Here is a 214586-nt window from a genome sequence, read left to right on the forward strand (position 1 = left end):
AGTGCAGAAGCAATCTCCTTCTGGCTGTTTTGTTAAGGGAGTTAGTGATGTAGCTCGGGCTCCCCAGCCCATGTAGGGCTTTGTTTACAAGGAGGAGGGGCTTAATATCAATTATATATGTAACAGGAAGGTACAAAATGTACTTAAAGTAAAAGTATTTGTTCTGCTGTAAAATGTCTTCTATGATTGATCTTTTCTAATAATGTCAAATGTTGCTCTAACACTGATGCATCAGTGTTAGGGTGCTTTCACACCTGCCCTGTTTGGTTTGGTTCAATCGAACTCAAGTTCATTTGCCCCCTCAGTGCAGTTCCTTTAGGCAGGTGTGAACACACCAAAACAACCAGACCAAGACCTTCTTGAAGAGGTGGTCTCGGTCCAGTTGCAAACGATGGTGCGGTTGGTTTGTGGTGAGAACATGTTGCGACCTGGATCTGAACCAACTGCAGTCACATGACACATTGTTTGGATTAAACATGAGCATGTTACAGTCCTGGAGGATTATTAATGTGCACCTCCTCCTGTACTGCCTTAATATGCACATTCAGCACATCCAATGCATCAAAACATTGTTTTCTAGTTGGAGCCGCACCTCGTTTTCAAACTGTATGGTTTGACTAAAATGAACAATGACAGCAATATAGTCCACGATGAGCAGCGCTAAAATCAACCTGTGTAGTTGTCCCTCCATTGTGACATTACAAAGTGTCACATTTATCTTGCAAGTGTACTCTTCTTCAACATTTGCTTTACTTCCTGGATTTTTCCTGCATGGAAATTCTGACCAATCAAGAGCAGCTTTCTCACACAAGGCATTTGATCTGATCCACTTGTAAATGCTGTCGTGAGAACATGAACCAACTCTAGGCAATTATACAACTTAGTGACAAAATTAGTCCCTGATTCAGACCAAAGGAGACGACTCTAGGTCTAAAAGCACCTTTGAAACAGCATTGTGGCTGCTCCGGGTGGAGCTAGTTTCAACGATTTATATACAGTAAACCAGTTTGGCCCAGTGGTTCTCAAACTCAGGGTCAAGCCCTCCAAAGGATCACTGGATAAATGTGAGGGGTGATGATTAATTAGTACTTCCAGTATTTTGCAGGCTTTTTTTGTATTGCTGTGGCACAAAATGCCTGATTTCTAAAAAACTGTGATGCATTTTTTCTGCAATGAAATTATGGAGGCATGTGAAAATAGCAAAAAATAGTTGTGATCCTGTCTGAGATTCAGAGCTTATCATTATGAGCATTCAGTGTCCATCCATCCATTTTCATCCGCTTATCCAGGCCAAATTACAGGGGCAGCAGGCATAACAAAAGCGAAGGAGCAGCGGCTCTACTCCGAGCTCCCTCTGGATGTCCAAGCTCCTCACCCTATCTCTAAGGCTGAGCCCAGCCACCCCACGGAGGAAACTCATTTCAGCCGCTTGTATCTGCGATCTCATTCTTTCGGTCACTACCCAGAGCACATGACCATAGGTGAGGGTTGGGATGTAGATGGACTTGTTCAGCTCCTTCTTCGCTATGATGGTCTGGTGCAGCACCTGCGCTACTGTTAATGCTGCACCAAATAGCTGATCCGTCTCACATTCCATTTTACACTCATCTGTGAACAAGACTCTGAGATACTCCTTTGCTTGAAACAGTGGCTCTCCCCCCAACCCAGAGGGAGGATCCACCATTTTCCAGCAGAGAACCATGGCCTCAGATTTGCAGGTGCTGACTCTCATCCCAACCCTTTCACACTCGGCTGCAAACTGCCCCCGTGGATGCTGGAGGTCACGGTGTGATGAAGCCAACAGAACCACATCATCTGCAAAGAGCAAAGACACAATTCTGAAGTCCCCATATAGCACTTGTGCACTCAAAATATTAAGTGTTTTTGAGACACACTTTAACTGTTTTTTGTGCCTTAGAAATACACGTTAACCACAGCATTGTTAAAAACTACAGAAATGAAAAGTTTCAACATGTTTCAACAACCACATGAGAAGTTCAGAGGGGAATTTTTTCTTTGGTGAAACTGCTAAAAGCTCGTATTCTCACATCTGACAGTGAGCCCAGACTACACTTTACTGTTCTGTTAAGCCAAAAAGGTTTGGGAGCCACTGGCTTTATTTTTTAACAATATTTTTGTATTTTCACAACGTTAAAATTACTTCACTTAAGTGCAGCACTTCAGTAAATGTACTTAGTCACCCTTCATCACTCAAGTGTTTTGTTTCTGGGGAAATGAAACAGTCCTGGTAGAAACTGAAGCAGTCAGCTCATTTCTTGTGTGCTCTGCTGTTGGTGTTATTCTTCATTTGACCACCAGGTGGTGCAAAACTCAGGTGTTTTGATCAGATGTTTATTTCATCAAATGTTTGATCATCAGTTCTGTTTTTCTACTTTTTAATACTTGAATTAAGTTTTCCTTTTTATACTTAGATACTTTTATTGAAGCAACATTTCCAATGCAGGACAACCACTTAATCAGAATCAGAATCGGTTTTATTGCCAAGTAGGTTTTCACATACAAGGAATTTGGCTTGGTGTATTGGTGCATAACAAAGAATATAAAATATATATAAAGCAGAGTACTTTTACTACAGCTGTTCTCATACAATGTTTTCCTTTCCAATACTGATTCAATACCTGCACTTGTGTATCAGCGGATACCAAGAATCGATTAGATAGTCTACCATTACATTAAAAATAGAATAAAAGCTGTAAACTACAGCTCATCTGAGCTCCTTTGCTTTGGTGAACTTGTTGTGCTCTTTTGCCTGATACGTCTTCAAATGCTTTATAATGTGTTCGCACCAGGAGCAAATAAAACAATTTGCGTGAGTGAATCACACGTGAAGTCAATGTAAAGACACGATTTGGCACGAATTCCCACTGGGCAATGCAAATTAAGCAGCGCAAATGAAGTGAGTAGTATGATTTCACATCATATGCTTAGTCCTGCGAGTTGGAAAAATCTAAATTTCAGCAACTGATTCACACCGCGATAGCCAATCAGCATTAAAGGGATAGTGCACTCAAAAATGAAAATTCAGCCATTATCTACTCACCCATATGCCGACGGAAGCCCTGGTGAAGTTTTAGAGTCCTCATATTCCTTGCGGAGATCGGCGGGGGGAGCGGCTAGCACACCTAATGGCAGACGGCGCCCCAGACTAACGTCCAAGAACGAAAATTGAATCCACAAAGTATCTCCATACTGCTCATCCATAGTGATCCAAGTGTGCTGCAGCCCCAACATAAAAAGTTGTTTTGAAAAACATTATATTAACTCTGTTTTTAGCCTCACTGTAGCCTGTAGCTCTGACTGCTTCTCTGTGCTCCGCGCTCACGTGCGCGCGCCTGCGCGAGACCAGCGAAAGCGTGAGTTTTGCTCACCCGTGTTTCCATCACGTGACACGTGCACTGCAGGGAGAGACAACGTAACCACAGTAGCTAAAAGATAATTTGCGCTACGGTCTTTTAGCAAAGGACAGCCCAACATGTCTGAAGACTTTGAAATTGAGGAGGAGCAGCATTTCTTTGTTGAGCCGTATTTCTTTGAGCCCGAATATAAGGACGGAACTCAGGCTACTGGAAGAAGCAGCCGCCGCAGCTCATGCCGCAGAATACCGGAGTCGAGCACTGGAAACCTGGTGGTGTAGTTGTTTCAAGCAATGCCAACGGATGAGGAAAGTCTTTGCTGGTCAGACTGAGAATTGGCGATGCCTGCATTTGAGAATCTGGACATCAGTACTGACGAGACTGCTGCTCTTCAGAGATCACTGATAACCCTGAGCGCGCACACGTGAACGCGGAGCACAGAGAAGCAGTCAGAGCTACAGGCTACAGTGAGGCTAAAAACAGAGTTCATATGACGTTTTTCTAAACAACTTTTTATGTCGGGGCTTCAGGACACTTGGATCACTACGGATGAGCATGTTGGAGATATTTTGTGGTTTCAGTTTTGTGTTCTTGGACATGGAAGTTTATTCATCGATTCAACAATTTCACGTGCATATGACACAAGTCAGCACAAAATATTCCAGCATTCAATCTCACGCAGGTAACACAATGCAAAAATCCACATCGCATTTGGAGTGTTCACAACGGGCACAAATAAAACAATTTGTGCCTGTTGTGAACACTCCAAAGTGAATTACATGTAAAGTCAACGTAAAAGCACCATTAGGTGTGAATTCCTGCTGTCCGGCATGATGGACGCAATGTGAATGACACGAAATATGTGAATTAAGCGCTGTAAATTAAGCCAGTTACACACTTTCACGTCATAAGTTTACAGGGCTGCCCTTGACCAAACTGGGGCCCTAAGCGAAATTTTATTCGGAGGCCCCCATCCCAAATGTATCATAGGTACAAAATGTACAACAACTTGCCATTTAACTTGACAACCTTTACTGGCAATAACAAATGTACTGTAGATACAGTAGTTTGGCTGTATGAGTCAAATAAAATAAAAAATTCAATCTGAAATAAATAAATAAATATTAAATAAAAATAACTTCAAACTGAAATAAATAAATAAACAAATCTGAGTCACAAATAGCCATCAATTACTCATCAAAAGAAAGTAACTTCCACCACCTCAATCCCCCACCCTTGATTAAACACTGAAAATAAAATAAAAGAGGGAGACAGGTTTTTCCTATTTAATCTTATTTTGTTATATTTCTCCCTCTCCCCTCTCTGGAGGTGTCCGATCTCCCTCAACCCTCCGTCTCTCCCACCTTAATTAAACACTGAAAACAGAAATAAAATACAGAGATATTCTTTTCTATTTTCATCTTAGCTATATTTCTCCCTCTTCCCTCTCTGGGAGCCCGCCCACCCTCCCGGCCCCGCACATACTCCTGAGGCTCTTTTGGACGACATGTCGACAACTCTTCACCTGCTGCAGCTCTGCAAGTGCCTGTCAGCGCACCCCTCTGATTGTTCAGATGTGGAGTGCTGTCAATCATTGCAGCGACGCATGGGCGGTCAGGTCTCTTCTCTCCTTCCTCGAGCTGATTCTACGTGCGCCTCATGGTAGCGCATGTGCGTATCCATTGCGCATATGCGCAAATGCGTCCCCTCGCGCAAAATGTGGCCCCCCATGGAAGATGAGGCCCTACGCACAGCGCGTGTTCTGCGTTTAGGGAGGGGCGGCCCTGTAAGTTTATTTGCATGAGTTGAAAAATAATCTAAACTTAAGCAACCAATTCATGCCGCGATAGCCGCGATCCTCCAGGGACCTATGAAGCCGAGGACATACTGGTGAAAGTTTATTGATTGATTCAGCGATTTCTCGTGTAAATAAAGCAAGTCAACACAAAATATTCTAACGTTCAAACTCACGGGAGTAATGTGACATGAAAATCTGCACCACATTTAGTGTGAAAACAACAGATGGCTGGTGTTGAAATTGGTGACATTCGTACCACACCTCGAAACTAAAGCCTTGCATACTCTGCACATTGTGTTTTTACTGGAGGGACTTTTCAGTATAAAACTTTAGACTAGTTACTGGAAATTAAAACAGAAGTTTCCACTGGCCACACAGCGCAACTCACCATGAAGGCTACTGTATAAGAGAGGTGAAGAATTGAGTCCTGGGAAAAGTACCATTTTCACCAGGGAACTACCGTAAAAATTCAATTAATAGCCCGGGCTATTATTTGCTAAGATCACTGAAATCAACAGGCCTATATTTTGGGCAGGCATTTATATGTCATAATGTATAGCCACACCAGGCTAGTAAAAGGGACTAGGCATTTAATTGGGCTTTTAATTGAAGTTTTACAGTACTTTAAAGTTTATTTATAAATTTCATAGTACTGGGTCGGTCCATAGGCTCACATACTCGCTGATAAAGCGATCCAGCAAACAAGGCAATGCGGGAGGAAGACCACCTATATACCCCGCTGGTCTCCAGGATAAACCCACCAACACCCGCCAACAGTCAGAGAAACAATCTTTTATTTCTTATTTCATTGTCGTCTTTATTTCACTCAAATGAAAAACAAAAAGCAGTTAATATAATTTATAACATTTACTAACAATTAGCATCCTCCATTGTCAGGGCCATCACTCACTTTTCACTTTTTGTTGTGTGGTCCATTTGAAGATTTGTAGTTTACAGCAGTTCAGTCACTACCAAAGAAAACTTTATTTCCATTTGCAGTATTATATTTGGCGGGATGGCTCTGTTCTGGGGCCTCTCTGCCTTTCCGCATACCTATGTGGATAGCCTAAGGCGGAGAGAGCACATCTCTCTGCCCTTCTACGCGCCTACATGGAAAGCCTAAGGCAGAGAGAGAAAATATCCCTGTCCTTCCATGCACGTACATGGAAATCCTTAAGGCAGAGAGAGCAAACCTCCTTGTCCTTCCATGCGCGTACATGGAAATCCTACGGCTGAGAGAGCACACCTCTCTGCCCATCCATGACCATACAAGGAAAGCCTACAGCAGGGAGAGCAGCATTAAAGACTAGTCTGAATTAGTGAAACCACACAGGCCCTGATTCTCTCTGCAGATGAATAAATGTGGTCATTTACAGAAATGTTATTAAATTTGGCAAAAAGATTCTCAGGTCAATGAATCAGCACACAAACAAAAGCAGTGGCAGGGCAGCAGAGTTTCAGCAGGCGTTCTTTACACCCAATATCATACAGTACATCACACACTGACAAAATAAATCAATATTTAAAATACATTATTTCTAGTTTTCTGTCGTAACGTGTATTTTACACTCTAACACTGTTTCATTATGGAGGTGAGCAGGCCTGCAAAAATACAGCGAATTCTAAAAACACAGTACAACATTTAAACAGTGTTTTATAAAATAAAAATAACAACTGAATGACCCTTTTGAAGTTAAATTAAGTTAATACTTGACCATGATGAGAATGTGTTCTAGAGTGGTTCTGTGTTTTTTTTTTTTTATCAATGTGTTTCCAGCTGGATTTTAGTCCACAATAAAACACAAATATTAAAAAACAGCATGAAATCAGACTATGTCACGATATTAACAAGTAAAATATTTTAAAAAACATGTTGGATAACAGGTCAAAAACTGGCCCCAAACAGAAACACATCACTGATATACAGAGGTTTATACATGCTGTTATTTTTTCTTTGTGCGGTATCAGACAAACCAGTAACTGTGGTCACTTCAACTGGAAATGGTAACAAGTAGAAATGATGAGAGAGCAGAGAGGGCTTCGATTTGATAAACATAAAAATCTGGTCACACCAAAAAGTGGAAAAGTTTATCTGTGTGGTTGTAACAGGTGACATGGTAACAAGCTGCTTGTTGTGATGTTGTGATTTTTCTGCCAGATTTTGGATATTTGTATATCATAAGTCTTTTTCTGGTTTTAAAAGATGAGTGACAATAAAGCAGAGATACTCAACTTATGGCCCATGGGACAAATCTGGCACCCTACAGGGTGCCGGGTGGCCCCTCAGACTGTGTTCTAATTCACAGGGAAAATAAAGTGATTCACACTTGGAGGTTTTTTTTTTTTTTTTTTACTTTTGATATAGAACCTTTTTCTATTGGTAAACAGTATGATTTTGGGGGGTGGGCGGGGCTTAGCTGGATGCAAAACAATTCTCCATAGACATTAGCTAGCGCTAGCTAACAAGTTCTGTTGTCTTGTTTTAGACAATGGAGGAAGATGATGTGAGTGGTGCATTCAGAAATACTCATTCTGAGTGTGGGAGTGTACTCTGACACAAACTGGACCATTCATAATTCGAGCGCTGTCTGAATGTACCATTGGGTTATCCAGAGCATGGCACTCTCACTCGGAGACAGAGCAGCAGAGCGCTGAGCGGAGTCAATGTGTGATTAAGTTAACCGTTGGTTCATTCATGTAGAAATATAACGCTCCGTTTCTTCCACCAACAGGGCTCTCATTTTAGTTTAGAGCGTCAGACTGAATTTACCAACGCACCATGTCAGGTCACTCACTCTCCGGGACCACCAGTGTTACTTGAATAAGTAAACACTGACGAACAAGACCAGACTGGCCGACCCATACGCTCTCACTCAGTAGATGGATGATGTCACAGGAAGCCAATCTTACAAAGGAGGATGACACTTGTTTGTTTTGCTATGGAAACTTATGTTATCTAACGCGCTAAAAGTTAGCATTCCAGAGAAATCCAATATTCCTCCTAACACCTCCCCAGTTTCTGATGAGGTGGACATGATAACCCTTGATACACATGACGTTATTCTTCCCTAGAACAGGAAAGACTTTTGTTTTGTTCATGTTTACTGATATTTTGGGATTGCCTGGACCATAGGCATAAAATTTCTGAATTTTGAAATGGACGTAGTCCCCCTTTAAGTTATCAAGTAGTGGAATAGAAGTATATAGATGCAAAAAATAGAAATAAAATCTACATGTATCTCAATGTACAGTACTTGAGTAAATGTACTTAGTTACTGTCCACCACTGCAAACAACTAATAAGCGACATTCGTGTCCTTCATTCCCCAGAAGGTCAGCACCATTCAGACAACTTGATTTTGTTAAACAATGCAAATTTGCATGTTAATGTTCACCAAGTTTTATCCACACTAGCAAATCTATCAACAGATCCAATTCCATTGAAATTAACTAATTTCTTTGTCATAAATATTGGCGTGACCGGGCGTTTAAGGGGCACTACAGCTTAGCAACATTCAGGAGGTTAGTAGATGTGGAAAGTTACCATGAAACACACTGGGAAATGAGCTGACTATTCAAGGCAGGAGAACTGTCGCCAGCTGTGAAATGTTGTCCTCCCTCTGTGGACTCCACTACCCAGCAAACACCTGTGGCGTGAGTGGCGGCGGCAGGTTGTCATTGTCCACGTTATTGGCATCAATGGCCGAAATGGTGCGAGACAGAACCTCTAGAGGGTATTTCTCCAGGATGTCATGCACCTCCCTCTGCACGCTCTGGGGCCAGGAGAGGAGGTCGGCCTGCAGGCTCTGAGCAGCCTCCATCAGCGTCTCCTGCCGGCTGCTGAGGCCCGACAGCACCTCCAGGTTGTGATTGAGCTGAGCCAGGACTGGGTTGGTGGCGGCTGGTGCCGGGTCAGCTTGAGACCAGTCGCCCTCTGAGCTGCATCGCGGCGAGGCTTGGCCTGACATGTAGCGCTCGAATTCCTCTGGGGAAAGATTCAGAGACTGAGCATCCAACTTCTCGATAAAAGCCGCTGCGCAGCACTGAAGAAGAAAAACACAGGAGAAACACCAGCGTTAAATGAGGTTACATCAACCTGAGTCCTACAGAGACAGATGGCTTTATGGTGGATGAGACGGTCTCATATCATATCTATCAATCTATCTCAAGATAATGAGTCAGTAAAATTATGCGTTAGTTTCTCAAAATAATGAGAGACCTCAAAAAAATTACTTAGTATCTGAAAATGACTTAGTGAGTAATAAAAGGCCTTAGTTACACAAAATATGACTTAGTGACCAAATATGACTTCATATCTCAAAATTAATGACCTGATATGTCGAAATAAAAAATTACATACTTACACAAAATTATGATTTGGTATCTGAAAATAATGATTTAGTAGGTTGAAATAATGACTTAGTTTTTCATGATAATGACTTGGTTACGCAAAATAATGACTTGGTATGTCAAAATACTGACTTTGTAACTCCAAAAAACAATTTCTTCGCATCTGAAAATAATGACTTAGTGACCAAATAATAACTTTATATCTCAAATTAATGACCTCATATGTCGAAAAAACGTTGTAACAATTAAAGTCACGCAACGAAATAAAATAACTTATTTTTTCAAGAAAGTTTCTCATTACATTGACTTTCAAGGTCTTTTATTCTTAATCACACTGGCAGAAATGGCCTCCCTTAGTGCAGAACCCTCCCACCCCTGAGTAAGCCACAGTTCAATGTGAACGCTGACTAAAGTCGGAGAGGAAGAAAAAAAAAACAAACCAGGTTGGTGAAGTAGTATCCGTCCTCTCCGGTCATCAGCCTGCTGGGGTTACAGAAGCGGGTGATGTACTGGATGTTGGACTGAAGTCGTGGAGGGTTGGCTTTGAGCACGATGTAAATGAGCGCTGGGAGGAAGTCGTCAGCTGAGGCCGGCTCGTTCTTGGTGATCCTGATGGCGCTGAAGATGTGTTTACTGCAGCGAGTGATGCACCCGAGTTTGTCCCGAGGAACCCTCTTCGAGTCCATCTCAATGATATCTGGAAAACACAAAGATACAGACAAGTCAGGGGCTGTGCAAACTAAAATGTCATCAGTCACAAAAAACAAAACTGGAGAAATGGAGAAATGTACGTGAAGCTAAACAAAACATGGTCACACTTTGCTGTGTATTTATATTTATATATATATATATATATATGTACGTATGTATAATACGCGTCGATTAGTAGCTCTAATACATGTCGATATGTAGCTCTAATATGCATCGATACATAGCTACATAATGACACGTATTAGAGCTACATATCGACATGTATTAGAGCTAAGTATCGACACATATTAGAGCTACACATCGACACGCATTAGAGCTACATATCGACACGTATTAGAGCTACACATTGACATGTATTAGCGCTACATATCGACACGTATTAGAGCTACGTATCGACACATATTAGAGCTACATATCGACATGTATTAGAGCTACATATCAACACGTATTAGAGCTATGTATTGACACATATTAGAGCTACATATCTTCACATATTAGAGCTACATATCGACACGTATTAGAGTTACATATCAACACGTATTAGAGCTACATATCAACACGTATTAGAGCTACGTATCGACACATTTTAGAGCTACGTATCGACATGTATTAGAGCTACATATCAACACATATTAGAGCTACATATCGACACGTATTAGAGCTACATATCAACACGTATTAGAGCTACGTATCGACACATATTAGAGCTACATATCGACATGTATTAGAGCTACATATCAACACGTATTAGAGCTAAGTATCGACACATATTAGAGCTACACATCGACACGCATTAGAGCTACATATCGACACGTATTAGAGCTACACATTGACATGTATTAGCGCTACATATCGACACGTATTAGAGCTACGTATCGACACATATTAGAGCTACATATCAACACGTATTAGAGCTATGTATTGACACATATTAGAGCTACATATCTTCACATATTAGAGCTACATATCGACACGTATTAGAGTTACATATCAACACGTATTAGAGCTACATATCAACACGTATTAGAGCTACGTATCGACACATTTTAGAGCTACGTATCGACATGTATTAGAGCTACATATCAACACATATTAGAGCTACATATCGACACGTATTAGAGCTACATATCAACACGTATTAGAGCTACGTATCGACACATATTAGAGCTACATATCGACATGTATTAGAGCTACATATCAACACGTATTAGAGCTACGTATCGACACATATTAGAGCTACGTATCGACACATATTAGAGCTACATATCGACATGTATTAGAGCTACATATCAACACGTATTAGAGCTACGTATCGACACATATTAGAGTTACATATTGACACGTATTAGAGGTACATATCGACATGTATTAGAGCTACGTATCGACACGTTAGAGCTACATATCGATACGTATTAGAGCTACGTATTGACACGTTAGAGCTACATATCGACACATTAGAGCTATGTATCGACACATGTTAGAGCTACGTATCGATACGTATTAGAGCCACTTTACGTCGACAGCCACAGAAAACAAATTTGTGGTTATGTTGCATTAAGTTGAAGGTTACCAACATAAGATTACTATAATGACTAATTACATTACACATGACAAAATTCCATGTTTTTTCCAAAATGTTGAAGGATTTTACTTATTCCATCACGTTTCCAGGCCTGGAAAACAAGATTGTGAAATACCATGAATTTTTCAGGTTTTCCATGATTGTGGAAACCCTGGTTTGAGGATTTAAATCCCCTTTTGCAGGAAAAAATACTGCCAGTGTTTTTTAAATTGTTTTTTAATGTATTAAAAAACAGAGAGAGGGTATTTAGGAAAATGTCAGAAATGCCCTTTCATCTCGTCCGGCTGGATGGACATGTCAGCGTCTATGTTTGACTGATAGCAGCTGGCACAGAGTAGGGAAGTAGAGACTAAATAAATACACTTGTAGCTGACATGTCATGGACAGACATGTTGGTGGTATTAAAGAGTAAGGACCACAGCAGCATACGACCAGACACGACTAACATACAGGTAGGTTTACAGGCTGTTTCAAGTGCTGCAGCTCAGGAGCTGATTGGCTAACTGGCCTGCAAACTGAGGTAAGTGGTGCACTTTTTGTTTGTATGTTTGTTTGTTTGGAGGCTCATTCAGCGAGCTAAGGTGCAGCACAAGATGTGTTCACATTTGTAAGTTTGATAAGGAGAGTTTAGCAGGAAGCTAATGTGGGCCGTTCTTCATGTGAAGCTGCTGTCTGCAGTCTGAAGCAGTTTGATTGGCTGTTCTTCATGTACACAGACTGACACACATACAAATTTAATTTCAGCTGGACCCATTAAATGGCGTCACACTCTCACCTGTTATTGCTTTGACCACGTTCTCAGAGACTTCGGGGATTTCTTCGTCCATAGACACACAGAGCATCTGGATGGTCACCCAGTGTAACGCCCTGCAACACAGACAATCAGCGCAGTGAGCCGAAAGCTTTTTGTTTTTGTGCATATGACGCACATTTGTTACAGTCACGTCCCCCTGGACGACAAACATGTGCAGTCAGCAGCTGCTGCTGTGAGATCAGTTTTCACAGACTGCTGAAGATTAAAGACGAGCACTGTGTGCAGTGACGCTTAGAAAGCCACACTTCCTCTAAAGGACACACGATCGAACCAGCAAACTCGCCTCTGGATTGAATCTGAATGTGTGTGTAATGTAACGTGCCACTTCTAGTAATTACTGCCAATATACACCACTGTTTAAACATCAGGAATCAGCTGTTATGTTGATGTTCTTCTCTTTTAAAAACAGTATAATTCAGACACCAAATATATTTACATCTGAAATAGTTTTGTCCCCAAAAGAAAAAGATTCAAACTTCATTCAGTCGATGTCACTAAGTGTTGCATGACAGGTGAGAATACTGTTGAAACTTGGATTGTCCAGTCCAAAAAAGTCACTAACCCTCGATCATTAATGAATTGTTGGTTCAGAGATGGTCTTCTGCAGCAACCAGTGGTTATTTGACTTCCTGTTGCCTTTCTATCATCTTGAACCAGTCTGGCCATTCTCCTCTGACCTCTGGCATCAACAAGGCATTTTGGCTCTCTGGATATTTTCTCTTTTTGGGACCATCCTCTGTAAACCCTAGAGATGGTGGTGGTGAAAATCCCAGTAAATACTCAGACCAGCCCGTCTGGCACCAACAACAATGCCACGTTCAAAGTCACTTAAATCACCTTTCTTCATCATTCTGATGCTCCGTTTGAACTTCAGCAGGTCGTCTTCACCATGTCTACATGACAATGTTAATAAGGTGCTGACACGTGATTGGCTATTTGCATTAATGAGCAATTAACCAGGAGTAGCTAATAAAGTGGCAGATGAGTGTTTATCAGTGAGAGCATAACAAAGTCTTAAACCTTAAACCTGTGAAAAATGGGAGCAAAAACAAAAGTGTTATGTTTAAATTTGTGCTCACAGTTTGATGCTACACTTCCAGTTTCTTTCACCAGTGATCGCTGACTTCTTCTGTTCTTGTTGCTCAGACAGATCTTTGTCTCTTTCACAGCTTTTTATTCTCCATGTACAAAACACATCTCTCATACAAAATAACATCTGTTGGCAAACAAAGCTTTCTCACCTTAAAGCATCAAAGACCATTTAAACATACAGAGTCATCCTCTCAGGATCCTGACTGCTTTTGTTGCACGAGATTTCAACTTCCGAACAGTAGCGTAGATTCTAATTATTATTATTATTATTATTATGAAAACCTCGCTGCCCACCTTATCCTGTTCTGCGTGGCCAGATCCTTCTTCTCATCATCAGTGGTTTCAGGACAGAACACACTCTTATACAGACGAGTCATGATGTACTTTTCCACTTGGTCCATCACCTGCTCCACAGACTCTGAAGAGCCTGGTGAACACACAGGTATCACACCACATCAGTTTAGAGCTGATGAGCTGCATGTGCTGCCATCTGGTGTTTGCCAGATTAATAGAGAACTTATTATTGGAGACATTTACTGAATGATGCAGGAGAGAAACTTTTCTGAACCAACCTTTAAAGTGACCCATCAACCGGTCGGCTAGGTTCTGGTAGAAATCCTGAACGCACTCCGACAGCTCGTCAGCACTCAGGTCCTGAGCGAACGATAAGTTAGAGGCTCATTAAAAAACACTTGTTAAAGACCATTATTATCATTATTATTATTATCCAATTAGATGTCAAATCAGACCTTCTTGCTCGACATGTTCACAATGAAGGCTCGGCACTGCTTGTGGATCTCCCGGCCGGGCTTCTGGAGGTTTTTCAAGAAGTCCACAAAGTCCTTGGACACCTGGTCTGTATCAAAGCTGGCATGGCGGCTAATGGACGGACTGGGAGTCTTGCCCTCTTGGGTTTCTGATGAAGAAGATCCATATTTAGTGACACATGGCTGCTGTAGTTTCCAGGAAATAGTTCCAGTATGAAACTTGTTTGTGTACAAATGAAATAAACAAGATACAGCATGTTAAACAGTGAGCTTTAGAGGTGCTGGTATTCTTTAACTGGAGGTGAGTTGTTTCCTCCTGCTTTAAGTCTTTATGGCAACTTAAGTTAATCTTTTTCAAGCTCCAGCTCCGTACTTAAAGTTTAATGTCTGATTTTTTCGACTTGAAACTTTTTTTCCCATGTTTTTGTGTTTGAGTGACTAATGGGAACAACAGTTTTTGAAACAGGTCTAGTGCTGAGCAAAAACGCTGCAGGCAGCAGCGTTGAAACAGGCTGCAGTGTAAACACCCGTCAATTTACATACACTGTAAGTGTTTGTTTCTGTCACTGACAGGCTCAGATTGTTATTCTAAGTGTCTGAAAACATTATGGAAATGATCCCTACAGAGATAGAGCTTTGTGTTAAAGGGTAGGATCCTTTTTGTTTAACCAGAAATCACCAAACCCACCAAACTCCATTTAAATAAGCAGCCATTTTATCGTCATAAAACACACTTCAATCAAAGTCGACAGAAACAAAATAAAACTCACAAAAGTCATCTTTGTCCATCTTTCTATTGTTCCAACAATCACCATCTTTGGTTTGATTACAATAAACCCCTAATTCAGCCAGTTAGATGTGAAAACATGCTGTCTCTATATAAGCTAAAATTACTGTTTATTTAAATGGAGTCTGGTGAGTTTGGTGATGACGATTTTCACCCATTCTTGAGAAGTAGGACAAATCATATCCTACCCCTACCCTATGGAAAGGTGTAGGGTATGAATACAAACCCTTATCCCTGAATCAGACTCTTCAGATATCCCAGGCTCGCCTAAACGCAGCACGATGCTGTGGCAACAAACCAATAAGAAACTGTAACAGACTGGTGTAGGTGCTAAGCTGCTCCACATGTCCAACCTTTCTTGGGAGCAGTGCGTGATGAAGGGCTGAAGAACTTCTTAACGGTGGTCACTTTCCGTGTCTTCTCGTTGGTCTTCTTCTCCTCAAACTTGGAGAAGGGTCCCAGGGAGACGTGCCCCGGATGTGGCTGTGGTGCCGTGGGCTGGGGGTGGGACTGTGTCTGTGCTCCATGACTGCTGGCGTATGCCGCCTCCTCCTCCCGCTGCAACCTGGAGACAAGATATGTGACAGAGCGAATATCAGTGGGAGATTAAAGAGGAAAATTCAGCATCACTACATCTTTTCCAAACAATTTCCTGTACTTAAATAAACTGCAGGGACATTTTAGTAATGTTTCACTCCATGAAATGAAGGTGGTGTTGTCGATGCAGCAGACACCAGACGGTCTTACTTTTCTGCCAAGGCCCAGTCGTCCTGGATCTGTTTCTGCCGCACCCGCTGGTACTCCTCCCTCCAGCACTTGGAGCACAGGCCCTGCCAGGCTGCGTTGCCATAGTAACCGCATCCCTTTTTGCACAGCAGGTCCGATTGGTCCACGTGTATCCCCCCCCGCCGCTCCGTCCGCTGACTCATGATGCTGGACAACCTGGAATGGAAAAATTCATCATCTAATTTATGAGTGTGTTTGTATGCGCTGCTGCACTCGTCTCTGCGGAGTGTGTCTTCATATTATTGCACATCATATTACACTGTCTCACACCTCTGAAAGAAAACAACCTTTCCTCATCACATTGATCAGGTGCTCAACACACAAATCAAACTGAATGCTAACACGTCTGCTGGAAATGAAACTTGCAAACATTTTAGTCATAGCAGCTTTATTAGCTGGTGGTTAAAGGGACGCTCCGTAAAGTTTGCAGACTTGCAGGGAACAGCTCCCCTCGGACTTACGGAGCTTTTTGGGAGTTTCAGTTACACTACCTGCTCAGCAGAACAGCAGACAGACACAGTCAGAGACCAGCTGCTGAACATAGAGGAGCATAGACTTCCTGTTCGTTTTAGGATTGATTTTAAGATGTTATTGCTGGTTTTTATGGTTTTAAACGGTCTGACGCCTCCTTATCCAGCAGAACTATTGTACCTTCTCACTCTAGTTACAGCATTGAGGTGTTGCTGGATGTTCCAAGACGTTCCCAGACGTAGACACAAGAACAGCAGCGACAGAGCATTTGCATTGGTGACCCCTTAACTCTGGGACAGCTTACAATACAAGCTAGAATTACTGCCCCATGGTTGTATGCCTCTGCAAGATGAGTTACTCTTTCAGTTCCCATCCATGTCTGTAATAATGATAATAATAATAATAATAATAATTATTATTATTATTATTATTATTATTATCATTGTTGTTTGTATAGCACTTATCTAAACAAGTCTACAAAGTGCTTCACAGAGTGCATTAAAATAAGAACAATAACAATACAATATTTAAAAAAAAATAATGTTAAGAGCTTAAAAAAATAGTGTTAATGTGGAGAAACTTAACAGTCTTGATTTTTAAGTTTTAACCATTGTTTTTTACTTTCTTTTTATCTCTTCTGTTGATTTTTATTCTATTTTATTTATTTATTTATTTAGTTTGAGTTTTAATCATCTTTTTGTTACTTTGTTCTGTTTTGGTTGGTTTGCTTTTTTAATATTTTACTGTTTTGTGTCTGTGTCATTCCGATTTTTCCATGCGAAGCATTTTGGGCTGCATGTGTGTATGAAAGGTGATATATAAATAAAGTTGAGTGTACAGAGGCAAAAATAGAATAAATGGGAATAAATCACATGAGAACTATTGAGGCATTAAAAAGAAAAGCTGTCCTATAAAGATATGGTCTAAACTGGGCAAAAAGAGGGAGGAATGTCAATTTTTCTAAAGCACTGGAGGCAAACAAATTTAAATAGATGCATTTTGTATTTATTTTACCGCAGATTTTTTCAGAAAACATGCCATGTAATAGAATAGTTGATAATGGTGGACTCTGCTAACGTCATGATTATATTTAGGGACTGTTCACAAACATGCCTTCCAAACCCACCCTGCATGTTTTCTTTAAAAATCGCCAAAATGACACCATTTATCACAGCAAGAACTGCAAAAACAGAAATTAGCTTTTGATATTCAAATTTTTTACAGTCCTCGGACACACCATGCGCAATGAATGCTCCCATCAGAAAAAAACACAAAACCTAATCTGAGCTTAAAACAGTGATATTTTATCAAGATGAATTTATTCTACGTCTCAATTAAAATTTGGCACAAGGTAAACCGTTTGCACAAACTGACCTGTATACGCAATAAGAGAGAGAGAGAGAAAAAAAAAGCCTTTTTTCAACTCCAGGATTTTGTCTTTAACTTTTACCTTTTGATTTTCAGACATCAAAGGGTTAGTTTTAAAAATCTGATAACTAATTTATGGTGGAGGGAGGGTCGTCCATTTTCCGCAAGTAATTCAGTGAGGGTCAAAGAAATAGCTTCAGGTAGGGTAAAAACAAACAAACAAAAACAATCCTTAAGTCACACTGCAGCCACTCTCCTTCTCTGATAAGTAAAGAACAGTCCCTTACTCAAGCAAAGAACTAATACCTCTAATATGCACTTGAGCACAGTATGTGAGTAAATGCACATAGTTACATTCCTTCACTGCAAATAATCAAATAACTACATATTAATTACTTAATAATAACAGTAATAAAAGCCAAACAGACGACCTGTGAGCTGTGGTTTTGTCTTTATTGGTGATTTTACTTTAATTATTCGTCCTTCTGTGGCTCAGTTAGCTCAAATGCTGCAGTATTTTCCGCATCGATCACTGAGGAGTCACGTTAGCTATAAAAACAGTTCATATCACGGTGTCACTAATGTTTAATTAAACATGTCAGCTACCTACGGCGCTGCTTTGACACTCACCTGTAATGTTTTCACCGATCAGGAGCAGGAACAGACCTCCTCTTCTGTGGTTAGGAGATGACGAAACCTACAGGGTGAAGACAATGACGTTACCATGACTCTGACGATCACGGGATCTCACCGATATGAGGAACATTTATTCAATTTATCATCTTAAAACGGGAGCAGAGTTTTTGTTTGGATTAAAAAGCTCAAATTTAAGGGATTGTTTTAACTAGAAATGCTTATTCAAGTAATAGATCTAGTTACTTCCGCGTTTGGGACTAATCTTAAAGGATTAGTACATGACGTCACGGGGCTCCGTTCCGTACATGCGCACAAAGAGCGAAACCTATCAGACTTTTGGACATTTCGAGTTCATTAAATCATGGTAGATGATCTGTCATCAAAAGTTTATGAGCTTTATTAGTTATTATTATTATTATCATTATTATTATTATTATTATTATTATTATTATTTTCAATGCACCTTTTTTAAGTCCATTTATTTAACATTTTGAAATTATACAAACTATAAGCATAAGCAATAAAAACAAAAACAAACTCAAGCAACTCAAATAATACCGCCCATGTTTTATTTTATTGTTATTATCTTGTATTGTCATTGGTTATCGTATTCTTTTATTTTTTGTATATTCTAATTGTTTGATTTGATGTGCCTCAGTGCAATCTACACGGCAATTAGTTGCGAGCTTTGCTCATCTGCTTCAGTGATAGTATCTTTATTTTTATTTATTTTTATTTTATTTTATTTGTTTTTCCTGAAACAGCCTAATTTTATTTGTTTAAATCCGGCATTGCATTCAATGCAGGATCAACCATGTCAAGCACTTTGTTACTTCGTTTTGAAAAGCGCTTTATAGATTTTAAGTAAATTATAAGTTTGTTATTATTATTGTTATTATTATTTTCATTATTGATACTATTATGAAAGGGGTAAGAAGAAGTTAAAAACTTTTTCTGGTCCTACCTCCTCTTATTTTTTTCATATTAATCAAAGAAAATAAAAGTTCAATTAGCAGCCACCAGTGTCTGTGATATTTACCATCACCATCTTAAACAAATCAACCCTTTTGGACAGAACAAGAGCAAAACAGAACAGTTGTACCAAAACCATCCACCACTCCACAAACAATAAATAACCAAAGACAAAATCACTGGGAGAACTTCATTTATAAACATCAGCGGTCCAAGAACGGAGCCATGGGGAACACCATAGCAAACCATACAGGGGACATGGCAGATCTAAAGCTGCTAATGGCGACAGTTGTGCTACTATACTCATAATCACTACACTTCTATTGTAATTCTGACTCCACTATATGTACTGAATACCTTCAGTTATTAGTTACTTCACATATATTGATTATTAATGCAAAAAACTACTACATTTTGATGTGTTATTAAATGTTAAGATACCCAGCAGGACTATATAAAGCAGGCTAACTTAAATGAGCTCCGCCAAGTGATAAACACATGAATGCATCAATAATTATAATCCGGTAATAGAACATATATAATTTAAAAACAGGCCATTCTACATTATGAGTTCTTTTATGTACTTACATAAGATCTGGAATGCAGGACTTTTGTTTGTAACTGAATACTTTTACACTGTGGTATCACTTTTATTTAAGATACAGTATGAACACTTCTGCCACCACTGGCAGTGGTAACAAAATCCCCCACAAGCAGCACCTAAAGCTGCAGGAATTAACATCTGTTTATCTTGTAGGAAAACTGAAATTTAAAAACGAGAAGTTGTGGGTATGTGTGACTTTTTCTTACTTCTCAGAGTCTCTCTAGTTACATTCATACATTTTCACAACAGTTACAGTCGGGCTATAGACATCCAGCGTTATTTCTGGACATTATCGAAGATGCTCAGTATGTTTGTTTTTTTTGTTGTTTTTTTTTAAGATATTTTTTGGGGGCATTTTTTGCCTTTAATGGACAGGACAGTTAAGTGTGAAAGGGGGAGAGAGAGAGGGGATGATATGCAGCAAAGGGCCACAGGCTGGACTCGAACCCCAGCCGCTGCAGCAACAGCCTTGTGCATGGGGCGCCTGCTCTACCACTAAGCCACCGACGCCCCGCTCAGTATGTTTTTGACTCTAAGTTGATCTGACGGTCTCAGCACAGTACATCTGTCCCTCACAGTGAGCTGACTGCTATCTTATTGACACTGAGGTTAATGTTCAGTGGTTTTATCTGAAGCTAAATGCCAGTGTGATTACAAAAAGTGCAGTAGTATCAGTTTTAATTATCAGCCACACTGAATCTGAAACAGGAGGTGATTTAAATCTCGGTGTGGCAGTGATATGTATTTTAATCATTTACTTTTTTTTCTAAGCTGAATACTGTCTCACTTCTGACATATTGATTTTTCACTGGACAGTGCTCAGTCACACTTTAAATAAATCCTGCAATTTCAACCTTTGGCAGCAGAGATAGAAACTGACACAAATAGAGTGAGAATGGCAAAACATGTGACAGACAGGCAGTGGTGGAGGAAGTTCTATTTAGAGCAGTGGTTTTCAAACTTTATGTGCTCAATGCACCAAAGAGCAAGCCAAAATCTCAAGGCACACCTGTATTTGTGCACAATAGCTTCTATAACGTGTGTTATCACGTTATCATGTTTTTATTTACTAATATCAAATAACAATTGACAACCAACCATTACTTATGAAATATTTATTAACAAAATGATTCAAAAATGAATTTTAAACTTTTAAAATTATATCAAAGCACCAATAACACATCCATTTAAACAGGAAATAATGTAAGATAATGTAATCTGCCTCACGACGAGAAATAGGTTCCCCATGAAGGTTTTTGAAATTAAGAAGACAATACATGTAACAGGCTGAAGTTGGCCTCCCAGAACATCAACAACCAACACACCCAGGGTACCTTTCACAGTGATAAATGGTGTCATTTTGGCAATCTGTGTTAAAATGAATACAATCATACAACCATTTTAAGGCTGTATGCCTCTCCCCTTAGCCAATATAAAAAAACATAAGTCCCTCCTCAATGCTTAAAAAATTATATAACATGCCTCCCCCTTTTTTCCCCACAAGTACAACATGCTAATGTTATTAGCACAAGTCTATGGCATTTTAGCCTACATTGTATAAATTAGCCTAGCAGCTAGCGATCTTTTCTTCTTCTCATATTAAACCAGGGACAACAGCAACATTTAACAAAGGTAATGGTACATAATTCGGCTCCATTACAACTCACAAGGTTCACTGACAAAACAACTGTCACACCAAACATGTTTTCCAAGCAAATAGAACATGCTAACGTTATTAGCACAAGCCTATGGCAGTTTACATTGTATAAATTAGCCTATCGACAAGTGGAGATTTCCTCTGCTGATATGTAGTTAGTAAAGCTATATCCTCCTGAGACCCAGACTTTTTTTTGTAAGTATTTTTAATTTCTCCTACCTATTTCTGATTAGTAGGACTTGGTAAGAAAAGCCCAGAGTGACACCTTCACAGTGTTTGTTTAGATCAACCAACAGTCTAAATCTCAACATTATTAAAAATAACTCAGAATTATTGAAATTAATAAAAAATGGGAAAGCAGCAAAGACTCACATCATTAAGGCTGGAACCATTGACTGTTTTTGCATGATGATTATCAAAATAGTCTCAGGAGGACTTCACATGTTTTGTGTGCAAAAATCTTCATTTGTAAAGTAACTAAAGTTGCCAAATGGCTGTAGTGAAATAAAAGGTGCAATATTTGCCTTTGAGATGAAATGAAAAAGAAGTAAAAAGTGGCATCAAAAGAAGAAACTCATGTGAAATACAAGTTACTGATAACGTCTGTGTGCCCGGGGCAAACAAACACACAGAGGGTCAGAAACACAGATAACAAGCAGACACTAGTTGGACAGACAGACAGACAGACAGACATACAGCTCCAGCCATGATCCTGATGGGTCGCACTTTGTGTCTTCCGTCTCCAGCCACCGTTCAGGAGTTGTTCTCTGTGGCTCGAGACGCCAGCGTCATCCCTGATATCTCCTTGGATCCCGTCCTCACTACCTTCCTCTCACTGGACTCCTCAGATGCTCTGCAGCATCAGTATGCCTTCTTACAGCGCAGCATGACCGGGGAGCAACAGACTGCGTTCGGCCTCAGCCTGACAGGACAGCTGGGAAACAGCAGCAGGGTCACCTATGGAGGAGTCGGGGTTGTTGCTCTGGCTCTGTCCGTGCTTTTTGACCAGGTTGCCCAACAAGTAGGTTTGTTTTGTCTGTTTGTATGGCATACCGTCATCTGCAGGGTTCGATAAGCTCAGAACATCCTCTGATTTATTGAACAGTCTTGAAAATAATGTTGGATAGAGTGCCATAAAATTTGGTCCAGATGTTCATGTTTCCCACAGCACTGATTCCCAAACTGGGGGTCCCGACCCCCACTAAAGGTTCATAGGGGCTCGTAAGGCCGTCTTGGTTTTAAGGGGTGTAAGAAAACATAGAATATATATTCATTATTATGGACTAAAATTTAGAATTGCAGATTTCCCATTATCCCACCAGATCCGAGCACAAGGATCCACAGAAGGCGACCCATCTGCTCAGAGACCTCCCCAGGCTAAAAGGATTTTTGGGATCAGCAGGTCATCGAGAATTGGCTGGATCATCCACAGCTACCTCCGCCTGATTCCTGGCATCGTCAACAACCAGGAGAAGATGGCCGAGACTACAGAACTCTACGACAACTGGCTGAAGCTCGAGCTAATTGACCATTATGAGAGGATGACCATGAAGAAGAGGATGAGTTCAGTGTCCATGCAGCAGTGGTTGGCAGGAGCTGCGTTTCATCTCCACATGAGATTTCACCAGGTCAGGACACACACACACAGCATAGGTTTCCTCCAGGTGCTTCAGCTTCCTCCCACAGTCCAAAGACATGCAGGTTAACTGGTGACTCTAAATTGTCCATAGATGTGAATGTGAGTGTGAATGGTTGTCTGTCTCTATGTGTCAGCCCTGTGATAGTCTGGTGACCTGTCCAGGGTGAACCCTGCCTTCCCAACAGGATAAGTAGTTATGGAAAATGAATGAATGAATGAATGAATGAATGTATAATTTTTGATTTGGGGCTATTCATTAAACATTCAGGGCTGAAGCCTTGGATGCTCAGGACAAACAACGCCACTGGTTTTCAGTGTGGTTAGTGAAACTGCTGAAAAGTTTGATCGGCTGATCTTAGGGGCTTGGCTGGGCTGTAAGAGGTTAAAGGTTCTTCAACATAATGTGGAGCTGGTGATTTAAAATGTAAAGTGTATTCGAGGGAAACCAGTGCAGTGATGCTAAAATTGGAGTGATATAACAAAACACTCTAGACTTAGTTAACCTGGCTGCTGAGTTCTGTATAAGTTGCATTTGTGCGACTGAGTTTTGCTCTTGTCCCAACAGGTTCGTCTGCACTCTGTGCCCGTAGGATCAGCCGAGTCGCTGCGTCTGTCTTATAAGACAGCGTTAGGTCGTCTGGTTCAAGGCTACACGACTTATCTACACAGAAACATTAAGGAGACTGGAGCTCCAGGACCCCGAAAACCCAGAATCAGGACAGCCAGTGAACCAGCACAAACTGATACATTCAGAAGAACCAACATGACCTGCTCAAGTAATCATAGTTTTAATGACAGTCTGGTTCATATCTCAAAGTTTAATGAGACTACAGCACCCAATTCAACTGCTGAAATCAGCAGAAGTTGTAAAAAAGGCAGATCCCATGAAGACTTTGTACTAAATGTGTCAAACAGAAGCGCTGAGGTCACTGAGGGTGTGGTCAACGGAACAATACTCAACAACACGAGCATCAATGAGGATGTTCAGGGTCTGTTAGTCATCGAGCCATGGAGGAACGTGAGTCACAATGTGCAGCACCACCCCTGTGAGTCTCCGGCCATACAACAAGCTCTGGTGACTCGGATTATTAATGCTCAGGACCTGGAGAGGAACAGAAATTTCTTCCTGTACCCTAAGAAAGTCTTCCACAGCCTGCTCAAGCAGAGGGACGACTTTGAGATAAAGACAAGTTAGACAGAAATAAACAGAGGTGGAATGTAACCAAGAACATCTAAGCAAGTCTACTGTATGTCAGTATAAATTTGAGATACTTGTTGTGTACTAGAGTATTGTCTACACTCACTGGCCACTTTATTAGGTACAGCTGTTCAACAGTTTGTTAACACAAATAGCTAATCAGCTATTTGTGAAAACACATGGCAGCAGCTCAATGTATTTAGTCATGTAGACATGATGAAGACGAGCTGCGGAAGTTCAAACAGATCATCAGAATGATGAAGAAAAGTGTATAACCACTGGTTACAGCCAAGGTCTGCAGAAGACCATCTCTGAACCAACAACTCGTCCAACCTTGAAGCAGATGGGCTACAGCAGCAGAAGACCACACCAGGTGCCACTCCTGTCAGCTAACAACAGGAAACTGATGCTACAATTCACACAGGCTCACCAAAACTGGACAATAGAAAATTGGAAAAACCACATTCAGATGGAAGCATGGATCCATCCTGCCTTGTATCAACGGTTCAGGCTGCTGCTGGTGGTGTAATGGTGTAGGGGAGATTTTCTTAGTACCAACTGAGCATGGTTTAAACACCACAGCCTACCTGAGTATTGCTGCTGACCGTGTCTGTCCCTTTATGACCAGTGTACCCATCTTCTGATGGCTACTTCCAGCAGGATAACGCACCATGTCACAAAGCTCAGATCATCTCAAACTGGTTTCTTGAACATGTCAGTGAGTTCACTGTACTCCAATGGCCTCCACAGTCACCAGATCTCAGTCCAATAGAGCACCTTTGGGATGTGGTGGAACGGGAGATTCTCATCATGGATGTGCAGCCCACAAATCTGCAGCAACTGTGTGATGTCATCATGTCAATATGGACCAAAATCTCTGAGGAATGTTTCCAGCACCTCATTGAATCTATGACACCAAGAATTAAAAAGGGGGTCCAACCGGTAATTGCAAGGTGTACCTAATAAGGTGGCCGGTGAGTGTATACATGCCACTTTCCACTTCTGCCCTATTGCATTTCTATTGTATTTTTTTCTAGTACTTTTGTTTCTTTTCTTTACTGTATTTCTGTAGCCTGGTAAGACACAGAGCAAAACAGAATGTTGAGCTCACATCGTAGGGATGGTCTCTATATTTAATGTACAACCCCAATTCCAAAAAGTTTGGATGCTGTGTAAAACATAAATATAAAATAAAAACGGAAAGCAATGATTTGCAAATCCTTTTTGAAAAATATTCAACTGAATATTGATGAGCCATACAATGAAGCTATGGGAAAGAGCAGTGGAAGCTAGACTAAGAGCAGAAGTGAGCATCTGTGAGCAGCAGTGTGGTTTCATGCCAAGAAAAAGTACTTCAGCTGCAGTATTTGCTTTGAGGATGCTGAAGGAGAAGTACAGAGAAGGTCAGAGGGACCAGCATTGTGCCTGTGTAGGTCTAGGGAAAGCATATGACAGGGTGCCGAGAGAGGAGCTGTGGTATTGTATGAGGACGTCTGGAGTGGCAGAGAAGTATGTTAGAGTGGTGCAGGACATGTATGAGAGCTGTAGGACAGTGGTGAGGTGTGCTGTAGGTGTGACAGAGGAGTTTAAGATGGAAGTGGGACTGCATCGACAGGAGTGATGTGTGATAGAAGAGTACCAGCAGGATTAAAAGGAAAGGTGTACAAGACGGTGATGAGAGCAGCCATGTTGTTTGGTTTAGAGACAGTGGCACTGAGGAAAAGACAGGAGGCAGAGCTGGAGGTAGCAAAGATGAAGATGGTGAGGTTCTCTTTGGGAGTGGCGAGGATGGAGAGGATCAGGACTGAGGACATCAGAGGGACAGGTCATGTTAGATGTTTTGGAGATAAAGTCAGAGGGGCCAGACTGAGATGGTTTGGACATGTTCAGAGGAGGGATAGCGAATATATCGGTAGAAGGATGCTGAGGCTGGAACAGCCAGGCAAGAGGCCTAGAGGAAGACCAAAGAGGAGATCTATGGATGTTGTGAAAGAGGACATGAAGTAAACTGGTGTGAGAGAAGAGGATGCAGAGGATAGGGTTAGATGGAGGCAGATGACTGGCTGTGGCCACCAGAAGAAGGAGATGGTACAACGATAACGATAACTTGAGGTAAGTTGAGTTTAGCTGAAACTAACGTTACACAACAAACTTTGAAACAATAATTCCGCTGTTATCTTAAAAAAAAGGCTTCAACTTTTTTTAAAATATATAACGCTAATAATTTATTACACTCATTTTACTTTCATATACACAGCATGGATCATTGGTGACAGCTATGTCCGGCGTGGTGTCCAGAGAGCTGCAGAGACCTTGGGAAGCACCTCAGCATCCCGGGCGTCCGTGTCTGCTGGTTTGGCTGGAGTGGACTGCAGTGGAGAGGCCTTCTCTCCTTCTTTTCCCACTCCATGCGAGGAAGAGCAGCACCAGATGTCCTCATCGTCCACTGTGGCGGCAGTGTCAAGAAGCTGGTCAGCATGATGAAGGAGGACCTGCACCAGCTTCACCCCCAGCATCCTGGCATTAAGATAATATTTTCTTCACTGGCCCAAAGTTGCAGGTGGGAGGCTGGTGGCAATCCAGCAAAGATTGATAAGGCCAGGAAATGTGTGTTATGACTACATTTGTTCATAGTTTAAATGGTGCCATAATTGAGCACCCTCACATCAGACACATTCATCTCACACCTAGGGGAAATTATATGTTTTTAAGTAAATTAGTTAATTGTCTTAAAGACCACCTCCAAACGCAGTGAACTGCTTACTGTTGGCAGTGTCACTGCTTTTGAATTTGGCCTTTAGGACACATTTTGTTAGGCCTGATCATAGCCCAGGCTGTCATGGCTAATGTTGAGTTTTTGATATTCATCTATAACTTGTTTAAAATTTCAATAAATTCTATTTATATTTGCACTCCTTTTGTCCTTGTTACTGACTGAATGTTGTATTTCACAATCAAATCTGACTGTCAATTGAAAGGACCAACAAATCATATACTACAGACAAAACATTAAGCATTAATGTTTAACATTGTCACTGACAAAAAATTAAGCAGTCCATTTCTGTGTGGGCCTGATTATTTTAACTTTGTACTTGAAGATAACTAAGCATCTTACACCCAGCAGCAGAGCCTGAGAAGATTTTGGAGAGTAACCTTTGTTTGCTGCTCTGTTAGAAGTCTACTTTTAACACAGAAGAATGTGACTGGATAAAAGGGCTCAAAGTGAAAAACAAAGAATTAGCTGGACACAATAGTTTTGAAGCCCCCAAGGAGGTATCACTTGTTTGCTATGTTGCCAACTCTGAGAGGGTCTTCCTCAGGCAAAGGTACTGTGACGTTTTTATAGTGAGGCAAGCAGAAAGATAATCAGCCAATTATGTGTTGCTGGTTTTTTTAGCCTCACTATATAAGTCTCAATACCGAGCAATACCCACAGAACCTTCTCATATGTCACAACGTCACAAATAAATAATACCTCCTACGGGACTTAAAACTATTCAATGTGCAGATATTTCCTTGTTTTTCACAAAAGGAGGAGACTTTCTCCGTGAATTTTCTTCATTTGTCTTAAAGAAATGTCCAAACAAAACCAGCACATAACATCAGCTTTTCATTTTTTTTTTTTTTTTTTACATTCTGCTAAGATAAATGCAAACTTGGGTAAATGTTAAGACATAAATGAAAACATTAAGATGCCATTAATAACTATTATATTTTGTTAAAGGTTTAAATCACCACTATATTTCCAATCATCACAGGAAACTGATGAAAGACAGCTTTCAAGAAATTAGCTTTTACTCTAAAGTAAATTTTGTCTGATCCACTTTATATCACAAAAATTCGAACCATTTCACAAACAGTTTAACAAAATTAAGTCAAAGCTTGCATTCATGAAAACATCCATTTTAAAATGTTACAAAAAGTACACATGAAATAAATGAAAAGATTTATAACAGTAATTATAAAACCTATGGATTAGGACCCAGTGTCATAATTTGCAAAATCTTAATTTCTTGTGAAACAACCTCTTTACTGTGGAGTAAATATCACATTGGCAGCGTTGTAACTTTCCTCAAGTGTCCTACATGAGAGAAAGATAATAGGTTAAAAACACAGGTAGAAAACAATGACTACAGCCTGTCTTGGTTAAAAGCCCACTCACCACCAAAATGATCTTATTGCTGAGTAAGTGGCTGTCATTCATAAAATAGTTTTGTGTTTAAGTTCTGTAGATATTCAACTTTATATTTGAATGTGATTTTAAATTTAACTGTACTATCAAGACAAGTGGAGTATGAATGTACAGTATGCAATTCATCCACATTAAAATAATTGTTGCTATCAAAAGGAAACTGAACTGTTCTCAAAGCTCACTGCCACTGTGGAATCATGCTATGTTCGGCTGTCTCATTATGAGAATATTTTTTCCATTGGTTTTTCACAGACTGTGTGTGGGGAAAAAGGTAGTAGTTCTCACTTTGATAAAGGGTCTTTGCATAAAAGGCACTAAAATGTTAAAGTCGGTAAATACATATCATGTTCCTTGATTAATAAAATCTTCATTTGGCCTTTTGCATCAGGGGAACACTAAACTGCACTGGTGTGTCAGTAATTTCACCTTATCAGGAATAGTACGGAGCAAGCTGTGCCCTAATCGAGTACTTAGTAATGTATGACAATTAGTAATTTATGTAATGCATTTAAATGTATTATGGACAATAATTCATAATTTTAAACTAATAAGTTTCTTGACTCTTTGTGAGGTACTGTATAAAAAAAGGTGTTTTTATCCTGGAGTCAGTGCTGAAGTGATGACTCTCAAAGTGTTCACTGCACAGACAGGAAGTCTTGTTTGGAGTCCAGTTCTGTCTCCTCGTGTTGAGTGTCCACTGGTCCAGTCTGTCTGGGTCACCTAGAGGAAAACTTTACACAGACAAATAGATATTAAAAGTAATATATGTGTTAGCTACCTACTTTACAGACACCTTTGCAGGCAAACAATACAACTTAACTTACTTCAATGTTTAACAGATCATAATCAATTTATTTTAGCAAAACAAAAAGGTGGTGGCCATCACAGTCCTGATATTCTGTTTGTGCATTATCTATTGTTGTTTAAGCACAGGCCTATATCATACACTAGTCTTCTTAATATTTTATATGTGACAGTCAAATGTCACATTAGTTTTTTTTCAATCACGTTACACACCTTATTGTAATTTCACACAGTTCGCCACTTTTTAATTTAAATACACAAGTATAGCCTTAATGTTACGTTAACGTTACACTGCTCATATGACAACGTTAACATTGCTACACGTTAGCTAACTAACGTGGTGGACCTTTATTTTCAAACCTCACACAGCCTCAGCCTTTTGTTCAAAATATTCTCCCCCTAAATGCCTAACGTTAAATCCTAACACTTCTCTGTCAGGCTCTGACTTCAATGCATCCCCGGACTGGCGTCTTGCTCGAAGGCTAAATGTTAGCTGGTTGATTAGCTAGTTAACGAGCTAAGCTTATGTTGTATCGTGTTGTCTGTGGCTCTGTAACTTGATGTGGATGTTGCTGCTGTGATACAGCTTGCATTTGAAAATGAGACCTCCGGTATCAACGTGATTTTACATGTATTAAATAAAGACTTAATAATATAATAATAATAAGCTGACAAGCTAGGTGGTGACCGCAAACACCGATACACGCTGCTGACAAGCTAGATGGTGACCGCTAATTAGTGCTAACATATAAACATAAATAAAATAATACTAGAATTTCAGAATTTCACTTACCGAAAAACCTGGAGCACAGACTTCTTGGACGGTCTGTTGGTATAATTAGTCGAACAGCAAGCCATATTACTCCAATATTTGCCTGAAAAATTATCCGAAAGGCGCAAACACGGCTGAGAGGACAGGTTCAATGCCTTGAACATGGGCACGAATTGGCTGAGATGACGCCGAGCAGACGGCCGAGTCGAGGCTCAGCTCTGCAGCAGAGCCAGCGGCTAGTTAGCATGCTAGTTAGCCACCCGTGATGGTGCCACCTGTCAGTCAAAGTGACCACGCCCTTAACTATGCGCAATTTCAAACCTTAATAACATTTAAACGGAAGAGTTAGAAAAAAATTCACCCCCCTCAGAGTTGTCATGAAAGGGGAACTTAACTATAGAGACCAAAACCATTTTTGTACCAGGCTGTAGACATGCTTATTTCCTCTATAAAGTTGGGCATATTAACATGGGGTCTATGGAATTGACTCACTTCCGGAGCCAGCATCAAGTGGACAGTCAGTGAACTGCAGTTTTGGCACTTCCGCATTGGTCTCACTTGTCTCCCCCGGAGGTTGGGGCTTGATAGACACTGATAAGTGGTATAAGTGGTGAAGGTTTCAGCTCCCATGGGAAATCAGTGCAACATCACCCTCTTGTGGTAGAAAATCCTATCAGTTAGTGTAAATGCAGTAGATCTAATGTCAGCTGTAATTGTTCTTCAGTGGTGGAAGAAATACTCAGATATTTTACTTAATACTCTGTTACAAATAGTGCAGTAAAAACTAGAAAGTAGAAGAAAATGGAAGTTCCTCAAAACTGGATTGAAGTACAGTACGTGAATAAATGTGCATCGGTTCTTTCCACCTGTTATTTGCACATACACTACCAACTGGCATCATATCTCTATCATTTTTCAACTCAAATATATATACGACGATATTACTAAAGCCAATTACAGCATTACGGTGGATGGAATCTCCATTTTTAACAACAACAAAAAAAAAAAATCAACAATACTTTAATCAGATAATCATTTATTCCAAGAACAGTACCACCTGCTATATATAAATGGACAGACCAGACTCTCTTGATGGTGAGACATGGAATACTGTATTTAACCTTTCTTGCAAATATGTGTTCCCCAACAAATTCAATGTTTGAAAATACAAATTTCTCCAAGAATGAACAATATATAATTAATTTGCTCATTGTTTTAGCGAGCTGGATAGCCACAAAAAAGGTTCAGAGACTGAGATCAATGTCAGAAAATGTCAAATTATTCAAAACATCCATGCACAAAAGAAGAGTGCTCAAAGTGCACAAAATAATATTGAAAAGTGATAAAACAGCAGCAAACATTTCGGTCCTTAACTCATCAATGCTGATGCCAATACCAAATGTATTCAAGTTTATTACTGTGGGTCCAATAACTGTCTGACGAGTTATTCTAAGACACTGGAAGACTGTTAACAGAGGCCCCAGAACTGAAAGAATGGGTTAATGCAATGGTGGAAATAGCATCTTACGAATGTTTGTACTGGACTACACTTTCATATTATAAGAAATACATGCCTTGTGTTCTTGTATGCCTGGAAAATAATAATATACTAGTACTACTACAGAGTGGTTTATGTGTCAATAATGGGTGCGTGAAGCCTACCGGAAATCCACCCGCAGAAGAAGAGGAGTTTGAGGGGGGGGGGTTTTTCTGCTGATCGCCACCGCCTCCTTTCGTGTGTGCTGACGACACGAGGAGCTGCGTGAACAGATTTAACTTCCGCACACAAGCATGAACAGGACAGGCATAGCGCAGTGCTGAGCGTCCGGACAACATTTCTCATAAGGTAACGTTACGTGTTATTTAATTAATTACTTCACTGTCAGTATGTGTTTCAAACTGGATAAACTGCACGCGCATCCTGTCTCGAGTCGGGCTTGTTTCCGTCTCGCTCGAACAAAGTGTCGTAGCTTTAGCTGTTGATTAAAAGCTATAAAGTAAAGGGACGTCGGAGAATATGTGTGTAATAATGCTATAAACTAACAACACAACAGTTTGATGTAAAGAGTTCCCAACTTCGTACTGTTAACGAACTACCGCGATGGTTTTAACGATACTACGTAGGTTAGCTCATTGGCTAAAAATGCTAACATGATAATGACCAATAAGAAGCAGCTCTGATAGGTGACATCATTCCAGACAGGTTTTGTTTTGACAAACTATTTAAAATAACAAAGTTTGGCGCCATTTTGTTGACAGACTACGACAAATAATTTAGCCACACCAATTTGTGTTTGCTATTAGGCTGAAAATAAAAAGCTGTAAAGTTTTTTTCACCACATTAATGGTGTAAATAAGTAACATCAAAACGATGACTAAGGTCCAAGTTAGCTGACTCTCCCTCTGTGTCCACTGTCCAGCACATACAGTGTGAGTACTGTTACTGTAAACAAGTCAAACTAGTTGTTTTAAAATGGACCACACCCACAGGCAGTTAGTCATGGTTTTAGAACCTGTGAGGGTAAATACACTGAGCTTATAATAATAATAATTATAACTTTATTTGTTCAGCACTGGTAGAGCTGAAAGCACAAAGTGCTTCCCAAGGTAAAGAAAATACAAAACAAACACAACATTAATAAAACAGGTACATGCATACACCTACATATACAAACACATACCATCATTAGTAGTAGAGTATCAGGGCATCATAAAGAATGTGGTGACAGAGACATGCTTGTTTTTCTTGACAGGCCACTAGGTTTGAATAGTTGTTGTTTTATTGCTGATTTTTGTATATTATGTTGTATGTTGTATTTGTTGCATTTTAGATGTGTTTTGATTGGCTGCTACCTTGGCCACAGGCCTGTACTACGAAGCAAGATTTGAAATTAGCCAGGCAACTTCAGGGTTAACTCTGGGTTTTCAATACTATGAAGCTGGTTCTGTTTTTGCCAGGGGAAATCACTGTTGTAACTGATACTGAACAGCTAACCTGCTCCGGTGAACTTCAGGGTATCAGATCACAGCTTGGCAACACCCTGACCTCTGACCAATCAGATCACTGAAGAAAAAAGTACACATGAATGAAAGTCTGAAGTGACGGGTAAAAAAGAGGAGCCTATATGCTGTTATAGGTCAGTAGAATCATTTAATATTTCCACTCATTTTAAAAGAAAGCTTCTAACAAATGGAGAGATCATTAACAACAGTAAATGCATGATTTTAACACTATTTGACATTATTAAGTTTATTTTAGTTTGCAGTGACTGCTGACAGTGCTGCTACTTTTACACTCTGACAGAGATATTGGATGAAGCGAGATACCCCACTCAGCTCACTTCCTGATTCAGTGACGTCAGGCTCTGATGGTATGTCTAGCTAACCATCACCACTTAGGAGACAGGAAGAGTAACCGTTTTCTTAACATTGGATAAGCCTACGGTGGGGTATCTCGCTTCATCCAATATCTCTGACTCTGATTCATCACTGCAGCTAAAAATAACATGAGACACCTGAGTGATGAGAACTAGGATAAAACAGATAATATTTCATTAGTAAAATAATCCACTCACTGTAAATCAGCTCCCGTTATTATAAATGAACATTTCAGTCAGACGGACCTCATCCATCGTTCACTACCTTTCCACTCTTTACTTCAGCAGCAGGAATAGTCTGGCATCACGTTCAAGTGTTTATGTGACATGTTCAGAGTAGTATTATCATCATCCAACTAAACTGTAAAAAAAAAAAAAACCTCTATATTAATGTCCCATAGGCCCATAGCAATAGCGATAGTGATACGTGCACGTAATTTAAATCTCAGATAACGGTGAAAATTTGGATGGTGTTTTCAGTGTATCCAGATCCGTTTTAAGGTTACACTTTGTCGATTGCATTCCACGCCACTGACATTTTATTGTCTAGTAAACACAACACTGTCGCTACCGTTTCATCACATATGACATGAAGTAGTCTACTTCATTTATGGTTCTGATGATGATGATGATGATGCTAGCAATTAACAACCCCGCCCTTTTTACATGAACGCGCTCGTGGCTGGTTGGGCAAACCCAGAGTTGACTGAACTAGTCGATAACAAGCTTCGTAGTACCAGTTAGCCAGACGGCAATTGTTAGGATTAGTCAAACCAGATAGCAAGAAGATATCCTGGGAAAATTAAACTGGCTTCGTAGTACAGGCTGCTGGTCTCTTGTAAAATAGATTTTCTATGTCAGTGGGACTACCTGGTTAAACATATATATATATATATATATATATATATATATATATATATACACACACACACACACACACACACACACATGTAAGCATGCATACATATATACATTCAATTCAGTTTAATTCAGTAGAACTTTATTTATCCTGAAGGAAATTCTTGTGCCAGATGTTTTGCAGATATCTGATATGCTGATATATTCAGATTACTTTATTAAATACCCGTAGGTAGATTTGTTTTGCAGTTTTTGGAGAGCAGGCATCCAACTGAACTAATTAAATGCAGCTACTCAGGACAGACAGACAGCACTGAAACAACCACAGGAACCCAGAAACCCCATAAAAATAGAAAACCTTAAAAAAACAATACAACCTTAAACAGTAGGTGAAAGTTACAGAAAGTCAGTGAAAAGGGAAGTGCAATAGTCTATATGGCTGGTAATAAAAGTGTGAGTGAGTATTTCAGCATCTTTCTGGGTTAAAGAAGGGGCCTGTTTAGACGGTACGATGTGAGAAGCTCAGTTATATACTCCAGTGCCAGATCATTTAGAGCCTTGTACATGTTTTAAAAGCAGTCCAAATAGTGGCGAAGTACTCAAGTAAAAGTACTAACACCACACTGTAAAAATACTGTTATAAAAATCATCTTCATTCAAAATCTTACTTTAGTAAAACTGTGTAATCGTACTCATAGTAGGGTAAAATGTTCCCTTTCTGTGTTTTGCTCTATATTTTTGGATTAATATTACTGTTGCATTAATGTGTATACAGTAGATGTCAGTCGGCATGTCCCCAGTTTAAGCAGGCTGGAGTCCGCCAGAGGCTAGGCAATATACTGCTGTGAAGGGGTCAGCAACAAAATGTATTTTAGCCACCTGAAAAGAGTCCCGCCTAAAAAGATCTATCAATTTAAGTGTATGCTACACATAGAATATTTTCACAGCTTTACCTTCATGTCAGTAAGAGATTTCCAGCTGGAAAATGAAGCTGTTAAATTGCTCTCTTCAAAGCCAGACTCCATTGAGAAAAACAGGGATTTAACACTGCTGAACACAGGAGCTGCTGGTCTACTGCTGCCTCGAGCAGGTATTTTGTCTATGTTACTGTTTGACTTTGGCATTTAAAGGGATTAGTTTGGATTCACAAAAGTCACACAATAACACAAATTAACTAACTGATCAAAGCAGCAGCAGACCAGCAGCTCCTGTGTTGAGCCAGCTAAAATGACTGTTTTTGTCAATGGAGTCTGGTGGCTTTGACGAGAGCATATATGGGGAACTGAAGCAGTTGGGGGGGGGGGTTCCCTGTCGGAACAAGCTGTCCGATGAAAAGGTAAAGCACCAACAATACTCAAGATGTAGCGTACATTTAGTCTGAAATAGATTTTTTAGGTGGCTGTTTTTTCTTAATGAAAATGCAGAATATCATATGTTGCACTGTGCACCTCCTGAAGCAGTACTGTTAGAGTGTCGCTTCCTGTAATGAAGCCACGCTCTGGAACTTTCCTTCCTCTCTGCCATGACTCCTCCTTTTTGCAAGTTTCTAACAGTGTACAGGCGTGAGTCTGACGCCATTGTTCTGCAATGGGCAACTATCAGGAAAAACATGCCAGCATCAGTCAGACAATTGAGAACCAGTTCGTAATTGGAACTGGCTCTCGTTCACGTCCACGTACCTAGTCAATACTTTTTTTTTTTTTTTTTTAACATGTAGAAAATATCTTGCATGGTTAATGATGGATATCTGAAGGTTGTTTTTTCAAGTTTTCAGGTGATCACTTGTTTTGTTTCCTTTTCAAACAGTATGAAAATCAACTTGCAGACAAGTGAAACCGGCCTGTTGTTGTAATCTGTCACAGTGAACCGTCGTGTCTGCTGTTAATCTTGCATGACATTGCAGTGCTGACTTTCACTGATATTGATATTTATTTGGAACAAGACATGAAAACACAAACAAGCGGACAGATAGAAAGTAATATTTACAAATAATAAAAGCATAATGTAAAAGAAGTTGTGAATGTATAGTTTACATATCTGAAAAGGAGTGGGAGGAAGTATAAACTTACTAAATCCCTCCTTTTCTCTGTAAGTCACAGAGTGACATTAAGTAACATTAATGTGCACCTTAAAGCTGCATTATCACACAACAGTAATGTAACTCTGACAACAAAAACAGATATATTTGCTGAAGTGAAACAAGTTTCAGCAGGTTGATTTTCATACAGTGAAATTAATTCAAATAAGCAACCTGAAACATTGAAATGTAATTCACTGCTGCATGTTGTGCTGACTGGATTTGATGTATTTGTGCAAATCTTCCTACAGCTTTGGAGAAATGTCAGATTCAGAATCTGATTCTGAATATCGTACTGACTGGGAAGACTCCAGAGACAGAATGAGTCTAGTGAGTTATTAATCACAATAAGAGCATTTGGCCAACGTATTGTTTTCTGTATGTCACTGATAAATTGTTTTTCTCCTCAGAAACTTATGTCCACGGACAGACCAGTTGTTGCCCTCCGTCCATCAGGTAAGAGACACTTTAACACACCAATCATATTAATATCCAGCTCTACAAAACTATTATGGTGTTGTTATTTCGTATATATTTACTAGTTTATCGACATACTTAAATTATATGATGCCTTTTACATGAGTATTTAATCAAGTATTTACTGGATAACCAACATTACATCTTTGAGGCAAGAATCTTAATGCTTAAAGGAAAATTTCGGTTTATTTCAACTCGTCTCCTATCGTCCTAAATTTGTTTCAAGTGACTAGTGACATAGAAATAATCGTTAGCATGTTAGCCGTTAGCCTAGATACAGCCGTAGCATCAGACCTGTTAAAACGTAATTGAACGGGCATCCTTTCAAGTGCAAAGTTAGTCCACTAAACAAGCTTTTTCTCCACAAAGACCGCCTCATATCGTTAGGATAAATGTCAGAGAACATATAGAAAACGACATGTAAACGTGTTGTCTTACCTTACCGGTGTGGTGCCATGTTTGTTGGTTACCATTTAGCTAAGGCTGCAGCCGGTCCCATTCCTTGCAACAGGGGTATTCCTCTTCTGTGGGCATTGGGGTACAGCATTCACAGGTAACGTTATGAAATGAAAAAATGATGGGACATGAATATGGAGCATCTATTGCTTGCTGCCTCTTGACATTTGTCCTCTTTTCCCTAAACTAATTTTTTATGCTGCTCCAAGGCAAAATGAATTTTATTTGCTGCATTGTTTTGTTTTTCAGAGGAGGCTTTTGAACGATGGAGCCGTATTCCCGTAGAAACGAGGAGAGATGCTGGACAACGTTTGAAAATTTGTGCCTTCTGGCTCCCTATTCTGCTGCAACGTGAGCCCACCTCTATTGCTCAGTGGGCTGAACAAATAGGTGTAATCGACGCAAAGTAAGTACAATTATGATTGGTATGTGAATATTTTCTTAATCCCCCAATTAATAACACTTTGAACCTTTAATGTTTAGACTGTTAAAGAGTTTGTTACTTTCTTTTAGTGACAGCGATGAACTGACTTTGAAGCACCTGCGAAAGATTGAAACGCTGGAAGCAATCTTCAGAGCCCTGGAGAGAGGAACTGTAAGTCAACTATGGGTGTTTTTTGGACCAAATGCACTTTTACATAGCTCTAAGAACCAACCTTTTTATTGTGTCCGCGCAGCAAGAACTAGGAATGATTGTAGTTCTTAGAACACCGCTTTGAGGGACCTTTTTCGCACCCAGTAGGTACTCTCTCAGCACAGTGACGTAATTGTACAGTGATTGAACCAGATTCAAGTGTATGTTGATTGGTGGAATGCATAAGCCAATGTAGCAAACAAATTCCTCAGTTTTTTTGGATGACTAAGTCGTCTCAGAGGGCTTCTTCCACATGACTTCAGGGTCCAACAATAAAGTTCATCGTCAGGATGGTTATCTGCTTATCAAATTCCATGATTCCGTCGGTGTTTTATCGCATCATGGAAATCATAGAGCCCAACTGTACCAACCGCCAGCTTACTTTCATCACTTAAACATTCCTGTTGATGGTACGAATACAAAGACAAAAAACAAACCTTGAAGGTTTGTTGCTCTTGGAGAGTCCCCCAGAAACACTTTATGTAGTAATCACACTACTCCTTCGACTATGGAACCAGGGGAACTTAAACTGCAAACAAAAAACAATCTTTTGCATAATAAGAAAGATAACATTACAAGGTGACCGCCTGAGTATGCAAGTTATCTGAAAAAAAGAGTAAATTGTGTTTGACAGTCATGCTGTTGTTATTTTTGCCATTTTGTCAACTTTTGCTTTGGATCTAAACTTCTTATTTGTTCTCTGTTTCAGCTGAAAAAGGACCAGTCAAAGCATGTTGTCTGGATAAGCAACATGTTTAACTTGGTAAGTCTGGAAAAAGTGATTGAATACTCTAAAGTTTGCCAACTATTAAAACTAAATGTACTTCAAACAATGGCAGATGCACGGCTGTTTTTTTTTTTTTTTTTTTACCTTTTGGTTAATAGTATAATAGACTTTTTTAATAAGACACAGATGTGCTCTCAGGTTCTGAAATTTAGCACCAGTTGATTTAATGCGTATCAGTATTTGGTTGTACCAACATAATTCAGTGGGTACCCTTGAAAATGCCACGTTCAGTACCTGACCCTAATGATGATACACAAGCTTTATTCCGCAGGTTGAGTCTGCTTTGCCAGAGTCCACTTCGAAATGTTGTTATTTTATCTGTTTTGTAAAATAGGTGGACCCAGTATTGAACCCTGTGGGACACCGTATGAAATGTAGCTGTTGGTTAAACCATCAACAGACGTGTTGAGAACAAACACTAATCCATTATTCAATTTAATTCAAAATCTCTGAGATGAGTCCTGTATTTATGGAGCAGAGGAGTTCATACAGTGCTGTGTTTATTTGAGGCTGCAGTTTGTGCTGCTCTTGTACCTGATACTTTATTTTAAATAAATATATATTTTATGCTCTGAGATACACAGACTTTAAATTTAGGAAAAATTGGGCACTTTTATAAGATTGTTTTATTTTCCACTACTCCCTCATTTGCAAAAATAAACACTTGATTTTTTTCCAATGCAACAAAACTTGAGTGTCAAATTTCATACAGCTCCTCAAATACCTACATGTACAGTCACTGCCTCTGTACTGCTCAGTAGAGATATGGTATAGATAAGGTATTCTATGTGACGACTTCATTTGACTTTGTATCACCAGCGTTCCGCTGAGGTTTTGGAAGATGCGTTGCACTGGTTGGAGCGAACAGGAGAACCTGCGATCCGGCGTCGTATCCTGGATCTTGGCCATGCAAACATCCGCTTCACAGCTTTGCATGTAATCTTTACAGAGTGTAAGATACATTCACACTACAGTTCACACCTCTAAACCATTCAGTGACACACCTTTGTGCTTTCTTTTATAAACTCTCAAATTAAATTCCATATTTTACTGCGCAAAAATGTGCAGTGTTTGATAAGCTGTGCTAACACTGAAGCCTAATGTTGATATAGGAGGAAAATGATTTCTAATCTCTGTTGGTGTTGAAGGTAAATTAATACACATTCCTCCTTTGCTTTCAATCAGTTGCTAAGTTTATTCAGGAAATGGGTACAAACTTGGAGAGGACGATGAAGTCACTAACAGCTCAACCATCTGACTATCAAGTAGAGGTAAGCCAACATGATGTGATATAACTCAATGTTTGCTTTAACAGGCACCTGCAGGTCTTTTCTGTAGCTCGATCTTATTTGTTTTTACGTGTTTGAGTGCACACACTGCTGCAGGGGACGGCAGCCTTTTTGATATAAAGTGCCATTTTTAATTTCTTGTTATCAGTGTGCCATGGCAACGTAACGTCAGTAGAGATGCCTCACTTTTGGACAGATCATCACAGCTTGAATATTTGATTTCATATTATGTTCATCCTAAAATGTTTGTCTTGTACTTGTGTGGGAATTAAAAATTTGTTTGTCTTGTTTTTCGTCCAGAAATGTGAAGAAATGAAGAAGAAAGGAAATGATAACTTCCAGAAAAAACAGTATGAAAAGGCCTTGAAGTTTTATTCAAAAGCTGTAAAATTTTAGTAAGTAAATATTTTAATGTTTTAGAAGTGAATTTTACCCAGACATGGAAGTTTTATTTTTTTTATGTGTTCTATTCGATATTCTACTGTGTACAGTAATGCTCTTAAATATTATGACCCTGTCTTTGTGACACTTAGATATTTCTGTTTATGTGGACACTGTCTTTTTAATTGATACAAGAAGGGGTTGGAAACACCTCTCAATATTATAAACAATTTAAACACAAGTTTCACAAAGACACTATTCAGTGCAGGGTGATTGTAGTAGATTGTATAGGTGTAACTAATAGACTGGAAAATCTGTGTAACTGAAATTAATTTTTTCTCCATCCAGTCCAGACAACCACATCATTTATGGAAACAGAGCTCTCTGTTATATCCGATGTAACAGATATCTGTAAGTACCACTTATTCATTCTGTTTGTGAATATTGTAAGTACCCAGTATCAGTAGAAAAGTTAGTGTCACCTCAAAAGATGCTGTGCTACAAGTCCCACAAAGGAGTGAACTGTGAGCTGTTGCAAGAAATGTGTTTTACTGCTGGTGTTCGTCAAAGTTCGCTCGAGTTAGGAAATGTTTTAACCTAAAGTTGAATTTTTGATTTTTACAGAAAAGCGGTCGGTGATGGAAAACGTGCAACTCTGATTAAACCCCTCTGGGCAAAGGTACTTTATCTCTTTTATGATCCGGTTACAATAATGTAGGAATGATGGCACGCAACAGAGAAAATGATCCGACATTTATCTCACAGACATAAATAAATCACACACAAGACATAACATTTTGTGGGGTTTTTATTGTCTTTGCGGTTTATTGTTTCTTATCTGAACTTGACATGATGGAGTAACTGGACGTGTCTTAGTTCCCCTCTTAGCCCTCTCCATTGTCACGTTCCAGGGAGGAGGCGCTTTCGCCACAAGTCTGGGGTTTAGTTACTCTGTAACTGGCTCTCCTCCTGTAAATGTCAGTACAGATTTGCTGTTTACAATGCAGCATTATCATGGAAACAGTATGTTGTGTCCGTTGACATGTTGATCGTGAGTTTGTTGTCCTTTTGTCCTGAAGGTGTCCAGGGGAAAATCTCTGTTCATACCAAACATGTTCTCTTTTGTCCCTGGACTCCAGCTGTACTGTACATGTCAGTCAAAAAAACAGTTATGAAGTTATTAACATATGTTTTGTTTGCAGGGTCACTACCGCTACTGTGAGGCTCTGTTCTCTCTGGGAGAATACAAAATGGCCATTGAAGCTAACAAGCTAGCCCGGCTACTGTGTAAGGCTGACCCCGAGGGAACAAAAGACCTGGAGCAGCAACACCAGAAATTCATCGCTGAAATGCCGGAACCCAAAGGTATCTTCACTGCACTCATGTCGTGTTCACAACAGCACTGTAATTCACATTTTTGTAGTCCATCTCAAACAGTACAAGTGCCCGGAAATTGAGATTGTTGGGAGATTAAGAAAGTAATTTGTAACTGGTTTGAAAGTTTTGAAGAATATGTCTTTTCCTCATGCATCCAAAACCCAACCCTTCAACACAAGATCCGCAGCCTGTCCCAAAACCGCAAATCCTATAATAACCACGCTCTGTTGAAGTTATTCAGTGAGGCGGCACGTTTTAAGTGATCATTTTGGGAAATTTTATACGTGTGAAACAGAGAGTTAAGGTGCCTTTTTGTAACACACCTGATCGAAGTGGTTTCAAATTCCAGGTGGCACAGAAGACAGAGCCGTCACACAAAGTCAGCAGTCACAGGATTAAAAGTGTTAAAACACTGAATTCAATTATAGTTATTTGTATTCTTTTTCAATATACTTATCATTCAACACACAAAATCCGACCTGCATGTTCTTAATAAGGAAAAAATTAATCAAGGCAAAATGCAAATACCGAACCTGGCGCAGGACAAACTACACTTTATGCTGCGTCTATACTGCGTCTACTTCAAACTGAGGTGAATATCTTCAAAGATCAGATCGTGACGTAATCATTGCTTGTCATGGAAAGAACAACAAGTTAATCTCTAAGCAGGGTGAAGTCATCCTTCATAGTTTGTGCCTTCATAAATGAAACCTGTGTCTATGTGTTTTGCTTTCAGTTGTACATCCTAAGAAGACTCACAGTAAAAGGTCCGTGTGCGCTACTTCATTCACATTGTAGAAGCATGATTTAAAAAAGATGATAGACTTATGTATCATATGTTTTGTTTTTTAGACCGGACAGCATCAACAGAGCACATGCAGCTGTTAATAAGACTGATCCTCCACCACAGAATAAGGTCAGTAACTCTTTGTTTATGGTTCGTTTCCTCAGCAATAATTTAACAGGTGCCAACAATTTTAATCACAAACAATGGCTTTATCTGAAGTCTGATGTATTTCAGTGTTGATAATGAACTTGTGTGTTGACAGGTCTTGGAGGTTAAAGTGGAAAAGCAACCAGGTGAGTTTGTTTAAACACTTACTGACTGACCAGATTTTTTTCCCCCATTGATCAGTCGATTGGTGGGTAAAATTTCAGTCGACCAAGATTTTCATTGGTTGACTACAACCCTACTTTCCACAAGTGTCATATTATATTAATATTTGTTATACAGTTTAAATTGTCGACAACTGAGAAGCTCATTAATGTGTGTCGGCAGCTTGATAGTACTCAACAGAAATGCCAAACTGGTTTCTTGAACATGTCAGTGAGTTCACTGTACTCCAATGGCCTCCACAGTCACCAGATCTCAGTCCAATAGAGCACCTTTGGGATGTGGTGGAACGGGAGATTCTCATCATGGATGTGCAGCCCACAAATCTGCAGCAACTGTGTGATGTCATCATGTCAATATGGACCAAAATCTCTGAGGAATGTTTCCAGCACCTCATTGAATCTATGACACCAAGAATTAAAAAGGGGGTCCAACCGGTAATTGCAAGGTGTACCTAATAAGGTGGCCGGTGAGTGTATACATGCCACTTTCCACTTCTGCCCTATTGCATTTCTATTGTATTTTTTTCTAGTACTTTTGTTTCTTTTCTTTACTGTATTTCTGTAGCCTGGTAAGACACAGAGCAAAACAGAATGTTGAGCTCACATCGTCGGGATGGTCTCTATATTTAATGTACAACCCCAATTCCAAAAAGTTTGGATGCTGTGTAAAACATAAATATAAAATAAAAACGGAAAGCAATGATTTGCAAATCCTTTTTGAAAAATATTCAACTGAATATTGATGAGCCATACAATGAAGCTATGGGAAAGAGCAGTGGAAGCTAGACTAAGAGCAGAAGTGAGCATCTGTGAGCAGCAGTGTGGTTTCATGCCAAGAAAAAGTACTTCAGCTGCAGTATTTGCTTTGAGGATGCTGAAGGAGAAGTACAGAGAAGGTCAGAGGGACCAGCATTGTGCCTGTGTAGGTCTAGGGAAAGCATATGACAGGGTGCCGAGAGAGGAGCTGTGGTATTGTATGAGGACGTCTGGAGTGGCAGAGAAGTATGTTAGAGTGGTGCAGGACATGTATGAGAGCTGTAGGACAGTGGTGAGGTGTGCTGTAGGTGTGACAGAGGAGTTTAAGATGGAAGTGGGACTGCATCGACAGGAGTGATGTGTGATAGAAGAGTACCAGCAGGATTAAAAGGAAAGGTGTACAAGACGGTGATGAGAGCAGCCATGTTGTTTGGTTTAGAGACAGTGGCACTGAGGAAAAGACAGGAGGCAGAGCTGGAGGTAGCAAAGATGAAGATGGTGAGGTTCTCTTTGGGAGTGGCGAGGATGGAGAGGATCAGGACTGAGGACATCAGAGGGACAGGTCATGTTAGATGTTTTGGAGATAAAGTCAGAGGGGCCAGACTGAGATGGTTTGGACATGTTCAGAGGAGGGATAGCGAATATATCGGTAGAAGGATGCTGAGGCTGGAACAGCCAGGCAAGAGGCCTAGAGGAAGACCAAAGAGGAGATCTATGGATGTTGTGAAAGAGGACATGAAGTAAACTGGTGTGAGAGAAGAGGATGCAGAGGATAGGGTTAGATGGAGGCAGATGACTGGCTGTGGCCACCAGAAGAAGGAGATGGTACAACGATAACGATAACTTGAGGTAAGTTGAGTTTAGCTGAAACTAACGTTACACAACAAACTTTGAAACAATAATTCCGCTGTTATCTTAAAAAAAAGGCTTCAACTTTTTTTAAAATATATAACGCTAATAATTTATTACACTCATTTTACTTTCATATACACAGCATGGATCATTGGTGACAGCTATGTCCGGCGTGGTGTCCAGAGAGCTGCAGAGACCTTGGGAAGCACCCTCAGCATCCCGGGCGTCCGTGTCTGCTGGTTTGGCTGGAGTGGACTGCAGTGGAGAGGCCTTCTCTCCTTCTTTTCCCACTCCATGCGAGGAAGAGCAGCACCAGATGTCCTCATCGTCCACTGTGGCGGCAGTGTCAAGAAGCTGGTCAGCATGATGAAGGAGGACCTGCACCAGCTTCACCCCCAGCATCCTGGCATTAAGATAATATTTTCTTCACTGGCCCAAAGTTGCAGGTGGGAGGCTGGTGGCAATCCAGCAAAGATTGATAAGGCCAGGAAATGTGTGTTATGACTACATTTGTTCATAGTTTAAATGGTGCCATAATTGAGCACCCTCACATCAGACACATTCATCTCACACCTAGGGGAAATTATATGTTTTTAAGTAAATTAGTTAATTGTCTTAAAGACCACCTCCAAACGCAGTGAACTGCTTACTGTTGGCAGTGTCACTGCTTTTGAATTTGGCCTTTAGGACACATTTTGTTAGGCCTGATCATAGCCCAGGCTGTCATGGCTAATGTTGAGTTTTTGATATTCATCTATAACTTGTTTAAAATTTCAATAAATTCTATTTATATTTGCACTCCTTTTGTCCTTGTTACTGACTGAATGTTGTATTTCACAATCAAATCTGACTGTCAATTGAAAGGACCAACAAATCATATACTACAGACAAAACATTAAGCATTAATGTTTAACATTGTCACTGACAAAAAATTAAGCAGTCCATTTCTGTGTGGGCCTGATTATTTTAACTTTGTACTTGAAGATAACTAAGCATCTTACACCCAGCAGCAGAGCCTGAGAAGATTTTGGAGAGTAACCTTTGTTTGCTGCTCTGTTAGAAGTCTACTTTTAACACAGAAGAATGTGACTGGATAAAAGGGCTCAAAGTGAAAAACAAAGAATTAGCTGGACACAATAGTTTTGAAGCCCCCAAGGAGGTATCACTTGTTTGCTATGTTGCCAACTCTGAGAGGGTCTTCCTCAGGCAAAGGTACTGTGACGTTTTTATAGTGAGGCAAGCAGAAAGATAATCAGCCAATTATGTGTTGCTGGTTTTTTTTTTAGCCTCACTATATAAGTCTCAATACCGAGCAATACCCACAGAACCTTCTCATATGTCACAACGTCACAAATAAATAATACCTCCTACGGGACTTAAAACTATTCAATGTGCAGATATTTCCTTGTTTTTCACAAAAGGAGGAGACTTTCTCCGTGAATTTTCTTCATTTGTCTTAAAGAAATGTCCAAACAAAACCGGCACATAACATGAGCTTTTCTTTTTTTTTTTTTTTTTTTTACATTCTGCTAAGATAAATGCAAACTTGGGTAAATGTTAAGACATAAATGAAAACATTAAGATGCCATTAATAACTATTATATTTTGTTAAAGGTTTAAATCACCACTATATTTCCAATCATCACAGGAAACTGATGAAAGACAGCTTTCAAGAAATTAGCTTTTACTCTAAAGTAAATTTTGTCTGATCCACTTTATATCACAAAAATTCGAACCATTTCACAAACAGTTTAACAAAATTAAGTCAAAGCTTGCATTCATGAAAACATCCATTTTAAAATGTTACAAAAGTACACATGAAATAAATGAAAAGATTTATAACAGTAATTATAAAACCTATGGATTAGGACCCAGTGTCATAATTTGCAAAATCTTAATTTCTTGTGAAACAACCTCTTTACTGTGGAGTAAATATCACATTGGCCGAAGCGTTGTAACTTTCCTCAAGTGTCCTACATGAGAGAAAGATAATAGGTTAAAAACACAGGTAGAAAACAATGACTACAGCCTGTCTTGGTTAAAAGCCCACTCACCACCAAAATGATCTTATTGCTGAGTAAGTGGCTGTCATTCATAAAATAGTTTTGTGTTTAAGTTCTGTAGATATTCAACTTTATATTTGAATGTGATTTTAAATTTAACTGTACTATCAAGACAAGTGGAGTATGAATGTACAGTATGCAATTCATCCACATTAAAATAATTGTTGCTATCAAAAGGAAACTGAACTGTTCTCAAAGCTCACTGCCACTGTGGAATCATGCTATGTCTGTCTCATTATGAGAATATTTTTCCATTGGTTTTTCACAGACTGTGTGTGGGGAAAAAGGTAGTAGTTCTCACTTTGATAAAGGGTCTTTGCATAAAAGGCACTAAAATGTTAAAGTCGGTAAATACATATCATGTTCCTTGATTAATAAAATCTTCATTTGGCCTTTTGCATCAGGGGAACACTAAACTGCACTGGTGTGTCAGTAATTTCACCTTATCAGGAATAGTACGCAGACAAGCTGTGCCCTAATCGAGTACTTAGTAATGTATGACAATTAGTAATTTATGTAATGCATTTAAATGTATTATGGACAATAATTCATAATTTTAAACTAATAAGTTTCTTGACTCTTTGTGAGGTACTGTATAAAAAAAGGTGTTTTTATCCTGGAGTCAGTGCTGAAGTGATGACTCTCAAAGTGTTCACTGCACAGACGGGAAGTCTTGTTTGGAGTCCAGTTCTGTCTCCTCGTGTTGAGTGTCCACTGGTCCAGTCTGTCTGGGTCACCTAGAGGAAAACTTTACACAGACAAATAGATATTAAAAGTAATATATGTGTTAGCTACCTACTTTACAGACACCTTTGCAGGCAAACAATACAACAACTTACTTCAATGTTTAACAGATCATAATCAATTTATTTTAGCAAAACAAAAGGTGGTGGCCATCACAGTCCTGATATTCTGTCTGTGCATTATCTATTGTTGTTTAAGCACAGGCCTATATCATACACTAGTCTTCTTAATATTTTATATGTGACAGTCAAATGTCACATTAGTTTTTTTTCAATCACGTTACACACCTTATTGTAATTTCACACAGTTCGCCACTTTTTAATTTAAATACACAAGTATAGCCTTAATGTTACGTTAACGTTACACTGCTCATATGACAACGTTAACATTGCAACACGTTAGCCAACTAACGTGGTGGACCTTTATTTTCAAACCTCACACAGCCTCAGCCTTTTGTTCAAAATATTCTCCCCCTAAATGCCTAACGTTAAATCCTAACACTTCTCTGTCAGGCTCTGACTTCGATGCATCCCCGGACTGGCGTCTTGCTCGAAGGCTAAATGTTAGCTGGTTGATTAGCTAGTTAACGAGCTAAGCTTGTGTTGTATCGTGTTGTCTGTGGCTCTGTAACTTGATGTGGATGTTGCTGCTGTGATACAGCTTGCATTTGAAAATGAGACCTCCGGTATCAACGTGATTTTACATGTATTAAATAAAGACTTAATAATATAATAATAATAAGCTGACAAGCTAGGTGGTGACCGCAAACACCGATACACGCTGCTGACAAGCTAGATGGTGACCGCTAATTAGTGCTAACATATAAACATAAATAAAATAATACTAGAATTTCAGAATTTCACTTACCGAAAACCTGGAGCACAGACTTCTTGGACGGTCTGTTGGTATAATTAGTCGAACAGCAAGCCATATTACTCCAATATTTGCCTGAAAAATTATCCGAAAGGCGCAAACACGGCTGAGAGGACAGGTTCAATGCCTTGAACATGGGCACGAATTGGCTGAGATGACGCCGAGCAGACGGCCGAGTCGAGGCTCAGCTCTGCAGCAGAGCCAGCGGCTAGTTAGCATGCTAGTTAGCCACCCGTGATGGTGCCACCTGTCAGTCAAAGTGACCACGCCCTTAACTATGCGCAATTTCAAACCTTAATAACATTTAAACGGAAGAGTTAGAAAAAAATTCACCCCCCTCAGAGTTGTCATGAAAGGGGAACTTAACTATAGAGACCAAAACCATTTTTTGTACCAGGCTGTAAACATGTTTATTTCTGCTCTAAAGATGGGCATTTTAACATGGGGGTCTATGGGAATTGACTCACTTCCGGAGCCAGCATCAAGTGGACAGTCAGTGAACTGCAGTTTTTGGCACTTCCGCATTGGTCTCACTTGTCTCCCCCGGAGGTTGGGGCTTGATAGACACTGATAAGTGGTATAAGTGGTGAAGGTTTCAGCTCCCATGGGAAATCAGTGCAACATCACCCTCTTGTGGTAGAAAATCCTATCAGTTAGTGTAAATGCAGTAGATCTAATGTCAGCTGTAATTGTTCTTCAGTGGTGGAAGAAATACTCAGATATTTTACTTAATACTCTGTTACAAATAGTGCAGTAAAAACTAGAAAGTAGAAGAAAATGGAAGTTCCTCAAAACTGGATTGAAGTACAGTACGTGAATAAATGTGCATCGGTTCTTTCCACCTGTTATTTGCACATACACTACCAACTGGCATCATATCTCTATCATTTTTCAACTCAAATATATATACGACGATATTACTAAAGCCAATTACAGCATTACGGTGGATGGAATCTCCATTTTTAACAAAAAAAAAAAAAAAAAAATCAACAATACTTTAATCAGATAATCATTTATTCCAAGAACAGTACCACCTGCTATATATAAATGGACAGACCAGACTCTCTTGATGGTGAGACATGGAATACTGTATTTAACCTTTCTTGCAAATATGTGTTCCCCAACAAATTCAATGTTTGAAAATACAAATTTCTCCAAGAATGAACAATATATAATTAATTTGCTCATTGTTTTAGCGAGCTGGATAGCCACAAAAAAGGTTCAGAGACTGAGATCAATGTCAGAAAATGTCAAATTATTCAAAACATCCATGCACAAAAAGAAGAGTGCTCAAAGTGCACAAAATAATATTGAAAAGTGATAAAAACAGCAGCAAACATTTCGGTCCTTAACTCATCAATGCTGATGCCAATACCAAATGTATTCAAGTTTATTACTGTGGGTCCAATAACTGTCTGACGAGTTATTCTAAGACACTGGAAGACTGTTAACAGAGGCCCCAGAACTGAAAGAATGGGTTAATGCAATGGTGGAAATAGCATCTTACGAATGTTTGTACTGGACTACACTTTCATATTATAAGAAATACATGCCTTGTGTTCTTGTATGCCTGGAAAATAATAATATACTAGTACTACTACAGAGTGGTTTATGTGTCAATAATGGGTGCGTGAAGCCTACCGGAAATCCACCCGCAGAAGAAGAGGAGTTTGAGGGGGGGGGGTTTTTCTGCTGATCGCCACCGCCTCCTTTCGTGTGTGCTGACGACACGAGGAGCTGCGTGAACAGATTTAACTTCCGCACACAAGCATGAACAGGACAGGCATAGCGCAGTGCTGAGCGTCCGGACAACATTTCTCATAAGGTAACGTTACGTGTTATTTAATTAATTACTTCACTGTCAGTATGTGTTTCAAACTGGATAAACTGCACGCGCATCCTGTCTCGAGTCGGGCTTGTTTCCGTCTCGCTCGAACAAAGTGTCGTAGCTTTAGCTGTTGATTAAAAGCTATAAAGTAAAGGGACGTCGGAGAATATGTGTGTAATAATGCTATAAACTAACAACACAACAGTTTGATGTAAAGAGTTCCCAACTTCGTACTGTTAACGAACTACCGCGATGGTTTTAACGATACTACGTAGGTTAGCTCATTGGCTAAAAATGCTAACATGATAATGACCAATAAGAAGCAGCTCTGATAGGTGACATCATTCCAGACAGGCTTTGTTTTGACAAACTATTTAAAATAACAAAGTTTGGCGCCATTTTGTTGACAGACTACGACAAATAATTTAGCCACACCAATTTGTGTTTGCTATTAGGCTGAAAATAAAAAGCTGTAAAGTTTTTTTCACCACATTAATGGTGTAAATAAGTAACATCAAAACGATGACTAAGGTCCAAGTTAGCTGACTCTCCTCTGTGTCCACTGTCCAGCACATACAGTGTGAGTACTGTTACTGTAAACAAGTCAAACTAGTTGTTTTAAAATGGACCACACCCACAGGCAGTTAGTCATGGTTTTAGAACCTGTGAGGGTAAATACACTGAGCTTATAATAATAATAATTATAACTTTATTTGTTCAGCACTGGTAGAGCTGAAAGCACAAAGTGCTTCCCAAGGTAAAGAAAATACAAAACAAACACAACATTAATAAAACAGGTACATGCATACACCTACATATACAAACACATACCATCATTAGTAGTAGAGTATCAGGGCATCATAAAGAATGTGGTGACAGAGACATGCTTGTTTTTCTTGACAGGCCACTAGGTTTGAATAGTTGTTGTTTTATTGCTGATTTTTGTATATTATGTTGTATGTTGTATTTGTTGCATTTTAGATGTGTTTTGATTGGCTGCTACCTTGGCCACAGGCCTGTACTACGCAAGATTTGAAATTAGCCAGGCAACTTCAGGGTTAACTCTGGGTTTTCAATACTATGAAGCTGGTTCTGTTTTTGCCAGGGGAAATCACTGTTGTAACTGATACTGAACAGCTAACCTGCTCCGGTGAACTTCAGGGTATCAGATCACAGCTTGGCAACACCCTGACCTCTGACCAATCAGATCACTGAAGAAAAAAGTACACATGAATGAAAGTCTGAAGTGACGGTAAAAAAGAGGAGCCTATATGCTGTTATAGGTCAGTAGAATCATTTAATATTTCCACTCATTTTAAAAGAAAGCTTCTAACAAATGGAGAGATCATTAACAACAGTAAATGCATGATTTTAACACTATTTGACATTATTAAGTTTATTTTAGTTTGCAGTGACTGCTGACAGTGCTGCTACTTTTACACTCTGACAGAGATATTGGATGAAGCGAGATACCCCACTCAGCTCACTTCCTGATTCAGTGACGTCAGGCTCTGATTGGAGGGAGAGCTAACCATGCCCACTTAGGAGACAGGAAGAGTAACCGTTTTCTTAACATTGGATAAGCCTACGGTGGGGTATCTCGCTTCATCCAATATCTCTGACTCTGATTCATCACTGCAGCTAAAAATAACATGAGACACCTGAGTGATGAGAACTAGGATAAAACAGATAATATTTCATTAGTAAAATAATCCACTCACTGTAAATCAGCTCCCGTTATTATAAATGAACATTTCAGTCAGACGGACCTCATCCATCGTTCACTACCTTTCCACTCTTTACTTCAGCAGCAGGAATAGTCTGGCATCACGTTCAAGTGTTTATGTGACATGTTCAGAGTAGTATTATCATCATCCAACTAAACTGTAAAAAAAAAAAAAAACCTCTATATTAATGTCCCATAGGCCCATAGCAATAGCGATAGTGATACGTGCACTGACATTTTATTGTCTAGTAAACACAACACTGTCGCTACCGTTTCATCACATATGACATGAAGTAGTCTACTTCATTTATGGTTCTGATGATGATGATGATGATGCTAGCAATTAACAACCCCGCCCTTTTTACATGAACGCGCTCGTGGCTGGTTGGGCAAACCCAGAGTTGACTGAACTAGTCGATAACAAGCTTCGTAGTACCAGTTAGCCAGACGGCAATTGTTAGGATTAGTCAAACCAGATAGCAAGAAGATATCCTGGGAAAATTAAACTGGCTTCGTAGTACAGGCTGCTGGTCTCTTGTAAAATAGATTTTCTATGTCAGTGGGACTACCTGGTTAAACATATATATATATATATATATATATATATATATATATATATATATATATATATATATATATATATATAGAGAAACACACACACACACACACACACACACACACACACACACACATGTAAGCATGCATACATATATACATTCAATTCAGTTTAATTCAGTAGAACTTTATTTATCCTGAAGGAAATTCTTGTGCCAGATGTTTTGCAGATATCTGATATGCTGATATATTCAGATTACTTTATTAAATACCCGTAGGTAGATTTGTTTTGCAGTTTTTGGAGAGCAGGCATCCAACTGAACTAATTAAATGCAGCTACTCAGGACAGACAGACAGCACTGAAACAACCACAGGAACCCAGAAACCCCATAAAAATAGAAAACCTTAAAAAACCCAAACAATACAACCTTAAACAGTAGGTGAAAGTTACAGAAAGTCAGTGAAAAGGGAAGTGCAATAGTCTATATGGCTGGTAATAAAAGTGTGAGTGAGTATTTCAGCATCTTTCTGGGTTAAAGAAGGGGCCTGTTTAGGCAGTACGATGTGAGAAGCTCAGTTATATACTCCGGTGCCAGATCATTTAGAGCCTTGTACATGTTTTAAAAGCAGTCCAAATAGTGGCGAAGTACTCAAGTAAAAGTACTAACACCACACTGTAAAAATACTGTTATAAAAATCATCTTCATTCAAAATCTTACTTTAGTAAAACTGTGTGTACTCATAGTAGGGTAAAATGTTCCCTTTCTGTGTTTTGCTCTATATTTTTGGATTAATATTACTGTTGCATTAATGTGTATACAGTAGATGTCAGTCGGCATGTCCCCAGTTTAAGCAGGCTGGAGTCCGCCAGAGGCTAGGCAATATACTGCTGTGAAGGGGTCAGCAACAAAATGTATTTTAGCCACCTGAAAAGAGTCCCGCCTAAAAAGATCTATCAATTTAAGTGTATGCTACACATAGAATATTTTCACAGCTTTACCTTCATGTCAGTAAGAGATTTCCAGCTGGAAAATGAAGCTGTTAAATTGCTCTCTTCAAAGCCAGACTCCATTGAGAAAACAGGGATTTAACACTGCTGAACACAGGAGCTGCTGGTCTACTGCTGCCTCGAGCAGGTATTTTGTCTATGTTACTGTTTGACTTTGGCATTTAAAGGGATTAGTTTGGATTCACAAAAGTCACACAATAACACAAATTAACTAACTGATCAAAGCAGCAGCAGACCAGCAGCTCCTGTGTTGAGCCAGCTAAAATGACTGTTTTTGTCAATGGAGTCTGGTGGCTTTGACGAGAGCATATATGGGGAACTGAAGCAGTTAGGGGGGGGGGGTTCCCTGTCGGAACAAGCTGTCCGATGAAAAGGTAAAGCACCAACAATACTCAAGATGTAGCGTACATTTAGTCTGAAATAGATTTTTTAGGTGGCTGTTTTTTCTTAATGAAAATGCAGAATATCATATGTTGCACTGTGCACCTCCTGAAGCAGTACTGTTAGAGTGTCGCTTCCTGTAATGAAGCCACGCTCTGGAACTTTCCTTCCTCTCTGCCATGACTCCTCCTTTTTGCAAGTTTCTAACAGTGTACAGGCGTGAGTCTGACGCCATTGTTCTGCAATGGGCAACTATCAGGAAAAACATGCCAGCATCAGTCAGACAATTGAGAACCAGTTCGTAATTGGAACTGGCTCTCGTTCACGTCCACGTCCCTAGTCAATACTTTTTTTTTTTTTTTTTTAACATGTAGAAAATATCTTGCATGGTTAATGATGGATATCTGAAGGTTGTTTTTTCAAGTTTTCAGGTGATCACTTGTTTTGTTTCCTTTTCAAACAGTATGAAAATCAACTTGCAGACAAGTGAAACCGGCCTGTTGTTGTAATCTGTCACAGTGAACCGTCGTGTCTGCTGTTAATCTTGCATGACATTGCAGTGCTGACTTTCACTGATATTGATATTTATTTGGAACAAGACATGAAAACACAAACAAGCGGACAGATAGAAAGTAATATTTACAAATAATAAAAGCATAATGTAAAAGAAGTTGTGAATGTATAGTTTACATATCTGAAAAGGAGTGGGAGGAAGTATAAACTTACTAAATCCCTCCTTTTCTCTGTAAGTCACAGAGTGACATTAAGTAACATTAATGTGCACCTTAAAGCTGCATTATCACACAACAGTAATGTAACTCTGACAACAAAAACAGATATATTTGCTGAAGTGAAACAAGTTTCAGCAGGTTGATTTTCATACAGTGAAATTAATTCAAATAAGCAACCTGAAACATTGAAATGTAATTCACTGCTGCATGTTGTGCTGACTGGATTTGATGTATTTGTGCAAATCTTCCTACAGCTTTGGACGAAATGTCAGATTCAGAATCTGATTCTGAATATCGTACTGACTGGGAAGACTCCAGAGACAGAATGAGTCTAGTGAGTTATTAATCACAATAAGAGCATTTGGCCAACGTATTGTTTTCTGTATGTCACTGATAAATTGTTTTTCTCCTCAGAAACTTATGTCCACGGACAGCACAGTTGTTGCCCTCCGTCCATCAGGTAAGAGACACTTTAACACACCAATCATATTAATATCCAGCTCTACAAAACTATTATGGTGTTGTTATTTCGTATATATTTACTAGTTTATCGACATACTTAAATTATATGATGCCTTTTACATGAGTATTTAATCAAGTATTTACTGGATAACCAACATTACATCTTTGAGGCAAGAATCTTAATGCTTAAAGGAAAATTTCGGTTTATTTCAACTCGTCTCCTATCGTCCTAAATTTGTTTCAAGTGACTAGTGACATAGAAATAATCGTTAGCATGTTAGCCGTTAGCCTAGATACAGCCGTAGCATCAGACCTGTTAAAACATAATTGAACGGGCATCCTTTCAAGTGCAAAGTTAGTCCACTAAACAAGCTTTTTCTCCACAAAGACCGCCTCATATCGTTAGGATAAATGTCAGAGAACATATAGAAAACAACATGTAAACGTGTTGTCTTACCTTACCGGTGTGGTGCCATGTTTGTTGGTTACCATTTAGCTAAGGCTGCAGCCGGTCCCATTCCTTGCAACAGGGGTATTCCTCTTCTGTGGGCATTGGGGTACAGCATTCACAGGTAACGTTACACCACCAATCTCCAGAGCTAAATCCTTCCAGCAGCCATTCCTCCTCTGTCGCCCACTACCTGTTGTGCCTCTCTCTCTCTCCTCCGTTCTTCAATTTCACGAAGCTCTTTGTCAGTGTATTCTGCCTCAAATAAATAAGGGCAGCCATAAAACTCTGCAAAATCAAATTCCTCCTCCACAAAGTCGTAGTCTGGCAAAAAGTCAGCCATTATTCTATAAATCTTTCATAAAATAAATGAATGAACCTTTCAGGCTACTGTCCGGTTCTGCCTTGCAGCTGCTGCGGCTTGTCCTCGCGAGATTTCAGGCACGGTATGAGATCGCTGCTTGTTCTCGCAATATTTCGGCCGCGCTTTGGGAAGCAGAGGTAAATGGTAAACACACTGTAAGGTAAGACAACAACTCTGAAGACCACCTAAACGTGGAATGTTAGTATATATGCTTTCCACATTGAGAGGCGATGGCTGCCCTTATTTATTTGAGCCAGAATACACTGACGAAGAGCTTCGTGAAATTGAAGAATGGAGGAGGAGACAGAGAGAGGCACAACAGGTAACAACAGAGGACGACAGAGGAGTAATGGCTGCTGGAAGGATTTAACTCTGGAGCTCGGTGGTGTAACGTTACCTGTGAATGCTGTACCCCAATGCCCACAGAAGAGGAATACCTCTGTTGCAAGGAATGGGACCGGTTGCAGCCTTAGCTAAATAGTAAACAACAAACATGGCACCACACCGGTAAGGTAAGACAACACGTTTACATGTTGTTTTCTATATGTTCTCTGACATTTATCCTAACGATATGAGGCGGTCTTTGTGGAGAAAAAGCTTGTTTAGTGGACTAACTTTGCACTTGAAAGGATGCCCGTTCAATTACGTTTTAACAGGTCTGATGCTATGGCCATATCTAGGCTAATGGCTAACATGCTAACTATTATTTCTATGTCACTAGTCACTTGAAACAAATTTAGGACGATAGGAGACGGGTTGAAATAAACCGAAATTTCCCTTTTAAAGGGAAGTATTGTCATCAATCTAATGTGAAGCGTATCTCTATAAATAACAGCTTATACATTGATGTTTGGCAGAAGGGAAACTTTTGTATTAAATATTGGTGAGCTCAATATGATTGAAGATAAGATCCGTTTTTGACATATTCCATAAACCATTTTATTTCCAAGGTGTTAAGAATAAGTTTAAGATTCTTTTCAAAGTTGCTGAAGTTGATCGATTTTTGCCGTTTTCGAACAATATATTGCTATGGGTTAAATTCTTTATCACAGGCTACTGGGAAGCAACATGTTTTCACAATTGGTTAAACACTAGTCGACCAGAAAGGTTATTAGTTGGCAAGATCTCATTTTCACTTAGTCACAGAAAAAACAAGCAAAACGAAAACAAACATGAAACTCTGTTCGGAGCTGCACCTCGTCAAACTGCATCAAACCCACATGACTGGACCATGTGGGAGTTTAACTTGAAAGGACACACAGGAAGTGGCCACACTCAGCAGTCAGACAGCAGTCAGGTTCATTTCCAGGGCTGCAAAGGTGGCGCAAAGAAGGGACTTTGCGGTGGCTGTAAAGCATGATCTCTGTGTATAGAGGGTTTTATACAGAACGGCAAGGCAGCATAACGGCTTGAAATTCCCACCTTGAGGAGGCAGTGTAAAGGGAGTACAGTAACCTCTGTGTTGAGACGAGCTCTTACACTGATAGTCAGAATCCGGTCTAGTGAGCTGTCAAAAGGAGAGCCAAGCCAAGCAGGGAGTCACACCTTAATCATCATGGGAACTGTTTCAGAATCTCACCCGCCCTACCTTTTGGTCTTTTGTCATTACAATAGCAAATTTAGACAATTTGCTCTTCAGTTTCACTTATTCAGGAAAGCCTCAAACTCAGTTTGCCTTTTGGCCCTGGCTGTGTTTTTGCCTATATGTTAATCCCCTTGCCTTAGGGTCACCTCAGAAAATGTGTATAAAATCCTTGCCCTTAGGATGCAGAGCATAACGGTGGGAGTTATGTCTTTTTTCCATGTTGGATGAAATGCTCCACCATAATCTCACCTGTCCCCTTCTGAAGCGTAAGATTTTTTCTTCAATGTGGACCTAAATGTGGCTTTCTTCAAGAAAATGAAATGAAAAAATGATGGGACCTGAATATGGAGCATCTATTGCTTGCTGCCTCTTGACATTTGTCCTCTTTTCCCTAAACTAATTTTTTATGCTGCTCCAAGGCAAAATGAATTTTATTTGCTGCATTGTTTTGTTTTTCAGAGGAGGCTTTTGAACGATGGAGCCGTATTCCCGCAGAAACGAGGAGAGATGCTGGACAACGTTTGAAAATTTGTGCCTTCTGGCTCCCTATTCTGCTGCAACGTGAGTCCACCTCTATTGCTCAGTGGGCTGAACAAATAGGTGTAATCGACGCAAAGTAAGTACAATTATGATTGGTATGTGAATATTTTCTTAATCCCCTAATTAATAACACTTTGAACCTTTAATGTTTAGACTGTTAAAGAGTTTGTTACTTTCTTTTAGTGACAGCGATGAACTGACTTTGAAGCACCTGAAAGATTGAAACGCTGGAAGCAATCTTCAGAGCCCTGGAGAGAGGAACTGTAAGTCAACTATGGATGTTTTTTGGACCAAATGCACTTTTACATAGCTCTAAGAACCAACCTTTTTATTGTGTCCGCGCAGCAAGAACTAGGAATGATTGTAGTTCTTAGAACACCGCTTTGAGGGACCTTTTTCGCACCCAGTAGGTACTCTCTCAGCACAGTGACGTAATTGTACAGTGATTGAACCAGATTCAAGTGTATGTTGATTGGTGGAATGCATAAGCCAATGTAGCAAACAAATTCCTCAGTTTTTTTGGATGACTAAGTCGTCTCAGAGGGCTTCTTCCACATGACTTCAGGGTCCAACAATAAAGTTCATCGTCAGGATGGTTATCTGCTTATCAAATTCCACGATTCCGTCGGTGTTTTATCGCATCATGGAAATCATAGAGCCCAACTGTACCAACCGCCAGCTTACTGTCATCACTTAAACATTCCTGTTGATGGTACGAATACAAAGACAAAAAACAAACCTTGAAGGTTTGTTGCTCTTGGAGAGTCCCCCAGAAACACTTTATGTAGTAATCACACTACTCCTTCGACTATGGAACCAGGGGAACTTAAACTGCAAACAAAAAACAATCTTTTGCATAATAAGAAAGATAACATTACAAGGTGACCGCCTGAGTATGCAAGTTATCTGAAAAAAAGAGTAAATTGTGTTTGACAGTCATGCTGTTGTTATTTTTGCCATTTTGTCAACTTTTGCTTTGGATCTAAACTTCTTATTTGTTCTCTGTTTCAGCTGAAAAGGACCAGTCAAAGCATGTTGTCTGGATAAGCAACATGTTTAACTTGGTAAGTCTGGAAAAAGTGATTGAATACTCTAAAGTTTGCCAACTATTAAAACTAAATGTACTTCAAACAATGGCAGATGCACGGCTGTTTTTTTTTTTTTTTTTACCTTTTGGTTAATAGTATAATAGACTTTTTTAATAAGACACAGATGTGCTCTCAGGTTCTGAAATTTAGCACCAGTTGATTTAATGTGTATCAGTATTTGGTTGTACCAACATAATTCAGTGGGTACCCTTGAAAATGCCACGTTCAGTACCTGACCCTAATGATGATACACAAGCTTTATTCCGCAGGTTGAGTCTGCTTTGCCAGAGTCCACTTCGAAATGTTGTTATTTTATCTGTTTTGTAAAATAGGTGGACCCAGTATTGAACCCTGTGGGACACCGTATGAAATGTAGCTGTTGGTTAAACCATCAACAGACGTGTTGAGAACAAACACTAATCCATTATTCAATTTAATTCAAAATCTCTGAGATGAGTCCTGTATTTATGGAGCAGAGGAGTTCATACAGTGCTGTGTTTATTTGAGGCTGCAGTTTGTGCTGCTCTTGTACCTGATACTTTATTTTAAATAAATATATATTTTATGCTCTGAGATACACAGACTTTAAATTTAGGAAAAATTGGGCACTTTTATAAGATTGTTTTATTTTCCACTACTCCCTCATTTGCAAAAATAAACACTTGATTTTTTTCCAATGCAACAAAACTTGAGTGTCAAATTTCATACAGCTCCTCAAATACCTACATGTACAGTCACTGCCTCTGTACTGCTCAGTAGAGATATGGTATAGATAAGGTATTCTATGTGACGACTTCATTTGACTTTGTATCACCAGCGTTCCGCTGAGGTTTTGGAAGATGCGTTGCACTGGTTGGAGCGAACAGGAGAACCTGCGATCCGGCGTCGTATCCTGGATCTTGGCCATGCAAACATCCGCTTCACAGCTTTGCATGTAATCTTTACAGAGTGTAAGATACATTCACACTACAGTTCACACCTCTAAACCATTCAGTGACACACCTTTGTGCTTTCTTTTATAAACTCTCAAATTAAATTCCATATTTTACTGCGCAAAAATGTGCAATGTTTGATAAGCTGTGCTAACACTGAAGCCTAATGTTGATATAGGAGGAAAATGATTTCTAATCTCTGTTGGTGTTGAAGGTAAATTAATACACATTCCTCCTTTGCTTTCAATCAGTTGCTAAGTTTATTCAGGAAATGGGTACAAACTTGGAGAGGACGATGAAGTCACTAACGGCTCGACCATCTGACTATCAAGTAGAGGTAAGCCAACATGATGTGATATAACTCAATGTTTGCTTTAACAGGCACCTGCAGGTCTTTTCTGTAGCTCGATCTTATTTGTTTTTACGTGTTTGAGTGCACACACTGCTGCAGGGGACGGCAGCCTTTTTGATATAAAGTGCCATTTTTAATTTCTTGTTATCAGTGTGCCATGGCAACGTAACGTCAGTAGAGATGCCTCACTTTTGGACAGATCATCACAGCTTGAATATTTGATTTCATATTATGTTCATCCTAAAATGTTTGTCTTGTACTTGTGTGGGAATTAAAAATTTGTTTGTCTTGTTTTTCGTCCAGAAATGTGAAGAAATGAAGAAGAAAGGAAATGATAACTTCCAGAAAAAACAGTATGAAGAGGCCTTGAAGTTTTATTCAAAAGCTGTAAAATTTTAGTAAGTAAATATTTTAATGTTTTAGAAGTGAATTTTACCCAGACATTGAAGTTTTATTTTTTTTATGTGTTCTATTCGATATTCTACTGTGTACAGTAATGCTCTTAAATATTATGACCCTGTCTTTGTGACATTTAGATATTTCTGTTTATGTGGACACTGTCTTTTTAATTGATACAAGAAGGGGTTGGAAACACCTCTCAATATTATAAACAATTTAAACACAAGTTTCACAAAGACACTATTCAGTGCAGGGTGATTGTAGTAGATTGTATAGGTGTAACTAATAGACTGGAAAATCTGTGTAACTGAAATTAATTTTTTCTCCATCCAGTCCAGACAACCACATCATTTATGGAAACAGAGCTCTCTGTTATATCCGATGTAACAGATATCTGTAAGTACCACTTATTCATTCTGTTTGTGAATATTGTAAGTACCCAGTATCAGTAGAAAAGTTAGTGTCACCTCAAAAGATGCTGTGCTACAAGTCCCACAAAGGAGTGAACTGTGAGCTGTTGCAAGAAATGTGTTTTACTGATGGTGTTCACAAAGTTCGCTCGAGTTAGGAAATGTTTTAACCTAAAGTTGAATTTTTGATTTTTACAGAAAAGCGGTCGGTGATGGAAAACGTGCAACTCTGATTAAACCCCTCTGGGCAAAGGTACTTTATCTCTTTTATGATCCGGTTACAATAATGTAGGAATGATGGCACGCAACAGAGAAAATGATCCGACATTTATCTCACAGACATAAATAAATCACACACAAGACATAACATTTTGTGGGGTTTTTATTGTCTTTGCGGTTTATTGTTTCTTATCTGAACTTGACATGATGGAGTAACTGGACGTGTCTTAGTTCCCCTCTTAGCCCTCTCCATTGTCACGTTCCAGGGAGGAGGCGCCACAAGTCTGGGGTTTAGTTACTCTGTAACTGGCTCTCCTCCTGTAAATGTCAGTACAGATTTGCTGTTTACAATGCAGCATTATCATGGAAACAGTATGTTGTGTCCGTTGACATGTTGATCGTGAGTTTGTTGCGTCCTTTTGTCCTGAAGGTGTCCAGGGGAAAATCTCTGTTCATACCAAACATGTTCTCTTTTGTCCCTGGACTCCAGCTGTACTGTACATGTCAGTCAAAAAAACAGTTATGAAGTTATTAACATATGTTTTGTTTGCAGGGTCACTACCGCTACTGTGAGGCTCTGTTCTCTCTGGGAGAATACAAAATGGCCATTGAAGCTAACAAGCTAGCCCGGCTACTGTGTAAGGCTGACCCCGAGGGAACAAAAGACCTGGAGCAGCAACACCAGAAATTCATCGCTGAAATGCCGGAACCCAAAGGTATCTTCACTGCACTCATGTCGTGTTCACAACAGCACTGTAATTCACATTTTTGTAGTCCATCTCAAACAGTACAAGTGCCCGGAAATTGAGATTGTTGGGAGATTAAGAAAGTAATTTGTAACTGGTTTGAAAGTTTTGTAAGAATATGTCTTTTCCTCATGCATCCAAAACCCAACCCTTCAACACAAGATCCGCAGCCTGTCCCAAAACCGCAAATCCTATAATAACCACGCTCTGTTGAAGTTATTCAGTGAGGCGGCACGTTTTAAGTGATCATTTTGGGAAATTTTATACGTGTGAAACAGAGAGTTAAGGTGCCTTTTTGTAACACACCTGATCGAAGTGGTTTCAAATTCCAGGTGGCACAGAAGACAGAGCCGTCACACAAAGTCAGCAGTCACAGGATTAAAAGTGTTAAAACACTGAATTCAATTATAGTTATTTGTATTCTTTTTCAATATACTTATCATTCAACACACAAAATCCGACCTGCATGTTCTTAATAAGGAAAAAATTAATCAAGGCAAAATGCAAATACGAACCTGGCGCAGGACAAACTACACTTTATGCTGCGTCTATACTGCGTCTACTTCAAACTGAGGTGAATATCTTCAAAGATCAGATCGTGACGTAATCATTGCTTGTCATGGAAAGAACAACAAGTTAATCTCTAAGCAGGGTGAAGTCATCCTTCATAGTTTGTGCCTTCATAAATGAAACCTGTGTCTATGTGTTTTGCTTTCAGTTGTACATCCTAAGAAGACTCACAGTAAAAGGTCCGTGTGCGCTACTTCATTCACATTGTAGAAGCATGATTTAAAAAAGATGATAGACTTATGTATCATATGTTTTGTTTTTTAGACCGGACAGCATCAACAGAGCACATGCAGCTGTTAATAAGACTGATCCTCCACCACAGAATAAGGTCAGTAACTCTTTGTTTATGGTTCGTTTCCTCAGCAATAATTTAACAGGTGCCAACAATTTTAATCACAAACAATGGCTTTATCTGAAGTCTGATGTATTTCAGTGTTGATAATGAACTTGTGTGTTGACAGGTCTCGGAGGTTAAAGTGGAAAAGCAACCAGGTGAGTTTGTTTAAACACTTACTGACTGACCAGATTTTTTTCCCCCATTGATCAGTCGATTGGTAGGTAAAATTTCAGTCGACCAAGATTTTCATTGGTTGACTACAACCCTACTTTCCACAAGTGTCATATTATATTAATATTTGTTATACAGTTTAAATTGTCGACAACTGAGAAGCTCATTAATGTGTGTCGGCAGCTTGATAGTACTCAACAGAAATGCCAAAGATTGATCGGTTGCAGCTTCTTAGATGTGGGGGTTTTCTGCAGTTCTGTGTTTGATATTATTGTGAATTGAATCTTTGGGTTGTTGGTCTGACAAAATAAGGCGTATAAAAATGCTACTTTTGGAAACCATGATGGGCATATTTCATTATGACCCGTCATGAAAATAATTATTAACTAGTCCATACCCATTGGTAACTTTGTCACCTTCTACTTATGCCAATCCTCAATGCCTATGTGCAGTTTCACATAGATTGACCACGTCAGTGAGTAGAAAAACGTGGGACAGACAGAATGACTGACAGACAGAATGACACACTCACAGTTTCCGTGATTATGTACAGCATACCATACCATGACTGAGTCATACCAAAAATTAGAAGAAAAAAAAAAACATTCAGCCACAGGGGGAGCCACAGCGATCAGTCGCATTTTAGCCATTTTTAAGCATTTTTCTGTTGTTATAGCGCCACCCAGTTGCCAATTAGAGTTAAATTTCTCCAGTCACCTTGAGGCGTCCTGTTCTACATATCTACCAAGTTTAGTAAAAATCGATACAGCGGTTAGGCCTAGTTAAGAAATTAGCTCTGTAGCACCCCATTTTGTTTGATGGGGTCAATAATGGAGGGGTCCCCTCAGATTATGTGTGGTCACATGCCTACAAAGTTGTGTGGTGATCGGTGAAACCCTTGAGATGTTATACACCTTTATGGGATGAGCCACGCCCTCTGCAATATTCATTGCCTTATAGAATATCAGTTTTAGTAAGTTTTCCAACTTTTGCCAAGAGGGAACTTTAGATATTGGTTCCTAGATTATGTTCACCCAGTTTCATGCAGATCGGTCAAACTTCCTAGGAAGAGATCGATTTTAAGTGTTTTTCAAAAAATTCAAAATAGCGGAAAATCGATATAACCGGAAGTTATGGGTTCTTAGGCAAATTTGTTCCTCATGAGGAGAGGCATTTCTGTGCAAAGTTCCATGTCTCTACGACATATGGGGCATGAGATATGCACATTCAAAGTTTGCAATTTTAATCGGATGCTATAGCCCCCCCCCCCCCACACACACACACACACACACACACACAGACACACCCACAGACAGAGTTTTCATCGTTATATAGTAAGACTGCAGCCATACATATTTAGTTTGTTGTCTTATGTTGTTTTTATTTTTTTTAATTTTATATACTCTATTAACAAAAATAATGTTATGTTTATGATGTTTCTAATATTCATGTGGATATTTTCTCTCTCTCCAGTAAAAAATGCGCAGTCAGAGGGCAGCACAAAAAACTCTAAACCATCAAAGAGGTCAGTGGAAGTACTTTGCTAATATCAGTGTTTTTATAATTGTCTTTGGTTTCACTAGAGAGGACTCCTATTCTAACTTTGTGCCTCAGCTCACTGAGAGAGACAGATTCATTGATGAGGTGGGAGTACTACTAAGTTACCAAAAATGAAGTGGGTATACTCTCCTATATATTCCAATAGACAGAGCTATTGGCTGATGGGTGGGTATACTGTAAACAGACAGAAAAATAGGTGGGTACACCGGGTATACCTGCGTATACCTTTCACTGCACCATTGGTGATGAGCTTGTTTACCATCTGTATGTAAAAACAATTAGCTCCGCCTGCGTAGCTCCTACTTGGTGCATGTCTACAAATATTGCCATCGTGAGGCAAATGAAAAAAATACATCACTTGATTAATTAATATTATATTAATCATTTAGTATATACAGTCAGGACAATGATACAGTTGTCGTCATTTTGGCTCTGTACACCACCACAATGGGTTTTAAATGAAACAATGAATACCTGCTTAAAGTGCAGACTCTCAGCTTTCATTTAAGGCCTTTTTTTCAAAAATGTAGTATGAACCATGTAGGAATGACAACCATTTCTTCACACAGTCCCCCAACTTTAAGGGCTCATAAGTATTTGGACAAACTAACATAATCATCAATTAAACAGTCAGTTTTAATACTTGGTTGCAAATCCTTTACAGTCAATGACTGCCTGAAGTGTTGCACACATAGACATCACCAGATGCTGGGTTTCTTCCCTGGTGATGCTCTGCCAGCCCTTTACTGCAGCCGTCTGCACTTCCTGCTTGTGATTTGGGTGTTTTGCCCTCAGTTTTGGCTTCAGCAAGAGAAACACATGCTCAGTTGGATTCAGGTCAGATGATATGACTTGGCCATTGCAGAGCATTCCACTTCTTTGCCTTAAAAATGTCTTTGGTTGCTTTTGCAGTATGCTTCAGGTCATTGTCCAACTGCACTGTGAAGCATCGTCCAATGAGTTTTGAAGCATTTGGTTGAATCTGAGCAGATAATGGTGCCCCAAACACTTCAGCTTTCATCCTGCTGCTCTTGTAAGCAAGACAAGACTTCACTAGAATAAATACAGAGGGTTTATCACAAGATGCAAACCATTGGTTAGCCTTGAAAATGGAAGGCCAGATTAGAGTTTGTCAAAAACCATCTAAAAAGCCTGTACAGTTGTGGAACAGCATACTATGGACAGATAAAACAAAGATCAACTACCAGAATGATGGGAAGACAAGAGAAGGAAGAAGGGAAGGAACTGCTCATGATCCAAAGCACACCACCTCATCAGTGAAGCATGGTGGAGGTACTGTTATGTCATGGCCATGTATGGCTGCCAGTGGAACTGGTTCTCTTGTATTTATTGATGATGTGACTGCTGACAAGAGCAGCAGGATGAAAGCTGAAGTGTTTGGGGCTACATTATTTGCTCAGATTCAACCAAATGCTTCAAAACTCATTGGACGATGCTTCACAGTGCAGTTGGACAATGACCTGAAGCATACTGCAAAAGCAACCAAAGACATTTTTAAGGCAAAGAAGTGGAATGCTCTGCAATGGCCAAGTCATATCATCTGACCTGAATCCAATTGAGCATGCGTTTCTCTTACTGAAGCCAAAACTGAGGGCAAAACACCCAAATCACAAGCAGGAAGTGCAGACGGCTGCAGTAAAGGGCTGGCAGAGCATCACCAGGGAAGAAACCCAGCATCTGGTGATGTCTATGTGTGCAACACTTCAGGCAGTCATTGACTGTAAAGGATTTGCAACCAAGTATTAAAACTGACTGTTTAATTGATGATTATGTTAGTTTGTCCAAATACTTATGAGCCCTTAAAGTTGGGGGACTGTGTGAAGAAATGGTTGTCATTCCTACATGGTTCATACTACATTTTTGAAAAAAAGGCCTTAAATGAAAGCTGAGAGTCTGCACTTTAAGCAGGTATTCATTGTTTCATTTAAAACCTATTGTGGTGGTGTACAGAGCCAAAATGATGACAACTGTATCATTGTCAAAATAATTATGGACCTGACTGTATATAGTATATACTGACGTAAAGGCATTCTCCATTTAATCAGGCTGTATATCTGCTCGCTGATTGAAAATGTTGTGCTTCCAGTGAACTTTCTTCAAAGAATGGGAAAGGAGAGTCCAGCACCACAGCAAAGAAGAAATCAAAGACCAAAAATCCATATGAAGAAGAGGTAAGGCTATGATTATAAATCATGTTGCAAGCTCTGCTTCAGTCATTTGACCAGTATGTTGCGTCTGTCCTCAGCCGTGAGTGTGATTTTAAGACTTATAAAGCTTCTCCAGTACAGTGTGTGTCAAAAGAAACCTCTGTTGGCACATTTAGCCTCACAGATTATCAAGCACCGACTCAGTGATGCCGCTCTTTGTCCTATAATGCAGAAAGATCTTATCAATCTCTGGCACACTTGCTGGATGGGAATATACTCTGTTTTTATCATATTTCAACTTTTTAGCATGTCAGCAATAATCTTCATATATAAAGCACTTTTCAAAGCAGAGTTACAAAGTGCTTTACGAGGCAACAAATAACACAGACATGAAAACAACAGCTTCTAAAAGAACTGATAAAAATACTTTGGTTTATAAAAACGGAGGAAATAAAAGACTGTTTAAATGATCTTGAAAATCAGGAAAGGCTCTCTAATAAAAGTTTTAAGGGGGGAGGTCACTGACTCATCTGACCTGATTTCCTTGGGTAGATTGTTCCAGAGTCTCGGGGCTCTGACAGCAAACACTCTGTCCCCCTTAAGTTTTCAGCTGGGCCTCTGGAACAGACAAAAGACCTCTGCCTGAGGACCTCAAAGTACGTCCTGCCGTGTATGGCACGAAGAGGTCAGAGATATAGCTTGGAGAGAAACCATGAAGACCCTATGGCTCCGATCACACAGAAAATGTTTTGGAGGTTACAAAATGCTTGGCGCGCCACACTGCCTTTTTTTTCTTCTTCTTTTAGATTAAATGTCACTAGTAAAAACAAAACACTTGCTACGCCATTTTATTGTTGCCAGGCAACCACCCCATCACGTCCTTACACTAACCTTCCTGTGTAACCAGTTTACTAATTTTATTTTGTTTGGTTGTTTTTCTCACAGTAATCTGTGTGTAGTTGCTGACATGTTGAGGCAGAGGGTACTGTCTGTAGCTCTGGTTGAGGGTGAGAGGCTGTCAGCAGAGAAACAGAGATCTGTGTGGGTACATGAGACCCTAAAAAAGAGGGTGGATCATGGAGAGTACGACCAGTTGGTCCAGGAGCTTCTCCTCCATGATGCCCAATATTTTAGGATGACTTAGTGGTAGTTTGACAACCTGTTGTCTATTGTCGGGCCGTATAGCTCTGGGTATCCAGCAAACGCTACCACCAGTTTACCAACTGTAAACTTGTTGTTGTGACCACCACAGAAGGCCCACCTCTCAAATCATCTGATTGGATAATGGGAAAAAAGATGACGAGAAAAGAAATGACGTGGGGTGCTTTTCCACTCTGTGAGTTTTCAACTCGAGGAGTTCAGAGCGCTCTGGCAAAAAACCCAGGCGCCTAGAGCACTGAATCATGTGGCAGTCGCAATGTAAAAACAGCGAACAAAAAGTTTCACTCTCATTAAAAACAATTACAAAAAGCTGCACAAAGCCTAAAGCTGCTAAAATGCTCTCTGTGTGATGAGGGCCTTAAAAGTTATCAGTAAAATGTTAAAATCTATTCTAAAAGGCACTGGGATGAGTGTGAAGAGGCTAACACCGGAGTGATGTGATCAGAAGAACAAAAATCATAGCTCTACAGTCGTACCATCTAAAGCTGTATTCAGTGGAATAACCAGCCTGCTCTGTGATGTGTTTTATCTTTTCAGATTGAGAAGGTGGATGATAAATCAGTTTTGTGTAAACACTTACGATCGATGGTGCAGGACGCACACTCTGCTCTGACTGACCTCCGCAGCCGCAACGCTGAGCAAGCCTTCAGCCAGGCACTGGTCTTAGTGGACACCAGTACACCAAAGGTAATTATAACACTGATGTGCAAAACAGTAACAAAGCTAAAGACTTTTGTGCCTAAATTCAGTTTTGCAGAATAAAAAAGTTTTGCACATGACATCTGCCTACATTAGGTGCACTATAACTTTTTCATGATGTACATGTATGAACTACTACTTCTTTTGCAATATTTTCACAACATCATGTGCAAACTGCATTTTTCCACCAATTTGATTCATTTTTGGTGTTGTTCTTATCTTACTTCTGTTGTTACTCTAGTAGGCACTGCTTTTTGCTCCTTAAATATGTATATCTTGTATATTTTGCCTAATACTTAATGCTCCGTAGTTTTGAAAACTGGGCCTAGTGTTTGACCTTGACCCAGGGAACCCACTAGGTGTTCTGGTTGCTGCTGGTTGGTGAACGTTAATTGTTACTGTAATTGAAACATTCTCTGGCACAAGAATTTTCTTCAGGATAAATACAGTTATATTGAATTGAATTGAATTGAATTGAATTGAATGGTGGGACTCTTAAGTTTGTCCACAAATGTAAATTAAGCTTTCAGAACAACACATATGAACCTTTAGCTGCAGATTTATGATGCTGTGTATTCACATTTGTCCTCTCTGCACTACCCAGACGACAATACTATTATTAAAAATTTGTTTATTTCCAGCTGGGGAGCTTTTTGTTGTTAGTCACCCTCTTTCTCGCCCTCCATGTTACCTGTCAGACTCCACCATCAACTGTCAAAAACAGGGAAAAAAAAATCCCCAAATCTTGTGAAAAAAACCTGTGAATTATTTCACTTTTGCTGTGAATCATTTGGGAATAAAGTTCCTGTTCTCTTAACACACACCTACTCAGATGATCTGCTGAAGTTTAAGAACCACATCAGAGCTTACATAAGAATGATCAGTTTTCTTTTTGCTTTCTCAGGAACTTGGACTCTCTACAGTGGATGTGCTGTTGCTGCTGTACGGCCGCGCATCAGCCCTGACAGAAATCGGCCAGCCTGAGGTAACTCATGGATACGTGTCGGCCCCTTAGCCCTAAATGTCATTTACATATATATATGGTGCTTTTTCTGTCAGGCTAAGCTCAAATAAAGATTTAAACCCTGCATATTTACGGTCCTAGAGTTCTGTTTACTTGTGTTAAACTTAGTTTGTTGCTTCAAGTCAATCTGGTTAAAAATGGACAGCATAATGTAAATGATATGTAACATAAAGAACTGTAAGTGAATCTCGTGTGTTGCATTGTTAAACAGGAACTTGGAGAAGCACAGAGAGTTCTGGAGAAGATCAAATCATTTGAGGAGAGGACGTTTCAGTGTCTGGTTTACTACGCCGTCGGCAGAGTGTATCTCAAAGAAAACAGGTACGATGGCTTCTACTCTCTGTCTGCTGTGTCTGTGTTATTGAGTCACTTTTTTGCTGTTTCAAACATGCGCGTCTCCTCTGCGTCTTCTTCTTCGGACAGATTTGCAGTTGCTCTGGAGCAGTTTTCAGATTCTCTGCAGACGGTCAAGAATCAAATAACTCCGGGTAAACTCACCTGGCCTTTAACAAAAGAGGTTGTTAAAGAAACACAGCCAGACTATTTCAAGGTAAGTTGACACTGTAGATTTGTGTTTTTGTCGGTTTAGTTGCATGTGAGTGCCTTTAAAAACTATTTACACCCCGTCTGCCAACCGTACAGAATGTAATCAGATTGTTTAAACACTGATTAACAGACTTAAAGATGTAGTAAAAACAAAAATCTATGAATTCAGCTAAATTGCAAATATAATTTTCACCCCATTTCTATTTAGTGTTCAATGTCCTGCTTTATTTATTTTAATTTTGTACAATAAAATGCAGTTGTTGATTATACTAATTCTTTGCTTACATTTTCTTTGTCTTTATTTATTTTTTTAAAGGAAATTCTGGAGAGTGCTATAGAGTTATGCAAATTTCCTCCTATTCCTGACGCCATGTGTCGACTCGAGAAATGCCTCGGCCCTTTGAAAGCTGAAATCTACTTCACGGACCCAGATTTTAAGGTGAATGGCAGCCGTGAACAACAGCCTCAGTTTAGATAGTCATGAAATGAAACTATCAAGGTTTAATAACAGTGTATATGTGTCTTTTATGCAGGGCTTCATTCAGATATGCTGCTGTCAGAAGTGCGTCATTGAATACCACATCGCCTGCTGGAAGACCCTCAAGACGTCGTGCTTCTCTGAAAAGAATGAAAAGGTACATTTTCCTTGTATTTAATCACAATGAAGTTAAAAGCCGCAGCTGTTGCTGTTTCCACCTCCTTCCAGTCTAAGATAATATTTTTGCGTTGCAGGATTTCCTTCGTGAGTCATGTCTGACTCCAGACTGTGTCGGCCAGATCTGTGTCATTAAAATCTTTGGTCCGACAGGCCTGGTGAAGTGCAAGGTGAGATGATTTGATGATGAAGTGTGATCACTGTGCTGATGTATCATAGGATCAGTGCTGACCTGAGTCCTTTCTCTCCTCAGTTTGAAGCTGACATCACCAAACAACCAACTCCAAAGAAACCCAAAATAAATCAGGCATGTACGAGGTGAGTCGAGAACAGATCACACCGCTGACAGCGTGTAAATCATAAACATGTTGTTTATATCGGGGACAGAGAAACATGTATTGATTCTAATGAGTGGCTGCTAGATGTTGAATCACTACATGCTCAACAGAAGTGTTGATCGTTGAGTTGTGATGGCGATATGAAGCGAATCTGGAAAATATTGAAATCAGTCCCTGTTGAACTACACACAGACACAAAACTTTGACACAACTGGTTTGGCTGCTGTTGTTTTCCATTACATCATCATTATGTGATCACACACACAATCACAAATGCTTTTATCTTCACTATCATTTTGTTGCAGACACAAAATTAGGACAATAGGCATTAGTGCAATGTTTGTTTGTATGCATGTCTTTAATGAACATAGTCTAAAGGAAGCCATTTTGATCTGTTACTGTGCGCTCACAGTAGAGTTGGGTTGATTTCCAGTTTGTCCCACGTATGAGCTTAAAACCAGTTTGATTTAATGCCAAACGGCCGACCCGCTAATAGCCAATATCCGTAACCTGTGCTGACAACTTTGGGGTGCTAAATCCAACTTGTATTGCTTAAGTAATCAGGGATGGGAATCTGGAACCCGTTCCAGTTGAGAAACGATAGCAAATTGGAATCATATGCTTATCAATTCCTTTTTTGAATGCTGGCATGTCTTTCTGAAAATTGCTCATTGTTTTCACTGCTGGAAACAAGAAGGATTCTTGGCGGAGAGGAGGAAAGGGTCCATGTCTTTATTTCTGCTCTGTTTATACAGTGTAGACTGTGTTCAGAATCAGTAAGTGAATGGATAAAGAATTGGATTGATTATAGATACCAATGCCATTCTCGAAGTCTTTTTGATAGACATCCCGACATTTGACCTTATTCTTTTTTCACCAGATTGGAATCAAAACTCGATTACAACAAGAGTTGATAAGTAGAATTGGAATTGTATTCAGAATCGATAAAATTCCAGGCATGAAGTTTTTCTGTAGGCCAACGCAGAAGTTAGCATCGCACTGGTTCCCTCATCAAAAAGCCTGTGGTATTTTCCCATTGGATTGTGGATTATTGCAGAAAATAAGCTCTGTGGTAAACAAACGTCTATTATGAAGTCTTTACAAATGAACACCGCCATAGGCTTCATGATTATTGAACCCTAAATGCAATCACCAGAAGTAAAACGCCAATATTAGTCTATAAACAGACTCCACCATAACAAGACTGTAAAGCTGTGTTCGATGCAGCTCGGCATGATGACGCTCTGTAGTCCCATTTAGCCACTTATTAGCAACCATTGTTTTTGAATTACATAGAAGCTTCAGAGTTTTACGAGTGGGTTATTTACTGACATATTTTAGTCGTAGAACAAAACGTTAAAGTCTCTTAGGCTTGTGCTAACCACATACCTAATTTCAGACATCTAACCAAAAACCCACTGGCTTTGAGACAAGGGAACCGGGAGTGGTGAAATGCTAACTCATTTCCAGGTTTAAGAACTCATTCCTTGCGGACTCTGTTGACACTACAGTGATGAAGCCAGGGTAGAGGCACTGAATTAACTGCCTTTCTCTCTTTTATTTATTTTCAGTCAGAAGAAGTTAAAATCGAAGGAGGAGCACAAGCTCAAGAGGAAGCAGCATAAACAGTCGTTTCAAGAAAAGCAGGCTATCAACGATGATATTCTGCAGCAGAAAGAAGACTCAGCAACACAGAGTCAACAGAAAGGTACTGCTCCTAACATTGTCAACAAATGTTTCTCTCATTTTTTTGTAAATGTGGAGCAGAGTCTTGTTAACAGTGAGGAGATGCTAAAGTCTAGGGCTTGGTATCACCAGTAATTTCTTGAATCGATTTGATTTCAATTCTGTTAGATATCGATTGGGGATATTTAAGTTACAGTGTCAAGTTTTGCTGGACTGGGAAAGAGATTCTCAGAGAGCTAATACTGTAAATTTACTGTACTGTAAAATGATTTGCCTCAAGGCTTTTTAGTAATGGTTTCATCGCCAATGTTAACTTTATTTTAGCCAAACAAGTGTGATCAGGAGGGCAGCACGGTGGTGTGGTGATTAGCACTCTCGCCTCACAGCAAGAGGGTTGCCGGTTCGATCCCGGGCGTGGGAGCCCTTCTGTGCGGAGTTTGCATGTTCTCCCCGTGTCAGCGTGGGTTCTCTCCGGGCACTCCGGCTTCCTCCCACAGTCCAAAGACATGCAGATTGGGGACTAGGTTAATTGGTAACTCTAAATTGTCCGTAGGTGTGAATGTGAGCGTGAATGGTTGTTTGTCTCTATGTGTCAGCCCTGCGATAGTCTGGCGACCTGTCCAGGGTGTACCCTGCCTCTCACCCGATGTCAGCTGGGATAGGCTCCAGCCCCCCCGCAACCCTCAAGAGGATGAAGCGGTTAGAAGATGAATGAATGACTGAAGTGTGATCAGTCACTCTTTGTTCCCACTGTGTTCTCAGCCTGGTTGCTGTACAGGGATCGAGTTCTTCTGCAGATCAGCCAGAACATGGAGCTGCTGAGAGAGGAGAAGGGCCTACACGTGTCAGCCCTGATCGGGAGTCTGAAGCCGTGGCTGGAGCTGGACGCGTCGAGGGGGAACCAGGTAGCCATGAAGATACTGAACTGGCAGCAGGAGCCGCTGGAGACTCTAAGTCAGGCTGTTGAGCTGCTTCTAGAGAGGAAGAACCGGGTTTGGGCTCGTGTTCTGATCCAAGTACTCAGTAGCTGTCTGGATATAAATCCTAAACTCAACAACTGGGCGTGCCAGCTCAACAGTGCAGGTCAGTGTTTCTCATGTCACTCTGAAATATGTGAGTTCTCAGAGATCAAGTGATTAAAGGACGTGTGACACAAAACATGGAAGGAACATTGTGGAAGTGGGACGCAGTGGGGGTGTGTCACTGAAGTGTTTGTCCAGTGTTCAACAATTTGGAATCGGCGTACAGTGATATTATTGTTCTTTCCTTCAACCATGCATATTTTAACAGAGATAAAAACGGTATAATCCAATTTTAATGTTTTGGCTGATCAGTGTTTATTTGAACTCTGCAGTCATTTAAAAACTGTGACCTTTAACATCAGTGCCATGTTGTGAAGTCTGACCAGCTACCTGCTGCTTGCTTCAGGTCTGAATGCTGCCAGATCCTTCATCGAGCGTTATGGGGAGCACTTGGAGCAGCTGGATCTGGCTTTTCTGCTCAACTTTGGACCGTTGCAGGACGTCATTATAGAGAAACTCGGCACTAGGCCGGAGCTTTTTTCAAGCATTGGCTTGTCTGTGACTGAATACCTAAAACAAGCCTCACCACATGACACGAGACTCTTTATCTGGACTCTGGAGGAGCACAGGGATGAGTATGTCTCCTGCCACCCTATACTGGATGAGTATTTTGATATGATGGGTACGTACATTTACCTTGAGTAACATTTGATTTGAAGGCATTTATTTGTTGCTCATGATTGATGTCCAGTTTTTTATTTTTCAGATGGGCATTGTTCAGTCTTAAAAAAGTCTGATGAAAATCAAAGTGTAAGTCATCAGGAACTTCAGAGCATTTTGTTTGTTTGTTTGTTTAACATTTGATTGAACTTGTTAGCCACATGAGGTAAAATTTAAAGCAGTAGTTGGACATTTTGGGGAACACACTTGTTTGCTTTCTTGCCAAATGTTAGATCTGATGATCAATGCAGGTCTGTGTTGTAAATATAAAGCGACTGCCAGCAGCCAGTAGCTTAGCATTGAGACTGGAAACAACTTGAAATGGCCAGCACAGAGCATCAGCAGCTCCTCATGAATCTAATAAAGCATAAATTCAGGTCCTAAATAGTCAAAATATAATTTACAAAGGTCTTGAAGATTTTTTCTTGCCTGCCATAGACTTAAACATGAGTTATACATGTTTCTTTTGTGATCACACGCAGTCAGGAAGCGCAAGTGCCAGTTTTAAGATATAGATATTTTATTTTGTTTTCAATTTTAATAACAAAAATGTATCGGACTGGAAAAAAGAAACGGTCAGAGAGCAGTGGCATCTCATAAAGGCATACACATTGCATGGGAAATCACTGTATAGAGATCACAGAGCCTGGATAAGAAGCACAGGTCAGGGGAACACAACCAATCTATAGTGCCAAGAATATCTTCAATAAATAATCTCTCAGTCAGTTAATCAATCGGTCAATAGTCTGGGTCCACAGCTAGTAGAAGTATTGTGGTACTGACTGGAGCAAACATCGTATACACAGTGGTAGTTATAGTTGTAATGCTACTAATAGAAGGAGCAGTAGTACTGCAGTAGTATCAGTGGTGGTAGTACTACTTGTAATAGCTGCAGTAGTAACATTAGCACTAACTATAGCACCGCCAGTAATAGTAGCAGGAGCACTAGTAGGGTTACTGACAAAAAATATGATATGAATATTAACTACAAAAATGTAGTTAATAATAACCAATTATTGTTACTACGCATATGACTGTGACAAATTTATTAAATTGCATTTTATGCAGGTATCTAATAGAGGTGTAAATCACAGTTTTCATAACAGTATGATATTATATTGATTCTTTGGACAACTATACAATATTTGCCGGTATTACAAAGTCTGCCATGATACCATTTTGACTGATGCAATCCAGAGCCCTGCGATCAGTATGAGATGACATATGATCATTTAACACAGTCTGTTACAGGAGACACAATACGATATATTTTATTGTCCCATTAGGAAATTCGTCTTGAACTAAGGAGCTGCACAAGTATTGCGGCCCTAATAGTAATAATCCAGAGAAATTAAGCATACACCATAAAAACATTAAAAAAAACGTAACAGTACTGCACATCAGCCATTCGTGTATTGCACATAATAGAGCACCAAAAGCAAAGCACAGCACAACCCCTAAACGTCAAGTGACATTATTTCAGTTCTTGATTGAGGTTGCCACAAATTAATTTTTAAAATGATTCAGTTTACATTTGGGCATCCTGTATCATCTGCCGTAAGGTAAACGCTCGTACTCAGTGTGGAGAATGTGGGAAGAGTCGGACAGTTTTCTCTGTGCTTGTCTGAGAACAGACTGCTCAGACATTGTCTGGATTGGTGCTCCTTCCTCCCCATGACCTTCATGGCTGTCTGAACCAGAGACCCTTCTAAAAGAAATGTTCTCATTTTAACCCAAACCATCTTCTGTTTCCTAAACTTCAGGGTTATCTGACTCAAAGTCCTGAAGGCAAACTTCTCCAAACAGCCACAAAAACAACAAGATCATTAAACAAAAGTATTAAATTCAGCTCAGTAATAACTGTCGAGGTTCACAGACAAATAATTGTTTTTTTGCTAATCACCCATTATTAGCTTTAGCATGTTTACACTGCATAAATTAGCCTAGCAGTTAGTGGACTTTTTCCCCTCTACTTATAACTTTTTAGATTACACATATTACTTGTACTTTTCATGACTCTGTCAGGTTAAGTCACTGCATCTGGTGACAGAACAGCTCGGCTGAATTTCAGCCTGCATACACATGTTTTCAGCTGAACATTGTTAAAACAGGGCAGCTAATGTTGCTGCAAGAATATAGTGGGCCAAGATGTCCGTCCAGGCAGGTACATCACGTCTTATCTCGTGACAGCATTGTTCACATACAGCATGTGCGCTGTCTGTTGACCCGTATTTTCTCCAAAATTGAAAATATTTCCACTCTGCTGATTTATTCCAGACTAGATAAACGTTATCCTCGTCATCTTTCTGCTGCTCGTCATCTGCCTGCTGCTGTTTGACAGTCACACAGTATTTAGAAATAAAGGCATAACCTAAAGATGATGATATGGATCGATGTTTTCACTTTGCATTGATGATATTAGATCATAGATCATTGAATAGATCTATCGAGCCAGATCAGTGGATCATTACACCCCCAGTATCTAAAGGTCTTAAAAAGAAACTCAGTGTTTTTCCACACGTCAGTTTATGTGTGGCGGCCCACCACGATATCAGCATCCACCACCATATATCGATTTTCCATTTTTGGAGCTAAAGTGCACTGTTGGAATATACTGAGTGGTGCAGGAATGAGTCCTGAACCCTGGAAGTGTGTTAGCATTTTCGTACTCCCTGTTCCCTCATCTCCAAGTCAGTGGGTTGTTGATTAAAAACCCCACTGTGAATTTTTAAGCTTTTCATGGAAAGCATTTCTTAAAAACAGTTGTTAACAAGAAGCTAAATAAGACAACAGAACATCATCATGCAGATTATGGCGTTACAGCCTCGTCTGTTATGGTGACGTTAAGTCATGTGACTGTGGTTTTCATTTATAGCCTCACCTTAGCTTTTCACTTCTGGCGAGTGCATTTAGGCTTCTCTGGGCAGAGACTGAGCAGCAGAACGTCCGGCTCAATGAAAATGAAACATAATTGTTCATTAATTCACATAGAAGTAGAACTCTCTGTTTCTGAGAGCCACAGCGCTCTCGTTTGAGTGTCTCTCAATTTTCCAACCTTGTTTAGATGAAACTCATTTGCCTCTGCAGCAGCTGCTCATCTAATCTAATCTAATGTAATCTATCAGTGTGATCTGATAAGCTCTGATTGATCCGACCACAAACTGATCGACTGATCAGTTACCCACCCCGCGACTCAAACTCCACAATCTGCTGCTGAGGGCAAAAAGTTCCACCTGCACTGCGTTCACCCCAGACTGCAGAGACACAGAATGGTCACAAAGACACACACACGAAAAAAATCTGAAACTTTGCTGAATAGTCACGAGTGACAAACAGTCAGGCACATAAGTGTATTCCCCAAAAGGTAAAACTCCTCCCTTTTAACATGTTTGAACCCGGTGGATGTGTCTGATCCCTCATTCAGTTTGTTTTAATTTCAGAATTCTCCTATGAAGAGTCGAGGCCGGAAAAAGAAACAGAAGGAGCCAAAGGTCAGAAGACGTCCGATTGTCGCTTGTAAAGATAATAATAAATATCTTTGTAACGTCACTCTTAAGTGTTTCCTCTCCTCTTCTTCTCAGGGTGTTATTGTTTTGTCTGGGATGAGAGGTCCAACTCCAAGAGATGAATGGGACCAAGACTTTTTTGAAGATGATTCTTTGTAAGTTGGGTCCGCCACATTGGACACGCAGATTTTATTTATCGCAGTAATTATAGCAGTAACATTGATGTTTGGTGTCGACAGATCATTCCTTCACCCTGGTGATCCGTTCAGTGTACCGAGTCACCTTCGAGAGCAAGTGGCTGATTTTGAGGACCAGTACAACAACACCAGACACAGAAGTCACTATAAAAAGATTTTGGACAACAACCCCGACCCAACAAAAGAAAGTTTGTATGAGTAAGTGCAAGCTGCAGTGCATTTAACCAAGAACTAAACTTAAGTACAGTACTTTGAAGTACTTGTACTTTACTTGAGTATTTCCATTTTCTCCTACATTATGCTTCTACTCCACCACATCTCAGAGGGAAATAGTGTACGTTTACCTATTGACCGTGAAGGCCCAAACACACTGAAAGCGTCACATATTGAAGTACGTGTATTGTTTTAAATCACCACCAGAAGCATTAGGGGCCAAGTCAAACTGCTTTGACGGCCCTACTCCAACCTTTTTTTGAATTTAGAGCATCAAATGAGGACCCAGCGACGAAAGTTGCGAGACAGAGAGGAGAGACGCAGAGGTGGACGTGCAGCAAGAGCACCAGGACTGGAAATTAGCACCAGCCACCAGCCAGATGTTGCGCAAGTGGCTGCGAGTGTTCCGTCAATCACCAGCCAAAAAGACAACGTGTTGTAGGGATGGGGGGGAAGCGGTACAGCATTGTATCGCAATACTAAGCAGCTTGTACCAACGAGAAATGTTGTGTCTGCCGTTTGGACACATTCTGGCTTTTGAGAAGACGACTCCGAACAGAAAGAAATTAGATGTAAACTCTGCAGGAGCAAGTTAAAGCTAATACCACCAGTCTGTTTCAGCACCTGGAGCACAATTACGTTACCAAATATGAACGGTGCATGGCTCAAAAAAAGAAAGAGACTGACAAGCGCCTGCACAGAGCACCTCTCGATAACACCAGCATTTACAAAGGATTCGCAATATGAAAAAGATTCAAGAAATTACTACGAGGGCAAAAACCAAAACAAAATAATTTTTCATTAACTGTAATCGAGGTAAAATGTTCAAGTAATCATGATATTGATTTGAGGTCATATAACCAGCCCTGTGATACAGTGGTGGTTATGGTCGCTTAGCAACCTCAGACACAAAGACTTAACAGTTTGCACAGAGCAGGCACAAGAGTAGCACGTAGCGCCCAACCTCACATTTTCCAGACGTTTAAAGACGAGACATATTTACGGCCCCTAAGCAGAGCAATACAATGTACCTTAAAGCTCCATAGCAGGCAGCTTGAGCACGATAACAATGAGTGGGCAAGTTGGGGATTCATGAACTCTCAGATGTTCGACAGGGTGACCTGGTACATATTAGACACTAAAAGGAGTCTGAATGTTTGGTTCATTCGTTTTAGCCAATCACTAGATGAAAATAGACGGCTGATACTGCTTCACTTTACTGGTGTTGTCTTGTCAAGAGAATACTGTCTCAACAGTCACCTTCGTGCCTTATGTGATGTCATAGGCGACACAAATAGAGATGTACAGAAGATAATTTGTAATATACAAAAAGAATAGCCTAAGTAGCAACTTTTTCCTAAAATACTGCAGGTTCTGTGGCGTTGGCATTTTAAATCTGATGCTTGCAGTGCGTCATCAGAGCTTTCAGTGGGTTCGGGCCTTTGTACTTTTTACATATAAAACATACTTTTTTTATGTGCTTGAATTTCCAGTTCTTAGAAAGTTTACTCAGGTACACACCACCTGTGAATCTAGCATTCTTCATGTGTATTTTGATTTGAATATTTGTATCTCTGCAGCTACTTTGCTCAGATCTTGGAGGAGCACGGTCCGCTGGTTGCTGAAGACCCTCTACTGGTGGGCGAACTGGTGAATTTCCCTTCCGAGGCTCAGCTCAAGATCCAAGAAGCTGGCGGCTTCGAGCTCTTCCTCCTGGAGTCCCTCCGCTTCATAAAGATGGGGAGGTGTATCGGCCTGGCAAAGCACGCCGTCTCCCTGCAGCAGGCCGGACACGGAGCCTGCCTGGATGACCTGGATGACATAGACTCAGACTCTCCTTCTCCTGATTTGGTCGCGGGTCATGATCCTGCTTTCACTAGCTATGTGGACACTTATTCATCTGCACAGACTGAGTTCTGTCCCGTCTTCTCAAGTTCATATGTATTTGACGGCCCTATTCCTCCATTTGGCCAGTCAGCTGGTGGAGTTACTCCAGCTGGGGATGATCCGTATTACCGTTGGACTAATGGTGACAGTCAACAGCACCCCTTCATTTCAGTTAATCACTGGGCAGAGCTGGATCTACCTGCCAGTGAGGGTGATGGTGACCTTTTGGAAACATCTTCAGTGGCTTCAGGAGCAAGTGGAATAAACATTTTGATGAAACATGCAGCAGTACAGGTTAATACCTCCCATTAATCAGCTTTTCAAATAATCTAGATGGAATATGTAAGAATAAGTGTGTGTTGAATTGTGTGTAAAGTTTGAAATTCTCTTTGTTTTGTTTTGTTCTGTCAGACGTGTCAGGAGGCGATGAGGAGCGTAGCAGTGAATACAGAGATTCATGAGCGTTTTGAAAGCTGCCAGGTGAGTTCCACAAAGCTTCATGTATCACCTGTAACTGTTTCAGGTAGAGGCTGACACTTGATGTTTGCGGCTGATGCTCATTTTGATACTTAAGATTTTAAAAAATTGGACGAGTGTAAATCAGCCAGTAGTAACTGAGTGCTGTTTTTCTTTGATTTTTATTGTATTTTTTGTCACCAAATTGAAAATGAACTTGTCTGCTGCATTAATGTGTGTGTGTCATGTTTAAGGTTGCACCTTCAATGAGTTACAGTGTCTACCCTTTTTGGCCTCGTTTGTTCTTCCAGGGTGACATCATCAAAAAGGAGAAGACCAACAAGGAGTTGGAGCAGCAGATCAAGAACATCGAGAAGGGGTGTGACCACGTCAACCTGAAACACAAAGAAGACATCGCTGTCCTCGAGGAGGACGTTCAGAAGATCAATGCCAACATACATGTAAGTCCATAAACAGAGTGAATTCATAGGTTAAGACAAACTTTTCGTTGTTGCTGCAGCACAACCACAGAAATAATTACAGAACTTAAGAAAATAAATAAAGAGCTTTCTAAAACTAAAATAAAAGTAAAAATAGAAACTACAAAAGCGACATTAAAGACAAAATTAGAAGGTAAAGTGACAGTGGTGTGATTTATAGCAGCAAGTAAGAAGGTCTATCATATGTAAACTGTAGATTAGACTAATACATAATGTGATATATGCATAACGATACTCATTGTCTATATTAATATACGTACGTCTATATTAGTAAGTGTATAATGCGATAAAACAGTATAACACAATGTAGTATATGCAATATAGGACACAGTACAAGGTGAAATGTAGTACTGTAGTATAACATAGTAAACATAGAACATCAAATAAAACATAGTGTAGTATGGAATAAATAGTAAATATACTATAATATATAGCAAAAAAAAAGTGATGAGGTGATTATTGGTTGTTTTCTGTTGTCAAGGTGACCAACAAGGAGCTGGCCCTGTTCCAGCAGAAACTGGAGGAGGAGGTGAGGAAGGACCAGAAGGAGAAGAAAGCCAACCAGGAAGGACTGAAGTCCCTGAAGGTGGAGATAGATGAGCTGGTAGAGGAGCAGGGGAGGTGAGACTGAGACTGATGAGGGTGGAAATTCATAGAGCTACCACCTAATAGATGACCAAATGTTAGTCGACCAGAAAGGTCATCAGTCGGCAAGATTACCTTGGTCACTGAGTCACAGAAAAAAACGTGAAGCTCTATTAGGAGCTGCGCCTTGTCAAAATAAATCAAACCTATATGACTGGACCATGTGGGACTTCAATTTAAAAGGACAGACACAGGAAGTGTCCACGCTCAGCAGTCAGGCAGGAGTCAGGTTAATTTCCAGGGCTGGTACCTGCGGTTATTCCACAGGCTAGTTAATAAGATGTCGGGCAGGAAATCCAAAGTGTGGCATCATTTTGAGAAGGTGAAGGACGAACCCAAGGTGATATGTAAACTCATCTTCATTGGTCGACTACAAACATGACGTATCATCTGAAACATGGAAGTAGCTACATGCCCATTAGCCCACAGCGTCATTAACAGGCGGCTCGCTCAGTGTGTGACGTGCACTTGTAGATTAAATATAGGCCTATATTAATGAAGGTTCATTAGTACGCTTTTGTATTTCTCTGTAATGTAGCACAGTGTTAACAATGTTACTGATACTATTCTTTCTCACACCTTCAACTCAAACCACCAAAATATATCATTTACTCATTACATTCATATCAGAAACATACGGGAGACTAGTCGACTAATGGACCCTAAATAAGGACTATTGGTCGACTAGGAATATTCTTAGACGGGGGGGGGGGGGCAGCCCTAGAAAGTAGTGCTTGCAAGAAGAACTTGCTGCTATGCAACATCTGTGGAAAGCTGCGGCGGTGCAGGATTTTTGCTTTAATGGAGTATTTTTACACTGTGGTGTTGGTACTTTTGCTTAAGAAAAAGATCTGAGTACTTAGATCACCTGGGACATTCTTATATCTTTGTCCTGAATTTATTTATCGAAGCGTCTCAGCTGGCACCTTGAACGTGATCCTGCATTATTCATTCACAGGTGTTTGTACAGATGTTGCTGCTCCTAAAACTTTTCTGTTTCTTATTTGTGTGTGTAGTCTTGCCCGAAGCATCCGAGAGAAGAAAGCCAGCTATGACGCAAAGTTTAGTGATTTCCTAGAGCTGAGGTAAGTGATGAGCAAAGAGCTGAAGCTTAAAGTAAAAGCCTCACAGGAGTTTTTGTTCACTGCTTTTTCTTATTGTTTCCTTTCAGCAACCAGTCGGCAGCTGAGAAGATGAGTCTGGAGGATGAGATCAAGCGCTGTAAGGCCTTGTTGATCTCGGCGACCAGGAGGTGTCACGCAACTCAGGTATGTCTTGATTCTTGACCCAAATCAATCACATTTAATATAAAGAGTTATTTCTTAAATATGTATCTCTATATTGCAGTGCAGTGAAATGCCTCCTTGCCCCCTCCAGTTAAAATGTAAATAGATATAATATATACAACAGAGAAAATAACAGTGACAGAAGTACTGTGTTCAATATGAAATATTGTGCAGAAAAAAATATTAAATATGTAGAAAAATATTGAATACAGTATAGAAAAACTATTAAATATATAGCAGAAAAAAATAGTAAATATAGTGCAGAAAAATAATACTAAAAATAGTGGAGGGAAAAAAATGATGAAATGAGAAAAGAAATAAAATATTGTGTATTGATACACATAGAAATGTCCAAATTTAATGCTCGTGATGTTTACAATCTTCCTTCCAAATCTTCCTTTCATTCATTCATTCATCTTCTAACCACTTCATCCTCTTGAGGGTCGCGGGGGGGCTCCCACACCCGGTATCGAACCAGCAACCCTCTTGCTGTGAGGCGACAGTGCTAACCACCACACCACCGTGCCGCCCCCCTTCCAAAAACATATTAAACAAAATTAAAAGCTTAACAGAATTCTACAATGAATATACTCTTTCACTTTAGAAGGTTTCACACCTTTCTACCAGTGTTCTATATTGTAGGAAACTCGCAGGTAATGTTTAAACCAACCACATGAGCGGGACGTCACATATGCTGGACCTTGTTTTACTACTGTATGTAAAATAGATGAATTACAGGAGGGTTTTGAGATGATGTTGAAGCTGTAGCTCGTCATGCTTAGTAAATGACTTAACCGTCACTGTTTTGCTCCTCCAGGTGTCGGTGGTGGAGAGCAGACGGGATCACGGTTTGTACGGTTTCTACAGAGAGCTGGCGAACGGCAAGGCTCTGCTGACCAAACTAGACGAAGCAGTACACAGGTGAAAGAGGAGAATCACAGCTTTTAATCAGACCAGACCAGTTAGTGTCAGACTCATTGATGTGTGATGTCCTGCGTCTCTTCCAGGTTCCCCAGCCAGGACATGGAAATGACCAGAAACAGCTGGAGAGTTAAAGTCCAGGAAGTAGAGAAGAAAATCGCCACTGCTGAGGTAGAGGATAATTAGACAGACTGGTGTCAAAGGAAGAGTGCTTTGAATGTGTGTGGGATGTTCAGTAAGACTTATTTCCACATGTTCCACAGGCTCATTTCCAGGAGCAGCTGGATCAAGTGAAGAACGGCAGAAGAGTCAGTGAGTTGCCTCCAGTTGCCATCAACAACCAGCCTGAACCTCCAGCTGCACCAGTAAGACATTTCAACAGACCAGTCTGATCAGTACAGCATGTTACAGTTTTTATTATGCCTGTACACCAGTGATAGCCTTTGTCTGTCCGTCAGACATACGCCCATCACATTCTCATGATCACGATATCGCAGTAATGTCTTGAGGGAATTTCCTCAAATTTGGCACAAACGTCCATTTTGAGTCAGAGATGATCTGATTGAATTTGGTGATCAAAGGTCACTGTGACCTTGTCTGTCTCATTCTTGTGAACGTGGTATCTCAAGAACTCCTTGAGGGATTTCTTTTTTTATTTGGTACACATATCCACATAGACTCAACAATGAACTGATTGGATTTTGGTAGTCAAAGGTCACCGTGACCTTGCATCTGTCTCATTTTCATGAATGCGATACTTCAAGAACATCTTAAGGGAATTTCTTCAAATTTGGCACAAACGTCCATTTTAAGTCAAGGATGAACTGATTAGAATTTGGTGGTCAAAGGTCAATGTGACCTTGTCTGTTGCATTCTTGTAAAGACAATATCTCAATAATAATGTCAGGGATTTTTGTCAAATTTGGCACAAGTCAAGGGACTCAAGGCCTATCTGAGTCAAGGATGAACTGATTCGAATTTGGTGGTCAGTGTCAAGGTGACTGTGACCTTGTTTGTCGCATTTTCGTGAACGGGATAATTCAATAATGCTCTGAGGAAATATCTTCAAATTTGGCACAAAAATCTACTTGGACTCAACAATGAACTGACTAGATTTTGGTGGTCCAAGATCAAGGTGATTGTGACCTTGCGTCCTTTTTATTCTGATGAATACAGTATCTCTAGAACACCTTGAAGAATACCTCAAGAATTTCTTCAGATTTGGCACAAACATCCACTTGGATTAAAAAATGAACCGATAAGATTTTGATGATCTAAGGTCAAGGTCAATGTGACCTCACAAAACATGTTTTGGCCATAACTCAAGAATTCACCGGCTAATTATGACAAAACTTCACACAAATGTCTGAACTTGGCGGGTTCGTGGAGGCACACAACCACGAGGCGCTAATTCTAGTTAACATTAGTTACAATGTTTGTCAGTATCGTGTCATTGTAAATGAAGACAATTTTTCAGATTCATGATATAAATTAAGAAATTTGAAGACATTATTTTGACTCTTGGCCTTTTAAAATAAAAATTGTTGTACGATTGATTGATTCTGTAAATAAAATAGACCGCTACATCTAATATTACTACTACAGCTTCTTCAGGTACGACTGCCACAACTACTACTGCTACAGCGGCTATAACTACGACTTCTACATTTACCACTGTTAATACCTGCATTGCTCCACTACAAGAGAATGGTCACAGAAATGCTTTATTTCTAATAGTAGAATGTTTGCAAACATTATAAAAATCTGTGATAAAAATCAGTAATGACAAATTAAATGTAAACTCCGTCCTGTCTTCTGTTGATGTTGCAGCTGCATGTAGCAGCCAAGGAGCTTCCTCCTCCATCTTCAGCCTCACACAGCACTCCCCCGATCGTCCACCCGTCTGCAGCTGAAGTGCCAGTCGCTCCGCCTCAGCACAAACCTCCAACAAGGACGCTGGAGCCTTCAAACAACACTGTGTTTGACAAAGCGATGGAGCGCCTCACCACCATGTTCCCTGACTATACCAGGTAACGCTGCACCTCTTTGACTGAGTGCGAATTAACTCTTCATCAGCTGTTAAAAAACGTCTCTTTATTCATTTTTTTCTCAGTTTTTCGGCTGTTACCAAATATCATCTGATAATAGCTTATTGATTATATTGGTGTCTATGTATGCCAGCCAATAAGTAGTGGAAAGTCACTCAGTAGAATTAAGCAAACAATCAAGTAAACATAACAAAAGTGAGTGTTTGCTGAAGAAATGTGGCAGTTTTAGACTTGCGGGACAAATGTCGGCAATAAAATAAATTCACCCTGCATTTGTGTTTTCAGGTCAGACTTGTCGAGGTTTGTTCAGGAGCTGCGTTCATCCAACGGCGGAAGCCTCGGCAACATGGCGCTGCAGGACATGGTCGGAGGAGTAACCCAGCTGATCCTGGACCATCAGGTAGGTGTGGTTTTGTTTTAAAGCATTAACAGGTCCAAACGTTTGGTTCCGATGAACAGACTGGCGGGAAATACACCCAAATCTGACATACCTAAATGAACCACACCAGATTAGAAAGGAATATTCCATATTGGACAAAGACAGCCCCCCATTTTCTAACAGCTGTTTTAGGAAGAAATATTTTAAGATGAACTTTTTTGAACTAGTCCTAGTTGAGATACTTCAAGGATAAGATATCAAGTCCTTGAAGCCTTTTCTCTCTAGCCCTTTGTACACAGAGGTTGCACTACAGGGCCACTAAGAAGTCCCTTCTTTATGCTGGTTTTGCATTTTAACACAGAACTAAACAACAGCGGCATCACACCACTCCAGCATGTGATTTTAGACAGCATGCCAGCATCGACATAAAGGCAAAACAACTCTGTCCCCCCATTTTGCGATTCTGCCTGGCATAATGGTGTGAAAATACACCCTGAAGAGGCCGTGTAAAAGGGACTTTTGAAAGATGAATTGCTCGCATTAAAACCAAACAATAATTTGAACAGTTTCTGAAGTAAAGCCGTCAGCAGACACTTTGAACTCAGTTTCACTTGAACTCAGTTTCACTTGTCAGGAATACATGTTACACAAGCGTTCGTAAACTCCCACAGGTTAAACTGTGCTTCCTTATACGCTGAGGGTTGAAAGACAAACTATAAACTGACGTGGAAAAAAACTCGCTAGCTTAGCAACTTTAAGGCTGTAAGAATCCCATAATGAAATCGGTCAGTATGGCAAAAAGAAGAAATAAAATATACTCTGTGGTAGACTGAGCTACAGTGATCCTCAAAGATAATATGATAAAAATGAAAAAATGGTAATATATTTCTGTTCCAAGGACCTGTGAGGACCTGTAATAATGATTATCCCAGTCATGTGTCAACTGAAAACACTTGGCATTGATTGTGTTTCCTCTTAGGAGAAGCTTAATGCTGCCAAACTGAACGTCATGGGTCGTGGGAGTCCGGCTAAGTGTGCCACCCCGCCTTTGATCACTCCGGTGTGGCAGTCACTGGGACCCCAGAGAGCCACCCACCCTAATGCAGTAAGTCCAAAAATCATCTTCAGTGAAAACTCTCTGTTTTACTAACTGTTTACATCTCTGTACATACTGTATATAGTAATTACTTGTCATTACACATTGTTTTTACTTTAGCATCTTAGGTTAGTGATAGCATGCAAACATTTGCCAATTAGTACTATGTTAGTCAGCAGAGCGCCAAAGTTATGACTTTGGTTATGAGTTATGAGTTTCTGTTTCCTGAGGGAAACATAAAGGTCTTAACCAGATGTGATGATAATCCTATCTACAGTATCTGAGGAGAATAGAGACTAAACTTACTACTGGGTATGATAAAGTACTCCGTCGCTGGTCTCCAGTTTGGACCTCACTGTGTTTGTATGTCCTGATTGCAGCTGAATGCAGAGGATCCCTGCATCATCTGTCATGAAGACATGAGTCCAGACGACATCTGTGTGCTGGTGTGCAGACACAGCTTCCACAACGAGGTGAGAGAAGAGATCTACCATTCTGTTTGTTGTTTGAAAACTGGAACTTACTATATTATCACGTTTTTATCATATTTTGGACGACATGCTATACTATGACGTTTTTATCATATTTTGGACGACATGCTATACTATGACGTTTTTATCATATTTTGGACGACATACTATACTATGACGTTTTTATCATATTTTGGACAACATGCTATGCTATGACTTTTCATCATATTTTGGACGACATGCTATACTATGACGTTTTTATCATATTTTGGACGACATACTATACTATGACGTTTTTATCATATTTTGGACAACATGCTATGCTATGACTTTTCATCATATTTTGGACGACATGCTATACTATGACGTTTTTATCATATTTTGGACGACATGCTATACTATGACGTTTTTATCATACTTTGGACGACATACTATACTATAACCTTTTTTATGGCATTTGAACGACATACTACACTGTGACAATTTTCATGGCATTTTGATGACATACTATACTATGACCTTTTTTATGGTATTTTAACAACATACTATACTATGACAATTTTCATGGCTTTTGATGACATACTATACTATGACGTTTTTATCATATTTTGGACGACATACTATGCTATGACTTCTTTTATCATATTTTGGACGTCATACTATACTATGACGTTTTATATCATATTTTGGACGACATGCTATACTATGACGTTTTTATCATATGTTGGACGACATGCTATACTATGACATTTTTATCATATGTTGGACGACATGCTATACTATGACATTTTTATCATATTTTGGATGACATGCTATACTATGACGTTTTATATGATATTTTGGACGACATACTATACTGTGACGTTTTATATCATATTTTGGACGACATGCTATACTATGATTTTCATATCATATTTTGGACATCATACTATACTATGACGTTTTTAATCATATTTTGGATGTCATACTATACTATGACTTTTTTAATCATATTTCGGACGACATGCTATACTATGACTTTTTCATCATTTTGGACGACATGCTATACCGTGACTTTTTTATCATATTTTGGACGACATACTATATACTATGACTTCTTTTATCATATTTTGGACATCATACTATACTATGACGTTTTTAATCATATTTTGGATGTCATACTATACTATGACTTTTTTAATCATATTTTGGACGACATACTATACTATGACTTTTTCATCATTTTGGACGACATGCTATACTATGACTTTTTTTTATCATATTTTGGACGACATACTATATACTATGACATTTTTATCATTTTGGACGACATGCTATACTATGACATTTTATATCATATTTTGGACGACATGCTATATTACAACGTTTTTATCATATTTTGGACGACATGCTATACTATGACGTTTTTATCATATTTTGGACGACGTGCTATACTATGACTTTTTATCATATTTTGGACAACATACTATACTATGACGTTTTTATCATATTTTGGACGACATACTATGACATTTTTATCATATTTTGGACGACATGCTATACTATGACATTTTATATGATATTTTGGACAACATACTATACTATGACGTTTTATATGATATTTTGGACAACATACTATACTATGACATTTTATATCATATTTTGGACGACATGCTATATTACAATGTTTTTATCATATTTTGGACGACATGCTATACTATGACTTTTTTATCATATTTTGGACGACATACTATACTATGACATTTTTATCATATTTTGGACGACATGCTATACTATGACTTTTTATCATATTTTGGACAACATACTATACTATGACGTTTTTATCATATTTTGGACGACATACTATGACGTTTTATATCATATTTTGGACGACATGCTATACTATGACTTTTATATCATATTTTGGAAGACATAGTATACTATGACGTTTTTAATCATATTTTGGATGTCATACTATACTGTGACTTTTTATCATATTTCGGACAACATGCTATACTGTGACGTTTTTATCATATTTTGGACGACATGCTATACTATGACTTTTTTTTTTTAATCATATTTTGGATGACATACTATACTATGACTTCTTTATCATATTTTGGATGTCATACTATACTATGACTTTTTTTTTTTTATCATATTTCGGACAACATTCTATACTATGATGTTTTTAATCATATTTTGGATGTCTATAAATTTCATGACATACTATGACTATGATATCTGTTCTCAGTTTCTGTTAGTGGTTTTCATGTGCAGTATTTGTTGTGTCTGTGTTCAGTGTATAAGGTCGTGGCTGAAGGAGCAGAGCACCTGTCCCACCTGCAGAGATCATGCATTGCTGTCTGACGATTTCCCTGTGCTGCCGGACAGAAGACGCCCAGCCCCTTGATGTCTTAACCCTGCTTCTCTCCTATCCTCCACTAACCACGTGTATGCTTTTATCTTTGGTTTTGTTTTTTTTTAAAAATCATTTTAAATGCAAACATGCAATTTATACTTTGAATAAATTTCTCGTTTGAGCTTGTCTCTGTTGAATGTTCATCTGTCACACTTCGGGTTGTAACAAGTGTGGTAATGATCAAAACAGCTGATATCTCCAGAAAACGCTTGTACTACGTCAGGAACAGCTCACCCAAAAACAAATTGTATGTAAAACCAATCTCCCCCTGACTCTATATAGTCCCAGTGAAACAGCAGAGGGCAGGAAAATCACCATTTGTTAGAAAACTTTTTTCTAGGACCACAGAGAGCCTTGGAAGATGAGTAATAAATACAGTTAATATTGTTATTTTGGATGTGAGCTATTCCTTACGTGGTGCTATTTACCTCTAAGATAAATGTTTTGGGGGACCATACTTTGGATAATGTGTGTTTTTGTTTTTTCATTGACTAACAGCCTGAAAATCCTGTGAAGTGATTCAATGTCTTAATTGTTATAATCACTAATCAACATAGTCTGCAAAAGAATTCACTTTGAAAAATGTGATGTTTATTAAACTGAAATTTCACCTTTAAAACATAATAAAGGAATGATATCTAACACTTTTGGTCATGTTTATGTATATTTCTGACAAAATTCAGGTGTATTTATAGTCAGAGTATTAGCATTATTAGAGGTACTGCTGCATTTTACAAAAGTGTTGTAGAGAGCATTGAATCCAGTAGAGCTGCGTCGGTTCAGACTCTGCACAGCTTCAGAGGGAAGTTCTCTGTGATAAGGTGATCATCATGAAGCATGATGACAACGTTGACTTCAAACTCTATAAAAAAAGAAACAAACATCGTCACATCATGACAGAAGTGACACTTGAATTAAATATGCTGGCTCCCTAAATTTGCACTCAATCATCAAAACTCTAAGGACTTCTAGAAAGGTGTCATAGGGTGTCACAGTATGACATTAAAAGTTACTATAGTATAGTATGATGTCAAAATGCCATGGAATTCATCAAAAAGTATAGTATGTTGTCAAAATTCCATAAAAAATGTCACAGTATAGTATGACATCAAAGTGCCATGAAAATTGTCATAGTATAGTATGTTGTTAAAATGCCATAAAAAATGTCATAGTATAGTATGTCGTCAAAATTAATTGAAAAACGTCATAGTATACAGTATGTCGTCAAAATGCCATAAAAAATGTCATAGTATAGTATGTCATCAAAATGCCATAAAAACATCAATAGCATGTCATCAAAATGCCATAAAAAACGTCCACAGTATGTCACCAAAATGCCATGAAAAAAGTCATAGTATAGTGTGTCATCAAAATGCCATAAAAAACATCCATAGTATGTCGTCAAAATGCCATAAAAAAGGTCATAGTATAGTATGTTGTCAAAATGCCATGAAAAAAGTCATAGTATAGTATGTCGTTAAAATGCCATAAAAAAGGTCATAGTATGTCATCAAAATTCCATGAAAAAGGTCATAGTATGTCGTGAAAATGCCATGAAAAAAAGTCATAGTATAGTATGTCATCAAAATGTCATGAAAAAAGTCATAGTATAGTATGTCATCAAAATGTCATAAAAAACATCCATAGTATGTTGTCAAAATGCCATGAAAAAAGTCATAGTATAGTATGTCGTTAAAATGCCATAAAAAAGGTCATAGTATAATATGTCATCAAAATTCCATGAAAAAGGTCACAGTATAGTATGACATCAAAATGCCAGGAAAAATGTCATAGTATAGTATGTCGTGAAAATGCCATGAAAAAAGTCATAGTATAGTATGTCATCAAAATGCCATAAAAAACATCCATAGTATGTCGTGAAAATGCCATGAAAAAAGTCATAGTATAGTATGTCATCAAAATGTCATGAAAAAAGTCATAGTATAGTATGTCATCAAAATGCCATAAAAAACATCCATAGTATGTCATCAAAATGTCATGAAAAAGGTCATAGTATAGTATGTCATCAAAATTCCATGAAAAAGGTCACAGTATAGTATGACATCAAAATGCCATGAAAAATGTCGCAGTATAGTATGACATCAAAGTGTCATTAAAAAAATGTCATAGTATAGTATGTCGTCAAAATTAAGGGAAAAACGTCATAGTATATAGTATGTCATCAAAATGCCATAAAAAACGTCATAGTATAGTATGTCGTCAAAATGCCACAAAAAATGTCAGTGTGGTATGTTATCAAAATGCCATGAAAAAAATCATAGTATAGTATGTCATCAAAATGCCATAAAATACGTCCATAGTTTGTCATCAAAATGCCATGAAAAAAGTCATAGTATAGTATGTCATCAAAATGCCATAAAAAAACGTCCATAGTATGTCGTCAAAATGCCATGAAAATTGTAATTTCTTGCTTTATCAATGGGGTTGGGACCATCAGTTGTGTTGTGCAGAAGTCAGGTTAATACACAGCTGACAGCCCTATTGGACAACTGTTAAAATTCATATTATGGCAAGAACCAATCAGCTAACTAAAGAAAAACGAGTGGCCATCATTACTTTAAGAAATGAAGGTCAGTCAGTCCGGAAAATTGCAAAAACTTTAAATGTGTCCCCAAGTGGAGTCGCAAAAACCATCAAGCGCTACAACGAAACTGGCACACATGAGGACTGACCCAGGAAAGGAAGACCAAGAGTCACCTCTGCTTCTGAGGATAAGTTCATCCGAGTCACCAGCCTCAGTAATCGCAAGTTAACAGCAGCTCAGATCTTTGGTTCAAACCGCCATGTCTTTGTGAGACGCAGAAAAGGTGAACGGATGGATTCCACATGCCTGGTTCCCACTGTGAAGCATGGAGGGGGAGGTGTGATGGTGTGGGGGTGTTTTGCTGGTGACACTGTTGGGGATTTATTCAAAATTGAAGGCACACTGAACCAGCATGGCTACCACAGCATCCTGCAGCGACATGCCATCCCATCCGGTTTGTGTTTAGTTAGACGATCATTTATTTTTCAACAGGACAATGACCACCATTTCAGGTGACTACCTCTTGAAGCCCATCGAGAGAATGCCAAGAGTGTGCAAAGCAGTAATCAGAGCAAAGGGTGGCTATTTTGAAGAAACTAGAATATAAAACATGTTTTCAGTTATTTCACCTTTTTTTGTTAAGTACATAACTCCACGTGTTCATTCATAGTTTTGATGCCTTCAGTGAGAATCTACAATGTAAATAGTCATGAAAATAAAGAAAACGCATTGAATGAGAAGGTGTGTCCAAACTTTTGGCCTGTACTTTATGTCGTCAAAATGCCATGAAAATTGTCACAGTATAGTATGTCGTCAAAATGCCATGAAAAATGTCATTGTATAGTATGTCATCAAAATGCCACGAAAATTTTCACAGTATAGTATGTCGTTAAAATGCCATAAAAAAGGTCATAGTATAGTATGTTGTCAAAATGCCATAAAAAAGGTCATAGTATAGTATGACATCAAAGTGTCATAAAAAAATGTCATAGTATATAGTATATCGTCAAAATTAATGGAAAAACGTCATAGTATAGTATGACTTCAAAATGCCATGAAAAATGTCATAGTATAGTATGTCATAAAAAAATTGAATTTGTTGAGGGTTGTTGTCAGTGGTGGAATAATACACATTTAGTTCTCTGGTGAGTATTTACAGCAAAAATACTTAAATATTAAATAATTATTTTAATTACATTTTAACTAAATTATCCAATAACAACTTCCAATATTGTTTACAACCCGTTTTTAAAAGCTGTACCAGTGGAACCAGTGGATTTGAAACCTAAAGCTTAAAGCCTTTACTGACCGACTTTGAAGTTGGTGGTCTCCAGTGTGGGGCAGGTGAACAGCCTGGGAAAGACCATGTAGATGGGAATAGAGAGGCTATGGCAGACGTCGCCTTCAGCTATCTGGATGTTCTGGATCTCCGTGGCATCTCTGGCGTAACCTTCAGCACAACCTGGACACAGCAGACGTTTAGGAAATCCGATAGCTTGGTCGTTAACCACAGAAAAGTTAATGCGTGAACTCACCACAGGTCTCTACTCGCACAAGCTGCAGTTCAATACTCTTGATGGGGACGTCTGAGTTCTCCACCACCACCTCTCCAGTCAGCGGCTGGCTGATCACGCAGTTGGTGGCGTCTAAATGTCCCCTGACTAGAAACTTTGGCAGTGAACTCCTCTGAAGACAGACAGGAAGTTCATCCTCTCAGTACACAATTATGTTTTTGTTGTTTTTGTTTGTTTGTAGTTATAATAAGTTGTTGTTCTCACCTCGCGAGTGTTCTGCAGGGTGTCAGGAGTGATGGTGAAGTTGACCGGAGTCGGGACAACTTTGGCTTTCTGAGGCTGAAACAGAGCGACAGATTTGACACAGTTCATCTTACTGAGTCCACCACTGCTAGAAAATAACACTTACATTAGGTTTTTCACATATTTCACACATACAGACAACAAAGCAAACATCCACAATACCTCACAAATATAAAGAAAGAGAAATAAAAAAATAAATAACAGCAAACAAAATAAAACAAAAAACATATCAGACCAAAAAACAGGACATGAAAGACAGTAACAACATTAATACACTCTACACACAGCCGTTTCATAGTGATTGTGTTCCCTGATGGAAAGCAACAAAAGATTCAAAAAATAAAAAAAATAAAGGAAAAAGAATTAAAAAAAAAATTTAAATACAATTTTTTTAATAAATTTAAAAAAATAGATATAATTGTTCTTTTTTTCATCAAGCTGGCAGTATGTTATTGCTTATCTTATAATTTCTTACCATCATTATTATTACTATTACTGCTATTGCATTTATTTTTTATTTTTTGTTTTCATTGTCTTTTTTTCGTCCTGTATTTCTCTCATCCGTGTTTGTGTATTGTTTAAGTGTTAAAAACTCAAAAATAAAATCTACTAAAAAAATGCCACGAAAAATGTCATAGTATTGTATGAGCGTCGGGCGTTTCAAAGCTCCGTCACAGGAGTTTTGTATGTCATCACTTAAATGCCGATGTCAGCGTGTATTTTAACTGGTCTTTTCTGTTTGCTGCTGCCTTTTATTAAATCAAATGTTTATTCATTTCTTCAGGCCTTTGCAAACTGTGTCCGTTTTTTCAGATGCATTTCTTTAATCCGTCATCCCAAAAATATCGTTATGCACAGAAACCTTGCTCACTGATTCTGATGTGTTTTATTATTGCATTCGTTGTAAGAATTCTCAATACGTGACAAAAATGGTGCTACCTATCTGGCTGTCATCGCTCCCTACCTGTCTTTCATTTGGCTCTGCAGCTGCATGATGGAGCGGAGCCATCCTCCCTCTCTGTGTCCACATGTGGTCCACATCCTCCTCCTCTTCATCCTCCACCTGAATATTACTATCTGACCTGTTGAACGTAGCTGTAGCACCCCGTTCTTCGGTCTTGTCGCAGCTGTGTTCCGCTGCCACATTTTCTTCACTGATTCTCGGTCAAACATTTCTAAAGGCTTCTGAAAATCAAACCTGTTCCAAAAATTTTAATCCATCATTCATTTCATCCACTTATCAGAGGCCCAGTCGTGGGGGCAGCAGGCTGAGCAAAGCACCCCAGACGTCCCTCTCCCCAGCAACACTTTCCAGCTCGTCCTTGAGGACCCAGAGGAGTTCCCAGGCCAGATGAGATATATAATCCCTCCAGCGTGTTCTGGGTCTGCCGCGGGGCCTCCTACCATTGGGACATGCATAGAACACCTCCAGCAGGAGGCGCCCAGAAGGATCCTGATCAGATGCCTGAACCACTTCAACTGACCACTTTTGACGTGAAGGAGCAATGGCTCTACACCAAGCTCACTCTGAATGTCTGAGCTCCTCCCCTATCTCTAAGGCTGAGCCCAGACACCCCACAGAGGAGACTCATTTTGGCTGTTTGTATCTGCGATCTCATTCTTTTAGTCACTACCCAGAGTTCATGACCATAGGTGAGGGTTGGGACGTAGATGGACCAGTAAATCAAAAGCTCTGCCTTCTGGCTCAGCTCCCTCTTCACCACGACGGTCTAGCACAGCGCCTGCATCACTGCAGATGCCGCGCCAAACCGCCAATCCATCTCACGCTCCATTCTACCCTCACTTGTGAACAAGACCCCAAGATACTTGAACTCCCTCACTTGAGGCAGTAACTCTCCCCCAACCTGAAGGTCGCAATCCACCAGTTTCCAGCAGAGAACCATGAACTCAGACTTGGACGTGCTGACTCTCATTCCGACCGCTTCTCGCTTGGCTACAAACCGCCCCATTGGATGCTGGAGGTCACGGTGTGATGAAGTCAAAAGAACCACATCATCTGCGAAAAGCAGAGATGCAATTCTGAGGTTCCCAAACTGGACCCCTTCCTCCCACTGGCTGCGCCTCGAGATCCTGTCCATGATGAAAAATCTTAATGATGGATGAAAGTTTGGGACTCAGGGCCGAATTCACAAAAGGATTGCGTGGCTTTTGCCGCCGCTAAACCGGTAAAGCGGACAAACAGATACCGTTTGCTCCGGTGTTATTTGCACGTATTTAAATGAGGTAATATGCATATATTTGGAGGAAAAATTGCTCCGTTCTATGCAAATGAGCCTCATTGATAAACAATGTCTAATTCACTAACACCAGCGCTAATAGCCACACACAGTTTGAGTGACGTAAATAACGTCTTTAGAAAGCTGGTGCAAACTGGACGCCCCTCTGTGGAAGCCTCTCGCCCAGACTTTCCAGTGATCGTGGCAGCAGTGATCGTCTGTTAAATCAGTCTGTAAATAATATTTTGACATTATTATTATAATCATTATTACTTTAATGGCATCCGAAGATATTGATGCGTTGAACAGGAGACAGTCTGCGGTCGTTCTCAAAACGCACTTCTGTCACGCACTTCAAAAGCAACTTTCAATAATTTGTTATACGAAACGGGGGAAACAAACGTGAACAAAAACGGTTCCATAATTCATATTAAATTCAAAAGATAACGAAAAAACAGCTACAAGTGAGAGGGAACAGTGATAAAGTGGTCAAACTTGGTCAAATCCACAGCCTCAACCCATCTGACACTGTTAGACTGACTCACCAGCAGACATCACTACATGAGGGTATACAGTATTCAGTACTTTGCCAAACAAAGTCTGCCATTGTTCTGCCACGGTGTTCTTGGCACAAAGCCATCATTTATACTTTGCCATGTAGCTAATTGCAATCAGGGGCAAATCAGGGGCAAACTGCACTCAGCTGCCAAACTTTGTGGGCGTGTTTGCGCTGGTATATCATTAGCGCAATATCCTTTGTGAATAGGACGTTAAGACAGAGCAAACTGCGGGTGCAAGTGAAGTGCAATTCAAGGTGCTATCAGCGGCCGCAGTTCATTCTTTGTGAATTCGGCCCTCAGTGTGCAAACATGATCAACAAAACATGAGGTCGTATATATTTTCAGATGTGCAACACTTTCGGACAAAGAACAGACTCAATGTGCAGAGGCCTTCACACTTCACTCTACCTTTTCTGTGTTTGATACCTTTTTAGTATATTTTAACTTTTCATTTCCTATTCTCGAGTTCTTTAATGAATTATTACTAAATGTCCTTTTATAACGTTTTTTTGCACCTTGTTTTGATGCTTTGGGTGTTTATGTAGAGCTTGTTGAATTGCCATGTTGCTGAAATGTGCTATATTAAATAAACTATCACCAATTAAAACCCCGACATAATCTATGATGGTTTGAACCTTGATCACAGGTGCGTCGGCTCATACAACACACAGTGTTACAGCTTTAACATGAACTTATTTATATCATCGCAGTAGTGAAATGTGTTTGACTCACCTGACAGTGCACGATGAACTCACAGTTCCTGCTCAGGTCTTTGGCCAGCAGGGAGCGCTTCATGTCACAGCGGAGGGTGTACTGAGGAGAGGACACACCGGACGCTTTACTGACTGAAAACCTTAATGCGCTATGTTCCAAAACTACTTGAACCCAAACTTTTTAGTCATTCACATTGAAACAAGTCTTATTACATGAAAAATCAGAATATGAGTTCTTTAGGAGAGGCCTTTGTTTCAGCTTCCTGCCTCTCCTGCACGACTCTTGTTTGATTCATTCGTGTATATCTGAGTATATGAAGGTAAAAGTCTGTTTGTATGTGTGAGTGTGTTTGAAGTGAGCTCCTGTGACAGTAGATTTAATATAAGACTCACACACCATGACCCTCACTCACCTGAATGTTGACGAAGACGCCGTGGTAGGTCTCGTACAGCACTTTGTTGCCTTTCGTGATCAGAGGGAACTCAAAGGGGATCTCAGTCTTGCCTCCTGGGATTTTTCCTGCCTTCGCCACCTCGATGTTACTGCTGATCAGCTGGATGGGCTGCGGACGTGAAGGCAGGAAGATTAATATTAACATTAGCCACAGTTTATTGATTTTAAATATTAATATCATGCTGTCGGGTTAAGTGGGAGATTTGTAGCCTCAGGAAACTGATACTGCTCCTCTAAACTTTACCTTCACAGTAATTGCAGATTAAAGACTGTTCATAGTTCACCTTGACAGAGTTGTAGAAAGCCTCGAAGACACCAACGCTCTTGGAGCTCAGCTGCAGGTTCACCACGCCCTCCATGTTCAGGGTGATGCCGTGATGCTGCAGTGCCTCCTTACACACCAGCACGATGACACCGGACACCGCTTCCTGCAAACACAACAACACTGCAGTTAAAGTCGTTCTCAGGCACAAAAGTATTAACAACAAAATCTGCTCAAAGTACAAGTAAAAGTTTGATTTTAAGATAACACATATCATATCACCGTAATTAATTTATACACATTTATTCTATTATAAAATATATACACACACACACATATATATATAGGGCAGGGCTACAGATTTGGATACTGCCATTGGCCATATTGTGTTTTCCATAATATTCCGATTGACTGTGCAGCCCTGTTCTTCCAGCTTGTGAATTTCACCCCATGGATCAATAAAGTTTTATCTTATTTTGACATATAACAACACATCACATTGTACTTATTCGTTTTATTAATCTTAAATCTGGACTCACTTTAATGTTACAGTTGGTAAAAATTGAATTAATTTTATAATATAATAATACATCATAATTTATAGGTTGATTTATAAATTGTATTAATAATCTGAATCTGTAAAGTAACTGAGGCTGTCAGATAAATGCAGTGGAGTAAAAAGTACCACATTTCCCTCTGAAGTGTAGCGGAGTAGAATTGAAATGGAAATACAAATAATGGAAATAAAGAACCTCAAATTGTACTTCAGTAACAGTACTTCGTTACATTCACCCATCAGAGTTGTTCCTGTAAGGGACTGTTCTTTACTTGTCACAGGAGGAGGGTGGCTGGGGTGTGACTTCATTTTTGTTTTTTGCCTTGACCCTCCCCGAAGTTACAAATATTTTTCCTTGAGCTTCGCTGAGCGATTTTGTTTTTGGGAGAAAGTACATGACCCTCCCTCTACCATGACTATAACTATATATTTTTATAGTCATACCAAATATAGTATTCAAGCTAATGCAATAAACGAGTGTAACAGAGTTAAACTATATTTGTAAATTTCATTCATCATTTTTTTTTTTTTTTTTGTTGAGTGTTTGTGAATTTTATGTCTATTACTTTCATCTAGTGTTATTTTAATGTTTACTTGCTGCACATCACCTCTTCTGTACCTCCTGGGTTTCTGTAGTTACTTTTTTCAGCCCCTCACAGTGCGGTTTTGCATTGCTGGGGTTAAATCGTATCGAAAAACGCTGCTGCGTGAATTTATTATTTCAAAATAGTAAACTGAGCAGTTTATGTTGTAATCTTTGGTGCATATTGTTTATTGATTTTACTGTCACGTTAGCAGCTGTTTTGACTACTTATAAGTTTTGTAGATGTTTTTTATTTAACTTTTTACCACCATCTGTAACACAGTGAGCCGCCTTGTGTGATGTGATTAACATCGCGGTGCAGTTTTTAACATCCAATGTCTGGTGTAAGATGCTGTTTGTTTGAGGTGAGACACAGGTGTCCAGAAGGTAATTAATGTGCCATATTGTCTTCTGCAGGTATATTTTTTTGTTAAAGGTAATCATTTACGCTGTCCCTGTGAAATTCTGACCCATGTGCTTGTATTCTTTGCCCACCAGGTGTCAATGTTTTTCCTTTTAAATGTAGTTTTCCCTGGTTTTGAGGAAATTAGTTTGTTCTACCTTGAACTTAATGTTTTCTGGTAAATTTCAATAGCTGTTGAAAAAAATAATGTGTTTATAAAGTGATGTCAAATGGATGTATGTGAACTTGAAGGAGAAAATGCAGTCAGACAGTGCTGGTTTGCATTGCTGGGGGAGCATAGGTGCAGACATAGGTGTCCAGAAGACATTAATAAATGCTGGAAAATGATAACTTTGAGTCATCATCTCTTTTTTTTTTTTTTTTTTTTTACAGAAAATACGCCTTTTGACTCCTCCAGCAGGACCTGGGGTTCAGAGCATATTTAAAATAAATACAAAATACAACCATTTAAAGTCATATGTCGTATGCGTCCTCCGTTTTGCACCACCCCTCCCTTCTTATAAATAACAGTCCCTAAATTAGCTGATCACTGAATCTGTGAGGGGGACATATTTTGGTGTAACACCGCCTCTAATCACCTGACACCTCCAAGCTAACTAGCTAGCTAGCATCGTAGCTTATTAAACTAGTCTTTTACAGACAGTAACTTTAAACACAGAGACACAGACATTAACGGTTAAAGATAACTAAGACAACCAGCAGCAGCTCGTGAGCTGATTAATTAAATAAGCTGTCAACGCACTCACCCCTTCATGATAAACTTTGTTCGCTCTTTTCAGTCTTATATCCAAAGTGACGCTCATCTCAGACGTCACACGTCATACGGACATTTAAAAGAAATGCTCCAGACTATTTTTAGTCAATACAAACAAACAAAGTGTTTTTAATCGTTACATCCATCCACTCAGGATGTTTGTTCCGCTCTGCAGAAACACTTCCGGTTTGTGTCATTCAGAATAAAAGCCTCAGCCCGGGTTCCTTCCTGAACTGAATCCTTCAAAGTAAAAGCGTCAAACAAAAATCTGATGCGGAAAGTTTCAGTTTAGTTTTAGTGTAGAAATCCATTAATCAAAATTTAATTTTATCCCTATTATATTCTAATTTTATCATTTATTCTTAAAATTAAAAGTGTCAAACAAAAAGTCTTGACAGTTTCTGGCCATGTGAATATATTAAGTTTAGTTTTAGTGTTGAAATCCAAGAAATAAAATTGATGGAATAAGATAAAATGATTAAATTATTATTATTATATAGTCAGTGTGGAAGAAGTACCCAGATGTACTTACATAAAAATAGTTACATCACAGGGTAAAAATACTGTGTCACAAAAAAAGTCCTGCATTCAAACCATAGACTGTATGATTCAAACTCTTGCTTAAATGAAAGTACAAAAGTATTGCCATAAAAATATACTTAAATTAGGCTGCATATTATGCAGAATGAATATATATAATTTGCATTTATTTGACCTAAAATTATGTTGATGCTCCTGCTGGTCTGTGCTGTATCGTCACTCTTTAACTCTACATTCAGTGAATGTAGAGTCTGTAGGCAAACCCTGGAGATCTTGCCTCCGGAAGAAGAGCGGAAGAGCCCTGGTTTCTGGTTGTAGGCTGTTTGTGGTCCGCGTGATATTGACCAATCACGTTTGCGCGGACTGCAGTTGATGCCAGGTTAAACGGTCCGTGCGGTGAACTAACGAGGTGGAACATAATTTTCAATTTAAATTGAAAATTGAACACAGTTGGCGTCACTGCAAACTCTGAATCCATCACAATGGTTCAGCATATTTAGCCTACTTATATATAAACGGAAGTCAGAAACAGAAATTCGCCTCCTCTGCCCAAATCAAACCGGAATGCCAAAAAGGTCTGCCCCCAGAGGCTGTATCGCCGTCTGCCGGAAGTCAGACACAGAATACAGCCGATGGGTTCCGAGAATGCTCTTTGACAAACTGTAGAAAGAAAAAGAAACACTGTGCAGCGGTGACTTTTTGAGATTTAAGAATTCACGGCTCGATTTCTTTTTCATTAAATGTCAAAATGTTCCTCCTTACATGTAAAACAGGCCAGCCATCAGGAGATACAGGCAGGGGGCCAACATTTCAACAGTGGGCCCCTGTGGGATCCCTATACATGTTTATACTTCCTGCAAACATAATACAGTTTATCATATTATCATATTTCCACATGTTTTCACACGTGTTTTCATATTTAAACAGTAAAATTTATAACTCAGTGATGATGATCTCCATTTATCTATTTGGAGTATATATCATGTTGTCACATCAGGACTGCAACATTCAGATATATTTCCCTGCTGAGTGGTTTTTAAATAAAGTTCTGTTGATCCAAACGCGATCTCTCGGTCTCTAACAGGTAACCATCAGTTGTGTTTTGGCTTCAAAGCCTGTTTTCACCAGACACAGTCACCAACAGTGTTGCCACAACAGACACTTAAGACAACCTGAGACCGTGGAGCTGCTGGCTGAACCTGTTCTGTCCTTCAAACGGCTCCATTCATCTTTAAATCCATTCTCTATGACCAGTTAGTCCTTTACTGGGCCACTGGTGACTGAAGTCTGACCCAGTATGAAATGGAAGTATTGAGGTCTTTTACTTCAGTAATAGTAGTAATACCACAGCGTAAAAATACTACTATACATGTAAGAATGATATATATTATTGATGCATTAATGTGTTCATCACTTCACCGTTACAGCTGGTGATGGTGAAGCTAGTTTGTTAACACTTCACTTGAAGGTATCTACATAAGAGTGACACGACCCTGTCATGAACATTATGTACATGTCATAAACATTTACGACTGCTGTCATTAAATGTCATTCGGTTTTTGTAATGACAACTTGACATTGTTTGGGTTGTCTTGATTATGACAACTTGACATTAATTAAAGTGACATTACCAGAAGTTGTCTTTGTCATGACAAGCTGACATTAAATTTGTTTGGGATGTCCTTATAATGACAACTTGATATTAACGAGGATGACATTAACTGAAGCTGTCTTTATGTTAATGTCAAGTTGTCATAATCAAGACAACCCAAACAATGTCAACTTGTCATTATAAAAAACGAATGACACTTAATGACAGCAGTCATAGACGTTTATGACATGTACATAATGTTCATGTACATAATGTCATGTCATAGTTATGACAGTGTCATGTCACCCTTATGTAGATACCTTCAGGTAAAGTGTTGCGGCTAGTTTTAATTACTCTCTCCACAGCTGGGGGCTGAACCTGTAATAATATATCATAATTTATTAGTTATCTATATTTTGTATTAATAATCTGAATCCGCAAAGTAACTAAAGCTGAATGTAGTGAGCTACAGAGAAAAAGACTACCTTGGTTTACTGATGTTGCTAACACTAATTTCACTTGTCATTTTTAAATTGCAACAACTTCAAAAAATAAGTAAATACAACTGAATTTTAACGTAACAGTTTGATATTAAGTATAAGTTTAATAGTTATTGGGGCTGTCAAGTGATTAAAAAAATAATTTAATTAATTATATGCTCTGCGATTAACTAATCGAAAGTAACTGCACACATCAATTTTTGCTGTGAAAGTATTTTAAAATTTCAATTCAAATGAATTTTGGCAGACGTGTCATAGTAAAGCAGCTGGAATTTTTGACACAATTATCCCTCTGACCACCCAGACTGGTCTGCAGTCCATTTTGAGTTCTCTGATGGTACGAAAATTCCTTACTGCAAAAACTGCAGAGAACTGTGCCCCATTCAAGGGGCTGAGCAGCGCCGTCACGTCTGCCTCCATCATACGACTGTGGCGTTCAGTGACACACCGGGTCAAAGGGCACCAAGGACGGCCATTAGTCAGTATTTTCTGTTTTACTCAATAAAGAAAACTTTATTTACCAAAAAAAAGGCTCTAAAGTCGACACCATATCATCTTCTTTATGACTCTACTTGTTGTATTATTATACCATCACAATCTACATATTTGTCCATCCTGGTAACATAACAAACAGCGTTTACAGTCGTTCATAGGAGTCACGTCACATACAGTCAGATCTCTTTTAATAAAGCAAACACATTCAGTAACGATGCATGCACTCACACAAGACGCTGATGCTGATGTTGTGACAGAAACATCTGTATATTGAAAGGAACAGTCTTGATATTTGAGGGAAAAATGCTCATTCACTCCCAGAGTCAGACAAAATGTGTTAGCTTAGCTTAGCACACGGACCGGTCACAGAGGGAACGTGTGAGCGTACAGTTCTGTCAGAAGTGAAAAAACTTGCATCAGAAAAAAATGGTCTAAATGAAATTTTTATTCAACCTGTCACTTTAATTCTAAAATCTGATACAAGAATTAGCCTCACTAGATTAGTTAAAAAACAAACAAACATAGAAAACATAATCACCAAAAGTTGACTAAAACATTTTTTAATTTTTTGTCAACTAAAATTATGAAGGATTAAACTGACTAAAATGTGAAATATTCATCTCAAGACTACGACTGATTTCACACCTGCCCTGTTTGGTTCGGTTCAATCAAAGTCTCTGCCCCGCACCTCCCCTATTCAAATGCTGTATGTACATGTAGTATGATGATCTGGTGAAGGCCACAAGCCAAAATGCTTTGGTCTAATAATTATGGTCTAATAATAATGCTGCTCTTCAGACTGCACCTTGGAAGTAGGTGAAAATGTGCCATAAATCTCTATTCTGCTTCTACAATATCATTGTTACATTAAACAGTAGCGATGATAACGTACGTAACCTCTACTCTTTCTTATAGTCCTCCTCCAGTTTGAGCTTCTCTGTGTTGTTACTGATGAAGGCTGCATCGTTGCTCATTTGCACCTTGTCAAAAAAGTTGAAATCTGCCACGTAGCGGCCGCCCGTGGTGCTGAACAGCACCGGCTTGAACTCGTAACCCCAGAGGATCTCCTGAGGGATGTAGGAGGTGCGGCTCTGGCACGTGGCGGCCGTTGACTCCATGGTGGCGTTGAGGGTCACCAGCAGCTCAAAATCACGACTGTGCAGGTTTACGGCGTTGAGTCCTGCTAGCGGGCTGTGCTCGTCCAGGACGTGATAGAAGGTGAGTGGGAGGATGAGGAAGGGACACTCTCCACTGGAGTCTATGTTGAAGTTCACAGGGCTCTGGTGGATTTGCGTCTTCTCGCCTTCCTCCGTCACGTTGGAGTGGAGGAGCTTTCCTGTCAGCTGGCACTGGATCAGAAGGCTCTTCCTCATGTTCGCCACTCTCACCATCAGACACAGCTTGCCCTGGCGCCGGCAGATCACCGCCGACTGGCTGAACTTGATGGTCTCTGCTCGTTTCTTGGGGCGAGCCAGTTTGGCCAGAAAGGCGCCGGTGACGAAAATCTCAGCCAGGCCGGTTATGACGAGCTGAGCCACCAGAGTGAAGATAGCCAGAGGGCATTCCTCCGAGATGTAACGAAAACCGTAACCAATGGTGGTCTGTGACTCCAAAGAGAAGAGGAAGGCACCGGTGAGGGTCTCCACGTTCATCACACAGGATGTGTGGTTGTTGGCCAGATCAGCCTCAAAGTCTCCGTTGCCCATGCCGATGAAGTAGAAAAGGACCCCGAAGATGAACCATGTCATGACAAAGGTGGAGGCGAACAGGGTGAGTTTGTAGCGCCACTTCATGTCCACCACGGTGGTCCAGATGTCATGCAGGTACAGCTTCACCATGCCCTCCACGTTGTCGATCCGCACATTGTTGTGGCCGTCCTTGGACACAATCCTTCGCTGGATATCAGACTTCCTGGTCGCCATGTTGGTTAAAACTGATAATAACTTCTGAGGTCTCAGTATGGCATCGCCAGTGGAAGGACTGACAAAAGACCAAAAACATATGTGATTAGAACAGTGATGGAATGTCACAAAGTACATTTACTTAAAAGATGAACTTAAAGGGGACATAAACAAGCTTTGTTCTTGGTTATACTGGTTCCCTGTAAGAGCTCATTTATGCTCAACATTAGATATGATGACAGACACAGACGTCTGTCCGAACTCTGCGTTTATTTCATCCATATTTGTGCATGTTTTCTGAAAGCTTACGGATACAGATGAAATGGAGCAGTACCACTGGGGATGGTGGAGGCTGTGTGGCATAGTTCAAGTGAGATATGACTGTAGGAGACGACAGAGAACTTCAAATAATGGCGTGATGGAACGACTCCATAATATAGGGAAAAGAATTCCCTCCAGACCACCGCCATCTACAACACTGCCTCCTTTTAAAAGTACATTATTACAACCTCCTCCACCATCACCTCATTTGTTGCTGTGTGAAACTTTTGACTCCACCCTCCAGTGACATCTGTTGGTTGTATCTATGCCAACAAAACAATGCTTGGAAGTATGAGGGCAGTGACATTTACAGTGTTTTTAACAGATGGATCTATTTTCATGTGTCACCAATCTCACTCCTCTTGCGTGAACCTAACCAACCCAACCAGCAAAGGCAACGAGTACTAGCCAACCAGAGAACAAGTAGGGTGGGTCATTCCTTCGCTATCCTAAGAAACACTAATTTGTCCCCAGTAGCTATCAGTAGCTATCCCCAACAACCAAAGAGTATTAATAGAAGTTTTTGGACTTGCTATATCCAGTTGTGGAAATGGTGGACACTGGAACAACAAAACTGCTCGCCTGGTGCTTGAAGTGGATGAAGTACCTGAAAGCCATACTTCGTGAAAGTACAGATTTCACACCAGAAAATGACTGGTACAAGTTTAAGTCACTTTTTAGAATATTACATGAGTCAGAGTCTTAAAAAATATCTGATATTTTCTGTACATAATTATCAAAATTAATTTCATGATATTAAATGTACTTAAATACTGTAAGTAAAGGTACAAGTTAATAAAAAAGCTGAATTTTAAGAATTTTGAGAATTATGAAGTTTATTTCTTCGTAACATGTACACCACCTTAAAAATGGAGCGTACATTACACTAACTTTACAATTTAAAGGATTTAAAGAACACAATCCAGTTTTCCTTTCCTCCCATTCCTACATTCGCCCGTCTGTCCATCTCTTCTTCCCCCCTTCCTCCCCTATTTTGTCGAAAGTAACAAAGATGCTTAGGGGAAAGGAAAAGGACCAAAGTAACTATGGAAACTGTCCTAGTTGCTTAGCTCCAAGGAAACCACAAATGATGAGGTTGTCTTTGCAACAGCAACGCAAACAGTAATACCACTTTGAAATTCTCAAGGGAAAAGTTTCCACGTTAAGTACAATTTGAAGGTACTTGTACTGAAGTATTTCAATTTCACGCTGCTACCCCATGACATATCAGAGGGAAATAATCTACTTTTTACTCCACTACATTTATCTGACAGCTTTAGTTTCTTTTCGGTTCAACTCAATTTTCTTTACAAAGCCCAATATCACAAATCGCAATATGCCTCAGAGGCTTTACAGCATACGACATCCTTCTGTCTTTGAACCCTCACAGTGGATAAGGAAACCCCCCCCCCCCCAAAAAAAACATTAACAGGGAAAAAACGAAAGAGCTTATAAAATATGATGCTTTGTTACAGATTAATAAACGCCAAGAGTTAATAGAAGTGGAGCTGAAATGAGTAGTGGATTAATTGAAAGGTTTATTGACAGAAAATTATTGGCAATACTGACAATTGTTTAATTTTCATGCATGAGGGGCCAAAATAATATTTCATGTTTCCTTTTTAATTATTTTCATCTATTTGTAATAATGTTGAGGTTAGAAGTGTTATTCCGATAAAACAAACACTGTGAAATTGTCATGTTGAGCTCTGGGTGATACAGTTTCTCACTATTTTTACAACCAAACAATAAATCAGTATTGTAGAGTAAGCTATTGAAAAGTAATCATCCATTAATAGTTAAAAAAAAAAGAGCTCCACCTCAACCAACTACAACAGTAAAATCCTGTTTTTACATTCATGTCTAAATAATAATAATAATAATCTCTAATACTTAAAGTAGATTTCCCTGATTAAACTTTTCACTTAACATTTTTGGTGCAGGACTTTTACTTGTAAAAGAGTATTTTAACAGTGTTGTATTAGTACTTTTAGTTGAGTAAAGGATCTGAATATTTCCTCAAACACTGGTCGAATATAAAGATTGTGTGTGAAAACTGGGTCATTTAATAGTGTTATAGAGCGATATTAATAAACTAGAGCCTCATCCAACTAATTGATCATAGGTGAGTCTTACTAAAAAGAATGCATCGTATAGTTAATGAAAGCTAATAAAGCTTTGAAACTCATATTTGTCAGTGAGAAATACTAAAGTCAAATACCTTAAATGTATTTTAAACTCTCACAAAATGGAAACACTTCAGTAAAATACCAGCACCTTAAAATTGTGTAAGTTGATCCAGATTTGTCCTTTGAAGGGGACAAAAGTTCAGCAGAGGATTTCACACAGAAACAAATAAAGTCCATAAAAATATAAGCCACACATTTCATGAATGAAATCTTTTACAACATTAAATATAATAATATAGTATATAATATAATATAGTTAAACACACTGCGTGACAAACTGTTGTTACAAATCACCGTCACATCTCACTGTGACAAGAAGTTGAAAGTTAACCTTGTAGTAAACCATTGCAGGAGCCGAGAACACTTTAACTATCAATGATCATTGATTCCTTGATAAATCTGACAGTGTGTATTATACTCACATCCCGCTGCCTTGTTGAACAGTCTCAGGTGTCTGCCTTCACCTGTCTCAGGTGTGTCACAGACAGTCTGTAAAATGAAGCTGCAGGAGAACATCTAGTTCAGTGTCTTCTTTCCGTCTATTGTCCCGAGTTGTGAGCGCTGAACTTTGGCACAGTCGTATTCAGGGTCGAGCAGAGATGAGAGACAAAAGGCGAGCTGTAAACTCTGATCTGCATGTGGGTTGGCTTTTATTCCCCGCCTCCCTCTGTACCTGTCCACAGGTGGGAGCAGCGACCCACAACACTGGAAGTTTGTAGTGATCCTTTTGTGGTTGTTGTTGCTTTACACACACACACACACACACACACACACACACACACACACACACACACACACCCAGATTCACAGAAGGGCACTCTCTGAAGGGCAGTGTGAGCTGCTGACACAGTGTTAGTGTCAGTAAACAAAAATAAACACACCAATTAAAACTGGCTGACACTGTAATGAAAACCAGGACAAGATAAATTGAAAAATATGCGTATACTCGCAGCTGAAATTAAAGTGAAAGAGTCACAGAAGTTGGTGCGGTAATAAAAAATATGGAGGTGCTGAATTTTCAGTTTAAATTATAGATTGTATATAAAGATGGACGACATAACAGCTCCTCAAAAGTGAAGCCAAAACATCTGGATCGCCCCCTGGTGGCTGGCTGCAGTACAGGTCATAAACCCCACCCCCTCCATATTCGCAGATGGGGCATGGACCAAACTAAAAACTCAAAGTACACGTCTAGTAAATTCTTCCCAAAGATTTTTTCTGTTATCTTAGGTAGTTTCTATCACGCTGATTTTGTCCTAGTGTTCATTTTTCATATACGTTTAGTTTGAATTAGTTATTTTCTGCTATAAAAAGGGGGACTGACATCGTGGCTGACAGCTGTGTGTGCCAATCGCTGTGTGTGCCAATCGTTGTGCTCGCTGGCATTGCTCGCAATTAGTTGGATGGGTGTATGAGTGGGAAATAAAAACCACAGAGATCACTACTGCACAGACTCTTGGTGTTTCTCAGAGTCAAGGATCCTTCCTTGTTAGGATGGGTCCTTCCAAGGAAGGATCCTACAGAGGCAAGGCAAGAGTCCTTCCTAGCATTCAGTGAACACACACTGGAACAGGCTAACGAGTGTCCAGCAGGTGAGCGTCATTAACCCTTAGCGGACTGAGGGGGTTTCAGGATACAGTGATCATTTTGGCACTCTGTAATGTCGTACAATTTCAACAAGTTTGAGCAGTATTTTCAAAGTCATGCGACTTTCGGGAGAATATGTCAGGATTATACTTTTGTCAGTCAATGGCTTGCACTTCAGCGCCTTTCAGTGTTGGAACTGTAACCGACTCTTCACCTTCACTCTTGTCACTCTTACTTATGTAAACATAGACTGTAAATAATGGACAACACATCTCCACTTCCTCCTACTGTACAAAAGTGAAGCCACAATGTTCCAGATACGGGCGTTGCCATCTTGGGCTGGTGATGTCATTTGGAGCCAGAGTCTGCGTACTAGCAATCTCAGCCACTATCAAGTTGCCTCCCATACACCTGTCGGACCAATTGCGAGCAGCTACCACTGATAGTGAGTGCACCTATTGGCCCACACAGCTGTCAGTCATGACTGAAATCTTCCTTTTTATATCATCAAATAACTAATTAAAACCACACTTACCAGAAAAACAAACACTTGAACAAACATCAGTGTGATTAGAACTACCTAAAATGAGAGAAACCATATTTGGAAAAAATATATTGGATGTGTATTTTGATTTTTTGGTTTGGCTCATGATGACAAAAAATCAGTTTGACGCGATTTAGTTACTGATGTTAAACATCTGAGATGTAGCTTTTGCGTGTTTTAATTAGGTTGTTGAGACTGATGACGCAGCCCTTTGAATACAATATACAGGTTTCTTTTTTCCTACCAAATATATTGTGCAGTGTTCAGGGTGCTTGAAACACTGCAGTACAGTAAACACTGAATGTTTCTTTAAATCTTAACCAGAGATTGTTAAACTTTATGACCTTGAATCGCACGTCTGAGCTTTGTTATTAACCTCATTGTTATTACCCACATTCCTGAAGACTCTGTGTGTGTGTGTGTGTGTGTGTGTGTATGTGTGTGTGTGTGTGTGTGTGTGTGTGTTACCAAGGTACAAGATCACTAATTGATTTCCTTGTTGGTACACATTGATCTCTCTGTTCTCAGCAGTACAATGATCACACAGTGTGATTTCATTGTGTGAATCATGCACCAATAAAACAATTAAATGTAGGAGCAGTGGAAGAAAACAAGACCATGGGGAACAACGCAGGAACAAACTGGTATAAAAAAAGGAGACATAAAGCAGTTGTGTAAATACTACAGGGTGCAGCAATGGGAAATAAACTGGAGTCTGGGTGTTAGAGTCACTTGTAGTGAGCCCTTCCAGTTTTCTAATATTGTCTGAGTCACTTTAACGCACCACCTGACCTGGCATCTCAGGAGCCTTTTATTGAAGGCAGGTGTGCTGAAGTGTACGGAGCGTGGAGGATGCCACGGGGTCACAGTCTTTAACAGCCATGTGTTTGTTTGTGAAATCACTTAATATCTCATTGATTTTAACTTTGTCTTTGTAAAGGCCTGTTTATTTGGGGATTTTGCGTCATCCTGCCGAACCAACCGAAGCGCCTTAATCAACAAACACTGTGTTGCCCAGTTCCACCTCCATTATTTCCATCCATCCATCTTCTAACCGCTTCATCCTCTTGAGGGTTGCGGAGGGGCTGGAGCCTATCCCAGCTGACATCGGGCGAGAGGCAGGGTACACCCTGGACAGGTTGTCAGACTATCGCAGGGCTGACACATAGAGACAGACAACCATTCACACCTACGGACAATTTAGAGTTATCAATTAACCTAGTCCCCAAACTGCATGTCTTTGGACTGTGGGAGGAAGCCGGAGTGCCCGGAGAGAACCCACGCTGACAGAGACAGGGAGAGCATGCAAACTCCGCACGGAGAGGCTCCCACACCCAGGATCGAACCAGGAACCCGCTTGCTGTGAGGCGACAGTGCTAACCACTACACCATGCTGCCCCTCCATTGTTTCCCATAGACTTATTTTCTTTCACTGCCACTCTAAGTACCATTACAAACCTGTGAGTAATTTACTGGTTCCTTATTCATACAACAAAATACACTCTGAATCTTGATGTCGTCTAATACAGACAGATCATAGAGTAGGATAACAGTGGCAACGAACACTCACTGGCCACTTTGTAAGGTTCAGCTACTCCTTAACGCAAATAGCTAATCGGCCAATCACACGTCAGCAACTCAATGCATTAAGTCATGTAGACACGATGAAGACGACCTGCTGAAGTTCTAACCGAGCATGAGAATGATGAAGAAAGGTGATGTAAGTGACTTGTTGAATAATGAGGTGGTTTAAACAAGATGGAGTCCAGCACCATCTAGTGGACAAAATGTAAAACACATACGGCTCAAACACCAAAGTAACATATAGGAAAACATAAGTAATGCTTCTCAAAGTAAAACTAACAGGATTTTTGTTCACTTTAGTATTTTCATCTACATGATAATAATAATATCTGACAGAGTAATTCATATTAATTTTATTTACAGAAAAACAAAGCCTGTGTTGTGTGGTCAACTGTCCCAGATTAAGTGATGCTGGGCTACTGGTGACTGAGAGTTGAAGAAAGTGAGCTGGAGTCACTTCAGGTTTGACGCCCTTGTCTGAGAATAAGTACAAAAAAATAATAATAATGTTGATGCCTAATGAATAATGTTGGATAACTATCTTTCTTTATGGAATTTTTGGGGTGATACATATTGTATTAAACAAAGCATTCGAATACTGATTTTGACATTGATTACCATGACAACAATCAAAGCCCAGAAGCATTTGTGTCAGCCCTGGACCTCTCTTACCAACAGGTTCCAACAACATTGTCTCCAATGCTGATTCAACATGTTGTAAAGCCATCAAGGGCCGACTGGTGCCGACTGCAATGGTTAGACTGCTTAAGAGCTCAATGGATAAAGAAAAATAATCTGACCTTAGGTAGAAATTTGTCTTGATGTCGCTGCTTCTTGACTTTAGCTCTTTGTTTACTTTCCTCACTTCTATTTATCTTCTCGTGCACTGAGCTGAACTGACAATCAAAGTGATTTCATTCACTGACGGGCTCTGCTGTATCCAACACTGATTCAACGTGCCGAATCAGCTGGAAAAAAACCCAGACAAGGGCCAAATAGTGCCAATGGTGCAGAGCAGACAGTAAAAAGTAGTGCTACAGACGCTCACTGACGGCCAGACATTGACCAACAGCCAAACGTCACTTTGGTGTGTCAGGGCCTTAAGCCTGTACTTTTGTCTGGGGAGTCCAGGGTATCTTCTTTTTGAACTTTTTTTAATCACCAAGTTCTGTTTTGATGCTCTTTATGCACTTTGGCACCTTACTTACATTCAAAGTATAAAGGAATACTCAGTGTGAATCAATTTATTTTCATTGAGAATTAGAAAATAGCCGCGGGGCCACCTGGCACCCTATTGGGGGCCAGATTTGGCCCATGGGCTCTAAAGCCCCATTTCCACCAAGCACTACGGTACGGTTCGGTTCAGTACATTTTTTCTGTTTCCACTGTGAAAAGTTGTGGATGGTACCAATAGAACCGTTCCTTACTGTCCCCATGTTTGGTCCCCCCTCTGTTGGGGTACCTAGCACACAGATCTGGTACTAAAAGGTGGAGCTGTGAACACTGCAGTCTGATTGGTCAGTAGAGGACGGTCACTCTGCTCAGGGCTGAGTTGTGTCTGGTTTTGAGGCTCATGTAACCACTGTTCATACTGTGGAGAGTTTTATTAGTAAACTGTAACTATAAAATGAAAGGATGTTTTGCTGCCTCTCACAGCAGCTGGAGTCTGAGAAACAATAACTTCATTCACTGGGCCGACTGCCGGCAACTTTTAAGGTGGAACGTTCACTTGTAATGTTACTCAATGCATGAGTTGATGACATGAATCCATCAGCACACCTTAAATTTCCCTGTGACAACTTTGACCATCACTTTAGTTTTTATATGATAGACACTTTTAGTAATGAGTGGATCTTCAAGCATTTATATATATTAATTTCGGTCATGTTTTGTGAACAGCATATATATATAATCCTCACTCGGAGAAAAAAAAGCCTCACATAGCGTTGAGCTACGACAACACTAAACCCCTGAGCTTGCCTGAGAAGGACTAAATGTACAAAGCTGCTATTTTTAAATATCCCATGGAGAGACTCTCACTGCAGCCTGTTCTATTTTGTTCTGAAAATCTCGGCGTGCAGCCTCGTTCTGTGGACGATAAACCAGGTGCAGACTTCCATCTGGACGGAGCAGTGAGTGACAACAACCCCACCCACATTTAAGAGGACTGTCTGTGGTGGAAACACTAAACAGACCGAGGGTCTAGGTACCATGTCTGAAGGGTTACTGTTGGTTCCAAAGGTACTACACCGAAACTGTTAACTTGAGTATCACTGTGCTACAGAACGTCCACATCAAGCTGGTTAAATCTGTAAACACATCTCTTTCCTCTGTTTTTCTCCCCGCCAACATGGAGCTTTTCCAGAGTGTGTAAACCTTATAGCTCTGGCTTGGTGTTTGAGTGTGAACAGGGTGAACTGAGTTTTCCAAGACCATGATGTAAGATGCTTAAAGTTACAAAATGTAAGGTTTCCAAAGCTGTTCAACCATCCAACCCAATGTGCATGTCACACGACAATACCCAAAAAGTGCTAGAATGCCACACTGATGATTTTATTGTTGTTAGAATGAAAAATGTAAAGTTTAAAGTCTGGATGACACTGCAGAATGTGTCCTTTCTCTGGGAGCATGAAAATGTTGAGCTATGTTTTTTTAATTATGCTCTAACAAAAAAAAAAAAGGTCATGAGATCGTCAGAATCAGTGGGATACAACATGTGGGGATCCACAGCACATTTAAAGGAAATCCAGCCAGTAGTTTTCAACAGATGTTGACCTGATAAAGTGCAAAAAGGTCCAAGGGTCACTGGCTGACTGACAGAAATGTTCTCAGTATCAGGAGGTGTAAATAAGTAAGAAGTCCCTCTCACTGTAAAGAGTTGAAGTTCACTGTGGTGGAGGGTTAGCAGTAGTGGCCTTCAGGATGCCTCGCAGCACCTTGTAGTTGTTGAGCGGTTGGTTTTCTTTGGGGGGGTAACAGGGGCCGCGGTCTGTTGAGTAGGAATAAGGGAACCGCAGAACCCAAAGACCATCAGGCGGCAACAGTAAGTCCGTCTGTTCCGGATGGAAAACTGGACAGGGAGGAGGGCCGGGCTGCACCTGAAAACACAGCGGTAAAAAAAAACATTCTCACATCTCTCAACTTAATGTTGAATTAATATTTTGCAACCAGACAACTGAACGATCAGCCGGAGTTTTCAAAGTCTGACACTGCCCAAACCAGGAAGTATATAGTTGCCATGGAGACAGCAAGTCAGCTGTGGGCTACACCTTGAGCCCCGTTCATTCAGGTTATATTTATTGTTATTAATGTACACATGGACGTAAAGACAACTATCACTGGATTATTGTGATACTTAACAAACCTTAAACACGTCATGATTCTCAGTGAATTTCTGGAGTTATAAGAAGCATCTTTTTCTATTATTTCTTTGTCGGACATACGGACGTTCATCATCGGAGATAAAGAATATGATCGGAAAGTTTAATTCAAACTGAATCTAAAAATATTGTGGGAGGAAAATACTTTCTTTAACTGAGCAGACATTAATTATTATTAGCCATGTGTACACTGGGTGTCTCTGTGCTGGTGTCTTGGGCTCAAGAATGTAGGTCAGAAGGTCACTGTTGCTGTCAGGTGTGGTGTCAGAAGGGCAAAGGGTTTTTGACTGCTGTGGCACTAAAGATTTGTTTGTCACACTGTAAGTGGTGTGCTTGGTTTACCGATGGAAACGCATCAGTTCACTGCAATACAGAATTGACATTGTGGGTTTTTTTCCAATAGCCGACTAGAAAAGAAAACCTATGTGGAGGTAAAACAGTTACTGAAGTCTATTGAAACTCTGTGAATCTGATATGTGAATCATTTAGGCCAGAAGTAATATTCAACAACATCATGATACAGAAATATATTTCATCCATTTGCCAAACCTCTGCAATAGATATCAGATATGATGTTGCCTGAGACAAATGACCGGTTTACTGCAGGGTCTCCACCGGCTGCCTGCTCACTCTAGGACTGCGTCATTTGGTTGATATGAAGTTAAGAGCCACATGTTCATTATTGTCTGGTCGTTTTGTTAAAGGTTACGTACAGTACTGTTCTGCAGCAGCTTCCTTTACAAGGGAGTCATTGAAGTGATTTACCTGTGGGTTGAGGGTCACCTCCAGCGGGGCGTCAGGCACCACAACAAAAAGGCGAGCCAGCTGGGCGAAGTGAGGCTTCAGGCCGCGTCCTTGTGATGGGGATGGGATGTAAAGTGGCATGTCTGTGTTTAGCACCCTGGTGGCAGGATCTTTGGCGCCCCCAGGTCCCAGCACCTTCACTATCTTATCCGGCCCACAGCTGATGAAGCGTCTTCCTCGGCTGTCTTCATACTCAAACCCCACGAAGATCCGAGCCATGTCGTCCCTCCTGCGACTCCGCCCGAGCCCTCCGGTACTCCCTCGCTTTCCCACCAGGGTCTTGTTGGGAGCTGGCCATGAGGAGGTGCCTCCATCCAAGGGCTCCGTCAGTCCTGTGTCCTCCTCCGACCGGGAGCGAATCACCAAGTCCCACGGCAAGAGGAAGGAGGAGCCGGGGAGGAAGCCTGGCTGCTCCAGACCAGTGTGGCAGTTGTATGACTTGGCTGGGCCCAGTTTGACCAGTGACCAGCTGGAGAACTTAGGTAGCAGGCCCTTGGGGCAGCCAGAGTGCATCATACCTGGGAGGTACTCCACAGTGGAGGGCTGCCGGTCAACAAGGCTCGGCCTCTTTTGCTGAACCTGGGTTTCGGTGCCGTCTCCATCCCCATAGGGCCCTAGGCTGTCCGTGGACTGGCCCAGACTGAGAGCCAGGCTGAGGCTGGTGTCTCCAGGTGTGTGGCTCTGAGCAGTGCTCGGCTCCTTCAGCCTCTCTGCGTCAACAGACCCCGAGGCGTCACTTGGGAGTCGCTGAGCTTGGTTGCAGGCTGGAGCCGGGTCAGGAGTGCTGGGCTGGAACACTGGAAACTCAATCCTCTCCAGCTTCCCACAGCATTTCTCCTCCAGCATCTATTCAGGGAGAACAGTGTCATCGAACACGTGAGTCAAAGCTAGTATCTGTGAAAATGTGGCGATAAATATGTGTGTCAGTGAAAAGAAGCTCCTCTGCTGTGTGACACTGACCTGGTAGAAGTCATAGTTGGCAGCCTGGATGTCAAACGGATCCTCACGAGGAGCCTGTTTCCTGCCACAGTTACAGGAGCTGGTGGAGCGCCCCCTGCTGTTGTGGTTTAGGATAGGTGGGTTGCGGTCCATGTCGGGCTTCTCTCCTGCAGACATTAATGTCAGATGTCATGTGTCTGTGTTAATGTTCTATATCCTGACTCCTTTTGCATTAACACAAATATAGACCAACACAGAAACATACATGTTAATGAACACATTCAGAACTTATGATTGTTTAGCTGCTAGAACTCTGTTACACCTTCGGTTAACCATCACGCTTTTGTCTCCCACAGCCAATCATAACATTACTGTATTATACACCCTGTATATCAGATTCACCACTACCTAATTAGCCTTGATGCCCTGCAGCAAAGGAAAAAGAAGCTTTAAGGTGCTGACCTGGCTGAGGCAGCAGGTGGAACTTGTGAACACAGTGTTGGTCAGTCAGGCTTCGCTCCTCACACAGCTGGTGGCCATTGCTCCAGAACTTGTAGCAGTCCTCATGAAGCTGCAGAGCGTAGCGCTGGAAAGCCACGCCTCGGGCGTGCTGGCTGTACACCCGCAGAGCCTGCGCCAGCTGGTTTTTGTGCACCGTGGTGGTGTAGTTATGGGGAAGGTTGGACTGGTAAGCGCTGTGAGCCAGTGGCAAAGCTTTCTGGCACCTGTTCTCAGAGAACTTTGTGTCAGCATCAAGAAAACCCTCCAAAACCTTCAGCTGACCTTGCACTTTGGTGGCCAGCTCGGCTGTTTCGTCTTCTGTGTTGCTAATTAGGACTTGGTAGAGTCTGGAGGCGACCTGGACCCATTTGGAGTAGGTCGGCAGCTCAAAGTGTGAAGGCTGTGGGTTGCGGCCGACGCTGTCGTCAAAGCCTTTCTTGGTCAGCACCAGCTCGACGTGCTGCCAGAGAAACTCCCTCAAGCTGCAGTCCACCAGCTGACCACCCATCGACACACCAGTTGAGTCTCCGCCAGACTGCCGAGCTGAGCGCCGCATCTGTTGATAACGCCTCGGTCCTGACACCACCACAGTGGAGTCCTGCTCACACAAGATGCAGTTGGACCGCAGCTGACCGAGCAAGGCCCCCACAGGGTCGTCATCCACTGCTGGTATCACGTACACAAATGCTTGGTTGGCAGGAACGGTGAACAAGCAGTTGCTGCTCTGGTTGGTCAGGACTCTGCTCTTACGGAAGATTCGATAAATCTGGTCCTCCAGAGCGTGCTGCAACCTCCGCCTGGGGGAGTGCTTTTTGGGTTTGTCAGGGTTTCCTCCAGACTCAGAGCCATTTGCAGAGATCTTTGGAACAACAAACAAATGAGGTGTCAGTTACACTCACATGAAACTCTTAGTTTTTAAAGCTCACGAGACTTTAATGCAGTTTAAGTGATATCTTAAATTATTTTGGGAGGTGTTCTTGTTCACTTTCCTGCAGACAGATATGAGGACTCTCCTATCTGTCCTATTAGTCTCCTCATCTTCGACCTTCTCACTCAACTCTCAGCAAGAAAGCAAAAAAACGTATTTCCTAAAATGTCACAAGAAAAGATGGAAGCGCCAAATTATCTTCAGTCTCACCTGTCAGCTTGGTCTCTCTTTTATCCTTCATTGTTATATTATTTTCAATTTTCACTACAATGTAACACAACAAGCAGAATCCATCCAACGACCCCACAGGGCTGTAACAAACAATTATTTTTATTGTCGATTAATCTGCTGATAGTTTTTTGATCCACTTATTCATCATTTGGTCTGAATTCCCATTAGAAATTTAAATTTTTTAAGAGCATTTTGGAGACAGAGTTGTGCCAATATTATTTGTGTGAGAAGATCCACAACCTGTGTGTAAATGCGTAATCTGTAAATATAAAACACCTTCAACAAATAAAAAAAAGATTCATAAACTCACAAAAAATATTTTTCTAACATAAAATACATCTGCACATACAAAAATTCCAAAAAATAAATAAGTGAATTAAAAGACTTTGTGTGTTTAAAATGCAAATCTGAAGCATAAAATTTTATTTTATCTTATTCTATTCATTCATTTCCGTAACTGCTCATCCTGTTGGGGGTCGCGACCTCTGGCGCAGGTTTTTTCAGTATGTTTATAATATGCACAAAAATGAGATCCACAAATAAAAACTGGAACCTCCATTTAGTTTTCACTAAAAACTGGAGTTGTAAAGGTTAGAAACATATTCACAAATGTTTTTTGTTAATTTCTAAATGAAGTAAATGTATTCAGGAATATTTTTGTTTTTGTGGATCCAGCTTATATTTGCAAAATATTTTTATTCCCTTTTCTTCTGTATTTGTGGAAAGTGTTTTATATTTACAGATTACACATTAACAATCAGGTTGTTTATGTGTTCACACAGATGATACTGAGACAACTCGACCCCCATACACCTGCTTGTAAAGAGGACTTCATGAAGTCTACTCGGACCTTCAGGCAGCCGTTCATCTGGAAGACGAAGAGCAGCCGGGGCGGACAGGGCCGACAGTTCACCTTCCACTCTTTGGACACCGGACTGTCTTTGATGGCGGCCCGGATCAGGGGCAGCACCTTCTGCCGCAGCGCGTCCAAAGCTCTGAACAGCCGGTCGTAGGTCACATCGAAGGTCTGGTTGGGGTGGACGAGCAGGAGGACGTGACACACGGAGAACATGTAGAGCAGGTGGAGGCAGTGCTGTCGGTCCAGGCCCTTCCACACTTCGTGGGCGTCGGAGTGTCCGGTACCGGCGCTCAGAGACTCGCAGGCCCGCAGCAGCTGCCGGCTGTCGCAGACGGAGGACAGCAGCAGGTACAGCACCCGGCTCTCCTGGTTGTAGAAAGCCTGGATGTGGCTGTCCGCGGTGCCGCCGTCCTCCGGTCCGCCGAACAGAGAGAAGATGTGTTTGTCCGCCAGACTGTTGATGATGGACTCCTTCAGCGGGCCCGGCTGCATGTTGCTCTTACCGAAGATACCGACCACACACAGGCCGTCGTCCCGGTATGCAGCGTCCTCCTGGAGGTCCGCCTGAAGCAAAGCCTCCATGCTCACAGGGAGAGCCATGTTAGCTTCCTTCATCTTGGACAGCGGGGAATGAAAACAATGACGCACACACTTCCGGGTTCATCAACCAAAATGCCCGAGTAGATGCAACAGTTACTTTATCGTTCCGCGTGTTTTTCTATTTCATCATTTGATAGATATACTTTACTGATCCCCCAGAGGGGAAATTCAAATGTCACAGCAGCACAAGACAAAAAAAGACATCAAATAGAATAAAGATAAAAGAGAAATAAAAAAATAAAAAGATAAAATTGCTACATAAAGATGAATAAATCGACTAAAATGGCAGACAAAGTGTTGAATAAAATAAAGTGTCATATTGACCAGATGCAAAATGAGTCAATTCAGAGCTGGATGTAGCTTCAGCCAAACCACTGCTGTACAGTCTGATGGCGGTGGGCACAAAGGAGCGTCTGAATCGTTCAGTCCTGCACCTGGATGGGATGATCCACTGGCTGAATGAGCTGCCAATCAGCCACAGCTTGTCGTGCAGGAGGTGAGAAGGATTGTCCAGGGTTGCACAGATTTTGTCCAGAGTGGGCTTTCCTCACAAGCTTATCAAGCCTGTTAGCCTCACCTGTCTTAACTCCACCCCACCAGCACACTACAGCAAAGAAGAGTGCACTGGCAACCATAGACTGGTAGAAGGTCTTGAGGAGCCCACTACAGACGCCAAACAATCTGAGTCTCCTCAGGAAGAACATCCTGTTCTGTCCTCTCCTGAAGAGGGCATCTGTGCTTTGAGTCCACCATCTCCACCTCCTCGCCCTGGATGGTGACTGGGGCAGGTTGTAGGCCTAGAGCGGCCTATTATGGGAGACTGGGGATGGTTGCAACAGCTCTTGGGACCCGATCACATAGAAAGTGTTTTAGGAGCTGGAGGCGTATTTTTGTAATTGTTTCTAATGAGAATGAAGCGTTTTGCTCGCTGTTTTTGCGCTCCGGATTTCTGCGCTCCAGGCGCCTGGCATTTTTGCTGGAGCACTTTGAACTCCTTGAGTTGAAAAAAATCAGAGTGGAAAAATGCCCCACATCATCTCTTTTCGTCATCTTTTTTCCCCATTGTCCAATAGGATGATTTGAGAGGCGGCGGGCCTTCTGTGGTGGTCACGACAACAAGTTTACAATTGGTAAACAATGGAGGAGAAACTGGTGAACTGGTGGTAGCAGTTGCTGGATACCCAGAGCTATAGGACCCGATGATAGACAGCAGGTTGTCAAACTGCCCCTGTGTCATCCTAAAATATGCCTGGAAACGTCCATCATGGAGGAGAAGCTCCTGGACCAACTGGTGGTACTCCCCATGATCCAGCCTTTTATTTAGGGTCTCATGTACCCACACAGATCTCTGTTTATCTGCTGACAGCGTCTCACCCTCAACCAGAGCTACAGACAGTACCCTCTGCCTCAACATGTCAGGAACTACATAATGATTACTGTTAGATAAAAAAACAAAACAAACAAAAAAAACAGTAGATTGATTACCCAGGGAGGTTAGTGTAAGGATGTGATGGGGTGGTTGCCTGGCAACAATAAAAAGCCATGACAAGCGTTCTTTTTTTTTTTTTTATACCAGTGGCATTCAATTTTTAAAAAACGGCAGTGCAGTGTGTGTGTGTGTGTGATCGCAATCAGAAACATCCTCACAAAAATGTACAGAAAACAGAAGGACATTGTTTCGCTGTATCTGGCAATGTAGAAAAATGAAAATATTCTGGGAGGAGGAAAGAGTTATAACTGAGAAGATTATTTCAAAAAGAATCTCACTGGACTCTGGTAATGTTTCTCTGGATATAGGCAACAAAAAAAAATTATAGTAAAAATGAATGAGTACTTGTAGACTTCAGCTTTATGGCAAAAAATGTATTGCATTTTTATAGAAAAACATTCACAGACCAAGCACGACTCAGTGGATAAGACAGACGTTACCAAGCCTCCCATTAGAAAGGATAACTTACATAGAGAGATGCAATTTAAAATACCACACAGGCTTGATCGTACACCATTACTGAGGGCAGGATTGGTCTGAGCTCTTCTAAATGTATTAAATGCAATTCAGAAGTTGGCACGCATGCGCATATGTTTTGTGTAAAGATACAGAAATTTTTGGAAGAAGTGAAAAATGAATGTTGGGGTTGCCTTGATAGGTTATGATATGGAGCAATCACCACTTCACTGTATTCTAGCAGCCGAAGTGGAAGATGCAAGGAGCAGCCATAACGCTTAACTGATTGGGATACTTTTGCACATAACAAGGAGGCCTTCTCAAATTTTGGATCTCTAAGGACGTCCCTGCAGTCGATGACTGGTATAAGGAGGTATGGAGAACTATCACTCTGGAAAAATTGACTTACACTCTTCATGACAATATGGAGGGATTTACCAAAATATGGCAACCCGTGGGGGCGGCACGGTGGTGTGGTGGTTAGCACTCTCACCTCACAGCAAGAGGGTTGCCGGTTCAATCCCGGGCGTGGGAGCCCTTCTGTGCGGAGTTTGCATGTTCTCCCCGTGTCAGCGTGGGTTCTCTCTGGGCACTCCGGCTTCCTCCCACAGTCCAAAGACATGCAGATTGGGGACTAGGTTAATTGGTAACTCTAAATTGTCCGTAGGTGTGAATGTGAGTGTGAATGGTTGTTTGTCTCTATGTGTCAGCCCTGTGATAGTCTGGCGACCTGTCCAGGGTGTACCCTGCCTCTCGCCCGATGTCAGCTGGGATAGGCTCCAGCCCCACCGCGACCCTCAAGAGGATGAAGCGGTTAGAAGATGAATGAATGAATGAATGGCAACCCGTCTTGGACATGGTGGACCCCTCTGAACTGGACTTGGTTACACTCAATTGATAACGTGCAACAGACTTTAGCAGTAATTTGTATGTGAGTAAAGTAAAGTAAAGTAAAGTTTTTACTCCTGATGTTTTTGTGTTCAGCCCAAGGTGGTTCAAATGGTGAAAAAAGTGGCTCTGTGAATATCCAGTAATGGAGGTATAAGAAACTGTGGCTGGAACCTAATCTAAATAATTATAAAGACTAGTCCATACTCATTGAGTACAGCATATCATACCATGACTTAGTCAGTACCAAAAATTTGAAGAAAAACAACAACATTCGGCCACAGGGGGAGCCACAGCGATCGGTCGCATTTTAGCCATTTTTAAGCATTTTTCTATTGTTATAGCGCCACCCAGTTGCCAGTTAGAGTTAAATTTCTCCAGTCACCTTGAGGCGTCCTGTTCTACATATCTACCAAGTTTAGTAAAAAATCAATATGGTGGCTAGGCCTAGATAAGAAATTAGCTCTCTAGCGCCCCCATTTTGTTTGATGGGGTCAATAATGGAGGGGTCCCCTCAGATTATGTGTGGTCATAGGCCTACAAAGTTGCGTGGTGATCGGTGAAATCCTTGAGATGTTATAAACCTTTATGTGATGAGCCACGCCCTCCACAATATTCATTGTCTTATAGAAGCTAAGTTTTAGTAAGTTTTCCAACTTTTGCCAAGAGGGAACTTTAGATATTGGTCCCTAGATTATGTTCACCGAGTTTCATGCAGACTGGTCAAACTTCCTAGGAAGAGATTGATTTTAAGTGTTTTTCAAAAAATTCAAAATGGCGGAAAATCTATATAACCGGAAGTTAGAGGTTCTGCGGCAACTTTGTTCCTCATGAGGAGAGGCATCTCTGTGCAAAGTTTCATGTCTCTACGACATATGGGGCATGAGATATGCCCATTCAAAGTTTGCACTTTCAATCAGTTGCTATAGCGCCCCCCTTTGGCCAATTGATGTAATATTGCTTCATTCGCATCCTCCCATGACCCTCTACCACTGTGCCAAATTTCACATGGATTGACCAAGTCAGTGAGGAGAAAAACGTGGAACAGACACACAGACAGACACACACAGACAGACAGACAGTTTTCTTCATTATATAGTAAGAAGAAAAGAAAGGATAAGTTACATATTAAAGGGCCATCAACATACATGTCAGAATATATGGTGTTAAATCATAAGTTTCCACCTCACCTGCTCTCCTCACTCGACCACTCCCCCCAAGATTACAAAACGCCATCCTGCCGGCCTGTGACTCTTCTTTTTCCCTCCAAACATGCCAGGTGGAACAAAGAGAGGACCGATGTGAGTGCATATGGACTTTGTCAATCCTGTATGTATTATTTAACCTGGGACCCTGTGTCCTCATTTAAGGACATTATATTTTGGGTTTACTGCATCTTATATTTCATTCTGCTTAACTCAGTACCTGTTGTCCTCGTTTGTGGACACTTTTTTGTGCCATCCAGTGGTACTAAGAGCACAATACACGAATCCATGTATAAGAGTAGGTGCTTCTGTGATGATCTGGAGAATGCAAGGATGAGGCTGATCACGTTCTTTCTTAATGCACTTTTATTACGAGCTCGGATCAACATTGGCTACATGCAGAAGCTATGTGTGATACATAAACAGAGAGAGACACAGCTTATATATTAAGATAGTAGCATGTGTGCTGTTACCTACATGGTGCTTTGCCAAATTTAACTTGGCCTTCGGCCAACTAAAATTAGTCTAACTTGTAGCTGTCCTGGTGGAACATGATCCTCAGGGGTTCTTTGACCTAGTATCCATTGGTCAGTGAAGATGAAAAAATACATACTAACAATGTAAAAACAACCAGCCATCTCTGCCAGGTCAGTCTGCAGCCGATCCAGACACAAAACTGGACAAAACCTGATTAAATTTAACCGTTGAAATGTGTTTATTTATGATTTAAAGCATTTGTAGTTTGATATGCCGTACAAACTTTTTTGTACCTTTTTGCCATACAAACATTTTTAGCAAAGGTAACAAGCTAAGACATTTTTAATTAAAGTACTAGTTCAAAGACATTGGGACTATTATCATCTCATTTGAGGATTTTGGGACTTGACAGTGTTTAGTTTTTTCATACTTATCAGGTCCTACTGAGACCAAATAGCTAGCTTAATAGCTAATTACAGTTCAGGTCTCTCGAGGTTAAAGTTAACAGATTGTTTTGTGTTGTTGTTTTAAGATTCCTGAGTTTAAACTGTGGTTAGATGAAGAAAAAGAGTAATACCATAATGGTTGCATTAATGAATGCATTTAATAAATGATATCTAATTTACTAATATTATTTTCATTATTATTACTGTTGAACAATATGCAGAGCGGTAACATTTTCTTTTAATATTTCTTATTATAGAAAAAAGAAATCATCTGACAACCACCACAGAACTGTTCAATGACCCTGTGTCTGCAATAACATGTTGAAATGGCTCCCTTGATCCTGAGTGTTTGAATGTGTACCCCATCTTACAAATACTGGCTACATTTTGGATTTAATGCATTTATTATACTTCATTTTTTGTAGATGACCATTTATTAACATAGGAGGAGCATTTTTGTTAGTTCATGTGATTTTTTTGTCTTCTTTTTTTCTCACTCTGTCTTTGTTCTGTATTAAGGAAGCAGTTTTATGTTACATTATGTGTTATATAAATGTAAAAATCTGTATTACAGCATGAAAATTTAAACAAAATATTGTAGAAATAAGAAAAAAAACATGCTCGAGTGATGACACTCATATTGCACATGCTCAGTTAAGCCCAGTTGAAACAGGCAACTACTTGCAATGTGCCCTTCTGCAACGTTGCAAAAACCTGCTGGTTCACAGGAAGTGACCACGATGAGACGCTATATCATCTTTAGTCAACAACTCTCTGTACTTCTGATCTGTAACATTGACAGGAAGTGACCATGATGAGACGGTGTATCATCTCTAGTCAACAACTCTCTGTACTTCTGTTCTGATTTGCAGCTTTTCAGACTTATTTTGTGGCTGAATATAATTTGTAGCTTCTTAAAATCTGAATGAGGATAGTGATAGTGAGATACTGGCTACTGTGATGAACAAAACCAGCATCAGATGGACTGTATTCATAACAACATTCACAACATCCTAACCCTAACCCTAATATTAGTAACCAGCGCCAATTCATCAGTCAATGAGAATGTGTGTCTGTGGGCGGGGCCTAGGCACATACAGCCAGCAGCAGCAGCGACCCAGCATATGACATCGGCAAACCATGAGGACGAAAACAGAGGGCTCGGTGGGGACGGAGCACCTGCTGCAGCAAGCCAACACGCCGTCTGTGGTCATTTTCACTTGACCAGCAGACTTCACTACAAGCTGACTGGCTGTTGAAACAGGTGATACCGGGGATTTGACCAGCTGAGTATCAGGTGACACTATCAGCCAGCTTGAGTCAAGTTCAGATCGGTCAGTTCATACCGCTGCAACTTGTCTCTGCAATGTTCTAAAACACTTTCATCTCGTCGTCAATCTTTGGTCCGAACTGGGCTTTCGACCCCCCCCCACCAGGAAGACAGAAGACACATTCAACACCAGGCCCCCAGGAAAGCCCATAGATTTGAATAATAACTACATACCAGTCCTCAAGATGGCGCTTATTCAGTCCAATGGAGCTGCTCGCCTGGCACGTACGCCAACCAAGTTGTCTGGCCTTCTTTTACAAAGGTGGTCTATGAGGAAAATGCTCTCTGGGCCACAGGGAATTTTTTCACTGCAATACTGCAAGTGGCCACGGGGAATAAAAATTGCAACAAGACTGAGCGGTGTTCCTGGGGGCCTGGGAAAGCCACATTAGATTTGCTTTTACCAGTGAGTTTTACCAACCTACAGTAGTAGTAGGCACAACCTGTTCTCATTCCCAGGTCGTCAAATACTAACGTCTCATATTGGCGCAAGGACATCCTTTAGCGTATCTATGCACGCATGGTTCATGTTGTGGAAAGGGCGCAGTTAGGTTTAGGCAACAAAACAATTTGGTTACATTTAGAAAAAAGGGCATTATTTGGGGTTAAATAAGAATGTTTGTTACGTCTCATGAGTGTCGTCAAGTGATGACTTTTGGTTTTACACAGGATGTGGGACAGCAGCCCTTTTCACACAGAGATCACGCTATAGGGCTGCAAGGAAGTCTCTTTTTTATGCGTCCTTTGTATTTGTACAAAGAACCAAATAATAATAGCATCATTCTGCTTCATTGTACGATTTTAGACAGCATAGCAGCATCCCAAAATCAAAAGAGGTGTGATGGGCATGACATGTAACACAACAGTGTCAGCCTCTAGTGTGACATATAATGTATACATCCGCAGTGCTTTACAAACAATAACAACGGCATTAACATGAAAATAACAATCATTTAACGTCCCTGTTATATGGCAGCTGATCTCATTCTCTGCTTGGAGGGTAAGGAGCTGCTGGACCTCATTGTTTTCCCAATTTTTGGACATTTATGGCCAATATTCTTCCTTGTTGAGTTAGCTGCTAACTGCTATCAGCTAAATCTCCCGCTTTCCACATAAAATGTCTTAAAAATGCCACACCCGTGCCGCCCATGATCCCATCCTGCTACCTGTCCCGTTTATGCTATTATCATTTCCCATCCCTGTTACATGACAGCTGATCTCGTCCTCTGCTCGGAGAGTAAGGAGCTCTTGGACCTCATTGTTTTCACAATTTGTGGACATTTTTGGCTGCTGATCTTCTTCTTCTTTGACTTAGTTGCTAACTGCTACCAGCTACTTTTTAAATCTCTTCTTAAATCCCACTGATGTTGTCACAGTGCGCACTTTAGGTAAAGAAAAACATGGTACTGTTTTGGTTCCAGCTGAGAGCCAACTTTGCCACTTCAGAACCAGTTTATTTTCAAAATGCTTCGAGCGGTTGAAAATTAGGTACAGAAACATGAACGACACCATGTTGATGGGAAAGGGTTAAAAGATGTGAGAGAGGAGACGGAAAATTATGTTGAGATTTAATTTATGTACATTTATACAATTTAAATTAAGTTTTTCTGTTAAGTACAGTTCGTTATTTATCAGAGGGGCAGGGTGGCCAGAGTGTGTCTTCTTTTTTGTTTTGTTTTTCTTGTTTGGACCCTGCCCAAAGCTACACATATTTTTCCTTGAGCCTCGGAGTGCCTGGTGGAAAATGCATGACTCTCCCTCCACCATAAAGTTGTTATAGTTATATTATATTTTAATAACTTACCCTTTGATGTTTGAAAGTTAAAAGTTAAAATTGGAGGTGAAATCCTGGAGTTGACAAAAAAACGTGGTTCATGAAAACTGTTTATTTTTTTACCAAATTTTAAATGAGACATAGAATAAAGTGACTTTGATGACATGGTGATTATTTTAAGCTCAGATTTGATTATGCCTTTTCTCTGACAGAAGCGTTCATCACACATGATTTGTCCAAGCACTGTCAGAAAACTGAAAATCCAATGTAAATGTTTGTTTTTTCAGTTTATGGCTGTGATAAATGGTGTAATTTTGGCAATTTTAAACAAAATATGGCTTCCAAATCTGCATTTTCTTTACAACCATTTAAATTTGTCTGTTTTTTCAGTTCTAGCTGTGATAAATGGTCTAATTTCAGCCATTTTTTTAGAGAAAACATATCCTCCAACCCCGCATTTTCTTTGACTATCAGTGGTAAAATAAATATATAATACAACAATTTAATTTGTATGCCCCTCCCCAACCCCCCAAAACATCAGTCCCTTCCGAGCACCGTCAGAAAATTGAAAATCTTACTCATTTCTTTTTCTTCAGTTTGTGACTGTAATAAATGGTATAACTTGTTTTATTTTAAAGAAAACATGGCTTCCAAATCCGTGTTCGCCTTTAAAATTGGTGGTAAAATAAATACACAATACAACAATTAAAATTTGTAAGCCCCTCCCCTCAGCAAAAATAAAATAATCAGTCCCTTTGCAGCACTGTCGGAAAAAAGAAAACCTGACAAAAACTTGTTTTTTTGAGTTAGTGGCTGTGATAAATGGCGTAATTTTGGCACTTTTTAGAGAAAACATGGCCTCCAACCCCACGTTTTCATTAAGAATCGGTAGTAAAATAAATACAACTGTTTTGAATTTGCGTGCCTCCTCCCCAAGCCAAAACATCAGTCCCTTCACAGCACTGTCGGAAAATTGAAAATCTTACTTAAAGTTGTGGCTGTGATAAATGGTATAACTTATGTTTTTAAAGAAAACATGGCTTCCAAATCGGTGTTCTCCTTTAAAATTGGTGGTAAAATAAATACAAAATACAACAATTTAAATGTGTAAGCCTCCTTCCCGAGCTTAAATAAAAACATGTAGGCCTACCTGCCCAGTGCTTAAAAATGATTTGACATGCCTTCCCTTTCTTGCACCCCCTCCTCCCCCTCATGAATAACGAACAGTCCCTTATGAAACTGACTTTAGTGAAAGTAAAAGATTTATAATACAACACAGTTTCTGTTTGACGTCATGAGGACCAAACAGGCCACCTTCATGTCTACAAAAAGGTCTCAGACGTCAGACGACGTGCGCGTCCACGACCCATATGTAAACCGCCGCGTTCCCTCTCTGACGTCACCGCCGTCTGATCATCCGAAATCCCTGATAACGCGATGCGCGCTCCCGCTCGGCTCTGAATGGGGGGCTCAGTCCAGCTTGTGACAGCGAGTCCAGTAGTATAACCGGAGACGCCACGGTCCCGCTCAGCCAGTCAGGTCCGCTGCTCTCAGACGCGCCGGTTGGTTCCACGCGCCCCGCTCTCTCCGGTAGTCCACACTCATTCAGGTAGTCCGCTCGTGCACTGACAGTCCAACTAGTTCGGTTCAGTGTCCCGACTCTTCTCTTGTCAGCCCGGGAAGTTCGAGTACTGACGGGCGGAGCTGTCTCTGTCTGTCCAGGAATGAGAGATGATGGCCGGCTCTACAGCAGAGGAAAAAACCTTCCGACGGTTCCTGGAGCTCTTTCTCCGGGAGATGAGAATGCCTCTGCAGGAGAGCGACCCGCCGCCGATGCGCCCCTTGTCGGACCTGGTGATTGAGGAAGAGGTGGAGGGGGAATGCCTCGACCTGTGTCTCCAGCACCTCTACAAATAGTTAAGTGTCCACTTTTGTGTCATGGCATGTTGTTAATGACCGTGTGTGTAACGTCAGTGTATCAGATAAGGTCACGGCAGCAGCTTAATGTCCGTGTTTTGGACCGGGAGCTGTGTTGACCCCGGCTGGGTGCACATCAGATAAGCCGGGATGCCTCGCAGGATGCCAGCGACCTGCTCCATGCCATGCTGGGTGTGTCCAACACCAAGTTTAGACAAGTGCTGAAACATTAGGAGGAATTAAAGATAAAGCAGAAGTGACAAGCTGCAGGGCTGTGGTGTGTTGCTGTGTGATCTGTGTTATAAAGCCACAGTATCTTGTGTTCTGCTTCCTTTTATTTATGTATCTTTAATAATGACACCACGCCAGCTGTGACAGTGCTGGAGGTCCGCAAAAGGTGAACCCCTGGTTTTGCGTAACAGCACGACGTCATGATGGTGTAGGAGGGGGAGGAAGCCATCGCCATCACTGCTGAGCGCATCTTCATGCAGGCTAAAAATAACCTCACCGGTTACGTTATTAGCCTCAATCGTTACACTCTTAAAATCCGACACACAGACGGAATTGTTGGACTGAAATTATGCTTTTTCTCTGAATAATTCCACTTAGTGACATTTTGCGTATGAGTGTCTAATTCTCACTGTGCCCATTTAAGGAAAGATGCATTTAAACAACCTGAATCCACACAGATGATCAAGAAGAGATGCTCCTCTTTTATTCTGCATGATTTTAATGAATTAAACTCCAGAATCTGGTGTTGGAGATAAGTTTGTGGGCAGAGAGACTCTGCCCTGAGCTCTGCTGCCTGGCCTGGTTTTGAATCCAAAATAGGTGCAGAAACTGTGCTGAGAAGAAACAGGATGGAGGGACTCATCTAGGGCACTGAGTGGCAAGGGGGACTGCTGCTCGCATATATGTCTGAAAATGACTTTTACTGGCCGGTTTTGCACATAGATCCTATAGGCTGGGGATACTCAAGCTGCTGTGGCTGGGGGCCACTTTAGCTGAGTGACAGGAGGCAGCAGCCCCACACAGGTCAGGTGTGTGCAGGGGCGTCTCTAGGAATTTAGGTCATTTGGAGCGTTGACCTGTGGGATCCTCTCCTGCCACAAGTACAAAAAATATCCCAGTGTGAATCAATTAATTTTCATGGTTGGGGGGCCACCCAGCACCCTGTCAGGGGCCAGATTTGGCCCCCGTATTGCTGCTATAGGCTCACACTGTGTACACCTCAGAGGGTCAGGATGCGCTCCGGCAGGGATGGAGAGCATATGTTGGTGACAGGATGGATCACATGCAGCCAGTGGTGCTGTCAGGTGTCTTTACAGAGCTGGAGAGCAGGAAGCGTTCACCACACGTTCATACTCTCTTTGTCACGACGTCCAGGTTTGATTGGCCGGCGAATGTAAGGTCATTGAGCATTCAGCATCTTGCACAGCTTATCCTACCCTCCCCCTCAAATTCTGTGCTAACAGCATGCACACGCTGCCTGTTCACTGTTGATGACAAACTGTGGAACAAATTAGAATAGATGTTGAAATGCAGCATTATTGATATGTTTAATATAAGGGACTGTTCTTTATTTATCAGAGGAGGGGAGAGGCTGGGGTGTGACTGTTTTTGTTATTTCATTTTGACCCTTCCTGAAGCTACAGAGGTTTTTTCCTTGAGCCTCCCTGAGTGACTGGTGGAAAATGCATGACCCTCCCTCCGCCATAAATTAGTTAGATTTTTAGAATGTACCCTTTGATGTTTGAGAGTTAAAAGTCAAGGACGAAATCCTGGATCTGGAAAAAGCCCCAGCTTTTTACTGCATGCTGGTTAGTTTGTGCAATTGTTTTTGGCTAAATATTCAAATAAAGTGATTTTGATGAGATATCACCATTTTTAAACTCATATTTGGTGAGATTTTTTTTTCTGACTGAAGTGCTTGTTGAACACGATGTGTCCGAGGACTGCCAGATATTTGAAAACCTAATGATAATTTCAGTTTTAATAGCTGCTGTCTATGATATATGGTGTAATTTTGGCAAATTTTAAAGAAAATATGCATGCCATTTTTTTAAACAAACACATCTTCCATTTAAAAAAACATTTCATTTTTAACAAACATTTCTTGTATTAATAAAAGTCTGATTTTTAAGAAACGTCTTTCATTTAAAGAAATCGTTTCACATATTCCATTAAAATTTTTTGATTTTTAACAAATACGTCTTCCATTTAAGGAAATCGTTTCATATCTTCCATGGAAATAAAAAAAAGTTTGGTTCTTAACAAATGCGTCCTCCATAATTTTTTCTTTTAACAAACATGTCCTCCATTTAAAAAAGTTTGATTTTTAATAAACATTTCTTCCATTAAAAAAGTTTGATTTTCAAGAAATGTCTTCCATTTAAAAAAGTTTGTTTTTTAACAAACATGTCCTCCATTGAAAAAAATATTAAATTTTAACAAACATGTCTTCCATTTAATTTTTTTTTTTAACAAAATGTCCTTCATTTAAAGCAAGATTTTTAACAAACATTTCTTCCATTAAAAAAGTTTGATTTTTAAGAAACGTCTTCCATTTAAAGACGTTTGTTTTTTAACAAACATGCCCTCCATAAAAAAATTTCAATTTTAACAAACATGTCTTCCATTTAATTTTTTTTTTTAACAAACACGTCCTCCATTTAAAAAAAGTTTGATTTTTAACAAACATGTCTTCCATTAAAAAAAAGATAAATTCAGTTTTAACAAACATGTACTCCATTTATTTTTTTTTTATTTTAGCAAACACATCCTCCATTTGAAAAAAAGTTTGATTTTTAACAAACATGTCTTCCATTTAAAAAAAAAAGTTTGATTTTTTTTAACAAACATGTCTTCCATTTTAAAAAAAAGTTTCCTATTTTCAACAAACATGTCTTCCATTTATACATAAATACAAAATACAACCATTTAATTTATAATGTTCCACCCCTAAGCCAAAATAAAAAAAGTCCTTCCCCAGTGCTTAATTTTTTTCAACATGCCTCCCCCATTATGCACCACCCCCTCTCCCCTCATAAATAACAAACAGTCCCTAAGCATATAGTTTTGTTTAATTACGGTTTAATTTGAAGAGACTAAATTAGCAGTCATGGGTAGCATCAGAATGTGTGCAGATTTAAACAGGAACAGGTTCCTGTTTCAGTGTCAAGTGCACAATAATGGCTGTAACACAATGGTTTAATCCATGTACGAACAAAAATGTAGAAACATGAAGTGGTTTCAGGAAGTGTTTGTGATGAACATGAGTTAATCCAGCAGCCCAGTATCTCTGTGCACGCTCCAGCTTCAGTGGCAATGAGAAGATACAGTGGTCACTCGATTTTCAGAGCTGGGACAAAACCTTATTTTGGGGTTTTTAAATTTTTACTCTTCAAATAGGCTGGAAAATACCTTTTTAAAAGATCAAAGCTTTGACTATTAGACCTTGTAATAGGCCTTTTTTTGGAAAAGCATACATGATGAATGTCAGAGGTAAGGTAAGGTTTGTTCATTTTACAGCACTTGAAGGGAGAAGCCATTTTACTTTTCAAAGTTGCTCAGAGTCCTCTTAATACTGATCAAAATACTAATTCTTATTTAGTTTGGATTAAGAAGCTACAGAGTTGACCTTTTATGGTTGAGACACACCTAATAGCAATATTATTTTAATGAATTTATCAAAAAACAGAAAAAATATCAGAACTTTGGCAGCATTCCCGTCTTTTTGGAAACCAGGAAGTGAGACAAGAGTCCTTGTGATGTAGCTAACCTCTTTAATCCCCAATAAATTATGTCTTTGTAGAAATCTGACAGATTGGACAAACATCTAGGACACAACTTTATAGAACCAACATTTTAATTAAAAAATATATTTTAAAACAAAGACGATAATAACAGTACATTTTGACAGTTATCAGTAGGCACTGTTAGTTTTAGATTTTGGAGGCTTTAAACACATTTTTTTTAATAGTTTGAAGTTGTGTATTCTTGTCTGCAACGAGGCTTTTTCTGACAGGCAAATAAAAAAATGAAAGCACATCAAAATGTTTTAGAAATCATATTTTTTTCATGAATCCTTTACAAACAATGTTTTGTCCCAGAAACAGAGTTACTGTGTTGATAAGTTATAATTTTAGGTTGGGTGTGGTATGTTTCTCTGTTCAGGCATGATGGCACCAAATCTGGCATCCCACTGTGACCTTAACACTCCTGAAAGCTGCACACAGTCACTGCACTTGACAAAAAATAGCCCTGAAACTTGAGTGTCTCCATTTTGTGCTTCCTTGTACTTCTACTCCACTATGCTTCAAAGAAAAATGCATGTTGCAGTTGTAAGCAGTGGTGTAGTGGTGGGTGTACTACTAGGAAGATGGAGGAAGTGGGTTGTTCTCTAGTATATTCAAATGGATTTTTGGCTGATAGGTGGGTATGCTGTAAATTACAGATTAATAGTTTACACACAAAAGTTATATGGAATTTAAAAAATGTTTAAGATGAAGTGTAACTAATAAAGGAGCAGTGTGTAGCGTTCCTGGTTAGAATTCATTCAGTGTTCAGAAGGTTTTCACTGGGAGCTGAATTATTCTCTTCCTCTCTTAAACAAATGGATCAGTTGATTCAAACCAGTAAAAACACTCAATAAAGTAGTTTCAGATTAAAAATAGTGTTTTTCTGAAACTGCTTGTCACAGAGGGGCTGCTAACTACGGTGGCCAATAATGGGAACGTAAATGTCCCAAACTAGAGCCAGTCAGTACGTTAACATGACATTAGAGAAAATAACTTACTTTTAAAATACACATAAACATGTTAGTATGACTGAAATCGTACTTAATTGAATTTCTCAAAGTTGCACTAAGGAAAGTTCAACATGTACTGAAATGTTTGCACTTTGCCTTGCAACATGTAAAATAGAGATTTTTGAAGTCCAGACTTCAGTCTGAATCTTTTTTTATTCTGTGTGCGAGTCTTTCTTTGCCATATTGTGACATTTCTTTGACTTCCACACCTGAAAACAACACAGGACAGTTTATTAAGCTCACTCCATGCCTACCAGCACCCAGATAATGTGATCCGGAGTTAGATTCCTCCTGCATGTATACAGTCAATCAGACCCAAAACTGGCCAAGGTGCTCTGAGCATGCTCCACAGTTTCCAACCCAGGCTTTGACCTGGAAGTCCAATAGCATCAAATGTTAACAGAAGAAGAAGCCGGTAACAACGTGGAGAAATCTACATCCAGCTTGCAACTCATCTGCACAAAATGTACAGAGCTGTTAAGTTGTCCACCATGGTATCAGTTAGCAGCTAGCTAACCATAGCTAACTTCTTTGGTCTGTGACATAATAGGTCAGCTGGAAAAATGTCCAAAACTAACAAGCTGAGAGAGTGCATATCTCCACCTATCGTAGCGGACTTGGACATACTTCGGTCAATAAAACAATTCCCCTCCTGTGCTTGTATACTGGGACAAGGATAGTAGTCCAGTTGAATGGCCTAGTCGAGCTGTAACTGTAGCTCCACTTAGCTGTGCATGAAAATGTAATATGCAATGTAGAAACATGGCAATGCAACATTTCAGCCTCTGTAGATGAGGACCTACTCCCTATAAACGGCTCATTCTAAGGTAAGAAAAACACAATGATTCATATTTTCAGGTGATTAAACACTAAAGAAAACATACTTGTAATATAATATTACATTTCTGCCAACACCTCCCCCTAAATCCTGCACACTGGACATTTAAGTGTATAAAGATGTTTAAAGTAGCTAAACCTCAACCAGCTGCTGCAGTAAAATAATAATTAACTTCATAAAAGGAGCCATTTAGCAAAATACATATCTGATACTTTGAAATATAATAAGCTGATGATGCTTTTGTACTTTGTATTCTAATGCAGGACTTTTACATCTGATGGAGTAGACATTGTGGCATTTCTACTTTTACCTTATTAATTAAAGGATCTAAGTACTTCTTTCTTTCAACAATGGAAAATACAATTTTTTCACTTCTGTCTGGGCGTCCTGACAACTAAAAGCCTTCTGATGTTGAACAAAGCTGAAACAAGGCAGAAACATGTTGGTATTTGGTGGACAGTGAGACTGGAGCCTCTCCTCCTGCTCTGCTCCTCACCAGGTTGCCACACAGTCATTTAAAATGGACTTCATCCAATCTGGCTTTGTCAAACGGTCATTAGCCAAACTTACCAAAATAACTGCAGCTCACCGCCTAAGTAAAATGTCCCTGTGTCTGTGTCTCCTGGCCAGGGTAGCATCTTAAAGAGTGCATTTGGCTTGGTGGAGTGTATGAATCACTCTTTGGCTCCTGTCCACGGAGCAGTTTATCTTAAGAGACCCTACCAGGAGCTGAGCGTTCAAACTGCTCGCAAGGTCAAGATGGGCACTCAGTTTTGCTGCTTTATGTGCACGACTTTACACAGTTTCTGAGCCGGTGGATTTATATACGATGCTACAGGAATGGTACAAAATCTGGAGGAATCATCTTCTGAATATCCCATAGTATGCTCCCCAGAAACACAAGAGGATTAGCCATTTCAGCGACAACAAGGGGACACGCAAACTATGACTCTGTACAGTGATGTTATTATTAAAGAATACGGCACGGCAGATTGTTGTTCTTTTCCTAATTTCATCTGACAATCAATGTTGGTTTCTTTTATCCATGAGTGTGATTATTACTGATCCTGAACAAAGTAGTTATTTTAACCCAAAACATAATGTTTCCCCAAACTTAAATATATACTATGCAGGATTTTCCTACAATAAATAAATAAATAAAAAAAGGTAATCCACCTCAGTTATCACTTATGACCAACTATGTGCGGTGGTGTATTTATCTCCAGAAACTCTGCCCTCTGCCTATGTTATCTTCTTATTTTTCTGTGTTCGAGACGTTGCGAGCATGTGAGGTCAGGACTTCATAAAAACGAGGCGACTAGGTGCTGACTGTAAGCAGCAAACCTCCAAGACAGAGCTATGAAAAATGCGGACACAGCGCCAAAAAGACGCAAATAAAGCGAGGCGAAACACCAAGTGGAGTGAATCTGGGATTGGCTTTATCTTTCACTTGCAATACTGTTCACAAACAGTAACAGACATTTCCTGCATAATACATTCTTAAAGTGGCTTTAATCAGTATATTTCTAATAACAATCAGTACGTTTACATGGACAGTTTAATTCCACTTTTAATCGGAATGAACGGCCATTCCGATTAAAAGTGGTCATGTAAACGGTCATTCCGAAAATTAAATCCGATTAAAGGGGGTTGTTTATTCCATTTGTCATTCCGAATGAAAGAATTTTGTGTGCATGTATACACTCATTCCTCTTTAAGTTCATTCCGGTCTTTTTGCGCATGCTCGTTTCCTTGCCCTTCTGGTGCAATGACGTATATAGCGCGCATAGCAAGGGGCTGCATAGCAACGGGCTGAGATAGAGCAGTCGGACTCGTTGCACTCACCGGTTTCCATTCACCACAGCACGGTCTTCTACCTCCCTTCTCCTGCTCAACAGATGAAGCATTAGCAGAACAAGGTTGTTGTTGTACTGCTGCTTTAAGAATATAAGCAAAACACGCCCGAAAAAGGCACTAATAATGGCGTCGTCAAGCATCTTGTTATCCGGAGCGAGGACTACAGTGTTTTCTTCCGGTAAACGTAAACACGTAACATCTGCCCCGCCCCCTATCCAATCAGAAACCTTCCCTGCCCCAAACCTTGCGCGGACCTGAATAAAGGCGATTGAACTGATCTCCCATGTAAACCCTCATTCAGAATGAATATTTCCCATGTAAACTACCTGGAAACACTTTAATTCCGAATGATTTCATTCAGATTTATTTCATTCCGAATGAGAAGCCATCATGTAACCGTAGCCAATGTGACAGTGTAAAAGAAGTGGTTCAAGCCATTGCATTGCCTCACGTCGCCTGCATCTCAGCCAAAAAGTTGCACATGAACACACCACAAAGACCACAGCTGATGGCCTACCAACCAAACATTCTGCATCTGCGTAAGAGGAAATAACTCTCCACACCAGCAGATGGCAGTAGTCTGTAATTGTCATTCAAAAAAGGGAAACTGGAAGACCGACAGTATGCTACTTAGCCAGTTAGCACATTGACAGCACAATCCAGTGTTGAAAGAACAGAGCATATTGACTGTGCGCCAGTGAACAATAACACAAACCATCAGGAAATATTTCTGCTAAAGAGCTCAATAACTAAAGAAAAAATAATTTTACTTTCGGTAACAACTTAGTTTTGGTCTCACTCCCTCTTGACTTCAGCTATGTGTTTACTTTGCTTACTTCTGTTTCTCTTCTTGCGCACTGACCTGAATGGCCAATCAAAGTAATGTTATTCACTCAGCTGTCACCAACGCCAATTCAACACACTGAATCAGCTTAAAAAAAGCCAACAAGGCTGACAAGGGCCAACTAGTGCCAACAGTGGGACACACACTGCAAAAACTAGGGTGAGACTCACTGACACTGACTGACGGCTGACCGTCGCCTTGGTCTGTCTGAGGAACTTTGTAGTGACTTTCAGCTCATTGTTTATCTGACTGACCCACAAGTTTACTGTTTTGGTTCACTGTCATGGCTCTCATAGCATAGTTTTCAGAGAGGAAAAACTGAAAAACTCACTGTACAATACCCGCTCAGCAGTAAACTGCAGACAGACAGTCAGAGACCAGCTATCACCTTACTCTGCAGTTCCCCTAAGCTCTACAGAGCATTTCCGCTTCTTTAAGCTCATTGCTTTGGTTTTATAGCCCACGACTTCATTGAAAAGACAAGTGTTCCTCTATTAAGCTGTGAAAAGAGCCCGGTCTCACTCCGAAGTAATTGAAATCCAGTTCTTGGGCAGTGACTTGCACCGTCAGAAACCAACGAAAAAAGGCATCCTTTAACATCGGCATAATACACAGCCAGTTGCCGTTAGAGTTTAACGGCACCAGCAGTGTCAGGGGGAAATGCGGCAGGACAAAGTTAAGGAGGCCAATGTCCGAATGGGGTGGGCAGGAGGGGTGGTTGATGGGTCCAGCAAACACCTACTTTCACCCAAGAGAGTGGTGTTCCAAAACACTCCCAGTTGGGTGTTTTCTGAGGAGCGCCCGGTGTTTTCAGTTGGGGAAAAAAAATGGTTTGGAGGACACAGACCTTAGAGACAAGCTAATAAACACAGTGGAGAATTTAGCAGCTAAAAAGCTAATTATATCCCTCAGGTGTTGGTGGAGACCAAAAATAGAGCTAAAAAAGAGCAAATATTAGAAGTACATTCATCAGGTGGACACAAATATGACTCCAGATAAATGATCATGTTGCTCTGTAACTTCTGAATGTGGAAAACCGCAAGTGTTTGCTAAGGAGTTCATCATATCAACAGAAAAGATGATGCCGTGTCGTTTCTGCTGCACCCAAGTGGCCAAAATATCTCAGTTATAGTAGGTATTTTACCTGAAACATGATGTTTTCCAACCAAAGCAAGTATTTTTGTGTCAAAGCCTCAGCAAAACTTAACCATGGCAGTGTAAAATCAGAAAACGGACTTGGACATTTGTACTGAAGGAACAAACACGTTGACTGACTCGCAGACGAAGCTGCAGGATCTGATTCCATCACTTCAGCAGCTGATCTCACAGATTTGACTGCTGTCATCTCAGAGTGTTTTAATGAGTTGAAGGGAGCTGCTACAGCATTTTGGATGGAGTCAAACTCAGACAGACTCCTTCCCTCGGTACAGCAGTTACAGGGAACACAGATCATGTATCAACTCTCATTCAAGTGCTGTTACACGATCTAATGTATCACTTATGCTCCCATTAACATGGCTGCCTGCTGCCAGTTAAAGCTGGTGTTCTCTGAGCTCTCAGCCTGCAGTGGCAAGGTACATGTCCACAAGGTCTGATCTGTGTGTGTGTGCGTGTGCTTGACTCTTCTTTACATATACAGTACATCAGTTGTCATGGCAACAGCACAGGCGTCCTTGCACAGAGTAATAATGGTGTTTTTGTAGTCGGTCTGAATACTGCAGGCAGCAGCAGCAGCAGCAGCAGCAGGCCATGTTTCAGTCAGACTTCTTTATCAGAGCTTCAGACGCCACCAGAGCCAGTGTGAGCTGCACTTTGGGTCATCTGCTGCTTATTTTGGCTCAATAGAGTTGGAAAATATGGCTTACATTTGTCAGCCATCAGAAAATGCTTTCTAACTTTAATCTGTCGGCTTGTCTTATTAAATGAGGGCAATGTTGCAAACAAGTGCATCAAATGCTGGGCTGAGTATTGTAAAATAAATACACATTTTTCTACAACCCCTTTTAATTTAACACAAGTTTTTTGTCTTTAGAGAGACACAGTGGAGAGATGACAGGTAGTGAAGGGAGAGAGTCAGAGAATGACACATACTGTATCCCCAGCAGAGCTTTGATTCTCTGTCCGAACAGGACTGGACCCGACCCACTTGTTACAGGCTGTGCCAGGCTGTGATTTTACCAAAATTCCCTTGTGCTTGAATCTGTTGTGTTTACTCCACTTTCATTTTGTCTTTATTATCATTGTTTTTTTGTGTGTGTGTTTAAATGCTGAGCTTATGTCTGTGTAATGTCATGAATAATGTAGGGGCTGTTGCCATCAAGTCATATAATCATTATTAGGGTTGCAGCAATATACCAGTTTTAAAGGGCCAGTGTGTAAAATGGGTTGAAAACAGTGACATCAGTGGTCAAATTCTAGATTGCAGGGTTCACTCGCTCACCCCTCCCGTCGGGTAAATGACAGTGGCCTCGTAGGGACCTTGCGCACGAGTTTTTCAGGAGTTGGTCTATCTAGCGACGAGGTGAATGTTTATTTAGAAATCTAAGCCACGTTACGATGTTGTAATGAATCCCTCACGAGCAGGAGAACAGAGTAGCGTTCGGGAAAAAGGCCAGTTTATTTGAGAACTCCAAAAACTCCGGTAACACTCCAGGGGGTAAAAGACTCCGTCCCAAACTCTGACTCTTCTAGCGTAACACACACACTTCATACACACATAGTCACTTACAGTACCTAGCGGGGACCCCCTCCCCTCTCTGCTCCACCAATCTCCAGCCCGCACACTGACTGACAGCGTAGCCGGTAAACAGAGCTCAGCTGTTTATTTAGCCTAGCAATATCTCCGGACTATAGTAGCTGCAATGGATGACTTTGAACGCGATTTTGAAGAGTTTCTTATAGCGGACACAGATCCAGAGCCATACCTGTTTGAGCCGGAGCATACAGATGAGGAACTCCATGTGTTGGATGCTGAGCGGGTGAGAGGCTGAATCCTCCGTTCCCATTTTGCTGCACAGAAAGGGATTCCGTGCTACTGCTACCATTGTTGGGGAGATATATCATCAGGAGGAAAAGCGCTGCAGAGAGTGCATCACAAGGAGTGAAGCTGCGTCTTCTTTTCCTCGCAGATGACGGTTCCGGTTCATTCTCTCCTGTTGCGTGGTAAGTGTGGTCCATTCGCAAACTTTATAACTAAAAAAACTTTTCACTACTCTCCATCGACAAACTACTAACACTCTCTGCTGTTTCCTCCTCCTTCTTCCTTCCTTCCGCTGTCTTCATTTGTTCATTTATACACGCAAAACGCGTTCTCTGGCTGGCTGGATTGTCCGCTCGGGCTGCCTTACATACATGGCAGCGCAAGATGGTGACCTCTCTAAAGCAAAGCCCTTGCTAGCAAAGAAAAGCATAATTATAAGGCTACGAAAACCAAACAAATTTTATTTTATAGCGATTATACACTTATATAAACATATTAATGGGTAGAATATTCAGATTCAGATTCAGATTTGACAATAAACCATGCCAAATATTACACACTGGCCCTTTAAGGTAAACTGTGATTTAACAGTTGATGGTTAACATGTTGTGTACATTTGCTTATCTATGATATACTGGAAAAAAAAAATACATCTGGATGTTAAATCTCCCCTTTATTTTAGTTATTTTCAAAGGGAAGACTTTTTACAGAAACCTCCATTTACAAAATGGTTTCAAGATTTAATTATAGTTAAAAAAAAAACAAAAAAACGTTTGATCAACCAACAATAACCCTTCTGTTTTCATTCCTTTGAGGGTCATTCTGACTGATAGTGATAATAATATAAATTCTGTAATACTGTGATACTGTCTAACCACAAAATTTCCCGAGATGCTTATCGTACCGTGAAAATCTCATACTGCTGCAAACCTAATCTCTGTTTAATTTATACGGCATATAACAATTGTTGGGATGTGTTCAACATTCAGTCGGAGAGGGCATATGTCCAAACAGGGTTTCCCTCACACTTATTTATTTGTGGCAGAGACAGAGCAGCAGAACGTTCATTGTGCCGGGTCTAATAGTTTGCATTCACTTGCAGCAGCTGCAAGTAGCCACTGGAAAAAATTGGAAGCAAGGCCAAGCAGCGTTCCAGGGGGCCTGGGTCGGGCCTGAATTTTCTGGGCCCGATCAAAGCTCAAATCCAACCTGTATGAGGTTTATCAAGGATATCAAGCTGGCATGTGTGCATGAACTAATGCAGTAAAGTTCTGGGCTAGAAAACCAAAACACATTATAAATACTGAATGTTTTTCTGGACTACATTTATCTGACAGCTTTCTTTACTAGTTACCTTAACCATGGCAGGGGCCATTTTTCTACTTTGAGATTTACTTAAGTCACATTTACAATGCAGGACAAGAGCATTTTTACAGTGTAATATTGGTACTTTTATTTCAGTAAAGGATCTGAGTACTTCCTCCACCACTGTCTGTAAGAGTACTGAGGTAAGTTCAGATAAACGCGGCAGTGACACTGACAGATTGTTGATCATCTTAGAATTCTCATTGTTCACACATCAAAACTTATATAGTGAAACACAACTGATAGTAAAATGCATAAAATCATTCTATTCCCAACAGGCCTCAGAGGTTCATGGATGAGAACTTTTGCTGTGTCTTGAAGCAGAGGATCAAGGATATCAAGCTGTGTGTGCATGAACGTAATGCAGTAAAGTTCTGGGTTGATGGCCAAAACACATTATAAATACATGCTTTTTCTGGACTACATTTATCTGACAGCTGTGAGTGTAATGATAGTTGGAGGCAGCAGCTCTGGTGATTCATCACCAATGCAGGACAAGAGCATTTGTCTCTGGGTTGGCTAATAATAGACTTCTGCAGTAAAGGATCTGAGTACTTCCTCCACCACTGTGTGTGTGAGTACTGAGGTAAGTGTGTGTGTGTGTGTGTGTGTGTGTGTGTGTGTGTGTGAGCATGTTAATAGGGGGTGGGTGAAGCACTTGGTGTGCTCGAACGAGTTTGGGGGTGTGGACGGAGCTTGTGTGTGTGTGTGTGTGTGTGTGTGTGTGTGTGTGTGTGTGTGTGTGTGTTAAAATGACGCCAGTTAGGTTTTAATCCATTTTCCTCCAGGCAGCTGGGAGTCACATCTAAACAGAAGAGGATGCAGTCGACTCCCCCTGAACACAGCATGATCTCAAGTGTGTGTGTGTGTGTGTGTGTGTGTGTGAAGGCTTTCCTCCCAAGCATGATTAAAATTATGCTGCCGTGTGAATAAAACAAGCAGACATATATAGACAAATCTGGGTTGTAGGCAGAGCAGAGAAGATGCTGCCATTACTGCTGTTGCACCTCATTTTTGAGACATTTAACACCGTTGAAGGTTTTCACTTTTAAGTGCTTCGCAAAAAAAAAAAAATAAATAAATAAAATAAAAATAAATTGAAAATTGAAAAAAATCTAGAGCCTCCACTTTATGGTTGTGTGCATCTGCCAACCAGTCAAGTTTCTTACAGTTTACATCCATGTCTGTGAAAACATGGATGCTTTACACACATCCTCGCCTCGGTAGCAGAGAAGAGCTATAAAATTATCTGACCAAATGTCTCCCCTTCTGTCTCTGAGATATGACACTGAGTAATGACCAAAAAAGTGTTTTTATAGAAAATTATGATGTCACAGTGAAGTTGACCTTTGACCTTTTGGATACAAAATGTCATCACTTTATCGTTTTATCCTGTTAGACTTTTGTGTGAAGTTTTGTCAGAATTAGTGAATGAATTCTGGAGTTATGCCCAAAAACATGATTTATAAGATCACGCTGACCTTGACCTTTGACCTCTGAACATCAAATTCTAATCAGTTCATTGTGAATGTGTACTAAATTTGAGGAAACTGCCTTAAGGACTACATGAGGTATTGTGTTCACAAGAATGAGATGGATGGAAGGTCACAGTGACCTCGACCTTTGTGCACCAAATTCTATTCACCTCATTGTTGAGTCCAAGTGAATGTTTGTGCCAAATTTGAGGAATTTCCCTTAAGGTGTTCTTGATATATCACTTTCACGAGAATGAGACGTATACAAGGTCACACTGACCTGTTGTTGAGTCCAAGTAGATGTTTGAGCCAAATTTGAAAAAAATCCCTTGAGATATCATGTTCACCAGAATGTAACAGGCGAGGCTACAGTGACTTTGACTTACCTAACCACCTAACCACCTGATCATCTAATTCTAATCAGTTCATCGTTGAGTCCAAGTGAAAGTTTGTACCAAATCTTAGGAAACTCCCTTCAGGACTTAATGCAGTATTGCGTTCATGGGAATGAGACAAATACAAGGTTACAGTGACCTTGACCACTGACCACCAAAATCTGATCAGTGCATTTTTCCAAGTGAACATTTGTGCCAAATTTGAGGAAATTCCCCTATGGTGTCCTTGAATATTGGATTCACTAAATTAGACATACAAGGCCATAGTGACCTTGACCTTTAACCACCACCACCATTGTTGAGTCGAAGTGAACGTTTGTACCAAATATGAAGACATTCCCTCAAGCCGTTAACTTAAGATATGACATTCACAAGAATGAGATGGATGCAAGGTCACAGCAACCTTGACCTTTGACCACCAAATACTAATCAGGTCATTGTTGAGTCTAAGTGAATGTTTGTACCAAATCTGAGGAAACTCCCTTCAGGACTTAATGAGGTATTCCGTTCAAGAGAATGGGACAGATGCAAGGTCACAGTGACCTTAACTTTTGACCCCAAAAATCAAATCAGTTCATTGTTGAGTCCCAGTAGATGTTTGTGTCAAATCCGAAGTGGCATTTTGAAATATTGCGTTCACAAGAATGGAACAGACAGACAACCTGAAAACACAACGCCTCTGGCCACCGCTATCGCCAGTGTGGAGGCAGAAAATTGGATTAGAGGGTGTAAAAAAACGTAGCGTGTGTACGGGGCCTTAATCAGCATCTCCACACTTTCACATCCACACTGAGGACGTCAAACTGAAACAGTCAGTTAATGTTATTTTGTTCCCCAAAGCCTGTGTCAACCAGTTTCAGACACTCACACAGACAATCTTCATCTGTCATTCGTTGTTACCCCAACATCTCTGCTTCCACCATCAATGTAAATAAGCTCAGTTCTATTCTGCCACAGCAGTGATGGAGGCAGCGCTTCAGGGCGCAGCACATAAATCAGCAGCCTGATCTGTCTTTACGAATTAGAGGACAAGAAACATCAGGAGTGCAGATACTGTTATACATGACAGGAGGGCTCACTGAATTATTTGACGAGTGTTTAAATAATCTGATCTCAACTAAACTATGGGAGATCTTTGGCACTAGAAGCACCACGAACATCAAAACACCAACAGATGCTTTTTTTATGTTGGTTTTTATTTACCTTTTTAGCAAATTCCCATTTGCCATGTATTGATACGGGTGTGAGACTGGCGTCACTTTCAAGTCATTTCAGATTTTTTAAATGCCTCTAAAAGACCCAGGAGACAATTAGTAAACTAACTGTTCTATTCCATTTAGCAGACCTATTGTGTGCTTAAAAGGCCTTCTGGGTTTTCATTGTTTAAAGCTGAATTTGGTCCTGTCAACGGTGATAAATTGACACAACAATGGTTTAGATTCTATTAGATGTGACTAGTGTGGGTTTCTGTTGTAAGGCCAGATGACTGTTGCAACTTGTCCCCAGTTTTAAGGTAAGTTAAAGGGACATTGTAGAGTTTTGGACAGCTAGTAGCGCAATAGAGCAAAGTTTTTACGAGTTTTGTTCATAGCCTGCACGAAGACGCAGGTGGTGCCATTCACATCTAGTTATTAGTTTGACGTTAGATCAACAGTCGGGGGTGGTAATTTGCCAATAAACATAGAAATGCACCAACAAAGGCAGTGAAAAAGAAAACTGTTAGTTTTAGTCAGCAACAAAACATATTTTAAGAACCATTTCCACCGAATACTATCAGTACAGTACCTCTGTAACCAGCAGTAAGCCTTCAGACATGGTACCTAGACCCTCGGTCTGTTTAGTGTTTCCATCACAGACAGTCCTCTTAAATGTGGGCGGGGTTGTTGTCACTCACTGCTCTGTCCAGCACTCGCTGTATTTCCACATCAGCGGTGACACAGATGGAAGTCTGCACCTGGTTTATTGTCCACAGAACGAGGCTGCACGCCGACATTTTCAGAACAAAATAGAACAGGCTGCAGTGAGAGTCTCTCTCCATGGGATATTTAGAAATAGCAGCTTTGTGCATTTAGTCCTTCTCAGGCAAGCTCAGGGGTTTAGTGTTGCTGTAGCCCGACGCTACGCAACCCTTTTCTTTTCTCCGAGTGAGGATTAGAATATATGCAGTTCACATAATCCAGCCAAAATGAATATATATATATATATATATATATATATATATATATATATATATAAACGCGTGAAGATCCACTCATTACTAAAAGTGTCATTTAAAAACTAAAGTTATAGTCAAAGTTGTCACAGTGAAATTTAAGGTGTGTTGATGGATTCACGTCATCAACTCACGCATTGAGTAACATTACAGATTAACATTCCACCTTAAAAGTCACCGGCAGTCTGTCCAGTAAATTAAGTTATTTAATCTGACTCTGCTGCGAGAGGATGAAAAACCTCCTTTCATTTTATAGTTATAGTTTACTGATTTAAAACTTACTGCGATATGAACAGAGGTTACAACACCAGCCACAACTCAAATTGGGACGGTACAAAACGGTTCCATTGGTACCATCCACAACTTTTCAAGTAGGAAAACGGAAAAAAGGCATACCGAACTGAACTGTACTGCTCGGTGGAAATGGTGCTTTAGCCACCTAAATAATGTCCCAATTAAAAAAATCAGTTTAAATGTACACTGTATTGAGAGTATTTTTAACCCCCTTACCTTTCCTGTCAGACAGCTTGTTCCGATGGTGGCTGTTAACTGCTTCAGTTCCCATCTACGCTCTCGTCAAAGTCACCAGACTCCATTGAGAAAAACAGTAATGTTAGCTCGCTGAACACAGGAGCTGCTGGTCTATCGCTGCTTCGATCAGTTAGTTAGTTTGTTATTGTGTGACTTTGGTGAATCCAAACTAACCCTTTTAAATGCCAAAGTCAAACAATAACACAAACAAATTAACTAATTGAGGCAGCAGCAGACCAGTAGCTCCTGTGTTCAGCAATGTTAAATTACTGTTTTTCTCAATGGAGTCTGGCTTTGAAGGGAGCGATATAACGGCTCTATTTTCTAGCTGGAAATCACTGTCTTACATTCAGATAAAGCAGTGAAAATATTCTAAATATAGCATACACTTAACGTTAAATACATTTTGTTGCTGTCTCCTCCACAGCAGTACATTGCTTCCGTGTCAGACTCCAGCCTGCTTCTCCAAACTGGGGACGTGCGGACTGACATCTACTGTATGTAACATACTGTCAACAACCCCAATTCAGTAAATCTGAACTATGCCTTTAAGTTTATTTATTTAAAATATGGATCAAAACATGCCTTACTTTATCAAGTTGAAATTAAATCTGGTGCATAATTATATCTGTCCAGAGTGAAGAAACTTGTCAGTGGTCTGACATCACTGACAGTGTTTGTACCGACTGCTGAATTGATTATGACTTGAAGAAGAGTAAGAGGGGGAGTTAAATGACCGTCCACACACACACACACACACACACACACACACACACACACACACACACAGAGCTGATGGATAGTAATTGAGGGGAGAGCCTTCTAGACCTCATTAAACAGAAACGTCTCCCACAGCTGTAGAACTGGGGGGTAGATCCGGCTTCCTCCAGCACGCATGACACACACACAATTACAAGAGTAGGTGGTGTTAGCTGCTGGTGACGGATTTCTAAAAGGGTAAACCACAGACTATAAAAATGACTGTTGCTGTCTTGTCCCCCGTTGATTCTTTGCCTTTCTTTGGTACTAGGGAACAATCAACATCATAGATAACGTCAAAGCCGTAGCTGAATCTAAATCTAATCAAGCTTAGTTTCACATGAATTTTGTATCAAAACATTTGTTTAATTGATTAGACAATAAACAGAAAATCAGTCTATTTTGATAATTAAATGTTTCGGTCATTTGTTAAGCAAGGACGTCAGATTTTAGCTTCGTGTGTGAGGTGCTGCTTTTCTTTCTTATAACCTAAATATCTTTAGGTTTTGGACTGTTGGTCAGATGTAACAGGATTTATATTGCCTTTTTTTATTGAGATATTTTATAGACGAAGTGATTAATTGATTGATCAAGAAAAGAACAGTTAGTCGACAAAGGCGAAAACCACCTCAAGTGAGCGTAAAAATGTTTTGCACAATTGATAAGTTTTATATGATTTTTCTGTTTACAGGTATCTTTTCTGATTTGATACTTTAAAATGGGCATAAAAATATGTAAAGGTTAAAATGGCTAATGGGAGAGGGTAATTAAGAACGTTTACTTTTATGTACCCCGGGGTAGGGGGTTTGAAGCCCCTCTGTGCAGAGTTTGCATGTTCTCCCCATGTCAGCGTGGGTTTTCTCGGGGTACTCCAACTTCCTCCCACAGTCCAAAGACATGCAGGTTAATTGGTGACTCGCTGTGAATGTGAGTGTGAATGGTTGACTACACATCTGAGGTACTTGTACCTAATTTGAGTATTTCCATTTTATGCAACTTTATACTTTATTCCACTACATTTGTCTTTTCAGATCACAAATTTTCATACCTTTGTGTCTCTTTGTGTTGAGAAACTTCTCATATAAATTCTTTTTCGCACAATTAACACAATAAACTGTCATAGAAACATTTCTGACGCATCTGAAGACAAGTTTCTTCTACTTTCAGTGATTAAAAAAATAATTTGATAATGCTTAATTTATTTATGGATAATAAACTTCTCAGGAAAGCTTTTTAAAAAAATCACCTTGACACAGATATTTAACTTTAGAAAAGGTGATTTCTGTGACTTTAGTCAGACTAAAGGCAGCAGTACAGCTGTGTAGTACACCCGACCTCCCACAGTCATCACCACATTACAGCATGTTTTATTAAGATGATCAACCACATCAACATTCGGTGACTGTTGAACCATTATTAGTCATGTCCTGTCGTTCAAGGTTGAGCGCATTGCTTTGTTTGGAACAAGCAAACCCCTCCAGGGCTTCATTAATGAGGACTTCCCTCAGGCCGTCCTGCAGAAGTAGGATGCTGCACAGGAGAGAGGAAACACTGCCAATACAGGAGCGTGTAGCAGCAATAATGTCCACCTGCCCACACACTCTTATCACTCCTACACTCCAGGGGCTGTATTCACACGTAGCTGCTGCATCTCGAAAATTAGTGACCATTTCATCCATAGTAACATGGAGCCATTTGTGCAGGATAAAGGCTGTTAATTAATGAGTGGCAAATACATTTTGAGCAGTTAAATGTCATTAAATCCAACAAAAAAACACTCAAAGCTGATAAATGATTAAATACATCATTAATGAAAAATGAACTAAACAGGGGCGAACATTTATTTCTCTATGGGAGATGTGGTGGTTTTAATACTGAGGATGCTATATAATTTTAATCTTCTGTGGAACATGTGATTTTTGTCCTCCTACCCAAAAATTAAAGCCCCAAACTTGTTGTAGTTGTTTTTTTCTTTTTATGCCTCTGTGCCAGCAGCTGTGGGCTGACATTATGTGTTTTAGGTTGTCCGTCCATCCATACGTGCCATTCTTGTGAACGCAATATCTAAAGAATGCCATAAGGGAATTTCTTCACATTTGGCACATATGTCCGCTTGGACTCAACCATCAAGTGATTAGATTTTGATGGTTGAAGGTCAAGGTCACTCTGACTTTGTGTCCATCCCATTCTCGTGAGCACAGTATCTCAAGAACACCTTGAGGGAGCTTCCTCAAATTTGGCACAGACATCCACTTGAAACCACAAACTGATTAGATTTTGGTGGTCAAAGGTCAAGGTCAGTGTGACCTTGCATCTATCTCATTCTTGAGGGACCTTACCTTGAGGGACTTTCTTTAAATTTGACAAAAATGTCCACTTGGACTCAATTAAGAACTTATTCGGTTTTGAGGGCTGACTGTCAGGGTCACTCTGACTCTGCGTCTGTCTCATTCTCGTGAATGCAATATCTCAAGAAGGTCTTGAGGAAGCTTTCTCAAATTTGGCACAAACATTGGCAAAACACTTGGACTCAACCACAAACTGACATTTTAGTGGTCAAAGGTAAAGGTCAGTGTGACCTTGCACCCATCTCATTCTCGTGAACACCATATCTCAAGATCACCTTGAGGGAGCTTCTTCAAATTTGACACAGACATCCACTTAGACTCACTTACGAACTGATTAGAATTTGGTGATCAAAGGTCAATGTCAGTGTGACCTTGCATCCATGTTATTCTCATGAAAGCAATTTTTCAAGAAGGCTTGAGGGATCTTCCTTAAATTTAGCACAAATGTCCAAGAATGAACTGGTTAGAATTTGGTGGTCAAAGGTCAACATCAGTGTGACCTTGCATCTGTCTGATTCTCGTGAACACAAAACCTCAAGAACACCTTAATGGAATTTCTTTAAATTTGACACAAACAGCCACTTGGACTGAAGTATAAACTGAATAGAATTTTGTGGTAGAAGGTCAAAGGTCAAGGTCAGCATGACCTAATAAAATGTATTTATGCTAACTTTGACAAAATGTCACACAAATGTCTGACAGGATAAATGATGAGGTGGTGACATTTTACATTTTATAAGGTCATAGGTCAGCTTGACTGTGACATAATCATGTTTTAACATCATATCTCAGGAACAGAAGGGGAGACATTTGGTCAGATACTGAATTGGCGACTCTAATCTTGAAACTGTGCTGATTGTATAGATCTTCTGTGTGTGAAGCATCCATGTTTTTACTGACATGGATGGAAACTGTACATGCATATAACCACGAGGCACTAATTCTAATTCCTGCAGTAATTAAAGTTAAATCGACTCTGGCAGCTTTTGTTTTAAAAGGCAATGTGCATAACTGTGAATGTGGAGTGTAATGAAAGAATACACATACAGTCTTACATTGGTTTTATTATGATTATTGGAGTTGAAGGTTGGGGACTGTGTTCAGTTTCTTCAGAATCATCTCTTGTAATTTGGAGCTGGCTAACACACTTTAGTTACAGAAGGACAGTGTGTTTTATTACTCACATCCCCCTGGAATATTAATCGTGTCCCACTTGTGCACTGCTTTGTCATTATTTATGATTCTGTTGTGGTCTTAAGAAGGCGAGCACTGTGGGAAAGACATTCACAAATCATCTTATGCCTTTAATATGGCTGTCCATGTGTAATAAGACTGCTCAAGGTGTAGGGAAGATGACTTTAAGAAAGTTCCCTAAGCAGAGGAGGAAGTGGTTGTATTGGGGGAAAGTTACACAAAATGTTCCAAAATCCAAAACAAAATCTTCTACTTGCCATCGTTACTGATCTTGTCAGCAAGCTTTTCATCCTTCACAGTCGACTTCATATTGAAAGCATTTGACTCCAGGTTGTTAGGCTGGATGTCGTCTTCAGGCAAAATTATACTTACAATGCAACTGTAGATGCTATGTATCTATAGCGGTGAGGGTTAATGTGACTGAAGTCTTGTCATCTGCTCTAAGGAAACCAGACCCATGAGAAACCTACCTAAACCCCAAGACCATACCTTTTTTAAAAACAGAGGCCAGATCTAAACAAATCCCTTATCATTGGACCTCTCACTGTGTGATGTAGGACCATTGAGTTAGAGCCACGACCAAAGATATCGCCACGTTTCCTTCATGTTGGTCATTTCTAGTCAGCGACAGCCCAAAACCGCACAGTGTATACCTGGCATATAGAAGAACCCATTAAATTATGGAGGGGATCCAAATCATGGGGCGGATAGACTTATTATTTTTCACTTTGAGGAACACAATGAGAAGGGGCATTCAGCCTTGGCGCACATCTACACTGTTATGATAGCTTCATTGGTAGTTTAATGTCTTGTGGGTGTGATATAGGCAGGTGGTGGGAGGCAGGGTCAACACTGATGTCACACTTGGGGGTTGGTGAGGCCATTGAGCTGAATGGACATGCCACAAGGGAGATGCTGGGGGCAAGACATTCTGAAGACAGAAGAGCCTGAGAAAGCATTTGACACCACAAATAATCCATGTAAATACACATTCACTCTGAACAACCACTAAGAAGAGCGAGCTGGTCGGCCGACGGGTCCAACGGAACGACACCCAAAGGGTGTCCCGCAGAGTCCTCCGGTCGTGAGGATTAAGAGCAGTGGCCTGGTGGTGAGTCAACCACACACACCCTCCCAGATAGGGAAAGTCGCACTCATCTAGGGAAGTCCAGGCGCATGTCTCAAGACTAATGCAACACTAGGGAGAGGCACTAAGTTACGGGCTTGCTAGCCTTAGTTGATGACGTATTACAAGCCAGGTTTAACATAGCAGTGTAACAACACTCTCTGAGTACCCTTCTTTTTGCTTGGATTTGAAAGGTTTAGGAAGGAAGGTAGTGAACCTGGAAGAGGAGGTGGAGGTGGAGTTTCCCTGCCTTATTTCCTCAAACCTTTTATTCTATAATTAGAGTGCTGACAGTAGAAACATTACAGGAAATAATGGGAGAGACAAAAGGAATGACATGCAAAGGCCTCCAGTGTTGTGGGACGTAATGCTTCACAGTATGGTGCCTTAAGATTTTAATTCAGTAAAGGAGGTACGTCAGTCTCCAACCAGCAGGATGAAGCTGTATTCATGGCGTTGGCTCTGACGATATGTTTTCACCTTTCTGCTTTAATTAGAACATCAAAGGTCAAGGCCTGACCAGACCCAGCAGATGCTTCTATAGCGAGGTGCTGCAGTGTCACAGAGAAACGTACTGTGTGTCTGACCACAGCAATGGTCCAGAATAAAGCTGCAGTCCACAGCTCAAAATGGATTTTGTCACTTCACAGCAGACAAATCAGACCATCCACTAAAGTCCCACATGTACTGTCTCAGAATGAAGTGACCTCCTTTCAGAGCTGAACTAGTTTCAAAGACAATGGATACAGCTCTCATCACCACATTCAATGTACATAAAACAACATCAGATGCCGCTCTGGTGAAAGCTGCCTCTTGCCACGAAAAACCCAAGCAGACGCAGCTTTAAATGAAAGTCAACACGCGCTCTGTTTGCATGGAATTTTTTGAAAGTCCTAGTTTTTCACGCTACCATCTGTCTGTCCACTGGCTTTTCACTGTTTAATCAGAGCAATATGAAGCCAGGAGAGTTGATCCCCCTGGAGATATACATCCTCTGAGGCTTGTGGGAAGTAACTGTATGGCTTTCTAGAGCACCTCTGAAAATTGAGGCTGCTTGAGGCTCCATCAGCCTCGTTTAAAAGGGGGTTTTCTTTGACTTTGAGGCATCCTGTGTCAAAGAAAAAGAAAAATGCTGGCCTGGTAAAGCACTCAAAACAAATGTGAAGGTGCATATGTTCTACATGTTTTGGGGTGTTTTAACTCCTCGTCCTTGGTTTGGCTGTTTTTTCTCAGTCCAGTCATCCATTAATAAAACTTCCTCTCCTCTTGTGCCCCGTAGCTCTGGTCTGGGCTATCCAAGCCTTTGAAATTAGTTGCAGGAGTAATCCCTTAATCAGAGTGTCTCGCTGGGATTACCACAGAAGCCAGCCTCAGTTACTGCCCTCCACCACCACTGGCAATTGTTGAGCCTGCAGTATTTGATTTACATCCTCTGACTAGAACAACCATGAAACGATTATGTTAAACAATATGTTCTAATGTGACCTTGCCTGCTGCAATGTCAGTATAATGAACACTTTGTTTTATGCCATCACAATCAAAATAGTTTCCCCTCATAGAGAAAGACAATTGTGGTGTTATAATTATTTGTTAATAAGTGTTTAATAGTGATAGGCAGTGGGGTTGGGTGACATGACGGTATATACCAGGCTGGGATAGAAATATGTTCACCAGCCTGGTATATAGAGATTTGGCAGTATCGTTTCCTTCCTTCTATCGTGGGAAATATTTGGGGTAGGCTATGATGCAAATCAGGGCCGGATTCTCCCGTGATCTTGTGAACTTACAAAGCCAGCTACCTTGCAACGTAACCAGTCCCTCCAGGATTTCGCAGGCCGTTATCAGGACTGTGGTGGCCTGAAATGCCTCATTTAATGGCAGCTTTTCAAAAATATTGCGATGCAATATATTGTAGCTATAGCAGTTAGCAGCTAACTCAAAGGGGAATGGCGGCCGTAAATGTTTAAAGGAAGACTGTAGTGGTCAGTCTCAACTTTATTTTACATTTTACACATACTTCCATTAAAAAATGGAAAAGTTTTTTTTATAGTAATAAAACATTTGTTCAGCTAAAAATAACCTTGTTTTCATACCTTTTAGGGTCATTTGACTTATAAGGGGCATGCCGCGTTTTTTGCACCCTCAAATTTATTGCTTTCAATGAGGATGAGTTCCTGAGCGCCTGTTTTTCAGGGCGCGATGGCTGCACCCTGAGATAAACCAAGTTCAACTTTTGGAATGAAGCAGCGCTTACCGCACGTCATGTGACGAGGAACAACTAATCACAGCCGACAGATATCTTTCCTGTCTTCTGTAAATATCAGTCTGTGGTAAATACGGAAAAGTTGATCATGTTAGTGCAGGGCACAGGGCTACCCAGAGCTTTACATCTTCCAAAATGTTTAAAGACACGGCATAATCATAATATATATATTATAATAATAATAATAATTCTGTAGTGCCATGATGCTGTGAAACCACAATATTTTCTGAGATGGTTATCTTACTGTGAAAATCTCATACCATTGCAACCCTACTGCTGACGCATCTGTTATACATCACTCTAAAGGCTGACGCTGTTGTGTCACAAGTCACGGTCGTCACGCCTCTTTTGCTGCTGTTTGGTTCTGTGACAAAATGCAAAGGCACCATAAAGACAGGACTTCGTAGCAACTCTATGGCGCAGTCTCTGTGTAAAGTTACTGACAGTCATGAGCATTTCAGAGTCTCCTGTTCACCTGAGCTGTGGCAGGAAAGCAGAGCACCCGGAGGCAAACCATGCAAATAAAGACAGAACATGCAAACTCCACACAGACAGGACAGGGACTTTAAACCAGAGCCCTTTTGTGTGTTACATGCCATTATGCTGCTTCAATAAGCCACGGTTTCTTTTTAACAGATCTTCCTGCTTAGTGATGTCGTCATATCCAGGCTAGCTTTTGTTCCATGTCTCATTTTGCTTTTCTTTTAAAGTATGAAAGCATTGTAGGGCCCACAGAGCAAGCACACTAGTAGTGAATTTTACAACTTTGTGGACACAGTGATTTAAATAAGGGCGATTTATGGGTTCATACATGGAACTTGATGTATCTAAACAACATTACAGCATTCTCTTTCACAATGTTAGAATATGAGAAAAGTATTTTTGGACCCAATAGCTTCACGTGATGGACCCTGAGATTGTAATTACACAGTTTGGCCACTATGTGAAACTGCTCTGCTCTGCTCAGGGACTTGAAGGAGGAGCCTGGCACCATCTTTGTCCATACTTTCAGCGGTCTTTCTGTTCCTGGGGTTTACTTCACATAATCTAGTTGATCAGCATGAACTACAGCAGTTGCAATGAGAAACTGAAATCTTTGTGATGTCAACACAGTTAAATTGAATAATATGCAGCTTCCATGAACAAAAGTGTCAGTGTGGGTACTTAAGTCATTGTTATGCGGTTTTACCCATCTTCTAAATGGTTTTTTTCTTTTAACTCTGTAGGTGTAATCTCTGCCGTCTTAAAGCTTCCTTGTCGAGCTGTGATGTTTAGGTTTAGCCTGTGTTCCTTAAAGATATAATGCGCATGATTCTCTTAAAAAAAAGACTCATACAGGAGTGTGTGGCAGTGTTGTCTGCAGACTCTGCCCTCTGCCTGTATTTTTTTATTTCTTGTTATTTTGCTGTGTACAGGACGTTCCTGGGCACAGCACGCAGTTGAGGCCAGGATTTTGTAAAAAGGCAGTGACCGGGTGCCAGACGGTACGCAGCACACATCCAAGAGGAAGTCATGGACAAAGCACAGAAAAAAATGCAAATACAGCAAAGTGAAACTGGGTTTGGCTTTTACTTTCACTTTACTGGCAATACTGTTAACAAAGAGGAAGTGACAATTCCTGGATAGTAAACATTTTAAGGCCGATAAAAAAGCGTGACTATTAAGAGGATTAGTCAGTCAACTATATTATCAGCAATGATAATTAGTTAATCGTTTGAGTGCATATTTCAGACTTAGAAAAGCCACAGATTCTCTTGTTGCAGCTTCTCAAATGAGAAAATTTGCTGCTTTGTCTTAATACAGCAATAAATTTATTTTGGGCTGTTGGTTTGACAAAACAAAATATTTAATCTCATTTTTCATGGTGGAAAGAAAATAAGTACTGAGGTCCTGGTGCAGGTAGCTGACAATAAAAACAAGAAATGAAAACACAATAAAACACCCATTAAAAAACTAGAAATACTGCCCCAGCGTTGTACACCTCCATGCACCAGTCAAGTTTCTCTGACAGTTTACATCCATGTCTTTGAAAACAATTCAGTATCTGACCAAATGTCTCTCCTTCTGTTCCTGAGATATGACGCTGAGTAATGGACAGAAAAGTGTTTCATGCACGTTATGATGTCACAGTGAAGTTGACCTTTGACCTTTTGGATATAAAATGTCATCATTTCATTATTTTATCCTATTAGACATTTGTGTGAAAGTTTTTTTGTGCCTGTCCCAAATATAGGCCCATTGAGTTTAGTGATTTAAAGGGCCAGTGTGTAATATTTGGCATGGTTTATTGTCAAATCTGAATCTGAATCTGAATATTCTACCCATTAATATGTTTATATAAGTGTATAATCGCTATAAAATAAAATTCGTTTGGTTTTTGTAGCCTTATAATTATGCTTTTATATATATATATATATATATATATATATATATATATATATATATATATATATATATATATAGCAAGGGCCTTGCTTTAGAGAGGTCGCCATCTTGCGTCGCCATATATGTACGGCAGCCCGAGCGGACAATCCAGCCAGCCAGAGAACGCGTTTCACGTGTATAAATGAACCAACGAAGACAGCGGAAGGAAGGAAGAAGGAGGAAACAGCAGAGAGTGTTAGTAGTTCGTTGATAGAGAGTAGTTTTTTTTAGTTATAAAGTTTGCGAATGGACCACACTTACCACGCAACAGGAGGGAATGAACCGGAACCGTCATCTACGAGGAAAAGAAGACGCAACTTCACTCCTTGTGATGCACTCTCTGCGGCGCTTTTCCTCCTGATGATATATCTCCCCAACAATGGCAGCACCGTATCCCATTCTGTGCATTCAGCCTCCTTTCTCGCCCGCTCAGCATCCAACACATGGAGTTCCTCATCTGTATGCTCCGGCTCAAACAGGTATGGCTCTGTGTCCGCTACAAGATACTCTTCAAAATCGCGTTCAAAGTCATCCATTGCAGCTACTATAGTCCGGAGATATTGCTAGGCTAAATAAACAGCTGAGCTCTGTTTACAGGCTACGCTGTCAGTAGTGTGCGGGCTGGAGATTGGTGGAGCAGAGAGGGGAGGGGGGTCCCCACTCAGTATGGTAAACGAGTATGTGTGTAAAGTTATGAAGTGTGTCTGTTACGCTAGAAGAGTCAGAGTTTGGGATGGAGTGTTACCGGAGTTTCTGGAGTGCTCAAATAAACGGACCTTTTTCCCGAACGCTCCTCTGTTCTCCTGCTCGTGAGGGATTCATTACAACATCGTAACGTGGCTTAGATTTCTAAATAAACATTCACCTCGTCGCTAGATAGACCAACTCCTGAAAAACTCGTGCGCAAGGTCCCTACGAGGCCACTGTCATTTACCCGACGGGAGGGGTGAGCGAGTGAGCCCTGCAATCTAGAATTTGACCACTGATGTCACTGTTTTCAACCCATTTTACACACTGGCCCTTTAAGCAAATAATAGCCCAGGCTACTAATTTAAGTTTTACTGTGCATCAAAAGAACAACTTTGTCAACATCTATTTTATCTAATGAGATGAAGTTTTAAAGATAACATTTTTCACTTCAATCAGTTTTATTGCAGCAAAATGTGTCTAGTGGACGGAAAAACAAATTTTTGTATTGTATTGTATTGTATTTATATTTGCAATATTAATAATTTATAAATATTTTAAAAAATAATGTGTCGTGTATCAATACAATATCGTCACGCAAAATATTGCAATATTATGCTCTATCAGTTTTTCCCCGTGGTTATTATTTATACAGTAGAATGGAAATAATCAGAGGGAACATTTTGTGTATGTTTAAATCATTCGGTGTGTTTGTCACATTGTCAATGTATCATATGATTGATGGCTCAGTACCAATAATGTTGCATGTGATGTTGCACGAGTTACTGTAAGTTGCAGGTTGACAGCAGCAGCAGGAGGGACATTTACAGTGCGGCTGGTTCACGGTTTATAGCTCTGTAACACTGGACTGTAAAGAATGGAGAATCACCAGTCTTTCCAGCAGTGGTTCACATTGATGTCTCTAAAACAAGCGCCTTAATTAATTTCAGCTCTGGAGAGGCCCCATTTTTGGAAGTGCAATGACCTTCAAAAGTGTGCAGTGTCCTCCTTTCCCTGTTACAGCTTTAATGGATCGACACTTTGCAGAAGCTCTTCCACTCTGCTGCTGCTGCTGCTGCTGCTGCTGCTGCTGCAAAGTGCCGGGCTGTCTTTGTTCACACAAGGTGCCCATAATTCAAATGATGAGTCATATGTTTGTGGAACTGAATGCAAAGCAGTTCAGCTCACATTATGGTCCAGGATCCCTACCTGTCTGACCTTGAAAATGGATTTGAAAGCTGCTGAATAAGTGGAGAGAAGGGCAAGTTGAGCCTAAAGCAGCCACACGAAGAATAATTAATTTATCTGAATGTGAATGAGCTCCGAGAGAAAAAGTCAAACAGTCAAGTCACAGCGTTGGATTCCAGCGTGGTAAAGATGTTGCTGGAATTTAATACATTTCAGGTTTTATTGTAAATTAATGCATGTAACGTACGTCAGCCCACTTTTTTTTATTAAGAATAACTGCCACTTTCTGGGGTCAGTTGTTCAAATACAGACTCTAAAATACTAAAAAGATTACATAAGAAATGAGCTGCTTAAATTTTTCAATGATTTTAATTACAAAGCAAGGATTTTAAATTTAATTCATTTTTCTTAAGCATTACGGGGCCAAGGTTACATTTATCTGGGAGATGTTTCACAACAGCTGTTTTCTGCCAGTGTGCAGGGAGCGGTTCACAATCAACCAGCATTTTCATCCTCTAAGCAATTTAATACTCTGTTAAAACAGATGGTCGAGACGGGATCAAGTCAGCACGCCAAGGCTTGAAGTGACATTTCTTTATACACTGAAATATTTCCCTTTTGACGGCTCTGAAGGAAACCTCTAGACTGTGGTGGGCCGTGCCGTAGAATATGAAGGAATGATGAATGATAAATGAGTCAATTACAGAGGATGTGTTTGAATCTTTCCAACATGGCTGCAGCAGAGTGGATGAACAGGCGGTGGGGGAGGACAGTGCAGCTGTTCAGTACATCTTTAACGCATAAGGCTGCAGATATTCTATATTTTATCATCATCAAATAATCCCAAAGTAAAGACAAACAATGGATTTATTCTTCTAACACAACCTGTCCAGGGTGTACCCTGCCCCTCGCCCAGTGTTAGCTGGGAAAGGCTCCGGCCCCCCCACGACCCCTGTCAGGACAAGCAGTTACGGAAAATGAACGAAGAAGCAATTTGGCAATTTCTATGGATGGATCATGTTAAATGTTAAACAACAACGATCATTTCACATCCAAACAGAGTTAATAGTATACAGCTGTTTTTTTATTTTTTACGCAATGGTATTATTTCTACTCGGCAGATGCATAAGTTCAGGCATCTGAGTCGGTATCTCTGAGGTGAAAATGGCATCTGAGCATCTCTAGAAAAAACACCTCATGAAGCAGATGCAACATTATTGCTTTCGTTTTACGGCCTGCAGCTTTATTGACTTTGTTAAGATAGAAAAAAAACAACTTCCAAACCCACTGTACACCATTACTGGCAGGGGAGATACCATGATCAAGAAGGTGGTTCACCTTCACCTTTTACATTGTATAAATTAGCCTAGCAGCTAGCAGAGATTTCCTCTACTCATATGAAGCCAGGATAAATCACACACAAGACTTAAAATGCTATTTTTGTGGAGGTTTCTTATCTGTGAAATTAAAGTAAATCAGGTCTGCGTCACTGTGATGTGTTGTTACATGTCTGGGGAGGTGCACGTCAGGTTACAACGTAGGGTACGTCAATCCGACGCGGAAGTATAAATTCCGCCTTAGTCGCGCTCTGATTGAGCTGCTACGAATTTTCCAAATGTGGGAATCTTGACTGCATATTTGTGAGTGGTGAGTATCCCCACTTGTCACTCAGGAGGCTGAGGATCGGTTTCCCGATGGGGAGGCTTATTAGGGGACCGCGGTAGTAACTTGACTTCAGACCCAGAGGATTGAGGTTCAAGTCCCAGTGCAGACCAAGTATGGAGCTTGGCCTGGTAGCTGGAGAGGTGCCAGTTTGCCTTCTGAGCACTACTGTGATACCCTTGAGCAAGGCATTGAACCCCCAACTGCTCGGGGTGCCATTCCAAGGCAGCCCCCTTGCTCTGACATCGCTCCTTTAATGCATGTATCGGTCCTGTGTTCTCATCTTCTTCTTACCCAGCGTCAAAACAGCACAAAAGCACATTTTGAGACTAGCTGGTGATCAAATGGTCCTTTGTGGAGCTTTAGATGGGTTGGAAATATGTATTTTTGCAGAGAGCCAGGCTAGTAGTTTCCATCTGCTTACAGTCTTTTTGCTAAGCTAAGCTAATCCCCAATAGAAAGTGGTATTGATTTCATCATCTCTTGGCAAGAAAGCAAATCAAACTATTTCTTTAAAGCGCATTGATTGAAAACAGAAAAATGAAACATCCAATGGCTGAGAAGAAACTGGATTTTTTGTTTATGACTGTATGTTCTGTAAAGGTTAAGTCTGAATGGGGAGCTCTGACACTTTTACTGCTCAAGATGTGGCAACACTAACATTTCATTGCTGACACAGTTAAGACTATTGTTTATGTGAAATTGGTCCAATTAAAAAGGAGGTTCTAGAGATAGTTCAAGTCAGGGCATGATGTGGCTCTCACGGATCCACCAATGATCCAGCTGGTAGATTACATAACACTGCCTTAAGGCTTTGTGCAGAGCAGCACTGGGCCTGCTCAAAAACCTCACAGGGAATTACATGCAACTTCCCCAGTCTATCTGTGGAGGCAGAGCAGAGGCTGGAGGCTTATCTGGAAACTGACTACACTACAACAGACACACAATCATTTCGAAAACATGACACATTCAAACACTCTCCAGCTCTTTCTTCTCGCAGTGCGTCACCTTTAAGTCTCCAGCTGCTGTCATGTCTTGTTGAAATAGTGGACCCGCTGCCTACACAACACTCAGAGATGTACTGCAGGTTGTTTTTTTTTCTTTCTAATTTTATGACAGATTAGACACGCCTCTCTGCAGCCGACATTGTGCACTTCATCGTAAGTGGAACACGGCATCGCAAGTGCACAGAGCAGCACTCTGTGACGTCTGCAGTCACAGTCACTCCATCATTTCCACGCTGCTTGAAGTGCACTGCGTTACATCAGCAGAGCTCTGAAAACGTCCAGAGGTGTACTTAGGTTATAACTGCTGAGAGGGCAAAACACACTTTTTGTTGACATCTGCTGGTCTTCAGCTGCTGGCTAAACACACTGTGCACATTTTACTGTTTGATGAGCTCGTCTTGTGATGTGGTCAGTGAGACAACACATCTGTGCAGAAACACTTTTGTTCTGCAGTCGTCATAGTTTGGGCTGATTTCATGTTGTGTTTGTCATTTTGTCAGCATCAAAAACTACAGCTCTACTCAGTTCCCAGTAGAAACTTGGGAGGTATGAAAGAACAAGTCGTGATAATTTATGTTTTTCTTATTGTCGACAAAAAGAACAAACCCAGCAATGAGTCGATGCCACTAACAAGTATCGTCTGATTCCTCGGAGCCACAGAGCTCCATTGTTGTCCAAAAACACATCAGTGAGCCACACTAGCGCACTGGGTGTCATGTTCCTTCATTACCATGAACACACACACTGTAGTTGCAATCCCACACACACTGTCCTGCTGCTGCTGCTACTGCTGGATACACACAACACACTGGCCCTCATTTATCTAACGAGCAAACAGGTGCAGATCCGAGCACAGAAATCACAGGGTTCATATGTGATTCATGAAATGTTCTTATCTCGCCTAGGAATTATCGGGCGTTGATAAATGTGGCCGCTGGAAACAATCATCACTGACTAAAACCATGGTCTCTGTGAATACTTGATTCTGATTGGCTGCAGGGTGTCTGTTTAAAAACTGATGACGGTCACCTACTGAGTAGTTCTGGTGAAACTGTCTGTTCACTGTTCTAAATGAATGTGCCGGCTACATGATAGTATCAGTATCTGTAATCTGTTAACAAATAATTTACAACACAGAGAGTAACGTCAGTCCATCAGTGCGTCGTCCTTTGAACACACACAGGATTAAGACTGTAACACTCTGCAGGTACGACACTGCTCCTCTGAACTTCAACAGTCATCTCTCATCCTTCAACTCCCAACTTCAGGCTGTGGCTGACAGTAACATTACACATGGGGAATCGTATGTTAGTGAAACTCTGACTGATAGTGAGCTCTTGTTGTTAAACATACTGTCAAATTAAAATTCGGACACAACTCGCGCAGGTCTCATTTTGCCAGTCGTTATGCTCAGACTTCCCAAACACATGCATTTTTGCTAAAACCTCACTATTTACAACACTTCTGCACAAGCAGTGTCACGCGCACAGATAGTGCTCCTGTACTGGCCCCATTATTCCAATTCATCAAACACATTCTCTCCATTATTGGGATTCTTCTTTCACTGTGGAGACATGCAAGAAAAAAAAAACGTTATCTTTTCGAATTTAGCATAACACGGGGTGTGTATTTGACACACAAATTATGTCAAAGGGTGATTGGAGGGCATCACATTAATGCAAATGGACCAGTATTCCTCAGATAAATCTAAATTTTCCTCCAAACTGCCACACTGCACCTACATTTACATTTAAATGTTATCATTTTACAGTAATAAAGATTGAACATTAATTTCTGTTACCATGGAGAGGATGAGGCTGGTGTTATTCTGTATTTTCCTAAGTGTAAACATGTCAGTCCATCTCTCAGAACTCTTCTACACTGTCTGTGGCTCTCAGCCTGAAGCCCTTTCATTACTACTGAAGATGTAAATCTTTAAAGCGGTTCATTTTTATGAGATGCTACATACTTTCCCAAATCAGCTGGGCACAGTGGATTTTCAGCATCATTCAGAGTAAATGCAGCATTTGTTGGGGCTGTCGTCAGTTGTGGATTAAGGAACATTTGGTGCTCTATTGAGTATTTACAGCGGCAGAGCAGAGGCCCAATGCATTAATGATGCATTCATCATCTCCTACATGTAAACAGGTATTTATAAAATCAAAATGAGCGGTGAGACTGTGTGCACATCTAGTGTCCCACAGACCAGTGCTGCTTATTTTTTTTATACCACAAGGATTGAGAAACTGGAAAATAAGTCAGTTTTATGATATGACAACACTCTGGTTAAGGTTTGGTTGAGATTAGTCACAAAAACAACCTGGTTAGAGTGAGGGAAATATCATGGTTTGGATTGAAATAACTTCTTGGTTAAGGTTGGGGCTGCTTCGCTGTTGTGGTTACAAAAATGAAAACTTGAGAGAACAGCCCACAGTCTCTCTTTTGATGACACAAATATGAGCTGACTTTGTTATCGTGAGGAGGAAGAGTTTGTGGCAAAGCACTGTTCAAGACCAACACACAACAAAACCAGTTGTAAACGGATGTTTTGATCAAATGCTCAGGGTTTCCCGCACATTCATTTATTGGTGGCGGCCCACCACGATTAAAACATGTGCTGCCACATTCTGACTTCCTATTTTTGGAGCTGGGTCATTAATTAGGAGCGCTGTTGAAATATATATACCGTTAAGTTATTCCTCTCTCCATACTCTCACAGCACAGAGCGCACTCTGGGCACACGTCAGGCACAGTGACAGTGAAACATATCCGTTCATTCACTGGCTCAGAGAGTTGGTCTCTGCAGCAGCTGCTCCTCTCATCCATCGATCTGATCTGATCAGCTCTGATTGGTTCAACAGATCAATAATCCGCAATGACTCTAAATTTTTAGAGAGGAACACAGAATGATGCACAAGGGAAAAAAAAAACAAAGCAAAGCAAAAAAATGGAAAGTTAGCGACAATGTTTTCCTACAGAATTAAATGTAATATTTGGTGGGTAACTGATGTACAAATGGTCACTTTGTGGGTTCAGTATTCCTTTAATGTTGATGAATGCGCACTGTCCAGAAAAAATAAAATACCTATCGTACATTTGAATCCACACATTTTTATTTTAATGCCTGAAAAAAAAAACCTGAGAAAGAAACAAAGAACAAAAAGGTTTTACCCTTGATTGAGCTGAGTGGATTCCTACTGCTCACCATTAGATGCCAGAAAGCCCAGCAACAGACTAAAGCGCCACATGGTGTGTGTGTGTGTGTGTGTGTGTGTGTGTGTGTGTGTGTGTGTGTGGACCGAGGAAACAAATTAATTCATCAAAGTCATTTGAAAGCCATCTGAGGGGAGAAGCAGCAGTAAAATGCTATGATTTAAGGGTTACTGGCGCTCTTTGTGTTATGTAATCCTGTTCCACTCTCTTGAGAATACTGCGCTCACATAACAGCAGTTGTTAGAAACACACTAAAATTTCAATTTCCTTTTGACCGCATTATTGGAAGATTGGATCAAAAAAATAAATTTGTGAGATTGGAAGCAGCTAAAGGATTTTCCCTCAGTGTTCCCAGAAATGTCTCTTCCAGGTTTCATATGAGGAATGTCTGCTACGAGACATATCAATAGAGCCATGTGCGTTCCAGTGGATCCACACTCTCACCTCCACTTGGCACAGAAAAGGTTCAATATTTAGAATAATGAAGTGGGAGCTTTTTCAGTGGGTTTGGCAACAGAACGACTGACACCATTGACTGTCAGTCACTTGCTTCTGTATCGCTATGGAAACAACCTTGTTGCTCCACTCCGGGGCTAATTCTGTAGAAAAGAACAAGCTTGTAGAAAGCAAAGAAAAAAAAAACATGGCTGCATGCATGAGTCATCTGCTAACACATACACTCAGAGCTCTCCAGTTTTATCACCACCAGCATCCTGTCAAAGCCTCCCTGCACCATTATTGTGGCTAAACGCACCACACGAGGGAACAAAAGCAACACCAGACTGTGGCAACGGCCACGGGAGAAGGCAGCAACCACCTCGGACTCCAAATGTTACCAACAGTTGAAGCTACAGCCAGGGTGCATTTTAAACAGGCGAGCGTGGGGGATATGTTGTGAGAATTAGAGAGAAGATATCACCATTAAACGAGGAAATTCAATCCATTCTGATCATCAGGTCATTTTTCTAGGCGAGCATACCAATATGATGAGTTCCTTCTTTTCTCTGTTTTTTATCACTTTGAACTGAATATCTTTTGATTTTGGACTGTTTTTTTGTCAACTAATAGGCATTTGAAGACGTCACCTTTGACTCTGCGACAGCTATTTTTGATTAAATTCAACTGTATTGCTATTGCACACAGTACTGAGACAATGAAATGCAATTTAGCATCAAATCACAGGAGCAAAAAGCAGTGAAAGTGCAAAGTAAAATACAATAATAATACTGTAAAACATAGATTAACACCCCAGGCCTATATTTGGGACAGGCCTCTAATTAAGACAGGTGTTTATTTATCAAAATACTGTATGTATCCACACCGGGCTAGTTGAAGGCTTTTAATTTAAGTTTTAGGGTAATAATAAACTTTATTTATATAGCACCTTTCAAAGCGCAGTTATTAAGTGCTGTATAATAAACACATTTAAAACACAAGGAGAATGAAACAAACTAAAATGTTACCAAAGTAAGAGATAAAATAAAGACGGCCAAAACTAAAATCAAGATAATAAATGGGAATTGAAATCAGTAAGGTAGCAATAAATCAGAAAGCTCCGATAAACTCAGGGTATGTTCCCCGATAGAAGTTTATTTTTAGGAAACACTTAAACAAAGACAGTGACTCAAATATGAGTAATTACTTTGCTTTTACTGCTTTTTGTACGTCTGCTAATAATAATTAATATTCTTCACTATCTTGTGATGCTTTATTGATAATCAAATAATTTAAAAAATAATCGAATGATGGAGAAAATTATTGGCAGATTAATCAATAATGATAGTAGCCATAGTAATCTATTCTAATATTCATATTTAGATCATATTGTCTTTTTGTGTCAAGGCCCTTTGAATTGGAACACTGTGGTTTCTTTGTTTTTTAATATCGAAACTGTGACTGTAGCACGAGATGGGTATCTGACCGGTTCCAAATCGACAATCTGGAATCAGTTCAAGTTGAAAATCAGTTCCAAATTGTCTGATCCATCAGAATAATTTTCCCTCGAGCTGTGCGTTGCATAACATCCATCCATCCATCCATCCATCCATCCATCCCCAAAGCACCCCAGAAGTCCCCCCTCCCCAGCGGAGCACCCCGAGGCGTTCCCAGGCCAGAGGAGATATGTAATCCCTTCAGTGTGTTCTGGGTCTGCCCCGGGGCCTCCTACCAGTGGGACATGTCCAGAACACCTCTAACAGAAGGCGCCCAGGAGGATCCTGATCAGATATTGAACCACCTCAACTGACCCCTTTCAACGCAAAGGAGCAGCAGCTCTACTCCAAGCTCCCTTCAGATGTCCGAGCTCCTCCTCATATCTCTAAGGCTGAGCCCAGCCACCCTACAGAGGAAACTCATTTCAGCTGCTTGTATCCGCGATCACATTCTTTCGGTCACTACCCAGAGCTCATGACCATAGGTGAGGGTTGGGACGTAGATGGACCAGTAAATTGAAAGCTTTGCCATCTGGCTCAGCTCCCTCTTCACCGCGACGGTCCAGCACAGCGCCTGCATCACAGCAGAAGTCGCACCATTGCAAAACAGAGATGTCAAACTCATGCATCTGTCTTGCTGGAAACTTGCAACAAGGAGTCATGGTTGAGAGGAATAAATGATCCAAAGCTTCATTACATGAAGAAAGAAGACAACAGTGATGCTTGTTATGTCTGTAAAGTGATAATTTCAAGTTCAACTCCCAATCACATTATCTGGGTGTGTTAGTCCGACTTTGAGAAATTAGAAATTAGTATGATTTCAGTTGGACTGACACAATAAATCTATTTTCTCTAATGTCATGTAAACGTACTGACTGTTCGGTGGTGACTTCTAGTGACTGAAGGAATTATGATGGGAGAAAAGGAGGAAGTCAGGTGACATAGTAGCCTATAAAGAGACTTTCACCCAGGAGGCTGCTGTTCCTTTTTCGTGTGAAATCCAATCTCAACATAACAAATGTACATTTTTAATGCAAACCATGATATTTTTTTCTCAACCTAAACTTAGTGACGTAACTTTTGGGGTAACCACATGATTAAAACTGCGACCATCAGTACAAGCGCCTGTGGCTGGTCCTCTCCAGCGGACATATATGTTGTTTTGGGAATAACTGGCAAATCGCCAAACCTGCTATTGAGGTGTGAGGATGTGTTGCTTTTGTTGTACTGGATTATTTGTGTATGTTTGTGTATATCAGTCTTCACCGTATATTGACCACCAGTTATTTTCAAATATTAAAATCAGGAGACAGACGGAAGACAATCCACAGAGCACACTGTAAAATGGAGCATCTACAAACAGAGTTTAGAGAAAAAGCATCTCCCTCACATCACTCTGAATATTTGAATCTGACCACCAGTTGAACCAGCACTGGCCATCAGTCGTGTTGTTGCAGTGTGATGGTGTGAACTGAGATTAAGCTCTCCTTTAATCCTCCTCCGCTCCACATGACCTCACTGTGATGCACAAGCCACAGGGAGCTGCCATTGGTGCGCCTTGCATTCTGCTGTGTGACCTGCAGCCAATCAGAGCCTCTGAGCTCAGCATCCACCCCCACAGGGCAGCCAGTGGTGGAACGAGTGAGGAGAGGAGAGAAAGAGATCGAGGGGAAAATGTTTCTATGAATGGAAACATGGAGGAGAGGACACTTGTGACGAACAAACCCAAATACCGACATCCCCACCCCCTCATCTCTCCATCTTTATCTCCTTTTTGTCTTCTTTCATCTACTGCACATTGTTATACGTCTCTTTATTTTGATCGCATGTAGTATGATGTAGTACACAACAACCAGACTTCCTATGCATCTAAAATAAAAATAAAAACCTCCTACATACCCATACCTTAAGTGGACTGCTCTGTACAGATAGTTCACCTGTATGTTTCTGTTCATAGAGAATACTGCAGAGGTCGAGACATTACAAAAATCTGTCTGAGTTGCTAAAGATATTGTTCAGATGGGAGTGAGGAAGAATATGAGGCCCTTATATACACATCCTCTCCCACTGACTATACGGCAAACAGAAATTCCAAAAAACAATATTATACTTAACATAATCCAGTTCAAAAGGACAGATATACATTTTCAAATCTGTTTTCTAAACAATATAAACATGCCCATGTGAAGCTTAATTCAATAGACCTGCGTGATATGAGGAAGATATGCAATATGAAGAAACGCTATTGAATATGGCAGTAATGATACTGGCTGCGTTTCCCAGTTAAGAGCGATCTTAGGACTTAGAGCGCAGTTAAGAACGTCCTTGGTAAGAAGGGTCGCTAAGATACTAGTGTTTCCCAGATGCCTTCTTAATGCCCTTCTTAGGATCGCTCTTAAGATCGCTCTTTAAGACGCTCTTAACAGGAGCTGACCACTGCTGCGGTGCTGAAACTAGGCCTAAATCAATTGATGTCAGGCACATCGATCACCCACCACTTCATCAGCGCATAAGTCACACTAATTCCCTGCTGCTCATGTGTAGCCTATGTGTGTTCTAATAATTCTAATAAAAAACTAAGACGATAAATAGCCTATTTGTTGATGATCTATTTTCATGACGAAAATAAGACTACAACTAAATAAGAAATAGTCTTGGTAAGAGAATCATGAGGAAATGTATTATATTTAAACAAAAATATGAAAGACGGATGAAAGGATAAATAAACTTAAGGACCTGCATTGTATCCTGACCATATTGTATCCTACTTGCATTCTTCAACGTTGTGTCTCTGCTATTGATCATCTTAGCGTGACCAGTTCACGGAAGGACAAAATTGACAGATTTATGGACTATATCAATCTACATTGAGAATCAGACAAAACGCCATTGCGGCATACATTTTAGGACATCCTCAGGTGTCAGGCTTCAGTGTCAGACCTTAGATGAAAAGGCATAAGGTCTCAGGAAAACCTCTGTCAGATGTCACACTAAACGGCCTCAGAAAAAAAGTCGTCAGACAACACGGCCTCAGAAAAAAAAGTCATCGGACCAAAAGGCATGAGAAAAAAAAACATCAGACTAAACAGAAAAATCAGTCTCATATAAAAACGGACTATTTATATATATACTATATATATTTATATATAAAATCATTAAAAATTCAACATCACGCTCTAAACTTTTGGGATATCGGGTGTTGGACTTGCATGTCCTGTACGCACACCGCTTCAGTAGCCTATGTGCTGAAGCGGTGTGCGTATGGGCGTCTTATTTTATATTTGTTTATTGTCGTAATGTAGATGGATTCACTACGAACTGTACATTTTATGAGCAGCAACAGCAGCAGGTCAGAGGAGCCAACTAACTAACTTACCAGTTAACAGTGAGTCATTACGTTTGCTTTTGTGAACTAACTGACACATGCTGAGAGAACGACGAGCAACATTTGTTTGTAGAGGGAGGTTGTTTTTGTTGTTGTTGTTATTGTTGTTGTGGCGGCGGCGATATAGCTAGAGATGTTATTCAGAGGATACTCAGAGTTTTTTTTCATATTTCCCATTCATTCGACTTGAGCAAGTGTTATAATGATGGGAAAACCCTGCCTTCACCTCTCAAATGACAACTGTAGTTTTAAAGCTTTGATTTGGGCTTTTAGGCGAAGGATCCTCCAGACAGGGACTGTTTTCAGTGACTGAAATACAACGGTGAGACAAAAAAAAAACGAAAAAAAAAAAAAAAACAACAGTGGCGAGAGCTGATCATAATCACCCAAAACTTGTAGTTTGACAACGTCTCTTATGTTAATGATCAGTGAGATGCCTTTTGGTCTAATAACTTTTTTTCTGATGTCCTTTGGTCTGACATCTTTTTTTCTGAGGCTGTTTAGTCTGACGATTTTTTTTCTGATGCCTTTTGGTCTGACGTCTTTTTTTCTGAGGCTGTTTAGTCTGATGACTTTTTTTTTCTGATGCCTTTCGGTCTGATGTCTTTTTTTCTGATGCCTTCTGGTCCGATGACTTTTTTCTGATGCCTTTTGGTCTGACGTCTTTTTTTCTGAGGCTGTTTAGTCTGACGACTTTTTTTCTGATGCCTTTTGGTCTGATGACTTTTTTCTGATGCTTTTTGCTCTGACGCCTTTTTTTCTGAGGCTGTTTAGTCTGACGACTTTTTTTCTGATGCCTTTTGGTCTGACGACTTTTTTCTGATGCCTTTTGGTCCGATGACTTTTTTCCAAGGCCGTTTAGTCTGACGACTTTTTTTTCTGATGCCTTTTGGTCTGACGTCTCTTTTTCTGACGCCTTTTGGTCTGATGACTTTTTTTCTGACGCCTTTTGGTCCAATGACTTTTTTTCTGAGGCCGTTTAGTCTGACGTCTGACAGAGGTTTTCCTGAGACCTTATGCCTTTCATCTAAGGTCTGACGCTGAAGCCTGACACCCGAGGATGTCCTAAAATGTATGCCGTACGCCAGGTATAAACTATGAAAACACACAGGCAGCATGCTGACAGTTGTAAAAGAGTAAATGTGACGTATATGTGCGGATGTGTGAAAACACACAGCTGCTACCCAACGCACTAATTCCCTGCTGCGCGTGTGTGTAATTACAGGTAACAGGTGTATCCAAGTAGCAATTACATCCATTTATGCAGATATAAAATGACCTGTGGGTATAGGTGCACACATTAAGACGAGAAGCAGAAGCAGGGCGCAAGTGGGCCAAGCGGTCACCTGCATTCACCCCAGAGGAGATGACCATCCTGGTGGATGAAGTATGGCAGCAGCGGGACACACTCTTCGGCGGAACAAAAGGGAAAAAAAAAATTTAGTGGCCAAGAACCGCATTTAGCATGCCATCGCTGAAAAAATGGCTCCCTCCAGCCCCTGCAGCCTGCGAGACTGGGTGGCGGTGATAAAGAAGTAGCAGGAGTTTCAGAGCCAAATGAAAAAGAGGGCTGCAAGGGCCAGGCGAGAGAGCCAGGGCACAGGTCGGGGCGGACCTGGCGACACTACCCTCGCCCTTGACGAGGAGAAGGTCTTGTCAATAATTGGCAAGACCGCCTCTGAGGGCATCGAGGGGGGGATAGATGTCCTGGGGGACGAGGGCCTCTGGTCTGACAGTGACTCGGGTGAGGATGAGCCATTTGGGAGCGGGGCCAGAGCAGCTCAACCAACATCTCCACCCCTCAGCATCAGCCTGCCTGACAAAGACGTCCCCTGCACACTCTCAAGCTCAAGGCCTGTACCCGTGTGCCAACCCGCACCAGCAAGACCCGGTGTCCACATGCGGGGTGGCCTCAACCGGCAGCCCTCTATTACCACCTGCACCTGCAGGTGATGCAGAACCCATGTGACGGGAGGGGTCCCACCGCTTTAGGCTATCTTGATTAAACTTGGTTTCCTTTTCAACCATGTGTTGTGTGAATCATTGCACATTATAAAGTAAGGGTGTCAAATCTACACACAGATGGTCCCAGGGAACTGATATAATTTCACGATTTATTCCTAAAGACTACTCATGACATATGTAAAGCGAACACTTTTGCACTTGACTGAACAGATTGCAGATGTTTTACATTATAAAAAATAAACCTCATTGCCTCCGTGCACTGCCTGTTGGCACCTACGTCCTATCGGACTCGAACTTTGCTTTTGGGCACTTAATCATGATGTTTTCTTCTAACTAGATCTTGCTTTTGTTGTATTAACACTCAGATGTACGTTGCTTTGGATAAAGGCATCTGCTAAATGAAATTGTAACATTGTTAAGTGTGCATAATGTGCGCCTCCAGCATGACGCACGTGCCTCTTCCAGCCTGATGTGCACAGCACATACAGGAACACACTTGTTATTCCTCATACTTATTTTTCTTCCGCCAGATTTCGGTGCGTAATTTGTGCCACAGCTTTGAGTGCACACAGGGTCTTCATAAAACATATAGATTCAAGATTCAATATGCACAGTAAGGACACGCGTTTCCCTGTAGAATGAAATTCCTTCTTTTCTGTCACCAATTAATGCTAAACAATATAAATCTGAAGTATAAAATAGATCAAAATATATACGGTGCGCACTGTTTTAATGTCTCCTCGCTTAGTGTGATACTAATGTGCCTGCCGGTGACTGGAGCTGTGAGTGTTTGGTCGCTAAGAAGGCTGAAGGCTGTGGGTCAGCTTGATCTTACAACTCCTTCTTAGTGAAAGATCTTCTTAGCACTAAGAGTGATCTGGGAAACGGGGCCATTTCTTGTGATAAATCAACTGATGTTAAAGAGCACTCTTTTTTTCTGCTGCTTTCAGTGTACTGTTTTAAGACAATAAACTGAATGTTGAATATAAAAATCCAACTTTCTTTTATCCACTAAATTGAACATTAAACTGATCACAAAGGCACGAATAAAAAAAATGAGTTACATTTGAAAGAGCAGTTTTCTTGCAACAAATTAAGAAATCCCTGAGTGAAATATCACATTCTTTCTGAATAGGTTTATCAAGCAAGTCGACATGGTGATGACTAAAAAAAAAAAAAAAACAACAACAATATTGTGTGCAACCATCACTGTCACTGTTCACTGGTTCACTGTTTTTGTTCCCTTCAAATTCTATTCCAATGTGAAGTGAAGCCGGACACAATTTACACTCCTTGTTCTGTGCAAAAAATAAGTTTAACAGAAGCTAAAATGAGGCTTTGTCTACAATTTTCAGCCCTGCATGAAAAAAAAAAACGGCCATTTTTACTAACTTTAGTACCCATGGGTAGGAAACCCCTAAGACATGGCGCTGTTTTGACCGAATGTTAATGCTTTTTTTAAATTACCGTTTGCTTATTTAGCCAAACAAAAATATGTCACTGCCTTTCCAGCGGCTTTTTAGCCACCAAACGTGGGTGTTTTTCAGCAACCTGTCTCTGTTTTCCCAGCGGGGATAGTGCCACAACAAGCAGATGTTTTTTTTCACCGAGACATAGCTGCGTTTCCTGCTGGGATTGCACCAAAAGAAGTGGTGGTTGTTTACCGAGACTAGAGATGTAACAGCATGAAAATTTCATATCACGGTTACTGTGACCAAAATTATCACGGTTATCATTATTATCGCGGTATTGTATTTGCAGGAACTTCTTGTGGAGAATTCAGTAACTTGTATGTTTCGTACGGTACTTCAAATGTAGCTCCTGCCGTCTGCTGCCGCTTTAAGTGACTACAACAACATTTTGTCTTGAACAGACACAGTGACTGAAATAATAGTAAAAGTAATAAAAATAGGACAAGAATGACCCGATGACATGAAAGACGACCGGGGATAATTGGTGTGGACCATCGTGTAGTGTGTCATGTCTGTCCGCCAAGTCACGGCACGATTTTATGACTCCACAATCATGTAATGTGGCATAGTGACTGTCAGAATGGACGTGTAGTGTGTACTAGGCACAGGTACACTCGCTGTATAGTTGTAGTTGGTGGTCACGGAGATGGCTCATGAAATTTGAAGTGTTATGCCCCCTTTTTTTCTGCATTTCCTGCAGACAGGGCGACTATCTTCAATTAGTTTCCCCTCAGCATCCTTATAAAACCCAAAATACGTCCAGACTTCAGACTCTGTCCTTTTAGCGGGGGGAAACTTAAAGAAGCTTAAAGTTTCAATGTATCTGCTACACAATAATGTACAAATGAAACATATCTGCGGTTTGTAGAAACGTACAATGCCAGCATTTATTCTGGCGACTGGATTGTGCAAACCATTATATCTGCTGTAGCTCTTTTCTTTACATTCTACAGTCAGTATTTATTAGTGATGGTTAATATCCTTTGCAGTTTTAAATGTCAAACTCAGCTTACACTTTAGTTGAGACAGTTTTAAGGTAAAACTTGAGCTTGTGTCTAAAACTGGACCAAATAACCCAACAGTAAAATAAAAAATAGAACTAACACTGGGTCAAAACAGCCCACTGGTACTGGCTAAAGTTAACTCAGTACTGACCCACATTTTGATCCCAGTGTTGTCAAGGTGGATTTTCTGACCTGATGGTGGCACCAGAATAAGAGGATGTCTGTGAAGTGATGGTTGAATTCATGCACTGACTTTGAATTTAGGTTTGTTACATAACTTGTCTCGACAGAGCTGTTATACTCTCTGTGATAAGAACATATTTCACCCATACAGCGGGCACATTTTCAAGGAGGTTACTATGGTTACTGCATTATGGGGGCAAGCTTCAACTCCTCCGTTCCTGATGTTTCTAGCCCTTGACCCAGTTTGAGAACAAAATCAAGGACCCAAGGAAAAAGTAAGTCTCTAAGTGAGGGAGATTTATTGCAAGACTGAATTTACATATCTCTGGTCCAGATAATCTTGTCTCTGATGCCAACAGTGGCTGCAGTTTAAAATTTGGACACTTTCAACAGGAAAAATCACAACATATTGCTGCAAGCCATTTGGACCATCACTGTTTGGCGAAATGGAAATTTTCCACCTTCAAAGTCACTGAACGATGGCACTAGTCGTAAATCATGAGGTGTGGGATCGTCCAACCTAATTTCTAGGGATGCTGTTCAAATCAAATGTCAACAGCAGATGTGAGTCGGATCTTAAGTGTCCATCACTGACTCTTTATTGTTAAAATGTTGATGCAAGAGAGGAGCTGCCAAGATTTGGAGAACATACGTCACAAATTGTCTGAATTATATTCTGATACAGTGTCAGGTTGGATGAAAATGAGTAATTGCCTTTTTGATACGTTTAACTATTTCTGCACAGCATGTGAGATGGTCGTCAGCGGAGTTATTTGTAGTTTCAGTTGTTGCCATGGAGAGAGGAATATTCCCTGTTGTGTCTCAACTTTACATTTGAACTTTTTCCAACACTACAATGCACCGAGAGAGCAGAGGAAAAGAGACGGAGAGTACACTTCGTTTTTTTTTGTTACTGACAATAGTAAATGCAAAGCAACACTGTTTATATGGCATGTTTCAATTCAAGGGAAATGCAGCGCAGAGACCTTTAGGTGTGTGTTCACATGCTGAGAACACATTTCACACTCCTTATCCTGGAGAGAATATGGATGGAAAGATGTTACAAGATTCTTTATAACACCAACACGGAAAAAATATCAAGACAGAAGGTGCTGTAGATTATGCGGAGCAAATAAAGCAGATCATTTTCATGTTTTCTAGGGCTGCCCCTCCATCAGCTGAGGACAATTATGTAAAGTATACTGAGGGTAAAATTTCCATTTACATTTGAGACATTACATTTAGGGAAAATGAATAAAGGTCTTACAAGAATTAGAGATAAATATATGTTGAGGATTATATTAATATCAAGTAAAAAAAGCTATCACCAGAGAATGTCTGAAGACAGAGGCACCAATGATTAAGGACTGGGTGGATGTTATATGTGATATATACAGTATGTGATGGAGAAGTTGATCTTTTCTTCCAGACTGGAACTGGACAAATTTCATAGATTTTGGGAAAACCGGATTGAGGACATATCGCTAAGCAGGTTGGACTTTGTATGAGAGACTGTGTAAACCGAAGAATCCCTTGGTTCATTGCTACAGATGAATTTCTATAATTGTTCACGTGTTGTGCATGAGGGGAGGAGGAAAAGGACTGATCTTTTTTTTTTCCTTAGTATTTTTGTTGCCTTTTTTCCTTTGTTTCCTTTTTTTCTTTGCTGTTCTGTCTAAAATGACTGATGGAAGAGGTGTAGACCGAGGAATATGTAAGTGTAGATATGGAACAAGTTGATCAAATGCTTTAACTTAGATTTATAATTACTGGGCAGATCTAATGACAGCTGCTTGTGTTTATATGTTGTTGAGTTAAATTATAGAACAGGGCATAACAAAAGCCTGTAAATCCTCTGTGGGTTCTTTTATTCTAAAGGGTAAACATTAAAACATATTTTCTTCCTTTAAAACGTTGCTAATGTCTTGTAATCGTGGGGAGTAAATTGCGTAAAATTTGCACACCTTTCTCGAAAGAGGACTGCTTTGTTTCAACGGGAAGTCATTGTTTTGTGTGCTGTTTTATTTCCTCTTTTTATTCTGGACTTTTCTCTTGGAAATTATGCAAGGAAGACACTGTGAGGTCTTTGTCTCTCCACCCACTACAGTTTCACCAACTTTGCATGCTCAACAGATGACCTAAGAGATCTGACAGGCCCAAAATGACAAAGCATGTCAGAGAACGCTACGACACAAAGCCGTGGACAAGAATTTATAATGAATACTCAAACTAAGCAGAAGCCGGTGCAGAGATCTGCTGTGACCACATGTTGCTAAAATACTGGTGCTAGCACAGTCATAGCTGTAAACACAAACATCATCTCTCATACATCTCAGTGGTTGCAACATGTTATTTCACATAAGAGCCACACAGGCCCTCTCACACTTAATACACGCTGTTTAACTGCAGTGTGTGTCCCTGTGTTGTACTCAGCCAACCCCAGGTCATTTATTTGGATAAATTAAACACACCGCGATGACTATTTCAAGTGTGCAACATCACATCATCTAACATGTTACTGAGTGTATCTTTGAGGATTCAGTTGGCGCACTGCTGCATTTTTAATTAAAATGAACCAGCAAGAGCTCCATCTATGGTGGTGTAGAGTAAAATATTAGGAAATAAAACGGTCTGTTATGTGGGACGCACAAAAAAGGGGTTGAAATCTTTGGACCACAGAGCAGGAGGAAAGAGAAGTTCTGACAAAAAAAATATCAATAAAACAGACCCTTTTATGTAAAATCTTAATTTTAACTTAGTAATTCATGTATTGTATTTTTTAATACTAGCTGCATAGCTCTATGGACAGTCTAGTCCAGTGAAATCTTAAGCAGACATTCATGAGTCCCTCAGGATGAATACACCGAGTCACTGTGACCATCACGCTGTAAACAACAGCCCCTCTCAGGCAGACAACTGGCAGTTTATTCCAGTCGTAGAGTTATGTGAAATCTGCAAACCTGTTTATTTCTGTTGTCATCTTCAGCCATAACTGTAACATTTAAAGATATATAGTTACACACGGTGGAGCGACCTATCTAACGTTCCTGCTGTCCTTATTTTATGCACTGTGTTGCTTTGCTTCTGTCTTTGATAAACCAAATCTGTCCATGTCAGTGAACACTGCATATGGAATATCTTCTCTCCTTTACCACACACACTAACCAATTCAGGTAGTGGTAGACCATCAACTCCCGTGTTCTGCAAAGTAAAATTACCTATTTTGTCAATGGACTCTGGTGGCTTTGTGAGAACAGCTTTCGTTCCCCGTCAGAAAACGCCGTCTGACTGTACGGTAAAGTAGTGGAAACATTCTAATATAACATGCACTTAAAGTGATGTTGATTTTTTTTTTTAGGTGGCTAAAAGCTAATCAACTCAAGCAGCATTTGCTCAGTGCTAATTCGGGGTTTCTACCTGGACGTTATTGTAAACAAACAGTGTGATTCAGTCTACGGTCATAACTCACTCATGCCATCATCAGGTCAAATTTTAAACTGTGCAATGTATGACCATAACACTAATGCAAAAGTACTGACATTCCCATCAGCCTCAGCTGTACTTTGTGTTTAGTGCTAATCAACATATATGCTAACATGCTAAACTAACACAGTTGTACGCTCTAAACATTAGCTTGTTAACATTGTGTTAGCATACCTGCATGAGCATTTAGCAAAAATCAGAGGTGTGGACTTTCTTCAACTTGAGAAAATCAAGCCTTGCAAACCATAACTTGCAACTCGACTTGAACCACAACCATGTGACCTTATTTGGACTTGAGCCTTTTGACTGTAAAGTACTTGACAGGCTACAAATAGCACAAGGTTTAGTTACATACAAAACATGTGTTTGTAAAAAAAAAAAAAAAAAAAAAAAATGCAGATGCAAAAATGTAGGTTAAAAATTTCAAACATCAAAGTACAACTTACAACTTTGTGGAGCATTTGAAGTCGCACAAAGAACAGTTAGGCACAGCTAATGTCAACATTGTTAACAAGCTAATGCTTAGCTTAAAGCGGGACTGTGTGCTGACCCTACACACGTAGCCTGCACACGTCGCCTGTGTTGTTGTGGGCTTGGGCACTGGGCTTGAGTGCAAAGAGTTTAGACGTACTCGTGACTTGCACAACAATGACTTGGTCCCACCTCTGGTGTAAATCCTCACAGAGCAGACAGTGTGGCACCTCGAGTTTATTCCCACGTTTATCTGTTTTTGGGAAGTTTTGGGGAAGTACTCTCTGAGTGTTACTCATTATCTCCCACCTGTTGTCCCAATTTAATTAATTAAAAAGTGTCAGACTTGGGTATTCTCTCCTGACTTTAACCTGACCTGCTTCCCTGACCTGACCTTTGACCTGTTATTTGACTCATGAACGAGCCATGTAACCCAAAAAGGCTTTCAATCAAAGCTCCACATTACTTTGTTGAACGTGTATCAAGAATAAAAATATTTGAGGACAGATTATTATTCAGCACAGACATCAGTAAGTAATTTTTTATATTTCTATACTACAGCACTGCAGCATTCTTTGATTAAGAAGCTGTAACGTCAGTTCAGGTTTATTTTCAACTTAATTTGATTGTAAAGGACAGCATCCTGAAGTTGGGTTACCATGGTTACCTGCATCTGGAGGTGACCCAGTTATCTCGGTGACTCATTTACAGCCAGCCTTCAGTCCTTCAAACGACCCCTCTCTTCCTCCTCCTCCTCCTCCTCTTCCCTAACACTCTCGTTAACCTTAAGAGGGGACACACCTCCCTCCTCCAGCACAGTCGCACACACAGTCCTGGCCAGATGTAGTGATGTACCGCTGCTCTCAAAAAGAACTGTTATATCATTTTAAAATTCTCCAAGGCACAAATTACTGGCACCAGCTCGCTCCAGCTGATGAGATATTTGTGGGTCAAACAGGAAGTCCTAAAAGAGTAAAGTTAAAAAGTTTGAAATGTGGTATGCAGTGATCAGAGGGGTTTGGATTGTTCCATTATTCAGTGAAAATGTTGTGTGGTCTTTACCCACTGCTCATATTACTGTGTGCAGGTTATATCAGTCTGACTGCTGCTTATGTTTGAATACATCTTTTGTTGTTTCATAATGATAACTACACATGAAGAAAAATCGACCTGTTTTCAGCTTTGTGACCACTAATTTTTCAGATAATTGACCTTTTGCTAAGCCCTGCCCCTGTGTGACAGTCCAGCAAGCTGTCGCAGTAAGCATGGAGCCCACACTGTAACTAACTGCACTCCCTGAAGAAATATTATCATATTTTTGGAAAACTGAAAGAGTGATTCCAGAGAGAAGCAGACAGAGGGGTCTACAGTCTGAGTTTGAAGGATATATCCAGGATGTCAAACTGACTCAGCATCAACAACAGGTTAAAAAGACAAAGATAGTTAGAAGCTAAAGCCGAACTATAGGCTACAGATCCCTTGGCTTTTCATCTCATGCCATCTTCTGGTTTAATTTTTAAATTTCTCCCAAAAATTTGGTGCTTTTCAGGTTTTTATGACCAAATACCTGCAAAACTGATGACATTCCCATCAGCTGTACTTTGTGGTTACTGTTGAGTATTTGCAGACTTCTAACTGCTACACGGAAAACAGACCACATCACACCTGTACTGGCATCCCTGCACTGGTTGCAAGTCAACTACAGGTATGAGTTTAAGGTCTTATTGTTGGTTTTTTAAGCCTTACATGGCTTGACACCCAAATACATCGCTGAGCTCCACTGCCCCCTTTCCAACACTAGATCTCTCAGATCCTCAGACCAGTTGCTCCTGGCAGTCCTGCGATCCAGACTAAGGGTAAAGGGTGATTGTGCATTCACAGTAGTTGCCCCAAAGCTTTGCCACAACATATTCTTTTCAATTAAGTGACCCCCTTTTGTGGACACATTTAAATCTACGCTGAAGAGACATGTGATTTCTAAGGCCTTTGACTGTCCTTAAGGTTTCTGTTTTACCTTTAATATTTTATTTTCAGATCTCACTATTCTGTGCTTTATTTTCTTTTTATTTGTGCATGTTTTTGGGTTACTTATTTCTCTTACGTTTTGCTGTTACCATGTTGTGTCATTTCACTGTACAGCACTTCGGTCAACTCATGTTTTTTTTAACATACTTTATATATTTCATTTGAAGTACTTCTAATTAGCTTAGGTGTTCCGCAGGGGTCAATTTTGGGTCCTGTCTTTTTTACCATTTTCAACTTTTGTTAAGTTGCTGATGACACAGGTTTGTGTTTTATTGCTGACACTGCACAACTACCCATTGACAACTTGCAACTCTTCTTTTAAGGCCCTGTTTAACAAAAACAAAAGCAAATATCCATGCTGTTCTCGCACCAGAGACATTAATTACAATAATGAGCGTATAACCTCTGCAAATAGATCTAATGTTGACAGAGTTATGAATTATAACTACCTTTGCATCTGGCGTAATGAGAAATTTACACTTTACCTCCATAATGTTAATCTTGTGAGTAAACTGACACAGAAAATTAGAAACAGAAAAAGGTTTTTGACCGTGGTAATGTAACTTATGGACATGCTGCTGCTTCCATTCGTAAATCCCTCGACATGGTCTATCATTCTGCCTTTAGATTCATTCCTGGTGATAGCCATGATACTCAGCATTGTTTTCTGTATTATAAGGTTGGTTGGCCCTCTCTTGCAGGAAGATACAATAAACACTGGTACCATATTTTGGTTTATTTACAAAGCCTTGAAAAGCTGCCACCTTACATCTCTAAAATACTGGATTGGAACTCTGGCCCCTTTAAAACTCGTTGAAATGACCGGCTTGTGCTTCAAGTCCCCCGAGTGTGCTCTGACCTTGGAAAGTCTACCTTTTCCTTTATTGCTCCTGATTCTTGGAACGACCTTCAACACACATCAGATCCTCCAACCTTTGCACAGATCAAAACCATAAACAAAAACCACTGATATGTAACTGTTTTAGCTTATCGTCTTTGTTTTTAAAATGTGTTTTGTGTGATTGTTCCCTGTTAAGGCGACCTCAGTGAACTTTAACTTTATATAGAGGTTATAATTAGGGATGAGTATATATCTTTTCAACCAACTAATTTCTTTTTCTGGGACTAAGCAACCAATGAAATCTTGCCAACTAATTACCTTTCTGGTCGACTTATTAGGGGGCAGCCCTACTTACGTGTATTTTAGAAGTCTGGTTTTAGTCACACTAACACAATAAATCAATTTGCTCTAATGTCTTGAAAATGTACTGACTGTCCAACAAGTTTGCCACCAGAAGGAAACTGTATTTTAATGCAAAGAAGCAAAAAGACAAGCGGCTCCAGCTGTTCTACTTTCTATAGTTTCTCATGATGAACGACATGTAAGGGCTCTTTAACTGGAGACTGCACAGCTGCATGTAAACGGGAATATTAGTGAAATATCCATTTTTATTAGACATGTGAACAGCTTCGTAGGAATATTGTCTTTTTTGGAATAAGGGCGAAAAATGGACGATTATGTGCATGTACACAAGTGTAGCCATTGTTGATCTCCGCAGAGGATTATCATAATATGATTTTTGTTTCTGACCCATTCATAACTGTGTCGTCTCTCCCCACCACAGTAACTGCCCGTGCTCCTTGGCTGCAGCCCTTGCCAGAGCCACAGCAGACAGCCTCCTGCAGACTGACCTCTCCATCCACCACCTCAATAAGACCGTAGAAGATGGAGCTGACCCATTACCACGTGAGTCCCCGGGGAGCCCACGAGACTGCTCTCTCTCTCTTGCACACGCACACACACACAGACAAATTAGGTCTCCCACGCACATACACAGCAGGCATCTAACCACCAGGGCTTTGTCCCAGTTCTCCCCCGCAGAGCTGCATTAAGTGGTATTTGACCACTAGAGGGCAAAAAGTAGATTCCATAACAAACTCACAGGCCAACAGATTATTATTAAAATAATCATCCGGCTTTGCCTTTAATCATCTTACTATTAAAGAGGTAGTTTGAATACTATTATAAATACATTGAGCAGACTGAAGGCTGAGATAATGTTGAACTTGCAACTTTATACAGCATGCAAATATATATACAAATTATATTCAGCAGTCTGTTAAAGCTGCAATAATCAGCATGTTTGTATCAACAATTGATCAAATGATTGTGTGTGTGTGTGTGTGTGTGTGTGTGTCTGAAAGAGACAACAAATGCACTATTTATTTACTCCTGTGTGAGTAGTGTTTGCCAAAAACTGCAGCTGCCAGCTGTTATGGAAATTACTGAGCCTTTAAAAGTGAATTAAAAATTAAACTATATATTTGTGACCTGTTTTTAAAGATTTATGTCTTCAGTAGGAATGGGTTGGAGTGTCACAGGCAGGGCGGGGAAGTATTGAGAGAGGTTTTGGTCTTTTCATGGGGTTTATTGACAACAACAAACAGCCTTATCCTGTAAGACATGTCAAATGCAGAGCTTATGAAGTTATTAATTAAAGCGTAACTTTGGTCATTTTCAACCTAGACCTTGTTTTCCCATGGTTTTCTGTCTAAGTGACTAATGGAGACAACAATTTTTGAAATTGGTCCAGTATTGAGTGAGAGTGCTGCAGCTGGCAGCTGCGAAACGGGCTGAAATATATATAAGTGGCAATATGCACTGTCAATTTACCACTGACAGACTCAGACTGTAGTTCTGAGTGTCTGACAGCATCATGGAAAGGATCCCTACAAATTTGAGAATGTATAGAACCGGCATATTTTCACATCAAACACAATTTTTGACATTGGTCCAGTACTGAGCGAGAGTGCTGCAGCTGCAAAACATGCTCCAATGGAACCAATGGCGGCATGTGCCACCTCAATATACGTCCTCTAAAATTGTGTGTTTTTGTCACTGACAGGCTCAGATTGTTACTCAAAGTGTCTGACAGCGTTGTGGAGAGGATCCCTATAGAGATAGACCTTTTATTTGAGAGCAAGATCTGTTTATTTAACTAGAAACAGCTCTGAAATCACTATCGTCAAACACACCAGTCTCCATGTAAATAATCCGTAATTTTATTAGCATTAAACACATTTCATTTGAAGTCGATAGAAACAAAATAAAACTCACAAAAACTGTCTTGATTCTTCTCTCCACTGTTGCAACAATCACTAACTAATTTTTGGCTGATATAAACCATTATTTCACTCAGTTCGATGTAAAAATATACTGGCTATATACACACTAAAATGACTGATTATTTAAATGGAGTCTGGTGGGTCTGGCAATAGCAGTTTCGGAGCTGTTCCTGGTTAGACAAAAAGGATCTTGCTCCTTTTTATTTAAACAATTTTTATTGAGTTTTCATTTGACATGTATTTGCAAGCAGTATACATTGCCAATGTGTAGCAACACAAAAAAAGCGAGCAAATAGCTTCATTCTCATTAAAATCAATTACAAAAAGCCGTCTACAGCTACTGAAACGCTTTCTGTGTGATCAGGGCCCATGAGTGTATCTGATTATCTGAAGTTTGAGGTAGAGTCTCTATTCCATCTTGTGACTTTTGGGGGTATTTGTTCCTTTCAAGAGAGAAGAATAAGGCATCTGGCAATCAATGAGGTGAACGCTTTGGGGCGCCTACTCTACCACTAAGCCACCAGTGCCCCAGTGTTTGTTTTAAACATCGTACAGTAAACACCAAAAGTGTTGGTCCAAAAAGTGCCAAGTCTGGGGATCTTATTTTTTAACAAAGAGCTCTATCTCTGTAGGGATCCTTTCCAAAAATGCTGCCAGACACTTAGAATAACAATCTGAGCCTGTCAGTGGCAAAAATACTTAATACTAAATGTCAAATGACATTGCAAACATGCCCAGAGTAGTTACGCTGCAGCCTGTCTCGCTGCTGCTGCTTCCTGCTGCACTCTCACTCACTACTGAACCAATTTCAAAAATTGCTCTTCGCATTAGTCACTGAGACACAAAAACATTGAAAATAAGGTCCAGGTTGAAAAATATCTAAGTTAGACAGCTATTTTTGTTGTTCTGTTCATTAAACATATCTTGTCCAATACACCACGCTTTAACATTTTTGCCTTAATCAGGGTGCCGATAGCAAGAACACATGGCGAATAACACACTGGAGGAAAGTTGTGCAACCTCTTTCAATTTTGATGGAGTCAAACTGCTCTGAACCTCACTGTGTGTGTGTGTGTGTGTGTGTGTGTGTGCGTGCGCTTTCTCTTAGTAAGAACTTATTGTGTTGTGTAACAGCCGATCACAGCCTGTTTGATGTTGCTTCACTGCACTCTACTGTTGTTTTTCCTTCAGCTGTTTGTGAGGTGTTATGTGTAGCTCTTGATGCCAGATGCAGCGCTCAAACACCTTCATTATGAAGCGAGGGGGTGGAGTTTAGTATTGGGGCACTATTTGATGTGCATGTACTTTTAGAAGGTGGAGGGGTGAGGGTGAGGAAATGGGACACGATGTAGGCTGGTCTGTATCTGTCTCGCTGATACCATATTTGGGAGAGCAGCGTGAGAGAGAGGACATTGGCAAAGGCAGGATAGACTATTATACCTGCAGCTAACATTAGTAGGTCAAGCCCATGTGCATGCACAGCCTGTGTCTTTGTTATCACAGAGAGATGAAGCCCTGATGCCACTTCGGGGCTTGCCTCTGTTCCACTAACTTCTCAATGACAGTGAATTTCATCTGCCTCTCTGAGAAAGTAAAACAGGTCACTGGGGATGGGGACTTTTCAAAATTAAATTTTTGACACAGTAGAAAAACTAAATTAAAACCTTTCAGTTTAATTTACCTCCTAAGATCCCTCTAACTACCGTCGTCTGACTGTCCAGCTGTTTAAATCCACATGAGAGAATATGAGAGACACATTTATATCTCAAGACTACAGTCAGACTGCAGGCAAATCTGATTTGTTTCTCAAATCAGATCTTGAAGACCGACTGCCCACACTGTTATTTGCAAATGATCAGATTAGATTTATGTCCAAACATCACCAACCTATCTGCATGGGTTGCCGTGGTAACGACCTCGGTGTCAGTAACTGCGCAGGTCCATCATTTTCACCCTCCAAACAGTTAGGCTGTTATGTTGCAGTGCAGAACTCCTCCGTTGCACAGTTTTTTTTGGCGTCCTTCCACAGACTGGTATTCTCCATGTTGACCTCTGTAGCTCTGACAGGAGCAGCAGTGGATGTATTATTAGATCCTGATAAAGAACCCCAAGATGGCGCCTATTCAGTCCAATGAGAACTGCTCGCCTGGCACATATGCCAAAAAAGTTTTGAGTGCCCGGGCTACCTCTGCAATATGCAGTCCACTGAATTTATACAGTAGTGTTTCTCCTGCTGGTGCTGCACACAAGCTCTTGCTTGGCTCACAGACATTACACTGTGATGAGGTCACAGATTTTTAAATTGTTTTCCTCAACTTGAGGAAAAGTTTATAAATATAAAATCTCCACTGATCAGATTTCCATAACAGAAAGAGTCATAATTGACCTTGTTTGCAGTTTGAGGTGTCCTGTCAACAGTCGGCCCAGACACACCAAACCAACATAAAAAAAACTAGCGGCAACGAAAGCCAACTGTTGTGTCACCTAGGGGTGGCCCTAAAATAATATCACAATATTTAAAGCTCACAAATACAAAAAATGTCCCCTGGGATCTATATATATTCCCACCTGGACCTTTATGCTCTGCCATTTCTCCTCTAATCATCACGCTGTAACCTGTGACAGGCTTTTATGATACCACAGCTATCACACGTTCACATATATGGAGTTTTTACACATAGGTTTACATTACCAAAGGTTTATGACAAAATCACTTGAGGCACGGCGAAAGAGGAGAGGGTCTGTAATAATTTCACTTTCAGCCATACTTGTTGACGCAGTGGGTAACGGTATGATGTCATATGTCAACAAGTCAAAATATCGCGAGTATCACGATATGGATTTTTCATATCATATTAAAAATTCTACCGGTATTATCGTGAATGAGATGATATGGCACAACCTGGTGTTGCCTCATGTTGTGTCTCAGCCAGAAGGTTGTACATAAACACATGGCAAAGACAGCCAGTACGTGCATTCTGCGCCTGCGTGAGAGAAATGATCTCTCAACGCCAGCAGTCTGTGGTAGTCTGTGATGTCATTCAAAAGTGGAACCAGAGGGCCGTCTTGATGCTACCAAGACTACCCTGTCTCCCCGGCGAGACGGAATAACGGCTTGAAATTCCTGCCTTGAAGAGACAGTGTAAAAGGGGCTCGTGTAACAAAGAAGTAGCGTAGTTGTATTTTATATTGGTGAAACTCAAAGTAGTCGGAACACACTGAACATACAGAAGTGGACTGCACTACTAAGTGCATGTCTTAGTTACACTGTGCCTTGTACACTGAAGCTTTTTGACTGATTCTGTGTGTGTGTGTGTGTCAGAGATGGAGTCTGTAAAGCTGGCCCGACTGGTGTTCAACAGACTGTTTGAGATGTGCTGCCTCTGGCTGAAGGAGCTTCCTTTTCGCCGCCGTCCACAGCCGTACTACGAAACCTCCATCCATGCCATCAAGAACATGAGGCGCAAAATGGAGGACAAACACGTCATCATCCCTGACTTCAACACGCTCTTCAACATTCAGGTAGATAAGACCTCCTCACGCCATTAGAAACATCTTCATACCTTTTCAAGTTTTTGAATCTGTCTTCCAAGTTTGGCAGCTTGATTTCTGATGATTTCTCAAATTCAGGTAGTTTTAGGGTAGAGTTGAAGTATAACAAAAACAGCATGGAACAAAAACAAAAAGGTCTCAGTGCTTTGTGCCAGGACCACTGCTAATTGCTGCTTGCGGCAAATTACGAAGACTATGACAATATCAAAGAAAAACAAAACAATACAACGCTGAGCTGCTAAGTACAGTGGAGGCAGATAAAACTAATTCATAATAAATCATTGTGACTGTCATTAAGATCAGCTTTGAGGATAATTCATAAAACCATCTACTGTAAACAGTTATTTAATAAATCACAACTCCATTTAGTCAATCTTAATAGATCTCAACCAGGCTATTCAATTACAAATTCAACTGGGCCAGATTTAAAGATGGGTCAGACACTTTCAGCAGCCTATACAACACCTTGTCTCAGCTTTTGTTAATAATAAAGAGCTACCAATGCTATCAAAGCACAGAACCATAACACACTATCTGCTGCCCAGATGTTTTAAAAGCTACTAAGCATGGTCAGAAAACGCTGATTTGTGAAAACTGTGACTGGCAGCGTTACTGTACTGATTTGTATTTCCTCCCTGGTCGGTGCAGCACAGGTGTAACTCAACAGAGATTAGAAGGAAGCGAGATGGCTCACTGGTTGGCTTCCTGCAGACACTACATGGGCATGCCAGTACACACACTACCATATCATGTAGTATGCCACACAAGATTCACTGTCCCAGTACACAGTATGTCAAATGCACAGGGTTCCTGCAGACTATTTAAAGTCAAATTTAAGACGTTTCAAGACCTTTGTAAGACCTCAACAAAGAAAAATTAATACCATTTAACACCAACAAAAGTGAGACTGCATTACCAGTAATAAAGTAATAAAATCATATTACTAATCATGTAACGAGATACAGTAATAGGTAGATTTGATTAGGAATTCAGACATGTCTCTGTTGCTCTAAGTTTCGACTTCTCACAAGTAAAAGACTTTTTAAGACATTTTATGGCCTTAAATTTTCAAAATCAAATTTAATACTTAAGACTTTTTAAGGAACACTGATTGCAGTATGCCAAAAATACCAGGATGTTCTACATTCTGCAGTCTGCAAGCCAGCATGCTTTTCTGGTTATCATGACCCACAATCCTCAGCTCATTGACAGCAGAAGAAGTCACAATGATGGTTGACAGCACATTCAAGTGACTGATGACCAGTCAAACAGTCGCTGTATAATAGGAATAGTAATTATTTAAGTGATTAAAAAAAAAATCATTTTTCACGGGGCACGTGTCCAAGGGCAGCCCCCTCGCTCTGACATCTCTCCATTTAACGCATGTATAGGTCCCATTTGTGCATGTGTGTGTATTTCAGGCCTGTGTGTGTGTGTTTGTGTGTGTGTGACAACAAGGTGAAACAATTGAATTTCCCATCAGGTGTTATTAAAGTACATCTTCTTCTTCTTGCAATGCAATGACGTAGTAATGTAGCATAACCCCAATGAGCCTATACAGTTTGTAATTGAACATTCTAGTTTTTCACATTCTTGCAAAAATATGATGTTTTTATGATTAGTGAGAAAGTGATCACATGACACTTCTTATTAAGGCTGTGGGGGAGCCTCTCTACTCAGTTTGTAACTTATCTATCTTGTCTATTTTGATGACCAGTTGCACAGAAATCCATCCTAACAGTCTGCACTGATTCATGTGCCTGTGGTTAAATGTTGTGTCCTGACCCCAGTATACCTGCCTGCAGGTGTTCTTGTATTTGTATTTGTATAAAGGTAAAACTGGAGGTGAGTGGGGTTTCTTTCATTGTGCATTCTCCTGTTGTCAGGATGTGCATTAAATGCAAAGAACTTTGTCATTTTCACCATGTGCATATTTGTTTTGAGTGTCTGTTTCCAATCACAATATTTCCTACCTGCAGACCTGCAGTCCTAACGGGGTAATGTGTAAATTCAACCCTGCTGACTGGCTTCAATTGTCTCTCAGGATCAGGAGGAACAGGCTTACTTTGCTGTGTTTGACGGTCACGGCGGTGTGGACGCTGCCATTTTCGCTGCCAACCACCTCCATGTCAACTTAGTCCATCAGGAATCATTCGGCCAGGATCCCATCGAGGCGCTCTGCAGAGCCTTCAAAGCCACGGACGAACAATTTGTTAAGAAGGCTTCACGAGAGGTAACCTCACCTGCAAATGACAAAACACATTCACTATTATTTACGCTGAACTGCACAGAAGTCTGAGCAGTGGAGACCTGGGGATTATGAAAAGTTATCATGTATTATATTAACTGAAATGTATTTATGTACCAATATATACCACTACTACTACTGCTGCTGCTTCTGCTAATGTTCCCACAGGTAGTTTTACTACTACAACTACTGCAAATAATAACAATGACATGAGCACTGTTACTACTAGTTCTATGGCTACTACTATTACTGAGATTACTGCCATGTCACCACTGCCACCACTGCTACAGTAAGCCTGCTACACAGTGCACAGTAATACTACAACTAAAGCCCCGTTTCCACCAAACACTTTCGGTATAGTACCTTTGGAACCAACAGTAACCCTTCAGACATTTTGTCGAGACTTTTATCAGTCTGCACCTGGTTTATCGTCCACAGAACGAGGCTGCACGCCGACATTTTCAGAACAAAATAGAACAGGCTGCAGTGAGAGTCTCTCTCCATGGGATATTTAAAAATAGCAGCTTTGTGCATTTAGTCCTTCTCAGGCAAGCTCAGGGGTTTAGTGTTGCTGTAGCCCGCAGGAACAACACTCCAAGACAGTTAGGATTAGAATATATGCACATCACATAATTCGGTCAAATTTAATATATGTAAAGGCTTAAAGACCCACTCATTACTAAAAGTGTCTGTCATAAAAAGTTGTCATATTGAAATTTAAGGTGTGCTGACGGATTCACGTCATCAAATCATACATTAAGTTACAACAAGTAAATGTTCTACCTTAAAAGTTGCCGGTAGTTAGCCCAGTGAATGAAGTTATTTTTGCTCAGACTCCAGCTGCTGTGAGAGGCAGCAAAACATCCTTTCATTTTATAGTTACAGTTTACTAATAAAACTCTCCGCGGTATGAACAGTGGTTACATGAGCTTACTGATTAATCAACTAATAACATATTAGTTTGTAAAGTTACTTGTAACTAAAGCCCTTAGAATAATGAAGTAGAGTAAAAAGTGAGAAGAGAAAGAAGAGATTCCAACTTTAACGTCACGTTCCTTCACTGCACACTTGTCCACAGTTTAACGCTGAGCTGACAGAGCGAGTATCTGTTCTCTTCCCATTTTTACCTCGTTGTCCTGCTGCTCTCATGTTTGGTAATCCTCTCAGAAAGATGCTCGACATCCTGAAAGCTTGTTCTTGACCACGCATCACATCCCCTCGGATCAACACAAACGGAAAGCAAAAAAAAAACGAAAAAAAACCAAAAAAAAAACAGTACACCCAAACAGTTGGGAAAATGCCACTGTTCCTCGAAGCTCTGGGCAACTGCTCTCCATTCAGGACTGCGGCTGCTGGAAACCTCCAGATAGTCTGTCCTCAGGAATCTGTGAACATAGGTAGGAAGACAGAAGTCAGATTTTCATCCTGGTTTACACCATAGCCAACAATCCCTTCTGTTTCCTTCTATACTCCTACTTAATTTCTCGATTTAAGGGTTAAAGTGTGCTTTGGCTCAAAATATTAGACAGTTTTTGTGGGGGGAAAAGACCTTGCAGGTTCACTTCACTGTCTCAATCATGATGGCAAAGATGGCAGGACCACTTTACTCAGAAAGAAACACAGACATGCACAATGATTCCACTGTGAGCAGAAATGTGAGGGTGACAGCCAGTCAGACGGCCTCCCTCATCGCTGTGTCTGTTTTTGTGATGTGAGGTGCCGCCACACTTTGTCGAGCCTGGGGTGTACTCTGATCAGGGCTCCCACACATTTTCATGGACAACAGTTCAAAACTTTTCCATGATTTCTCAAGAACTCATGATAATGTTTTACTGTCTGCCCCACTTGCCCGGCATTTTTCAAACACATCAGATACAAACTCAAAATGGAGAAACGTACATGTTGGTAAACAAAACGTTGTCACACATTGATGCCTTTTAGCTAAGTTACGTCATCAACAACAGAAAATAAATTTACCGTTATGTTACATTATGTGGAAGTGTATCCACAAAGATTACTGCAACAATTTCATAACACACACAACAAAACTCCATGACTCGTCCAAAACTTTCCATGACCGTGTGAACCTTGTCTGATCCATGCAGAGGCAGATTTACATGGAGGACTCAGTGGCATACAGTAGTTAGGATGGACCCCAGTGCACGTGCATGCTGTGATGACAGGCCCTACTGTCAGATTTTACGTTGAAACAGCTACAGGTACAGACCTGAATACAGACTTAAATAGATTTTTTTAAGTTTATTTATAGCTTATATGGTTTATGTAAAATGAACATACAATTTTGTTATAGACTGACTATTTAAAAAAAAAAAGAAAAAAGAAAAGAAACATTGACAGAGATGGGTTTGCCTTCTCAAGGGCAAAAAACATGGCATGTGTACGGCCCTGTTTTTTGAACATAGGCGTATTTCTGGATTGGCAAATTGAATCACTCACAAGGGCCCCCCACCCACTGGGCCCCAGTGCAACTGCACTGCCTGCATTGTCTATATTTACACCTCTGGAAGTGCTGCAATGATTAATTAATTAATAAGTTGTCAAATATTAAATTAATTACCAACTAATTTAATAGTTGATAAATCAGTGTGAGTATTTTTTTTAAGTAAACCTTTGTAACCTGAAGCAACATCACTTGTGCTGCTTTCTGACGCCTTTTGCAAGTATTTAAACCTTTGAACCTCGAGCACATTGGTGCAAGTTCTTTTGGAACTTGGAATAAGGCAATGAGCAACCTGGTAAGAAATGTCTCACAAATTGCAAGAAATAAATAGATTTAGAAAATCATTTTAAAGAGCTAGGGAAAAACCAGGTTGGAGGTTTCATGTATAAATAGTCAGCCTAACAAGCTAGCAGTTTGCCATTTTGTCCCGGGTAACCACGCGACGTTAAATGAGATTATTTTTACCTGAGGTCTGGTTTGTAACCGTCTCTCAGCTGCTCGGCTCATCTTTTTTGTTTGTTTGTTTTTTAAATTGCAGATTTTAAAATTATAATTCTGTAGAGAAAAATCCACTTTGTTCAAGGCGACAATAGTTTTTATCTTCTTAAAAAAAAATGAAAAATAAAAAGCTAACGTCTGCTATCAACGAGCTAATGAAGACAACAATAGGTACGTATCAAACAGCCAATCAGATCGCAGCTGGACAAAACGGAACCATCTGCATGTGCAGTCAGATTTTATCGATCTGTTTTTATTGCCAACGGATTTTGCAGTGATGGCAGAAGTATTCAGATTAGGAATACACAATCTTGTTTTTTTTATTGCTGATATCTAATATGTATATGATAGCTAATATACTGTATAACAACTCATTTGGCCGATAACCGATACAGATATATCCATATGTTGTGGAAAATTATGCAACTTTCTTCCGTAAATCCTCTGGCTGAATATACCTCTTTATCTGTATGTGTGTTCCCTGATTTATCTTTATTTTTATATGAATTTTCATTTATGTATATAATGTATATTTCATTTATTTTTTCAGATGTTTTGTTACCTGTGCTGTATCATAATAATAATAATAATAATAATAATACATTTTATTTGAAAGCGCCTTTCAGGACACCCAAGGTCACTGTACAGAAAATATAAAAACAAAGATATAAAATACAAGATAAAAGACAACAAACAATAAAAAGGGAGGGGGGACTGTGTGAAGCAGTTTAGAGAGAGTAAGCAAGTCTGAACAGATGAGTTTTGAGTTTAGATTTGAAGATGGGCAGGGTGGCAGAGTTACGGAGGTCAGGTGGCAGTGAGTTCCAGAGTTGGGGAGCAGAGCGGCTGAAAGCTCTGCTCCCCATAGAGCTAAGGCGGGCAGCGGGTACAGTGAGATGGAGGGAGGAGGAAGATCTGAGGGCATGGGATGGGGTGACAACGTGCAGGAGGTCAGACAGGTAAGGAGGGGCGAGGTTATGGATAGACTTGTAGGTGTACAGAAGGATTTTGTAAGTGATTCTTTGATTAACCGGGAGCCAGTGGAGTTGCTGAAGGACGGGGGTGATGTGGTGGGAAGAGGGGGTTTTGGTGATGATCCGGGCAGCAGAGTTCTGAACCAGCTGAAGTTTATGGAGGGACTTTTTCATTCACCTGATGTTTTGGATAGGGAGGGTTTGATGAAACACTGTCATCTGACAACTGTGCATTACAAAAGTAAAATATTTACTCTTTGAGATGTGGTGGAGTAGAGGTATGAAACTGCATAGAAAGAAATACTTAAGTTAAGTACAGTTATTGAGTAAATGTACTTAATTATATCCCACCACTGATCTGAAACAGTTCAACAATGATAAATAAAAGCAGCATCTGAGGATGTTTGTCAGACATAAATACAGCTATGTTCACCTCTAAATGACTCAATATCACTAAAACCCACACCTGCTGCTGCGTGGTGTGTGAGCTGATTACTGTAACATGTGTCCTGTGTTGTGCAGCACCTGCGTTGCGGCACGACAGGCGTGGTGACGTTCCTGCGAGGTCAGACTTTGTATGTGGCCTGGCTGGGAGACTCCCAGGTCATTCTGGTCAGAAAAGGACAGGTCGTGGAGCTGATGAAACCACATAAACCAGACAGAGAGGTAACACACTCACACACATCCTCACACACTGTCAGGTCACAAATCTATCACTTCCAATTACAGCGGCCCAGATCATTACGACATGGGGTCACATGTATCTCCAGTACAGTATGACGAAAATAGGTTTCAAGATTATTAATGTTGTTTGCACCAAAGTCCTGTTTTGTGCAGATTAAAAATAGTTACATCACAAACATAATGTGTGGCAACACCTCTATGTCCAAAGCTTCAATCTTTTTTGGGGTGAAACCTGCAGCATTATGTCTGAGGTCATGAACACTATGATCAAGCCTCTGCTCATTATTTGTGGAAAGCTGAAGAAAGAAAGTGACACAGCGGCGTTTGCTCTCTTACTGCCTCATAACGGCAAGAAATTAAGGGTTTTTTCACACTTGGTCCTTTTCAGCCCTCGAAGTGGGCTCAGAGCAGTGACTCAGAATTTTTTGCGCCTGTGCCTTGTGAACACAAAACGCTCCGGCTCCACTTCGCCTTTTGCTTTTGTATCGTAGCCCTCCAGGCTTGCCGTAGACAGATCACACGCTATTTCAGTGGGACGCATAATAACACAACAGAGCCATGGCCCCAGGTAACGACAACACAACTAGTGGACGAGGAGCACTTTGGTCTGACGATGAAATAACTGCATTCCCCCAGATATGGAAGAAGGAAAACATCAACTGTCCACAACGCAAAGAAATGCCAAGGTTTTCCTCCAATTTTAAATTCATAACCACACTGCAGAGCCACATCAAAGTAAAAACAAAACTACTTCAACATATATTTTATATAGACTATAATGTGAATAGAAAGAGGACTGAGGCCCCATCAGAGCTGAAGTTGACCAGAGAGAGAACTGAGTCCTTTTTCAAATGAACTGACAATGTGAACGCAAGAAGAACTGAGTCCCTTTTCTGTCGGTCCACTTTTTGGTCCACTTTAAGAGGTCTGAGTTCATTTAAAAAGGACCAAGTTTGAAGAGGACTGGGTTCGGTTCATTTAAAAAGGACCAAGTGTGAAAACAACCTAATTCTCATTTCATGGAAGAGCACAACTGTCCCTACCTGAGGGCTTTTTTTCACATATAGTCCTTTTTAAATGAACCGAACTCAGCCCTTTTAAAGTGGACCATCAGAAAAGGGACTCAGTTCTCTTTCTGGTCACACTATAGCCTATATATAATATATATTTATGTAGTTTTGTTTTCACTTTGACGTGTCACTGCAGTGAGGTTATGAAGCCCCTCGCTTTTGGATGAACTTAAAATAGGAGGAAAACCTTAGTGTTCCTGTGCTGTAGACTGTGTCTGTTTTTTCTACATTCTACATTCCACATCTGGAGAGGTGCAATATCTTCTGTGGATCAAACTACTCCTGGTTCTGTGTCCTTGCAAGCGTTACAAGCCGATGTGTGTTTCGTCCGTTATTTCAAGCGTCCCAGGTCAACAGCATGTGATCTAGAGGGCTAAATACAAGAGGGCAAAGAGCAAAGCAAACCTGGAGGGCTTTATTTTCACTGAGCACAGATTCAGTGAACCGCACCGTGGACTTGAAGTGAACCAAACTCACTTCAGAGGGGTCTGAGTTCTCTTGGAGTGTTCACTGATCCACCACTCTGAGTCCGTTTAGATGGCTGAAAAGGACCAAGTGTGAAAATACCCTAAGATGTGATTGGAAGATTTAACTAACACACTCCATTTGGAAAGGATAAGATGTGCCCTGAAAGACAGGCTCCAACAATTTAATAAAACCTGGAAACCCCTCATATCATATCTTACAATACAAATGTAGCACAACAGTCCAAACTGTAGCACACACTGTACAACAACTGAGATGACGGAAGAGTGATGGGTCTCTGTGGGTGGAGGGAGGTGGGAGGAGTGGAGAAGTGGTCTGAAGCTAATTGTGATTTGTGATTTTGGGCTATATGAATAAAATTGAATTGAACTGAAATATTAGCTCATTTGAAGGTTAAAAACTGTGCAGCATGTGACAGTCATCACCACTAAAGCCAGCTGTGCTTCATGTGTGTCTGCAGGATGAGAAGCAGAGGATCGAGGCTCTGGGAGGCTGTGTGATCTGGTTTGGCACATGGAGGGTTAACGGCAGTCTGTCTGTATCCAGAGCAATAGGTACTGTTGATACTCAATATGACCACATGTTGCTCTGTCATGCATGGTTTTACTTGTTTTTTACTTTAAAAGAGCAGTGTGTAGGATTTAGTGGCATCTAGCAGCAGTGTTGTGGGTCGTTACTCAAAAAAGTAATGTATTACACATTACACAGGAAAAAAATAATCCCTTACTTTACTTGATTACTCCCTGGAGAAAGTAATTAGTTACAATACTCATTACATTACTAGTTACTCTGTAAAATTGCCTGAAATGCATTGTCACGTAACTTGCCAGTTAACGATATATATATTAAACCTTCCATATGTGTACCTCTTCAAAACAAACGGACCAGGTGATTTAAACAGGTAAAAACATTGAATAAATCAGTTTTACATTGAAAGCAGTGTTTTTCCGATGCTGTTCGGCTCATTGCAAAGCCACCAAGTATGGTGGCTGACAAGAAAACACAAATGTCCCTCTCTAGAGCCAGTGTTTGGTTTGTCGGTGCTTGACTACCGTAGACACATGGAGGTGCACCATAGTGATCTCCATAGACGATGACCTGCTCCCTGTGTAGATATGAAAAGCTCATTCTATGGTAAAGAAAACACAGTGATTTTTTTTTTTTATGTGATTATACACTGAAGAAAACATACTTATTATATTATATTCCATTTCCACCAGTATGTCCCCCAAAATCCTACACACTGGACCTTTAGCTTTGCCAGCTGAGAATCTCCTTGTTCCACTTTTCTGTCCTGAATGTCTGTATGAGCAGACACTAACAGAATAATCTGTTACCTGTGTTGTCAGGTGACTCGGAGCATAAGCCCTACATCTGTGGTGATGCAGACCATGGTATCTTCCCATTGGATGGTACAGAGGACTACCTGATTCTGGCCTGTGATGGCTTCTGGGATACCGTGGGTCCAGACGAGGCGGTGCGGGTGGTCAGCGACCACCTCCAGGAGAACTCCGGAGACACCACCATGGTAGCCCACAAGCTGGTGGCCTCAGCCCGTGACGCAGGCTCTAGTGATAATATCACAGTCATAGTGGTCTTCTTGCGGGACCCACGCACCCCACCACCCACTGGTACAGAGGACGAGGAGGAGGGTGTTGTAGAGGGAGAGGTGGAAGAGGAGGAGGAGGAGGTAGCAGAGGTGGAGGAGGAGGAACAGGAAGAGGAGGATGAGGAGGAAGAAGAGGCAGTCAGAGTAGAGCGTGATGGTGGTGAGGGAGGCAGCACTGCGGACATCGGGGGGAAGGGTCGCGGAGGTTGGCCCCTGCAGCAGTGCTCAGCCCCTGCCGATCTCAGCTACGAAGACCGAACAGACTCGCTCACAGACAGAACTAGCCTCAGCCTGCTGGGGCCGTCGCTGGAGGGCCGCATCACCCTGACCGGGGGCTCACAGCAGCCCTTCTCCAACTTTAGTCCCGACCTCTTCACAGCCTCCCACATCTATCGAGAAGAACGCCCACTGAGGCGCAGGTCCTGTATCCCCTTTCAGGAGGCCAGCATCTCTAGCTTCACGGACCCACTGTGGCCCCAGACAGCCGTGCTGTTAGGCCAGGCAGTGAGGCGAAGCCGCAGGCTTGGTTATGGTAGTCGCCGATGGGGCCGAAGGAGGCCAGGCGCATCCAAGGAGCTGCTAGGCCTGTTACCCTCTGGCCACTTGCTGCCGCACATGCAGCGCCACTCCAACCAGAGGCCTGGAGTGGCAGTGCCTCACCTGCCCCACAATTCCACCATCTGAAGAGGTGACCCAAACCAAACCATCTCCTTCATTTATTCAGTCCTGCCCCTCAGCCCACCCACCTCTGCCTTCAACATGTCTTTCTTTGATAGTAGGTAGTTGTGGCTCCTGCAGTCGTTACGTGATTATTGAAACTCTGTTGGAGGAGTGGTGCTCTCTGTCCTAAGCCGAAATGTCTCCAAATGTAAGCCAGCCCACTAAACACAAGCCCTGCTCCTCAGTGCTGTAGGTAAAGCGCAAAACTGCATCCTCTCCATTGTGACCACTGATCAGTCATCATGAAGCCAGAGCTGCAGGCTGATGAGATGTGTTCAGACTGAATGTAAAATGAATCTGCACAGTGCAAGACACAGTTAATTGTTGGCAGTGCAAAAAACAGAAACACCTGGAGTTCCAGCCATATTTTGATTAAATAGCCAGGACAGTGTATTGTTAACTCGCTAGACTAGACCACAAAAAGCACCAAAAGAAGCAAAAGTTCGCTTGCATTCAGTCTGAACACAAATTTAATTTACGTGCTTGGTTGCTCCACATTCTGGCCAGCATCTTTAGACTAAAATTATGTATTTTGGACAGAAAGAAAAAGCCTTCTAGGTGAAAATTAGTCTCTTTCAGGTTAATGGAAGGAATAAATTTGATCTCATCACTTGTCAAGCTTGCAGAGGAAGTAAGAATATACACTACTTGGCCAAAATTATAGGGACACTTAAACATTACACCTTTATATGGTAGCTGAACATGTCATTCCAAACCCATAGGCATAAATGCGCTCTTATAACAGTCTCCACACTTCTTTGAAGTCTATCCTCTAGACCGATACAGGATTTATTGGATTTTTTTTTTCTTCTTTTAAATATAAACAAAACTTACAGGACACATTCTTGATGAGGATTGCTTAAAATATGGTTAATGAAGAACTGCAATAAAGTATGGTGGCCCTTAGGATCAAAATGCAACATTTCAGAAAACACGACATTTTACAAAACCAACCCAGTCTCACTCCGAAGTCATTGAAATCCAGTGCTTGGGCAGCGACTTGTGCCATCGGACACAGATGAAAAAAGCTGTCCTTAAATGTTGGCATGATACGCGGCCGGTCGACGTTACAGTTTAACAGCACCTGATGGCATCGGGGGAAATGTGACGAGACAAGAACGAAAGTTAAGGTGGCCAAGGTCCAAGTGGGGCGGGTGGGAGTGGCTGATGGATCCAAGAAACGCCGAACTTCACCCGGGAGAGCGGTGTTCGCGTTCCGTAAGATTATAAAGCCAAACCCTGTTCTTTTTTCCTAAACCTAACCAAGTGCTTTTGTTGTTGAAGGAAAAAAACCGTCAATTCACGGTGTTGTACCAACATAGCGCTTCTATTTTAAAGAAACTGAAGGTAAATGGTAAAGTTCCTAAGAAAACAGAAGTGTATTTTGAAAACAGACAATGCATGTAACAGGCTGAAGTTGACACGCCGTCCCAGAACGTCAGCAACCAACACACCCAGGGTACCTTGGACGTCATATGTGGACGTGGAAAGTCCATGACCAAACGTCAATATGTGACGAGGTCGGAGTGAGAGTGTGTTGACAAAACACAACATTTCACAAAACACTACTGACGGCACGAAATGTTGTAGTGTATTGACCCTCAGGGTCACCATAATAAAGACATGTATTGGGTTATTATTTTTTTGCTACTTACTGGATGTTGAACAAAGAATAAAATGATATATGCGCCACTACAAACATTAGCCAATAATATTGTCAATGCCGATGAATCGGTCATGCTCTAGGTGAAAAGGGAACAAGCCTTTTTATTTCCCTAACTTAAAAGGCAGTTAAAACGCAGAGACCAAAACATTGAAAAACAGCCCTAAACCAAAAGTACACCAAATAATTTGATGTTAATCATTTCCTGTGAGATGATGAGTGAGATGACACATCTTTTGTTTTGAGACTGCTGTCCAGAATGTCGAGCGACCGAACATTAAAATAAACTCTAATGGCGGAGTTTACCTTTTTGTCAGCAATCCTTTGGTGGCAGATGAATGCAGTTCATAGGCACTGAAGGCACATGCTGTTCCTTCCCCTTCCCATACAGTCAGTGACCCAGCCATTATCCAGCCACAATTTGTCTACAGATAAAAGCACTTAACAACGGATTATAAAAGATTAGCAGTCACTTACCTGAATAAATGCTCCATGTAGTCCAGTATTCCAGATGGGGATATACTCCTGAGATCATATTTTTTTTCTTTCATGATGGAGGAGAAGGGTATATTTTATGTCATAGTTGTTGGGCCACATAGCTGTTGCAAATATTCCAAGTGTATTTACTTTTACACAAAAACCCATCCAAGAGAAGTATTTTACAGCAGGTTTGATAAGTGCAAACCATTTAATGTCGGGCCAGGACAGTTGAAACCTGCAGAACACGTGCCTTCCATATGCGTTACTAAAGCCTACTTCCCTACTACACATATATATTTACTAATTACTGAATTTGTTAACAATTCAGGACAAATCTGGCTTTCACTTGGGTTGTAGTTTGACTCTGTGCCACTTTAAAGGCAGGGTCAAAAGGTTTGACATTTTGGGAAATAGTCTGATTTGCTTTCTTGCCAAGAATCAGATGAGAAGATTGATACACTCTCATATCTGCACACTAAATATGAAGCCACAGCCAGCAGCTGATTAGCTTAGCTTAGCATAAAGAGTGGAAGCAAAGGGGAACAGTTAGCTTTACCTTCTAGGACCAGTTGCACAAAGCACCTTTAGTTTACTCCTTACGTATGACACTTAAGGTTTAGTTTTTCCTTAGCTGAGGAAATAACTTAAGGGTGTTGCACAGAATCTCTTAAAAGGTTTCCTTAGTCAAGGAAAGGCGTTCAGGCATTTACTGCACTGAAAGAGATTTTACAACAGTGAAATTCTGCTGTTTCCATGGAAATTTGTTTGCTTGAACAGGCGCTTGTGATAACTATCGCTTCCTGTTGTCGCACCTAAGTAGCGTCTCCAAAGTCAGCCTGATATTAAAAAATATGGCAGAAGATAAGAAGACAAAAAACAAAATGGCGGGAGGAAGAAAAATCAGACTTCTAGAGGAGTTCATTAAAAGAAAAAACAAACTGAAAAATAAATCTGATCCAAAAATAACAGCCAACATGAAGCGACAAATGTAGGAGGCAACGTTTGGACGGGAACTTCACCACACTGTTCGCCGAAGGGTGAGGGCGTTTGAAACCCAGCGAGTGACATGGCATACTGTCGACTTGTGTATGTGAAATACCTCGCCAATGACTGATTGAAAAGATCCTTTTGCATTAAAACCATAGGGCAATCATTAGTTGCCTGATCTCACTCCGAAGTCGTCGAAATCCAGTGCTTGGGCAGTGACTTGCGGCCTCAGAAACCAATGAAAAAAGGCGTCCTTTAACGTTGGCATGATAGGCGGCTGGTTGCCGTTATAGTTTGACGGTGCCCAGCAGCATCAGGGATGAAAGTTAAGGCGGTGAAAGTCAGACTGGGGCAGGTGGGTCCAACAAACACCAACTTTCACCTGTGAGAGCAGTGTTCGCGTCCTGTAGGATTCTAAAGCCAAACCTTCTTCTTTTTACCTCAACCCAACCATGCGACATAGTGCGTTTATTTTGAAAGAAACTGTATGTAAACGTTAAATTTCCTGTGAAAACTGAAATGTGTTTTAAAAACCAACTAACCAGCTGCTGGCTACATAGTAGCTGCACATGTAGCGTACAGACATGAGAGAGGAACCAACCTTCCCATCAGCAAAGTGAATATTTCCCAAAATGCCCTTTTAGATCCAAAATCCTTTGGATAACATGAAGAGAATCTGCACGTTAGAGAGCATAGTTTTCTATCTGTAATCTATACAGTCGTGGTGCTGATGGCCCCTCCGGCTCTGCAACAATACTACGCAGCAAACATCCCAGTCATCACCTTCTACAAGATAGCCGGGCTCCTGTGGCCCCATGTCGCCTTTAATAATTGGATCTTTCTCTGATCTGATCTAGATTCAACAACGGAGAGCCCCCTCTGTGCCGTCTAACACGCTGCTGACAGCGCTGCACTTCAGTTATGTTAGCAAGTCTTTATGCCACCTTTCATAAGACTGAACTTGTCCATGAGACCTGAATGCCAGTTTCAACATTCATTGGTTTCATATATCTGACGCCAATATGGTAGCGTTCCTCTTTAATGCTAACTCATAATCATAATTAACAAATGTAATCTAATACTAATTTGTATGATAAAGTATGACAGCACCCAGTTAACTTGGAGAGACTGATCTGTGGAAAGACGTCTGTCACTTTGCTTTAAATGTGTAGCTTTTGTTTTCAAATACACACAATAGCATTACTGTATCTAACCATACTTATTGACTATAAACTAGCTGTAACACACACTTGCTATGAAACTATTAAATGATAGGTAAACCTTGACCCACGTTCCCCCGAGTTACTAACTCTGACTATAATTTTCAAAGTACTAAAATGGTTTGGTTGCCTACTAAATATTTAGTTTGTTGTGGGAGCAAATGACTGTTCGCTAAGCCTCACCCCCGCTTAGTTACTGGTGTTACAGCTGTCAGGCTCTCCGTTCTCGCATGATAAATATGCAGATTTAGCTACCACTTGAAATTGGTAGTAATTTTGTTAAACAATAAGTCCTTGATTTCACTTAAGCTTCTCATTTCTGGTCGCCAACTAGGTAGCATACTTTTATTGTAGCTTTTACCTCATTAGAATGCTCATCTTACAGAAAAACATACTTGGACAAGCAACACAAACAGTGTGTCTCTAATCGCAAACTTACGTTAGTACACTTCAATGTAGTACACCATGTACACTACGTACTTCTTGTGTGGTGCACTTATTTCAACAGGGTAGTGTTGTCTCAAACTGCGCACTAACGTATTGCACTTACTGGAAGTGACGACGGCTTTTTTTTAAAACTGCCTTTTCATCTTCATTATCTTTTTATTTTGAATTGGCGAATTGCAAATGTATGGTGGTGCATTATTGCCAACATCTCACCACTATCTCCATCAAACCGTACACATTTCTCTTGTGTTTTGGAGTTAGGAAAGGCTACAAAAGAACCTTGAAACTCAACATACCAACTATGTGGAATCATCCAAAGTTTGACAGCCTTCCATGCCTATGTACAGTTGATATGTAAGCTTTGATTGGACAGTTGCTGTTTGAGGGTGGGTTTTACCGAACAGTCATTTTGGACACATTAATTATTCCCTAACATTCCCTAACATCGTCACTCCCCACTCTTAAGTTGATGCAGTTAATTTCTAAAGGTCAGGATGTTAGTGATGACCAGGTTCTGTAAATCGTGCCTCCACTCTCCTGGCCCCGTCACACATGAAAGGTGTGATATGAGAACACCCGATTCACCAGACAAACAGGTACTGGTTTGAGGGCCATCACCTCCTCTTTCAGTCGTATTAGTGAACGGGGGACTCTCTCTCCCGCGAACCATCCCATGGACTGACTAGTGAAGAGCATCAGTGGAGCAGAATGTACCTCATGTGTCCCAGAATGTCCTCAGAGACTTGGTGAAGTGTGTCGACATGACTTGGTGTTTTTTTGGGGAGAAGATTCGTCTCTCCAAAAGGCATCTTAGCTATGAGGAATGTACTATTGAGACACTCAACAAACTAAAGCCACTGGATCCCTTTTGTGGTCGATACCCGAAGATGATCAACGGAAATCACAGTCATTTCGAATATTCATGTAGGCGTATGTATATTATGAGTATTAACTGTGAGGCAAGCGAGTGCTGGAGGAGTGTACATATAATAATTCTGTCTTGTAAATCAGTAATTTTAATCCATGCTCCACCAGGCCCGATGGTAGGGTCAGATGTTGGATCTAGGTCCCAAAATCTCCCGCCACCAGGCTGAGGTGGAGGTAAGGGTGTGATGTAACTGAACAGCCTGAGAGGGGCATCAGTTCATAAACACTGCCGCTGCCTTCGAGAGCTGCTAAAGTATTTAAAAGGTGTTGAACCAGTCTGGCTTTCACTGGAGAATTGTAGTGTACTATCGTGGCCTAGCTGCTGTTTGTCCCTGCTTTCTTACCCTGACATGAATAAAAAAAAAACAGGGACATAAAGATGTTAATTATTGGCTTGAAATACTGTATTTCCAATCTGCAGCTTAGATTTTAAAACATTTTTATCAGTACCAGCCTTATAAAAACATCTTGCCAATCAAATTACGTCAGTAGTTTGTAGGTTTTCATTCCAACTCTGCAGGTGTTAGATGATTAGCATGGTGTTGATTAGAGACGAGGAACACGAGTGAACGGAGCTGCTGTGGTGTTAGGATTTAATAGTTTCACTGTGTTGCAAGTCTTTTAGATAACAGTAGAGTAGATCTTTTACATGGATCACACAGGGCAGTAAACTCTAGAGAAGCAGAGCTGCCACAGTTTGTCTCAGGATCTTGTTATAACGACAAAGTGTTTTTGTTTCAGGGGGAATGGACCCTGTAACTCCTAATAATCAGAAAGAATTCAAGAGAATAAACAGGCTTATCCCTGCCAACATCACCTCTTCAAAGCCTGATGTCAAAACTACCGATGCTGACCTTAGACTAAGGGTGCTTTCGGACTTGCCCTGTTTGGTTCAATCAAACTTGTTTGCCCACTAAGTGCAGTTCGTTTGGGCAGGTGTGAACACAGCAATTGCACTCAAGTGCACACCAAAACAACCGGTCAGAGACCTTCTTGAAGAGGTGGTCTCGGTCTGGTTCCAAACTTTTCTCGTCTTGACATTCCAACAAAATCAAACATGTTTAATATTACCGTAATTTTTTTAGTATGGGCTTTTCCAAATCGACAAGAATACTGTTGACATATGACACCTTTTATCTTGTGTTTCTAGAGTTACGTGTTTTTGCAGACATGTAAGAAATTGTCATATATATCACATTTCTTAAAGGGAGTTTGGCATAATATTTTACACCAATAACAGGATGGAAAGTAATCTCAAAAATGAATCTAGTTGTCGTCTTGCAAATAGTGACCCTGCAAGATCATCAGTCTTTGCAAAATCTTACGGTCTGTGACCAAAAACTGACATTCGGTTCTTCTCAAAGTCAAAGACACTCCCTTGGTAGGACGGGTCCTTTCAAGTCAGGTCCTATGGAGGTTAGGTGAGACTCCTTCCTAGCATTCGGTGAACACACACTGGAATATGCTAGCAAGTGCTCAGGTATGTGTTATTGAAGAGGCCCTGCCTTCAGTTCCACCAAATCATGCTCAAGAGTTGTGGGTACTTCATGCCTGCTGACGATACACACATGCATCTTTGAGAATTCTCTGATGGAAGGACTCGGTCCACGCTAGAATTCAAAGGATCCTTGACTTTGGAATAGTCCTTCTGCGAGATATGATGATGTAGCCTCTTTGAAGTATAGCTGTTTAAGGGGCCCACATGCCAAGTTTTTTTGCACTCTCGACTTCATTGTTTTTGATGTAGATGCACTGCAGGTGCACTCAAACACCAGAGTGACGGCATGATAAACTGGCTTCAACTTTTGGAATGCAGCAGTGCACTCTGCATGTCATGTGACAAGGACCAAGTAATCATAGCTGGCAGACATCTTTGCCTTCATCCTTTAATATCAGTCTGTGATAAATAAGGAGGAGAAGTTAAGTATTTTAGTCCAGGGCTGCCAGAGTTTTTCATCTGCCCCACGAACAGCAGGCTTACACACAAAGAGCGCCTCAAAGAGGAACAGCTCTGCACTCAGGATTTCAGGTAAATAAGCTATGACAAGGTGCTGGTTAAGGTTGCCTAGCAATCTCAGACGCAACCTGCCGCCATGCTCTGGAAAGGCACAAGAGTAGCACCCAACGCCTGACCTCATGTCTTTCAGGTGGTTAGAAACGCTGCATGTGTATGGCCCAGAAGGTGGGCATTATTGAAGACATGGCAAATTGTGCGCAAAGAGTTGTGGGTACCTCATGCAGGCTGAGGATACACACATGCATCCTTGAGAATTCTCCAAAGGACAAACTCTGTCCTCTGTAGAACCTGAAGGATGCTTGACTTTGGAGCAGACCTTAGGCAGAATTCAATGATGTAGCCTCCTAAAAATTCAGCCGTTGAAGGATCCTTCCTTGACTTTGAGAAGCATCAACCTTTAAATATGAGAGGGTGTCAGACTTTAGTCCTTTAAAAGGTCATATTTCAAAGTTTTTGGGTATGGTGGGCTTTAGTCCCCAAAGATGTGCCCAAGATATTTTTTCCAATCAAGGTAAAATGAGCGGCACACGTAATATGCACCATGGTTACCATATTAGTTTAGCACATTAGCATGCTAACATTTGCTACCACTTCATGCTGCCACTGTCCTATCAACAGAAAAAATAATCTCAAAAAATATCTCTGGGTACAAACCGCTCTCATCTTACAAGATGCTTTGTCATTGTAACAAGATACTCAGTCTTTATAAGTCTTTATAACACGATCTTAAAATGAGACGATGACATTCTAACAAGATGAATTTGAAGACCACAGACGCGTCTTTTTGTGAATGGTTGCAGATCATTGGATCACGTTATAGCTTGTGTCCACACCTCAAAGCAGCTGTGCAGTAGTTTTCTGTCCCCTGTGATTCACCAATGTAGTTTCACAGCAGGTCTGCAGTGTTGATGTGAACTCTCTCTGCGCTCTGGAGGGAAAGATGTACTACAACAGTGCTCAGTGACAACGCTCCATGGGTTGCATTCACCAAAAACCTTGTGAATCAGTTACACAGTGTTACTCATCGTAATTTGCAATCCGCCAGAAGTTGTCACCATATGAGCAATAAAAACATCACTCCTTGTGGTAAATCCTCTACCTAAAACTCGAGAGCCCCACACTTCCTCCCTCACTCACGCTCTGCTTGCACTAAAGGTTCCTCTGAGTCGGATGTTTCCCTTCCCTGGTGATGATGAAAGCAAGCAGAAGTTCAGCTCTGCTCTCCCATAATAATCACTGTCTAACTATAGGGCCCCTCCATGAATCTGCACTGTGTGTCTACACACACACACACACACACACACACACACACACACACACAAAAGCTTTTTCTTTTTCTCTGTAAGCAATAATGACGTTGCATTAAAAGGCTCTCTGAGGGTTTGTCTTCTGCTGAAGGACGCAACAAAAATGTGGTTCTGTCAGCCAGAATGAAAGGTCACAGAGCAGAAATGCTGAGCTCCTGAAGTCAATTTCTCATTCATTTTCCCCCTGTAGAGAACAGGATTATGAGTCATAATCTGCTGCCTGTTGTAAGGTTCATTTAACACACTCCTACACCTCCTGTAAAAAGTCTGTAGCCAGCTAGTTTGAGTCCAGAATGCTTAACTTAAATGATCTTCAAGTCTTTGGAAAAATGAATTTGAAGCTTTCTTCTTTACGTGATAAAGGAGGCAAGACGTTTCGGCATTCCTCTGCAGCTGGTGTACATTTGAAGAGACTGCCTGGACTTCTCAGACCTGTACACTCTGTTCAGATGTACACTAATGTGGATGAAAGGGAGGATGACTAAGCTCACTGAGCGCTGTGATTGGTCCCTTCTTCTTGTCCTCTGAGCTTGAAGACAAACCCCACGATTGGCTCTTCTTCAACATGCAGGTTAGGTTAAAAAACATACAAAAAAAGAGTAAAACACACGTTGAGTATGTTATGTGTTCCTGTAGTATATTAAATATGTGTACTGTATCTGGTGACTAATTATCATGTATATAAAGATTAGAACAAGTCTCCTCGACTGTTGCCTTTTCTTTCCTCAAGAGTTGTGATCGTTTTATCTTTGTCAGTTTGGTTTCTCTCACCCAGGATCCTTTGCATCACCCAGTGGGGGAATGTAACTAAAGCCTCATGTCCACCAAACAGTACAGTACAGTTCAGTACGCTTTTTTTTCTGTTTCCACTGTGAAAAGTTGTGGATGGTACCACTGGAGCCATTCTGTACTGTCCCCATGTTTGGTCCCCCCTCTGTTGGGGTACCTAGCACACAGATCTGGTACTAAAAGGTGAAGCTGTGAACACTGCAGTCTGATTGGTCAGTAGAGGACGGTCACTCTGCTCAGGGCTGAGTTGTGGCTGGTTTTGAGGCTCACGTAACCACTGTTCATACTGTGGAGAGTTTTATTAGTAAACTGTAACTATAAAATGAAAGGATGTTTTGCTGCCAACACTTTAGTTTTAATGAGTGGATCCTTAAGCTTTTACATATATTAATTTAGACTCCGATGGCACATATTCTAATCCTTACTTGGAGGAAAAAAGAATCACGTAGCATCGTTCCTGTGGGCTCCAGCAACACTAAACCCCTGAGCTTGCCTGAGAAGGACTAAATGCACAAAGCTGCTATTTTTAAATATCCCATGGAGAGAGACTCTTACTGCAGCCTGTTCCATTTTGTTCTGAAAATGTCGGCGTGCAGCCTCGTTCTGTGGACGATAAACCAGGTGCAGACTTCCATCTGTGTCACCGCTGATGAGCAAATACAGTGAGTGCTGGACGGAGCAGTGAGTGACAACAACCCCGCACACATTTAAGAGGACTGTCTGTGGTGGAAACACTAAACAGACCAAGGGTCTAGGTACCATGTCTCAAGGGTTACTGTTGGTTCCACAGGTGCCATACCTAAAGTGTTTGGTGGAAACGGGGCTTAAGTACACACACTTAAGAGCACAAGCTTCTTGTGTTTTATTTGAATTTACTTAAGGACTGTACCTCAGTACAAATTTGGGGTACTTGTACTGTACTTGAGGTTTTTCCATTAAATTTATCTGACAGCTTCAGTTACTTTACAAATCAAAGCAACAGATTATAAGATTTAAGGGGATTTAGTGGCATCCAGTGGTGAAGATTGTAAAATGCAACTTGCTGAAACTTCTCTCAGTTGGATTTTCTTGAGGTTTTTACTGCAGACGTCTCCTCCTCTCCAAAACAAACAGACCAGCTGATCTAAACCAGTAAAAACACTGAATGAAGCAGTTTCGTGTTACAAATCAGTGTATCTCCGATGCTCTTCGGCATGTCAGATGAGAGAGCACCTGGCCAAAATTGCATGCAAAAAAATCTACATCAGCACACCTTAAATTTCAGTGTGACAACTTTGACCAGCACTTTAGTTTTAATGAGTGGTTCTTTAAGCGTTTACATATATTAATCGCCAAGGTACAAACGTATGTTTATCTAAAAAAACAACAACTTTATTTTCTTTGCATGCAACTTTGGCCAAGATATTATCTCCTGTGTAGGAGATAATCAGTGATCTCTTATTAGACTGTGAATAAATTATTTGACAAAACCCTAATAACTGGAAAACAAACAGCAAATATATTCTACACATTGCTCCTTGTGATATTATCTCCTAGGAGATATTATCTTCTACGTAGGAGATAAACTTAGATTTTAATCAAAACTGCATGCAAAAAATATATGTTTTTGGATAAACATGTTTATCCTCTATCTCCTACATAGAAGATAAAATCTATGTAGGAGATAGGGGATATTACGAAATGTTATCTCCTACGTAGGGGATAATACCTTCAAGATCGGGGATAAACATATGTTTATCTAAAAAAAATTTCAGATAATCTAGTAGTATCTTCTCCTATGTAGAAGATACTACCTCCTACATAGGTGATAAACAATGATTGATCTACTTATTTGATTTTTGATTAATGATCTATTAATTTATGATTATTTAGACTATGTTCTTAGGAGACTTTATCTCCTACATAGAAGATAACATCTCCTAATATCCCCTGTCTCCTACATAGATATTATTTTCTACAGAGGAGGTTATATCTCAGAGATACAGGATAAATATGTTTATCTAAAAAATTTGTAATCATTTCTGTAGATTTTTCTTTACTCTAAACAAAAGCTCTACGAGGCAGGGTGAAAAATATCTGGGCAATGTTGGCCCAAACCTAACTTTATCTCTCACTTAGGAGATATTATCTCCTGCATAGGAAATATGTGTATGCCCCTATCTCCCACACAAAAGATAACATCTCCTATATCCGTGATCTCCGACATAGATATTATCTAAAAAAACAATAGAAAAACTTTTGGATCTCCTACATAGGAAATAATATCTTCTAATATTCCCCATCTCCTACATAGATATTATCTGCAATGCAGGAGATGATATCTCCTATCCATAGAACATAGATATATCTCCTGTAGAAGATAGGGGATAAACACATTTATCTGAAAAACCTCAAGTTTATCTAACAAAATATACTTTTTGCATGCAATTTTGGCCAAAATCTAAGGTTAACTCTGACGTAGGAGAAACACATTGGCTAATCTCTCATTGAATAAATTATTTGACAAAACTCTAATAACTGAGGAACAGACAGTAAATATAATTTACACACTGCTCCCTGTGACATCTCCTGGGACAGGTGTCGGCAACCTTTACAATCAAAAGAGCCACTTCTGGCAAAAAAAAAGAAAAAAAAAAAAAAAAAATATCTGTCTGGAGCAGTAAAATATTTCTGAGCCTAAGGGTAACACAGCCTGTTAAGTGTAGTTCAACTTATCAACATTACTAATGGGTCTAAATGAGCATTCACTAATACGTTATGCCACGAGGTAGCCGCTATGCAGTGGGATATTTATGATGACGAACTTTGCACTGTTGACGGTGACGGTGCACTATTAAATTCTGTATTTATCTCAAAGACTTTTCCTTCTTTGGATTTGGAATCCACAGCCAGCCTCGCTAGGGAGACTCAAGACGAGCCAGCGCTATTTAGGTTTGGCAAAATTTAGAGGAAAAGGTGTCCAGCTGTAGAAGTATGACTCAAATTTTAGTTGTCAAAACATTAAAAGATGTTTTTAATTCTGTGTAAAGGCTACATATTTTTTACAATTGGAGAATGTACAAATCATGTTAGGCCTACAATAATAAATGAAAAGTAAAATGTGGATTGCCCCCTCCAAGTTGGGAGTGAGTAGCGAGTAAGTTCAAATATCTCAGGGTCTTGTTCACGAGTGAGGGTGGAAAAGAGTGTGACATGGATCAGCAGTTTGGTGCAATGTCGCAGTGATGCGGGCACTGTGCCAGACCGTCATGGTGAAGAAGGAGTTGAGCCAGAAGGCAAAGCTTTCGATTTACTGGTCCATCTGTGTCCCAACCCTCACCTATGGTCATGAACTCTGGGTAGTGACCAAAAGAATGAGGTCACGGATACAAACGGCTGAAATGAGTTTCTATATATCTATAGATAGGGTAAGGAGATCGGAGTAAAGCTACTGCTCCTTCGCAGATCAGTTAGGGTGATTCGAGCATCTGATCAGGATCCTCCTGGGCACCTCCTGTTAGAGGTGTTTCGGGCATGTCCCACTGATAGGAGGCCCCGGGGCAGACCCAGAACACACTGGAGGTATAATATATCTCATCTGGCCTAGTAAAGCATTGGGGGTCACCCAGGAGGAGCTGGAATGTGTTGCTGGGGACGTCTGGGGTGCTCTGCTTGGCCTGCTGCCTCTGCGACCTGGCCCCAGATACGCGGATATGGATGGATGGATGGATGGATGGATGGATTTAATGTTAAAAAAAGAAGAGACGCATGTTGCCTACCCTGGTCCTAGGAGAAAAAGTTAGGTTTGGGCCAATATTGCCCGCAAATTCTTTTTCACCTTGCCTCTCAGGGCTTTCGTAACATTTAGTGAAAAATAATAAGAAAAGATTACAAATTTGTTTATCTGAGCTTTCACTTCCTCTCCCATTAATCATCTCACAACTCCACAGATTTATCTCAGGACTCTTCTGAGCTGCACAAAGGTTTTTTTTTCTGGCTCCAGTTACTGATGAAGACACTGACAGACAGAAACATTCAAACCATCCCTTCAGACAGCTGTGGGTGATGTCACAGATGTTCCATCTTTGGTTTTCTTACAGCCTAAAAAAAAGAGAGCCATCTGTGTGAAACTGAAATACAAAGCAAAGGTTAGCTGGCTAACCCACTAATCCGTCTCCAGGGTTCTGAAAATCAAACAGCGGATGGGTCAGCAGAATAATAGGAAATCTGAACAAATTTGTTTTCATGTAGCAGAGTGAAAATGCCAGAAGCCACAGTGTGAGGAGTGATGTGATGCTGTAACAGGGCTTTCATGTGGAACAGTGCTGTCTGCTGTTACATAAACAGCTTTACAAAAAAAGTGAGCAGTCCTCCACATTCTTTCTATAAAAAGACTCATCATTTCACCCCGCTCATAATCTGGCTTTATTCTCTCCGTTCCAGCAGTTTTAAGAAAAAAAAAGGTGATTAAATCCAGACAGACTGAGAAAACGTGAGGGCTCTTCTTCCAGCGTGGAGACCAGGAGCAATGTGTGGATTATGCATGCACAAGAGGGTGAGACTGACTGACAAGTGAGTCCTCCTGGTCCTCAGTGAGGTAATACAGGCCAGGGATCAGCTGAGGATGAGACCCAACAGCCCCGACAACATACAGGTGACAATACGGACCGCTCAGTAACATGGTCCCTGGATGTTTATCAAGTTAACAGACACATGGGAAAAGTGGTCGGGTGTGATGATCCCTGTCGGCAAACACTAGTCCTACTGTAGGTAGGGACGGGGTGAGTAGTAGCTCAGACATGGGGGGGGGCTACTCAAAGGTAGACCCAGGACGTAGAGGGATTTCATATCCCAGGTAGCATCTCAGGAGGAGCTGGAGGATGTGGTTAGGGAGAGGGAGGTCTGGATTTCTCCTGATAAGCCTGCCACTACAGAGA

At 40.5% G+C, this 214586-nt stretch overlaps 7 protein-coding genes across 19 annotated transcripts; 3 read left to right on the plus strand and 4 right to left on the minus strand.

Annotated features, from left to right (window-relative positions):
- Positions 1–5984: 5984 nt before the first annotated feature.
- rabgef1 (RAB guanine nucleotide exchange factor (GEF) 1) lies at positions 5985–18686 on the minus strand. Of its 2 annotated transcripts, XM_049592385.1 has the most exons (10): positions 18530–18686; positions 16022–16216; positions 15628–15839; positions 14470–14636; positions 14293–14374; positions 14015–14147; positions 13191–13373; positions 12590–12681; positions 9962–10218; positions 5985–9214 (listed from the first exon to the last, which is right to left on the minus strand). In XM_049592385.1, the coding sequence occupies exons 2-10, from the start codon at positions 16201–16203 to the stop codon at positions 8804–8806; spliced, it is 1719 nt and encodes a 572-aa protein (XP_049448342.1). In that variant the 5' UTR covers positions 16204–16216; positions 18530–18686; the 3' UTR covers positions 5985–8803. The 2 variants fall into 2 exon arrangements, with proteins under 2 accessions (XP_049448342.1, XP_049448343.1); XM_049592386.1 differs by lacking the exon at positions 13191–13373.
- Positions 18687–22114: 3428 nt separating this feature from the next.
- LOC125898835 (uncharacterized) lies at positions 22115–27517 on the plus strand. 3 transcript variants are annotated; one of them, XR_007450659.1, is made up of 4 exons: positions 22115–22789; positions 23091–23396; positions 23973–26717; positions 26863–27517. XR_007450659.1 is itself a non-coding variant. In XM_049592801.1 (3 exons), exons 1-3 carry the CDS (start codon positions 22475–22477, stop codon positions 24600–24602), a joined length of 1251 nt encoding a protein of 416 aa, XP_049448758.1. In that variant the 5' UTR covers positions 22115–22474; the 3' UTR covers positions 24603–27517. The 3 variants fall into 3 exon arrangements, 1 of the variants encoding a protein (XP_049448758.1); XR_007450660.1 differs by having other exon boundaries at positions 23973–25579; XM_049592801.1 differs by having other exon boundaries at positions 23973–27517.
- Positions 27518–36903: 9386 nt separating this feature from the next.
- LOC125898834 (E3 ubiquitin-protein ligase TTC3-like) lies at positions 36904–91569 on the plus strand. Of its 9 annotated transcripts, none has more exons than XM_049592791.1 (45): positions 36904–37015; positions 37096–37141; positions 37868–38024; positions 38132–38213; positions 38962–39015; positions 39859–39991; positions 40225–40310; positions 40629–40723; positions 41058–41120; positions 41334–41388; positions 41912–42074; positions 42823–42853; positions 42939–43002; positions 63297–63327; positions 64817–64868; positions 67011–67095; positions 68770–68919; positions 69836–69916; positions 70167–70276; positions 70379–70505; positions 70818–70940; positions 71035–71136; positions 71234–71326; positions 71410–71474; positions 73066–73202; positions 73943–74263; positions 74609–74884; positions 74969–75012; positions 78363–78413; positions 78504–78583; positions 78668–78823; positions 80419–81019; positions 81137–81205; positions 81493–81642; positions 82163–82302; positions 83343–83411; positions 83498–83594; positions 84430–84533; positions 84620–84704; positions 84797–84898; positions 86364–86563; positions 86867–86981; positions 87940–88065; positions 88437–88529; positions 90808–91569. In XM_049592791.1, the coding sequence occupies exons 1-45, from the start codon at positions 36911–36913 to the stop codon at positions 90916–90918; spliced, it is 5280 nt and encodes a 1759-aa protein (XP_049448748.1). In that variant the 5' UTR covers positions 36904–36910; the 3' UTR covers positions 90919–91569. The 9 variants fall into 9 exon arrangements, with proteins under 9 accessions (XP_049448748.1, XP_049448751.1, XP_049448753.1 ...); XM_049592794.1 differs by lacking the exon at positions 42939–43002 and adding an exon at positions 63100–63163; XM_049592796.1 differs by lacking the exons at positions 42823–42853; positions 42939–43002 and adding exons at positions 62984–63014; positions 63100–63163.
- vps26c (VPS26 endosomal protein sorting factor C) lies at positions 91497–102005 on the minus strand. The gene is made up of 8 exons (XM_049592803.1): positions 101825–102005; positions 99538–99681; positions 99213–99362; positions 98819–98899; positions 95251–95325; positions 95008–95158; positions 94782–94934; positions 91497–91789 (listed from the first exon to the last, which is right to left on the minus strand). Exons 1-8 carry the CDS (start codon positions 101879–101881, stop codon positions 91707–91709), a joined length of 894 nt encoding a protein of 297 aa, XP_049448760.1. The 5' UTR covers positions 101882–102005; the 3' UTR covers positions 91497–91706.
- Positions 102006–104948: 2943 nt separating this feature from the next.
- kcnj15 (potassium inwardly rectifying channel subfamily J member 15) lies at positions 104949–110045 on the minus strand. The gene is made up of 2 exons (XM_049592802.1): positions 109792–110045; positions 104949–106938 (listed from the first exon to the last, which is right to left on the minus strand). The coding sequence occupies exon 2, from the start codon at positions 106878–106880 to the stop codon at positions 105858–105860; it is 1023 nt and encodes a 340-aa protein (XP_049448759.1). The 5' UTR covers positions 106881–106938; positions 109792–110045; the 3' UTR covers positions 104949–105857.
- A 5568-nt stretch (positions 110046–115613) lies between these two features.
- Positions 115614–121372, minus strand: smg8 (SMG8 nonsense mediated mRNA decay factor). The gene is made up of 5 exons (XM_049592503.1): positions 120718–121372; positions 118670–119567; positions 118229–118374; positions 117230–118114; positions 115614–116182 (listed from the first exon to the last, which is right to left on the minus strand). The coding sequence occupies exons 1-5, from the start codon at positions 121339–121341 to the stop codon at positions 115970–115972; spliced, it is 2766 nt and encodes a 921-aa protein (XP_049448460.1). The 5' UTR covers positions 121342–121372; the 3' UTR covers positions 115614–115969.
- Positions 121373–130768: 9396 nt separating this feature from the next.
- On the plus strand, positions 130769–208895 carry ppm1e (protein phosphatase, Mg2+/Mn2+ dependent, 1E). 2 transcript variants are annotated; one of them, XM_049592337.1, is made up of 8 exons: positions 130769–131000; positions 131114–131307; positions 184031–184152; positions 188854–189053; positions 191128–191316; positions 195787–195930; positions 197965–198058; positions 198854–208895. In XM_049592337.1, exons 2-8 carry the CDS (start codon positions 131123–131125, stop codon positions 199795–199797), a joined length of 1878 nt encoding a protein of 625 aa, XP_049448294.1. In that variant the 5' UTR covers positions 130769–131000; positions 131114–131122; the 3' UTR covers positions 199798–208895. The 2 variants fall into 2 exon arrangements, with proteins under 2 accessions (XP_049448294.1, XP_049448293.1); XM_049592336.1 differs by having other exon boundaries at positions 130769–131307.
- Positions 208896–214586: the final 5691 nt, after the last annotated feature.

This window comes from Epinephelus fuscoguttatus, linkage group LG12, assembly GCF_011397635.1.
Source record: "Epinephelus fuscoguttatus linkage group LG12, E.fuscoguttatus.final_Chr_v1".
In the NCBI taxonomy this organism is placed as follows: Eukaryota; Metazoa; Chordata; class Actinopteri; order Perciformes; family Serranidae; genus Epinephelus; species Epinephelus fuscoguttatus.

Excerpts from the sequence above, each read along its gene's own strand:
- rabgef1 (XM_049592385.1), bottom strand. The coding sequence starts at position 16,203 with ATGAGTCAGCGGACGGAGCGGCGGGGGGGGATACACGTGGACCAATCG. Across the intron at positions 15,840-16,021 it reads GACTGGGCCTTGGCAGAAAA|GTTGCAGCGGGAGGAGGAGG; the intron begins GTAAGACCGTCT and ends TCTTGTCTCCAG. Across the intron at positions 12,682-13,190 it reads CAATTCATTAATGATCGAGG|GGCGTTACACTGGGTGACCA; the intron begins GTTAGTGACTTT and ends TCTGTGTTGCAG.
- ppm1e (XM_049592336.1), top strand. The coding sequence starts at position 131,123 with ATGATGGCCGGCTCTACAGCAGAGGAAAAAACCTTCCGACGGTTCCTG. Across the intron at positions 189,054-191,127 it reads ACACGCTCTTCAACATTCAG|GATCAGGAGGAACAGGCTTA; the intron begins GTAGATAAGACC and ends ATTGTCTCTCAG. Across the intron at positions 191,317-195,786 it reads TTAAGAAGGCTTCACGAGAG|CACCTGCGTTGCGGCACGAC; the intron begins GTAACCTCACCT and ends TGTGTTGTGCAG.
- LOC125898835 (XM_049592801.1), top strand. The coding sequence starts at position 22,475 with ATGATCCTGATGGGTCGCACTTTGTGTCTTCCGTCTCCAGCCACCGTT. Across the intron at positions 22,790-23,090 it reads TTGACCAGGTTGCCCAACAA|ATCCGAGCACAAGGATCCAC; the intron begins GTAGGTTTGTTT and ends TTATCCCACCAG. Across the intron at positions 23,397-23,972 it reads TCCACATGAGATTTCACCAG|GTTCGTCTGCACTCTGTGCC; the intron begins GTCAGGACACAC and ends TTGTCCCAACAG.
- kcnj15 (XM_049592802.1), bottom strand. The coding sequence starts at position 106,880 with ATGGCGACCAGGAAGTCTGATATCCAGCGAAGGATTGTGTCCAAGGAC.
- smg8 (XM_049592503.1), bottom strand. The coding sequence starts at position 121,341 with ATGAAGGAAGCTAACATGGCTCTCCCTGTGAGCATGGAGGCTTTGCTT. Across the intron at positions 118,115-118,228 it reads CCAACTATGACTTCTACCAG|ATGCTGGAGGAGAAATGCTG; the intron begins GTCAGTGTCACA and ends CTCCCTGAATAG. Across the intron at positions 116,183-117,229 it reads AGGTGACCCTCAACCCACAG|GTGCAGCCCGGCCCTCCTCC; the intron begins GTAAATCACTTC and ends CTGTGTTTTCAG.
- vps26c (XM_049592803.1), bottom strand. The coding sequence starts at position 101,881 with ATGAGCGTCACTTTGGATATAAGACTGAAAAGAGCGAACAAAGTTTAT. Across the intron at positions 99,682-101,824 it reads ACAAAGTTTATCATGAAGGG|GAAGCGGTGTCCGGTGTCAT; the intron begins GTGAGTGCGTTG and ends TTGTGTTTGCAG. Across the intron at positions 99,363-99,537 it reads CTTTCTACAACTCTGTCAAG|CCCATCCAGCTGATCAGCAG; the intron begins GTGAACTATGAA and ends TCACGTCCGCAG.
- LOC125898834 (XM_049592791.1), top strand. The coding sequence starts at position 36,911 with ATGTATTTGTGCAAATCTTCCTACAGCTTTGGAGAAATGTCAGATTCA. Across the intron at positions 42,854-42,938 it reads AAGAAGACTCACAGTAAAAG|ACCGGACAGCATCAACAGAG; the intron begins GTCCGTGTGCGC and ends TTTGTTTTTTAG. Across the intron at positions 84,705-84,796 it reads AGAAAATCGCCACTGCTGAG|GCTCATTTCCAGGAGCAGCT; the intron begins GTAGAGGATAAT and ends CATGTTCCACAG.